The following is a 288,358-nucleotide window of genomic DNA, read 5'->3' on the forward strand; positions in this document are numbered from 1 at the left end:
AGGACGACTGAACTCGGCGAATATAGTACGAATATATACGTCACGAAGGGTTATGCGCAGATGAAAGGAAGAGGCCGGAACTTTTTGTGTGACGTCATTTCTGCCGGTGACCGGATGCGCATGAGCAGACGTGTCTCTTCTTGTATGCGTCTTTTGCTGTGAAGCGACCTACACCGGAGGCACAATGAGCGGGACACTGGCTAGGATTGCCGAGATAGAGGCCGAGGTGAATGAGATGCTTGCAGGGATATCGCTTATGGCGCTGTTGGGAACATAGTCCAGAGCACGTGTGTGAGGTTAAGAATAGGGAGGAATGGTGTATTGCTGAAGCAGCTGAGAGGACAGCAAACGCTTAGCGCTGATAATGGGCGACTAGTGACCTGTGTGGCAGAAATGAGTGTGACATGCCTGCTTTCTTTCTTTCTCGCAGATGGCCCGGACACAGAAAAATAAAGCAACAGCCTATCACCTGGGTTTGCTGAAAGCTCGCCTTGCCAAGCTGAGACGTGAGCTCATTACTCCAAAAGGAGGTGGCGGAGGAGGACCCGGAGAAGGTATCGCAAAGGCTGGCTCGTTGCTATTGCTTAAAAACCCTGGCAACCAATAAGTGGTTTGTAGATTAATATTGAAGAAAAGAACAAGAAATCCACAAAAGAATCACAATGCATGCTAAAGTGCATTAAAGGCAAACTTTCCCTCTTTCTAAAATTGCAACAATTTCTTAAAATTCAACAGCAGCTGGGGATGCACTTTTTTTTCTTTTTTTTCTTACTTCTCAAACTGAGCAACATTCATAAATATGGAACCTGTCACTCTTATGATCAGCATTAGTTCCTGACTCCAGCCTGCTTGCCTTATTATGTTTTATTATTATTATGATAAATGACCAATGTATGTATAACTCCTGTAACAAGCACTTTGATACCTAGTAGCCTTCCAACACTCCTCCATGTGGCCTACAGTAATATTGTGATACACAAAAAGGGGGTTGTAGGTGCACTCCAAGGCTAAGTAAAACCTATAAATACAAAGGAAGGGAAACTGATCAGGCCAGGATAGCTACAAACATACTAAAGTGAAAAAAATGCACATTCCTTGGTCCCCTGTTTCACAAGTAATTTAGTATCTGTACAAGTGCATGTATTTTAAAATTAATATATTAGTATTTTTTAAATTATAAATTGTAATGATATGGGGGAGGATGAAGCCAAGTTAGACCAGTACCTTGGTCAGGAGACACACATCCCAAGACATGCTACTGCGCAAGGAGTTACAAACCTATGAAAAATGCAACCAGAATTAAATAATTAGGACCACCATATGGGTTTACCTTGACGTGGTATGGTTGCTTATTCATTTTATGATCATAACTTTGTAACTTACAACCCATGCTTTTTTTGAAATACATGCACTTGCCCAAATACTAAATTGCTAGTGTATGTTTGCAGCAATATTGTGATGATGAATGTGTATAGCTTCCATTTTATAATTTTCACTAAACTGAGCACTTATAAATGTTAACCGGTTAATATTTTAGCCACACCCCTGACAATTAATTCAATTGTTTGCGTTAAAGACAGGTCAAATATAGCAATGTGTCTCCCATAGTGTCTTGTTTAAACAAAAAAGTCATTTAGATTGATCTGCCTTTTCTCTTTAAAACTAAGACTAACTTGTACTTGACTACTAAGCTTGTATAATTCCGCTGATGGCAAAGCAATCCTATGCGGTTTGTTTTATTTTTACATGCTGTTTACTAGACTTAAAGCATGGTGCTTCACATTATGGAAACATTCCTTATATAGAAAACCCCAGGTCCAACAAGCATTCTGGAAAACAGATCTCAAACCTATATTTCAGATCAACAGTGTATCTACTGCCAAATATACCTTCAAAAAGCAAGTCTGTGTACTCCTTTACAGAACGCACAGAGCCTTTTTTTTTTACTGTATTGGTTTTCTGCTATTTTGCCAGAGCCAGCTCATATTGCAAAATGTTTCCATTTACAAATATTGGGCCAATGTCTGTTGGACTGTGATTGGATTTGATTTCTGATTATTGGATGTATTTATTCTTGCTTTCATAGGACATGGGTACTCTTGTAATGATCAAGAGCACCAAGGATGCAGATTCTTTTAATTTATTTTTTATTGATCTAGCTCTGACATTTTACATGTATAATTTTAGGTTTTGATGTGGCAAAGACCGGAGATGCTCGAATTGGGTTTGTTGGGTTTCCATCTGTGGGGAAATCTACACTGCTCAGTAACTTGGCTGGAGTTTATTCTGAAGTGGCAGCCTATGAATTTACCACCTTGACAACCGTTCCTGGTGTGGTGCGATATAAAGGAGCAAAAATTCAGGTGTTTAATGTTGTATATATAATAGCTTGATTAAAAAAGTTTTAATTTAGCAGTCTTTTTTCAAAGGTTGATCTTAGATGCTAAACCTTGAAAAAGTGTTACTTTTGGATATGGATTATCTTGAATATGTATAAATATTGTCTACAGCATTTTCTTAACAAAAAATCACAAGCCAATTTAAACCAACTGGAACCTTAGTATGTATGAAAATGTAACTCTTTCTGGATTTTCCCTATTTTTTTTTTTTAAATTTATTACCATTAAAGTCAATAGAAGACATGTTCTAATGTTGTGCAATATTCTGTCTCAAGCATTTTTGGTGTCGCAAAATTCAAGTGCAATCTAGAAAACATAACCAACAGATTTGCCCCTTAGACTCAAACTATGGCAGACTATTGAGATAGCATATAACTAATATTATATATAATAATATATTATATATAATATTTAACAAATATAATATTTTCAGTGTGAGGTAGTAATGTACTGAATGCAGCTACTTTAAGCTCAATAATTATTCTTGTTCATCATGCTTTTATTTTTTTAGTTGCTAGATCTTCCCGGTATCATAGAGGGAGCAAAGGATGGAAAGGGGCGTGGTCGCCAGGTCATTGCAGGTAAGATCCTTTATTTTTGAGGGTTAAATGCACTCTCCTAGGATAATGGACTGAGATGTTTTGGTTTGTTTAGTTGCTCGAACATGTAACTTGATCCTTATTGTTCTGGATGTACTGAAACCACTCGGACACAAGAAGATCATAGAGAATGAACTGGAGGGATTTGGAATCAGATTGAACAAGCAGCCTCCAAACATTGGATTCAAGAAGAAAGACAAGGGCGGCATAAACCTCACCGCAACAGTAAGCCAAGGACATGGGCATAGTAAAAGGGGAAGATATCAAAGAGGCTCAAAAAAAGGGGAAACAATAGCAGACCTATTTTTAAAATGGCATTTATGGTCTCTAATGCCGAAAACTTAGCAATAGCTAGTAGAAATATAAATGTCACAACATATAAGGTTAATTAGTAATTAATACAGAGAATTACTACATGGTGGCACAGAAACCAATGCACATAGCTTTAGAATTTAATAATCAGCCCTGTAGCATCAACTTAAATTACAGACAAACCTCATTTTCTGCTGGATAATTTGCGACAACCCCCTAAACTTAGCTTCTCAACAGCTGCTCAGAGCCCACTGAGCATGTGAGTGTCACAGACACTTTCCAAGATGGTGACCCCCTGTGACAAGTTTGAAGTCCTGGATCCTTGCTGCTATTGAGAAGCTAAAACTTTAGGCTGGTACATTAATTTTTAGGGTTTAGTTCTCCTTTAAGTTATATTATATTACAGAGAAGAGTGCTATGGTCACTTGTGTTAAGTAATAAGCTGACCACTCCACCATAGGCACGCACTCCAGCAACTTCTTAGACGCAGCGTAAGATCAAAGAAAGTCTTTATTTCACATCAAATGGGTGTTATCTGATGTGAAATAAAGACTTTCTTTGATCTTCTTCTGAGAAGTTGCTGGAGTGCGTGCCTATGGTGGAGTTGTCGAGTGAAGTATTTTCCCCAAGCTACGGGTTCGGGGCACAGCACCCGGACCTCAGACGATGGTGAGTGCTTCTGACTTTTAAAGACTGTATTTGATTGAACGACGGGTTCGGGGCAGTAGCACCCGAACCACAGTGATTGCTTGGTGAGTGCTTTTAAAAATAGTGAAAACGAAAAAAAAGCGACCAAGCTCTTAATTTAAATAATTAAGCTTGCAGCAGAATGTTGGCATGAATAGGCTGACGCTAGACAAAATTTCTCTATATTTACAAATGATACATGCCCAATATTAAAACTAGGGTCTTATTTTTATTTTCATAGTGTGCTCAGAGTGAGCTTGATAATGATACAGTAAAGAGCATCCTGGCTGAGTATAAGATCCACAATGCAGATATCACACTGCGCAGTGATGCCACTGCTGATGACCTGATAGATGTAGTAGAGGGTAATAGGTGAGTACCAAAATCTAAGTGTCTCTGTGAGTACCCTAAATACATTGTCATCTTTTGCCTTCAGAGCAGGCATAAATGCACTGTCGAGCTTTGGTGATACCCACAACTATTTGTTTCCATGTAGGGTTTATATTCCTTGCATCTATGTGCTGAACAAGATTGACCAAATTTCAATTGAAGAACTGGATATAATTTACAAAGTCCCACACTGTGTGCCTATCTCTGCCCATCACCGCTGGAATTTTGACGACCTTCTTGAGAAGATCTGGGATTACCTTCAACTTGTGCGAATGTAAGTCTGTTAGAAAGAAGCAATGAATGTAGATTAATAGAGTTCATCTTAAAATCACCTTTAAAAGTGTGGAATTATTATGATGTCCTTTTCTTACTGTTACAGTTACACCAAACCGAAGGGTCAGTTGCCTGATTATACATCACCTGTAGTGTTGCCGTGTTCTCATACTGCAGCAGAAGACTTTTGCACAAAGATCCATAAGAACCTTATCAAAGAGTTTAAATAGTAAGTTGTCTTCTAGTAGATTGTGGCAGGCAAGTCTTTGATGTTTGTTGTTTTACACGTGTGTCACTGGTACAGAAGAACCTATTGTATTAGGTTCAGCTGCACATTCATCCTTGTGAAGCTTTTATTTGGGGGGGGATTTAAGTAACATGACCCACAAGTAGAAAGATGTCTGTTGAAGCGAGAGAGTAGTGAGGTTGTTTTGGGCCTCTTGCTCAGTTTGGAAAAATAAGACTTAAAGGGGTGGTACACTTTTAAGTTAACTTTTAGTATGTTATAGAATGGCCAGTTCTAAACAACGTTTCACTTCTTCGTTATTTTTTTATAGTTTTTTTTTCTTCTGACTCTTTCCAGCTTTCAAATTGGGTTGCTATCGCTATCTAAAAAACAAATGCTCTGTAAGGCTACAAATTTGTTATTATTGCTTATTACTCCTCTTTTTTCATTCAGGCCTTCTACTATTCATTTTCCAGTCTCTTATTCAAATCAATGTATGGTTGCTAGGGTAATTTGTATCCCAACTACCAAATTGCTGAAATTGCACCATGGAGAGCTGCTGAATAAAAAGCTAAATAACTCAAAAACCACAAATAATAAGTAATGAAAACCAATTGCAAATTGTCTGAGTAACACTCTTTACATAAATGCTGTCCAACTGCGGAGCCGCATCCGGCCTGACACTACTTGTGTGTGCCATACTCTGCCTGCCCTATGCTCCCTGTGTGTGCTATACTCTGCCTGCCCTATGCTCCCTGTGTGTGTGCCATACTCTGCCTGCCCTATGCTCCCTGTGTGTGTGCCATACTCTGCCTGCCCTATGCTCCCTGTGTGTGCCATACTCTGCCTGCCCTATTCTCATTGTGTACGCCATACTCTGCCTGCTCTATGCTCCCTAAGTGTGTGCCATACTCTGCCTCTCCTGTGCTCCCTGTGTGTGCCATACTCTGCCTGCCCTATGCTGATTGTGTGTGCCATACTCTGCCTGCCCTATGCTCCCTGTGTGTGTCCTATGCAACCTGCCCTATGCTCCCTGTGTACTTCATACTCTGCCTTCCCTATGCTCCTTGTGTGTGTGCCATACTCTGCTTGCCCTATGCTCCTTGTGTGTGTGCCATACTCTGCTTGCCCTATGCTCCTTGTGTGTGTGCCATACTCTGCCTTCCCTATGCTCCCTGTGTGTGCCATACTCTGCCTGCCCTATGCTCCCTGTGTGTGCCAAACTCTCTGTACTATGCTCCCTGGGTATGCCATATTCTACCTGACCTGTGCTCCCTGTGTGCGCCATACTCTGTCTGCCCGATGCTCCCTGTGTGCCATACTCTATCTTCCCGATGCTCCCTGTGTGTGTCATATTCTACTTGCCCTATGCTCCCTGTGTGTGCCATATTCTACCTGCCCTATTCTACCTTCCCTATGCTCCCTGTGTGTGCCATACTTTTGCCTGCCCTATGCTCCCTGTGTGTGTACCATACTCTGCTTGCCCTATGCGCCTTGTGTGTGTGCGCCATACTCTGCCTGCCCTATGCTTCCTGTGTGTGCCATACTCTGCCTGCCCTATGCTTCCTGTGTGTGCCATACTCGGCCTGCCCTATGCTCCCTGTGTGTGCCATACTCTGCCTGCCCTATGCTTCCTGTGTGTGCCATACTCTGCCTGCCCTATGCTTCCTGTGTATGCCATACTCGGCCTGCCCTATGCTCCCTGTGTGTGTCATACTCTGCCTGCCCTACACTACCTGTGGAACATGAGCCTGGTAGGGTTGGTTAGCATCTGGAAATTGTTTAGGTGTCGATTAATCATGTGCTTGGGGGGGGTTGCTGTATTATCCACAGGGGAGGAGGAGGCACATGGATTTAAGCGTATGTTTTAACATTATCGACCCTCCACCACATAGGCCAGAAAAATTCTGGCCCTTAGTACCACAGAAGTTGGACAACACTGCTCTACCTCATACTAGAAGTTAACTCATAGTGGAAAACCCCTTTTTTTTTTTTTTTTTTAATTTTTTTAATTTTTGGGAAAGCAGCAGACTTTTTATATCAGTGTCTTCCTGTTATAGACTAAAGAACATGTCTACTCCCACATACAATTACACACACTTGTTTAAAGCTGTCACCTGTTTTAAATAACTGCCCTATACTCGTAAGAAATATATTAATACTAATTTATGTGCTTTGCTTTAAAAAAAAAAACATTTGTTGCGCACCTCTGTGTAACGTTCATGAATCCAATTTGTTTTTCCTCCCTTGTAGTGCCCTGGTTTGGGGATCATCTGTGAAACACAACCCTCAAAAGGTTGGGAAAGATCATGTGTTGGAAGATGAGGATGTCATTCAAATTGTTAAGAAATAATTCACCATATACATCTGCAATTGGGCATCAGTGCAGCATCTGTCCATTAAACTGTGTGCATATTTCACAGGCAGCATGCCAATAAAGCAGCACGTTTAATTTTCATTAAGAGAAACATTCACTCTTGAGAAACATAGAAGGACCCCCTCCCCCCCATCCTAGTTTGGCTGACAGGCTCCAGAAGGATTGCAGTATTCATGATCCAGGAATTTTATGTAAGTCAACTTTGGCTCCCGCATACCCTCTGGTAGATAACAAACGATACACATGTTTTCGTCTATTAGAAAACACACAAGTACTGTCCATACCATATATATATTGAACCATAAAGGTTAAAAGCCAAAGAAAGCCCTATAAAAGTGCTTTTAGTAATGTCTGAGTTGAATTGGATTATGCTCAAATGGAGAGCGGCTCTCTGAATATTTCACTTATTGCTGAGGTTCCTTGTTTGTAGTCCCCCTTGAGAACCTTCTAGCACTTAACTAAAAGCCATAGTTTATAAACATTATATTGTTCCTTTAGCGAAAGGCACACATCAATTTAATGGAAATAGTAGATGCTTTCTTAGCTTTACCCAGCAGTTTTGAATGTGGCACAATTCAGAAGGCTTGCATGCACAGCAGAAAGTCACTCACATGATGGCTATCAGGTACGAAGAGTAACTGCTTGCAGATATATATAGAAAACTAGAAAACTTGCCTTTTTTAAAATATTCAGTTCAATATTATACTTGCACTTGTAGTGCATACACCTTTTATGCAGCTGTATGAAGATCAGGAACATTCTGTGACTCATGCATTACAAATAAAAAGCCACAAATTTCTCCTTATTGTAAACAACCCCTTGCTTTTTGAATAGTAGAAAATCATGATCATGTTTAAAGATTTTGCAACTTCCCCAAGGGCATTGCTTGAGCATGGAAAAAGTTTTGACATTTGTGCCACTGAGGTGCTGCAATGCTTTACCTGTCATCTAGTTTCTGCTCAGGAAGTCACCAACTACATCTTTCAAGGGTGGGTATAAACAAATTGATAAGAGAAATGGCAGATAAGAGCATATACTGTTCTAGCCTGCCACTATGACTTTGCTAAACAGCCTTTACTGTGAAACTGAAACTTGGCATAATATATCCTGGAACATTTTGAAAATAACATGTCGTTAGTAATTGTGCACAAATACTAAGTATTATATCTCAATGCACTAAGGTACCTAGTCATGAATTACATAGCGTGAATCTTTGAGGCCCCTTTCTCCCCGCCCCCAACAATTGTATCACAAGGTGGCATTCTGCCTTTACCTACTGTATGTTCAGAGGCAGCACACATGTAAAGAAGGGTACACCAGAAGTCTTATGCATCCAGCAAGTTTCTGCTGTATCTTAAACACTGCCTTTCTATTCACTTTGCCCTGGTAGGGTTGCTGTTCTCTTTACTACAACCCCCTAACACTTTCTTTGTGTATTGAGACTATGGGATCCATATGTTTAATCTGACTCCAGGAAGTAACTAAATGGCATGTCTTATTATATTGGATCTTTTCCATTCTTTGTGGTAAAATTTAGTGCTTGTTCCTACATATAACAAGATATCAATTATTATAGTAACCATTCAAAGAAAAATGTCTGAAGATTTTCCTTCATCCAGGTCATGGTATATCTAATATAAGTAATTATAAAACAATTGTATTTGCTGAGAAATTATTGAAGACGTTTCATTACTCATCTGAGCAGTTTCTTCAGTTCAACTGACTGGTGTGGGAAGTTCTCGGCATATAGACTCTTCCACTAATCCAATCACAATGGTAAATTGTAATTCTTCAGAGAGGTGACATCTGAAATTCACAGAGGTGTAGATTCTGTGTTGTTAAAGGATTACCAATGTGTCATGCAACTCCTAGAAACAGGAGTTAATTGTGAGAGTTCCATGAATGGATGTGTGAAGTGTTCTGAAACCGCCGGGGTAAAGATGTTAGAACAGCATTGTATGTAGCAGACAGGTGGTGTCAAAGGCCCGTCTCTGTTCAGGATGGTTTCTCCACCTTGACATGAATCAACTCTTTCACGCCTCATTCAAACCAGCGGTCTTCTTTATCCAAGATTTAGACCTTGCTATCTTCAAAGGAGTGTCCCTTGTCTTTTAGGTGTAGAAAGACAGCCGAGTCTTGCCCTGTAGAGTTCTCCCTCCTAGGCTGAGCCATTCGCTTGGTGGGCAGTTATTTTGTCTCCCCCATATATAGATCTGTGCACTCCTCACTACATTGGACTGTGTATACCACATTGCTTTGTTTTTCTTTTGGTGTTGGAACCTTTGGGTGTACCAGTTTGTGTCTCGGTGTGTTGCTAGGTTTGAAAAAACACAGGAATGTGGTGTTTGTTGAAAATCCTCCTGAGTTTCTCTGACACTCCAGCTACATATGGGATGACTATGTTTCACCTACTATGTGTCTCTGGGCGGTTATTTCTATTGGTGTTCCTTTAGGGCTTGGTTGCTGCTGTTTTGACAAAGGCCCAGTCTGGGTAGCCACACACTTTCAAAGCTCCTCTGAGATGCTTTTGCTCTTTTTCTTTGGACTCTGTATCAGTTGCCACACATTCTGCCCTGTGGTGCAGAGTTCTAATGACACCCAGTTTGTGTTCAAGCGGATGGTGGGAATCGAACAACAGATATTGATCCATATGAGTGGGTTTCCTGTATATTTCCGTTTTCATGTTACCCCCCTCTTGGATGCATATAAAACAAAAACAAAACAGTCCAAAAAGGCAAGTTTGTTCTCGTGGACATCTTCCCTTGTGAACTTGATGTTATTGTCCACTGAGTTAGTGTTCTGTAAAGGCCACTTCATTGGATCTGATTTTAACCCAAGTGTCATCCACATATCTGATAACAGCGACTCTGTGTAGTTACCTGGAATGTAAGTATGGCCCTCCTTTCCACTTCCTCCGTGTACAAGTTAGCTACAATGGGAGAGACTGCATATCCCATTGCACAGCAAAGGTCCTTATATTTGAAGTATTTGGGGTTAAGGCACAAATCTAGCAACAAAAATACTTGGTTAGGACTGAGCTTCGTTCTGATGCTGAGGGTGTTATCTTGTTGCAGTCGATTTCTTACAGTCTCAATTGTCTCTGTTGTAGGTATACATGTGAACAGTGAAGTGACATCATATGATACCATTGTTTCTTCTGCCTCTAGTGTAATGCCATAAATGTTGGTTACAAACTGTTTGGCATTCTGGATATGATGCACTGTATTGCCTACCAGCAGGGCTAAGATGTTAGCCAAGAATTTTGCAGTGCTGAATTTATACTGCTGACAATGGGCCTTAGTGGGGCTCCTTCTTTGTGTATCTTGGGTAGTCCGTATAAGCAGGGCGTGGCTTCTCTGGGATACAGGCGGCGGTATAAAACTCGATTGATGGCTTTCTCCTTTTCAAGTTGTTGTAGGCAACCTATCACCTTTTTCTTCTAACCGCTGGTTGGGTCTTACCTTAAGGGTTCATATGTATTGCTATCATTGAGTAGTGAGGCTATCTTGCAGTGATAGTCAGTTGTGTTTGGGTCCTTAATCAGAGAACTGAGAGCTCCCCTGTCTTGTGTAGTAACGTTAGAGGGAGGTGTTCTGGCACTTTCAAAGAAAAGAAAGCTGAGGAGATCCACCCTCATATAGAGTATGCATGCACCAAACACAAGTACACAACCATATATTACAGGCATTTTAAACCTAATACTTGTGGCGGATGATTTTATACCCTTCCTATTCCATTTTCCACACACAACTACTGCCGAATGGACTGAGGGAATTGTAAATTTCTGTAAGTATAATTTATGTTTTCCTTTTAGTTCTATCGGCAGCATAACAAAGAGATTTACAGAGAAATATGGGTGGTTATATCCGGCTCTACCATTGCCTACAAAACCTTACAAGCAAAGGCTGACTCAAAGGCAAGGCAAAGGCTGCTCGGGTTACACATATAGCACTTAAGCTCTGTAGAACTTAATGGTGTTATCTGTTATGCACTTTTTAACCTGTGCCATATAGCTAACTTCCACCGTCGCTACACAGCAGCTTGTTTATATAAAGTATAGTAGTGTTTTTGGAGCAAACATCAGTTTTACCAGTGCAGGGCAACAGTACATTACTTTACTTTAAAACAGTTTAAATTATTTTTTGGCGTTACTGTTCTGTTTAATATAGTTCCTTGTAGGCTAGAGCAGGGCGTTCCCCCACTCTCCTTGCAGGGGTAATTAAAACCCAAAAAGTGCCTTCAATGAAATACATGAGATGCTTCTTCCAAAGTTTCATAAGGACTAGAATTTAGGACTAAATATGGAGCCTTATCCTTGAGATTGACTTTACAAAGCTTTTGAGCAAGGGCATATTGAGTAAAGATGATCCAGAAAAAGCAGATTCTTTTAAGGTGTTTACAGCCAAACCTTTGTCAAAGACTTCCTGTAGAAATTTCAACACAATCTTAACTGAATGTTGACTATCCACAGCATCATTCCTTTGGCACCAGGACTTAAAAATACTCCAGATCCTATTTTATATCTGTTTGTCATAGATTTTCCTCAACACCCTCCCTGTCAATGGAATAGGAGGAAAAACATGCAGCAGAGGAAAATCCAATTTATTGAGAGTGCTTCCAGATAATCTGGTTTGTCATCCTTGTAAACTGAACAAAACCTCTTGGTTTCCTTTCTGCCTGGTAGCCATCAAGTCTATTCACCCCAGAAAAATTGTAGATTAGTGGGAGCACTTACCGGACGATGGGCTCATAGTGCTGCACACCCTGCCGCCATCCCATGCGGTCAATTCATTCCAAGAAGAAGCAAAAACAGCGGACCACCGAGGAGTCCAATAAAAGTATAAAAAAAATTGAATTTTATTTATACCAGTTACAGCAGCAATGAGCCCTGGCTGCCCGCTTAACGCGTTTCGTAGCGTCCTGCCACATCATCAGAAGCTTTAAGCGTTAAGCAGGCAGCCAGGGCTCATTGCTGCTGTAACTGGTTTTTATATGCATATTAAATAAAAAGTCTATTCACCCCACCTCTTCAGTATTCTGTTGAACATGTCCTGGTCTAGGAACTATTTCCCTGGTTCCATTTGATTCCTGCTCAGGCAGTCTGCAAGAACATTGTCCTTGTCCCGAATGTGGACAGCTGATATCTGTGGAACATTAATTTCTGCCCAGGGCATAATCTTTTGGTTTGACTCAGGAGTTGCGCCCTGGTTCCCCTGCTTGTTTATGTAGGCAACAGTTGTTGAATTGTCAGAAATTACTCTTAGATGATATCTTGCGGCTCTATTTCATCAAGATTTCCCTTTGAAGCTGTTTCATATGATGTTTTGCCCAAGGAACTGCTTTTATAGAAGAGGACATTTAGTCCTAGGACACTTATAGACTCTCAAAAGGAAACAGGATTGGAATTCCTTAGATTTTGTTACTCCCTGTTTGATCTCCATAACTTCGACTGACAGCAAAGAGATTCTTATAATGTTTGTCTGGACTAGGAACCCCAAAAACTGCAAGGGAGGATCGAAAAAAAAGAACCTCTACTCCATTTCTTCCTATTATCCTGAGAAAGCCGTCCTTAGATCAGTGCTGTCCAACTTCTCTGGAACCGAGGGTTGGATTTTTTTCTGGCCTACATGGTGGAGGGCCAATAATGGAAGCCAGTGATGACCACTGCCTGTTAAACCACACCCATTTTACCACAAGACCATGCCCACATAATGGTTGGTAGCACACCAAAAGACCAAATGATTGGTGCTCACTGCAGGGATATGATTTTTACACTTTTTCTTTACTAGTTTACACTATGCACAAAAGCACAGAAGCCTTATAATACGGCTCTACAGTGCTAAGTGGGTTACAATTGTGTCATAACAACTCTCTAATAACAGCACTATGGAAAGACAGATTCCCTATGGGAGCTTAGGGTGGATATACAGACAGATCCACAGAAAGGCAGAAAAAGGGCTAAAAGGCTAAAAGTTGCATACACACCTTAAGAAAATACGAACACAATTATTGTTCTGACTGTATTCCATCAACGGAACCAATCTTGTCACCACAGATCACTGCTACTCCAGAGAATAACTGTTTTTTTTTTTTTTTAGACAGGGGATTATTGTATTTAAATGTGTTTTATATGGCCCTAGGAGTGCACCCACAACCCTCATTTTTTGTACCTGAAATGTAGCTGAAAGCAGTAGCTGAGCTTCATGTGGTTAGTGCACCCTCAAACCCACCCCTTTAAATCAACGGTGGCCCTATGTCCTTGTTGTTTTTTGATCAATCCTTGGTTTGGGCAATTTCTCTCCCTGAAAGCCACAAATGCTAGCAGCTGGGGAGGCATTACGCTTTTTATTACCAACGCCTGTGAGACATTATTATATCTGCTATATTATTATATCTGGTAACACTTCCACAGACTCACACACATTACACCTATTACACTCCTCATTTAGCTTTTCCTTTTTCATCTCCTTCTACATCTATACCCACACCTGTACTTATACTCACACACATAAGTGTGCACTTATATATACAACTTTACTTTGTCTTTATTATAGTCTCTTCACAATCACTTTTTTTTTTTTTAAATGGGCGTTGGTCTGGGCAGTCTCCCCTTCAAAAGCCGCATATGCAGGTGGCGGGGGAGGATCTAGTCCACATATTGAAACCAAGGTTTTATATTTTGATCACAGGTAAACAAGTTAGGGACCACCATATGGGGTTTACCTTGATGTGGTATGGCGGCTTACCAATTTTATGATCATAACTTTGTAACAAAAAACCCTGTTTTTCTTTTTTTAGACAGGGGATAATTGTATTTATATGTGTTTTATATGGCTTTTTTGTCTCTGTTTAATACCTACAATGATGAGGGGCAACAGTAAGGTACTACCATCTCCCCTGCAGTCTACATCTGTGGGAACGACCATTCACATCCCAAATGTTCCTGCATGTAGGGGACTTTTTGGAAGGGATAAAAGCCACCTTCCAACCTCCACCTCAGCATACACACGTGCTAGGAAGAGGAGGGCCATAGACACCATGTCAGATTCCTCTGAACCCGAAACCTCTTTCCGATGAGAGGATGTGGGGGTAGACAATACTTGTGACTTGCTAACATTAGACCAACAATAGCTGTTTTAAAAGCAGATTGAATACTAGGAATGCAACAGAAAAAGACACACTCTTTTCTAGTACTTAGGGCAACTACTCTAACTATAGACACTGAATGGTTGCAGCCAGAGTGCAGCTCAGCTTTGACCAAACGATTTTACAACACATACCATATTCCAGGCGAACAGGGCAAGTCGGGACAGACCTCCCAAGTTGATACTGCAGTTGCACACCGATCAAAACAAACTGCTCTACCGACATAGGAAGCAGCTTTTAAAGGCCCCATGGTCAAAAAGGTGGAATCAGCTATCAAAAGAGCCTATTTACAATCGGTAGCAATCCTCAGCCGAGCAACCGTGGGACAGGCACTTACGGCCAAACACTTGGCCCAGGAACTGGTGTATCAGCCACCGCAATCAGCACAACATGTAGCTGCAGAGGTGAGGAATCTCCATGCTACACTCACTCTATTAGCAGATTCAGCTTTACACATAGCTCCACTAACGGCAAAATCCACAGCTAGAACAGTGGTTGCAAAAAGGGCTCTATGGCTATTGCTCTGGTCGGTCAACACAGCTTCTCAAAATAGATAGTCTCCAGTTTTCAAACTAAAACAAACTCAAATTCTAAGGAGAACCCCTGTTTGGACCAGATTTCAAACAAATAATTACAAAGGTGACAGGAGGTTATCGCACATTTCTTCCAATGGGAAAGAAAGGACGACTAGAGCAACATCAAGTGCTGCTATAGTGTAGTAGCTAGAAGTGATGCTTTGCAACACAAAGTTTTAACAAATACGGTTTAAAAAAAAAAACATGGTCATCTCCACATAGAAGTTACCAAGCCTTTCAATCTCCCTTCACAATTCCAATGCTGACCAGGGATCACGGAGAAATATACCCCAATGGCAGCAACCCGGAGGCAAGCCAGGAAACCAGCTGCCTCAAAATCCATATCCTCATGACTCACCTCAACAAGGGTCACAGGTGAGAGGTCACCTAACACCGTTCCCCCCCTACTGGGAGACATGTCACAGACAAGGGGTGCTGCACATCTTCCAATTTCGATATAAAATCCCTTCTCAAACCCCCTCCAAAACATTTTGTTTTGGTTATGCCCTCTCCACTAAGAAGAGAGGCATTACATCGAGCAGTCTCTTCTCCGCTACAAGCAGAAAGCATCCGTCCAGTTCCAGAAAGTTTTACGGTTTCTATTCTACCCTCTTTCTTGTGAGAAAAAAGGTAGGCTCTTTCACACCAGTCCTCAACTTAAACAGGTTAAACAGATTGTTTCCAAACACAAGTTCAACATGGAGTCCGTACGCTCCACCATGGCCTTCAAGGAAGCGGACCATTTCATGAAGTCATGTGTCAGTCGACACAGAGACCCCTATACAGGTCCTACAACAGGAGGTAATAAAGGTGATAACATGGGCAGAAAAAATAACAAAACAGTTCCAGCCATATCGGCAGTATTCATTCCTGGAGTCTTGGACTGGGAGGCGGACTTCCTCAGCAGACTGAAATAGACCAAGGGGAATGGGCACTACACTGCGAGGTATTCGCACTAGTACATAAGTGGGGCCTACCAGACATAAATATCTTACCGTACAGGCACATTTGCAAATTTCCCTGCTATTGCTCCAGGGCCAGAGACACGGAAGCAGCATACACAGCACTACTGGCTAATAAACCAACACAAGAGCTCCCTCATGCTGTCTCAAACAATTCAATTTGTAAGACTGATGTTCAACAAATAGTCCAACTCACAGACAAGAAAGTACAAACTAAGCAATAGTATTCAGTCTTTTCTCTACAGAGACAGGGAATCAGTGGCAGATTACTTTAGCTATGAAGTTATATAGTAACATCACTAAAAGCGATACCTTATACAAGGTCCCACATGCGACTGACTATACAATGCAACTTGCCTCAATGCCAGAACAAAAATCACCAAGATCTTCAGCAGATCATTTCCATACGTCTTACAACCAGAGTGAGCTTATCCTGGTGGACAGTGTGCACTTGTTTGTCCCACGAAGCAGCTGGGATCAATCACAGTGAGAGGTAGTTACAACACAAGCAAGTTTGGATGGGAGTAGATTATCCTACTTATACTTCGCATTTACCATTCTAAAGGTGGCCATACACGGATAGATCCGCTCGTTTGGCGATGTCGCCAAACGAGCGGATCTCCCTCCGATATGCCCACCTTGAGGTGGGCAATATCGGGCTGATCCGATCGTGGGCCCTAGGGCCCAACGATCGGATCCTAGCGTTCGCCAAACGGGCGGTCGGATCGCGGGACCGCATCAACGAACAGATGCGGCCGCGATCCGACGGGATTTTTAACCCCATCCGATCGAGATCTGGCCGACTTTCGGCCAGATCTCGATCGGGGAAGCCCGTCGGGGGCCCCCATACACGGGCCAATAAGCTGCCGACTTGGTCTGTCGGCAGCTTTTATCGGCCCGTGTATGGCCACCTTTACTCTCCACGCTACAGAGACCACCCTTCAAGACCATAGACTCTTGTGAGCTTAAATGGTTGCCCCTGAAAGTGGCATTCATAATAGCAATAACCTCAGCTAAGAGGCTATCAAAATTGGAGGCAATCTTTTGCAAAGAATGACGGTTGGTCATGCTTTAGGAGAAAGTAGTTATTAGAACAGTACCAGGGTGCCTACCAAAGGTTGTCTCCAGTTTCACATCAACCAGAAGTTACTTACCACCCCTGTGCCTAAACACAGAGAATGATAGACACAGTTACACAAACTAGATGGGATAAGAACAATTCGCACCTATTTAAACTGGACTGCAGTTTTACGAAACTCAGACTCTCTGTTGATATCATACTCCACAACTTACAAAAGTCAAGGAGTTTACAGAAAAACCATGGCTAGATGGTTAGTAGAGACAATCAATTGTCATTACAAAAGTAACATTCCAAGTCAAGACTCACTTTACTAGCGCACAAAGTCTTTCCAGGCCTTACAAAACTTGGCTACACCTGAAAAAATATACAAGGCAGCCACTCCCAACACTTCATAAAGTTTTATAAATTACATGTTTTTGCTTCAACTTCGGCCATGTATCACAGCAAGGTATTACAGACTGCGGTGACACATTAAGGCCTCCATGGTTTAAAGAAGACACAGTAACAGTCTTCTTTCAATGTTTTATTGTTGACATAGTAAAAATTGCACTATATGACCTTACTTCCTACTTTTCTGAAATACTCCACCTCACTAAACTTTACAAATGAACTGGCAAGAGGAGATGGAGCCACACCTTATATACCAGGGGAGTGGTCAAGAGTCTTATTCTTCTGTCCTGCCTCCAGAGATGAGATTGACATTAACCCACACGTTTGCACTGACAATTCGGGCCTACTATAGGACGGAAGGGAAAAACCTTTAAGCAGATGCTCATTGGAGCAGCTTTTTTTTCAGGGATAGCAGAGATTGGCCCTAGAGGTTACAGAGACTGATTTAGATTTTCTGGAAGCCCAGGAACAGAATTCCAAGACTTGTATATGTGGACTTTCTCTCTAGCCTTGATAAGGGTACACATAACAAAAATGTTTAGAGACAATTTATATGTTCTCTTATGAGATGACAAAGGTCTGACAGCTGTCCTACAGTTAATCTCTCAACCGGAGCATTGTCTACAAAGACCATGTTACATATGTATCTCCCATAAACATCCTGTGGATCATGGTTTTAAATCAAACCTTAAAAAGGGATCTAAACCAAAAAAAATTAACTGATGTGAATTACAGAATCGGCATATCATTTCATGTTGCGGATACCCTACACCTGCAAAAAAAAAAAAAAACTGCTGCGCTGAATTTATTTTAGTGCAGATCCTATTTAAAGGCACAGTATACACCCCTTTTCAATAGGAGCTGAATAAATAGGGCTTGTGCTGAAAAAAAAAATGAAAGTAGGCAAAAGAAAGTATCTATGATTTTTGACATTTCTGGCAGTAAACAAGAATATGAAGTCAGTTTCACTTTAGTACTTCCTGTCACTTCTGTTCCAAAGAACTTTAAAAGGAGCCGATTACGTATTAAGTGTCCATTGCAAAGCCCCCCGATAATAAGCTGCTCAAAGCCTTCTTTTTAGAGAAGGGAGATGTTTGTTTTAAGGTAGATAGGCAGATTTGAACAAATTGTAACACAAGTCCTATTTCATATGTTTATTTTTTAAAGTGTATGATGTCCCTTTAAGTCATGTCCCAGTGACTAAAAAGGAAGTCAACTGTAACATTAAACTGCTAGAGAAGATTCTTGAACATGGGAAAGAATAAATGCAATAAAGAAACATTCCTTCAAAAGTGTGACTAAAACCTATAGAAATTAGGAACTGTTCAGTATAAAAACTGAATAGATGGGCTGTGCAAAATAAAAAAAAGGTTTTCAATATTTCAGTTAGCCAAAAATGTAATGTATAAAGGCTGGGGTGACTGTATGTGTAACAATAGCCAGAACATGACTTCCTGCTTTGCAGCTCTCTTGGTTTCCATGGATTGGTTACTGCCTGGTAACCAATCAGTGACTTGGGGGGGGGCACTTGTCGGAATGGTTTGTTTTGATCTGCATGCGGAGAATCAACTGCAAACTCAATGAACAGTTTTCAGCGAGCTGAAAAGCAGTAAGTTGGGTTCTGCTCACTCCAGCCTTTATAGAGGACATTTACTAACTATATTAGAAACTTTTATTTTGCAGTCTATTTACCCAGTTTTATTTTTACAGTGAACTGTTCTTTTAAAAGTTGCTTTTCACCACAAGCCAAAAGTCAATTTCCCTCAGGTCTGTTATCCTTAGTCAGTATTTTCCTTTGGCTTGGCTACCACTCCCACAACACTCACAAAGGTCTTTTGCTTTAGTGGTGAAGGGATAGGGGGACTGTCAGAGAGCTGGAGAAGTCATTTAGAGAAAAAGGGGGGCTATTAATGTAGTTAAATACATACAATTTATTGTGCACCCTGCCTGTTTCTCATTTCACATAAACCGCTAATAAGAAACTGAAAAGCACATTTTACTTTACCTGGTTTGCTTAGGGTGCCAGTGCACCTAGGCCCATCAGTGCTCAGATGGTTTCTTATAGCAGGAGAAAAGGTGCTACTGTGATAGTCACCCCTGCTCAGCAATGTCACCTGAACTATATTTAGCAATGAATGGTATGGTCATGCCCCCCCCCTTCCCTCAACTACAACCCACACTAGAGTATAGATATTCTACCAACTTAATTGAATGCATTATATGTGCAGAAGGGAGTTTGTTCCAGTGTGTGCATTCAAGGATAGTTATAAAGTCATACAAACACCCTATTGGCATATGCAGTTTTAATTGAAAGAAAAAGCACATGTACAATTAAAGGGGTAGCTTTGACGTAAGTGGCAAAACAGCACAAGATTTGGCTTCCTCTTCTGTACAGCTACAGTTTTCAAACAAAAAACTAACCTATTTGTGAGTATATACACAAGAAAAAGAACAAAAAAAAAATATAACACTTTATACAATACTGTACATAAAGTTTTTGAATTCATCTTCCTCTAGATGACCCAGATGTCACTCAGCACTCTAAATTAAAGGGAAAAAATGTCAGAAAAGTGCCCCTCCCCAGGAGTCTCAGGGCAAAGGATTTAGTAGCTTTTCACACGGATTCAAGTGTGATTTCGGCAGATGAGGAGCTCCCATTTCCTTGCAGTTTCTTGGTTGACACTACACAAGGCTACTCAATATCAAACCCAAAAAATAAATAGTTGGGTAGATGTGTCCGAGGTTATTGATCACATGAAGAGTCCATCATCCAATAGGAACATGAAGACAGTTCTCATCAAGCTTCACTGTCTGTACTCTAGTTCATCCACACTTATGACTTTTGCTGGCATAGAGGGTAGAGGTTGCTGCAAAACATCAGAACCAAACCACTTTGCCAGACCGACAGGAGAAGTACTTCTCTGAGAAGGACGCTGGTCCATGTGCATGTTGGGGCGGTTTGTCATACCTTGCAGAGGAGCATGTAGACCCAAACCTGAAAAATAAACAAAGGTCAGACAAAAAGGCACAAACTCATGGTAACATTCTAGTTTGAGAAACTCAAGGAATCGCATAAAATGCACTAGTATTTGTAGCACGCTAGTCTTAATTTTTTTTTTTTTTTAACAGTGATGCAATGCAAAAAAAGCTTCTGACTAATCACAGCAAAGACCTTTACATAAATCTACTTTACTTTTAAACAGCACATTTTAGAACAATAGAGTACAATAGCCATCATCTGTTCGCATGCTTACTCATAGCAAGACCATTTATTAAGGCATTTAAATATATGGTGTTCTTTAGCTTGGCAGACATTACTTAAAGCAGAAAACACTGGAGAATGGAGAGTATCTGTTGCAACACCTCCAAATAAAAAGCCTATGGGCACGCACAAGGCCACTTGGAGGACGCAATTTAGTAAATACAGATTGAATGGGGGGGGGGGGGGGGGGACAGGGGCTTGCCTTTGCCACACAGGGAAACATGTCAAGTAGGCAAAAGGATGACTAACCTCCATTACAATAAACCTGATATAAGTCTGTACATTTGCAGCAGGACACTTATAAATATTGCACAGCACTTATAATTATACAAAGCTATTCTCCCGTGATGTTCACAAATCCTAAGAATTCCCCAGTATCCTCATTTTTTATGAATAGGAAAAAAAATACTATTACTTTAGGACTAAGCATGCAAACAAGACTTCCAAGCATAGTCTGACTGCTATGTTCTCACCAGGTCTCTGCATAGATTGCTGCATCATTGCCAACTGTAATGGATTTGCCGGCGGCCGCTGGTTCAGGAGTGGGTGTCCTGCAGGTGATAATGGGTAGAAAGGCTGACCAAGAACCGATGGGGAAAGAGCATGGAGGGGGGGCAGGTCAATACCAGGTGGTAGTAGCCCTTTAAAGAAGAAAACAAAATGAATTCAGAGGAAAAAAGGTTATGCCATGCCATAAATGGCTTAGATTTAAAGGGGAACTATTATGAAAATATATATTAAATAATATGAGCTTCATCATACTGAAATAAGAAACCTAAATACAATCAAAATTCTGCATTGTTTCTGAAATAATCACGTTTATGTTCACTTTTCCTCTCAGCGTCTGTTTCTCTTCATTCTGTCTTCTTGTAGCAGTTGGGTGTGATATACATTGACAGTTAGTTAGATACAATATATTTTATAGGGAAGGCCCTCCTTTCCTAGCAGATGTACAAGATCTCACTCAGATAACAGATTCTTCTGATTTTTCAGTTTGAAAAAATAAAATAAAAAAAAGCAGCAGATAACCTCTGTAGAATACAATGTTTGAGTCTTGGGTAAGTATTAAACCCATCATTTACCCCTGGTATAATTTAAAAGGCTACACAACAGCGGATTTATATAAACTATAATAGTGTTTCTCACACAGCAGAACAGTTTTACCAGTGCATTAAAGTCTAAAATAGAATAAATGCTAGAAATACTGTATTTTGTATACTAAACATTAACTTACTGCACCACAATCCTAATTAGACAAATGAATTATGTTTTCAAAGTTGACCACAGGGGGTCAACATCTTGTAACTTTGTTAAACATTTTTGCAAGACCATGCACATGCTCAGTGTGGTCTGGGCTACTGCTTAAAGGAGAAGGAAAGTCAAAAATAAACTTCAGCTCTAAGTGTTGCCAATGAACAGAACATACAGTATTTAACAGCAAACATTCCCTCATTAGTTTCTTCCCCAATATAAGGGCTGCAATCGTTTTTTTTAAAAAAAAAAAAAAAAAAAAAAGTTTAAACATGTATGTAAAATCATACCCAGTTTGCAGTCCGAAAATCACTCTGAATAGGGCACACACATGCGCAACAGTTAGCAGCAGTGCCCTGCGCATGCGCACTAGAAATCTGATGTGTTCCCTGGCCGAGATGACGTTGCAGTCATGTGATGGAGCCGTACGTCATCACTGACCTCTCTGCCCCCGCCTCATTCGTTCTATCTCCAATCGGGATCCTGCTTCCTAGGACACTCACTAAATCTTTGAAGCTCCTGCGCTTGCTCTGGTTTCAATTTACAGCTCGTCAGCGAGCGAGCGCAGGAGCTGAGGAACGAAGCTGTAATTTAAAGATAAAAAGCAATCCAGCGAACGGGTATGTCCGACGGAGGTCTGCAGTAATTATAAAAAAAATGAAGACGCACACGTTTACGGTTAACTGTAAAGCTCGGGGCGCATGCGCAAGGCGTAAGTGATGCGCCACTTTGACAACGGCAAAACTTTGAGACACTGGTGCCCAAAAACTATTATAAAATTATTGTTTTCAATGCGGCATTTCAGCATTTAACCTACATTTTGTGCATCGTTTCCTTCTCCTTTAAGGATAGTCATAAATTCAACAAGTCAAATATCTGCCATAGAAGCAGATACAGCAAGACTGATTAATAATCATAATATGCAGACTGCACTGGGTCCTGTGTTGTAATGTAATCTGATGTGGATTTTCTAGTTTTTGTATAGTTCAATATAAACTTTCTCAAACTCTCCAGAACCAGTGGCTGCAGCAAATGATCCCAGTTTATCTGTTTAAATCTGGTTCCATGATCTTTGTTCCTGCAGCTGGAGTTGGAAACAATAAAAAGAGGATGAAAAGGCAAAAATAAAATCCCATTTTTACTTTAACTGAATAAAAAAAAAACCTATCCCCCAATATACTTTAATCGAAACCATTTTTAGAAGAAACCTGACTGTACGCAGTAATATTCTTCATTTACTTGCTCTGACTGCTGCAGATATGAATCTCTACATGGTCACCGGCTGTTCTACAGCGAAACAAACTAAGCTGCTCAAATTCTGGTCCCTCCCTCCTCCAAGTATGATCGTTTCCCTGCAGAGCAACTAGGGGCCATCTAAAGTTTCCTATCTGCAGCAGTCAGAGCAAGTAAATGAGGGAGAATCTCATTGCATACAGCCAGGTTTCTTATAAAAAAAAAAAAAAATTAATTAAATTATATTGGATATAGGTTTCTTTTTCATTAAAGTAAAAATGGGATTTTATTTTTTTGATCCTACATCCCCTTTGAATTTTAATTTACAACTTATTTGGTGTTCCATTAAAGACCCACATAAATAAATAAACATGCTACAGGGTAGGAAAGGATGTGAGCGGGGGAAGACAGTGAATGACACCTAGTGTTCAGGATCAGCTCTGTAATGCATTTTCCTAGACACAAGAGAAAAATAAAGGGTTACAGCCCAAAAATCATATTGCCTTACTCTTAACAGCTAGAAGAGAACATTTGTCATGCTCAAAATTTCCATTACCAGAAATGTGTTCCTTCTGCTAAAGTACCTGCTACAATTTCATCAGACATAATACAGACCTGCTTGTAAAAGTGATAGATGCTGTGGTGGAACACCTTGTGCTAGCATTCTCTGTACTAGCCCTGGATGTAGCTGGTGTGATGGTCGCACAACTGGTACAATGGGCAGCTGGTGAAGGGGCTGCAAGAAGGAAGCTCCAGGCACTGGGGAAGACACAGTAGGTGTCCTCCTCCCTGTGGATTTATGACGGTAGTCTTGGTCTTTGGTGTATCTGTTTTGATGCGGTAGTGGTGGTGTACATGAACGCTGAGATATTGAAGCCTTGCTTCCCATCACCGGGGAGGTGTCTTGAGGAGAATCTTGTGTTATGGAATTGGGTAAAGGACCATCTGTCACTATAAAGAAAATAATTTGGTAAATAGTACATTTTTTTAATTTAATATAATTAGTGGTAGTATACATATTGAATTGCTAATCCTCCCTGAAAACAAATGAGGCAGTAAGAGAAAAAGGATACAACTTGCCTTCTAATGTCCTATACCCTTCTTTCCCACTGACATTTTGCTTCCCTGTAATTTCATCTTTGCTTTTTTCTTTGCTTTCATACATTTTGCGGATAACTGAGGTAGGTGTAAAGGATGGAGATAGCTAGAAACGTAGGAAAAAGAAAACACACAGTAAGCATACTCCACTTCTACCCTGAAGTTAATGTAGAATTAAACAAAAAAAATTAAAAAATTTTTTTAAAAATTAAGTGTTCGCACCACACTTACCATGCTGGTCACGGAGGCACCAGGCCCTGGAGATAAAGAGGCACCTCGCATATTGGCTACTGGAGATTTATTTAGCCTTGGCTGCGGTCTAAACACAAAAAAGTTATAGTAAGAAACAGTGCATCATTATTCACTGGATAGGTAATCTCTAAAACTGCATTTTTAAACAAATAGCACACTGGGTACTTTCCCTGCTTCAGATACCATTGCTTTTAATGTCAACCAAGGAACTTCATTAACAGAACAAGCAACGACAGGGGCAATTAGACTACTGCTGCTCTCAGACAGTTGGAATTGTTGAATACTGATTAGTCTTGATTCCTTACCTACTCCGGAAATTCTCTCGACTTTTATCCATCTGCATCGTTCCGAAACCTGGGTGATAGTAGTTGGCAGCTTGGAGGGCAATATCAGGTGGAATAAACCCATCTAATGCTGCTTGCTGCATTTCTAACGGACTGACCTGTAGGGAACCAGATCAATCAAAACCTTTGACATTTGGTTAAACATGGTTTAATATCATCAAATCCTGCAGGCTTCCAGTGTATGCCATTTAAGGCTATAAAAGAGACTAACATCAAGGTTTGGTTGGCCATGTCAACCAATAATGAATAGACCAGATTATGCATTAGCAGACTCCTAAAAATGGGTCATAACCGTTTACTTCAAACCTGAGTTTGCAATTGATCCTTAAGGCATGTAGCTCACTCAACAATTATGTCCCACGTGGGCCCCCCCTTCAAGTTTCTGACCAACTCAAAAGTAGGAAGTTGTATTCCGTTTTGTTCGACATCCTGTCACTCCAGCCTTTATACATTACATTTTTTGGCCAACTATATTAGAAATATTTTTTATTTTGCACAGCCTATCCATTTTAGCCAGTTTACACTGAACGGTTCCTTTAAAGAAGCTTTTAGATGGTTATAGAATGTCACTTAGCATCAAGACTTTTATAGTTTTCCAATCATTTGACTTCCTCTTCTGCCTCTGGAGGTGACCCTAGCAATTAAAGTGGTTCTCTAATCAATTTTCTATCTGTTCAGGCCCTCATCCACCACTTGCTGAAAATGCATGGAGTATTTATTTTAAGACAATTGTTCATCATCTGTCCATTTTGGGACATTTAATAGGCAGATATGGCCCATCGTTATATCAATTTTCAGAAACAAAAGTCTTGGCTGTGCCAGTAAGCACTTACTACACCTTGACTCAAAAAGCCTGCAGCACAGAATGGATTTTTCACAATTTACAGCATGTAATGCTTACAAGCATATAACACAGAGACAGGCAGCCAGAATATTTTGCACACCGATACAGGGTTTGAAACCAAGCAATATCACCACTTTATGACCACAAAAGATAACTGCATACATTTTATATATTCAGCCATGGTTTAAAACAAAGCTAATTAGGTAATTTAGTAAATATTTGTTACAATAAACCCATTTTGCTGATGGGACTAGCCACAGTCATTGCACACCCAATTTCCTTTCACCTGGCTGGCATTGGTCATTTATATACATGTCTGTGTGCCCTGCCCCCTCCAGTGTTAAGATTGGGTGGGCATATAAAGAACAGCAGCTGGTTGGAGAGCACAGGCCAGGATTGGTGTAGGTTGAGTAACCAACATACCACTCTCACAAGTTGCATTTCAAAGGGTTGTTGGCAGCAAAACAAGCATGCAGATGAAATACCTGTGCCATCATTGGTCCTTCTTCCTTGGGAACCCCTGATGGAAACTGCTCTCTAAGGAACTGTGAAGGGCCAGAAGCAAAGCCTGTAATATGGAAGGTGTGAACAAAATAACAGTCGGCATCAGAGCAGAGGGTTTGAGAAGTTTATAAATTTTTATCCAGAAATGCTGCGCCTACCTATTGGAGATGGTATGTGATTTTGAAGATAATCTGCTGAGGAGGCACGTGTAGGGAATACCTGGGTTATTTGAGGAGAAGGTGATCTCTGCTGTAGCAGAGAAGCTGAATCCAAAGTCCCCATGAGGTTACTTAGAACATGAGAGGAGGAGTCAGGAACAGGTTGTCCCAAAAGTTCCTGTAAGAAAAAAAAAAAAAAGTGAAACTACAAACCACTGAATACTGTACAAAAACAATAAAAGCTACAACACGCCGATAGCTTTACCTGCAGTATATTTCTCTGCAGAGAAGGTGTAGCAACATCAGACGAGGACAACATCGCACCATCTTGATTTCGCTGCAATATTAGAAAGACTAATTACAATGTTGATAGCAAACTGGATATGGAGAGACAAACCAAAACCACAGCCCCAGTGCTGGTCCTTTTTACAAGTGAGCGCACACACGTTATAAACCAGGCATGATATATCACAATAGTTGGAGGACTGAATTAAAACCAGATCCACAGAGGCATTAAACTAACACTTCCAAACAACCACATTAAGACTCTAAACTAGCAAAGCAATGTAATGGCCGATATACAAACACCAAGGATAAAGGTTAAACATTCCTCTAAGATTACACTTTCAGCTAGTTTACTACCACAATAACCACAACACAGTCCAACAAAGCCTCTACAAAAAGCAAATAGAAAATAGCCAGGCAGGTAAAGTCCTTAATCACATCTTGGTCAATTCATGGTATAAAAATGTTGCAAACCATTGTTCACTGGAGATGAGGATGAAGAGAACCCAGTACAGTATCTCCTGGAATTCGTTTTCCTCATACACAAATACTTACATTGACTTTAGGTTGGGAAGGCAGAGTCCCACTTGCCTTCATGCTGCTTACAAGTTTGTTAAAAGCAGACATGTCTCCATCTTTCCTGATTTTTCTTGGACCAGTCATTGCAATCAGAGCTTCTTCTAACTGATCAACCATGTATGGAGTTGCAACCTTCCCCTCCTGCTCCACTTTCAGTCCTTTGAACCCAGCTTCAACTTCTTCCACAGACAAGACCACCCCAGTGTGTGCTAGAATAGAATTTGAGGTTAATCACAGGAAACAAAATATACAACAAACCACCCACCCCCATCCATTTTCTCTTAACTCACTCCTTTCTCGCAGCCTCTCCTTATTGGCAGTTAGGCTAGAGAGCAGAGGTTTCAAGTCAACTTTGGCTTTGTGTAACATCTCCAGTATGTCTACTTTGTCAGCACGCTCTTCAAACTGAATGGGAGCAAAATAGTTTCCAGAATTCTGCCCATGGGAGGGAATTACTTGCTCCAAGCCTTAGAAGAAGAAAAAAAAAAAAATTCTTTAGCACTGTGCATGGTCTTTTCTAAAAGATAGCTAACAAACTTAAGCAGTTCTAGAACTGCTTTTAATTATTTATGGAAATAGGAATTTCACACTAACTCACCTGCCAACCTTTCCAGTTCCTCATGGGGGGTGGACCTCAAACTGCTGGATCGACTTCCCGAGCGGCTGTGATTTGAAAACCACCTGCTAAACCTGCTGGCAGACACTGATCCTTCTCCAAGCACATCCTCTATCATCTACAAGGCAGAATACAATACAAGGCAGAACATATGTCATACATTAACCCAAAACAAACATAGCCAAGCTTGATTTGGGAGGGAAAGGCACTTACTTGCTGTAGATGTTACTGTTCTGTGGGAATGGCATTTCTGTTACCCCAAGCTGCAAGTTAAAGTCTCTGACTCAACCAACTTACAAAGCTCCTAAAAACTGGCAGGTAGGCAACACCAAATATACAATTTTTACAAGCGCGAATCCCAAACACAACGTGTTCCCAGTCCAGCAATTTGTCAGGCTCTCTTCTGCCTCCAAATCAAAACGTCAGTTTCAAAAGTAAATCACTGTACACTTCAGACATTTTGAGGTGTAAAGCGATTTACTTTTAAAATTAACACCAAATATAGTCACAATGAAAAGCTAGGACACATTTATCACAGGTAAGCAGCTATCTCGACAGGAATCCCAAAGCAAAATGCCATCCTCTGCAATAGCACCTCAGCTCATCAAAAAGGTAGCAGTCACCAAGCAATGATGGAAATCATAAAAACACTAATGTATGCAGGGGAACAAAAACAACCACCAAGTTAAAATGGACACTCATAATTCATGTCTATTTGTAACTCTAGAGGATTTTAAGAAATAAGAGCACAACATTTCAGGAAGCCTGAGGTGTATTCCATTCTGATACAAGAAAGGTACCCATTGATCAATGGGAATATGTATACACACACCCCCATGACAATGACAGAGGGTTACCCAAGTGAAAATTTGCTATAAAGCACAAATTAAAAGTCCACACATAAGCAGGGTGTCAAAACAAAACTCATGTTTTGGCTTTCAGGAAAACAAAAAGTAAATTTTTTCACAAGAGAATTTTCTGTTCAAATAAAACATGTGGGCTAAGCAGCAGCTATTAAGCGAGATATCAGGCCAGGTAAATACACTCCACCCTTCATGCACACCAGTGTGATCATACCACAAGTGAAATGACAAAACATGGATAATCACAATCCCAGTAAACATGTAAATTGTTACTGAAATAGCAGTGACAATGTGATGTGACAACCCAAACCCTTCCCTCTAGATCTAACAAATTGTGCAAGATGTGGCAATGCTTCCGTGTGCTAAAGTGCAACCAGGACTTACTGAAGCCAGGCCTGGCACACTCTTATCCAGATTGAAAAATTCATTGAAGTCAAATTCCCCTGGGGCTGGTTCAGGTAAGACAGCTTCTTCAGGCACTTCCTGGTCTGCTGCATGCTCAGGTGGAAGAGCTACTTCTTCCAAAACACCTCCATTGCATTCCACTCCTGTCAGGGAGCAAAGCATTTACTTTTGTGAAAAGACATTCTACAGCTGCACAGCATAAATGTGTTGCAAGAAATAAATACATTTTAGAATATATAATTTGTCAGCTTTTAAAAATAAATATCCAATTGAATAGAGATCTTTTATGGGGGGGGGGGGTCGCTTCTTTTGCCAGATTTCAAATGGGAATCAATGACCCAGATAGCCAAAAAGCTAAATAAGATCCTAGTGACCAGATGGATGCTGAAGTCACCAAACTGGAAAGCTGCTGAACAAAAAAAAGCTAGACCACTAAAAAGGGAAAAAAGCCTGCAGGCAAAATTGACTGCATAAAGCCCCATGTACTGTTGCACTTAGTCTCACGCACATAGCACAAAGTCATGGGAAGGGGTATGACATGACAATACAACCCCTTGCAATATAAATTAGATCCTACTTGCCTTCCTTTAAAGAGGCTGTCCGCTTTCTTGTCCTCTTACGGCCCTTCTGATCCTCTTCCAGGATTTTATCATCAAAGCCAATAAGCTCAATTGTCTCTGACTGGCTAGTTGGACCTCCAGAGTACCATTCTGGTTCCTCCTCCGTACAGGAGTCATTTCTACGTCTGTCACCAAATATACGTTTACTGTCTCCATGCTCTCTCTATAGCAGGGAGTAGGAAAAAAAAAATACATAACAGTAGAATTTAGAAAATGTTAAATTACATGTCAGGCACATATCTATCCATAATTGTAATGGTTTGCAATAAACTAAAACTTAAAGAGCAAGTGAACACCAAAATACAAATTTGCCTGATTAAAGACAACATAATTCTAAGCAACTATCCAATATAAATGTTCAGAGACACTAAAAGATATTTGTAAAAACAACAGCTATTGAAAGCAGAATTGAACAACCAGGAACTACTCCTGGTTGTTACTTTTTAAATAATGTTCCAAAAGCCTTGGTTCCGCAGCAGAGATAGGTCTGTTGATCAGCTGGCACGTCTTACGTTGTATCAAGAAACTTAAAAACCATAGAAAATTTGTAATTAATGTATATTGCAAAATTTCTTTAGAATTACTTTATTCAGGGCATGGACACACATGAGGATCTTCACCGGGGTTTTTAAAAAAGCTGACCGCCGCATAAATACGCTAGCACCATTGTCTAAGCTTGAAACCACTAGCGTATTTACGCGGCGGTCAGCCTTTTTTTTTTAAAATAAATAAATAAAATAAGTGGCGACGTTCTGCAAGTGTGTACATGCCCTTAGGCAATTTTTTTGGGTTGGCACTCTTTAAATTAAACTTTGGAAAAACAATTCTTAAAGGAGAAGGAAAGGTTAAAACTAAGTAAGCCTTATCAGAAAGGTCCATATAAATATACCAGTAAACCCCCAAAGTAATGTTGTTCTGAGTCCCCTGTGAAAAGAAACACAGCATTTCTTTCCTTCTATTGTGTACACATGGGCTTCTGTATCAGACTTCCTGCCTTCATCTTAAACCTCATTGCCCTGGGCAAGAGCATGCTCAGTTTGCTCCTCTTCCCCACCCCCTCCCTTCTCTACTGTAATCTGAGCCCAGAGCAGGGAGAGACTCAGGCAGGAAGTGATGTCACACCACATTAATACTGCAGCTCCTATCCTAAACAAACAGAGTTTCTAGAGCTTTTTACTCAGGTATGGTAAAACATTCTACAGAATAAATATAGCATTCTAGCTTGCACTATTGCAGCTAATCTATTGGCAATAAAATGCCTCCATAGCTTTCCTTCTCCTTTAAAAATATGGACCCCTCCATTTCCCGCTCCTCTTAAAAGGTCATTAAGGATATGGCTAACATCCAGGTCAATTATCTCTAAGATTTGCGGTCAACTTGCTGGAAACCGGGGACTGCAGATTCGGTTCGATATTCGTTCAAACTGAATGCTTAAAATCATTTGACTTCTCTTCACAAAACAAGGGAGTAAAAAATATTTTGGCTGCTCCCCGCTCTTTCCCTGCATATGCAAATTAGGGTCTAGATCTTTCACAAAGTATTTGGCCGAATCCAAACTAGCAGTGCATGCCTGATATACATCAGCAATTAAATGTGATGTGTATGATTTAGGATTACTCAAGAAGGATCAGAAAGTGTATAACTAAAAAGAAATCCGAATGTTAAAATAGTTTAATATAGACCATGATAATCCGAGACATTCTGCAGTTGGTATTCTTCATTTATGCGGTTTGAATTTAGAGTATTGTTCAACAGGGTTGCTAGAGTGCAATTTACCCTTGCAACCAGGTAGTGGCTTGAACAAGAGACTGGAATATGAATAGTTAGGGTCCTGAATAGAAAATATTGAAAAGTAGCAACAGTACTAGACGTGTAACCTCACATAGCAGTTTGGGGTTGCTGGGGTCAGTGACTGGGAGATCGAAAGAAACAGGCCAACAACTCTATAGAGAAGGCCATTCTAGAACATACTAAATGTTAAAGGTTAACTTCCCCTTTAAACAGATCTATTTTTATACTGTATATTACATATAAAACGACAGGAATAAGAAATTTTAACACATTATTTAAGGATGAGGAAGTCTTTTTGACTATGGCAACTATTTTTATCAAGGGACAATGTTAAAAAAAGAGTAATATATTACAAAGAATGAATTGCTTCAAGATAAAGCTCTTTAGGAAACAAGACTGATGTTATTTAAGCGCAGCTTTTCGGAAGAAAATTTAAGCAGTATCTAGAGAATAAGGTTAGGGGTAGAACTTGGGCCCCACATATATACAATTATAGGATAATGTGTTGAGAAGTATTTGGGGGGAAGCTAATGAAACATTGCCTTTACCAAAGCCCCAACTTTTCCAAACAGACCCAAGTGACATTAATGGTTTTCTTATACAAGCCCCTAAAGCGAAGCCAGAGTTAATTGCTGCTGGCAAACATCCAACTGCAAATTAGAATATCACTGTCCAGAGCAAACCAAGGTAAAGATAAAATTAAGGTTCCTTCTTTTGTTGCACTTTTTAGCAACATTTTTGAACCAACATGATGACACTAGAGAATTATTAGTTGTGTTCATTATCTGTGAGATTGAACAAAATTTTAACACCTCCATTTATCATATAAAGTTTAACCATAAGATCAGGATGAGCAAACATTGTGCGATTTATGTTTACATAAAACCTCAAGACCGCAGGACTCACCCTGAAGCGTTTGTCTTTGTATTCCTTTTCTCGGTCTCGCCCCTCTCTGGGTTCTCTATCTTTTTCTCCACCTCGAACATCTCTGTCAAACCCTCTTGCAGTCATTATTCTGCCGCTGCCAATACGACGAGACCCTAACATTCGCATGCTTTCATTCTCTTTGTTATCCAGAGGACTCCCTGACCGTCGTGAACTGGCAGCAGCTGTAACATGGCATCCACCTCCAAAACTCCGTCTTTGAGGACTAAGTACAACATCAAGATCATCTTCTTTGACACGCTCCCTTGGATCTGCAGCAATTAAGAGGCACAATTACAGCAAAAATATACAACTGTATACCAACATCAATTCCTGCTTTATATATCTCAAAACGGCATGGCACGCTCTGGTCTTCACAACAAGAAAAAGATTCTGTTCTGACTAGATATTAATTGTAATTGAAAATATGAACAACACAGGATGAGAGTTCCAATGGGCCAAAAGTTGCATGCATGGCAAAACAAGATGACCAATCTGTATATTCATTTGCATTCCATGTTGAACTTTTTGTAATTTGATAGAACATTAGGCCAACATTTTGTAAACTAACATTTTGTAAACTAAAAAGCGTCAACAGCTGACAGGTAATACTAGAAACCCAGGGTGATTCTGTCCTCTTGGCTGCCAGAGGCGGCTCCTGCAATGCCACCCCTCCGCATACTGCTTACCTTTCCTGGGGAGCGGGACGTGTCGCTAGTGCATAAAAGCAAAGCCTCCATGTAGAAACAAACAAAGGCCTTGGGCCAAATATAATGGCTGCTAGGTAAGCCAGGACCACAGATGCGTAAGAGACAAGAGCCCATAACAAAAGGTGCACTTTACTACAAGAAAAGCAACTAAAGCAAACTTATAAAAATCACTTAGTTGCATCAAAGTCTGTCCACAAAGGTCTGCCCATTAAATTCAAAGGTAATGTATACATTGGTATTTTTCAGGGTTGCAGCTCCAATGCCACCCATATCTGTTTCTTTATAAACATACCAGCTATCCTTCGTTTAAGAGAAATCCTTTCTGTATCTGAATCCTTCTTTAAAGCTTCAATGGGAGAGCTGCGCCCCGAGTTTGGGTAGAGAGAAGAATGCCATTTTTCAGGATCCCACACACCATCACTGCTTAAAAAAAAAAGAAATTAAATATATCAGACCTTGGACGCAAAACCATCAAATACAATTGGTAACCCAATTCAATCAATGTAAACATACCTGTCATACTTGTCAAGCAAACAAGAGGGTCTCTCTTTCGAGTGTGGAAGTTCTTTGATGTCCAAAAGCTCCTCCTGAGAGTGAAGGAAGATTTTTATTTTCGAACTGTGAATGTCATACCAATTAAGTTTCCTTACTTTCTAACACTCCTACGTTATTTCTTCAATATCATTTTCTTTGTCTATAAACGTATGTGCAATAACAATTTGACCGAAAAGAGGAAACACTGGCACTCAAGGTAAAGAAAAGGAGGGTTACCCCTTACTGTTTATTAGTGCAGACGTGCATTTCTGGCAAGTCCCTTTGCCAATGATTGCCCCTGAAACGTTGCACGTCCGCGCTAATAACCAGCAAGGGATAATCCTGCATTTCTTTGCCTTGAGTTCCAGTGTTTCCTCTTTTCGTTGAACTATTGGAGGTTTCCGTATCCTCCCACACTGAGCACCAGGCTATCCAGCAGAGGGAGGGTTAAGCGAGTGTGCTGCTTCACCTGTTCCAGCAATAACAATTTGACACACATCTCTCTCTCTATAGGTCAATAAAATTATTTTTGAACATGCAAATTTAAGTAGCCAACCTTTGAGTAACGATGATGAGATCTGTCCCAGTGGGGTTTCCGGACGTCGCCAAGAGAGTCTCTGCGATCTGCCTCTTCTCTATAATCCATGCTGAAAAGCCAAGGTAACCACAACACACCTAAAAAAAAGTTTACATTGTTATGTTACAATCCCATGCAGATTGGAGTTGTAAACAAGAGAATTCCAGGCATTGTAGTCAAACAACAAAGGGATGGAAAGGCTTCCACATCTAGAATACAGAAGACTAAGCAATATGTAGCCAGTGGAGATGACATACCCAGGGATTGAGGTACTTCTTCCTAAATTTCCCCTAAACAGTGACTAGTTGAGGTTTAGACTAGGAACTGGAAAGCTAGAAGGTTATGGTCAGGCAAACGTAAACGAATCACAAGAAGCTTCACATGGTGCGATACTAACTGTAGTTCTAGAACAGAAAAGCCTACACTAGATATGCTTTGAGTTGACTCTCATACGATAAATGGAACATTCACAGAGGCAACACGAGAATGAGAAGCAGCTATGCAATTGTAGTTCAACAAAGGACTACGGAGCAACAGCTCGAATAGCCCTACTAACACGTAGACTGGACTGAAGGCCAGAGGGTCGCCATTCCGCTACAATAACATGCACCTGCCACATACGAGGAAGCCCAAATACTAATGGGGAAAGGTATAGACCCCAGAACATGTAAACAACGAGTTCCCGGCTACCCCTACAAACACAACTATCCCACAAACTCACCCACACGACTCAAGCTTTTCCAAAAAACCTTTCCATATACCACAGTTCCTCTGAGCACACCCCCGCTTTCTCCCGGTTCCCCTCCCTCTAAAACCCCCCCGCCGCGCACACGCCGATTGACGTACAATACGTAGCTCACGTAAAAGTCGTACAGCACGTACCGGCTTCTACTACTCCTTTTAACCAACCTGTTGTTGTTTTTTGGGCCTCCGAGGGCCCGGAATTTGCCGACTCAGTACAAACTTCTTCTCTTACACACCGACCAACCCAAGAACCGAGAAACGACTACGTCTAGTGGACCCCGGACGTTTAACGTCAGTCCGTGACGTACCGAGGCGGTCCTACAGAAACTTAACCCCGTGACGCCTGTGGCTGGACGAGTCACGTGAAAGCTTACTCTTCGCTAATTCGATAGCAGTATGGAGTAGTAGACACTAGACAGTACTAGTGAAAACATTCGGTTATAGCAAGTTCTAAGCGGGAGTTCCGAATTACCAAACTACGCTGCCTGCATGTTTTAACTCTAGTGAGACAATTAATCACACGAAATAGGTTCTTAATTATCACGGGTGCTGTGAAACGAAGCCAGGCAAGGGCAATTAGTAATTATCACAGTATACATTGGTTCTGAAAGCTACGGTGTCCCCACCAGAGAAATTATGGGCTTTTTTTTTTACTATTTTCAGCCTATTTTATCTTTTTATATTTTTTCAATTCTGGTAGTATATAGATTTCATTCTTTAGCAGTGCTCCCTTATAATTATGTCAATAAGTAGTAGGAACAGAACAGAAAGATCCGATCATCATCATGAGACCAGGATTACCTCGGAACGATCGTACAACCATCAACTAAAAAGACCAATTTGCCAGGAAAACAAAGGGGAGCTGCCTGCTTGGCCCTGCAAACATAGATAAATTGCACTGGGACCGACAAAGATTTTTTAACCTGGCCGATTAATTTCCTGACATATGTCGGCCGAAAAATACGAAGGTGTTCAAATTCCACTAACCGCACAATAATTTCTAAGGATTGGTCGGACTTCACTAAAAGCGGTCGTTCGACAAGAGAAATCTTTGCGTCTATGGGGACCTTAACTTATAACAAGGTTACAGATAAAAGTACACATTGATGTGTCAGTGATTCAGAATAGAATTCAGAGTTCCAAGAATACTGTATCTAGAGGAGCAAATACGTTTTTATCCTCTCTCTAATGGATCTAAATATTTGGGTTTTCAGGTTTATCTTGAAGAATAAATAGAATTGCACCCTCCCCGCAGGTTGCAACTGCAGGTCAGGCTGAGTGTCCCCACTCCATACCTCACATCCTCTTGCTGGTTTATAACCTTGGCTTTCAAGTAACTACCTGTTTTCAATTTTATATAAATATAGCCACAAAGGGGCTATTAACCAACTATAAATGTTCTTACTGGTAGGGTTGCCACCTTTTCTGGAAAAAAATACCAGCTTTCCTTTCACTATTAATAACGGATCGACTATCATATTTACCTGCCAGGCTGGTAAAATATCGGGCAGGTGGCAACACTGGTACCATGTTGAAGCACATTTTTTTTATTTATGCATTTTGATTAGTGGTCTGATAAAACCAGTATAATGTTATTTTTAGGTAGCCTACTGATGGTCTCTTGCAGAGAATACACTGCATGCAATTTTGGGGCTCTTGCTGTAGTATTGAGGCAAAGGGTCTCCAAGCTCCTAAACACATTTCTTCACAATAATTTGGAATCCAGTTGTTCTTAAAAAAGTAAAGGAGGTAAAATGACTGGGTGTGGCAATTTGTTAGACACCCATTGGTGATTCTGATCAGTAACCTGTACCTTGAGTGCTTCTTTTCTTTAAAAAACAAACAAACAGGCCTAGAGTACTTTCTTCTAAGTGCTGTGACGATTTCTTCTATGTTTTCCAAGGAATCCCCCTGCGCCTATTGAACCATACGTAACTCCTCCTTCTAATTACCCATACTTCCCGAGAGCCAGTAGTCATTTTCATCCTTAGCACAGGTTATGTCTACACTAGGGAACTCACAGTAGGGACAAGCACATTGAAAGGAAAAGTTAATCCTGCCCCCTTTCTATTTGTTGAAAACTCAGTTGCATAGTATGAGACGTATTTGTATAATACGTCAAGATAAGTCAAACATTCACATTCATGCATTTGCTCCTTAATGGTTAAAGATGGCACTGCCAGTGGCACGGGTATTTTAGGAGTTATGTAAAACAGACCAATTATATGGTGTAGGGAAAAGTAATGACATAGAAACCACAATTGACTTTGTTTTTTCTGTACAAATTCCATCCCATTACATATAGTACTTGTGGAAACTAAGACAAGATTATTACAACAAATCTAAAACCCATTTGCAATATAGAGGAACCAAAGATCCAGAGAGGATCACTGAGGTTCTTCAGTTCTTTTTAGGCCAATTTAAATCAGTCTCCTGATTGTAATTTGCTTCGGCGATAAGGGGGATTTTCTAAAAATGTTTGACCCCTTTAAAGCAAATGCTGTGGGGTATAGCACTTATGTTAGTGAACAATTGTCAATAATGTTCTCTGATATAACACTGCTATATTTTATTCTGCTTATTTCATTTTTGTGTTACGGAATCCATAAAGTGGAAATAGCTTAAAAATAAAATAAAATCAAATGTCTGGTTGAAAGGGGTTATGGCGGGGCATTTACACTAACATCAGCAGCTCTTCAGTTGGTAATCCCACATATGGGCCACCTTTTAGCCTCCCAAAATAAGAAATCTGCCTTGGTCTCGCTAATGACAGTTGAGGTAAAGCACTGTGCAAGGAAGCTTGCATGAGGGAACAGGGGCAAACTTCTTTGATGTTATTTGTGATTAGGGTTGCCACCTAGGCAGTATTTTACTGGCCTGACCAGTAAAAATGATGCTTGACCCCAATGTTATTAATAAGGGAAAAAATAGAAATATATAGGTCAGCATTTTTTTCCAAACAAGGTGACAACCCTAATTGTGACTTGACTGCCCAGCTCTACTGGTATTTTACCAGCCTGGCCGGTAAAAATTATGGTTGATCCCAATGTTTTTAATAGGGAAAAAAGATAAATATATAGCAAGGCCGGTATTTTTTCCCCAGAAAAGGTGGCAACCCTCCTTGTGTGGCCAGATAGTGCTATTTCACGGTAAAGTCAAAGTATTGCAAAACAGAGGACCCCAGATCAGTGGTGTAACTAGATATTACTTGGCCCCACAGCAAATTATTTTTTTTCTAGAGGTTGACCAATATTTATTAAAATGATATATGAATTATGGCATACCTGCCAACTGTCCCTTTTTCAGAAGGACAGTCCCTCTTTTGACAGCTCAACCTGCAGTCCCTCATTTGTACTGGACAGTCCCTATTTTCTCTGCACTGACCAGCCAGAAAAAGAAACAAAGTTTCTAACTTAATTGGCTTTTAGCAGAGAGCACAAAACAGCTAACAGGTGCAAATAAGATACTTTGTAACAATTTTGAGACACAAAATAAGGATAAGATAAGGAGTAGGGATGGGCGAATTTGACCCATTTAGTTTCGCCACAAATTTGCCGCCAGCGAAATGACGCTGACGCCCATTAAAATCTATGGGCGTCAAAAAAATTTTGTCGTGCGTTGAAATTTTTTTGACACGTGTTTTTTTTTGTTGCATGACGACATACAAGTGTATGGGCATCATTTCCACGGCGAAACAAGGCAAAAAATTCGCCCATCCTTAAAGGAGAAGGAAACCTAGTGGGCGCAAAAACCCTCCCCCCCCTCCCCTGTGTTGCTTCCCCTCCCTCCTCCCCCCTGGCCTACCTGTCCCGCTGGGCAAATGCCCCTAACTTGTTACTTACCCTTCTGCGCAGGTCCAGTCTACGGAGTTCACCGACGCCATCTTCTTCCAAGCGATTTTCTTCCTGCTTTGACCGGCGCATGCGCAGTAGGAGCATTTCGCCGGTACAATCTACTGCGCATGCGCCAAAAGTCTGAAATCGGAAAACTTCGTGACTTTTGGCGCATGTGCAGTAGATCCGTACCGGCGAAATGCTCCTACTGCGCATCCGCCAAAACGCCGGTCAAAGCAGGAAGAAGATCGCTTGGAAGAAGATGGTGCCTATGAACTCCGTGCACTGGACCTGCACAGAAGGATAAGTAACAAGTTAGGGGCATTTGCCCAGCGGGACAGGTAGGCCAGGGGGGAGGAGGGAGGGTGGGCAACACACAGGAGGGGGGGAGGGTTTTTGAGCCGACTGGGTTTCCTTCTCCTTTAAGGAGAATTATTTTCAAACTTTCATAACCTGCCAAATTTTGTAAAATGAACATGGTAATTAGGGGTGTGGCCACAGAAAGGGGCGTGGTCAAAAAATTCACTGCGCTAGGTGGGAAAAAAAATGTTGTCCCTCTTTTTACTTCCAAAATGTTTTGAGGTATGAATGAAATCGCAGGGTCTGCCCTTTGCCTAAAACCTTATCTCTAATGTGCTACATTAAAAAGGCGAACTTTTAATATCGACGTCTACGCCCGTACATTGTCATTTGAAAAGTAAAATGCTAACAAAACTTATTTATAATAATCTGCCGGCTAATCTTCCCGCCTCCGTTTCTAACTATCGTTACAAATCAGCTGTCAGAGTACGCATGCGCGCAGTCAGCTTCCAGTTGCTGTAACAACAAGCGGTAAGAAGGGCGCGGATTTTGAAGTGGGCGGGACTACCGGAACCAAAGTGAAACAGGATGGAGTTGCCAGTCAGAGGCCGGTACTTGTTGCAAATTCTTACTGCTTGATGATGGTGTTAGTATTCTTAGGGTCCGGAATGGAGTGTTCGTGCCGTTCTTGCCAAATTTGCACAAGTTGCAATGCATTTCGTCTGATAAATCACGGATGTGGCGGAGCAAGTATTGGGTGTATTTAGTAGTGTACTCGCACAGTAATACTATCATTATAAATACGAATTTCATCTCCGCACAGCTTAAAATCAGGGACATGTAATCGCATCCACGTGTCCGATGATCCGATCATTAGTCCAGTGATGTTGGGACTTGTAGGGCTTCAGTGTATGTCGTGACTAATGTTTTGTCTCATGTCAGCTTCACATAAGCGTCATTTTTTTATAACATGTTTTCAGACACAATTCAAACAAGTTCTCTTCCAAACGGCAACGTAAAGTCGATCCCCCTGTCACGTCTGGGAACCAGCGCCCGCAGACCAGCCGCGTTATACCGTATCGTGTGACGTACACATGGAACCGCGGAGGCAGGCTGAAAGAACTGCGCATAAGGTTTGTTTCCTAGAAAGGGGCGGGGCAAGAAAGCTAAAATCTCATAGGGTAGCATTCCACTGAAGATGAACGTATTCATGGCAAAGCAGAGGCTAACCTGTTACCTAATTAAGACTTGCATTGGGGTGGGAAGTTTACAAAATGTTCTGCGTTGTTGGGGATTACATTTTTTTTAAAAATTCTTGGAACTAGCTGTGGACATGTGTTACAATATACGGAACTGTAATTTCTAAAAACAATATATGCCTGAGATGGACTTAAAGAGATACTGACACCAGAAATGAAACTCTTTATTACATCTATCATAATATTGCCTTTGAAAGCAACTCAGTGGCAGAATTACGGGGGGTGCAGGGCCCGCACCCCCTCAGGCCACCCCGGCAGCTCGCGCGCCACTGAAATGCTGGCCGAAAATCGCGTATGGAGGGGGCAGGGGGCCCGGCTACGCATCCTGCACCAGGGCCCGCCCCCCTCTAGTTACATTATTGAAGCAACATATAACTTTGCTATAAAGTATTTGCACAATGCTTTTACATTACCTGCCTGATGCCCCATGTTCCTGTATGAGGGGGCTGCCATATTTGTGCAGCAGGAGTCTGTTAGCATTAGAAACTTTAACTGACCCGCTGAGATGGGACAGTCAGTTTGGCAAAACAGTCCGGTTTAGAAACTTGAGCTAACAATTACATGACCTACAAGTAACTTTTAATGTACATTAATATTTTTAAAAGTATTTTTTTACGTTCAGTATCACGTTAATGCGGAATATATACTGGTCACACCTCTCACTCCAAATGTCAGGCACTCTTCTACTGTAACAATGCATTCACATGGGCCTGTAAAGAGAATGTAAGTTGTATGGCATGTTCTTACACATGACAAACTTTTCCCTCATACTTGCTACTAGTGGAAAAATAGCAATGTGTTGTAGGCTATGCTAAACAAGGGTGCAATAATCCATCTCTATAGCCATTTTGGAATATCTGATCATTAACTTTTTTTTCCAGGCATCTAGCCAGAAAATTCCTTTACTTGTGGGTGAAAAAAACATTTGGAAGAGTCCTTCCATCTGCTGCCAGGTAATGACGATAATTTGGGTGTACTGAACACATTTTACATTTACTTTCTGTATATTTTATGTGTGTGTGTATATATATATATATATATATATATATATATATATATATATATATATATATATATCTCCATAAGTGCTAAATTATGGCAAAGCCATGGATCACTGAGCCACTTTTAAGTACATTTTTATATAGCCAAACATTAATTTTCAATTTGGGTGTTTTCAGATAGTACATCAGTGATAGAGACTCTTAAGTTGCTTTTTACCCTTTATTCTTGACCCTTTTTCTAAGGTTGAAGTAGAAACTTTCCTGGTGTTTCTATATGGAAACTCAGTAGCACATGTGCAGATTCTTTAAAGGTTACAATTTGCTAAATAAGTTGATACTTTTGTCAACAGCATCTCTGGAATGTTAGTAACTATTGTATCAATTGTAACAGTTTCCTTTACAGGAGTTCTCCTTCCAACACATTTTTTTTAGTTCAGTTGTTTTCAGATAGTTCACAAGTTCACTCTTTTCCATCTGTTTTTGACCGTGTTTGTAATATTCACGTTTAAAGTTTCATTTTCACCTTCTTATCTGTTTCTGAAGCGGCTCTGGGGGTTGACCACTGTTTGGGCTGGTTCAGGTTAAAATTTAGCCAACCATTGCGGGATAGTGTTGTCAGAGTGGGGAAGTGCACTCCTCTGATCCTGAAGATTCCCTGTCTTGGTGCGCATAGATGTAACGTACAGAGCGAGAACACACTGGTACTGATTTGGCGTGGGTCCTATATTGGGCAACATTATGTAGGTTAGGGTCAGCTGTTGTTAAGGTTTTGCAGGATAGGTCTGGGTGCTGGTTGAATTATTTCTGACCCGCATATAACTTCTGCAAAATGTTCTAAATTAATACATTAGTTGATACATTTCTTTGGCACTGCTGAGCGGAATACATGAGTTTTATTTAATTGATAAACTAGTTGCTAATATTTCACAGATGCTGTAGAGAAATGTACCAACAACGGTAGCAAAGGGCAAGACAATGCAAATCCACTCCTGTGCTGCTGCATGATGTGCCTGCACCCAAATACATTGCTTTGGATCGGGTGTAGACAGATGCAGCAGATTTTGAACCCCCTTTGCTAACCCCTCCAGTGTACAGAACAGGGGAGCAGGGACAGTTCTACAACTTAACTGCAAAATTGTATTAACTTTAACCATTGAGTATATTTACCATTGAACTAGTGAATATTTAGTTTAAAACAATTCATATAATAAGAAGAGCTCTTTAAAATTGCTCTCACTGATACTCCTCTATTAGTATATTTTTGGGGTTGGGCAGTGGACCTTCAATACACATACTCACTCTTTTTGGAATTATTATTGCAGCGCTGTATTCTTCACTGTGCAGTGGTCTCCCAAAGGTGGCTCTGCCACCCCTGTCAGCAGTGGGCAATCTTTACTTTGTTTTCTAATTGAAAAGATATTTACTTTTATAGTGTGAAAGATAAGTATACAGGTTGTTTAAAAAATGATTGCAATATGTTACATTGTTTCTTTCACAGCTGTATTTTTTAACATGATTTTTACAACGTAGAATTGTTTTTTTTTCTCCAGGCACCACTATACTCGCCGCTTGTTACACTCCTGTTTTCATCAATGGCAGGAGGAATGGTGGCTCTTGTGCATGGAGTGGAAACTTAATATCAGAGCTGAGTGCCACTACAGGTGAGAGAGAGTGCCATATTTATGCTATATGACCCTTTGCTTCTTGCTCTCATAATTTTATTTTTACATCTTTTAGGTATGTCTTATACAAAATGTGTTTCTCTGCCTGGAGGAAGTATATTGGGTTGCAACGGAAGAAAAAATGCAGGGCTCAGGCTGCAGAGATCCATGGTGAGAAAAACAATGTCACTCTTCAAAGTGACAAACCTAATTTATGTTTCCTTCTACTAGATTAAATGTGATGTAATTTAGTTTGCTAACTTCAATTCTTGTTACACATGATATTCCACTTACAGCACAGAATCATCTAATGCATCAGGCATGTCATCATTGGAAAAATTATGTGAAAATACGTAGAACTAAGAAGCAAATGCTGTTAATTGCGCTGGAATTCAGAGAAGAAAGAGACCTTAGGTAAGTAGAAAACACAATTTATAAGTGAATAGGCATCAAGGTTTTTCTTTTAACTTCAGAATTCTCTAGTTAAAACTTAGATTTGGGTTAGCAAAACCTGTTTCATACAGCACTTTTGCATGCAGTCACCACACATTACAGTGTTATCTTTAGTGCTTACTATCCATGCTATTTTTGTTTTTTTCTAAATTATTCAGAAATTCCTGGTACATCTGGGCATTGCAGCTAGAGCAGCAGCAAGCCTACCGTGAGATGGATGTGCTGGCTCTAAATCACTGGGCTGTGAGCCTGCAAAGCAGGGTATGCACTGATTAGCCAGATAAAATCAAATGCACCATTTTATATGGTCTCATCATAATCTTTCGTTTTTTACTACTTCAATATATAGGCTTGGCTGCAGTGGAGAGACATTTACATATATCGTATAACTGAGAAGAAAAAGGTTTTGCAAGCAGTAAAGCATCATCGAAAATGCAAGTTGCAAGCTGCACTAAAAACCTGGCTTCTATACATATGTTATCGCAGAGAGAAACGGCGCCACCAGAGTTAGTAGAGAGTTTGTTTTCCCAAATCTGAGCTGATACCCAGCCTCTCTGTTCTAATGACATGTATACAGTTTGACTCTGTGTTGCAATAACTTATACAATGCTGTCCATTGTTTTCTTTAGTAGTTGATTATTTTATGGTTATGGGCTATATTTATTAAAATGTTGATCTCATACAAATACCTCAGTTTTTTGCAGCATGGGAGCTTAATGACAAGCACGATTAAAAAGGACAAATGTTATTTGAATTGATTTTACTATTTCTTTGTTTGTATCAAATCAGCTCTGTGTTCTGCCAATACAGGCATAATCTTTCTTAGATTGTTTTCAGGAGAGTCTTAGATAATACATATTCATGACTGCTCCCCAAACCCTAAGTCCTATGGCACACATATATGAAAAAGGAGAAAAACTGGCTCTAATCTTCTCAGGACAATTATAGACACATACATTAAAGCTATATTAATTTTAGATTACTTTTAAATTTCACGGGTTAGGTCCCTTGTAGGTGAAAATAGTATATTATTAAATGAATCGCTTGGCAATTCTTACCAAGCAGAAAGGTTTGACCTGGGTGTCCAGACCCCAGGCCCTTCACTTAAATTAGTCAATGAACGGAAAACAGACGAAGGGCTTTGACTCACCGAATTAGCCGAATGGTCCGGGTGCCGTGCCCCGAACCCGTAGCTTAGGCAAATTCTATCTTCACAATAAAGCAGCACGCACTCCTGCGACCATAGCCATGAGGATAAAATTGTAACTTTATTCCATGTAGTTAAAAAGTAAGCGTCCTAACGCGTTTCGTATCAACAGATACGTAATCATAGGAGCCTATGATTACGTATCTGTTGATACGAAACGCGTTAGGACGCTTACTTTTTAACTACATGGAATAAAGTTACAATTTTATCCTCATGGCTATGGTCGCAGGAGTGCGTGCTGCTTTATTGCTATGGCACACATAGGCCTACCAAAGAAATTTATAGTTTTTAAATTAAAATATTGTATTTTCTAAAACTTATTTGGAATTTAGAAGAGTGCATACTAAATTAACAGTGTTTATTTAACTTTACAGTATGTTTTATATTTTATTTCTGGATGTGTTACAGGCCCTTTCAGGAGAGTCTTAGATAATACATATTCATGACTGCTCCCCAAACCCCAAGTCCTATGGCACACATAGGCCTACCAAAGAAATTTATAGTTTTTAAATTAAAATATTGTATTTTCTAAAACTTATTTGGAATTTAGAAGAGTGCATACTAAATTAACAGTGTTTATTTAACTTTACAGTATGTTTTATATTTTATTTCTGGATGTGTTACAGGCCCTTTAAAAATAATATGAGATCTAAGGTCTGCATCCAGTTTATGGTCCACATTTGGCCAGCCATGCTTATAGTACAGGTTACTTTCTATGAGATGTTTTGCTTTCATTGTTTGAAATGCTCTATACAAGGTAAAGATAACTTCGTTTGTGGGTTCCAGGGGGGCCCAGTTATTAGCCTACTGGTCAACTGTTTCTAATAGCTTGGCCATACTTTTGCAGCACTAGGCTCTGGGCACAGACTTTGAGAAAATTCCATAACACAAGTTTCGATTTGTGCTCTGCTGTTCTTTTTTTTTTTTTTTTTTTTAAGCTGTTTCTCCTTGTTTCTATAGAGATGGCTGTGAGCTTGCATCAAAATTTTATCACTAAGAGATATTTCTTACACTGGCACCAAGCCTTGGAGAAAGTTTGGAGTATGCATACAATGGACGTGCACCTTGAGGCTTTGGCTGTACGCTGCCTACTTCGAAGGACTCTAACATGTTGGAAACATTGTATCCTTTATTTTCATTCTTGGGAAGAAACATTAAATGGCCCTTTTATAGGGAATAAGGCTCCATTCGCTTCATATAAGCTCCTTGCTCCTCCTGCCCCCCTCAGTTTTGTATGTCAGCTTGGTTTTTCCGGTAGGTAAAAAATCCTTATTTCTCTACAACCCACCTTCCTGTCAGTGCAGACACCATGGGGACGTACCAAAGCTGTCCCTCTTCTAGGGTTGGGTTCAGTTGATAATTACTGTTGCCCTACTGCAGCTTGGAACACTTTTCTCCCAAATGCTGCAGGTGCTGAATGAAAAACATGTAGTCTGTAAAACATTGCAAAAGTAGATGAGGCCCTAGTGGCCACTTTACAGATTTGCTCTTTGGTAGCTAAATTTTGCAGTGCCCAAGATGTACTAAGTGCTCTGGTGGAATGTGCTCTGACTTTAAACGGTCTGGTTTTCTTACTAAGATCATAGGCACAATTTGTTATTTCAGCTAGCCACCTGGCCAAGCCTTGGATCTGTCAAGATAGTTTCTGACTGCTCAAACTGACTGATCTAGTTTGTGAAACGCCTTCTCGTTGCATTAGAGTGGTTGGAACACAAGGAAGGAAGATTAATTTTCTCATTGATGTGAAATGCTGATACCACTTTGGGTGTAAAGGATGGAATTGTTCTGAAAACTGCCCTATCCTGGTGCAGTATGAGCCACGGTTCTTTGTGGGATAACACTGCCAAGTCTGATAATAATTTAGCTCATGTAATTGCTAATAGGAAAGACCTCTTCCAAGTAAGGAATTTGAGTGCACAAGACCCTAAGGGGCTGTCCGCACTGTAGTGAGGTCCCAGGGAGGTGTTGGGTCCCTGTATGGTGGTCTGACCTTGCCTACTCCCTGCACAAATTGTATTAGATCTCGCTCTCTCGCCCACTGATGTTTAAGTAGCAGAGATAGAGCTGAAATTTCTCCTTTTAGCATGGCCAAGGATAGTCCCAAATGAAAATCTTGTGTAAATAATTCAACTATTGTTTGAGTTGTGGCTTGTCACCATGGTAGCCTCGTGGACTCGCGCCAGTCTAGGAATGCTCTCCATGTCCTAGATCTAGGTGTAGATCTTAGTTGTAGATGGCTTTGTGGTCTGCATTACAATGTTGGTGGCTCTCTCTGAAAACCATAGTTTAGCTTCAATAGCCAGGCCGTTAAATGCAGCCTTTGTCATGTTTTCTATATCTGGCATCCCCCATCTAGACACCAGCTGTTGGAAGATCTGTGGATGAAGTGACCATTCTCCTTGGTCCATCTGTTGTCGGCTTTAGTAATCTGATTCCCAGTTTAGAACACCTGGGATAAACACTGCCGATATGGCTGGGATGGGAAGTTCTCCCAGCTGAGTATCTGAGCTACCTCCCGCATCGCTCTGTTGCTGCATGTGCCCCCTTGTTTATTTAGGTAAGCCACTGCAGTGGCATTGTCTGACTGGATTCTGAGAGGTTGACTTGTTCCCTTGACCAGTGTAGTTCTAGCATGTTTATAGGTATTCTTGAATCCTCTGGTGACCAGGTTCCCTGACATGTTCGAGGTGGCCATGTGCTCCCCATCCCGTCAGACTGCCTGGATTGATTGGAACAGGCCGGTCTACTCTTTTTGGTATCTCTGCTGGATTGTGAAGTTTGAAAGGAGGTGCTCCGAAAGTGGCGACCCTGGGAGCTCCATTGTTTGTTATATGTCTGCTTGAAAACTCTGACCAAGGTTTTTTGCCTGATGGTAAGAAAGTGCTCTTACCTCCTGTAACCTCCGTTATGATTTGCTTTAGATCAGGTCCGAACAGTGTATCACCTGTAAATCTGAGGTTGAGTAATTTGGTCTTGGATGCTGTGTCTGCTGACCAGTGACGTGGCCATAGAGCTTGTCTGGCTGCTATTGTGTCAATACTGGTCTTGGCTGCCAGCCTTACTGTGTCCATGGCAGCATCTGATATAAAAGCTAAAGTGTAGCTAAGGTGCTGCAGTTCCTCTTGTAACTCCTCTGGTGGTATAGGGATCTTTTGTAGTTCCTGGCACCAAAATCTAGCAGTGCGTGCAAGGCCTGCAGATGCCACTGCCGGTCTGAGGATTGCTGTGGCATGGGTGTACATGGGGGAGCCCTCAATCTTTTTGTCCATCGGCTCCTTAAATGCTGCATCCTCTGTAGGAAGAGTTGTGTTTTTGGAAAGACAGGCTACTGCTGAATCAACCTACGGAGCTTTGTCGCAAATTTTCTGTTGTTCCTCTGGAACAGGATAAGTGCTAAGGAAACATTGTGTTAGTGCAAGGCGATGTTCTGGTCTTGGCCACTCGTTCTCTATTAACTGGGACACAGACTTAAATATCCGAAAGGCTCTAGACCTTCTAGGTTGTACTTCCAAAACCCTGTCAGCCTTTAATGTGGCTGCAGCCTCATCCTTGATCTCTAGAGTGGCTAACATCTCACATAGTAGGCGTTTAGCTGTATCAGGGCCCACAATTGAGCAGTATTGATGTTCCCTGTCTGAGTCTTTAGAGGAAATTTGCTGGTTCTAGATCACTATGCTGATCACTGATTTCTTTAGAATCTGATGAATTTGTGTCTAAAATCATTTGTGCCCTTCACTTCCTATTGTTCGGTGGGGGTTGACTAATGGATGTTTGAAGGGTAGATTTAATCCAGTCAAATAGTTCCTCTAGTTGAGGAGGTTTTGCTGAGGTGGAGGGATCCTGTGTATTCTGGGGACTACCCTCTGCCTGCTGTGGTGGGATGGGCTGTGGTGATAGAGTTGGTGCGGAGTCTAGTGGTTCTTTGCAATCTAGTCAGACCCCTTGTTGTGGGGTGTGTTTGCAAATCTTGCATTTTTTGAATTAGTTGAGAGAGTAGTATTTAATAGCTATATAGTTGTCCCATAATACAACACATTGATTGTGAATATAGAATAACAGCGTATGTATTTAATATATGTGCCCCTTAAACGCATGGTGTTTTAAGAGAGATGCCCCTTATTGCCTTGTAGGCATGTGATAGACAAAGGGGATGTAAGCATTGTGCGTTATAGCTGAGCCTACAGGCTGCGGTTGTGAACCCTGTACTGCCCTTGTCAGTATCCTGTTAGACTAAAAACACTGTGTTCTTGCAGCTTTAATGGCTACCTTGCACTCCAGCCGAGTTGTAGTCTTCCATGCGGAGCTCTCCAGTTATCCAGACTGCCCAGGAAAGAATAAAATGGCCTTTGAAGTGAATGTCTGGCACAGCTTTGACGCCAATGTCGCCGAAAACCCAGAAGTTTGGCTGTACCGCTTCTGATCTACGGGGAATAAAATAAATTTGTCCGCGGTTCCTTGGTAATGGCAGCCCGATCTCTAAAAGATGGTATGTGCCATGCCTGAAGTCACTATCCCTCCTCTAGCCCACCAGTCCTGAAGTGTGGTGTTGGGGCTGTTGGGATCCCCTGGTATCTTGAGCTAGAATTCATTCTGCTCATCGTACCCCTCTGCATAAAACTTATCTTAATCATCCAGGATAAAATAATAAACATGTTAGAAATAAGAATAAGTTAAAAAAAAATATATAGAGCTGTCCTAACCTCCAAGTAGGACAGAAGAAAAAAACAGAGGGGAAAAGGAGGAGCAAGGAGCTTATATGAAGAGGGTGGAGCCGAGATTCTTCTTTTCTTCTGTCCTGCCTCCGGAGGTGGATAGTTAACCCCATGGTGTCTGCACTGACAGGAAGGGCCATTTTAGAGAAAGAATTAATAGTTTGACTACATCTACAAGGACAGATCACAATTTGCAAGGTGCTTCTATGTACAGGCCCTGGAAACATTTTAGCAACGGCTAAATTAGGGGATCAGAAATGAACACCTGCTACCACAATCAAGCAAAGTAGAAAGTAGAGACTGCAACACTGCTACAGTAGAGGTGAATGTAATTATCCAGACTTCAACTGTTATGTTCTAAGGTTGAGGACACACTTGATATTGTTTCATTTCAAATATATAGAATTGTATATGTCTTTAACAAGAACAGACATGGTGGTACGTTCTGAGAATATTAGACTGCAAAAAGTAGCAGAGACATATCACAGAAAGCACCTAATGGTAATTTTCTGAATCTTTATGTAACTGATGTTGCTTCTTCATTTTTATTGTATATTTAGTGATATTGTATTTCTCATATCTGAGTCCATTATGATTACAGGAAAAAGGATTACATGCCCTGAAAAAGAATATAAACCAAGTTCGCAAATATCAACAACAAAGTCTTCAGGCTGTCCAGCAGTACCAAATTACGGTAAGCTAAATGTTGTGATGTCCTCACATGATGTACATAAATGCTTCTCAGAACCTTTATAGGCAAAATGCTTTGAAACGTGACTGTAGGGTGAAGGCCATGTGGAGCATGGACATATTTACTGTTTAATCAATAATGTTTGCTCTGTGTGCAGCTTGTCTATAAGTATTGGACTGAATGGAAGTTACGCCTGGAACAGAAAGAGGAGGAGAAACTTTTGACATTGACAATAACAGCAAATACTCATTACAGGTATTCTTTGCCACATTCTTGCTTTTCTGCAATGAGGACGACTGGTAACAGATGATGGGAAATGTTCTTAATTTCAGGTCCGTGTTAATGCAGGCGTCCTTCAAGATGTGGTTACAGTACAGACAGAAAAGAAAACGGAAACAGGTATGTAATCTATAGTAAAAGCATGAATCTATAGATCTTACAATACATACTTTATTTCCATTGCTCCCATCCATCACAAATACCTTAAATGTATATTTCCTAGGAAGCACATTTAGTTTAGGTGCATGAAATTTGGACACCTAGAGGATGTCCGTTCAACATTTTAAATTCCTAAATCATCTGTGTGGTGCCCCTTGAAAGTGGGAAGGTACAGAGGTTGTTCCATTTACCCTGTCTGGTGCTAAGGGAGCCAAGTAGAGCATGTGAACCCAACCCACAGAGTTGGACCCAAAGTCAAATTTGTGGAGTGGTCTTGCCTGTGGGTGGTGCTTTTCAGAGTCAAATGCCCTAGCAGAGTCTAGTCATAGTACTACCCGTGAGCCTGCATTGTTGTATGTAGTTTGCAGGTTAAAAACAAATTGGCACCTCAATGACCCCCAAGCTTAGCAGCTGCTGAGAGCACACTGGGCAAGTGTCGCTGAGACTTCTAACAAAATCCAAGATGGGGAGCTCCTGTGACATGTTTGTAGGCCTGAATGATTATCTGTACCGTTACAGAGATTCTGAAACTTCAGGCTGGAGCAGTAAGCCCAGTATATAAAATATGACCTTTCTAGCCATATTAATTTTTAGGGTTTAGTTCTCCTTCAAAGAGTGACTAGGTTGACTTCTTGGACAAGTATATATATGTTTTTTTTTTTTAATAAAAACGAAAAGCTACTGCAGGATTCAATGTGTAACAAAGCAACATGTTTGCAAATATTAATGCACATTTACATTTTTTTTTTCAAAAACTTTAAAACCTAGGAACAAAAAAATGCTGGACTGGCTAAGCAACCATTGGTATCTTATTTTACAATTTTTGCTATGGGGAAGGCACAGTTTCTAGGGGCCAAGCTAATTTTGTTTTTTGCCAGTGCTGGGTGGACCTTTGCAGGGGGCTATTGGCTAGAAAGGGTTGGAGGATGATGGTTTGTTCCACTTTAAATATTACCCCATTTAAGCAATTGTTGGATGCTTCTGCTTTTATTTTGACTGTGAAGCTGAATTTTGGTAGCAGGAAAAATGGAATATTAAAGGAAGTGTGATAAATTTCTCCCTCTTTTCCCTCAGGTGCTGAATAAAACCGCATATAAGCACTATGCAAAATCCCTATTGCCTCACAGCTTTCAAATGTGGAGAAAACATCAAGAACTTCGGTGGAAGACAAGACACATGGTAGAAAAAGCAACAGAATTTCACAGGTGCACACATGCATGCAGGTGGCATATGCCTCTCCATATTTGGAAACTATAATGCTGATAATCAGACTTCAAGAGTTGCGCACAGTACATCTTTCTTCCCAAGGTGGTTTTATCCTTTCATTTGAAATGAATAATCCTAAAATATCTGTACAACTTAAATGTTGTCTGTGCTTTAAAGTTGTACTTGGATTGCACAGCCAGGCTGCTGTTGCTCTTTGGATCAAGTAAACTGCCTGACATGTTTACATTTCTCTCAAGAATTAGCCTCCATTATAATAAAGGCCCACTGCACTGAAGTCTTTTATGGGTATGCAGGGACATGTCCTTCATAGAACAGATGTGCAAGGCTGCAATTTGGCTGTCTGTCCATGCAAAATGTTACTGTTTTGATAAAATTTACCACCACTGAGGCATAAAGTTCTCTAGCTTGATTCAAGGCTTGGATTTTGCTTTCGTATGTTCTTGTGGACCTGTGTCACCAAAGATATGAGAGAAAGGGACGAAATATTAGCATTAAATCCTTTTATTCCCTCCTAAAAGGCACTCACTTCCTGCTCATCCAGTCCTTGTTAGCTCCAGAATATGTTGTGAGTTCTTGCTTGGCGGGTCTTTGCAAATCATAACTGAGGTTTCTGGGGATGGGAAGGGGTTTAAGAGGTAGAAGAGTGCTTAATTTACCTTGCAGTGTCCTACCTCCTGATTGGAGGAGATTTCCATGTCCCCTTTTGTATTGAACAGAACAGGATTAACACAGTAAGTGCAAATAAATGCTCTTATCCTTTTTGTGCAGTGTGCAGATAATATGCAATCATGTATCTAACATAGGTTTATAATCACTATTAGATATTTTAAACTAAGCTAAAACTTTAATTTCTATTTTACATTCACATTTTGTAAATTTTAAGCTTTTTTTCCAAAAAGAATATTCAAATAATATTAATATTTCAGATATCCTGTTTATACCGTTTTTTTTTTTTTTGCCTTCCACCATTTGGCAATGGCTTGTCTTGATTTGTTATGCTTTGCAGGTATACTGTACAAAGAGGAGTACTCTTTACATGGCAGAAGAAGTTAAATCAACAGAGAGAGTGTCGCCTGAGTGAGAGAATGGTGAGCCTCAGTTCTCATACCACTGTGAGCTCTAATTTTTTATAAACACTGTGTAGCAAATTTCTCCTCTACATTGGCTTTGAAGCCCCAGACCTTTTGTATGCTGTTAATTCTCCATTAAATAATAACCTATGGCTTGTGATTAGACACAAAGAAAAGTGCCCTTTGTTAAAGCTAAATATTGATCAAAAAACACTTTTGCAGCTAATATTTAGAAGAAGATAGTAGTTATTTTGGTTACTGCTACAAGTGTTGCATTCAAAATTCTATGGTATTTTTAAAAGGTAAAAAACAAGTTAGTTATTTGTCAGTTACTTCTTTGCTTGCTTTACTGTCACATACCAGGCTATACTACATTTCAACTGGAGGCTAGTAGAACAATGCTGGTACTCTTGGAAGAATCAGTTAGCTCTCCACACGGCAGAAAATAAAGGCAATTCTGAAGCTGCTGAACATCACAGGAGACATCAGTTGCTAAATGCCATTACTGTATGGAGGGAACATGTGCAGGAGATAAAGGCGGAGTAAGTAGTGCAAATTAGAAAACTGGGTTCTGAAAAAGACAATATCTGGTCCTAATACCAGATACGGGATTTTGTGGGATATGGAAGAAATAAACTTACTTAAATGAACTTATCTGATAAACAAGCAATACTGGGTTTTTGGATGAGAGAATTGGCAAGGCAAACTTTGGAACTGCTATTGTTTTGAAACTATAATTCATAGCAGTTTGTAGTCTTATAACAGCTTTAGGCTAGGGCCACACCATACGAATCTGGCCTGCGGAGAAATGCAGGGCGAGAATCCGCTCCCCTGCTGCCCCTCTGCTGCTGCGATGCCTGCACCGGAAATATTACCTTCACTCGGGTGCAGGCAGACGCTGTGGATTTCGGCACAAAATGTCATCAATGTTTCAGCACCAAAATCCACTGTGTTTGCTTGCACCTGAGCAGCTGTAATGTTTTCTGGTGCTGGTAGCACAGCAGAAGAGGAGCATGGGAGCAGATTCTCAGCCTGTGGAGAAACCATATGGTGTGGCCCTGTCCTTAAAGGGTTGACTTTACCAGGGCTACAGTTTAGTTATTGGTTTATGTGTTTCCTTAACAATATCCTCCCCATGTGTCTGGTTTAGGAGAGCTCAAGAGGAGAAAGCCATACTTCACCATCAGGTGCTTTGTATGCAGAATGCCTGGAGCCACTGGAAGTTGGTAAGCGATATTTACTTTTCACAGAGCCTGTTCTTAAAGGAGAATTCAACCTTTAACTAAAAAAAACCTTACCCCCCTACCCTACGTAGACCCCCCTCCTTCCTCTCCCCATCCTACCTGCCCCCCGGGGAAATGCCCCTAACTTTTTACTTACCCCTCATTGCAGATTTAGAGATTGCAGTTCACGGCAGCCATCTTCCGGGTCTTTGTGTCTTCTTCCGGCTCTTTGGCAATTTCCGTCCATTTCGGCGCAACTGTGCATGCGCCACTATGCCCGTCTCAGTCTCAGATTACCAAAGACCCGAAAGATGGCTGCCGTGACCTGAGATCTCTGAATCTACACCAAGGGGTAAGTAAAACGTTAGGGGCATTTCCCCGGGGGAGCAGCTAGGCTGGGGGGGTCTGCGTAAGGGTAGGGGGGTAGGATTTTTTTTTTTGGTTAAGGGTTGAATTCTCCTTTAAACACTATTGCGGATCAAAGCAATGTATGACAAGCAAACCACCAGTGCATGGCACCATTATTGGATAAATATTTTACTGAAAATAGCTGGTGTTAAATATACCTGTCTATGATGAACCATCTAATGAAGGTTTCCTTATTAATAGTCCCAATTCTAGTAATACAGCTAATGATGCATGGTTCACACATGAGGAAATTCAAAAGAAACTAGAACATGTTAAGATAAACAAAGGTCCGGGGCCAGATGGTATTCATCGCAGGGTACTTGGCGAGCTTAGCTCTGTGATTGCCAAACCTCTTTACTTAATTTTTCAGGATTCATTGAGGTCTGGCATAGTGCAGAGAGACTGGCGAATTGCTAATGTGGTGTTCAAAAAAGGGATCCCGTTCTCAGCCTCAAAACTATAGGCCAGTTAGTCTGTGGTAGGAAAGCATTTTGAATGGTTAATAAAGGATACAATACTGTACTTCATAGCAAATCACAATACTATGAGTTTGTGGCAGCATGGTTTTATACGTAGTAGATCTTGCCAGACTAACTTAATTTATTTTTATGAGAAGGTAAGTAGGGACCTCGATTTGGGATGGCAGTGGATGTGATTTACTTAGACTTTGCTAAAGCATTTGATACAGTGTCAGACAGAAGGTTACTAGTTAAATTATGGAATGTTGGCCTGGAACATAGTATTTGTACCTGGATAGAGAACTGGCTAAAAGATAGACTACAAAGAGTGGTGGTAAATGGAATATTTTCTAATTGGACCAGTGTTGTTAGTGGAGTACCACAGGGCTCTGTACTAGGTCCCTTGCTTTTCAACTTGTTTATTAATGACCTGGATGTGGGCATTGAAAGTACTGTTTCTATTTTTACAGATGATACTAAATTGTGCAGAACTATAGATTCCAAGTAGGATGCTGCCACTTTGCAGAGTGATTTGTCTAAGTTGGGAACCTGGGCAGCAAACTGGAAAATGAAGTTCAATGTTGATAAATGCAAGGTTATGCACTTTGGCAAAAATAATATAAATGCAAGTTATACACTAAATGGCAGTGTGTTGGGAGTTTCCTTAAATGAGAAGGATCTTGGGGTTTTTGTAGATAACACGTTGTCTAATTCTGGGCAGTGTCATTCTGTGGCTACTAAAGCAAATAAAGTTCTGTCTTGCATAACAAAGGGCATTAACTCAAGGGATGAAAACATAATAATGCCTCTTCATAGGTCCCTGGTAAGGCCTCATCTGGAGTATGCAGTGCAGTTTTGGACTCCAGTCCTTAAGAGGGATATAAATGAGTTGGAGATAGTGCAGAGACGTGTAACTAAACTGGTTAGAGGGATGGAAGACTTACATTATGAGGGTAGACTGTCAAGGTTGGGGTTGTTTTCTCTGGAAAAAAGGTGCTTGCGAGGGAACATGATTACACTTTACAATTACATTAGAGGACATTATAGACAAATAGCAGGGGACCTTTTTATCCATAAAGTGGATCACCGTACCAGAGGCCACCCCTTTAGTCTAGAAGAAAAGAACTTTCATTTGAAGCAACGTGGGGGGTTCTTCACAGTCAGGACAGTGAGGTTGTGGAATGCACTGCCGGGTGATGTTGTGATGGCTGATTCAGTTAATGCCTTTAAGAATGGCTTGGGTGATTTCTTGGACAGACATAATTTCAAAGGCTATTGTGATACTAAACTCTATAGTTAGTATAGATATGGGTATATAGAATTTATGTGAGAGTATGGAGGCGTGTGTGTGTATGGATGCTGGGTTTTCATTTGGAGGGGTTGAACTTGATGGCCTTTGTCTTTTTTCAACCCGATTTAACTGTGTAACTATGTAATTTCTGATCTGGGTGCTGATTTATCATCTGGCTCCCCAGCAAATTTCCCTTTGTACACATGTAAGAGTACACAGTAAATTGTGGAGCATAAAGAAAGTTTAATATGCACACATACATAATTCAGCATTTGCTTTGACTAGGCAGAGTTTTTTAAAGTTTGCATAAAATTTCTCTTGCATCACTTTGGGGGGGACAGGTATGGGATCCGTTATCTGAAAACCTGTTACCCAAAAACCTCAGGAAAATGGTAAGGCCATGTCCCACAGACTCCATTATAATCAAATTTTTTTTTTCAATTATTTTTAATTTTTAAAAATGATTACCTTTTTCTCTGTAATAATAACAGTATATTGTACTCAACTAAGACACAATTCATTTCAATTATTGTTAAGTAGACATAAGGTATGGAGATCCATATTACGGAAAGATACAGAAACCCCCAGGCCCTGAGCATTCTGGATAACAGGTCCCATAACTGCATAGCTTTCACCGCTAGGAGGAAAGGCACTGAAAGGAAGATATTTAACTCCCCTCTCTTTAGCTAAACACCCTCCATTTACTATTGCCCTCTGGAGGCAAGGATCAGACCACAGCACGTCTACTTACAACTAATTTATCTTCTACCAATGCTTTGCTCTGGCACCAGGAACAAATAGATCTCCTAAATCTTGTACTGAAAGTCTCTGTCTCTCTATAGTCTCTAAGAACCTAGTTTCACTGGAATGGTCCCTAAGGGCAGAGACCGAAAGTCAGATTCTGGGAGATTAGTCGCCCAGCAGGATGGCACTCAGAACGCTTTGTTTTCAGAAGTTGCCTCACAAAGGCGATTTTCATTCTAGCCGGCGGGAAGGCAGTTTGAGGAGATTAGTCGCCCCAAAGAAGAGTAGATTTGTTGCCAGACGACTAAGAAGGAGACTTTACTTTGCAGATTTTTAGCAAGGCATATTTTAGTGAGGACTGTATACATGTGTTATAATACATGTATCATAACAATGGAGTCTTTTTTTAGACAATGACAACAAAAGCAGTGCTTCTGTGTAAAACTTGTACTTTGTTTTCTGTAGTTTTTGCTTCAGAGACATGTAAAGTGGGAAAAACAAGTCAGGGCTGATCTACACTACCAGCGCTGCTTGCGTGCACATGTATTTCGGGCATGGAAGGTAAGAGTGTGAGCCAGAGCCCTCTTTCACACTTAAAAAGCTTATTAGTTCCCATTGTTAATAATTTTCTCTTTCAGCTTTATCATGTCTGTGTACAAAACATACTGCATCAAGTGAAGGAAAAAGAGAAACAGAAAAATGAATATATCGTGCGGTGAGTTTTATCCTTCAATGCTCAAAGATGAGCCCATTGGTTTGATTTGGGGAGAATATATACATATACAAGGAAGTGATTTAAAAAATACAGAACTACAGATACAGTAAATACTAAAGCTGATCCCAATTGTTAGCTACATATTTTCTAATGGACTGCATATCATATCTCCTTCTGTGTTGTCATTATTAAATGTATATTCAAATATTGTAGATTGTGTTCTAAAATATTCTTGTTGTTTTACTATTTAAATGGGATATTACATTTAAGATTAGTAGTTTGTTGTATTCACCGATATTCTAAGGCACTTTGTTTTGGATTTTGTTTTATATTTTCTTGAGTGATAAACGTTTTGCTTTTCAAATTAGTTAACTTGCTGCTAGGGGTCCTAGTGATCCAAGCATGCAGACAGTACTAATTTATGTTTCCCAAGGAAAAAGTGCTAGAGCACTAAGGGGTGCAAGAGCGCCTCAGGAAGTACTGCATTCTGCCTAATGCAAGCAGCACTCTATTCAAGGGGCTAGCCGCAGGTCTCTGTGCTCAATTTGCGATTAGCAGAATGCAGTATACAGATTGCAAAAAATGGCAGATTGTTTGTATGCACTATTGTATAAATGACTCCTAGGGGCCCATTTACTTAGCTCGAGTGAAGGAATAGAAGAAAAAAAACTTTGAATTTCGAATGATTTTTATGCTACTTCGACCATCGAATTGGCTACTTTGACCTTCGAATCGAACGATTCAAACTAAAAATCGTTTGACTATTCGACCATTCGATAGTCGAAGTACTGTCTCTTTAAAAAAAAAACTTTGACCCCCTTCTTCGCCACCTAAAACCTACCCAGGTGCCATGTTAGCCTATGGGGAAGGTCCCCCATAGGCTTTCTAACAATTTTTAGGTTGCAAAAAAATCGTTCGATTGATGGATTAAAATCCTTCGAATCAAACGATCGCTTGATCAAACTATTTGCGGTAAATCCTTCGACTTCGATATTCGAAGTCGAAGGATTTACATTCGACCCTATGTAAATCTGCCCCCTAGTGTGTTGAACGACAAACTGAAAGATGAATAGCAGACAGCCTTGGAAAGAAAATGTAGTAATTAAAAATAATAGTACAGGTATGGGATCTGTATGGGAACCTATTATTCAGAAAGCTCAAAATTACAGGAAGGCGTATCCCATAGACTCCATTTTAATCAAAATATTAACATTTTTCAAATGATTCCTTTTTTTCTCTTTGATAATATAAAGCAGCAGCTTGTACTGGATCCAAACTAAGATATAATTAATCCTTATTGGAGTAAAACAATCCTATTGGGTTTATTTGATGTTTAAAGGATTTTTTAGCAGACTTAAGGGATAGAGATCCAAATTACAGAAAGACCACTTATCTAGAAACTCAACGCCCCAAACTTTCTGGATAACAGGTCCTATACCTGTAACAATAAAAATCATTTGTTGAACATTCCCTTAATTACTGTAATTCCTCAACCAACAGTTTAAAATTTTTTTTTTTTTTTTGCAAAAAAAGAAAATCTCTGTATAGGGCATGTAATTGGAAATACATTTTTATGCTTACATTAAATGTAAATATTGCAAGTGTGACTTTTTTTGTAGCATAGTGACTTCTATGGTGTAAATTGAATTACAGTATTTATGTATTGTTTCATTTACTGTAATACAACAGACATGCTTCATTGATAAAGCATCATGAATCAGTTCACACTCTAAGACTTGACAAACAGTGAATTTAAGTTAGTGTAGTGATGTTTCATGTTAGCAGAGAGAGAGATATAATTTTACTAGGTTCTCAGCTAGCACAAATGTAGTGTAGAATAGTATGGGCTTGTAGGACACAAGGAAAGTGAAATCTGTTTACCTTAAAGGGATACTGTCATGGGAAAATTTTTTTTCAAAATCAATCAGTTAATAGTGCTGCTCCAGCAGAATTCTGCACTGAAATCCATTTCTCAAAAGAGCATGCAGATTTTTTTATATTCAATTTTGAAATCTGACATGGGACTAGACATATTGTCAATTTCCCAGCTGCCCCAAGTCATTTGACTTGTGCTCTGATAAACTTCAAACACTCTTTGCTGCTGTACTGCAAGTTGGAGTGATATCACCCCCTCCCTTTTCCCCCCCAGGAGCCAAACAAAAGAACAATGGGAAGGTAACCAGATAACAGCTCCCTAACACAAGATAACAGCTGCCTGGTAGATCTAAGAACAACACTCAATAGTAAAAACCCATGTCTCGCTGAGACACATTCAGTTACATTAAGAAGGAAAAACAGTAGCCTGCCAGAAAACATTTCTCTCCTAAAGTGCAGGCACAAGTCACATGACCAGGGGCAGCTGGGAAATTGATAAAATGTCTAGCCCTATGTCAGATTTCAAAATTGAATATAAAAAAATCTGTTTGCTCTTTTGAGAAATGGATTTCAGTGGAGAATTCTGCTGGAGTAGCACTATTAACTGATGCGTTTTGAAAAAAACATGTTTTCCGATGACAGTATCCCTTTAATAGGGCATAGCTGTCTGACCCTAATCTGACCATATGCATTTCATTTATGGAAGGATTTTTCTTAGCAAATCACTAAAGAGTTCAGGTTGTAATGCTGGTTTTTGCCCTATAGAGCTGTACTGTGCACCTGGAGGAATCAAGCATCTTCTCAGATTCTGGAGAGAAGGCAGGAAAGACTTGCAATTATTCACTACAGTGCTACAACTCGAATAAAGGTAAACTAAATTCTCAGCAGTTCTTCTTTGTGAATTCCTTTTATGTCCTGCATGTAACTAAATCCATGTTATAGGTTGTTCGTGCATGGAGAGACACCGCATCTGTTTTGGCACATTGTAGGGAGAAGAAGGCAGAGAAAGTGAAAGAGGCAACTGTGTTTCTACAAAAAAGTGAGGTTTATGCATGATTAGAAGCTTAAAAGTTCAGCAAATCATTCATTGTATGATCAAGATTCAAACTTTTGCAGGAAAACTCCAATGCTTCTTTATGCACTGGAGGCAATTAAGTTACACAACAATGGACCTTCGTGTTAGGATGGAGGCGGCTACAATGCATCATGTGAAAATTTTGCTGAAGAATTGCATGAGAAAATGGAAAGCTTATCGTGCTCAGTGCTTAAGGAAAACGGTGAGAATTTTATGCAAGTTATATGATTCCCATTAAGATTTTGCAGCATCTCTCTTGGAACATGTTACATTTCCTGTCCAAATGCTCTGCAATGCTCTTACATGTATGCATGGTTGGTTTTATTGTTATTATTTTCATGCATACTTTGGTCATTGAATGATGAACATTACACTAATTGCTTGAATTTTTAGATTATCATAGTTTGGATACATTGCAAAACTGTATCAGTAATAGGCATTTCTGCCAATAGGCATTGGAAGATCATCTTCAGATCAGATACTACCAATGTGCACTTAAGCTCTAGATGTTAAGTTTAGTTGCTTCTGGTCTAGCTGTAGTATTTTGTTAGAATGAATACCATAGTGAAGTCTGCTGACACTGAAATAAGGTCATATATGATCTTTGGATTTGGTAGACACTGTTAACTACACCCTCATTAATCTGGCTTTGCCTGTGAGCAAGAGCAATCACGTGGTCTCAGGCTTGCCAGTTTATTTTGAACTTTCCATGACCACATATTCATAGAATGGCTCGCTACCTCTCTGAAAGATCACATAGCATAAGCAATCGCTGTCCTGCCCTTTGTGTGCCAGAGTATTTACAGTGTGCTGGCCCTCTAAAGAAATATGAGTAGGGAATCTACACCTAATTTCATACAACTACGTATATAAAAGATAAATTGCCTTTATATCCCAATTCTACCTTAAAGGTAAACCTTAGTAAATAAATGGAATGTACAGTATATGCCTTAAAGTTAAAGAAGCATGCCTTCTTGCTAATGTTTTTTTTTAGAGGAGTTCAGTGTTGTTTTTATCGCCTAATATATATACATAATAGATATTCGATAAGCCGATAATTCAACTTTAAGATCTGATAATTTAATATTTAGTACAGGTGACAGGATACCGTCCACCTGTGTTCTAAGTCAGAGGGCAAATCTGCATGGCTACTGACAATGTCATTTGCTAAAACAAAGAGAGCGAGAGCACATTTGCCTGGACTTTTAGTAGGGATGCACCGAATCAAGGTTTTGGTTCAAGATTCAGCCAGGATTCTGCCTTTTTCAGCAGGATTCAGCCAAATTCTCTAACCCGGCTGAACCAAATCATTAAAATCACGTGACTATTCATCCCAAAACAAAAGCAAAAACCTGTTTAAACTGTGTGCTGCATGCACCATTCACTTTTTCCTTTCCCAGACGTGATTTGCATATGCAAATTAGGATTCTGTTCGCTATTCGTCTGAATCTTTCACACGGGATTCAGAGATTTTGCCGAATCCCAAAATAGTGGATTCGGTGCATCCCTAACTTTAGCAAAATATAGACTAGAATACACATTTTTTGCCCATACTTAGGTCTTCCAATACAGCCCTTAGCTCTCCCACAGTAATGTAAACATTTGGAAAAAACATTTTCAAACTACATGTGCTCTATTAGGGCAAATTGTCCACTTTGGAATTTACATTCCTGTAATGGGGAGTTTAAATGTATACATATTATGAGTAAACAAGATTGAAAACATTTCAAATAATAGTACAGTAGTGTAAGTTCTAAAAGTGGAATACAGCTGGTGAGGCCCCTGCCAGAAGAGCTTACAATCTACAGTCACCACTTATTTATGCTTAGTGTGAATAACTGACTGGTTCTCTACAGCTACTTCAGCGTCAAGGAGCCTGGTTTGCAGAACAGAGACTCGGCCGAAGTTGTCTTAGACAGTGGCGCCAAATGGTATGAGAAACAAATTTCTTATTACGTGTTAATTGCTAGTGGAATCTGCTCTGTTGTGTTCACGTATACCTTTTCTTTAGCCCTGTAGTAGCAAAATTACATTCTTGATGTGTTTGCAAAATGACAAGCCCTTGGATTTTGGTTTACATTTCCCAGCACCTTCATACTGAGAGTGCCGAGGGTGATCATAAGCAGCAGCAGGGTGGCAAACAATAGCTTATTCTCTGTATTCAATTAAAAAACCAATATACTTATTTCAGTACATTGAAATTTCCATTCCACCCAAGACCCCCCCATGGGGCAAAATAAAAAAAAAAACAATATAAAAATAATATATTTAAAAGGGGAAAGAATACATAAATAGATACTGTATACTCATACTTTCATTTCACACCACCACTCTGGGCAGGACTGCAGTCAAGGGAGTAGTCCATGGCCTGTGGAGGGGCCCAGAGATGGAAAGGTGCATTTCACGTGATGTGAAGGGGTGGGGCTTGTGGGGGAGTGACTGGAGTTTGGGTGATTGAGTAGAATTTCTTATAATATGGGCATGGGCATTATAATTTCTTATAATTGGGGCATGGGTAGATCAGGAGCCATGAATATTTGTGCAAGGGGCATTTTATTTTCATTGGGGCCTCATTTTACTTGTGTACATGGCCTGCAAAACAGTGGGCTAAGGTGACCAGTGAGCTAATAATTGGAGCCCCTTGGTGGATGGCCCTGCTTAGTAGTATGGGGCTCCATCATTACTGATGGCAGTACTGACTCTGATCACATATGTTGTTATTGACATACTTATTTGTTCCTTCTATCTCATTTTAATGACTCTTTCTGCTTATTAGACCAGAGGCAGCTACTTACTGTATGTGTACATTAAACAATAAAACACTGTATTAATACTGGAGGATTCCTGCAGTAGAAAAAACAAATGTTGTATGAGAAAGTGGAATGCTTGTTCAGATTTAAGAGGGATAGAGGGTGTATGAAACTACTTTCTCTGACTGACTGGTGGTTGTATTAAATGTTTATTTTCTGGGTTATTATATGTAATACAATAAATACATTGGAAAAAAAAACAGTTGCTGTGCTGCACAGAAGAAAAGCATTGGAAAAGCTGGTACACTGAAGTCCCAGCATATAATTAAATAAGGCAATACACAATGCCTCTCTTGTCTGTTTTATAATGGCATTTTCAACATACCTGTATAAAAAAATGTAACTTTATTTCATTTAAAGCCATGTGGTTTAAAGTAGTTAAAAAACAGGACATAGGATAGATAACAAACACACTTTGTGGTACTAGGTATCCTAATTCAGCAGGACCATTGTATGTTATATGGGGTGTATAGAATAGGCATCAGAAATGATACTGAACTGTGCCATAACGAGGTATTGAACTTTATTTGGTCATAACCTTTCATAGTGATCAGCGAGTTGTGGTTGGCTGTTGTCCCTCAAGGTGCAACTAGTCGGCTCCGGGCACCTGATTGACAGATGATACCAGAAATTGTGCACCAATGAGAGCCAACCATATAATTTTACATTAAGTAAAATTAAGGTTATAGTCTGTATACAGATTTATGTGATAATGGAAATATAATAAGATAGGAGAGCCATGCTATATCTGTGGTGTGCCTAATATAAACGTTTATTTTCTAGCTCAGTTGTAATAGGATCTATGCCTTAAAAGAATTGTTACATAGTCTTAAACCATTCTCAAGGTCTTTCTAAATCGCTCTCTCAGTGCAGTACTGTAATTTGACAAGGATTTTACACATTTTTTTCATTGGATAACTGAAAAAATGAAATAGACTGCACATTTTTAGAGACCTTTGGCTACCTCACTCCTTCAAATGCTCCCACCTTAATCTGGAGTAGTCAGTTATGTAGTTTTATTATGTTTGGAACATCATTTAATGTCCGAGTACATGATTTTTGATATGCTTTTCTGTCAACTGTACTTATTTTTGAAATATGATTGTGCTTAACAGTAACTCTTAGATAATTACTGTATTCCAGCTGGTAGAAAAACATCAGCAGGACAAGAAGAATGTGAAAGCTTTGTGGAACTGGTCCCTCACACTGCAGGGAAAGGTAGTATTCTGGGACAGTTTGTGGCAATAAGATCTGCATTTGAACTATAAGTGTTTATGTTTTAAAGTTAAACAAAGATGCACCCATGTGACCCTAGCCTTTGAATTGAGAAAAGACAATAAATAACTAAACTTTTTACAACCTTAATCCATATTTGCCCAGATATTGATTTCTCCCCAAAAATGTGGCCATATACCAAATTAGGAACAATAAAATTGTTACATTTAGTTTTCTTAAACTTTTAAAGTGATGTTATTAACATTTTGCTCTATAGCATTCATCCAACAAAAGAAAATATATATTCACTTAATCCATATTTTTTGAATTTGCCTAGAAACTGATTCCTCGCTAAAAAAGTATCCATATCCCAAACCAAATCTGAATTCTAAGACAATTTCCTCCTTTAAAGGAACAGTATATACCCATTTTCAGCATGAGCTCAATGAATAGGGCTTGTCCTAAACATACTTGTTTGCCTTTTGTTTTAATTAAGAAATATGAATGGCTTTGTTATCTCTGGTAATAAGACCAACAGCAGGAGCATTGGCTCTGCTGTTTTTAAAATAATTCTGTCACAATTTTTATGGTGTCGTTTTTATTTCTAAATTACACTGTTTACACTGCAAATAATTCACTCTGCGATATAAAATTTAATTCCTGAACCAGCAAGTGTATTTTTTTAAATTTATAATATTGGTGTGTAGGCAGCCATCTCAGGTAATTTTGCCTGGTCATATGCTTTCAGAAAGAGGCAGCACTTTAGGATGGAACTGCTTTCTGGCAGACTGTTGTTTCTCCTATTCAATGTAAATTAATGTGTCCAAGTAGGACCTGGATTTTACAATTGAGTGCTGAGCTGTTTGGTTACCTTCCTATTGTTCTGATGGGGGGGGCGGAAGGGAGGGGGTGATATCACTCCAACTTGCAGTAAAGAGTGACTGAAGGTTATCATAGCACAAGTCACACGAATGGGGGCAGCTGGGAAACTAACAATATGTCTACCCCATGTCCGATTTAAAAATTAAATATAAAAAAATCTGTTTGCTCTTTTGAGAAACTATTTCAGAGAAGAATTCTGCTGGAGCAGCACCATTAACTAATGCGCTTTTAAAAAAAACATGGTTTCCCATGGCAGTATCCCTTTAACCTGTGTTCTCAAATGAATAGAGACGGGGCACGGCTCTGATCCGCTTCTCTCAGCCTGAAAAAAAAATATTCGGCTTCAGAGCAGCGGAGCCAAATTTTACATACTGTATTTCTTAATTAAAGCAAAGAGTAGGTTTAGCACAAGCCCTATTCCTTGAGCCCTGCCCTTGGCCTAAACAAGAATATGAAGCCAGTTTTACTTTAGTACTTCCGGTTAGTCCCTGATCGCTAAGGCTAGGGCCAGACGATGCAATACTACTGCGTATTCTCTGCTGCCCTTAGTCCGCTGCAGGCGGATTTTGAAATCCACAGCTTCTGCCTGCACCCGAGCTGAAACAATACTTCCAGGTGCAGGCAGAGGAGGAGTGGATTCTCAGCCTACATAGACATGCAAGCCAATATCCGCAGTCATCTGGCCATAGCCATAGAGCTTCAAAGGAACTGATAAAAACTAATTACTAGTCCACTGAGAAGCCTCTGATCTTGAGCTGCTCAAAGGCTGCTGCTTAAACTGGCCATAGACGCAAAGATCCAATCGTTCCATTCCTCGAACGATCGGACTTCCCCATCTCCCGACCTGCCTCTAACCTTCAGTTTAAATAAAGTAGTAAAAGAACAGATCAGACGATGTTCTGCCCCTGACAGCAATCATACAAAAGTTTATGTCTGACAAAGCTGGTGACAGTCTCCCACTGAAAATCATCCGATCGGCAATACATGCAGAGATATTATCGGCAGCCGACAAATCTTATAACCTGTCCGATCGACCAAATAACCGATCTCCGTGTGGCGAAAACTATCGGGACTCTCCACACACGGTCCGAAAATAGTATGAATCAAGGATTTATATGATCGGATCTTTGCATCTATGGCCAGCTTTAGCGTAAAGGAGATGTTTGTTGAAAGGTAGATGGGGGGGCTTTAAACTTGGAGTGGGTCGGAGGGGGCGGGATTAAGGACAGTGAAAATCAGCCATCTTTTAAATTAGTAGTTTATAATGGCAGATATAGAAAATATAGTATTTTTTTTAGTTAAAACAAGTCAGAATGTAATTGACAGTCCTATTGTATTGTAAGTTCTAATTGTTTGCAAAGGTGTGTTTAGGTTTTGCCACTAGCTGTGGCAAAGTTATCACTAAGCCACCTTTGCCATAACTTTATGGGAGTTTTTGGGAATTCCTTTGACAATACATCCCCTTTCAAATAAGTATAATTTACTTGTCTTTAGTCCTGAATTGTATAGTGGGAAGGTCGCATGCTATCCACTGCAGTGCAGTAGTGGCCTTGGCAAAGGAAAATGCCAACTGATGAAGATTTGCAAGCATTACCTAAGGCTCTGGCAAGTTTTAAACATAGACATTGTTTTAGGTGTTTGATGGCTGGCTATCTTATGTGTGTGAACGTCAGCGAAAAAAGGCTCGCATTTTGACAGCAGTAGAACTGTATCGTGCAGATCTGCTTCAGACTGGAGTGACCAGAATCCTAAGTTATGCATCTGGCATGAAACATTTCAGATCTCAGCTGAGCACTCATCACCAAGTAAAGGTAAGTTAAACGTTTAAGCCATTTATTTGGCCATTGTCTATCACCAATGTTTGTAAACTATATGCAATTCTAGGTTCTGATTTAAGGAGACACTTACATAGATGCCCAATATCTCATATGAGCCAGTATCCATTGAAGTAAAATTAAAATCACATGAGGGTGCCAATAAAGGTACCCCCAGTGATTCTAAACACTAAGCTGCTACCATTCCCGCACTGACCCAGGGTACTTTTTTCTGAGCACTATACAGTGTTCTGTGGTTTTCCCTGCACCCATTAAAGCTTGATACCTGCCCAGTAAAGAAATTTGTGGAGACTGTCTCTATACTGTGCATGCACTCACCCAGAGCAGTAAGGAAAAGTGGAAGAAGATGGTGGCATGGCATTCAGAAGAAAGTACCCTATACCGTTGCATTTTATGAAGATGAGGAGTGCCAACCCAGGATAGGGATTAGAATAATTGAGGAAAAGCCTTAAGAAATTGGCACCCTCCTCAGGTGATTTTACCTGTACTTTCCCATTAAAAACATATCTAAATCTATTCTGATCTCTTTCAGACCCCTCTGACTTACCTTTTATTGTATTATATTTATTTATTATATACTTTGGCTGGATTGTGGCATTACTTCCTCCCTGCTTACTGCAGTGTGTGTGTGTTTTGTGGGTAGAGGTGCCAAGAGGAGACACTATTAACATTGCACAGCTATATTGAGCTATATTATCGATAGTTTTTATGTGATCTGATTAAATCGAGTTATTTAAATTAATGAATTAGCTAAAATGGGAGTTTGGTTATGTTTTGTTTGTTTTTTTAAATAAAATATGAGATAAATTTTGATTTTATTAAATAACCCCCTTAAAGGACAAGGAAAGGCAAAAAAATAAAATCCCATTTTTACTTTCTTTAATGAAAAAGAAACCTATCTCCAATATACTTTAATTAAAAAATGTGTACCATTTTTATTAGAAACCTGACTGTATGCAGTGAAATTCTCCCTTCATTTACTGCTGTGGATAGGAATTGTCAGATGGTCCCTAACTGCTGAGCAGGAAAACAATCATACTTATGAACAGCAGGGGGAGCCCCCGCCTTACTTCCCAGCCATGCAGAACTCAAGCAGCTTTGTTTATGACGATCCCTAAGCAACCCAGACCACACTGAGCATGTGCAGGGTCAGGGTCAGGCAAAGATGTTTAACAAAGTTACAAGATGACAGCCCCCTGTGTCCAACTTTGAAAGCATAAATCATTTGTTTGATTAGGCTTTGTGGTGCAGTAAGTTCATGCTTATGTTTAGTATACAAAATACAACATTTCTAGCCTTATTCTATTTTAGACTTTCCTTGTCCTTTAATGTACATTAATATTTTGAAGAATATTTTTTTAGCATCAATATCCCTTTAATAGTAACAGGTGGAGGTCTCATCAAGGAGGTGCCAGGAAATGCCTGTTGTTATAGTGAGAGAGAGATTTGACAGAAAGTGGCAGGCTTAGTCAGTTTTTTGATTGCCTCCTCATGTTCTTTTATATATTTCAAATTTTTCAATTAAATCTGTTTCAGGAGGTGCAGATGCAAAATGCCGCAGCTCGTCGCTGTGCTATTATCTGGAAAGAGAAGGTCTTCAGAAGGCTCCGTCAAAAAACTTCTCAGAAGAGAGTAACCTTTAATACTTTTGACATTAATTTGTTATCTGAAGAAGAAGAGACTTATGGAACAAAGACCTCTGCGGATATAATGTACACCGCACCCCTGACTAGTGGGGAGCCGACACTAAGTGTAATGTAAGTATATGGACCTCTGCATTAGCTCCTCAGCATTTAATGGCATGCAATCACTCCCATTTCCCTTTTGATTATGTTTCATTTTTATGCTCTTCAAATGATGTGTAGTTATGTTACTAAATGTATTTAATTTTTAATCAGCGGGGGGTCAATGTTAGGCACCACCCAGTGATTCTAATCTCAAATTTCAGACCTGGGGTACTATTGTACATCAATCTTACCTCCAGACCTGTGATTGTCACTGCTGTTGAGGGAAGTTCGTGTGCACAGTAGAGCAAAATTGGGACTTGGAAAAGCCATTGTTTTTGCTTTATTGTGCATTTTCACAAACCAGAATAGCAGAGTGGATTGTAGAGACTGAAAGAAAATGGAGGCACAGCACTTCAACAATACAATAGTACCCCAGGCTGGTATATTTTTCAGTGAAAATGAGTTTGCATTGCTAAATACCTGTACATGCTTTTAGGTAATAAAAACTTTATACACAGTACCACTGTAACAGGTGTAATAGACCTACTTTCTAACGGCTCTAAGAATAATCCTGTTTTATTTTTTTTTAAATAATCTTCATAGCTCTGATGTATAGATAACAGAACATAAGGCTGATATTTGAATACATCAAATGTTTCACAGCATAAAATGACTTTTTGTTCAGCAGCAAGCTGAGGGCAGAAAGGACAAAACCCCGTAGCCCTGAATTCCTGCTGCAATCTCTGGAGAGAGAGGGACTACTGCATGCTGTGAGGTAGGCAAAATCATTTTCCTTTTGCAGACCACCCTACAGTGTCTCTGCTGGGAGAGATCATAAGTATATAAATAAAAATAATTCTTTGCTCCTCTCCAGTAAGTTTTTTGGTATGGTTTGGATCAACCGGCCTTGCCAGAACAGAAATCACATTCCACAGTCATCTGTATTGTTTTTTTTTATTACAGCAGCTGTGACACTGCAAAATATTCTGAAGCAGAATCCTTGGCTACAAAAATGCCTCTACAGAATGAAGTCAAGGCAACTAATCCTTTCCAACTACCTCATGCTCTGCCTCTGCAACACTCATGCACTTTAGCTTCTTCTGTAACAAAGGAGTCTGCTGCTGAAATTCTGCCTCCTCCCATCCGAGGTTCTGTGGCATCATCAGCACCTTTTCAGTTAATCCCAAACAAGGCTTCATCTTGTCCAGCACTAATGCCTCCATCTTCTTTTGTGCCTCTGGTTCAGAGCAAGGTAGACACAGTAAGTATATACTTACTACAGTATATAGTAGTTTACTGATAATAAAATAGTTTACATCATATTAAAATGGAACTCCATCTTCCAAACCCAAATTTGATAAAGAGGCCCAGATAACACAGAAACCCCTAATATACCTATCACAGTTACCTGTTTCTTCAAAAAGTATGAAAAATGCCATTTTCTATGCTGAAATCCAGCTGTTTAACAGTTCTTCTTTTTCTGTATCATTTGAAATCCTGGCAGGGAAGGAGGGACTAAACACTGATGTTACAAATTGTAACAACTTCTCCACAGCTTACAGACAGCATGCAGGAACTACATAACCCACAATGCATTGCGCTGTGATGTTCCTTTCCTTATTGAAATCACATGTGCAGGGAATTGTGGGGTTTGGAGGATGCAGGCTGATACAAGTAACAGTAGTCAGCCAGCTCAGCAAAGTAGTCAGACAGATCAGCAGGAGAGCAGGGGGCTTGGCTTAGGGAACTGTCAGAAACCATTAAAAATCATGAAAAGTCTGTATATTTTTTAATTGATGTATAGAACAAAGTTGCTTGAAATTATGTTTATTTTTCAAAAAGCTTTTGTTATGTTTGTGTTGAGTTCCCCTTTAAGCATAGGATCCTTTGATTTAGTCAATGTCATTTGTTCTCTCCTTAAGTTTCATCTATATGACACATTAGCTCCCCTCTTCTTTAGTCATCATGCCAAATGTTTTTATGATGCCATTTCCATTTCTCACAAACAAACTTCTCACTGTTTACTGCAGGCTAAAGTTGCTCTTACGCACCTTACAGAACAACCTCAGACAAAGAACCTCTCAAGCACAGCATTTTCGGATTATTCAAGCCAGCTTCTGTCACCAACTGATTTTGTACAAGGTATTGATTCCCAGGCCCAAAGTGGTACCACTGCAAGTGAGTAGTTATAGTATTTAATGGCTCCAGGATGCTGAGTTATTTAGCTTTTTATTCAGCAGCTCTCCAGTTTGTGATTTCAGCAATACAGTTGCTAAAGTCCAAATTACCTTAGCAACCATGCACTGATTTGAATAAGAGGCTGGAATATGAATAGGAGAGGCCTTTATAGAAAGATGAATAATAAAAAGTATCAATAACAATACATTTGTAAGCCTTACTGAGCGTTTGTTTTTAGATGGCCCCCTACCCATTTGAAAGCTGTAAATAGTCCGAAGAAGAAGGCAAATAATTAAAACATTATAGAATATTTTTTATATATCTATCGGGGGGGCAATAGACTCCTACAAGTCCAGAAAAGAGAGAAATTTTGGATACATACATTGCAAACATTGTCCCCTAAAGGTCTTCACAGAGAATATGACCTGTATGCTTTCATGTGACTGAAAGGAATTTTTTGTAACACATTTTATTGGGTTGTTGGGACTAATTGAATATGACATCCTGCACATTCCTCATAACTATTTGCTCTATGTATCATATTGTTAATTTTGACCAATATGTTTCTTTAATTATTGCATGATACTATTACCACTGTCTAATGGATACTGATGCAATATATAGTTTAAATGTATGATTATTGGTCTATATGTATTACACGATGAACCACATCCCACTTTATGGGTGTGGTTTGTACTTATGGCTTTAAAAGGATGTGATGTCATTGAATCTTTATTGCTTGATAAAGAAGCAGGAGCTTCGAAACGTTGTGCTTATTACTTGCTTGATAAAAGTTTTTTCTTGATCAACAAGCAAGTTGTCTGGACTTTTTTGATTGATATATAATTTGTCCTTTGGACTAGGTCACAGACCAGGGTTAATCTCCACTCCATTTTGTTGGATTATATATATATATATATATATATATATATATATACTGGCCAGATATGGGATGACTTTAACGTAGTTGGCCAGCTTAAATATATTGCAATATATGGACAAACAATCCCTGTGTTGTTTAAAGGGTAAGGCATTTTTCAGTAGCAGTATGCACAAAATGTCTCTGTCTTAAATATATTGATAATGGGTTGAGTGCAGAGGACCTCTTGTAGTTGACTATATGTATTTTGTGGTCACACCCTCATTGCACCCCCGCCTAATGGTTTTAAAAAATAGTGGTGAGCACAACTTTCCCTTGTTTGTATATATATATAATTAAGGAAGACCAATTGAAAAGTTTCTTAATATTAGCCATTATATAAGATCTAAAAACTAACTTTTAAGTGAACAACCCTGTTTTAATAGTATGGGGCCTTGTAATTATGCTCAGATTCTGCACTGAGATCCTGCTATTTCAGTGGAAAAATTCAAAAGGACTTTGTGTGATTCAATAGTAAAACAAGAGTACTTTCAGGATGTTCACTCAGGATATTATATGATAAAATGTGTGGGGTTTTTTTTTCAGCGCAAAAGGAAAAAAGTCCAGAGAAACCAAAAGAGAGCAAACAGATTGATGCCCTTAAAAATGAACTTCTCGGGATTCAAAGAATTATGCAGCAATACCAAGAGCAGAAAGAGGAACTGAAGTAAGTGTTAAATCTAGGATTTTTTATTAAAAAAGTAATGCCTTAACCAGAAGCAGATGAGTAACCCGGCACGCTGTAAGTCAGGTTTTGTAGTGAAGTTTTGTCTGTTTTCAGGGATTGGCGCAGACACGCAGGAGTTCTACGGCGGTGGCTCAAATCCAGTGATCATGAGCTCGACCCTGATGAACAATCACTGAAGAACGAGGTGGAGACTGAACTCCAGCAGGTAAAGCTATCTCATGTCCCTCTAATGACTTTCAGTGCAGTTTCAGTGCAGCCTTCTGCTTGCATTTGCAAGCAGAAGGAGCAAGGGCAGATTACACATAGTAAACACATATGAGTGTCTGCAGACAAGTTAGGAGGTCAGCCCAGTTGTTTGTCCATGGGCAAATAAATTCAATGGAAAAAGCCTGGTCCAGGCCTAGGTTAATCCTAGTATGATTGAAACTTGCAATCTTGAATTTATAGTCTACCTAAAAACGAGCTCCATAAGTTTCATAAAATCTGGGACCAATGGCTTGATAAGTATCCCCCCCAAACTCTAATAATGATTCATAACATGCATGTACTGCGTTGCCCTCTGTTATATGCTCTGTGATGGGTGGCAATAAGCACACAACACTTTTTTTATAGCTTTTTTATAGCTTTTATTTTGTTATATAGGTTAATTTTGTTAAAAACGTAGCAGTAGAGGAGATAGTCAAGTAGGTAGAAGAGGAGAGGGGTCTCAAGGGCCAAAAAGGATGGGGTCAAACGAGTTGTACAAACGAGTTGCATACAGATATACAGACACCACTTTGTTTCTGGGCCATCACCTATTTGCCCCAGACTGCATCAAACTTCTTGGGACATCCTCTGGCTTTGTAGGTTAGGGAGTCATTGATTAGCTGTGGCCAGAGACTAAGGGAAGGGGCAGCCATTGATTTCCACTGTAGTAATATCGCTTTTTTAGCATAGTACAGTAGATGTAGATAAAATCTTGTAAGTACCTAGTGTGAAGTCTGCCACTATGCCAAGGAGGCAGGTGAGAGGGGAGCGGGTGTCAGTCAGATCAAGCTCTGCCACCATATACTGTGTCTCAGCAGCCCAAAACTGTTGAATTTCTGGACATCCCCAGAATACATGAAGATATGTTACTGTTGAGGTTCTGCATTTTGGACAGATGTCAGAGAGTAGTATACTCTGTAGTGATGCACCAAATCCACTATATTGGATTCGGCCGAATACCGAACCAAATCATAATTTGCATATGCAAATTAGGGGTGGGAAAGGGAAAACATTTTTTATTTCCTTGTTTTGTGACAAAAAGTCACGCGATTTCCGGCTCCGCCCCTGATTTGCATATGCAAATTAGGATTCGGTTCGGCAGAACAGAAGGATTCGTCCGAATCCTGCTGAAAAAGGCCGTATCCTGGATTTGGTGCATCCCTAGTACTCTGTTTAGAAATTTGAGTTGTATAAACCTGTCTCTCGTTGAAATTGTTAGCTCAGGCACTTGTTGTAAGGCATCCTTCCACATTTCATCATCCAATTCAGGGGATGTCCCTTGTCCACATTTGTTTAACCTTTTCCAATGGGTTGGGGGCAAGTCTGCAATAAGATTGTATAGCACCATGAAAGTGGCTTTCGCAACCCTGCCTGAAGCAAAGCTTTTTCCAGGGTTATCGGTCTAGTGGGGCATTGTGATAGGAATGCATGCTTCAGCTGGAGGTAACAGAATATCATACTGGTGGGGAGATTGAATTCCTGTCGTAAGGTTGGGAACTGTTTAAGTTCTCCTCCCTCCACAATGTCTTTTAAGACCTTGATACCATGAACAGCCCAACCGCTAACTTCAGAAATACGTTGAAATTGGGGTTGATTGTTACTGCCCCATAGGGGGTTCCAGTAGGGGATTGCCCAATGCCATATCCAATGACTTTTGGAAGGCGCAAATCACCGTTGGCATAGGTAGTGTGGTGATATGGTATTGGGATGGACCTCTGTACATTAGTCTGGCCAGGGCTTCAAAGGAGTCCACTTCTGCTGCCTCCAAGATTACAGCTTGTTTGTCCAGTTTCAGGCATGGCTAACCCTCCTCCTGTTGCTGGGGCACATAACATTTTGAATGTTATGCGTGGGTGTCCCACCGCCCATAGAAAGTTCCTTAATAGATTGTCTACCTGTTTGAACCAACATACCTGCGGAGTTATGGGAGAATTTTGGAAAGCATACAGAAATTTTGGTAGATCATTTTAAAGATGTTCCCCCTACCAGGCAGCGAGAGTGGGAGGGCTTGCCAGGTATAATGGAAGGATCTTACTATAGGATCTAAGTTAAGGGTAACATATTGCTGCAGGTCCTTATGTATCTCAATCCTCAGATATTTAAAAGTATCTAGTACTTGCAGGTTACCTACTCTCTGGGGGCAGTTCTCTGGGAAAGGGTCTATGGGGAATATGACTGATTCATTTTCATTAACCGAGTCCTGAGAACTCTCAAATGTAGTTACTGTTCGCAGGAATGCTGTCGGTGCACAATTTGGGTTTGCCGAGTGTATTAACATGTTGTCTGCATAGAGTGACAACTTTTAAGTGACTGCTCCCAATATTGGTCTCTCTACCTGCTGGTTTGCCCTAATTTGCTAATGGCTTAATAGCCAAGGCAAGAGGGGGCAGAAGAGGGGGCAGCCTTGGCGTATCCCCAAGCACACACCACTTTACTGCTGATTGTAAAATTTTGAACTGTGATATTGTTGTGAAATGTACCCACAAACCTTCTATGACTGTTCAGTACTGTTTTCTATCACCAAAGCTATGTATATCACATGTGAATACTATAATGCAAAGCCTGGTCAATAAAAAAAAAAAAAAAGGCTAAAAGATACAGAGGTAGATTTTTGAAAAATAACATTTGTGCCGCAGAGGTACCTTATGTATAGCAACAAGAAATACATCTGGTACTTTTGTTTCTAGGCTTTATTGAAGTAAAGCTGCTAGTTTGCCGTTTCCCATTGTTAACTAAAAAAAGTATTCTGTTCAATTTGTTAAGCTAGCCTTATTTTCCCAACTTTATTTACACTCAGCTCTGATTGGCTAACCTGCTCAACCAAGTAATCACTAGTAACAAGTCTGGCAGGATCTCCGTGCTTCCATTCCAAGTGGGGAAATGCCTGACAATCTCTGTCCTCCTCATCAGCTGCTAAACAAGCCAAGCAACTTACTTTGACCTGTTTATTTTTATTAGCTCTGGGGTTTCCGTGTGAGTGTAAATATAAGCAATAGAAGTAGAGATTCTCTGATCTTACCAGTAGAATATTTTGTGTATGGGATTCAAGTTCTACTTTTAAGACTGAGTGCTATATTTGGCAGAAAGGAATTGATCGTATTTCTAGGAAGTGCATATGGAAAAAAAAAAGTGACTGGCTTTTTTAAAATGCAATGAGGAGAAAAGAGCAAGTTCATTTGATAACAAATGAAATGTAATACAGGTATGGGACCTGTTATCCAGAATGCTCAGGACCTCAGGGTTTCAAGATCAGGGGTCTTTCCCTAATTTCATCTCATTGCAAGATACTGTTTTGTTACTACAGAGAAAAAGAAAATGATTTAAAAAAAATTGAATTATTTAATTAAAATGGAGCCTTCCCACAATTCAGAGCTTTCTGGATAACGGATCCCTTACCTGTACCATAAGCAGTTATTCTAGAGAACACAACTATTGCTGACCAGAGATGAGCATTAAAGGACCAGTAATGTAAATTTTTCCCAAAAAATTGTATAGAACAAAAAAAAAAAACAAAACACCAAGACATATGTGAATTTAAAATCGCAAAGTCTTTATCAAAAAATAACTTACCCAAACTCTGCTTGCGCTCCTCTTCAGAAAAGGCCACAGGGTGATGATCCATCGTGCGGTGCTCGATTTCTCCTCCCTGCCTTCTATAGGAGATATCCAGGCAGGAGGAATGGAGCGCCGCACTATGGATCATCGCCCTGTTGCCTTTTCTGAAGCTGAGTTTCGGCAAGTTATTTTTTAAAAGACTGAGATTTTAAAGTTACATATGGCTTTGTGTTTTTTGTTTTTTTTTTCTTTCTATACAAACAAATTTTAAAAAAAAATTGACGTTACTGCTCCTTTAAGGACAGAGGCTGCACAAAACAACTGTCTGACTTTTTTGGCTTTTTGCTTCCCTCAGCTCAAAGTGACGATTGAAAACCGCTCGCAGCTGCTGAGCACAGACAAGAGACGAATGCAGATTTATATAAGCCGCCTTCAGGAGATCAGAGCTTCAATGGACTCCTTGTTATAATTTTCTACATATGCTTTTCTAGAATAGAGATCTCTATAAAATCACAAAGGCTGCTTAGTTTATCCATTTTATTTCAAAATGTCAGCTATTAAATGGGTTAATGTATTAATGAAATAACGCTCCTTCTCAGATGTACAAAAAAAATATGTGCTAGAGCTGCCCCAGGCAAGGTTACACTTTGTAGGCTGAAATCAGAATGGTCCTGGTCAGAATCCACAGTGCTGAGACCACAATCCTTCATAGCAAGCAATCACAAGCAGCAGCTCCACAGCAACTTTCTCCCTCATTCCAGCTTTGTGTCAGTCCTCTCATCACTGACCTAATGGCTGCCTTAGGCAAAGCACTTCCCTGAGGTTGGCAGTTTTCTTTCAGCATGTAGCTTTCTATGATTTGGATGATCTCCTCTAAAGGAACCAATTATGTATTTATCAAATTATAAATTAATGATTGTTCCCACAAAAAAAAAAAAAAGTTCAAGTGATTAAATGAAAGCCCTGAAACAATCACTTCAGAGAAGTAACCCACACCAAGTGACCATGGGAAAAGAATCAGTAAAGTAAGTGCTGTGTGGGACAGTAACAAGGCTGGTGCGTGGCAGTGGCTATAATCTGCATGACTGCCCTCTATTTGTCCTTAAGGTGCATAATCATATGGTTTCGCTGGCATAGAGACACTAATGTGAGTCTTCTAGCACCACAATTCTACACATATGATCCTTCCTTGTTGTAACCATCTTTACGGGAAAATGTTGGATTCTTGCTACAGGGATCCTACAGCTTCCCCAAAGTGAATCTTCTGTCCAGGCTTCAAGTTAAAGTTGAAATCTTTTGGTGCCTCAAAAATAAGGACTATGGTGGAACCAAGGTTGAATTCTCCTAGCTGGTCTCCCTTCCTCATAACAATGCCATCTTGGTTATTGTTCGTTATGTAGCTTAGATCATTGTAAGAACCTTTGCTGTATCGAGGACTGTTTGTCTGCAGATCCTAAAAGACAAATCAAAAGATCTTAGTTAATAACAGAGTATCCCGTTCTAAATAGAACCAACACTTTTGTTAAAGGGGTTGTTCACCTTCCAACACTTTTTTTCAGTTCAGTTGTGTTTGGAAAGTTTCCCAGAACTAAACTTTTTTCATTTAATCACTTTAATATTTGTGACAGTATTTTTGAATACAGAAGTGTAAAGTTACATTTTTCACCTTTTTGTGTCAAATGCAGCTCAGGGAGGGGTGGGGTCACCGACTCTATAAACATTAGTTGATACATTTATATATTTTCCCTGCTGAGCAGAATCCCTGAGTATCATTAAAGGCAGTTGTTAGAATTGATACAATAGTTGCTAATATTCCCCAGATGCTTTGGAAGGAAGATGTGCTGCTAAAAACACTAACCACGGTGTGACCAGCGGGTTCGGCTCAGTCTCGGACTGGCCCACCGGGATACCAACTCCCGGGGGGCCAGGTATCAATGTATAGAGGCTGGTGTGAGCGGATGTCTAACATAACAGAACACTATTTCCTGCTTTGCAGCTCTCTTGGTTTCCACTGAGCTGTATGATGAGGATCAATTGCAAACTCACTGAACAGTTATGTCCCATGTGGGCCTCCTTCAAGTCACTGACTAACTCAGAGTTAGAGCTGCAAAACAGGAAGTAGTTTTCTGGCTATTATGTTACACCTCCAGTCACTCCAGCCTGTATACATAAAATGTTTGCCTAACTGACTATATTAGAAATTTTTTTTATGCAGTTTTTATTTTTACACTTTATGCAGTTTTTATTTTTACACTGAACTGTTCCTTTAAGGTTTTGCAGGTTAGTGTTCGGTGTGGGTTGATTTTTTCCTGAATCACACATCACTAATGCACATCTATAAAATGGACATGTTGCATATAACTCTGAATGTATTATTAATATCCAGCAAGTATATTATAGTAACTTGAACAGGTGAATCCAAAGGAAAAATGCAGATTCTGGCACATTCAGTCCAGAACCACCACAATGAATCTTTAGGAAACAATAGAAGGTGATGGAGTGGTGCTACAAGAAAAGTACCCCAAGCTAGTGGTTTTCAGAAAACAACTGGCCTAGGGCTGTGACTACTGGAGGCCTAATAAATGGACACCCCTCAGTGAATAGCACTTTCTTTATGCTTTAACCAGCCAAACTTAGAAATCACAATGTATTTGAATGCATTTCACAGTCACAATCATTAGAAATGAAAAGGGAATGTATCCAAACATAACATACTGCCTAATGACATAATGGAATAATAAACTTTAACCTTAAGTGGTTTTATATAAGGATTAATGAATGTAACTGCAATTTGAAAGCAGTATTTTTCTCTCCTTTTTCTGCTTTTTAACCCAAATTAGCACAAATCAGATCATGTTTCCTCAGAGTTTTGTTAATCAGCCAACCGATAATAGACTGACAGACGCTGCTTTCAGTAGCACTAACGTACCAATAACTTGAAAACCACTCAAAGGTGGAATGAATGTATTTGCTGAGAATTACTTTCTTTCATTGGGCAAAATATAATTTTTTGCTTTTGTTAGGACATGGAAATCTGTATTTGCCAGTATGTTAGGTACAACCTTTTTGCATCAGCAGAAATGAACAGATCGACTGAAAGAGCCATACAGGTGTTCATTCTGTGCCCATTAAACAGATTTAACAACATAATCATTATGATAGAGAAGATATATTGATAGGAAACATAGTAACATACATACCTGTAATGTAAGGTATATCAGGCTATAGTATCACATATCATAGTGAACCTATGTTGAACCATTTTACTGGAAGTATAACTAGAATATTCAGGTGGATATGTTCCCTATCCCTATGTAATTTTAATGACACATGGATGTTCTTTAAATGTAGTTGCTCCTGCTAATAAAGGCATCCCTACAATGCTGCAAACTTCCTAAACCAACATCCCATTGCACACACAGGGAGCATAGAGCAGGCAGAGTATGGCGCACACACAGGAATCATAGGGCAGGCAGAGTATGGCACACACAGGGAGCATATGGCAGGCAGAGTATGGCACACAGAGGAATCATAGGGCAGGCAGAGTATGGCACACACCGGAATCATAGGGCAGGCAGAGTATGGCACACACACAAGGAGCATAGGACAAGCAGAGTATGGCACACACAGGAATCATAGGACAGGCAGAGTATGGCACATACAGGGAGCATAGGGCAGGCAGAGTATGACACACACAGGGAGGGGGGGGGAGTTTGAAAAAAAAAATGGGGTAATATCCTTTTCGCAATTACAGCAGAGCTCAGCATAATGAACAATCACACTGATGTTTTATTGCCCGAGATGAATAGCAATATACTCTGTATGGGTATGGGACCTATTATCCAGAAAGCTCAGGACCTATGGGGTTTCCGGATAAGAGATCTTACCGTAATATGGATTTTCATACCTTAAGTCTACTTGAAAATCATGTAAACATTAAATAAATCCAATAGGCTGGTTTTGCTTCCAATAAGGATTAATTATATCTTAGTTTGGATCAAGTACAAGATATTCTTTTATTATTACAGAGAAAAGGGAAATCATTTTTAAAAATTTGTATTATTTGGATAAAATGGAGTTTATGGGAGACGGCCATTCTGTAATTCGGAGCTTTCTGAATAACGGATCCCATACCTGTACTTGAAATATGAATTAAAGCCACTATTCAGAAACAAGCAACACTTCCTTCACACAAAACTTTCTGAATAAAAGAGTGATGTGGATTATTACTATGTCATGTGTAGGCTCAGACCAAAGAATACCCGACTATGAGGATTGGGTCAGGCGATCTCTTTAAAGCTGCTGGAATTCATACACAGCAACAGGGGAATTGACCAAACCAAGCCAGTTTATTTAGAAAGGAATTATTTTATATTTCATACATAGTGATGTGTGAGTAGTAAGAATGTATGTAATGTGTGCAATCACTATAACTAACAAAGGTTATTGTTCCACAAAGATGCCATTAAGAATGTGGAATTTGCTGCCGGGGGCTGAAGGGCATTCTCTTCCAGCAGATTCCATTGTGAGAAGGCTGACTATATTAGTAGAGAATGAAACCCTACAGAATTAAGGCCTTTTTTATTAACCACCAAAGGGACGTGGATCCTGCGAGAATATTCACATTACATTAATTGAACCTGCAACAAATACAAATCTATTTTTGGTGCTACAAAACATATTTCCATAGACACATACAGTATTTTTGCAAGCGGTTAACGGTTGTATGATAGGTAAAGCTATTCCTAGTACTCACCCTGTCGAAATATATCTGGATAGAGCCGACATTTGTAGCTCCAACAGCTGTGAGGGAGAAGAAGCCATGCTTCCAGCCTCCAGTGAGAACAACACGCTCATTGTAACAAAATAGTTCTTTAATCCATTTGGCCACACCCGGGTTTACAGACATGAGAGATCCTGCAGCACAAGGTTTAAGAGTTAATGACATTTTGGAAAGCAAAAGCCTTATTATATGGGGGAGGGGTTGAATTGAACACTAGACATCTTCTACAACAGTAATGTCTTCCAGCAGTACTCTGCAATGCATTTCATACCATACTATTTTTTAAAGGGGACCCGTCACCAAAACAAAATTATTCCAAATCCTATTTTATCATGTTAGTAATGCAAAATGAACTTTAATTACACTGTATAAATTATTTGAATATTGTTTCCATCAGTCTGGGAACTCATAATTATAGTAACCAGGAAGGAGCCATTTTGTGGACACTGTTAATAAGGCAAGTCTTGTATCATCTCAGAATCTTGTTTGTGCACCAGGGGACAGGGACCCAATGTCCATCCCCATGTACTGGTTACACAATTAAATCGTTAAGAGAACTGGGGGAATGCAGGAAGAGCAGTGACATCTAGGAAGTGCTGAATGGAAAGTGAAAGTAATTGTTTGCCCCGCCTCTATGCCTAGGCATAGAGGCGGGATAGGCAATATTTGATTGACAGCTGAGATTTTTAAATGAGTTTACAACAGCTATGAATGCTTTAATAAAAAAAAAGAAATTGGCTTTCATGTTTAATTTAAAAAGGACTTTTATTATACAGATTTTTATGTCTGGGTGACGGGTCCACTTTAATTGAAGGGATGAGTATTTTTTAATATGTTATAGAATGGCTAATTTTAAGTAACTTTTCAATTGGCCTTAATTTTTTCTTTTTAATAGATTTAAATTAATTGCCTTCTACTTCTGCCTTTCCAGCTTTCAAATACGGGGTCACTGACCCTATCTAAAAACAAATGATCTGTAAGGCTACAAATGTATTCTTTTTGCTACTTTTTATTACTTATCTTTAAATTCAGGCCCTCTCCTATTCATATTCCAGTCTCTTATTCAAATTAGTGCATGGTAGCTAGGGTCATTTGGCCTCTATCAAACATATTGCTGAAATTGCAAACTGGAGAACTGCTGAATAAAAAGCTAAATAACTCCTAAATAATAGAAAATAAAATCCAATTGCAAATTGTCTCAGAATATCACTCTCTACATCAGGGATCCCCAACCCTTTGAACCCGTGAGCAACATTCAGACGTTAAATGAGTTGGGGAGCAACACAAGCATGAAAAATATTCTTGCGGTGTCAAATAAGTGCTGTGATTGGCCATTTGGTATTCCCTATGTGGGCTGTCAACCTACTTGAGGCTCTGTTTAGCAGAATATGTGGTTTTTATGCAACAAAAACTTGCCTCCGAGTCAGTAATTCAAGAACGAGCTCTTCGTTTGAGGCCACCAGGAGCAACATCCAAGGGGTTGGAGAGCAACATGGTGCTCACGAGCCACTGGTTGGAGATCACTGCTCTACATCATACTAAAAGTTAATTTAAAGACCTCCCCTAGCTCTTCTTTCACACATCTTTTGTCTGGTGGCTTTGTGCATCTCCCTTAGGTCTCTTACACATAGAAGTGGGTTTTTTGTGCATTTGAGTGATCTGAGTCCACTTTATTAACCGATTAACAGGTCTTTCAGTAATTTGGATCTTCATACCTTAAGTCTACCAAAAAATCATTCAAACATCAAACAAACCGGCTGGTTTTGCTTCCAATAAGGATTCATTATATCTTAGTTTGGGTCAAGTACAAGCTACTGTTTTATTATTACAGGAGAAAAAGGAAACTATTTTTAAAAAATTTAGATTATTTGATTATAATGGAGTCTATGGGAGACGGCCTTTCCGTATTTCAAAGCTTTCTGGATAACAGGTTTACAGATAATGGATCGCAGCCCTGTTCAATACACCGTTAATAGAAATGACCCAATATGATATAAATATAAATACATGGGCTTTTCTTCATGTTGTTCGTTTAGGTGGATTCTTCATATGTTCTTCTGCAAGAAACCACATAAAGAAACGCAGCCTTTTCTTTTGAATGACTTTGTACTCACTCTGCTGCAGGGCAGCACTGAACGTAACTGAATTCAACAGAATAGACTGCTTAAACTGCATGTTCCCCTGCATGGGAATGCATGACAAATCCACCTCAATGGAATGAAGGGAAATGAACATAACAGGCCTTAGTCACACTAAAAACAGTATTCTTGGGGAAGCAGAGAGATCCTTATATGATTTGGGCCATGCTTTATTCTCAAAAAAATATATCAAAGGGGCTGTTTACCTTTATATTAACTTTTAGTATGATGTAGTGAGTGATATTCTGAGACAATCTGCAATTGGTTTTCATTTTTTTTATGTGTTTTTTGAGTTATTTGGCTTATTATTCAGCATCTCCAATTTCAGAATTCCAGTTGCTATGGTCCAAATTACCCTACCAACCATGTATCAGTATGAATAAGAGACTGGAATATGAATAGGAGATGCCCTGAATAGAAAGATGAGCAATAAAAAGCAATAACTGTAAATTTGTAGCCTTTACAAAGCTTCCCGTTTGCTGCCTGTGGAAAATTCCTCCACAGGCACTTACTCTAGTGAGACAGTTAAGATGAGGATTTGTATTGGCAGCAGTCCACCTTTAACAGAACACACCTGGGAAATGTCTCCTGTGATGCACATTCCAGTCTGTGGGAGAGTGAAAGCAATGATAGTCCCCAGGAGCCAGGTAAATGACACAGTGATATAGTTCATTTCCATCCTGTGTAACCAGCTGGTCTTGAAAGGAAGCTATAAAAAAAACACACAGTCAATTCTAGTGAAAAAGTCTGCAGTTTTTATCTGGTTAGCACAGAATTTTACAAGGATGTATGTAGATTATTATCTGCCAGTTTAATTAAACACACCAGCACCACATAATATTACAGATCTTACTCTTTTGGAGCTGGTTTTCAGTCCAGGTTTGTGGCCCCAGGAAGGATTCCAGAGAGTAAGTTACACCTTTCACCTGTTCCACCTCACAGTTTTTCACTCTACCAAAGTGCAGAATTTTACCATCTGAGGGGCTGATCTGAGAAGCAGAAATATACAGCATAAGTCTGATACCTGTGCATTGCAATGGGTACAATAACAAATATGGCATTTTCACCACATTTTCAAAACATGCGGTGCATGAAATGCTGATACTAAATGGCAGCAGTGTATTCTCATGTGTCCCTCTCTTGACCTACCACACTATGGGAATCACAGACTGGCCGTGCTTGTGGCTTCAGTTTCCTGCGGAAAAACTCGCTGAGATTACGGTACTGGTGCAGATCTTCCACTGCAGCCTCTTTCATGTTCACGCCAAATGTCCAGATGTATAGACTGTATACTGGTTTCCTTAGCCACGTTGGAAGTTCCACCTGATTCAGGCGTCCCCATGCCCGGGAGAGCAGCCGCGTTGGCACTGTTTTGTAAAGAGCAACCTAAAGGAAAAGGGAGCAATGGGAGTGTTTAAAAGCATACACAACTTGCTTGTATCTTATATATAACTTCATTTTCCCATATTCTGGCAGACAATAGACTACATTTAATGTTGTATATATTGGGTTATTTCTAAACACACACACAATAATAGATAATTATTTGCACCTATATAAAAGAACAGCATTAATAACTTTTTGCATGGCTTACAGAACAGTTAGATAAATCAAAAGGTTATAAGAACAAAACACTGTTGTGTGCACTGCAGCTTAAAGATTCAGCAAGACTAACATGTAAGTGAGCTAGGAATTCCTAAATGTTTTGATGGGAAACCCACAACATGTAAAATACCAGTTGGATTTGCTATAAAGCAGAGCTTCCCCCAAAACAAACTTACTATTGCATTCATTATTCAGCAGTGCCTGTATTCTAGCGAATCAGTTACATATACGTATGAATGAATAGGTTTTTAGTGCAAGGGGATTTTTCTTCATGTTTGTTAAAATAAAACACATACTGTTTTCCTATATATATTTCCTATATATATTAGAAAAATATTTTCAATGTTGTTAAATTCATTGTTATTAAGAGCAGTATCTGCCTGGCTGTTTATAAACTTTGCACTCCTGGTTCTGACTCCTGAAACCAAGAGATGGTGACTTTCAAGATATAGAAGTCCCAAAAAACAGTGCTTGAAATGCTCGCTGGAATAGGACACGGAAGAAACTTTAATTCAAAGCAGAACAGCATAATGGGCTGTTGACGGTTTCATGTATTTTCCTCAGCACACAGCGCCGGCATACAGATTAGCATTTACAAAATCTGTGTCAGTAGATATCAGGCTTTCCAGAAGGAGCTGCAGTCTCTTAATGGTTTCCAGATAATAATCAGCACAGTGATCATGAGCTTTTCCACACAGAGAATGGAGGACACTGTGAAGGGGAATTTGATGTCTAATCTCTCCAGCATCTGTTAGAGGGACCGTCTTCTCCTCACAAAACATTGCCTGGCACACACAGACTTAATAATGACAAAGCCAAATGATTCTCCGTAGCACAGAGGTACAGTCCCAGCACATCCACTACATGATCATTTGCAGTCACCATCAAAGTGTTTACCCCTCAATACTGTGGACAAATATAGATTATTCTACAGTGCACTTGCATCCATTAAGGGTAACGCCTTCCCTCACTCTGCCCCGGCTAAAATGAAAAAACGTCTGCGCTGATCACACGCGGCGATTCGTTTTCCAAAGTCGTCTGAAGTTTCCTCGTGAGGCAACTTCGGGCGACTTAGGAAAACGGACCTCTTTGTGTGATTAGCGGCGGTGTTTTTTCATTTTAGCAGGCGCAGAGTGAGGGAAGGCGTTTGGGGAGATTGGTCGCCGCAAAGACGAGGTGATTAGCCGCCAGGCGACTAAATCTACCCAAAACACCCAGTGTGGCCTTACCCTTAAGGCGAGAAGCTGCCAGGTCACTTACCCTGCTTGTAGGGCGCCATCCCACTCTCACCAAGGGCTTAAGTACAGCGAACGGTAGAAGGTAATAAAGGATTGTGAGAGGCCAGGAGCGCAGTTTCAGGGCGGACCTAGACATGCAGGTCAGCTGCCCCAACCTCCTTCTGAGTGCCAGCTGGGGGAACTGTATCCTGTGAATCAGATACAAATGTCAAAGGATCCTGACTTACTAAGCAAATTTCATTCTAGCTATTGCACAAATTCCTTTCAATATTCTACCACTGAAAATAGAATGTTATAGAATGTGCTCCATGCCAAAAATAAATCACCTCATACTCAAGACCCAAAGATTTATTTCTTCTCATACAAAACTATTGTTTCTCTTTGTAAAGGCAGTCCTGCCATGAATGCACGGCACAGAATTGGACATAAAACCAAACAGGCACAGATTCAGAGAAGCATGGCAGGATGTAGAATTATAGGTATTTATATAGAATGCTAACCCACATAACCTGCATCCCCAAGTCCTGGCTTACATCAGAGGAACAGTTGTTTCTACAGACAGCTGGCACTGGCACTTCCACACAACAAAAATCCTCAGAACAGACTCTTGCCCATTGTCAGCAACCCAGAAGAAGAGGTACCCACGATTCAGGGCCTCCTTCTGCTCCCTCCCTTCTCTGCAGACAGCTGCTGACCAATCCCTGACTAGCTGCCTCTTCCACTATCCATTCTTTTTTCAGAGGCACATTCCTTGCATCCTTGGTGCCTTATTCATACAGCAAATGCTGAGCCAGCTTCTTTTCTGCATGGCTGCCCGCACAGTAGCATCATTGTCCCTTCCCCCGCACATTCAGCTCAACACATAAGGAGCTTTCACCTAATTAGGCCAAACAAAAGCTTAGCTGCGCCTTTCACTGCCCTTTCTCAGCTGACCTGCATTGTGAGGATACCTGAAGCGTGTCCGTCTGTTGGTAATTTCGGGTTTTGCTGGTTCCGACTGATCCGGCTGCTGCTCTCTGGCCCAGCTGCTAGCAGTGGCAGATCTTGTTTTCCGAACATGAAGTTTCACTTTGCGCAGGCTACAGCGCGTTGTAGATTTGGGAGCAGGCTTCCGACATCTCACCATGTCCTCAGGTATAAGTCAGGAGCCAGCTGGCTACTCAGTGACAGGCACATCATCAGGTCTGAGGCCGCTCTCTCTGTTGCCTCCTACACCAATGGAGGATGTGACGACACAGACTAATGCTCTTCTATTCTCAGGGATAAGCAGGTTTCCAACTTCGCTCCTCCCAAATCATCCCGGATGCTGCCATTCATTCCTCATCTATATACACTTCTCTAAACAGCACAGCCGTGCTATTGTGTCAGAATTCTTTTTGATGCTCATTAGAGGCTTCATTCCTTTTTTCCACATTACAAATGTCTTCAAGAAATCTTTGGTCAGACTTGCATTAAGGTGAAAGAAGCATAAGAGGTTCCCCCAAAACAAACTTACGATTGCATTTATTATTTAGCAGTGCCTGTATTCTAGTGAAGCGGTAACACATACCTGTGAGTGGATAGGTTTTTAGTGCAAGGGGATGTTTGTTAAAATAAAACACATACTGTTTTCCATTATATATTATAAGAAGGTTTCTTCTTATATACACAATTATACACAAAGATATTCTTCCAGTATTTTCATATCATGATACATAACCATGCTAATAATGAAAAGATGCAGTTTATCAATCCCACTTTGGCATCTCCACTGGCTTAAAAAAACTATAAAACCAGAATTGCATCCTTTTTCTCAATTACATTTACTCAACCTGAAGAAACAGCAGTCAATAACAAAAAGGACTGGAAAAGAATATTTCCTCAAAAAAAGATCAGACTTCCCCATCTCCCGACCTGCCACTAACCATTCAGATCAAATAAAGTAGAAAAGAACAGATCAGCCGATGTTCTGCCCCTGACAGCAATCGTATGAAAGTTAAGTCCGACAAAAGCTAGTGACAGTCTCCCACTGAAAATCGTACGATCGGCAATACACGCAGAGATATTATCAGCAGCCGACAGAAATTTTCTAACCTGTCCAATCGACCAAACGACCGATCTCTGCCGGACGAAAAATGTCGGGACTCTCCACACAAAGTCCAAAAATCGTACAAATCCTCAATTCGTACGATCAGATATTTGCGTTTATGGCCAGCATAATGAAACAGAGAAGATGCATCCGGCGAAGATCACATTTGTTTCTGATTGGCTCCTACTGCACATGGGTGACTGTGCAGTAGTAGACCAGATCAGATCACTTTAGAACCAAAGCGGAGGCTGACAGAGGCTGCCTGTGATGGGGGTAAACCAAATCGTTTTCTTTGCAAAAGCAAGAAAGATGCATGTATACTGGAAATGTACAGGTATGGGATCCGTTATCTGGGCGGAAACCCATTATCCAGAAAGCTCCGAATTATGCAAAGGCTGTCTCCCATAGACCCCATTTTGTAAAAATGATTTCCTTTTTCTCTGTAATAATAAAACAGTACCATGTTCTTGATCCCAACTAAGATATAATTAATGCTTATTGGAAGCACGACCAGCCTATTGGTTTATTAATGACATGATTTTCTAGTAGTCTTAAGGTATGAAGATCCAAATTACAGAAAGATCTGTAATCTGGAAAACCCCAGGTCCCGAGCATTCTGGATAACAGGTCCCATACCTGTACTTGTTTTTAACAATTCTAACTGACTCCCTGTATTTAATGTAATGGCTATACATCCCCTTTAAAGGGACTAGCAGGCAAGAAAATATTCTCTCTCTACACACACACATATATATGCAAAATGTATTAGGCAATGTACATGAAATGTCAAAGAGTTGTAAGGTGACAAATGTCACAGAAGCTGAACATAGGAATTCAACAAGGCTTGTCTGTGTCAGATGCAATAGATTTGTGAAAGCCCTTTGTTAAATACATAGTGAGCTCAGATGAATCTAGTATAAGGGAGTATCACATTTACAGAGCTTTACGTGGGCCTTGATGCTCCTTTATAGCAGCTTTCAGAGCTGTTTCACATGGAAGCAAAAGTAGTAAAATCTTAATCCAAGGGACATATATTCTAGTGAATCCTGTATATAGTAATCTTAGATAAACCTCTTTTACAGTGTGGATACAACTTCCTGTTCTGAGTTTCTGTTCTGAGCATTCGTTTTTCATAGTTCAGAAACACAACTTAGTTTGTTTATGTTCTGTTCAACCACCTGTACCATGCATACATGTTTTTTTTATATAAAATAAAAAATAATTCAAACTGCTGACACAAAATCACAAGTGAACACTTGCAGGGGGCACACAGCACTAATCATATCATAATCTCTCTAATGCTGCATTTACCAGCCGACACAAGGTCCCCCATTCCGATTAGAAGAAAAGAGGTTCCGCCTAAATATTCGGAATGGTTTTTTTTACAGTGAGAGCTGTGAAGATGTGGAATTCTCTCCCTAAATCAGGCTGATACATTAGATAGCTTTAAGAAGGGGTTGGATTGATTTTTAGCAAGTGAAGGAATACAGGGGTATGTAAGATAGCTCATAGTACAAGTTGATCCAGGGACTGGTCCGATTGCCATTTTAGAGTCAGGAAGGAATTTTTTCCCCTCTGAGGCAAATTGGAGAGGCTTCAGATGGGTTCTTTTGCCTTCCTCTGAATCAACTGCCAGTTAGGCAGATTAAAATAGAGTTCAAAGGTTGAACTTGATGGACGTGTGTCTTTTTTCAACCTTACTTACTATGTTACTATGTAACATCAATGGATTTGCATTGAATGATAGTGTGCAAATAGGAAGGACAATTTTGGCATTTTGGAGGGACAATTTGTCCAACTGTAGTGTTAGAATATGCTGCACGATTTTAGTGCAAGTTTATGAACATGTGCAGTGTGGCCCCTTGTGCACTCACATACTATTTTAAATTGAACAATTCAGAACAACTGCTATCTCATATATACAGTCATATGAAAAAGTTTGGGAACTCCTCTCAGCCTGCATAATAATTTACTCCACTTTCGACAAAAAATATAACAGTGGTATGTCTTTCATTTCCCAGGAACATCTGATAATTGGGGTGTTTTCTAAACAAAGATTTTTAGTGAAGCAGTATTCAGTTGTATGAAATTAAATCAAATGTGAAAAACCAGTCTGACATGCATACTCAACACAACAGATATTAATTAAGAGTAGCAGCTAAGAAAAAACACAGCTTTCATTATGTGACAAGTTCTGCTTCAAAAAAAAAAAAGGCCAGCTCTGTGGCACTTTTTTTTTTTTTAAAACACAGTTTGATGTTTATATGTCATACCATGAGCTAGAGAGCCATTTGCTATTAAAATGACAATGCTATACAAAGATGTTTATGGAGTCCAATGGACAGCTACATCCAGACTGAAGGCAAACAGCTGGACGGTAAATAACATTAATTCAAGAGAACTAAGCAAAAAATAATTCAGCCTCAAACTTGAGCTCTTTGACGAAATAAAAAAATATAGGAAAAACTTTAGGAGTCTTCCAAACTAATGTAGGAGTCAAAGTGAAGGCAATATATTTGAAACAATACACAATAACTAAGAAAGAAAAGGAAACCCAAGTACATGTGCTTGGAATTTCAATAGTCTTCTTGGATGTTATATCTGGAAGGACCAAATGAAATTTAGCTTATTAGCATGTAACCCAAAATATACTCAGGCAGTGTCGGACTGGGACACCAGGGGCCCACCCAAAAACCTTAGACCATAGGCCCACCCAAAAACCATAGACCAGGGGCTCACTCTCAGTACTATTATTATTATTCTTCTCCTCACTCAACCTCTATTCTCCTATTCTCTACACACTATAATCTATTATTCCATCTATTTAGCCTCTTTGTTCTCAAAGAAATATGAAATGGCCATGAAATAGCCCAAATCTTTAGCAGCACAAGGGCCCCCTGACACCTGGGCCCACCGGGAGTTTTCCTGGTATCCCGGTGGGCCAGTCCGACATTGTACTCAGGTAAACAAACACACAAACGCACAATTTTACATTTTGTGACAATAATTACCGGTAATACAAGAATGAAAATTCCTACCTCCCATGTTTGTGCCAGTTTTGGGGGTATCTCTATACCCAACTTCTCCAAACGACTATCCTTGTAGCTTTCATACTGTTTGTAGCCTGCATAGCCGCCACCAGTCCCGAGTAAGACGTAGAGAGGTCGGACTTTGACAGCCAGGTTTGTGGATGCAGCATGTAACTTTCTTCCATCTGCATAAGAAAGATGAAATTATAAAAATATCATAGAGAAAAATTGATTTTCACAGTTTTTTAGGTTTGAATAAATAACTATCTTTGGTAACAAAGCTCTCCCAAAGCCTGACTAACAATGTAGGCAATTCAACCTGACTGTTCCTTTTCAACCTGTCAGTTAGAGTAATGGACTACGGCTGCACATATATGGCAGCCCCCTCGTACAGAAAAATTGGGGATCAGATAGGCAATGTAAAAGCATCAGGAAAAAACCTTTTTTGCAAAACTATAAATACTATGCAAAGACAACGTTAGGATATATGTAAAAATAGGTTTAATTTCTGGTGTCAGTATCCCTTTAAGCATGGCTAAACTAGAGATTCATGTATGAAATCTCCCAGTGTTAGGGCAGTGCCTGTGGTTCTGAGGCTGTTTGTAGGAATACTAGTGAAAGGAGACAACAGATGTATTCCTTGTTTTGTACAAAGATTTTAAGGACTGACCTTTAACCCTGAGATATGAAATATTCCTACAAACACAGTCATTTTCCACAAGTGCCCTTCTATCTTTGTGTTCTTTGATTTATAGCATAAATTGAAAATACTGATATTTACACTACATACTTTTCTTTTTCAAATAATTTTCTGCACAAAAGTGCTTTTAAGATTATCTTCATCACGTGGCATAATCTAAATCTCTTGTGTTAAACCTTATAATCTTACTTTTCAGATGTAAGATAAACACTGGAAAACCAAACCAATAAATACCTCTGTCTGTCATGTTTCTCTATCTATGATTATATAATGCTAATGACAGCATGTTGAGAAGTCAGAAGAGAAACAAGATGTGTCAAGAAGCTAAATTTTTAGGTAGGAAAATTGAGAGAAATAAATACATAAAACACAAAATTGTATTGGATACAGCCCATAATACAGAATTAGAGACACATTCCATAGGACTAAAATTAACTTGTATAAATCATGAGGAAATGAAGTTTCCAGCCTAAATTATTTTTTACTGCCTAATTGTAATTCTGCTATGCTAAATAATAATAAAAATGGCTGCCCACAAACAGATGCCCGAGTAGTTGAAAAGAGATAGCAACATTTACAAATATAGGTTTAAATTGTACAAGTGCAATAAACCATAGAAGGCATGCATAAAAAAATTGTTGGTGATGATAAAAAAAACAAAAAAAGCACAAACAATGCAGGTGAATATAACATCAATTAAATTAGAACTAAAGCTAACTAAAGAACAAAGACGTTCAGGGCTTCCGTGCCAACCCAAGGCAACCCCAGTCTTTTAGCAGTGAAGATCTGTCAATCCAAAGATGGTCCCAAGTATTTCCACATCTTCTATTCTGGCAATTCCCTGCAAATGCTCTGTGCTGCTCTCCGTTACCCAAGCTTAGAGACTGACTTACAATATACAGTATACAGATAATTTAAAAATCCAGATACAAGGCTAGTTAGTAATGAATTCAGATTAGAACATTTCAACCCATATTTTTTAGGCATCTAAATATACTGGCATATCCTAGTAACCCTAGAGGTAAATATCCCTAATCTTGAGGATGAGGAATGGGAGAAGGAGTTGGAAGCCCTAGTCTAGTTTCCTTTAATGTAAGGAGTAGATTTACACAGATGCTTATTCTTCATCAAGCATACATCACTCCTATTCGCATGTTTAAGGGCATGTTAAAAACTGTATGTTCTCTTGTCTCTCATAGGAAATGCAATTCATTTTATCCAAAACCCCAATATCTTTCCTAACTACATGTGTTATCAGCGACCTGCTCTATATGCCAGATTGGGTTGTATTGGGCACTATGGGGGCAGCCATTCAAGCTGGGAAAAAAGGCACAGGTTACATAGCAAATAACAGATAAGCCCTGTAGAATAGAATGGTGTTTTACCGGGCTTATTTGTTATCTGCTAGGTAACCTGTGCATTTTATCCTTTTTTCCAGCTTAAATGGCTGCCCCTTTGGCTACACAGCAGTTTGTTTATATAAACTATAATAATGTGTCTGAAGCAAACACAGAACATTTACTGGTGTAGGGTAACCGTTCAATATATAGTGAATAAAGTACCCCCTCTTGTAAAATATAAGGATATTATAAGTTACCGAGGAGTTTCATGACCATATAAAAACACGAGGCCGAAGGCCGAGTGTTTTTATACAGGTCATGGAACTCCGAGGTAACTTCTAATATCCTCATATTTTACAACTGGGGGTACTTTATTTATTATAATACACAAATTTTAGTGAGTCATGTGACAGAAATGACATCACTACTCACCGTTTATAACTGATGACATCACTACTCACCGTTTATAAGGATATAATTTACAGGATATTCATGGCTTTTGTGTATTATATTGCAATAAGGGTTGCCACCAGGTCCGGACTGAGAATTAAATTAGGCCCTGGCATTTCAGGTACACAGAGGCCCAACCAGCCCCCACCAGCCCACTAAATACTGACTTTCTATGGCACCTTATAGCAGCCCCTCTGGCATTTGCCAGAACCCACAGATTGCCAGTGCGGGCCTGGTTGCCACCTTTTCTGAAAGGTATTACTGGTCGTGGGGGGGGGGTCAGTCCATGACACAAAAGGGGCGGAGGCACAGACCGTGCCACAAAAAAGGGGCAGAGACAAATCGTGAGATGCCCAGAAGGCTGAAAAAAAAACCCAGTAAGTTATAAATGAATTGGGGGCGGGCCAAGGGCTTTTTAAAGGGTATTACTAATTTACCAGCAATTAAATTGCCGGTAAATTTGTAATACTGGCCTCGGCAGGTGTTTTACCAGCTAGGCCGGTAAAATACCAGTCGGGTTGGCAACCCTAATTGCAATTACTTTGATAGACTTTTATTTTTGGTGATACCATTCCTTTAAGTCTAAAACTGTCAGTATCACTTTACCAGCACAACTGTATAAATATTTAGCATGTCATGGGTAACCTACAGCTTTTAATAATTTTATGACACCAGTGCAGAAAATGAACACTTCACTGTAACTGACAGGTTTGTAGTGATTACGTTTTTGCTGTCAGTTTCTCTTGTGAGAAAACATTTTCCACATCACCTTTATAACATGGTGGAATTGTCCAGCACTTTCCAAAATGTCCTTTATAACAGCAGTAAAGACTTACTTGTACGAAGACTCCTCACTCGGATATTCCTTACAGACGCACATCCAACGAGTCTGGAATCAAAACAGAATATGTTGTAATAATGACTCTAAGTTTCAAACAGTTAAATGCTGCTGCTGCTGCTGATAGCCGCCCGATTGTGTGACTGTCGTACTACCACTCACTTATCATTTCATACCACTAGATGTAAATTATATACTGGACCAACACGTGTGTCGCCTCTACAATCACTAAGCCTGACTAAGAAAACCCAAGGCTGTTCTACTGTACACAGTGACAATAGAGTGTTTTTTTATTAACTGTAAGAAGTACCTGGTCCATTGTTGCTGACTACCACACGGCCTCCACATGAGCGCCGCCATCTTCGAAGTTTGACAGACAAGAATTATTATGCAATTAATGTGCGCCCAGAAGCGAACCAATCAACGAGCCAGTTTGGAGGACTCGCCCTGAAACGCGGTCAGATGACTTGCTGCACGGGACGTCGCGTTACTATGGCAACATGGAATAGCTAAAATCCAGGCTCTAGTGTGAGCTAATCAGGTACAGTCACCTCAAGGGCACCTCTGATAAAGGCATGCCGCACAGCTGCATTGATTGGATTTAAATGAAATTGCAACCAGTGAGCTGCCTTGCTGGATTTTCTTGAATTTCCAAGGGATTTGGTAACCCTGCTTGTCATATGATAGTAGCCAGTCCATAGAGTCCTGTAGAAATATGTTCATGTGATATTTCTTGCAGGGTAAACTGGCATACTTTCATATCTGACATGCCTCTTTCAAAAGACATTGCTTGGTAATTATGCTATTCAAACTAAAAACCTGTGGCAATTATGTGCAGTGACATAACCAGTGGTGTAACTATAGAGGAAGCAGACCCCATGCAGGTCCAGATTTATGAAAAGGCCATGCAGGCCTGAGCCTAGGGCAGCAGGACTTTAGGGGGGGGTGGCATGCTGCCCAACCACTAGGGTTGCCACTAGGGTTGCCACCTGTCCGGTTTTGAACCGGACAGCCCGGTATTTTGAAGGGCTGCCCGGTTCAATGCTTCCTGCCCGGTTTTCCAAATAAGGAAAACCGGGCGGGATTAGCTTGATTGACGCCGCGATCGCCCAATCGGCGATCGCGACGTCATAGCTCCGCCCCGTGACGTCACGGGAACGCCCACTGACGTCACGGGAACGCCCCCTGTCCGGCTGGAGCCACAAGGAAAGGTGGCAACCCTAGTTGCCACCCTACCAACCACACCCACATTGGTTCAAAATCACTGGGGATGCGCTGGAGATACAATAAGTTTTTAAAATTTCCTGTGCACCAATCCCCATTACTCTGGTCCAGATGATGAAAATTTGCATGAATAAAGGGGAGGGGACAGGTGTTACTAACGGCAGTGGGCCTAGGGGCACCCACTATCTAAATCCGGCCCTGGCTCCATGGAGTGGGCTGTTGTACTACTGGTATTGCGTGCCCACAGCTATCTAGTCACAGCAGGCAGGGGATTGTTAGAAAAAAGCATCAAACACAGTAGTGCTGCCGTCATTCCAGGGGCATAACTACCGGGGGTGCAGATCGCACCCAGGACCACACCCCCTTGAGACCCTCCAGACCCTCACGCCGATGCAAAGGCGTCCGGAGGGGGGGGGCATGGCACAATTACGTTACTGCATCATTGCCAAATGGCAGTCTATGTATTCTGGAAAATGCCAGAGGGGTTGCTGTAAGTCAGGGGTCCCCAACGTTTTTTACCTGTGAGCCACATTCAAATGTAAAAAGAGTTGGGGAGCAACACAAGCATAAAAAAGTCCCTTGGGGTGCACAATAAGGGCTGTGATTGGCTATTTGGTAGCCCCTATGTGGACTAGTAGCCCACAGGAGGCTCTACTTGGCACTATACTTAGTTTTTATGCAACCAGAACTTGCTTTCAAGCTTGGAATTAAAAAAATAAGCACCTGCTTTAAGGACCCTGAGAGCAACATCCAAGGGGTTGGAGAGCAACATGTTGCTCGCGAGCTACTGGTTGGGGACCACTGCTGTAAGTTGTCATAGAAAATAACTATTTAGTAGTCTGGTGAGAGGCTGATTGGTGCTCTGTGTACTTGAAATGCCAGAGCCTATTTTGACTCCCAGTCCAGACCTGGTACTGTCTCACCCACTGTTCTATTATGTCATTCTCATACCATCACAACCAATGTACCATCAGATAAATTCTAGATATAACAAAGCATTTCTTAATAGGGTTACAACGGCCATATAAAAACAGATCATACCATGATATTCATCTTTAGGTATATTTACCCCTTGTTTCAAAATAAATGGAGTGCTGAATCGGCCCTGGATCACAGGAAAGGCGGCCAACCAACCTGTGGCTAAACATTTGTTAAACTTAAAACACACACAACTACAATTCAGACATATGATCATTGACTGTGTAGCAGCACCCCTCAGGAGAAGGGGGCAACTGCAATTTGTTGTTACTAATTGATGTTCAACCTAGAGACTTTGACCACGAAGGGACTTAACAAGATACTCCCTACGTCTCACTTTTTCTAATCTGCTGCAGTGAGGGAGGTTGAACTAGAAGACTCTACTGGTAATTTTGCTTTGTAATTTCCTTCATTCATTAATGCATTTCTTTCTTTGAGATCTGGAAGTTATATTTTATTTTACAAATGTACTAGGTAACTTTTTCCTCCTTAGATTACAGCAGTTGATACAAGGGGATAATAATGCTTCAACTAGCATACTCCTCTCTATAGATTAATGCTTCATGCTGATGCTTCCTGTATAAAGAGAATTCTGTCATTTACAAAATATAGCCCAGCAGTAGGTGAGGACTGCTGAGCTGAACATTCATGTGGGTGACAGACCAGATGATAGTCTTAACGAGAAATGGCTGATACCAAGGGGTGATGGTGACGCTTTAAGTGCACCTCCGATGTCAAAATTTACCCCTTGATTTTGGAAGGTTAATGCCATCGCATTAGATGAGCAGTGTGGTAGTGATATAAGCAGTAAAGCTCCCCATAGACGCGACGATTCTTCTTGCCGAACGACCGATTTTAGGGAAGCCCGACCGATCCTTCGAAATTATCGTGTGGTTAGTGGGATTTGAACGATCGTACATCTTACGATTTTTCGGCCAACATCTGTCAGGAAATTGATCGGCCAGGTCAAAAAAATCTTTGTCGGCCCCAGTGCAATCTACCTATGTTTGCAGGGCCAAGCAGACAGCTCCCCTTTGTTTTCCTGGCAAATTGGTCTTTTTAGTTGATGGTAAGATCGTACGATCGTTCTGAGAAGATCGTGGTCTCACGATCAGGATCTGATCTTTTAAAAATCTCAACATCTATGGCCAGCTTAAGGGCTCTTCACTCTAACCCCCAGATGGGCTACACTATTGAGGGGCTACCGTAATGTAGCATGGAGATGTTTAACCAGGGAAACGATGTGTATAGTGACGTGGGTGCCAGCTAGGGTTGCCACCCAGCCAGTATTTTACCGGCCTAGTCGGTAAAACACCTGGCAAGGCCGGGGTCGGTATTACAAATTTATTGGCAATGTAGCTGCCGGTAAATTTGTAATACCCTTAAAAAGACCCCCTCAGCTCGCCCCCAATCCCCTGTAAACTTACCTTGTCCTTCGGTTCTCGTCCTGGCCGCGCCGTGGCCCCGCCCATTAGCGACACAACCACGCCCCCTTTGACATCACACCACACACCCTTTTTGTACCCACCAGCCGGAATTTTTTTTATGCAAAAGGTGGCAATCCTAGTGCCAGCTGACTGACACTATGTGCTAATTTGAAGAGGAAGAAACAGAGGTCACCAAATACAAAAAAAATCATAAGGGCTGGTACAGGTGCACCAACACCAATGGCTCAGCACCTGTACACCAGTCAACTCTTCATGTATGAGCAATAAAGGCATGTATGAATTTACACCAGTAAGGTTTTCAAGATTGGGGGTAAATGTTATCTGTTCCTGTGGGGAAGATCAGCTCTTTTTCATATACACTGATGGATCACTGAGCTGCCAGACTGAAACACCAGATACAGGAACACTATACTTTAGACTTCAATTTTGGAAAAACGGTAAAAAAATAAAAGATGGAAAGCAATTGAAAAAAGTTTGTATTGCTGGTGAACAATCTAAACTGAAGAAAACAAATGTTTGGAAGGTGAATATGATGGTAAATTATTCTTTCTCTTGAATCATGGTAATGTGTTGTTTTGTGTACTACTGCCACCCAGAGGATAACAGCAGCAAACAAATTACCACCTCGTGGATTCTGACATGATTTTTATGATGCTGTTTTTATTTCTAAATTACACTGCAAATAATTCACTCTACAATATAAAATTTAATTCCTGAACCAGCAAGTGTATTTTTTTAGTTGTAATATTGGTGTGTAGGCAGCCATCTAAGGCCAGCATTTTAGGATGGAACTGCTTTCTGGAAGGCTGTTGTTTCTCCTACTCTGGAAAGCTGTTGTTTCTATATAACTGAATGTGTCACAAGGAGCTGTTATCTTGAGTTAGGGAGCTGTTATCTGGTTACCTTCCCATTGTTCTGTTGTTAGGCTACTGGGAGGGGGGTGATATCACTCCAACTTGCAGTACAGCAGTAAAGAATGACTGAAGTTTATCAAAGCACAAGTTACATGACTGGGGCAGCTGGGAAACAAGGGGAGCAGCAGGGCAGCGGATTTTCCTCCTGTGGAGAATCCACATTCATAAGTGTCCACTGGGCCTAGCCTTAGTGTGCCCATCCCTGCTCCACATGTATTAGCTTTGTTGCTTGTAATTATAAGGGAAAATTCTAGCAGACCTACTGTAATGTTCTTTTTCTGGACTGTAGCATGGTAGTGGGCATGAATGGTTTAAACCCCCTGTATATTGTGGAATGACAATACAAAAGAAACTTCCCTGCTGCTTACCTTATCTCTTTTACAGTCCAAGCTTAGAAATATTAGACAACAGGGATGCCCACTGCCATGCTGCAGTCTTAAAATATTCTCCCTTTTACTGTCCTTCCACATGTCAGTTGTCACTAATGAGAAATACTCTAGAGCAGGGGTCCCCAACCTTTTTTACCTGTGAGCCACATTTAAATGTAAAAAGAGTTGGGGAGCAACACAAGCATGAAAAAGTCCCTTGCAGTGCCATATAAGGGCTGTGATTGGCCATTTGGTAGCCCTTATATGGACTGGCAGCCTACAGGAGACTCTACTTGGTAGCATACTTAGTTTTTATGCAAACTAAGTTTTTATTAAAACTTGCTTTCAAGCTGGGAATTCGAAAACAAACACCTGCTTTGAGGCCACTGAGGGCAACATCCAAGGGATTGGTGAGCAACATGTTGCTCATGAGCTACTGATTGGGGATCACTGCCCTAGAGTAATGAGACATTTGGATTGGAGATTGCTGAATTCATTTTGTTAAAACAATAGAAAACCAAAATGCAGCATTGGGGATTCCTGTGGCCTGGCTTTGGTCTTGAACACCCAAGAAGCTGCCATAGCCCTAGTGAAGTGAGTCTTAATGGGAGGAGCCTGTAAAGTACTGATGAACCTTTTTATACCCTTTTGTATGTTATGAAGCTTGGCACCCATTGGAAGAGCCTTTAAACAGCAAGTGGAAACTATCCCACATTTCAATTGTTCCTTTATATTTTTTTATGTAGATATGCATCTCTCCAGATTGTAAATCATGCCACTTCCTCACCTCTTCAGTACAGGGATTAAGAAAAAAGACAGGCACGATTGCTACTTTACTGGCATGACAGGAAGACACCACCTTTGGGAGAAATGTCTCTGGCAGTCTGAATTCTGTGTTGTCCTGTTGTGTTTTCAGATGTGGTTCACTCCTTAAAGGAGAACGAAACCACCCTAAAGAGCATAGCCCCATCAACTACCCTCCAATGTCCCCCTCCTTGATTCCTCCCGGCATAGTCCATTACTGCAAAAAGTGTCCCTAAATTTCACGTTGACTTATCCATGCAGCATAGCACAGCGGAGCTCACAGGCTCCAATTTCCACATCTTCAGCCAACACTAGGCTATTTTGGAGCCAGTCTGGTATTCGCACCAACTGTGTATGCACAGGAGAGCTCCATAATTTGCTGAAGGGAAGGAAGAGAATCCAAATATAACCGAAGATAGCGCCCACAAGCTCCAAAGTGCTACTGAGGCTTTTCTCTTTAGGGGGGTTCAGTTCTCCTTTAACAAACTTTGAATCAGTGACTTGAGGGAGGGGGCACAAGGGTCATAATTGTCTGATTTTGAATCTGACCTGCATGCTAAGGATCAAAAGCAAACTAACTGAATAATTAAGTCCCATTAAAGTCACTGACTAACTCAGTTTGAGAGTTAAAAAAGCAGGAAGTTGTGTTCTTATCTGTTATGTTAGACATCCAGTCACTCCAGCCTTTCTAGATTACATTTTTGGCTAACTATATTAGAAATATTTTTTATTTTGCACAGCCTATCTATTTACCCTGTTTTAATTTTTACACTGAAATGTTACTTTAAGGCTGACACCTGCATCTTTTTCTGTAAGACCGAAAAGAAGAAATTCACAACTACAGAAAAAACTTCATGATGACAAACACCATTTCCTAATATCTCTTAAACCCTATGATACTAGTCGTTCTCTGTTGCTGGTTTTCTAGCTACTAAGAGCATGTTAATGAAGGTGTCTGCAAGTCCATCCTGAACCTCCATTTCAGGCTGACTACCAAGGGTCTGCTGGCAAATCTAGGCTGTTGTGAAAGAGGATTTCTTCAGACTCATGCAGACCATATCTTCCACCTTGTCCTGTCAAAGTAGCAGTTGTAATTACAAGTATCTATTTGGATGTCCAGAAAGACTAACTGTTGTGAAGAAACCAAATTAGAATTCTGATAATTTACAAGCCATCTGTGTTCTGCCAGTACTGTAAAGTAAGTTGCAAATGGTGCATATGTTTTGTTTGCTGGATGCTTTTAGTCAAACATTATCAAAATAACTGAAATATGCCTCGAAGGGGCAGGAGTGCCATTACAGCAAGCAAAACTTTTGAAAAGGTTTTCTGTAAAGATGCTAGCCCAAAAGGACATTAACACTATGTTTTCCCAGGACCAAAAACTTTATGATGAGCTTTGCTTTTGAAAATTGAGATATGAAGATAAGCATCCTGCAGACCTAACTTCACCAAACAATTGTTCATTTGTATGCTTTAAAAAATAACAAACGTTTTCTACTCTGAATGTCTTTACCCTTAAGAAAAAGTTTGGGCAATCTTGGAAAGAGGTCCAAGATCAGCCACAGGTCTCCAGTTATTTTTCTTCTGAGGAAGATTGGAGAATAAACTCTTATCTTTCATTGTTCTAAAGCAGGGTTGCCCAAAAGGTAGATCGGGATCTACCAGTAGACCTTTAGCTGATGATCAGTAGATCCCAACACTGTCAAAAAACAGCTTGTCTATATCATCCTCCATCTTTCCATTTAGATATCTATATATAAAGTTAAGGTTACATAAGAAGTTGTTTGTTAAATATAGCAATATAAATTCTCATAAATCTAAATAATATTTAAGTAATATTTTCCATGGAACAGAATGCTAGCATCTTTTATGGATGTAGATCATAATGGAATAACATCACTAAAAGTAGACCTTGCTTTTGTAAAGTATAGGAACTTCTGTTCTAGAGGCACTGCTGAAACATCATTTTTCCGCAAGAGGTCTAATATTTGGCATCACCAGTTAAGCTTATAAAGTTCTTGGACATTTTGATTCCAGAAAGACCTCTGTATAGGGTTTTCTTACAAATTCCGATAGGTAGCCCTGAGAAATTTCTAAGGCCCAGGTCAGAAGTCATGTTTGCCCAGACAGCCGGGAACTAAAGCAATCCTCCTCTAACAGATGTCTGCTGGCCATTGACACCATTAGAAAGATTAGGGGGATTATTTACTAAATCTTGCATTTATCTAATTTATTAAACCAAGCTCGACCAAACTCCGTTCCATGAATTTATCTAATTTATCAATAAAATAACTCAAAAAAGTCAGTTCAAACAAAAACTTGATGCCCAAATCAGTCAATTTTTTCGTGTTATCACCGAAAACCCCCAAATATTTTGGATTATTGGACGAAACCCAGCACAAATAATGATCTTCAAATTGTAAGAGGGACATCTGCCATTGAGTTTTAGTAACCTCAACAGGTTTGAGATGGCGGATTTTCGGATTTTGATTTTTTGCAGCTTCGACAATAAATCTCGAAAAATTTTATTTTTTTTCCTCGAAAAATTTGAGTTTTTGCCCACAAAACCTCGACCAGAAAAAAATCGAGGTTTAGTAAATAACCTAAATAACCCTCTAAGACTTGTCTTGTTTGAAATGTCTCTTGTTAACTCTTGTCATTTGATTTTGCATTGGACTCTTACTAAAAGGCTGTTTAGTAAAGGTTCTTTCCAGTATATAGGATTTAGCTTCCTTAAACAATGAACAGACTGGTGCCTATCTCTCTGTCAGGGAGCCGGGAGCGCCCTCTGGGGAGAAGTCCGGATCTAGGAGGAAGCCCCTCACGAGGAATCAGGGTCGTGGTATCCAGGGGTAAGGCAAGAGAATAATCAAAGTCCAGGCACAGGTCAAAAGACAGGCAGAATACAAACAAAGTCCAAGGCCAGGCAGGGGGTCAATGGCAGGCAGAGAATCAGCGAAGTCCAGGTCCAGGCAAGGGGTCACAACAAGGAATCAGGCAGATAAGCAGAGGAAACAGCAAGGGAACCCAGGAATACTCAGGGAACAGAATCCTATTTTCGGGCCCATCTTGGCGCCTCAGGCGTCCTTTTATATTCGAATTTGGCGCCCTTGCGCCAGCGTCAGCGCGCCCGCGACCGTCGCGCTGCGCTGACGTCACGGCGCCGGCGTCGGAACCCACGTGGGTTGCCTGGGCGCCGCCATTTTGGATTCTTCGCCACCGGGAGCGGACGCGACTCCTCGCGCTCCCGGCGGTCTTGACAGTACCCCCCCCCTCACGGGGGGCCTCAGGACCACCGGGACTTGGTTTCTGGGGAAACTTGGAGTGGAAGTCTCTTACCAAACGAGGAGCATGCACATCACGGTGTCTCTCCCAAGAGCATTCTTCGGGGCCAAAGCCCTTCCAATGGATGAGGTACTGAAGGGACCCTCTGGAGATTCTGGAATCAAGGATTCTCTCCACCTCGAATTCTTGTTGACCCTCCACAGAGACGGCAGGAGGAGGAGATTGGACATCAGAGAAGCGGTTAGAGATGGTGGGCTTCACCAGGGAGACGTGGAACACGTTGGGGATTCTCATCTCTGGTGGGAGTTGAAGTCTGATGGCTACGGGGTTAATTATCTCCAAGATGGGGAACGGACCCAGGAACTTCGGACCCAACTTGGGAGATGGCACCTTCAAGCGAATATTCCTGGAAGAGAGCCAGACACTATCACCCACCTTGTAGGGAGGAGAGGGCCTTCTACGGCGATCCGCGAAAGTCTTGTGGACTAGAGCACTCTTCTCCAGATTAGACTTGGTTGCAGCCCAAATAGCAAGCATATGGGCTGCCAGATCATCTGCAGCCGGGACGTCCGACAACACGAAGTCCTGAGGAAAGGCTTGAGGGTGCTGTCCATACACCACCATAAACGGAGACCTTCCTGTGGAGGAATGACATGCATTATTATGAGCAAACTCCGCCCACGGGAGGAGGTCAGACCAATCGTCCTGGCAAAGAGACACGTGGTTCCTCAGGAACTGTTCTAAGGCTTGGTTCACACGTTCAGCTGCCCCATTCGTCTGCGGGTGGTAGGCAGACGAAAATTGAAGTGTTATTCCCAAATCTTTACATAGGGAACGCCAGAACTTGGCGGTAAACTGGGTGCCTCTGTCGGAGACGATCTCCACCGGGAAACCATGCAGGCGGAAGATGTACTTAATAAAGAGTTGGGATAATTCCACCGCAGAGGGTAACTTCTTCAAAGGAATGAAATGGGCCATTTTGCTGAAGCGGTCAATAACAACCCAGATCACAGTATTCCCACCGGAGGGAGGAAGTTCGACAATAAAGTCCATAGAGAGGTGCGTCCATGGACGAGAGGGAACCGGCAAAGGCTGTAACAACCCGCTGGGGCGGGAATGGCTAGGCTTAGAAGTGGCGCAGACATTACAAGCAGCCACAAAGTCCTTTACATCCTTGCGGATATCAGGCCACCAGACTAGGCGCCTCAAGAGTTCAAGGGTCTTGGCCGGACCAGGATGTCCAGCTTGCCTGGAGCAGTGGGTTTGTTGTAGGATGGCCAGGCGAAGTTCTGGAGGGACGAAGGCCATGCCAATCGGAGTATCTTGAGGAGCCAAGGACTGCCCAGCCAGAATCTGGTCGGCAAATTGGGGATACAGAGAGGCAATGATCTTGACTGGTGGAATGATTGGTTCTTGCCTCTCAGGGTCACGGTCCACCGGAGTGAAGCTACGAGACAAGGCGTCGGCCTTCAGATTCTTGGAACCTGGGCGATAGGTCAAAACAAAGTTAAATCGGGAAAAGAAAAGGGCCCACCTGGCTTGCCTGGGATTTAGCCTCTTGAGGGACTGTATAAACTCCAGATTCTTGTGATCTGTGAAAATCTGGACAGGAATTTCAGAGCCCTCCAGGAGGTGACGCCATTCTTCAAGGGCAAGCTTGACTGCCAAGAGTTCCCGATTCCCGACATCATAGTTCTGCTCTGCGGATGAGAACTTCTTGGAGAAAAACGCACAGGGGTGCAATTTCCCATCAGTGGAGTGTCTCTGAGACAGGATAGCTCCGGCTCCGACTTCAGAAGCATCAACTTCGATGCAGAAGGGTAATGCAGGATTGGGATGTCGGAGAACAGGAGCGGAAGTGAAGGCCTCTTTCAAGGACTGAAAAGCTTCTATGGCAGATGGAGGCCACAGGCCGGGTTTACCCCCTTTCCGGATGAGGGCCAGAATAGGTGCAATGCGGGAAGAGAACCCCCGGATGAACTGTCGATAATAATTAGCAAATCCGATGAATCTCTGGATTGCCTTGGTACTCAAAGGGAGAGGCCACTCCTGGATGGCCGACACTTTCACGGGGTCCATCTCAAATCCCTCTGGAGAGATAATGTATCCTAGGAAGGGGATCTTGGATACCTCGAAGACACGAGAGAGTACCTCCTTCACCTGGGAGCGATGACTTTCAAGGTCCTTGGAAAAGATCAGGATGTCGTCCAAGTATACGACTACGAACCTTCCTAGGAGATCTCGGAACACATCATTAACAAACTCCTGGAAGACGGCAGGGGCATTGCATAGGCCGAAGGGCATAACGAGATATTCATAGTGCCCATCCCGAGTGTTGAATGCCGTCTTCCATTCGTCACCCTCCCGGATGCGAATGAGGTTGTAGGCCCCCCGGAGATCCAACTTGGAGAAAATCTTTGCCCCTTTCAGCTGGTCAAAGAGCTCAGCAATCAGGGGCAGGGGGTACCTGTTCTTCACGGTGATCTTATTCAGACCCCGATAGTCTATACAAGGCCGAAGGCCTCCGTCCTTCTTCTCCACAAAGAAGAACCCAGCCCCTGCAGGAGAGGTAGAAGGGCGGATAAACCCCCGCTGGAGATTTTCTTGGATGTACTCCTTCATAGCGGTAGTCTCTGCAGGAGAGAGAGGGTAGGTGCGCCCTCTGGGGGGCATAGCTCCTGGCAGGAGTTCAACCGGACAGTCGTAGGAGCGATGTGGGGGAAGGAACTCTGCAGACTTTTTACAAAACACATCGGAAAATCCCTTGTAAGTGAAGGGCAAAGTCTTTAATTCCGCAGAGGAGACATTCACCTTCTCGAGGGGTTTTGGCGGAAGGCAATGTTGCAGGCAAAATAAACTCCAACGAGAGATCTGCCCAGTGGACCAGTCTATGGTGGGGTTATGCAGACGTAACCACGGAAGACCCAATATTACTGGAGTAGAAGGACAGGGGATGATGAAGAATGAAAGTTTTTCTTGATGCAGCGCCCCAACTTGTACAGATAGTTCCGCCGTGAACTTTGTGACGAATTCAAACTCCAGGGGTTTGTCATCTATGGCGGTAATTCGCAGGGGTGAAGACAATGGAAGCAGGGGAATCTTCATGCGTTCGGCAAAAAAGGCATCCATGAAATTACCATCCGCTCCGGAGTCGAGGAAGGCCCTTTCGAAGATAGACTTACTTGCCAGGTGAATCTGCAAAGGAAGGAGAAGTCTGCGTGAATTTTCTTGATACTTCTCCTGAGGACCTCGAGTGATGCCCCCTACATGAGAAACCTGAGACATACCTCGGGGTACAAAACTCTTGGCTTTGGCAGGACAGGCGTTGGCAAAATGGGAATGCCCACCACAGTATAAACAGAGACCTGCCATACGTCTTCGGAGTCTTTCCTGCTCGGAGAGGCGAGTCTTTCCTACTTGCATAGGTTCCTCCAAGGGAGACGTCGACACATGAGTCACAGGAACAGCGGGTGTTTGCAGAATCGGCCTTTGAAAGCGAGGGGCCAACATGGGAGAAAATCGTCTGCTGCGCTCTCTCTCCACCTGGTGCTCTCTGAGACGAGTGTCCACCTTAATGGATAGAGCGATCAGCCCTTCCAGGGTGTCAGGAGTCTCTCTGGAGACGAGATCATCTTTGATGCGGATGGATAGGCCTTGGTAGTATACAGCCTTGTAAGCGTCATCACACCAGGAAGTCTCCGCCATCAGTGTTCGGAAGTCTATAGCGTACTCATTGACACTGCGGCTTCCCTGCCGGAGCTGCAAGAGACGGGCAGGGGCGTTCGTAACCCGACCTGGAGCATCAAAGACTGTGCGAAAAGCTTGGAGAAAGTCTTTAACATCATAAGTCACCGGGGAATTCTTCTCCCAAAGAGACGTTGCCCACTCCAGTGGCTTGCCTTCCAATCGAGACATCACATAACCCACCTTGGAACGCTCACTTGGAAACTGTGTGGGTTGGAACTCAAATTGAATTTGGCATTGTGTGGCAAATCCCCTGCAGGCTTGTGGGTCCCCACTGAAGCGAGGGGGAGGTGGAATGCGAGGCTCACCTGTCGGGTAGCTTGCGTTCGTAGAGGCTGCCGCCATGGGGGGATCTCCAGTAAGTGGAGCAGCGGAGGGCGTAGAAGGCACTTGAGCTAGCAGGACATCGAGTGCTTGCCCAATGCGAACCTGCTGGTTTTCGTAGTCCTCCATGCGGGATGCCAGTCCGCGGAGCGCTCGTCCGACATGAGGTGTGGCTTCCTCAGAAGGATCCATGGCCCGAAAATAATGTCAGGGAGCCGGGAGCCCCCTCTGGGGAGAAGTCCGGATCTAGGAGGAAGCCCCTCACGAGGAATCAGGGTCGTGGTATCCAGGGGTAAGGCAAGAGAATAATCAAAGTCCAGGCACAGGTCAAAAGACAGGCAGAATACAAACAAAGTCCAAGGCCAGGCAGGGGGTCAATGGCAGGCAGAGAATCAGCGAAGTCCAGGTCCAGGCAAGGGGTCACAACAAGGAATCAGGCAGATAAGCAGAGGAAACAGCAAGGGAACCCAGGAATACTCAGGGAACAGAATCCTATTTTCGGGCCCATCTTGGCGCCTCAGGCGTCCTTTTTATATTCGAATTTGGCGCCCTTGCGCCAGCGCGCCCGCGACCGTCGCGCCGCGCTGACGTCACGGCGCCGGCGTCGGAACCCACGTGGGTTGCCTGGGCGCCGCCATTTTGGTTTCTTCGCCGCCGGGAGCGGACGCGACTCCTCGCGCTCCCGGCGGTCTTGACACTCTCCTTTCCAGTGGGAATCTATCTCTCCTTTCCAACTTCAGAACATCCATTGAATTGATTACTATCTTAATGTCATTGATAGTGTGAATCAAGTTATCTTTAGCATGTCTATTTTGAAGATAGCCTTCCACCTAAACAGAATACATGGTCCTGCTTGTAACATTGACAAATAATTGTTCCAGGTATAACTGTGACTTTAAAGTAACTCACTAGTATAAGGAAGGCCTGCCCTGAGCATACAGCATAAAGAAGCAGATACATCATACATAAATAAATAATTGGAAGACACTGCAAAAGCTCACTCCAATTCCTTAATTCCCCTTAATGGGACTGCACTAGGCAAATCCATTATGGAAAAGGACCTTGGAGTCCTTGTAGATGATAAACTTGGCTGTAGCAAGCAATGCCAGTCTGCAGCATCAAGGGCAAATAAGGTCTTGAGCTGTATTAAAAGGGGCATAGAGTCAAGGGAGGAGGGGGTCATTCTTCCACTGTATAGAGCACTGGTAAGGCCCCATCTAGAATATGCCGTACAGTTTTGGTCTCCATCTCTGAAACAGGACATTATTGTATTAGAGAGGGTACAGAGAAGGACAACTAAGCTGGTAAAAGGTATTGAAAATCTTAGCTATGAGGAAAGACTGGCAAAATTGGGGATGTTCACGCTGGAGAAGAGGCGCTTAAGGGGTGATATGCTGACTATCTATAAATATATAAGGGGATCATATAATAATCTCTCTAATGCTTTATTTACCAGTAGGTCTTTCCAGCTGTCACCCATTCCGATTAGAAGAAAAGAGGTTCCGCCTAAATATTCGGAAGGGGTTTTTTACAGTGAGAGCTGTGAAGATGTGGAATTCTCTCCCTGAATCAGTTGTACAGGCTGATACATTAGATAGCTTTAAGAAGGGGTTGGATAGCTTTTTCGCAAGTGAGGGAATACAGGGTTATGGGAAATAGCTCATGGTCCAAGTTGATCCATGGACTAGTCCGATTGCCATTTTGGAGTCAGGAAGGAATTTTTTCCCCTCTAAGGCAAATTGGAAAGGCTTCAGATGGTTTTTTTTTGCCTTCCTCTGGATCAACTGGCAGATAGGTAGTTAATAAAAAAAAAAAAAAGTTGAACTCGATGGACATGTGTCTTTTTTCAACCTTACTTACTATGTTACTATGTTACTATGTAATTCAAAGTAACATTATTGAAATACAGGCAAACTTAGCCTTATGCGTTTCATGCTGAACCACTTAACCATAGTCCTGTTTCTTGTAGGTGTATATTATTCTTTTTTATAATCTTGGTGCCCTGGCACCCTACATCATTCATGGCTGTCCCCCTTCTACCTCCAGTGTCAGTCCTGCCTGCTCCTTACTGTATAAACAGGCTAGCTTGGACTTAATGACACCTTTTCTCTGTTTCTGTCCTTTACTGACTATATTTGTCAATATAAGATGAGGAGAAACTGTTTAGTGTCTGTTAAACCTGCTCCAACTATTTCATCATTAACGTTTTCCATGTGTGCCCTGACCAGCCCTCCCTCATCCTGCCTCTTTCCTACGCTTTCATTTCCCTCCATGTGCCCAGCACTGGACTCAACTTCCTTTTGCAGGAAGAGATATACAAAGTAGAATACAATATGCATCAGGCCTTTTGCACGTTCCTCTTCATGAATTTACTCTTCCTGCTGCCTCACACGCCTTCAGGTAGGTGAGGAGATGGCATGTTGCTCAGGGCGATGGCCAAACTTAATAGCTGCAACATAAGGAAGCAATGAAATGTTCGATTTTACAACAGGGGATAAAACAAGCCTGTAAAGCTTTCCGCCCATGCAGCTGAGATCAGAAAACAATGTTTGTAGAGATAGGACACATGTAATATAAAATAAAACGTAGTCCACTGGCACAGATAGGCAATATTAGAGTTTCAGAATGCCTCTGTGTAGGGCTAGACATGGGGCCCCATGCAATGCAACACTGCAAAGAAACTGAACTAAAGGACGGGAAAATATTACATCAGGGATATCTATCCTGCATTCTATCCTGCATTCCTTCAGCCTTTCCCTCATTAAAGGGGAAGTAACCTTGAAATTAACTTGTAGTTTGATGTACACAGTGATATTGTGAGGAGTATTTTTTTTAATGTGTATATGTTTTAAGTAGTTGCCTCAGAAATGCTTTGCTTCAAAATTCTGTGTTGTTGTAAGCATGCAAGCATCCAGAAAATAGAACAATCCTGGGGCTGCATACTTATTGTTATTAATATTATTATATTATCTTTTTCAAACCCTTTCCTATTAACTTCCAGTTTGCCATTCAAACCCGTGTCATGTTACTTCAATGTGTCCTCTTCAAATAAGTCAAAACTTTACTTTCAAAGCTGATAACTGCAGAAAAAAAATGGGATGTCCTCCCAAATAATAATTTCTTTCTCTTTTGCATAATGAAACCATATAAATCGAATTTACTTTCTAATATACTTTAATTGTGTTATTTGTGAATGCATTTGCATTTTAAAATAGTTTCTCTTTGCTGTTTCTTTGGTCTTTCTCTTTGCCATTCTACAGATCCAAAGTGTAAAAAAATCATATCTCCTCTAGCCAAGGCTCCTGCTCCCAGAATGTCTTGCATGGTTATGTTATTTGTTTTCTTCCCAGGTCTGGTAAATACAGTGCAGTTGTTGGAAATGAAGACTTGGCAGGAATAATGCTGACTATCAATGTCCCAAAGTATTATTATTGTTAACATGTATTTATAAAGCATCAACATATTATGTATTGCTGTACAATAAATGGGTGTATACTTTGAACTTACAGTACATGATTACATACAAAATCAACTATTAGCTAGTACAAGAGTTAAAGAGGGCCCTGCCAAAAAGAGCTTACACTCTAAAAGGAGAAGGTGTATGAGCATTCAGGAAGAAAGTGAGGGGACTGACAGATAGAAACCGCTTTGAGTAGCAATTACATCTAGAAATAACTTTAAAATAATTGAAAATGTTTAATCAATATAAGTTGCTAATATTTACATTTGGTGCACATCCTCTTTAAATAATTCTAAAATCACTTCATAAAAATAAAAAGTGAAAATAGTGCTCACCTCAGTAGGTGAACATTTCAAAGCTCTCTTTCCTTACTGTATATAGGAGTTGTAGGGGCATATTTATTGAAGGGTGAAAACAGAGCAAACACTTTGATAGCATGTCCCTGAAACTCCTTTACAAGTGAACAGAAAAATAGAATTGTTGCTGGTGAACTGCAGTATTCAGTAAACTCTGTCTTCAATCTTTGATTAATTTGCTTCTCTTTGCTGATTTCAGTGGGAACTTCCCTTTTGAGTACCTATACCATATTTTGTCATTTTCCCCAGGGAAAAAGTTCCGGTGGTGCACTCTTTCTGATTTGGAGCAGAGAAAATGTTCTCATCTTGCACGGACTCTGCAAACTATACTACCTGCTAGTCATGCTTTCTCCAGGGTCTCCTGTGTCAGAGCCCACACTACACAGGATTGCATGGGCAAGATAAGGGTAAGAACACAGATTGTGGGGGGGTCAATTATCAACACTGTGCAAATTTGCCTGTGGGCAGTAACCCATGGCAACCATTCAAATTGTTGCATTTAATTGTTCTACCTCCAGCTGTCTGAAAAGCCACATACTGATTGGTTGCTATAGATCACTGCCCATGCATGGACAAATATGCTAGTGTTAATAAATGAGCCCCACACTAACTAGCTATTCTTGGATTTCTGTGCGGAAATTCTGCATGTGCAATTTCTTTTAAGAAAATCTCTTACTGTATAATAATCAACTTAACATTTAAAACGTAATTACGTAATATTATTAAACTTCTGACAAGTTTTTTTCTTGTTTTTTCTCTTTTTCCCTTTCTTTTTTTTTCTTTATAGGGAAATAAAGCTGATGCTGTGTCACTGGATGCAGGGGATGTGTATACAGCAATCAAGCAGTATGACCTGGCCGTTGTAGCAAAGGAACGACACTCAGATGGTATTATAAGCACTGACTTTTCCAAAGTTGTTTTAAATCTTCTTGCACCACATTTATTCGCATGAAATGCAAATGAAGAAGTAATAATGATTTTTTTTCCTCTAGGAAGTTGTATATACGCTGTGGCCGTGGCCCGGCGTGGCACTCTTAATATCCGCAAGCTATTTAGAGCTCGCTCTTGCCACAATGGAGCTCGATGGACATCAGGTTGGAATATCCCCTTTGGATTTCTCCTCTCAAAGAACCTTTTATATTGGGATGAGGAAGAGCCACTAAGTAAAGGTGATTACCAACTCTGTGTCCAACTTAAGGTAGTGACTTACATCAAAATAGTAGGTTAATGCACCTAATCGTTACTTCAATAAGTACAGAGGTACAAACCAGGAAAACAGCTCACAAATGTATATTGGCAATAATCTGCAACTAAGTTGCATCAATGTATATGCACATTTCCACACAGATAATGAAAGATTATTTTACTAACCTTGCTATTATTGTGATAGGAACGTTTAGACTGCCTGCTCTGTATGATATATAAATCCTTGTTAAATTTGTACTTCCTAATTCAATTATTTGACACGGAAAGCTTAATAAATACAGTTAAAAAACAAGAATAAATCAATCTTTATTTCCGCATGAAAGGGGTACAGACTTATTTAAAACACCAGATCACTGATTCCCCCAAATAAAACCATGTAGCCTGAAAGCGCTAACCAACTCGTACTGGGATCAGAACCAATTGTTCACTGACACGAGATCCCAGTCCCAATCAAAGTGTCCAAGTGCAAACCCATAAAATTCACTACAAGACAAATTGTATGGAAAAATGTTTTTTTTATATCAAAATCACATCCATTTACAAAGACTAGTATAAGTACATAAACATACTATATACATGCCATCCAAGTATTGGCAGACAATATTGAAAAGAGCAAAGAAGACACATTGTTTCTGCAATACTACAGGAAGTAGCATTGCCTTTCTTTTTAATGGGTTTCTGAAAAATAAATGCCTGCAACTGCAAATCTCCAAAAAAGCATATACCCAATTGATTTTTATGGGGTTTGAATTCATTTCGGAAGATACATATTGGTACATTCAGGACATTCAATTCATCAGAGGAACACACTTAAATGTTTCCCCCTCCCATCACCCTTTCTGCCTATATCTCCTGCTCTGGACCAGGTCAAGGAGGAATGGAATTACGAGAGCAAAGAGTGCAATTGATCTCTCTACAATAAAAGTGTCAAATTTATGATAAAAAAAATGTCAACTTCGGGGGTATTATTATTATCAATAATAATAATAATATAGACCCAGCAATATGATATTAGAATAAATTCCAAGCTTTGGTGCTCCAAAACTAAATAATAGAGTCATAGAGTCTTGCATTGTACTGTCATACTAAAAGGTGAACTACCCCTTTAATACATTTTCTTCATTTTGAGTAATTTTCATAATAGTGGAGGATCAGTCCTCATTTTCCCCTGTACTAAAACATCAATATTACAATCAGACATGTGCACCTAAAGTTACTTTAGTGATTTCTAAATCAGAGCCATGGTTTGTTAAATGAATAACTGCTATTTTCCCCCCTCACAGTTGTAAGTGCTTATTTTAATGCCAGCTGTATACCAGGAATTGGAATTGCTTCTCCCAACCTGTGTGAGCTATGCCAGGGAACTAAATCCTTTGTACGGGACAGAAATCATTTCTGTGAGATTAGTAGCAATGAACCATTCGCTGATTCTGATGGAGCATTCAGGTACAGTTCAGATCAAAGTCATCAGTATTCATATATGAATAGTATTAAACGTTAAATATTATCTTGTTCTTTTTGTATGCAACCTACTTTAAAGTGATACTGTCATGGGGATTTTTTTTTTCAAAATGCATTAGTGCTGCTCCAGGAGAATTCTGCACTGAAATTAGTTTCTCAAAAGAGCGAACAGATTTTTTTATATTTAATTTTGAAATCTGACATGGGGCTAGACATATTGTCAGTTTCCCAGCTGCCCCAGTCATTTGACTTGTGCTCTGATAAACTTCAGCCACTCTTTACTGCTGTACTGCAAGTTGGAGTGATATCACCCCCTCCCTCCCCCCCCCCAGCAGCCTAACAACAGATCAATGGGAAGGTAACCAGATAGCAGCTCCCTAACACAAGATAACAGCTGCCTGGTAGATCTGAGAACAGCACTCAATGGTAACATCCAGGTCCCACTGTGACACATTCACTTACATTGTGTAGGAGAAACAATAGCCTTCCATAAGCAGTTCCATCCTAAAGTGCTGGCTCTTTCTGAAAGCATATGACCAGGTAAAATAAACTGTGATGGCTGCCTACACACCAATATTAACTAAAAAAATACACTTGCTGGTTCAAGAATTTAATTTTATATTGTAGAGTGAATTATTTGCAGTGTAAACAGTGTAATTTAGAAATAAATACTGCATCATAAAAATCATGACAGAATCCCTTTAATTCCATGTACTTGTACTGTTACACTTAGGCATACTAAGATTACTTATTCTTGCACATTTTTCTATGCAGGTGTTTGAAAAATAGTGCAGGGGATGTAGCGTTCATGGATCACCTGGCTATAATGACTCCAACTGGTAATACTTTTACTTTTTTAAAGACTGCAGACTGGCTTCATTGATGACTGTTATAAAGCAGAATGTATATTCCCTGTATATTTTATATTATAAATAATATAAATAGCCCTTACATGAGAAGCAAAGTATATACATTATTTAAATATGTTAGCCATTACATCGAGAGTAACATATGACCCCAGCAATAATTTGTGCTTCTTACAGTACAGACAGCTACATGTAGTAGGTCAGCACTACTTCTTGTGTCTAAAATATGCTCCAGGCCCATTTGGGTCTAGAGCAGTCCTAAGATTTATTTTGTGTTTTTAAATTTGCATACAAATATGGAACAACTATAGGAGGTGCATTACGCCCACTCAAATCCCCTGCTTTGTGGCCTAAGCACTTTTGCAAAGTCAAATGGCAGCTGGCCATTTGTTTGCATTTTACACACTGCCATTGGTCCTGAATTGTGCAGGTGTGTGTGCTCAATTTTGCCTGTGGCAGGCAGTAAGAACAGGGCTGGTCTGTGCCCCCTGATGCTGCAGTCTGCACCTTGTGTGTTTGTTTGTTTACTTTGAGAAAGGTCACTGGCTGTGACCAAAAAATTGGACTACCTGATAGATATATATCTTGACAAAAAAAAATCACAATTCTCAGAATAAATTTGCTTCTCATTTGTTTTCAGAGTCTGACATGGAGCAATTTGAACTCCTTTGTCCTGATGGTTCCACAGCAAATTTAAGCTCCTTCCAGTCCTGCAACCTGGGTCAGGGACCCGGAAAAGCAATTGTCACTCGTGGTCACCTCCACAGAGTCACCAAAAGATTTCTTGTGCTGATCCAGGTAAAATCTTACAAAACTCAGGATTGTTTGTTGGGATGATGTCAATATGCGCTCTTTTTAAAGTGGACCTGTCACCCAAACATAAAAAGCTGGATAATAAAAGTCCTTTTCAAATTAAACATGAAATCCAAATTCTTTTTTTATTAAAGTGGTCATAGCTATTATAAACTCATTTAAAAACCGCAGCTCTTAATAAAATATTGTCTGCCCCTCCTCTATGCCTTAGACATAGAGGCGGTGCAGGCAATTACTTTCATTTTCCATTCAGCACTTCCTAGATGTCTCTGTTCTCCCCACATTCCCCCTGTTCTTTTAACCATTTAATTGTGTAGCCAGTGCATGGGGATGGACATCGGGTCCCCCATTCTGGTGCACAAAAAAGATTCTGAGATGATGCAATGTTTGCATAATCTCTGCATACAAAAAAAGAAGACCAACTGAAGCATTGCTTAGAATAGGTCCATCTATAACATATTCAAGATTAATGTACTGTTAAGCTTTGAGAGTGCAATGTGCATTAGATGTGTATTTGTATCTATGAAGGAATAAAAGTGATTACAAATAACAGAAAAGCTTAACAATATTTAGAAACAGATGCTTCAGGCATATGCACCAGATGCTGTTGTTTTATCTTATTTTCTGATATGTGTTCCTCAGGATCTATTTGGCCTCACTGGGAAAGCAAAGCGACGATTTTCTCTTTTTAATTCATTACCCTTTGGGGGACAAAATCTTATGTTTCATGACTCTACTCTGGAGCTGCAAGTCCTGGGCAATGAGGCTGATGTGTCTTCAGTTCTTGGGATGGATTATGTGGCTCTCCTTAAAGGACTTGGACATGAAGGTAACTGTGATGCACAGAATATATGTGGTAAAAGCTTTTGCAATTCAATGTATTTTTATCCCAGTATTTTATCCTAGTAATCTTCCGCAAGAAACATTGTACAAACAAACCCACCGAATTGCTGTCATAGTTTGCTCCCAATTGACTGTTGCCATAGTTATCTGTGCTCGGTACAAAATAAGTACAAGCATGCAAACTGGGATATACAGTATAACCACACATTTATGGTTTCACTGACTTGTGTTTATTCTCTGTTCAAAAATTATTCAAGTAATGTGAGTGATTTGGGACTGATTGCCAGGGCAAATACTATTTAACAATATCTATAGAAATAAGTCAAATCAACAGCAAGTCCAGTTGATTTGACTTATTTCTATAGATATACCATGATCTGGATGAATGAGAATCTTCACAAACACCATTTAACAATGCTTAGCATTGCTTATTTGTAATATAAGGTTGGTAGGGGATGCAGATTAGTGGCATTTTCAAGGGCATAAGGTAGTCTGAATCTACCCGTGCCCTGATGTGTAAATACATAGAGGTAAAACTATTTAGTTCTATACCCAGAGAGACAAAAAGATTTGGCAGACCTGTGTGGCAAAATAAAGAAAAGGCTTTATTTTGCTGTGCTGGATAAAGTTTGTGAGCATTAGGGAGAGCCTGTTTCTATCTCTTGCCTGTGGATACTTTGGCCACTGTGTGTTCCATAGGGTGAGGACAGGTCTTGCTCTTGTACCTGCCTTGTGGGAGCAGCTATTACTTTCAAAAGGAAAGGTACCTTGGGGCAGGTAGCGCTACCTTGGGGAAAGGGACACTGAACTGACAGGAGTGATTCTGCATTTATCCACCCGGTGTGGGACTGTGGCATTGAGAGGAGTTGATAGTCACAGATTTTCCAGAGTAAAAGCTATATTGTGTGATTTGCATTTACAGTTACTGAATACAGTTTACATAAAGTTTATTTGTTTTTTGCAAGCTGTGTGTGTTTTATTTTTCCTAGTGGAAATCCCCTGAGGTGTGCTCCTCAGTGTTCCCTAGGTGGAGGCACTGCACTGTAAATCCCAGTTCCCAGTACATTCCCTGGATTGCCAAGGGTTTATTGCAATTTAAAGAGAGAGTAACCAAATTAGGGTTATAATTAAATAGCTATCCACATACATACAAATATCCACACATACCCTTCTACTAAATATTTATTTAGTCCTTATTGCAGGGTTATTACAGTCACCCTTGTATAGTTGCAGTATTGTTAAATACCCATTCACCTCTAAATTTCAACTACCTGGCATTCAGGTGGTGTCTCCCCTCCATTGTGTTAGGCCTTCCTATGAAACAGGAATGAGAATGGTGTTTAGTTTGTGGGGCAAACCTCAGATGAGATTAATGCATTTCCTCAGGAAGATAAAGGGCAAAAATGCAGAATGGGCCACTAGGAATATATTCTGTTTCTTTAAAGATTCACTAAGGGTCGAATTTCGAAGTTAAAAATACTTCGAAATTCGACCCTCGAATTGAAATCCTTCGACTTCGAATATCGAAGTCGAAGGATTTAGCGCTAAACGTTCGATCGAACGATCGAAGGATTTTTCGTTCGATCGAACGATTAAATCCTTCGAATCGAACGATTCGAAGGATTTTAATCAAACGATCGAAGGAAAATCCTTCGATCAAAAAATCACAGGCAAGCCTATGGGGACCTTCCCCATAGGCTAACATTGACTTCGGTAGGTTTTATCTACCGAAGTAGGTGGTCGAAGTATTTTTTAAAGAGACAGTACTTCGATTATCGAATGGTCGAATGGTCGAACGATTTTTACTTCGAATCGTTCGAATCATTCGATTTAGATTGAATTCGAACGAATTTAACCAATTCGATGGTCGAAGTACCCAAAAAATACTTCGAAATTCAAATTTTTTTTCATTCGAATCCTTCACTCGAAGTTAGTGAATCTGCCCCTAAGAGTAAAACTAGAACCAAATTATCCGATGAGCACCTTGAGAATTCACTGAGAATAGCAACTACTTCCATTCAACCGGATATTGATAGATTAGTTTCTACAATGTCAACAATCCCACTAGGTTTATGATACCCTCTTTTCTTTTACAATAAAATAAATCAAAAGTTAGCGTTAGTGTTTGTGTGTATTTCAAGTGTGGCCCCAGGGAAGCCAAAAGGTTGGACACCCCTGCTTTAGAGTCTCTAGAGGTCCATTATTATAATTATACATTTATACATTTGGTCAATCCTAATAACTATTGGGTGATGGCAAACCAAATATCCATCAAAATTCTCTCTGTGTCAGCACTGTATATATTCCATTTGTGTCTTCAGGTATTTCACTGGATCACAGTGTCATCCGCTGGTGTTGTATCAGCACAGCTGAACTACAGAAGTGTGAGGACTGGGCAATGAATGTGAAATCAGATCCTCTAGTCTGTACCCTGGCGACATCTCTTACGGGCTGTATTGAGATGATCAAGGTAACATTAAGTACACATATAAGCGGTCATCTATCTCAGCACCTTCAGTGCAGATGCAATTGTTCTAATGGCAGTTGGCACAATTTCCCTATTCTATTTGTGCATCTGAGCTGTGCCTGTTGATTAAGGACACTGTGGGAACCCTGGAGCTACTGCCTGGTTTGGCAGTAGCTCCATGGTTCCCCTGTATCAATAGGTGCAGATGTACTCAATTTGGAACAGGAAGGTTTAAGAGGGTAGTGGCACCATATGCAACTATATGGAATTGCAAGGAGCACATGTTAATGCAAGTACCTTTGATTATTAGAGTTTTCTCACAACTGAATGCGGGAAACTTGTTGGCCCACAACTGCACTTGTGGTAAACAGGCCTGGATTTTTGGAAAGGCCACCTAGGCCCGGGGGGGGGGGGTTTGGCATGCTGCCCAACCACACCCACATTGTTCAAAAACACTGGGGATGCACTGGAGACAATATTTTTTTTTCATTTCCTGTGCGCCAATCCCCATTGCTCCTGTACCCCTGGACAGGACAGGGGTGACGAACAGTAGTGGGCACCCACTATGTATATCCGGCCCTGGTGGTAATAAAAAAAAGCACACCACAGCAGCCTTCAAAGGAAATTAGGCCATTTCTGGGTTCAGGCCCAGATCCGTGGGTATGTCCGTGGGTATGGGGCGCCATCTGAACTGGGGCCCAGTCCCCAGTAATTGGAGAAACCGCAGCAGCGAAGATAGAGGTGAGAGCCCTAGAGCAGTACACTAGTGAACCTTACTTTTCGATTGCTTCTTTCTTTACTCCCAATTTGAACAGCCATCAGTTTCCTTATTTGATTTCCTGTTTGTATCTGACCCAAGCCTACACTGCCAACCTAGAAAATGATTAGTGATTGATTAGGGATTGAAGACCCCCATCCCCTTTGGTCTCCCATGAGATAACCACGTAATAAATAACAATCAATATGGGCCCAATAATCCAACAATAAACATCATGGCCAATCTGTAGTTTTTGGCAAATGCCAAAGGGATTGCTATAAGATGCTGCACACAGTCACTATTTATTGGACCTGTGGGGGACTGTTTTGGCCTCTGTGTATTTGGAATGCCAGGGCAGTAACTCTCAGTCCTGACCTGTGCTTACTTAATTATTATAAGTAAATGAAAAGCACTTGAGGTAAAGGGCAAATGTTCTATTACACACAGAAATTTAAATACCGTCAAGACCCACCCAATAAAACCATTAACCCTTATTATACAAAATATCAAAAATGCAGCATAATAATTAAATCCATCTAAAGCAATACAAAAAGTGTATACATATAAATTCATTAAAAGTTAAAAAAAATACATCTATCAATAGTAACAAAATAGTAATGGTAACAAGATAATTCCCATTCACAGTTCATACTTCCATAATTTTCGTTTTCAGATGATATATCCAATAAACTTCGCTAGCTGACAACCTTTTGTTAATATCCCCTTTCCTTATGTACAGGGTTTATCTATAACTTGAAACCAAATGTTAGTCGAGTCAATTTGTTTAGATTGTACATGTTAAGGTATAGTTGATTTATCATCACAGCTCTCCACATCCGAAAGATGCTCCATAATCCTTGTACCCACACACGTGTGGTCTGACCCACATACTGTGGTCCGTATTGACAGGTAGCTAATTAAACCGCTAGTTCTTAATCTTTTGATAAATATGTGCCTGCAGTATTTTGCACTTTCATTATCTACACTTGTTCTCCATTTGACTTTGTGTTGCAGAGAAATGAGGCTGATGCTGTTTCATTAGATGCTACTCATGCATACATTGCAGCAAAGTGTGGACTGCAGCCAGCAGCTGTTGAACACTGGGGTAAGTATGTATGTATATATAATTTTATTTATACACCGCAACTGGGATATGTTGCGCTATACAATTTTATAATGTAGAAAAGTACACACACAGGGAGGACAAATATTATAATAAATAAAGATGGCCATGGTAATACAGGGAAAGTAAAATAATAAGGGGCAGAGGCCTTTGAATGTTACCTTAAAGCAGGGGTGTCCAAACTGCGGCCCGAGGGCCACATGCGGCCCAGGATGCATATGAATGCGGCCCAGCTTGAAACTCTTGGTTCCCGAGGAAATAGGAGGAGGGGGGTCTCTGCCCATTGCCCAGTTAGTAATAATAATATAATAATACGTCTATTTATTATCCAGGTGTCCCATATTCCAGTGTATAGCTCTATCTGGTTATCCAACTGGCATTGTAGTTCTTTTCTGTGTATTTCCTTTACTTTTACAATTAAAAGTGTATTTTATGTGTGGCCCCAGATAATTTTTCTTTTTCCAATGTGGCCCGGCAAGCCAAAAGTTTGGACACCCCTGCCTTAAAGGGATCCTGTCATCGGAAAACATGTTTATTTCAAAATGCATCAGTTAATATTGCCATGACAGTATCCCTTTAACCTGGCAGCCATGGTAAAGATTTTTACATTGGATTAACACGTTCCCTCTCAGGAGACAGCTGGAGGATTCTAGCAGCAGAGTGTTTGCTGTGAGTCTGGGAGACTGATTAGTCTCACAGACTCCATATGTATTAGTATTTTAGCAGTTACTTGTGAAAGAGGGTCATACCCTGGAAGTATTTTGAAGGGGGAAAACAACAGGTTTTGACAATGGCATAATTATGACCTGAAAATAATAGGGACTTGTCTGGAGGACATATCCCCCAGACCAATTGGCATCATTTATCTATTAGACACAGTGGTACCATTGACATGCAAATGACAATTTGCTTCTAATACCCACATTATTTGCTAAAAACCCCATGTGCCATAGGGCTAAGTAAATGAGACCTTGAGATTGCTTTCCTTTATCTGTGCACATAATATTTGTGTATTTGCAGTATAATTCTGCTGTGTCCATTTTTCATGATTCTTATATCAGACAGTCTGTCCCATTGTAATTACACAATGTAAACAGATATTTGTTGTAATCTGTTAGTGTGTGAACCACAATCCTATAACAAAGACTCTTTGATTCTGCACCATTAGGTCATGTGTCTGATTGCCCGACTGATCCTTATCAGATGCCACTTAATATTTCAGAGAAAGGTATGTAAGTTAATATAAGAAGGATAATTGCATTTTTACAGATTATACTATAGATGTCCGATATTCAATTCTGAAACATATAAGGGCTCAGGTCATTAAATTAAGTTGTTGAGCATATGGATGTCATTCATTAATTGTACTGGTGCCTAGACACAATCCTTGCTCAGACATCTTTGAGCCAAGTGCCATTGCGCCCACCTGAATCTGATGGATTGTGCACAAGTTTGCATAATGATGCGGGGGAGCCCTGAAGCTGCCACCTAGGAGAGCTGCAAAAAGCTGCTCCTGGTAACTTTAAAGGGATTCTGTCATGGTTTTTATGGTGTAGTTTTTATTTCTAAATTACACTGCAAATAATTCACTCTACCATATAAAATTTCATTCCTGAACCAGCAAATGTAATTTTTTTTGTTGTAATATTGGTGTGTAGGCAGCCATCTCAGGTAATTTTGCCTGGTAATGTGCTTTTAGAAAGAGCCAGCACTTTAGGATGGAACTGCTTTCTGGCAGGCTGTTGTTTCTCCAACTCAATGTAACTGAACAGATTTTTACTGTTGACTACCAGGCAGCTGTTATCTTGTGTTAGGGAGCTATTATCTGGTTACCTTCCCATTGTTCTGTTGTTAGGCTGCTGCGAGGGGCGGGGGGAAGGAATGGGGGTGTGATATCACTCCAACTTGCAGGACAGAGGTAAAGAGTAACTGAAGTTTATCAGAGCACAAGTCACATGACTGGGGACAGTTGGGAAACTGACAATATGTCTAGCCCCATGTCAGATTTCAAAATGAAATATAAAAAAATCTGTTTGCTCTTTTGAGAAATGTATCCCTTTAAGTGCTGAATTTCTAATTATCAAACCAGAAATGTGAGAGAGCACAATTGCCTCTCTGCACTAGTGGTGTGGACTCCCCTGGACCCCCTCCAGTGCTGGAAAGGTAAGCACAGGGGAGACAGGGGGCTCAGCACCACAAAAGCCTTTGCATGGTAGCAGAGGGGTATGATTCTCCCTTGCTGCCACCACCCCAAACATGGTAGCAATTTCAAGGTTACCACTGCAGGCTTTTTCAATAGGTGTAGCCTAAAGTATTATACACATGCTGTCATTTTAACAGCAATTGCCAGAAATGATGCATACCCCACTGAAACAATTTTTGAGCACAATTGTGTATGAGTGAAATTTCATGTATTGTAGCAAGAGGCATATTTGCAGGGAATTACATCCTAAATTGCACTTTGCAAACTACAGCTACATTTGTAAATTAGTAATATAGTGATATAATATATTTACTGTTTTACTCCCTTTTATTAGGTTTTCCAACTCTTTTTGCCCTGGCAGTGGTAAAGAAAAGTAACAGAGCTGTAAGTCTTTCTGGAATGAGCAGCCGGCGTTCTTGTCACGGAAACATGTATAGCGTTGCTGGATGGCTGCTCCTTTCTAAATACACAGTGCGGGGGCATGAGAATGACACATGGGACTGTGATATCAACTCAGGTAAAGAGTAGTACAGTCCTTGTTGGAAATCTGGTCTGGAAATGGCCACTAACAGGTCAGGGAATGCTTTCCCACCAGAAATAATGTAAATCGCTGGTAGGAAACCATAGAAGTTGTTTCTGCCTTTACAAAGTTGGCTGAAGTCTCCTCATGAGGCAACTTTGGAAGACTTTGGAAAGCTGAAGTAACTCATATAATTTCTCACCAACAATTCATTTTATTGTCGATTGGAAAGCATTCAAAGGAGACAGAGCGACTAATCTCCTCGTCTGTCAGGGCCCTTAAAATAAAGACACAATGAAATAGGTTATCTCACAAGCTCATATTTTAGACTGTATAACTGACCAAATATTTGGCCACACACTGGCCCTGATTAAACAAACCAGAATGCTGATAGGCCAATCACAACAGAGGTGGTCTCATCCGAAATAAGGCTGGCTGACTGTCTCACAAGTGCCACAGGGGTTTTAAAACACGTTTTTTAAAGTTTGTAATCGTGGAGCCATAGACATTCACTAACATGGACATCTCATCAAATGGATGGCCAATGTAGGTCCATAGGCTGCTAACTGCATCTACAGCCCATGCTCCTGATGATATTTTCTATACTGAACTTCTGATAAGCAATGATTTATACTGATCAGAAATGCAATGGGGAAGGGACTGTTATCTGTGGATTCATATTCCTGTGAATGGGCACCTTACGGTCCCATGGCTTTTGCAAACACTGCTAGAACAGATCTCCCTTTACCTCTGTGACCCAATTTGCAAATAAATTGTTTGTAGACTGGAAATGTGGAACACTACTATTATTATCTGTTATTTATATAGTGCTGACACATACCATAGAGCTTTAAAGAAAATATATGTGATTTACATCAGTCCCTGCCCCAGTGGAGCTTACATTCTAAGATCCCTATTACATTCACACAGAGTAGGGTCAATTTTATCAGTAGCCAATTTACTTTTCTATGTTTTCGTAGTGTAATGTGGGCAACCAGAGTACCAAGAGGAAACCCATGCAAACACGGAGAAACAAGCAGAGCCAAACTAGTGGTAACTCATAGCAACCAATCAACAAGTAGAATTCACTCGTCAAGCAGACGTTATTGTTTGCTACTGGGAAAACGTAGTGCCTTTTATTACAAAACCCCGTGGAGGGTTAAAGTGCTCAAGTACTGCAGGAAGACTAGGGCCCCAATCTGTGGGATAAATATTTAATTCAGGCAATTCTTGCATTCCTCAAGCTGTCACCTGCTGTCTGTTTAAAGATAATTCACTTTTTATATGAAAACGGGGTAATGGGTATTTTATGTCATAAGCAGAACTGACAAATAAACAGAAGACTGAAGCACAAAGATGTATGTATTGATATATGATGGTTAAATATATGGATAACCCATCAGCTCAATATTCTGATGTGTGCCTTTGTCATGACTGCTTGGCTTCAGCTTACAGGAACTACTTCTGGAAGGGATGCATGCCTGGAGCAGACAACAATCTGTGCAAGGTGTGTATTGGCTGGGAAGAAGGCGACAGACTCATGGGAAGATGCACTGCCAATCACAAGGAGAGGTATTATGGCAATTCTGGTGCACTCAGGTGAGAGAAAGTTATAAATCTCACTGCTTTCTTTTTTGGTTTATCTCTTTTTATTGATCATTAACAACAGATTACATTACAGTCAGTTATTTTTCAGTACCAATACAATAGTGCTTTCTTTAAAGCCTTGGTGATTATGACTGTTAGTTTAATAGCAAATATATGTTGAGGACAGTTGCGCCATGAACTGTAACATGTCACTGTGTTTCTACTTGGAAGATGCTGTACATATGAGATTACCTGTATTTCTCCAGGTGCCTAGTTGGAGATCCAGACGGACGTAGCTTCGGAGATGTTGCATTCCTGGAACATCACTCTTTACATGAAAACATTGAAAGTAAGTGGGTAAACATAATATTTTATTACTGTATGTTCATTACTTTATATTGCTGTTTCCTGCCAGCCACCCTCTAGCATCTGCACTGCCACATGTTGATCATCCCTGCTCTTATCCTATTGTAACTAGCAAAGCGCAGTACTAAAGCCCAGTCATGATTGATCTAGAGTGGCAGGTTACTGCATCCATTACAGAAAAAAGGAGGAAACAGGCACTTATTTCAGGGTCAGTATAATTTATAGATTCAAATGCAGATAATTGGATAATCAGTTGAACATTCTGTACAAAAATCAATTTACACCAACATCTAACACAATGAGCTACTTGGCCATTATATATGAAATTTGGAGTGACAGCTTCTAGTGGCAAGACTGTCTTGATATGTGGAAAGGCCTTGGTATTTTTTTCCATTTTAATTGCAGTCTTTCCAATTCAGTAACATTTTGTTATTGGGATAAAATAATAGCTACAGAGAGAAAGTTATATTGTGACTGTCATCATACAGGCCTGTAATAGTTAATAAAACAGGCCAAGGTATCATGAGAAATATTTCTGCCAACATCTAAATCAGACACATAACAGGCCTCTTTTCACTATGGTCAGAGCTGTAATGCCCTCCTCCATGCCCTGGTTGATAAGAGCCATTCCATGGGGAGGGTGAAGCCCAAGGAGTGAGAACTTAAAGTTCCCAGCAAGACCCTCAAAGGTGAAGTGAAGGTCACATATAATGTATCCTTGAATATATTTATCCTTACAGAACCCATACCTGTTGTACCAACAGTATAAAAAATTGGTGATGGGTTCAAGGCAATTTCAGATTTCAAACGAGTCCAAACATGACTAGGTTTGGTACTCTGTGTAATAGATATGGATATCTGGGCAGGGGCAGCTCACACATTATTGATGTTTAGTATCTATGGAATCCCTGAGAGAATTAATAACCAATGAATATAATATCATCTCTCTCCTATGTTCCTATAAGGCAGGGGTCCCCAACCTTTTTTACCCGTGAGCCACATTTTAATGTAAAAAGAGTTGGGGAGCAACAAAAGCTTTAAAAATTCCCTTGGGGTGCCAAAGAAGGCCCGTGATTGGCTGTTTGGTAGCCCATATGTGGACTGCCAGCCTACAAGAGGCTGTACTTGGCAATATACTTCATTTTTATGCAATTAAAACTTGCTTCCAAGTCTGGAATTAAAAAATAAGCACCTGCTTTGAGGACACTGAGAGCAACATCCAAGGGGTTGGAGAGCAACATGTTGCTCACGAGCTACTGTTGGGGATCACTGCTATAAGGAGTTATGGTCATGATATTCTTGGTCCAGTTCCTACTCACATGAGGTCATAAAAACTCAATCTGTGTCCTGCTAGGCATTACATTCCTGAGGGAGGGGGGAGTGTGCAGTTACCTGATGCCCTGAAATCACTAATAAATAGTCAGCTCTTCTGACTAAACTTTTGGCAGTGACCTTTGACCATGCTCTGTTAATCCAAGGTGACCCTTAGAAAAGTTCCAATACTTGATAAAAAAAAAACCCTCCCAATTTCCTTCCTTTTGAGTATTGTGTATTTTTCCACATATCAAAAGTTGCCTATATGAGAATGTAGTCTAGACTAGAGCAAGTATCTGGGTGGGCTGAATACATTTTGAATAGCCTTTCAGGGGTAAGGTATATGCGACGGATACATTTTATTTGTATTAATCTGTCTCCTGTTGAGATTGCATTCTCTCCGGCTTGGTTCTTCTGCCTGGAATAGTGGGTTGTAGGATTGATCCATCAGTCCATATAACTTAAAGGGGACCGTCACCCACACATGGAAATTTGTATAATAAAAGTACTTTTAAAATTAATCATGAAACCCAATTTTTATTTATTAAAGTAACCATACTGGATATAAACTCATTTGAAACTCTCAGCTATCAATCATATATTGCCTGCCCCTCTTTTAGGCATAGAGGCAGGGCAAGGAATGGGAATTTCCATTCTGCCATTCCTAGATGTCACTGCTCTCCTTACATTCCCCCTCCATCCTCAACATTTAATTTTGTAGCCAGTGCACGGGCATTGGAATCAGGTGCCCCGTTTTGGTGCATAAACAATATTTTGGCATGATTTGGCAAGATTTTAATTTGCCTTAATAACAGTGGCCACAGAAATGGCTACTGCCTATTTGATTGGAATTTACAAGACTAAAAGAAAGAAGTTTGAAATCATGTATATAGTGTAAGTGAAGTTTATTTTGCTTGACTAACATCATAAAACTAATTGGAATTATTTTTTAAGGTGACAGGTCGCCTTTAAAGGTTCAGTGGTGCAGTCTCTGTTTTAGTTTTTCAATGAATAGTATTTTAGTTGACTGAACAGCTTGGGAGAGAAAGGCATGAAGTGCCATGATTAAGGAGTTGAGTTTCCTTAAAAAGACTTAAAGGAATACTGTCATGGGAAAACATGTTTTTTTCAAAACCCATCAGTTAATAGTGTTGCTCCAGCAGACTTCTGCACTGAAAACCAATTCTCAAAAGAGCAAACAGATTTTTTATATTCAATTTTGAAATCTGACATGGGGCTAGACATTTTGTCAATTTCCCAGCTGCCCCCAGTCATGTGACTTGTGCCTGCACTTTAGGATGGAACTACTTTCTGGCAGGCTGTTATTTCTCCTACTTAATGTAACTGAATCAGTCTCAGTGGGACTTGAGTGTTACTATTGAGTGTTGTTTTTAGATCTACTAGGGAACTGTTATCTTGTGTTAGGGAGCTGCTATCTGGTTACCTTCCCATTGTTCTTTTGTTAGGCTGCTGGGGGGGAGGGGGTGATATCACTCCAACGTGCAGTACAGCAGTAAAGAGTGGCTGAAGTTTATCAGAGCACAATCACATGACTGGGGGCAGCTGGGAAACTGACAATGGGGCAAATTCACTAAGATTCGTAGTTGCGCCAGGCGTAACTTCGCCACACTTCGCCAGGCGTAGTTTCGCCAGCGCTTCGCAAATTCACTAAAATCCGAAGTTGCGCTCAGGGGTAGCGTAAGATTGCGAAGTTGCGCTATCGTTGCTTGGAGGAATATGTATCAGCACTACAAATGGCTAGAAAAGCTTCAAAACATCAAATAAAAATTTTATTTTGCCCTACACATGTGCCCACTGTCTAGGTAAGTTGCCATGAGTCAGGAAATGTAGGGGGGAAGGAGGGGAGCCCCAAAAAATTTTTCAATCTTTTTCAGCCTATCACCCATAATGTAGAAAACACGCCAGCGTTTTTTGGGACTTAGAAAAATTTTTGACTTTTTTTGAAGCAATCCCTATCTACTCTATTGCACTTCGCCTGGTCTGAAGTGGTGAAGGAAGTCTAGCGTAAAAGGTAGCGTTTAGTACACTGCGCGCGTTAGTGAATTTGCGTAGTTATGTCGCTAGCGAAACTTCGCCAGGCGTAAGGGTGCGAAGTAACACTAGCGAAACTACGCCAGCGTTCGTGAATTTGCACAGTAACGAAAATGCCAAACGCTAGCGAAGTAACGCTAGTGTTCGGCGCTTCGGCGCTTAGTAAATTTGCCCCAATATGTCTAGCCCCATGTCAGATTTCAAAATTAAATATAAAAAAATCTTTAAAAAAATCTATTTGCTCTTTTGAGAAATGGATTACAGTGTAGAAGTCTGCTGTCAGCACTAATAACAGATGGTTTTTTTTTTTTTAAAAAAACAAACATGTTTTCCCATGACAGTATCCCTTTAAGATCATCATATTGTAGAATAATACCTAGTTTTATCACTCCCTGATACTCCTTTATAGGTAGATGATATATTTCTAGATATCAGTTCTTCAATTAAAAATCTTGTGGAATCAGAGACCTCCAACTATATGACCCCAGCCTGCACGAGAACTCCATACATTTGTCTGTAGATATCATGGATAGAACAGTATCAAGCTTGTGAATTAGTCACCCCTGCATCCTGGTTTCCAGGTATCACCTTTTTACTACTGTGGTCTGTTGCTCCAACAATTTTCTGTTTGGACTTCTAATGCTGAAATGAAAAGCTGTTTCTTGGCATGGCCTCCAAAAAATGTGTAGTTTGCTAAATCTTGTGATGCACATTGATCATTTACTTTAATAATTTTGAGAATAAATGAATATGGACAGACCACATGCTCCCTGATTACTAACAGCATGCAAATGTGTTTGTTGCCCAGCACCAGTTTTTCCCTTTAACACTATAAGACATGCCTATGTACATACTGATGGCTACCTAAGTAGAAATATATATCTTATTACAAAGCTTGTAAGACAGACTTGTTATGGTTACTTCTAATCTAAACTAAAATGGAAAGATTGACTTGAATATTGTAGAGCTCATCCCATAATCGTTGTTTTGGGGCTCCTATTTCTAATGAATGTATCATATCATGTTGCAGATCTGGAGAGCTCAGGTTGGGCTCATGGATTGAGTGCCACAGATTTTGAGCTACTCTGCCCAGATGGAAGTCGTGCCCCCCTGACAGACTGGAACCACTGTAACCTGGGCACAGTTCCACCCAATGTTGTGATGACAAGGCCAATTATAACAGCCAAAATTTATGACTTCATCATAAAATCTCAGGTAAAACACAAGCTGTAGAGCAGGGAAAGGCAAGTAAATGCCACGGGGAAATGTACAGATTTGCAGAGGCTATGCTTACTGATTTGCAAGTATACTTATCAAGCCACGCTTGACTATTACTGTTAATTCAGTGCAGGCTCATAACATTCTTTAAGTCAAAACATGACTTCTGTTGGATTATGTCTGACTAATTTCAGTCTGTATGGACTGCTTTTCAGGATGGGTTACGACCTGACAAAGGCTCAGACTTTCAGCTTTTTCAGTCAAGGCAGATCTATGGAGAGGGTGACTTGCTCTTTAAAGATTCCACCACTTGCCTATTACCAGCTGGTCATCTCAGGCTTCAGGATTTGTTAGGGGAAAGCTTCATACAGTTGGCAGACTCAGTCTTTGAGTGCACACACTCAGGTATGGACAGTATTTTATCTGTTCCTTTTGCATTTATGGGTCTCTTGAAACCATTTAGCAGGGGTTAATCTTGCATACTTTTACAGGTCTGTTAATTAACTGGCTTCTGCAACATTGTTTCAAAAGTTAAAACCAGATAGATACTGATACTATGTACAGTAAAGGTGGCAATAGACTCAAAGATCCGCTCGTTTGGCGACATTTCCAAACGAGCGGATCTTTCCCCGATATGCCACTAACGGCATGGCTATATCTAGGGTAATCCGAACGTTCGGCCCTATGGTCGAACGATCAGATTACGATACGCCAAGGGGTTCCGACGGTTCTGGTAAAAATCAAACCAGATATCGATCGGGAAGACCCGTTGGAAGCCCCCAATACACGTGCAGATAAGTTGTCAATTTGGTCTAAACGTCCGATATTGGCAGCATTATCTGCCTGTGTATGGCCACCTTAAGGGTCTGGCCACATGGGCAGATTCGGGGAGATTATTCGTCAGACGACAAATCTCCTCTTCCTCGCTACGACTAATCTCCTCGATCTGCCTTCGGCCAGCTAAAATGAAAAGCACCTGGGGACAGGCACTCTGAGCGCTTCATTTTTGGAAGGCGCTGGACGTTTCCTTGTGAGGCAATTACAGGCGACTTTGGAAAACAAAGCGCTCTGAGTGCCTGCCCCCAGGCGTTTTTCATTTTAGCCAGCAGAAGGCAATACCCGTATGGCAATACCCCAATGCATATTGGAAAGTGTCTTAGAATTACAACATATCTCATTAAATAATATTTTTGGGGTTACCTCTCCTTTCTTTCCTATATAAATGATATATAGAATAAGCCTATGAGCAGCCTGGAGGGCCACAGCTAGTCTCAGACCCAATTGGACGCTCCATCTTAAATTGCAAAGAACTATAACATTGTTGAATGACATCAGTAATTTAAATCTGTGTTTTACCACTGCCATGCAATATATATTGTGTACTAATAATGTAATTATCCTTTTAGCTATTTTAGATTTCTGCAAAACAGATATATGTGCAGATTCCAGAAATTCAACTCTGTATGATTCCAAACCATGACATAGCCTCACAAAAAGGCCTGAAATCAGAGTACAGCCAGTTATCCACTCTTTTCAGAATGACTTTGTTCTCGCTCATTGGATGCCAGTGCTATAGCCACGTCAGCAAGTCCTGTGTTTGTTTTCCAAAGCAAACATCTCGGGCGTTAAAGAACCTCTTTTCAAGTTGCTTTACTGAGTTTGCCTTGTAACAGAAATTATATAATTAAAGAACTTTTGTAATGAATTTATTTTTGTCTGTGATGCTCCCAAAGTTTCACGAATACAGGCTTACACAAAGCTGTAAAGTTCAGGCACACCACTCTCTAAAAACAGCGCCGCTGAATCGCAGACCTGTTCAGTTCAAAGGGGATGTTCACATTTCTACAGTAAAAGTAAAGAACAGACATGTTTTTCATACCTCCTGAAACGTGTCCAAACTCTAAAATCTCTATCAAAATACATATTTGGTTATGTTTTTGATAGGTTTCTTTACAGCATTGCTTTCCCATTATAAGTGGTAGTTTTTAGGGGATTGCGGGTGGAGCGGTACAAGAGGAGGGTGCTAATGTTTAACTAGTGAAAGCTAGATTCCTGCTCCCTGATCATTACTGCTATAATAGATATTCCTACTAGGAAGGCTGAATCATATACAAAAAAGCATCTGTCGAGTGGGCATGTGCAGAAGGACATGATGTCTATGCTGCCCTTATTACGTGTGATGTGCAACTGCCAATCTTTGTGTTGGGGAAGTGTAGAACAAGGTTGTAGCCCTTTTTACCAATAGGCTTAGGCTGGACCGATGTTGATCTAAATGCTGACTTTAAAAGATTAATATAATGAAAATGGCTGTTTGTCCCAAAAAAAAATTCAAAGACAGTATCTATGCCCCACTATTTATAGCAGTGAGCTACATTCAAATGTAAAAAGAACTGGGGAGGAACACAAGCATTAAAAAAAGTTGCTGGGGGTGCCAAATAAAGAATATCATTGGCTATTTAGTTGCCCTAAATGGATAAACAGCCTACAAGAGTCTGGCCATAAACCTGGTTTTAATGCAACCAAAACTTGCCTCCAAGCCATGAATTGAAAAAGAAGCACTTGCTGTGAGATCACTGAAAGCAGCATCCAAGGGGTTGGGGAGCAACACGCCGATCACACGCCACTGGTTGGGGATCACTGCTCTAGAGCATAGAATGGATCAGCACTGCATGTATCCTGTGTTCATTCAGTTTCATTGCAATAAATAGTGCTGCTCAAATCCCCAGGTATGGGCTTGTCTAAATCTGTGGTGCCAGAGGAAGGGATAAAGTTTTTCTGCATACCTTTCCAACTACCAACATACAGGATTAGAGATCACTGAAAAACACCAGCTGTGTATTCATATTTGTTGAACAATAAATATAGCCGTCACTGTGAATGGGGAAGAGTCAAGAAAATTGCATTCGACATGAGTGTGCTTTATCAAATCTTTATATAAATTATCACATCTAAATTAAATCATGAAAGAGCAACAGACATTTATTATAAGTGTATAAATTAAAAACTCAACAAACATCTCAAATTCACAGAAAGAATACACTCAGGAGAGAACACGCCTCATCTCTCTAGCATACATGCACAGTAAGCTGGTGCTGGACACAAGCCAAGGAGTGCACAGCCCTAAATAATAAAAAAAAAAAAAAAACTAACACAGAAGAGAGAATTCTGATGGACGGGAAACTGTTAATATTTAATTCCTAAACAAAATTTAGAGCGAAATTAAAAACAGATTTGTGGCAGATGTGTAATTGCTTATTTAGCAGTGTCCCTTTTCCAAATTTCCACGACAAAAACAAATAAAAAGCAGCACGCAGCAGTGTGATTAGTAATAATCTGCCTGACAAGTTTTCTCAAAATTAGCCATCTCCACATTTCAAACCACAAATCCCATCATCCTCAGCTCATTCTGCTGCCCATGTAGCTATTAAGTCAGTTTTAGTCTCGTCAGGCTGTGGGAACATGCTCCATATAGTCTCTCACACACTCTACATTAGCTTATTTACATTCATTGTGAAGATTCAAATCCACCTTCTGCTCCGATTAGCTTTAAAAGCATTAAGACAATTTAAAATATAAATATGGTAAAGACAATTTAAACAAGTGCAATGATGCTCTTCTTCACAACTGTGCACAAGTGCAGCTCTTTGGATGAACACATTACAAGATACTGTAAAATATCCAAATCGGCATCCAGTAAATCAGAAAATAGGAAACCAGTGGCTGGGAGTGTCCCATGGTAAAAGTGCAGACTCACTGCAACACATCATTGTATCCTCAACAACATCAAGGGCACACAAACAGTCACACATCCACAACAGCTTGGAGACCTACTTGTTATATGAAATGCAAACACACATAAGCATTCTCTTCTTTCAAATGGAATCTACAAATAAAATTTCATGACTGGGAAGAACTGGCCTAATTTATATTTCTAAGCTTCTGAAACTTGTTAGTGTCCAAAACAGAATATTGCAGCAGCCTCAGATTTTCTTTCCATGGCCTCCTGCTCTATTATAAAATGATCCAACTCATTGAGTTTCTTTTTAAGAAGTGCATCCAGCTGTTCCCCTTCAATGGCAGCTTTGCGGCCCCTCTTGTAACCCACCATGACTTTTACTTTGACCCTTGGACGTTTTACTCTGGGGACTGTGCAATCCCGAAACTCCAAAACGCGCTTCCTTTTCTGATGGGATATACACTCCAAAATGCCATTTCTTTCTTTTGGCTCCTCAAATATGGTTTCCAGTTTTCTAAGGAAAAAAATATATTGAGTGAGCTGGATTTATTAAGGAAAACAGAAAAAAATAAAAAATAAACAAAAAAGGTGAGGTGGAGAACAACACCACCACTGAAGTACATCACGGGATATAAAAAGAGTTTAAAATGTGAATCAAGGCAAAAAGGTAATAGCTACTAGGGGTTGGTGTAGAGAGGATAAAGCATAAAAATAATAAGAGCTACCTACCGATCTGGTGGTGGAGATTTGTAGTTTTTGTTTGTGTATATATCTTCCAAACTGAATTCCTTTTTCTTTATTCTGTCAAAATAAGTATACCATAAGCATTTAAGTGTAAACTGGCTTAGTAAAGACTTGGGGGTTATACAACAACAGAGACAAAATCAACCTTATTTTGAGCACTGACATAGGAAAACTCTGCATGTGTTATGGTTTAGCCTTCTTAGTTAGTTACTTACTTACCTTTTGGCCTTGGGAAGACCCATTGGCGTTAGGTTGGGATCTGGCTTTGGCACGGTCTTGCGTATTCGAATTTGTGAAACTCTTTGAGGCTTTCTTTCTAAATCTTGCTTCTGTGGAGGTCATTAAAACAAAACAACAGTATTGTAATAACTTATAACTAGTGGGCAAAGGGTGCAGACCATAAAACAGAGAGACTCAGAAATGTTGATGTGCTTCCAAGTTAATTTTACAGTAATAACATCTGGTACAAGCTGTCTTTGTGCACAATGATGAACCAAAAACTGGTTGCTGGCACTTGATCCATATCCTGCAGAGAATAATGGCCAAAACTTTGTTGCAGGCTAGCTGACTAGAGGTCTCTATGAATCTAGAAAAGGAAGCACTGCAATAAGTAATTGTACTTGTATACACAGTGCAGAGTTGCCCCCAAAATCCCAGCATATAAAAGTATGTTTAGGTGATTAGTTATAGAAATTTTAGCCCTGCAAATTTATGCATAGCACAGTTAAAGGAGAAGGAAATGCTAAAACTAAGTAAGAAAGGTCCACCTAAATATACCAGTAAACCCTCAAACTAATGCTGTTCTGAGTCATTTCTCAAAAGAAACACGGCATTTCTTTCCTTCTATTGTGTACGCATGGGCTTCTATGTCAGCATAAACCTCCAGGGCTAGGGCATAAGCTTGCTCAGTTTGCTCCTCACCCCCTCACTTTCCCCTCCTCCCCTCCCTGCTGTAATCAAGGCCCAGAGCTAAGAGTGAGCAGGGAGAAACTCAGGCAGGAAGTGATGTCACACCAAGCTAATATGGCATCCGCTATCCTAAACAGAGAACTTCTAGAGCCGTTTACTCCGGTACAGCAAAGCATTTTGCAGAATAAATAGTGTTATAGCTTGCACTAATGTGGCTAATCTATTGGCAATAAACTGCTTTGGTAGCTTTCCTTCTCCTTTAAGGTTGAAAGTTGTGATAGGAAGAAGCACAAAACTACTAGAGAAATGTCAGCTAGATATTCTTTTTTTCTTTAAGAAAAGTAAAATAAATAAATAAAAGTCTGTGAGTGCTTCAGAGTTCTCACAACACTTATAATATATTCAACAGTCACCTCTGATGAGGGGAGCAGGACAAGGAAACCCCAGCCGGGTTATGCCAACTCAAAACCCACAAATAATAAATAATGAAAACCAATTGCAAATTGGCTCAGAATATCACTCTCTACATCATACTAAAAGTTTATTTAAAGGTGAACAAACCCTTGAACAGATCGGAGGATCAGAATAAAAGAAACATGCAATGCACTGAGGCAATTGGCTCCCTCTGGAGGAGAGTTGCTTTCCAACACTGCTTCAGAGGTGAAGGAAACAACAAAGAAAGTTCTTTCAACTGCATTACAGAACATTACAAATAACATGGAAACATTTTAATTAATGTATGTTTGGGTGTCCATCCCTTTTATGTGTAAAGTAATGAGTAAAAGATGCCTTTGATTTTTAGCTCTTAAATGGGTGGTCCACATTTAAGTTAACTTTTAGTATGTTATAAAATGCCCTATTATGAACAACTTTGCAATTGCTTTTCATTATTTATTCTTTTTGAATAGTTTTTAAATTATTTGCTTTCTTCTTCTACCTCTTTCAAGCTCTCCAGTGGGGGTCAATGGCGCCTACAGCCAAAAACACTATTGCTCTGAGAGGTTCCATCTTTATTATTAATATGACTTTTTATTTATTAATGGTCTTATCTTCATATTCTGTTTTTGCTATTCATCTTCCTGTCTCTCATTCAATCCACTGCCTGGTTGCTAGGGCAAATAAAATAGCAACCAGATAGTTGCTGAAATACCAAACTGGAGAGCCATTAAACAAAAAAGGTAAATAGCTGAAAAAAATATAAGGCCAATTGTATATTGTCTCAGATTATCAATGTCTACATTATACTAAAAAATAAATCTATATGTGACCTATATAGGTGACAAAATAAAATACTCAGAAGGCAAAAGGATATGTTTCCAATTTATGAGAAGATATTTGGGAACTGGTAAACTGACCATCTTGTGATATCACACTCACCTGATTCTTCTGGTTAGGCTGGATACACGTATTTTGTAAAGCCTCTTGCTGCTCCAGTGGATATACCTGGGCTTTGGGAGGTGAACACTCAAAAGGAGGCGACGGTTCTTTCTGATGCAGAGAAGTCTTTGGCAGCACAGCAATGTCAGGATTGTCTTTAAGACTAAAATTCCACAGAAGAAAAGAAAATATACATGGAAACCAAATCATAGTGCTGTGACATGAAAATCAAGTTGATGGAAAACAAACAGTAAGTATTCTTTGACCTACCTGTGAGTGTCCAAGTCTGGTATTGTTTTAAATAGGAGTGGGACAGCAGAAACCAATTCTGGATTCCTTTACAAAGGAAATAAAATCAAGTCAGCTGAAATCAGACACGGGATTCCAGTCCCTTTACAACAGATCAACAAAATAAACGCATGCAAAGAACAATAGGATAAGATCCTGAACGGAGTACTCCTCACGAAGGATCAACTGACTGGGTGCTGATAAATAATAGATATACAAGTTGCGAAGTATAGCACTCAATAATAATAATAATAATAATAATAATATAATAAAATATTATTGATCTATTTTTCAAGTCCTTTTGACTGCTATACTTCTCAAGACACACAATCTCTACCTAAACACACACACACACACACACAAACTCTACTCCCATCTCTATATAATATAAAGTATCATATGCTCTGCAGCTGCCCAAGACATTTACAGAACAGATTCCAGATCTAAATGATTTCTCAAAATGTCACTTGCTGCGGATTATCAAGAACACAAATATGGCAGAGGTCCCCAAAATATGGGGCCAACTGTTCTGGGGTGCTCAGCTTCAAGATGTCATTTTGGATTCTCAGTGCTAGATAAACATATAGGATCTATCATTCAGCATGCTTGGGAGCTGGGGGTTTTCAGATAAGGAAACCACCATAACTTAAGTCTGCTAAAGGTAATTTATTCGCTATCAATATGAATTTATGCTACTTGGTTAAGATCAAGTACAAGGTACAGTTTTATTTTTACAGAGAATTGATTAAAATGGACTCCATTTTCCTCCACATAAGGCTATTACTCATGCACAAAAATGTAGAATGAAGGTAGGATCTTACCTGTATTTAATATCCAGACTTTTCTGCCAAGAACAACAGTTGGCATTGTGATTGACACTATAGGATGAGGAATTTGTTGGGCCATGCTGACTCCAAGTGGACAGAATACGGCCAAGGGAATAGGGCATACAAGAAAAGAGTCCTTGTGAATAAAAAGGCCATGCTCCCTTTAGGCCCTGTGCAAACTGAGCAACAGTAAGTCTCTGGACGGTGGGGATTCTGCTTCCTAGGTTCCTACGCCTGGTCCACAACCTATAGCATCCAGGTGATGAAAGAGCTAAAACAGTATAAAGACCATGCATGGAACAGCCATCCCCTGATCTTAACTGGGGAATTCCAAGACTTAAATCTGTATTAGTTGGTTCTAAGGCTTTGAACTGTGGGCTCCACTGTGTGAGGAGTTGTACATTTTCTGAAGCAGGGGTATGTGAAGAAAGGAAAAGAGAGAGTGTCCATTCAGAAACCTGTGATAAGTGGGTTGTTGAAGCTTGCCTTTTAATCATAGGAAATGGAGATGCGAACCCTAAAAAGTCTGGTAAGTGCTTTGAATCAATCTTCATGTGGAAGGAAACTGGGAATGTTGGAGGATAACTGGGGTCCAAAGAAAACCTTGAATCACTGGAATGAAAGATACCAGCGTGAGAAGAGGCAGGATGAACATTCATATGCTGGGAGATCAGACGATCCCTAGCAGCTGTAAAGATCACTGCTTTTGAGGATTCTTTTGAGGTGGAGGTCAGTCTCATACTAACACAAGAAAATGCCCTCAGCAGTTTCCTGGCTTGTAGTTGCACATCTACAAAGTGGGTCCCATCTATCATGTGAGATAAAGATTTCAGCTCCCGGTGACTCTTATGTGGAGATATAAGCCTGCTGGCAATAGAAGACAACTGGTGCAATAAAGCTTGATCTTTGCTGCACTTGTGGAAGATTGAAGGTTTCCTGTAAGGGGTAACCACTCCTCTTGGTGCCAGCTTGCGTTGCTTTATTCCCATTTTTGTTTTGGAAGGCAAAAGCATTTGTTTCATATGGTTGCAAAAAAGGGGATTGTATTTATCCTGTGTCACAGATGTACTAAATGATTTAAGTGTTGCAGCTGCATGCTTGGATGGTCGGTGGGTCATTGTCAGATTTGCCTTTGCAAGGGGAAGGGTACAGTTTCCTTTGGTTTGTTTTTCAACAAAAATGCTTTTGGCAAAGAAGGAACTGTTACTAAAGGCACTAGCAACATCAACATTACAAGCAGTTTTCAGCAGAGGAGTATGATGTTTCTGAGAGATTTCATTTTGTTTTAGCCAGTCATAAACGGTACTGCATCTAGATTGCCGTGACAATGTGCTTTGAGGTGACTGGACATTTTGTACAGTTATCAACTTTGTTATTTTCTGAGGTGCAGAGCTAACAAGGCTCTGGTATTCTGTTCCAATATCAATATCAGTATATCCTTTAGCTGCTTCCATGTCAAACCCTAAACAGTGGTTAAGATTAGTCTCCTTTAATTTACTTTTAGATATTCGTTTAAGCAGAGATGGCTTTTTGGGATGAAAATTAAGTTCTTGCAAATTTTGGTGGTTTTTAACATCCCTTTTACAATTATATTGTCTTTTACCTTCTATCCAACTAATAATAGTAGATCCTTTCCTTTTTCTTGTGGCGTGGTGGATGGTTGGTACAGGTAGAACAGACAGTTCATTTTCCACTGAAAGCTTTGGGGAAATATGGTCTTGCAGAGAGTATTCTGTTCCAAAAGTAGTAGAATCGATTTTAGCAGACATGAGTTGCACAGAAGCCACAACTTTGCACATCTCGCCTGTATTCTCAGAGAATAAGAAACCAGAACAGTTAGAAACTGAGCTAGCATTAGACTCTGAACCAGCCTCCGCAACTTTATTGTAAATGTGGTTCTTAATATCACTGCCATGTTGTGGTATGGCACAGTCTGGCATTAAATTAATAAATGAGCAGTCTGAAATAGCTTCATTATTCAGGATATTTGCACTCAAGGGTTTATTTAAGGGCACTGAAATCAGAGCCCCGCCACCATGAATAGAAGATCTTTTGCTTTGTTCCATGCAATGCCGGTCACTTCTGGTCCTGCAAACTACTGTCCCCACTGATGTATTGTGCAGTTGACTCTCTTTAGGAATGGAGAGGGCATCCTGGTGTTTTGATAATGCAAGTCTACTTTTATCCAGCGAAAAAGCAACATGTTCAGATCTCCCTGCCAAATAAATTCTTTTTCCAGTAGTTAGCACATCAAGAAAATGGATTTGAAGTGGTATATTAGAACTCTTCCAAACAAAATTTGGTGGTTTATCAAAACCAGCCACAGGACATTCATTTAAGTGTAGATGAATAGAAGGGTGCATTGTAAGCCCCTGACCACAATCTGCATTTTTTATACTGTTCTCTGGATTCACATTAACATTCCCTACCACTCTCTGTGATGTGTCATAAGCTTTTAGCGCAAAAACATCTTCAAATATTTGCCGACACTTTTCTCCCGCTGCAACAAATGATGCCTTTTTGTTTAAAAGACCAGTTCTTTTCATTTCATTCAGAATAATCTCTCTATTTAATGCTTGATCTTGAGATCCGGTTTTGCATTGTTCAGAAGGCACATTTGCATATTCCAAAAATAAGTTTTTATAAGGGACAAGAGCATTCACTTGAGCAGATTCAGGATCATCATTAGCTGGAGTAGATGGAAAGTGGTTTTGTACAAAAGCCTTGTTACTGTTTGCTGTCTGACAAGGCACTTGTTTCAATAATATTGATTTCAAGTGTGTTTCTTTAAATTCAGACACATTTTTTTGTTGCATGCAGTACATTGTGCATTCATAGTCATCTTTATCATGGTCACTTGGGTGTGGACTGATTTGGTTCTTTGGATTATGCCTATTGGTATATTCTGTCAGTTCATCTGAGGTTAGGTCTCTGTTTAAACAATCCTCATAGACTTCACAAACGTTGACTGGTAATTGTGTGCCAGTGCAAGGCATATAGGATAAGTCAAGTGAGTTCAATGATTGTGCACTTTCACTTACATATAACCTCAAGTCATTCTCCGAGTCAGCCACTGCCTCATCATTGGAGCTTTGGAGATGAATGTCAGGAGATTCCTCTATGCTCTTTATAGTAAAATGTAAGGTTTGATCTCTTTCTAAGGGTGGCAAGTCTTTGTTTTTATCAGTAGCGATATTATTAGTATGTATGATTTGCTCAGATATCTTGCTTAAATCATTCCTGCTCAGCTGAGGTGCCGGTTCGGTCATCTCTCGAACACCTGAAATTTTAACAAAATAATTGCTGAAAACAATTACACAAATTAAGCATTTTACTGTTAAGACGAGAATCAAAAAGGAAGACCAAAATTTAGACTATAAGCCACCATGTTCTGTCACTTTTTTTTCAAGTTGAATATCTACGTAAGGCTCATCATTCAGGTAAAAGGAAAAAAATTTCCCCAAAGATGTATAGAAACAGAAAAAATAATGGATCCAGTCTTTTATTTCACAACCACTATCATGTCTTTAAAACTGCTGTACAAGTCACATGCTTGTTTTTGTGTAGCCAATTTTACCATTCCAGCTTCTCTGCTTAACTTTTAACTTGCATAGCACTAAAAGTACCTAAGCAACATCTCGCATTACCTAATAAATATAGAAGGCTAAACATGAAAAGGTTGTTGGCATTACTGCAACAATAGTGCATTACGTACTGTAAGAAATAATTACATTTTTCCTCCACTGAAAGAACAATTTAAAACAAAACTATAAAAGACACCAAAAATGTGTACTTGGTATCACAAAATGTTGATAGGCATAGCTTTATATACATTTTCAAGGTCTTTAGAGCTAAACAAATAATTGCATGCAACTGCATAGTAAGACTTAGCTAACTCTAAAACCAAAGTAAGCACCAAGCAAAGCAAAGTGTAAATACCTATTCTATGCAGTAGGCTGGTTAGGTCGTGATTAGGAGAGATATTCTGAACATCTTCTTCCATCCGCAACTCTGAGGAGTCCACCTAAAAGTGAACAAATATAATCATGCATTGGCTAATGAGGAGAATCGGTACAAGAGCACAATAATGGGATTGAGGTCTTGTGCAGAATTTTATATTTATGTTCAATAAGAATGACTGTTTACATAGAGAATCGTCTCCAACTGATTCCAAGGGCACTCACTGAGAAATCACAAAGACTGAATTATAATCTTTTTTTATTACATGGTCACTTACGGTATCATCTTGTTCTTCCCCTTTTTGTTATACAGTTTTATTTTTTGAAACACTGTTAAATGGCAAAGCTAATTGAATATACAAATGTTAAATGTGCATTCAGTGATAAGCTGAAACTTGTGAAAAGATGTAAAATTAAAAGTAAAGAGAAAAAAAAAAAAAAAACTTACAATGCACATAATAGCTTTTTTTTTTGTCATTCAGACACATAACTTACAGATTCTTCAAGCAGCACATTCTCAGAAGACTGTGTCACCTCGACAGAGGCCCCTTTTTCCATTCCATCTAACATGACAAGGTCAGAGATTTCCTTTGTATCCTTGTTTAAGGTATCAAAGACAAGTCCCAAATGGCACCCAGTATCCGTGCTCTTGATATTTCTTCCCAATACCAGATTTTCTTTCTTATCCCCTATTTCCAGGGCTATTGTTGGAAGCTGTACATCCAGATAATACAAGTTTTGTCTTGGGTCTTGACCATTTTCCAGCTCACTGAAGATCTGCAGTACAGGGTACGGGTGTGACGCAGCTTTGGTCAGAGGTGAGTCCAGAGAACACAGCTCTGCATTTCTAAGACCCAGCATTATGACAGCAAACCCCTGAAAGGTAAAATAATAAAATAAAATACTGTCCAACGATTGTATCTTTTTGCTTGGAAAAATAAATAAGAGGAAAAAAAATGTATGAATACATTTAGTTTGATTTGGCCTTAATTCAGGAAATATAATTGATCACCTGATCTCAGAGCTACACAGAAGCATCCTATTTTTTTAAATGGATGTGTTTTTTTAAAATCCTATAAAGCTTTTTAATGTACTTGTTGCTTGGCAAGGTCACTGTAAAACATAAACCTAAATTCAGTATGACATTAAGCAGCAGTTTTGCATTTGGAACAAACTAACAACATTAATTTAATGAATAGTAAAGGAAAAAGAGACATCTATCATCCCTGCATGTGAAAGTATGTATTTTTAAGCCAAAACCCACTCAGTGTAACTGCACAAAAGGTTGATGCTGTACCGGTCTGGGGAGCTACACAATGAATTGGATCTACTTTTCACAGTCTGCAAATAAAAAGTCCATCTACCCTGTGTTTCCCTACCCTTTTTGTGTGAAGGTGAGCTGTCAAATTTCAAAAAGCTATATTTGCTTTCATTTCAACATTTGTAGCTGTGAGAGCTTGTGATGTAATATGCAAAAATAATTGTTATACCTGGCAGATGTATGCGCTCTCTCTCTTTAAGGCTATGAAAAAGCCCAGGGAATTGTCCCTGCCATGGTCCAGTTTAGTTCAACCTGGTAAAATCATGGCTCATCCCTGGAAAGTTCAAGCACCTTTCAGACTTCTTGTAAGGGGGATTATATAAAACAATAGCGGTGCTTGTGACCAGCCTGACAATTGCTACTTAGGCAATGCTAAAATTTACACCACAGCGTTATGCTCTTTATTTCAGGAATAGAACATGTGAAGCATCAAGAAAATAACAAATGGATTTTGAGACCATTTAAGACATGTATTTTCATTTGTCAAGAAAACAGATATCCACTTTAATTCTCTCCATTGCTTTTTTTTTTTTTTTTTTACAGCAGATAAAAACAGTGATATTGTCAACCTGATTGATTGCAATGGTCTTTCTTTTAATTGCATGCTTCCAAATAATACCAATGCCCTCCCTAAATGCCAGCAACTTTGAGTTCACTGAATGGAAGCAACGGAGTGAATGTATAGTTTGTTCTGCAGTACCGGTTCTGTCTCCTAAAACAATGTAGCAGAAGTCAGACTTCAATGCTTCTTCACAAGTCTGTTAATCATTTGGCTTGTTTTTAAAAGCCAAAACCACCAGGATAGAGACCAACGACAAACACTGCTAACCAGATGTTAAGTTGGTTAGAATTATTATTTCTTTAGGTAAAAAAATGGCTTTACGTCTATTTTAAATACCCTAGTAACCACATAGCACAGTGGTTTATAGGTATTTTTCCTTTGAAGGTCAAGAAGATGCAGAATATAAAGGCTACTACCATAAAAAGTAAAACTGACTGGTGTTTCTTATAAAGGGATCTATAATGAACTCAAAAGAGCTCATTTAAAGGCGAGCTGCTCCTTTTAATGACTCAAAATATGTGCTGGAAATCTAATACAGTCAAACTTGTGCTATAGGTCCCTATGGATTTAGGGTGGGATGATCCCTCTAAATACAATTAAATGTTCTCTTATAACAGAGCACAGCAATTAAATAAGGTTTAAACACAAATGTTTTGGCTTGAATGGCTTGTCCTAATATTCTGGATCCTGTGAAAAAGTTTTCAAACATTAAAGTGTACACATGGTCGGTCTCCTTTCCTCCCCTTATTATTAAGTTCCACCTTACATAGTTTTACCATGCTTCATTTTTTAAGTTAAAATATAATCCCCCCTCCCTTTTAAAGGGAGAGGAGCAGTAGCACAAGGTCCTATATGACATGTGCATATTCCTAATAGCCAACTTGTACATTGCAATTCAATTTCTTCAGATTTTTTTCTGGCTCATGGGTGTAGTCAGGGCCAGAACTATAGAAGTAAGCAAAAAAAGCAGAAGTGGCAGCGCATTTATCCAGTGAGGTGCAAAATTAGGGTTGTTGGGGAGGGGAATGAGTTTGGGTGGTGTTGCAGGCATGTTGTGGGGGGTGCTGAGATAAATATTATTGCCTTAGTGCTAATCCTACACGTGGTCGAAGATCCACATATGTGCAATAGCAGAAGTTATTCTAATTTACATGGTAAACTGTGCTGCTAATCTGGAAGGGCGTGAAGGACTCTGGAACAAGCACTGATGAAAGAGCAAGCATGCTGCTTGAGGTGCTGGAGCACAAAATGGCAGAAGAAACCATAGGTGTAGTAGACTGCAAAAAAAAAAAACCCTCTCTACTATGATAAGAGTCACTAAGTATAGTGAAATTAGCTCTTAAGGACTTCATGTCATATGCAGTGAACTATGGAACATTTTACCAAGCCTGTATTAACCCCTTTCATACCTGATGCACTTCCATTTGATTTGCTTCTTCAGCTCTAGGACATGTGTGTCTTCTACTTAAAATCTGGTTGTCATGTCATCTGTTTCCTTACAGGCATTCCCATCATTTTTTTTTTTTTTAGTAATTTGATTTTTTTTAAAGAAATTCCTTTAAATCAGTTGGATGCTGGGCAATTGGACCACAAACAGGTGTGCCTAAATTAATGGCAATCAGGGGATGCTGTAGGGAGCCGCATACTTATTTGAAGTCAAATAACGACCTTCAACATGACTTGTGCAGTGGTACTGGCTCAAATGTGAGCCAAAAGCACCAAAAGAAAGTGCCACACAAACAAAAAAAAATAATGTTGATTTGGCTGAAAGTAGAGGATTTCCGCAGACAGATTTCAGCCCCTGACAACCCACTTGCCTATTTGCACATGGAAGCCTTTTCTTTGCTGAAATCCACTGGAGTGTGTTCACTTTAGAGCTGGGTCGGACTGGGGGGGTGAGGGCCACATCAGGGCCCTGCTGCCCCGCCCCCCCAGTCTCCGGGATCCCCCCCGCAGGTCAGGAGCGCTATGTTGTCTGGGCCAGTGGGGCCCATCAGGTTTTTTCCCATGTCCCGCCAGCCTAGTCCAATGCTGCTCTGGAGCTGACACAAGGCGTACATATGTGAACAGAGACAAGAATTCTGCTAGGGGTCAGGGACTGAAATCTGCCTGTGGATCTCAGCAGGCTGATTTCTGTCCCATCTGGCCAGTATTTTACCGGCCTGACCTGTAAAAATGTTGCTTGATCCCAATGTTATTAATAGGGGAAAAATCTAAATATATAGGAAGCTCGGTATTTTCGAAAAAAGGTGGCAAACCTATCTGGCCCTAGCCTTAGGGTAGGGCCATACGAGTCGGATCTCAGCCTGTGGGAAATGCAAGCCAAGAAGCCTCCGGTGTTACCCTCCCCACTGCCAGCTGTGCCTGCACCTTGAAATATTACATCAGCTCGGGCGCAGGCAGTGGATTTCAGTGTGAAATGCAACATCTTGTGTTTAGTTGCAGAAATCCTCTTTTTTAGGTAATTGAAAAAAGTCTTTATTGAAACCAACTGAACTGAAAAAAAGTGTTGAAGGTGAACAGCCCCATTAAGAGACTCTAAACGTGTAATGTAGAAGCACAGGTGTGACTCTTTCTTGCATATACAATATTAATGTAAAGGGGGGTCATGGTGATACTTGGTCACCTTTTAGGACCCTCTCTTTCCCCCCTCAGCTACATGTATGCAATTGCACCGTCAATCCGTTACTGTTGCCGGTACCTTGTAAAAGCAGCTCCGGGATATTGACAGGAATGAGCTGAACAGGAACACGTATGATATGAAGCTGCGGCAAAAGTTACCGAGCTGACACAGCCGAGCCCCACGACGTTTATTGTTCCTAAAGCGATTTCCCTCTTGTGTCACCTGTACTGGACTTCTCTTCCCTCCCTCCCCAGTGTCAGTCAGGCGGCACAACAGCCCAATACAATGGAAAGTGAACACATAGTTACACAAGAAAAAAGTGGATACTTAGTAGCAAACCTTTCCTCTTGTCACTTAAAGGAACGTTACCGTCTGTCCGTAGCTTCCGTCCATCTTTCCTTGTGTCAATTCATTTATACCCGTCTCTTTCCTTCTATGCTGCAAACTCTAGTCATTGACTTACCGCTTCCCGGCATTCTAGTTACTCTACGGCTCCTCTCAGCTTTCCTTCTTCTTCTTTAGATCAGTGTCAGTATAAGGCTGCTTTTGCCTTTGCTTCTTCTTTACCGCGCCTCTCGCATCTTTCCCCCCACAGTTGCCTTACTGGCGTACTACCTCCATAGATTATCACACTTCCCACTATCCCGTCAGCAAGCCTTCAATTTAACTCCAATTCCCCTCCCACCTCTTGCACCTTCAGCCTCTCGGAGACTCTTGACTCCGTCACAATCTCCTCCCGAACGTTTCATACCTCACTTCCGGTAGTTTCGCCGCTTTGGGAAGTTGCGTCACGCCAGCTGTGTTACCCGTATGCTGCTTGTTATTTCCTGTATTGCCAAAGCCAAGCCTCATTGTAGGTGTCTGGGGGCATAATGAGTAAATATGTAGTAGTTATGTTTAGTCTTATCTCTTGATACACCCTGTCTCTCGCTTCATATGATACAGCAGCCTTACAGTAATCCCATCTCTAACTCTTGCCTCTGCTACCCCTCTCTTAGTGCCCAGATGTGCTTCAAATCAGCAGAGACTCCAACATGAGGACCAACAGAGTATACAAGCTAGTCATCCGCAAGAAAGACTTTGGGGGAAGTGGTGAGCACATTGTGTGACTAGTCTCCATGTTTTGGCTGTGAATGTGTTACTTTGGGGGCACTAAGGCAACAGAGAGAATTAAATAATGTATTAAAGAGGTGGCTCACCTTTGAGACAACTGTTAGTACAATGTAGAGAGGGACATTCAGAGAAAAATTGCAAATTTGCTTTCATGTTTTATTATTGAAGGTTTTTGAGTTATTTAGCTTTTTATTCAGCAGCTCTTCAATTTGCATCTTAACCAGTCTGGTAACTACTAGGGTCCAAATGACCCTAGCAACCATGCATGGATTCAAATAAGAGACTGGAATAGAAGCCTAAGTAGAAGGATCCGTAATAAAAAGTAACACTAACTATACATTTGTAGCCTTACAGAGCATTTGTTGTTTTAGAAGGGAGTTGGCGACGCCCATTTGAAAGCTGCAAAGAGTCAGAAGAAAAAGGAAAATAACTATAAAACTATATAAAAAAAATAATGAAAACTAATTGAAAAGTTGTCCGTTCTTAAACATATTAAAAGTTACCTTAAAGGTGAACCACCCCTTTAAAGAAACTAATACATATAAGCATTATTCACACTGTTAAAAACCCCTTCCACCAGCCCTATGCTATGAAAGAGCTTTGCTGTTTTTTATTTATGCCAGCAACATGTTAGCTGTGGGTTATAATTGTTTATCCTTCATGTTACTCCTTTCCCTAATGGATCTTACAATCTGTTTCCCTGTTATATTCATAAAATAAACCACTGTCCGAAGTCTGATAATCTGACAGTTGTAAGTATTGGGAGTGTAGGAGGGAACTAGAATAGTAGAAACCTACAGGAAATCCATACATACACAGGGAAATAAATAAAACTTGTAGCCCCATGCATCACCATGCTGCTTTTATGCTCAACCCTCCCCTGAACCTGCCACCCAAACTTAAATGCACCAAATCTTTTGTTTGACCTCTGCCTTGTATTTGTGGTAAAGATCATAACACACCCATATAGGACCTCATAACTGTTTATTTGTCGTGCATTAGTATGTTTCTTATATACTTACTAGACATTAAGCCCGTTAAATTAACGGGCGCTAGAACATATGTAGTCAAACATTTGCCAGATACGGTCCGTGGGGCACATGCGCAGTAGCGCAATCCCACGGACACAGGGACTGGACGCAGAGACACTTCAACTTTATTATATAGGATTGCACAAATACTGGAGATACCAACAGCCAAAGAACAAAGTCACAGGCCATTATGTACTTGTGGGTCAGTACAACAGACCTATGAGTTAGGTACAGTCAGCCTGATATTTGTTCCATGGAATTCTCATTGTGCATTGCTAGGTCTTGTATCGTTTCTCTACTTTGCTACTGGAAAAGTGCTTACACAATGCAGTGCACTTTAGCATAGGTGCAGGACATGTGTATAGTTTCCCTGAAATCAAAAGGTATAAAGTGAAGAGCATACAGCTAGAAACACTGTTGCATATAGTTTATGGTCATTGGTGCAATGGGCTGTTCTGCAAGTGTGTAGATAAGTTTTGATATGGAGTTCTTTTTTAACAGTAGAAATGTTAGCTTAAAATATCTTGACTTTTGGGCTGAAATCCAATTGTCACTTCTGGTGACAGGTGATTACCATTCTTATCAATGGCAGGCAGCATGGGCAGTAATTGCCTTTTCTTTGCTGATGGAATTTTTTTGGTGGCAAAAAGCCAAATTTGCCACAAACCTGGGAGATTACAAGAGTATTTCTTCTAGCTTCTCCTAAAGCACAGTGGTTCAAACAAACAGAAACTATACACCTCAAGAGGATGAAGAGAGCTTTCATTGGATTTAAGACACTTCAGGCACCCACAACTAAAGGTGGTCTTTTACTTCCCAACCTCAAGCTTTTTTTTTGGCAAACCAGTTGATTTATGCACATTGGTGATAAACCCAGCCACCATGCTTGAAGCTGCAATGCTGGGATCTCTTTACTCTCTGGCCAAGTTACCTTATTGATACCTCTCATCACACTATGTCCTTACTACCTCAATGGCTACTGTAATTTGCACTTTAAAAATTTTTAAAAAAAATTGAAACAGCATTAACCCCCCCCCCCACACACACACACACCTTTTTTTCCACTATTTTTAGCTTTGGCATACTTTTCTAACCTCAATTCCTTACTGGGCCACTACAACACCTTGAGATCAAGCTGGAGGTGTACTAACATAGACTTGACCTGACCAAGTCACTGTTATTATTCAACTGTATATTGTGGTGAACTTATCCTAACTAACCAGAGGCAAATTAATTCAGATTACATTTTTCAATCTTGCCTGTTTGATGTTTATAGACTGAACTGTTCCCACATACTTCTAATTTATGTCTTATGTGTCATATAAAGGTGGGCATATTTTTCTATGTTTTCTTACAATGCCATGTCATTTATTTGTTCCAAGTAGCATTTTTGTTCTAAGTAACACTTTAATGTCCTTCAAATTGTATGATAGCTTTTTGCTTACAGCAACTATTTTATGTTTAAAGAGAGGTATTTTTCTGCAGTGGAGATCAACAATGGGCACTGTCCCTTAGCTGTTGGAAGAAACTAGTTAACAATGTGCTCTCATTTAGTTTATATGACAAGGTTGTCCTACCAAATTTAATGCTGTCTGGGCTTCATGGCTGTCCACACAAACCCCATGAACCACCTGCTCTTCTACTGACTGTCTTTGCTGATTCTTCCTTCCTTTTGTTATTACCGTTTTTTGTTTTTTTTTAAAAAGTGGATTTTTAATAAGTCTTTCTTTTAAAAAGTCTCTATTTTTTGGTGCTGATTTTAGATATAGGTATGGGATCCATTATCCAGAGACCCGTTATCCAGAAAGCTCCGAATTACGGAATGGCCATCTCCCCTAGACTCCATTTTATCCAAATAATCCAACATTTTTAAAAAGTATTTCCTTTTTCTCTGTAGGTTATGTTTTTTTGTACTGTGTTAGCCCGTTGAAAAAGTTATAGTGTAGAACTTTTGATATGAAGCATAACAAAAGTGGTGTAAAGGTGATACCTTTATTGGCTAACTAAGATTATAATCACAACAAGCTTTCAGAACATTGCAGTTCCTTCTTCAAAGATGATTACAAAGAAGCAATGTTGGCACTGACATATATATATATACAGCATTTTCTTTACAAAAAAACTGTGAGGACAAAAGAAGAAACAACACAAGCATAATTTGTATTGCAAACAGGGACAGACTTATAGGGAGGTTGGTTATGCAAAGTAGTACAGACCAGGCACGAATTAAGCTGGCCATAGACGCAAAGATCCGAATCGAGGATTCATATGATTTTCGGACCGAGTGTGCAGAGTCCCGACATTTTTCGTCCCACGGAAATCGGTCGTTTGGTCGATCGGCCAGGTTAAAAGATTTCTGTTTGCTGCCGATAATTTCTCTGCATGTATTGCCAATCGTGCAATTTTCAGTGGGAGACTGTCACCAGCTTTGTTGGATATAACTTTCGTACGATTGCTGTCAGGGGCAGAACATCGGCTGATCTGTTCTTTTACTATTTTATTTGATCGGATTGGTTAGTGGCAGGTCGGGAGATGGGGAAGTCGATCATTTGAGGATTCGAACGATCGGATCTTTGCATCCTATGGTGTGAAGCAGATAACAGATACCTGTAGTAGTTTATCTCCACAGAAAAAAATTATGCATCTGTTTCTAGGCTTGGTAATTAGCTATAAATCCATGGCCTAAATTTAGCCCTGTCTCCAGACTCCTAAAGGTTTGCATAAGTTTGTATTCCCACACTTTGCGTTAATCTTCTGTTTTGAAATTGGCTTTGATAACAGAAATTTGTAAGTCATCCAGACTTTGGTTGGGGCTAATAAAATGTTTACCTACTGGTGTGTCCAATTTTTTGTTTATTGTGAACCGGTGGTGATTGGTTCTTTTTCTGAGGCAAAATGCTGTATAAATGTCAGTGCCAACTGCTATGTTCTGAAAGCTTGCTTTTATTATCATCTTAGTTAGCCAATAAAGGTATCACCTTAACAGCACTTTTGTTATGCTTCATACCAAAAGTTCTACCCTACACTTTTTCTCTGTAATAATAAAACAGTACCTTGTACTTGATCCAAACTAATATAATCAATCCTTATTAGAAACAAAACTAGCCTATTGGGTTTATTTAATGATTACATGATTTTCTAGTAGACGTGAGGTATGGAGATCCAAATTACAGAAAGATCCGTTATCTGGAAAACCCCAGGTCCCGAGCATTCTGGATAATAGTTCCCTTACCTGTACTTTATTTAAAATTCCTGCTTCTTACCGCTCACCCTGTAAGTTATAAGCTGTTTCCATTTTAAAGGACCAGTATCACCATTACAAGCTTAACTGATATTTGTATTTGAAAATGTCTAGTTTTTTCATGGTAGGGATTTTGGGGGCAAAAATCCCTACCGGGAAAAGTGTTAGGTGTCAAATCTAAAGACTGAATGTAAAGATTAGCTGTAGATAACTACAACAGTTCTGTCCAGGAAGGCCGGAAAAGAAGAGTCACCTCGCACACCCTGGCCTTCAGCAGCTCTGCCAGGTGCTCAATTACCTGGAGGGATCGGCACCCTCCTCAACCAATGGTAAGGAAAAAAGGCAATGGCACACTGGACACGATCAAGCAGGGAAAACCCTTGCAAAGATTTATTTGCACACGATGCAACGTTTCGGGGTAGTCCCCTTTGTCCCCTTTGTCAAGCTTGACAAAGGGGACTACCCCGAAACGTTGCATCGTGTGCAAATAAATCTTTGCAAGGGTTTTCCCTGCTTGATCGTGTCCAGTGTGCCATTGCCTTTTTTCCTGTCCAGGAAGGCCTCATATACTTAGGGGCAGATTTATTAAGGGTCGAGTTGAAAATTCAAATTCAAATTTTCAATTTTTTTTTTACGGTCAAAACTCTCAAATTCAAATTGTCAATAATCCAAACTCATGTTACTAGCCTTCCTGACATTCAAGTTTTTTTCGGAGAAAAAACTCCATTCGAGTTTAGTGAAATTAGTTTCGAGTTTTGGGGTCGGTAATATTTGTTTGAGTTTTTATTAAATAACTCCCCAATCGAATTTCGAGTGTATTCAAAAGTTAAAAAAAAAAATTCACATGGATTCAAATTCGACCTTTGATAAATGTGCCTCTAAGACTTATATCCTGGAAGGGGGATTAAAATGGGGGTCCACATTCGATCCACATTTTTTGTTCAGTGTTCATGTACATCTGAGTAATGATACATTAGTTGTGTAAACGTGTGCCTCAACATTGTCATACGTGGTCTAGAGGAATTGGTTTTATCTTGACTTTTGTCCCATTATATCATTTTTCAGATGATGAGTTGGTGATAAACCCCAAGGTTTTTCCATGCATTAACCTTGGGGACATTGTTGAAATTGCTCACCCAAATGATGAATACAGGTAATTTTCAAAAATCTATCACTGTTCTAATCTGTTTTTCTATTTCTATGACATTATAGCTTATCTTTTTTTAATAACCGAGGAAGGATATAGTCACTGTACATTACAGTCTCACATCAAGAAATCAAGGCATACAAATAAGATTCATACTTACACATAACACAAAATTGTACATTATATACTGACACGATTTAGCAATGCTGTCAGTTGAAAGGTTTTTGCCATCAATTACTCCTGTTTTAGATAACCCTATTAATTTCTCACATATATTTTAAATAAATATTGATTTTTTTTACTTTCTTTCTTTTTTCACTTTGATAGTTTTAAGTATAGTTAGACCTCCCAGGACACTGTAGTAAATCAGATAAATGGTAATTGGTCCTTTTCTGCATCTTGTGATACAAGTTGAGTATCTAGAATTAATGCCAGGATTGTTTATTTTTGCAAGAATGGAAATAAAAATGTGATACCCTGCAACAGTCTGCTTTGTTTTAAAGGTTCAGTTGTCAGCTGAAATGGTTTTAGATGAAGGACAACAGTACACCAGATTGCACAAATTGGATAGTCCCACAGCCTGTAGACTTGTTGCAATTCATACTGCTACAGCAGTCCCCTAGATTGCATAAAATATCATTGTTGCCATGTTTCAGATTGTGCTAATACTGTGTTTTACTTGAGTGGGTGATTAAGCTGTAACACTGGCGCTAAAGTGTAAGCTAGCTAGTAGCAAGATGGACTTTTTTTTGCTGGTTTAATGTAACAAAATCCTTTTTCATCTTTTTCCAGTCCCCTTCTCCTGCAGGTGAAGTCACTGAAAGAAGATTTGCAAAAAGGTTAACATTTATTATCTTCCTCTTCTTTTTCTCATGGGTTTTGGGTTCTGTGTCACGTGCTAAAGTCATGACTGACTCATGTATTCTTTTGCCAGAAACTGTTAGTATTGACCAAACTGTAGCCCAAGTGTTCCGCCTTCGACCATACCAGGATATTTATGTCAATGTTGTTGACCCTAAGGTGAGATAACTAAATATCCTTGATCTGTTTAAGATAATCAAGTTGTAGCAAATATAAAAAAGCCCTGTTTTGTTTTTTTTTAGTGCTGTAAATGGAAGTATGTAATGTTCAGTGCACTGGTATAATCTCAGCTACTCAGTTGTGGGTTATCATTAGTGGAATGAAGCACAGGTCACACTTGAAATGAACATGGTGACCTGTGGCAATTCTCATTAATGACAATGGAAATGATATGTGTAAAGTATTGGGTTGTGGCTCTAAGATGGAAAAGAGGAGAATGTCCGTGAGCATGGTTACTTTAGAGATGTTTTTTTTCTAAAAACATTCAGAGGCCTTGTTTAGTCAATGAAATGACCATCTAAAATTGCAATAAAAATGAACAGGTTCATGCTAGGCAGCCACCAATTTTTGACCACAATATGGTGCTATTTTAATTGTGGTTCTATGAGTCTCTCAGAAGTAATTAAAACACACTGGCTACATATAAGCAAAGGTTTTTATAAAGAAAAAAAAGTACATTACTGAATGAGTAAAAGCGCAAAGCACCTTCAAGCTGCAAGCAAGACTGGGAGATCCTGAACAGCCCGCAGATCGAAGTCCCTCAAACGGTGCACGGAAGGTCCTGTGGCTGCACGTGTTAACCCCACAAGCGAGATCTCAACTGACCGAACGGAGACCCCCAGTTTATATAGGCTTAGCTTATGTAATGATTTGGTTAATAACAAATCTTGCTTACCATGCGCTCATCAGGATCTGGCCAGACTCCCAACAAGCACATTCGAAACAGAGATCTTATCTTAGCTAACTGGTAGCTGAATAGCATATTGTGCCCCTAGCTATAATAAAGAAAAGTCTAATAAGGGCTTCAGAAATCATACACATATTAGAGAATACATATGAGAATAACAAGTATTAGGTCATCAAGTTGATTAGTTCCCATGATTTCTCTTGCACAAAGCTTCATTATACCGGATTATAGATTATAAGGCCGCTTTGTATACTTTGATACAAAGCTTTGTTATACACAATTATACATTATAAAGCTGTCTTGTATACTATATTGGGCTCAACATACGACATCGGGCTCAACAGTAGAACAGTTTGTGTTTTATTTTGATATAGTTCTTCAAAGTATTGCAATGAGCTTTAGGTTTATTGGGTATTGGGTTTAATCAGAGTATTAACATGAGCCATTGTTGAAAATTATTTTTATTACTACTATTATTACAGGTGCTATGGACAAAACGTCCATCTCCACAAGTCACAGCTCAGTCTTGAGCATTTTCCAACTGTAGGGGTGCCTGTGTGTCAACCAGAGTGATAGCCTTGGTATAACATAAGAAATGGTGACAGACGGTTTTCTATTACTGTTTAGTTTATTTTCTCCAATATGCACCTTCTTCAAATACCACAATAAACCCTCTATGTACTGTCTATAGAAAGCCATGTAAAAATATAATGAAATTCAAATCTTACTTTGAAATGAGTCCAAGAAAACCATTAACTTATTTGCTCACTTCCAATATTTGTCTGCAAATGTAGGAAAATGAAGCAAGTTTTGCAATTTCATAAACATGGTATTCAACAACCTATACAGATTAATACTCCAAACTGCAATTGTACCTGCTTCCTTGTTCAGTTTCCAACCACATCCATTGTCCAGTGCAATTTTAATTTCTACTAATGCACTGAGAAACTTGCATTTAAGACTGAGCAACAGCCAGCCATTAAAACTAAAGGCCTGTACCTGCAAGAAAAGATCTCAGCTTGTTCAAGTTGCCCTTGATTAATAATCACATTAACTTGATGGACTTTGTCTTTTTTCAACCTGATTTAACAAAGTAACTTTATAATGCATTCAATCCTGAAAAATGCAGAGCTACAGAGTTCCTGGTGAAGCTTGCCACTATTAACCCAGTATATTGTGATCACAATGCTAGTAAACATTTGTACTTTCCAAGGTTATGTTTACATTGTTAGTTTTGAATACATAAAGATGATATATTTTAACACACAATTAAAGAAAATAAGCAAGTGTTTAATTGCCAACTATATTGGAATTTTGTTATAAGGCAAAAGGGCAAAAGGAAAGGAGGTTCGGAAACTCTTTGTAGAAGTAGCATTCTCTTCGGCCTTAGCAGATTTAGAAATGAGCATCATGTGAAGAACTGTCTTCACAATTTGAGAAACACTGGTTAATGCAATATCCTGATAACCAACACATTTTTGAAAATTCTTTCTGATTTCCTAGGATGTGACTCTTGATCTTGTGGAGTTAACTTTTAAGGACCAGTACATAGGTCGTGGAGATATGTGGAGACTAAAAAAGAGTTTGGTATGTTTTGGGAACATTATCAACTTTTGAATAGAAAAAATTGTCCAATTTTACTAACTTTATTCTCTTTGCACTATAGGTCAGCTCCTGTGCTTACATAACTCAGAAAGTGGAGTATGCTGGAATTCGGTACGAAAATGTTAACTGTTTCTTGCCACAATAAATAGAAACATAAGTCGTTTTTTAATATGTTGATCAGCATATTAATTCTTCAGCATCTAAGATGTATATGTAGTATGCATTTTATATTTACAATTAAACTACAAATAATCTACAGTAGAACCTCAATTTTACATCCCCTGATTTTAAGTTTTCCCTCATTTTACATTGTTGTTTTGTGGTCCCACCTATATATTATGCATAATACATTTCCCTGATTTGACATTTTCCTGCATTTTACACCATTTTTTCTGGTCCCCTGAAAAACTTAAAAAGGGGGATTCTACTGTATTATAAATGGTGTCATGTGTTTATATTCTTACAGAAGTTGGACTGGCGTGGAGAGATTTGTCATCTGTGTTTAAAACTGTGCTACAGCAGGCGACAAATCTTCCTCAAAGGGATGGTTCACCTTCAAACAACTAGCTGTTTTCCGATAGACCACCAGAAATAACGACTTCTCCCAATTACTTTCTATTTTCTATTTATCACTGTAATATTGAAGTGTGTAAAATGCCTTTTTTTCAACCTTCTAAAGCAGCTCTGGGAGGGGGTGGGTCGCCGACCCTGTTCTAAATTTATACATTTAGTTGATACATTTCTTATCTTTGTCCCTGCTGAGCAGAATCTCTGGGTTTCATTACAGGCAGCTGTTAGAATTGATACAATAGTTGCTAATACTCCAGAGATGCTGCTGAGAAATGGATCAACTAAATGTTGCAAAATTGTAACAGTTTAGCATCTGCACCTGAATTACAGATGCCAGACTGAAACACCAGAGACAGGAACATTCAACTTTAAACTTAGATTTTGGAAAAACAGTAAAAAAATGAATAATGGAAAATAATTGAAAAAAGTTGTAATTTCTAGGGAACAATCTGAAAACAACTGAACTGAAAAAAAATGTTTGAATGCATTCCCACTGGCAGTTTTGCCATTTTTTTCTTTTTTTAGACTAAAAAAATTGTCTAATTTAAGTTCCTGTCTTTATCTCTCACCTGTTACTGGTTATGTTCTTTGATATGCAGAGCACAAGTTGGAGAATTATGGGTTAAGAGCGAGAAGGTCACCTGTGGGTACATCAGTGAAGACACACGAGTATGTATATATTCACATATGTAGTGTGGTACCCATTTTTGTTCCATTTCTTTTTTCAACTCTATTTATACTTTATACTATTTATTTTCTCTACAGGTTGTGTTCAGGTCCACTTCAGCCATGGTGTATATATTTATACAAATGAGCAGTGAACTATGGGACTTTGACATCTATGGTAAACAATCCTGGGGCAGGAGGTAGTACAGCGTGTGTCTGTGTTTGCACCCTGCAGCTGGGTAGTCAACATTTCATTCAGTGAAACTGCTTGTTTTAGCTGACTGGCAAATGGATGCAGCCATTTTTATTCAACCTGAAAATATATTAGTTTGCCTTCTCAAATTCACAGATTTTTATTCCCCAATATTTATAAAATCTTTTTCCAACAGATTTCCTTATCACAAAAAAAGTCTAAAACAGCAGCATAAAGTCCATCCACTACCTTGAAATATTGAAGTCACAGACCCTAAATAAAATGCATTTTATAAGTCATATAAATCTAAATATTCAAACAAATACCACATTAAAATATAAAATATAGATTCTCAGAGACATTTTATTCCAGCGTCTGAATCCTAAATCATATCTCTCCCTCTGCCATATCGTCAGTAAGATGTGAAATCACAATATTCTTATCTAGTAAAGTGGACTGGGCACTACAAATTATTTCATTGGTTACTCACCACTAAATATAAAAGTAGTTCAAATATAAAACTGGAAACCCTTCAAAACGTACATAGTATTTTTGACACATTCCAGTATATTCTTGTTCGCACACCTAGGGGCAGATTCACTGAGCGCCGAATTTGTGGTAGCGTCCACTTTGCTCACAGCGCAACACTTCGCCAGGCGTAGATTCACCAGGACAACGCTAATTCACTAAAATCCGAAGTTGAGTCCAGGGCACCGAATGCTTGCGAAGTAGCGCTAGCGTTAATGCGGCAAGCGAATCAAAGTTTCGCTAGCGTTGCCTAATTTGCATACTGAGGGAAGTTAAAGTTTAATGGACGTATATGTTGCAACCAATACATTACAATACATTACAATACACAAGCCCGGGAAACCTTAATAAAATAGTTATTATATTGCCCTACACATGAGCCCAGTGTATAGTTTATGTGCCATATGTTAGGAAATGTAGGGGGGAAGCCGGGTACCCCAGAAAAAATTTACGCTCTTTTGCAGCCTATCACCCTGAAAAATGAAAAGTCGCCAGCGTTTTTTGGGACCTTTTTTTCAACTATTTTTTTGAGGAAGTCCTATCTACTGTATTGCACTTCGCCTGGTCTGAGGTGGCGAAGGCAAGTCTGGCATGAGAGGGTAACGTTCAGTAAAATCTGCATCTTAGTGAATTTGCGTAGTTACGTCCATTCGACAGAGAGCAACTTTGCCAGGTGTAAGGGAGCGAAATATCGCTAAAGTCTATCTCCTTCGCTAGCGAAGTTAGGCCTGCACCCGTTATTAAATCAGCGAAGTAACGAAATTACGTCACGCTGGCGAATTTTCGCTTACGTTAGTCACTTCGCCCTTTAGTAAATCTGCTCCCTAGTATCTGCTTCTGTAGATTATAAAGTTAAAGATAGTATAACATAAAGGTACCATTGCCAAAGTTGTATTTTTTAATATTTGAAGCATTAGACGTACTGCTACTTTCTCAGTGCCACAATTATAAACAGCCAATGCTGCATTCTTTTGTTCTGCCACAGGTGATCTGTATTTTGAGAAGGCAGTAAATGGATTTCTGGCTGATCTCTTTAACAAGTGGAAGGTAAAAGTTACACTTTACATATATTTTTCACCTTGGCTTATGGTACCTTTAACTGAGCAATGTGTTTTTGTTTTAGGAGAAGAACTGCAGTCATGAGGTCACAGTGGTTCTATTCTCCAGGACCTTTTATGATGCAAAGAGTATTGGTATGTTAATTTATGTAATTAAAACTTTGATGTTAAGGTTAGTTGTATTACTTTTCAGCAATAAAAGTAAAATATAAGAACATAGTTTACTTTTTGATTTAAAACCCACAGAACTGCATTTATACCAATGAATTAATGCATAGTTTGTCTCACCAAAAGCGTTCACTGTTTGACTTTGAAAATGCTAGGGTCTGTGCATTACATGATCTTTGCAATTGTTCTGTCTGTTTTTTTTAAGATGACTTTCCAGAAGCTCACCGTAACGCGTCCATCATGCAAGACCACAAGAGCAGATTCTATGAAGACTTCTACAAGTATAAAACCTCAGGATGCATTAGCCTCTCCTCTCCATTTCTGTGTTACCCAAATTTAAAGCCTAACATATGCTCTGTGGCAGTGTTTCCATTTCTTGTACAAATGCGAGAGGTTTAGTATTCAAGCATAAAATAACAATATTTTGTTAAAACAGTTGAAGGGAAATTACCCTCTTTTTTGGCATGAGCTCATTCAGATGAGCTTATGCAGAAAAAAGTCCATAAACACTATCTGAATGCTCAGAAATTAATATAAATGTATTTTCTATTATACAAACATGCAAGATTGCACAGTTTGAAAGGAAGCCATGATAGCCCCCCACTCACCATTTCAACAATACTGTATTAATCAATATACCATCAACATTACACAGCATGTAATATACATTTCAGCCCATAAGTTTACATGCTAAAGATGTTCAAACATACAACTTTTCTCTTTTTGTGTTTCCATAGATTGCCTGTGTTAAATATGGTGTCTACATTATTTTTTGTATATGGTCATTTCAGAGTACAGTATTGGCTTACCTCTGCTTTTATTTACCATATCTGATCCTGTGGGCCACAAGTTTACATACACTTTACTATTATTTACTGGCAATGATTTTTAATTGCTTAACTTAAATTATATTGTAGGGTAGTCTTTCATAAGCCTCTCACAATGTGATGCTGAATTTTTTGCCCATTCTTTCTGACTTGGTGTAAATCAGTTTGTTGTCTTTTGTCAATTTGTTAAAATATTTGAGGTATTTTTTGGATCATTGTCCTGCTAGAAGACAACTCTGTGACCAGGTTTAAATTGTAGGCTGATGTTTTAAAGGAGCTGCTTTAGAGTTTCTATACATCGCTCATGATACTATCTATTGTCTGAAGTACACCTCTCTCTTTTCCCACATCCCCACAGGATGATGCCGCAACCCCCGGCTTCACTGCTGGGATGGTGTTTTCAGAATTAAAGCCTCACAATTCTTCCTCCTGAAAAAAACATTGATCATTATGGCCAGACTGTTCTATTTTTGTTTTATATGACCAGAGAATGTTCCCCCAAAATGTTAGGTGTTTGTCCTGGTGGTCATCTGCAAACTTGAATCTAGCTTTCTTTTATGCTGGGCTAAGAGTAGGGGCCTCTTTCTTCAGGCCAAGGTAACGAAGGACTCTCTTCATAGTGGATTTTGGTACATGATGTCCCCATCTCCTTCATCTGTACTTTTATTCTTGTCATGGGGTCCAATTGAACCTTTTGGAGTTCATTAATCCTTGGGACTCCATTTGAGCAGGTCTGTGGAGTCAGTACATAAATCCTTTGACCCCGACTCCTCAGTTTATGGTACCTCTCACTCTGAATCCTCTATTTTAAATATACTAATGTATTTTTTTGATTGACACAACATACAAGGCATTTCATTATGTTATGTAGGATGGGAAACACACACACAAGCAGAATAACTGCAATTTAATCTTTTATTGTGCATCCACACAACATGTTTTGGGCATCAAGGGCCCTTTTTTCAGGTGTGGACAAATCAGTGCAATACAAGGAATTTCATCACTGCCAAAGCTCAGCAATTTTAAAGCCATATGAAGATGGTGTCTGCTTTTGGGAACAAACCAAAGAACTGCTGGCTGGCTGATGCACTACCCTATTAGCCATCCATGCCAGTCACTGCCAACATAAATGAGGATACTGTTCAAGTTTGGTTCTAAATCTGTAACTAAGCTTATGTCATTGTGACTTTTTATTTTATTCATTCCTTAAACCTAAAGTTTAACAACTTGTGTGGTTATAACCTCTCAGCTGGATTTCACACTAGTGAAACAACTACACATTTGGCTTTATGCTTATAGCAGAAATGTAATTTATAAGGAGTCTTGAGTTTTTGCCTACGCCAGCTTTGTGAAAATTGGAGGAACTATTTAGTTTCAGAGGTTTTGGCTGACTTGCTTGGATTTTTTCCATGGTATCAAGGGCAAACTGGAAGTGGCTTTAAGGTACAGGTATGGGACATGTTATCCAGAATGCTCGGGACCTGGGGTTTTCCAGATTATGTATCTTTCTGCAATTTGGACCTTAAATCTACTAGAAAATCATGAAAATGTTAAATAGACCCAATAGGCTGGTTAAACTTTCAATAAGGATTAATTATATCTTAGTTTGGATCAAGTACAAGCTACTGTTTTATATTACAGAGAAAAAGGAAATACTTTTTAAAAATTTGGATTATTTGGATAAAATGGAGTCTATGGGATTTACCACATAAGGATCCCATATCTGTATATCCTTAAATACAGCCACACGTGCACTCCCAATTAACTAGTTAATTAAGACAATTGGGCAAGTCACATTCTGAAATCTTCAAGACTGTTTAAAGAGACCTTGTTGTATGTAAACTTTTGATCCACAGAAAGTCAGATAGTAAAAAAAAAAAAAAATATTAATATGATAAAAGTTGAAATGGATTGGACTCTAAAGCTGGCCATAGACGTGCAGATATAATTGCACGAAACAAGGCTTTGTATGATTTTCTGACTGTGTGTTCTCCAATTAATCATCATGACAATTTTCGTATCACAGCGCTCAGTCAATTGGATAGGTTAATAATAACTATTGTATAATGATAATATATTTGCATGTATTGCCTGTCTGTTTGACTTAACACAGTCAATATATAGTATTATGATGCAAGGTTGTAAATTTGTAGTTTAAACATCTTTAGCATAGGTGTAATATAAACAGCTGTACATTATTGCTGTAAAACCAAAAGAACAGTTTAGTTCTGAAGTTATTACTTGTTCCTCTTTGACAAAGATTTAAGATGAAATCTCTGTTATAATTGCCATTCTTTGCCTTTTCCTATGCCATTGTTATTTTTAGATCCCATTCATTCTTCAATTTTGTCTGTCTCTTTGTTATGACAGGGTGGTTGTACAGAATGAGAGGCGAGAAGAATGGACTTCCTTGCTAGTCACCATTAAGAAACTTTTTATACAGTACCCAGTGCTTGTGCGACTGGAAAATGCAGGTAGGAGTTGCTGTTGAGTGTGTGTTAATACAGCTATTCCCTGTTAATTCAGTCAATGCAATATTTATTTCTAACATTGTCTCCTGACAGAGGGCTTTCCCCCAGCACATAATTCTACTTCAGATCAAGGAAACTATCTAGAGGCTATTAACTTGTCCTTTAATGGTGAGTGACTGTAGGGGAAAACAGATATTTAGTTGGTGACTGGAGTAAAAAGAGGTAGCTGGCACATTTGACCTGTAACCTATTTCTTTCCCCTTTGCTTCCAGTGTTTGATAAGCATTACATAAATCGCAACTTTGACCGAACTGGTCAGATGTCTGTTGTGATCACTCCAGGTGTTGGTGTTTTCCAGGTGGATCGTTCATTAATGATTCTAACCAAGCAGCGAATGATTGATAACGGTAATACAGAAATTAATGTTTAATGTTATTATTAATGTTTGGTCATATAACATTCTATAACTTAAAGGAGAACCACCCCTTTAAAGATCTTTACATCTACTTGTGAGTTATGGAAGTGGTATGTTTGTTTGCATAAACTGCTATTACTATTACTATGATGTGGTGGAAAAATTAGAATTTGTCTAAGTTAGGATTATGTTGTATCTGTGCAGGGATTGGTGTGGATCTGGTATGTATGGGAGAGCAGCCGCTTCATGCTGTTCCACTATTCAAGGTGAGCCTCTATTCTTGTACTGTATCCTTAATACTGTAAAACAGTTTACACTACTAATGCAATGAAGGAGCTTGTTACATTATGTTTGGAATGCAGCACGGCTTATGATGTTAGAGTTGAACTTTTGGATTCTGTAAATTTCTTGGGAAATAATTTTCCTGGCCATCCCCCCGTCAACATAGAAACTCATGTCTCATTGTCGTTGTTTCATATTTTCTGTTGGTTACATTTCAGCTGCACAATCGTTCCAGTCCAGGAGATTCACGGCTTGGAGATGATTATAACATTCCTCACTGGATTAACCATAGGTGAGTGAGAATAATGTTCATCTGTGAGTTTCTAATAAGGCAAAATACTATCTTAACTTATCTTCCCACACAGCTTCTACACGTCGCAGAGCCAGCCTCTAAATAACAATTTTACCCCACGCATCAAATTGGCACCTCGCAAGGTACTGTACTCAACAGCAAGGGACTTTGGCATATGATCATAAATATACTTATTGTAAATAAATGAGCTCCATACGAAGCAAAATATTGTGTAGTGGGACAGGCCCGGCCTGGCCATCTGTGGGTTCGGGCAAATGCCCGGTGGGCCGCTTGCTTTAAAATGTAAATAGGCCACTCACCAAAAAATGCAAACGAGGTGAGCCTATATGTAAATGAGACGCTAGTTTTATAAATATAAATGAGCTGTCTGTAACAGACACCCACAGTTAAGCCGATGCCTGTATTTGTTAGTGCACATGCAGGGGCTATGGGGTGGGGCCAGGAACTCTATCTACCCAGTCTCCGCAGTAGGGCTAATCCCACACTTTACCTATCTAAGATCCAACAAGCAGTGCAGCTTTGCTTGCCCCTTAGCCTTTGTACCCAATTGGAAAACAGCAGACTGTACGCATTATTTTTGGGGTCCATGCTGTATGGGGTAAGTTCCTGCTAAGGGCTGGGTTGATGCAGTTGCATTTAGCTGATCTGGCTTCACAATCATACAGGCATGGAACTGTGTCCAAACTTTAGAGACAGGCTAGTTTATGTGGTTGAAAAATGCTGCTTTTTTATAAGAGTGACTGAGGTTATATACTGTATAGGGCTACTAATCCAATAAAAAGAATAGCCATGATAGAAACTGGGGTGAGATACTTGTTGCAAGGGCTGGTTTTAGCACATAGGGTGTATAATAATGCTGGGGATTCTATGCTAATGGAACCCGCTTGGTCCAGGAAATAAAACTCTATTTATTAATAAACAGTAGTTCTAGTTAACTTTGGGGTTGAAAATGTATATCATGCTTTGCATGCGTGTGAATACATGGGCTGCTTTGATACTTTTGCCCAAGGCTGCTTTTTCCTCCAAGTCTGGCACTATAGTGGGATCATCCTTGTTAAAAGGATACTGTTGTCATTTATTTCCCCCTTCTGTTATACTACCATTACATTTCAACACAAACTTAACTGTGTCCTTTTATTCTCTGCCCTTTATACAATTAATAGAGTACATAAGCAAGTGCAATGAGCAAATTTTCTGACAATGCAGCATTTTCCCCCAAAATTCTGGTATCATTGTGGTCACAAAGGGGCAATGATCTTGGTGCAATTGCACTGCAACTACTGCAGTTGTGTCTGATTCACCAAAATTAACATAACTGATAATGTGACAGTTGCTCCTAATACTGGTGTCACTTCTGTTACTGCATTTTCATTTTGTAACGAGGGACATGTTCCCTATTATTTTGGAGCAATTGAACTGCAGTCTGGAGGCGGTGGTAGCTCCAGGGTTCCCCTGCATTAATAGGCACAGTAGTGCATACAGTTTAGAAGAAGGCAGAACTGCGTGCAACTATACAAAAGTGCAAGGAGCATATTCTAATAAGGAAAGTGGGGTTCCATTCAACTGACTGCAGGCAAAGTGTGGGGACTGCAACTGAACTTGCATACGCACATGAACCCTAATGAGTTTATTGCATCTATTTACTTTGTATCAGCTAAAAGTGGGGCTCATTCATAAACACTGGGCAAATTTGCACCTTGGCAGCAAACCATAGCAACTAATCAGTGACTTACTTTTTTCAGCCACCTGCAGGTTGAACAATGAAAGCAAACCTTTCATTGGTTGCTATGGGTGACTTCCCAGGTGCAAATTTGCCCAGTGTTGATAAATGGGCCCCCTTATCTCTTACACACCCATCAGCGACAGGAAAGTCAAGCAGCAGTGTATGAAATGTTATTCAGGTACTTGATCTTAATGTGTCTTGAGGGACAGCATCTCTCTCTGTCACAAAATAGATTTGTCAGAAAGGAAATAGATATAGACACACAGGATATGGATTCCTTTATTTAAGATTCTAAAATGTATGCTAGTGGTACATGTGAAGTAAAACTACAGCACAATATTGCACTTTTTTTATAGGCAAAACTGAACTTTATTCTGATGACAATTCCCCTTTAAAGGATCTTGTTGTATATACATAATGTTTCTTGGCTTCTATTTGTTGAAATTCCTTCCTACCTTTACAACTTTTTATTTACTTATTTTTGCAGGCAAATAGTGAGAAAGGAAGAACAGGAAGGGACCCATGTAAGAATCCTTGCTTATTATATGCCATATGATTTTATGGTATTTTGGTGTTTATTCATAATTGCATGTTACCGCATTACTTTGGTCAAAATATATTTTAATATTCCACAGACCTACTAAGATGCTTTTGCCACTTGCAATGATGGAACTTATACTTCTGACTTGTTTTTAGCCATAGGAAGCCCCAAAGAGACCGAAAATGCTCTTCCCATACAAGTAGACTATGATGGTTATGACTCACAGGTCTTCCGCTTGCCGGGCCCATCCAGGGCACAAAGAAGCACTACATTCAGGTAACCCAGCTGGGCACCCCAAACTGCAATACCATGAAGTATATTAATAATTGCCTTATTTCATGTGAAGTGCAGACGCAGTACATTGCTTTCTAATGTAACTGTTTAACGCCTTAAATCACAAAGTTGTTTTGAATATAGGAATCACTGATCATAGCATAACGTTCACCAAAATAATAATGTTCTTCACTGTGAGGTGCAAATTTCAGAACCTTTATCTTCAGAAACCTCTAGTATCCGTAAAGGCACAATGCCTTTAAAAAGTATAAGTGTATCATCTTAGGCCAGCTTGTGTTTTCTCAGGCCAGTGCGAGACACACAGGTTCGGAAAAGTTCTTGTTCTTATGACACATCCTGCAGCCCCGTCAGTCGGCCATTTAAAGCAGAGGAAGGCCATAGCCAAAATTCAGATGAGAGCTCTTTGGGCAAACTCTCCAACATCCTACTTATCCCGAGGCCACATCTGCATCAGTATGAGGCCAGCAGCTCTTTGGGTTATACTAGTACAAGAGGTAAGCTGATGTTGCATAACTTATCCAGTTACCTGATGATCTAGGGAAATAAAAACACAGACCAGAGGATATGATAAATGTAAGTGACAAAACGGGCAAAATTTGCCGTAGCCCATAGACAATAAAATCCATTAGTCAGCAGGAGGGTAATTGTTGCTCATGTTGCTACATAACCCCTTTGAATAATTTTATCTGCAGATTTCTTGGAGAGGATGATGGAATCCCAACAGCGAGATTCAAGTGCTCCTGGCAGATTTCATGTGGGCAGCGCAGAATCCATGTTGCATATCCGACCTGGGGGATACCACCCGCAGAGAGCACTCATCAACCCTTTTGCACCTTCACGTATGCCAATGAAACTTACATCAAATCGCAGGAGGTGGATGCACACATTTCCAGTGGGTAGGTATTTAAAATACATACATTTCTTATAAAAAAAAATTTACATCTCTCCCTTTTGTTTCTCCTTTTTATTAAGTCTTGCGTTACTTTTTATTCATTACCATTCCTTTTTAGGCCCATCTGGAGAAGCAATACAAATACACCACCAAACTCGTCAGAATATGGTAGAGCTACAAGGTAGTGGCATGCGTGATGCAGCTCATTCTTCTGCAGAGTTGCTAGAGTTGGCTTACCATGAAGCCACTGGCAGGTGAATGACTGAGGGCAATGAATATATAAATATGTTTAGGATGCAATATGTATAATATAAATATGGCTCATTTATGAGTACAAATATATTGTGCAAAATGCAATTTTAGGGGCAAGTCATCATGTTTTTTACCCACAATGCCTACAGTCGAACAGGCAGAACAATCACTAATGATTTCTAATAAGCTAAACTTGTGAGGGAAAATAATATAAGGATCTTGAAGAACTGCCTCCAGAGTTTGCGAGGCTGCTACATCTAGTGTATATGATTTTGCAAAAGTTGAGACATTTGCAAATTTTTCTACACACAAGGATGATGACTAAGCCCACACAGTGGATACTGGTTTTGTGAAATGTGCTCCCAATTGACACAGAGCTTCTACCATGAAAAACAGAATGCCAAAGAAACAGCACTCCTAACCCACACAGAAATAGTAGATTTTGTTGCTTTGTTTCTTCTTGTTTTTGCAAATAATGCAAATTAATGATCAGTCTTTATAAAGTTTCAAGGTTAGGGACAGACATAGCAGATCTCGGCCTACAGAAAAATGCAGGCTCCAGCACGCTCCTTCGCTGTTCCATATGCCTACACCTGGATGTGTTGCCTCTACTTGGGTGCAGCGGATTTCAACGTGAAAAAAGTCTAGCGGGCCGGCACACAGAGCAGTAGATTAACTATTTTCTACCCTTGTGGAAAAATCCTATGTCTGTCCCTAGCTTTAGTTCTTTCAGTGCAAACAGACAGGCATCTTTTGAAGTCCAATTTATGAAGGTCCTCCTCTTTTTTTGTTTAATGGAGAGGGAAAAGAAGATAAAAGACCAGTTTGTGAAATTATGGTCTTGATTTGGTCTGAAAAAGAATTCGAAATAAATCATCCGTTGGGTCAGTATTTGAGTTTTTTCATTATTACTGCTTTCTTTTTTTCCCTGGGTTAATAGAACTTAATCTATTAGTGACTGTTCTGTCTGTAGGAATAATGGAAGATCTCTAATCTATATAAACATAATTTCTATATTTAATGTTCTGCTATATACTAAAAATTATGTAATTTGTCCATATGTTCGCACACTCAAACAAACACAATTTAGAGAATACGAGTGGTTCAAAAAGGATTTGTTTTACTTTTATGCAGATTTTTTTTTTTACATGAACAACGCCATAAAGCAAATGGTATAATTTGTACAACATTAAAAACCGTATACAATATCAAACACCCATTAATTATACATGGCAAGCAAGACATCAACAAGGAGCGGATACACCTACAAGCAAAATGAGAATGGCCCCAACGTTTCGGCACCAAGGCCTTTGTCAAGGGGATTCTAAATATTACTAAAAATATACTAAAAATAACCTTGTGTGTCATTAATACTATTTTTTCTTGACTTTGACTACTGTTTGGTGTTTACTTCCTCCAGGCACAGTGGCCCTCGCAACCCTGGGGAAAATGGCTCGTGTGGAAGCACTGAAGAATTCTCCTGCAATACAGGCATCAATGGGCAGAGGAGCCACAATACAGGTGATGTCAGTAGGGAAGTAGGCTGCATCATTACTGGCTTAGGGTTTCCAGCATGAATTCTGGAGGCCAGGGGGAACACATGGGGGTATATTTGATATTTTCCTTTTTCTTTTGCTGTAGGGTCTAATCACAGGGAGAAAGAGTCCCCTGATGACAGCGTACCATGCTGCCCAGAACCCAGTGAGTGGGAGGGCTTTGAGCTTATAAGAGGGTGTTGACATTTATTATTGAGGTGCATGGGCTTAACTTAAGAATATTTCAGTGGGTCTGGGGACTGTTTCTTGGGTTTGAATCAATTCATTACTGGAGATAGAAACAGTGCATGATGTACTTGCTGATTTAACATAACATGTCTAGTTTAGGATCTTTAGTACATGAAAGATAACAGAATTTTTTGATACTCAACGTTAAATCCGTTTCTCTGTAGTCGATAGGGGGACACGGCACAGATGGGGTTAAGCTCCACCCTCCAGGAGGCAGGACACTTGTAATAATTAATTGGGGGGGCGTGCCCTGTACTGACATACAGTAATTAGTTTGTAACAAAAAGAACAGAATAGGTTATAATCAACTTGCAGAAAATCAACTTTCAGAACTGGTAATTCAGGGAAGTATTGCCTCATGGACCAACGTGGTCAACATCTCGCATAAGGGTGGGAAGCTCGAAAGGGGGGTCCAGTAGTGCCTCCAGTACTAGATTAAGGTTCCATCCTGGACTCGGAGGTCAAAATGGTGGTACGATGTGAGCTACTCCTTGCAGAAAGGTACGAACAGAATTATCCAGAGCTAGACGTGACTGGAAGAGAGACGATACCTGCACCTTTAGTGAGCTCAACTTGAGGCCCAATTGGAGACTTTGTTGTAGGAAAGATAGAATTCTTGGGATGTTGCACTCGAAGAAAGGTAGATGTGCTTTGTTGCACCAATTCCAATAGCTATGCCATACCCTGTGATAAGCTTTGGATGATGTTGGTTTGTGCGATTTTAGCATTGTAGCAATGACTTCTTCGGCTATGCTTCGTCTACTCCAGATGGCTGCTTCAACAACCATCCCGTCAAAGCAAATAGGCCGGGTTGTGGTGGGCTATTGGGCCCTGGATCAGATGGTCGTTCCTGGGCTTTCGTGCTATGGACATCTCCTGGAGGTCTGAGAACCAAGTTCTCCTGGGCCTGTAGGGAGCTATCACAATCACTGTTGCTTGTGAGTGTCTGATCTTCTTCAGTACCGAGGTAACATGGGAAGGGGAGGAAAGATGCAGGCTAGGTCGGAAACCTTTCAAATCTTAGAAAATGATGAGGTGGCCATATTGGTACGTGAAGATACACATCCTTGAGACCAGAGACATCATTAGTTGTCCTGTTCCATTCCTCGAATTACTGATTGTAGGGTCTCCATTTTGAACCGTATCAAACTTAATTGCTTGTTTTAAATCCAGAACAGGCCTGAATGAATCGTCTTTCTTGGGAAATAGGAATAGTTTGGAGTAGAACCCTAAGAATCTCTCCGACAGAGGTACTGGTACTATCACTCCATTTTGTTCCATCTTGAAGACACAATGACGAAATGCTTGGGCTTTGAGGGGGCTGGCCGGAACTCTGGACATAAGGAATTACTCTCTCATCTCAGAGGGACCCTGGCACTGGAGGGTTAACTTTACCTTCCGGGAGGGAAGGACACTAAATGAAACAAAAAACTCCCAGGAGGCCAGCCCACCTATCCCAGCAGGCTACACCCCCTCCTGGAGGCTGTCAATCCCCAGTTCTTTTAGTCCCCTTAGGAGAGTTTTTTCTACTAATTTATTATTTTATTGTTAATTTTTCCTTATTTTTTCCTTTCAGGTTCCCCGGGCAGGAACTCTGGTTCAGCCCCTGGTGTTTTAGGGCTGCATTCAGGGACAAGGAGTATTTACTCTGCTCCCTGTGCCCTCATTCACGCTGGAGACAGGAGTTACGGCTCAATTCTCCAAGCAGGGGGGGAAGGCAGACCGCAGCTCTCCCCTGCTGTAATATTTTTCTTCAAACAAGAGACGCGCACAAAGTTTCACCGGCTTCTCTGGGGTAGTTTTAAATTCTGTGCCGATGCGGTGACGTCATCCAGCTGAGCCGTGGCGCTCGCGGCTATACTCCTTTCTCTCCGCACCATTTTTTTCCAGACTGCAAGCAGCCGTTACACGAAGCCTGCCTCAGGTTTTTTTCGGTTTATCTCAGGAAGCCAGAGGCCCTCCATTCAAAACAGAAGTTCGCTGTTTTTCTACACAGGCACTGCGGGGCTTAATGCTTCTGGGCAGACAAGGACTTCTCTGGAAGGAGTTTTTCCCAGTCACACTACCAGGCTGAATCTCTAGGGAAGGCTGTTACCTCCCTCAGGCCAGTATACATATATATATATATATATTTTCCCTGGGCTTATTTGACAGCCATTCTCTTATTTTTCTATAAATAAATAAATAAAAAAAAAAAGCAGATAGAGAAACGTTTTTTCCTTAAGAAGCTTCTTTATTCAGGGTGCCATGACTGACCCCAGCAGGGAGGGCCCCAAGCTGCGCTCTTCGCAGGCAACTGCCAAGGCTCCTACCACTTCCAAGATTTCTTTCCTGGCATGTGCTATATCAAGGACGCATATCTGCATCTCCCCATCCACAAGAACCATCACCGCGTCCTTCATTTTGCCTAGGAAGTCATTTCCAGTTCGTGGCTCTTCCCTTTGGTCTGGCAACGGCTCCCCGGGTCTTCACCAAGATCCTGGCCCTAGATTCTGCGTTCCCAGGGGGTTTTAATCACCCCCTACCTGGATGACCTTCTGATCAAGGCTCCATCAGAGAAATCTTTGACCTTTCTCTTGTGATCCAGACTCTTCAACAACACGGCTGGATCATCAACTTCAAGAAGTCATCTCTGACACCCGTCAAAGAATGATCTTCCTGGGGACCCTCTTCGACACCCAACTTTGCCACACCTTCCTTCCTTCAGACAAAGTCCAGAGCCTGATAATGCACACTCAGTCCCTAGCAGATCTCCCATGCACCTCCCTCAGATCTTTCATGAAGGTACTGGGCTTGATGGTCTCTGTGATAGACACCATTCCGTTCGCTCAGCTTTACACACAACCCCTTCAGAGGTCTATTCTGACACACTGGAAGCCAGAGACGAAATCTCTGGACTCTCCAATCATCCTCTCCACCCAGACCAGGAGGTCTCTAAGGTGGTGGTTACAACCAACCAACCTCAACCAGGGCAAGTCATTTGCAATTTGCCATTTGCAATCCAACACTGGACCATCCTCACCACGGATGTTGGGGCACGGTTTATCAAGACCAGACCACACAGGGCAGATGGCTTCCCTCAGAAACATCACTCCCGATCAATGTCCTGGAACTTCGAGCCATACGTCTAGCTCTTCATTGGATGTCCCTTCTCAGGGGCAAGACCATCAAGATCCAGACAGACAATGCCATGGCAGCGGCCTATATCAATCACCAGGGAGGAACTCGCAGGAGGCATCGCACATCCTGAGCTGGGCAGATAAGTATGTACTGGCCATCTCCGCAGTACACATCCCAGGAGTCGAGAATTGGATGGCGGACTTTCTCAGCAGTAAAACTCTCGACCAGGGGGAGTGGTCTCTACATCCAGAGATGTTTCAGACCCTCATCGATCTATGGGGCACACCAGAGGTTCTTCATGACTCGTTCAAGAGACCCAAGCGCCATAGAGATAGATGCTCTCACGGCTCCATGGCCGTTCAGCTTTGTTTACGTCTTCCCTCCCCTACCTCTCCTTCCCAGGATCATCAAGAGGATCATGTGATAACAGGTCGGACCCTGCTCGTGGCTCCTTATTGGCACAGAAGAGCCTGGTTCGCAGACCTCATAAATCTCGCAGAAGCAGAGCCCGTCCCCCTTCCAATCAGGATCTGACCTGTCAGGATCTACACAGTCAAGGACCAGTGTTCCACCCGAATATTCAAATGTTCCATTTAACGGCCTGGCTCTTGGAACCTTAATCCTCAAGCAACAGGGTTTCGATGATAGGGTAATAGGAACCATGATCGCCGCCAGCAAACCATCTTCTTCCAGGATTTATTACAGAACCTGGAGGACCTACATTACTGGTGTACCACCCACAACCTTCCACCACATCGCTACAGCACTGCACGCATACTTGGTTTCCTACAACAGGGCCTTGATAAGGGTCTTCGCCTAACCTCCCCCAAGACCCAGATCTTAGCCTTGTCCGTGCTCTTCCAGTGCCAGATAGCGTGGGAACCGCCCATACAGACTTCCTTCATGGTGTTGCTCACGTCGCACCACCCATTCGCCCTCCTGTTCCAGGCTTGGACCTTAATCTAGTGCTATCAGGGTCCGCCCTTTGAGCCTCTTTCTCAGGCCTCAGATACTTTTCTCACCTGGAAGGCCATGTTCCTCCTTGCTATCATTTATGCCAGGAGGGTTTCAGAGCTAGCAGCATTATCTTGCCTTCCTGATATTTCATCAGGACAAGGCCGTGCTCAGACCCATACCCTCCTTCTTGCCCAAGGTGGTATCGGCTTTCCACCTAAACCAGGACATTGTGGTTCAATCTTTTTGGCCACATCCCAAGTGTCCAAAGGAGACTGCGCTCCATTCTCTGGATGTAGTTAGAGCCCTCAAATACTATATCCAGAGATCTCAATCTTTTAGGAGATGTGATGCCCTCCTAGTCATCCCGTCAGGTCCATGCAGGTGTCTCCGGGCCTAAAAGACTGCACTTTCCAGATGGATCAAAGGCACGATTTCCAGAGCTTACCAAATTGCTGACAGACCCTCTCCCATCAGGGTCACGGCCCACTCAACTCGATCAGTGGCAGCTTCCTGGGCAGCTCGTAACATGGCGTCCGTGGAACAAATCTGCAAGGCTGCTACCTGCTCTTCTATCCATACCTTTACTCGATTTTACCAGGTACATGTAGCTTCCTCCACAGAGGCAGTTTTTGGCAGGAAGGTGCTACAGGCTGCTGTACAATCTCAGGCTTCTGTACAATCTCAGGCTTGATCTTCCCACCCTTCTTGGGACTGCTTTTGAACATCCCTCCAGTGCCTGTGTCCCCCTGAGATGAGAGAGTAAGAGGGATTTTTGTCTTACCAGTAAAATCCTTTTCTCTCCTAATCGAAAGGGGGACACAGGCACGCCCATCCCTATTGTGACATCAAGACAAGTGGGTAACTTTTGGGGTAGTTAACCGCATAGAGCAGGTTTCTCTGTATCTCTGGTGGGGCCTCCAAGCCCCAGTACCCTTAGGGGTCTCAACATTCTCTCACTGCGGAGAATGTCTGTAAAGTTAGCCCAGGCTTCATCCTGGGCCAGTTCCAGTTCTCCATAGTTTTTTCTATATATTGTTAAACATTGAGGGGATGTAGCCTGCTGGGATAGGTGGGCTGGCCTCCTGGGAGGGCTGTCTAGTTTTTTGTTTCTTTTAGTGTCCTTTCCTCCCGGAAGTAAAGTTAACCCTCCAGTGCCTGTGTCCCCCTTTTGATGAGGAGAGAAAAGGATTTTACAGGTAAGACAAAAATCCCTCTTTTCTGGGGGACCGGGAGGAAAAGTCCAGATGATAACCTTCATACTGACGAATGTCAGTTCCACACCTCGTGGAATTGAAGCAACCTGCCCCCTATCGGTTGCTGTGACTCTGGAGGGAGTGCCCCGTTAGGCTGAAGTGGTCTTATTGGCTGAAGGTTTGTAGTGGAATTTGTTGGTCTTCCATGTTGGACGACCCTTGTCACCTGGTTTTGAGAGAAATTGAGAACTTTGGGGAGGGCTGCCAGATCTTGTATATCGTTCGCGTTGGCCTTGAAAATTTTTTCCTTGTCTGACTGATGTAGATTATGTACACTCTTGGGGGCAAATTCACTAACATTTGTAGTTTCGCCAGGCGCAACTTCGCCACGCTTCGCCGCACTTCGCCAGGCGTAGTTTCGCCAGCGCTCTGCAAATTCACTAAAATCCGAAGTTGCGCTCAGGGGTAGCGTAAGATTGCGAAGTTGCGCTAGCGTTGTAAAGCGAAGTTACGCTAGCGAAGGCTAATTTGCATACGGCGCCAAATTCAAATTTCAATGGAGGAATACGTATCAGCACTACAAATGCCTAGAAAACCTTCAAATCATGAAATAAAAATTTTATTTTGCCCTACACATGTGCCCACTGTCTAGGTAAGTTGCCATGAGTCAGGAAATGTAGGGGGGAAGGAGGGGAGCCCCAAAAAAAAATTCGATCTTTTTCAGCCTATCACCCATAATGTAGAAAACACGCCAGCGTTTTTTGGGACTTAGAAAAATTTTTGACTTTTTTTGAAACAATCCCTATCTACTCTATTACGCTTCGCCAGGTCTGAGGTGGCGAAGGAAGTCTAGCGTAAAAGGTAGCGTTCAGTACACTGCGCAAGTTAGTGAATTTGCGTAGTTACGTCGCTAGCGAAAATACGCCAGGCGTAAGGGTGCGAAGTAACACTAGCGAAACTACGCCAGCGTTCGTTAGTGAATTTGCGCAGTAACGAAAATGCCAAACGCTAGCGAATTAACGCTAGCGTTCGGCGCTTCGGCGGTTAGTGAATTTGCCCCTTGGGCTGAGGGAGGAACTTACTCTTTCCCCCTGTGGCCTGAGAAATAATCTTCTTTAGTTCCTCCCCAAAGAACCGCTGTCCCTTGAATAGAAGTGATGTTGACTTCTTTGAACTGAGATCAGCTACCCAACTTTTAAGCCATTGCTACAGATAGAGCGGATGTGCGAGTGGTAATCTGTGCGATGTCTAGGGTGGCGTCGCACAGATAAGCTGAAGCTGAAGCTATAGACTGTGCTGCAGATATGAGTTCTGATCTGGGAACTTCCTCTTGAATGTCGTTGATCAGGCATTCAGACCATGCCTGTATGGCCCTTGCTACCCACGTGGAAGCCAGCACGGGTCGTAGAGTGGATCCAGCAGATGAATACACTGCCCTCAAGAACCCCTAGAGAAGTCTGTCAGAAGGGTCCTTAAACGCAGCGGCATCTGTGACTGGGAGTGCTGTAGCTTTGGATAGTCTAGATACCGGAGCATCGACTGTTGGGGGCATTGACCACTTGTCCACCAATTCCTTGGAAAATGGGTAGGATCTGGAGAATTTTCGTGTAGCCTGAAATTTACATTCTGGAGAATTCCCCTCCTCTTGTATGATGCTGAGGAGTTGTTTATGTGATGGGAAGAAAGCCAAGAACTTATGCTGTCTTTTGAAAAGTCCTGCTGTGTATGTTGGTCCGCTGAAGGAGTGATTTTAAGGACCTCAAGGACTCCATTGATGATATTGTCAATATCATGTTGCACCTTATGGCTCTTGGATTCCTCATTCTCATACTCTTCCCCTGACAATATGTCGGATGGTGGAAGTTCACCCTCCGATTGTGATGAATTCGCTCCGGCTGATGAGGTGTCTGAAGGGCTATGTTGAAAACCTTCTGTTCTCTTCGTTTCCGCAGGTTTTGTGACCCAGCTTGGCTAAGGCTTTACCCAAATTGTCAGCGATGGCGGGCAAGCTCTGCAATGAAGCCAGAGATTGTGAAAGTTGGATAGCCCAGAGGGAGCTGGTGGTTCTGAAGAAGCGCCCGCCACACCATCCTTTGAAGTGTCGTCAAGAGTAACATTCCCCGGCTGAGTTGCTGTGGGAGATGGAGCATTTCCTGGAATAGCTACTGCTCCTTAGCCCTTGGAATAAGATCTACAGAGAGGCTCACCCTGACCCCCTAGTTGGCTAGAGAAGGACCCCGGTAGAGTTTCCCACGAAGGAGGTCCCCCATAAATGCACAGGTATCCCCTGTGCCAGCGCAGTGCTGGTAATTTTGCTTCAAACTTGTACGTCCATGCTTCTAGGAAGCAGGACAACTGAAAACTGTTTGGTCAGTACAGGGGGGGATTAAGCCAGACCCTCTGGCACTCCCCTTAATTAATTACTACAAGTGGTCTGCCTCCTGGAGGGTGGAGCTTAACCCCATCTGTGCCCTGTGTCCCCCTGAGACGACAGAGAAATTTATTTAGCTATTAGGATTTGATTTGGATTTTAATAATGTCAACATATAGATGCATTTAGATAGATTATTTTATGTTCTGTTTGTCTTCTAACTGGCCAACCACAATGGTCTTATCTTTTTGTGTGCAGCCCTTCACCTTCTTAACTACCCACTGATATCCCTATGAAGCCACTGACATCTCCTTGTAAATCTTATTTTGCTGTAGAACTGTGTAATTAGGTTTTATTCTAATTAATAATCTATTAATTTATATTTAGAGGAGGCATGTGACCCTAAAATTGTCAATATTAGTATTGATCAGACAAAATACACATCCCAGTGCATGATGGGGCAGAATACTTTTTAAGCATGGCACTGTTAACGTTCTCTCTTTTCTCTTCTTTTTTCCTCTTTCCCATTCAATGATTCTGCCTCAATTCTCTCCACATTTATCTCATTTCTCTTACATATTCTTTTTTTTACCACTCTTTGTCTTTGGTTTTTTGGTGATCCACCACTAATACTGTATGTCGCTATTTGAATCAAATTAATCCGTTTGTCATCTTACACTTCACTGTATCTCACCTACTATTGAACAACCCACTTTCTTCCTCATTCCCTCTACCTTTTCTCTTTTACTGCCAACACCTCTCTGCGTGGTCTTTGGGCAGTTTTGATGCTGTCTGCTCCCCCCGTAGTGCCTGGTTTTTGCTGCACGGTTGGGGTGGATTGGAAGTCCCTCACCACCCCAGCCTGCCTGCCGCTTACCACAGACTACTTCCCAGATAGGCAAAGTCTGCAAAATGATTACACAGAGGGATGCTATGACTTACTGCCAGAAGCTGATCTTGACAGGTACAAACTCAAGAGAGAAAACATGGGGACACTTTTAAAAGGTGGGGGGGGGGGTGAATGTGCTACACTACTATAATTAGGGTATTTGCAAGGACACCATAGTGAATGTGTGCACTGATAGGCAGAAGTTCAGCCTTTCAGTGCACCCACACACACAGTGGATTTTTGGTTGAAACAGCATACTTTAGACTAGGGCTACATGGGAGCAGAAAACCATTAGCAGAAATCTACTGGTTGATTTCTGCCCTACCACAGGCAGTAGCCTCCGCTCTCTTCCTCATAAAAGTAGCGCAGATTTTGGCTCAAAGTGCAGAGACTCACGCTTCTGCACTGAAACCCGCCGAGTCCGTTTGAGTCCAGCCGTTTCAGTGAGGAAGAGAGAGGAGGCTACTGCCCACAGTAGGGCAGACATCAGCAAATGGATTTCTGGTAGGGTTTTTCTGCCCTGTGTGGCCCTAGCCTTAGTATTTATGTGCCAAAATATGCACTGTTGTACATACACATCTATGAAGTGATGGCTGAAGCTCAACAAAGTAGATCTTTCATATTTTCAATTATTCTGTTAAAGAGGTGGTTCACCTTTAAGTCATTTTATAGTATGTTAAAGAATGGCCAAATCTAAGCAACTTTTCAGTTGGTCTTCATTATTTATTTTGTATAATTGTTCAATTATTGGCTGCCTTCTTCCAACCCTTTCCAGCTTTGAAATGGTGGTCACTGACCCCATCTAAAAACAAATGCTCTGTAAGGCAACACATTTTATTATTTTTGCCACATTTTATTACTCATCTTTTTTTCCAGGCCCTCTCCTACTCATATCCCACTTTATCCGAGTAAACATGAATATACCACTTCTTACATCATATAATGAGAAGTATAGACCATTTAAAAACTTACAGTACGCTGAGTACATTTTCTTTCTTTTTTAAATGTTTATTTTCAAATATAGCAATCGGAAAGTTATATTCACATTTTAACTGCTCACCATAGTGAGGTGTAATGTCCTGTTTTTTTGTCTCAGATATATTAGTTGTGGCAGTTGTAAAATGGTCTGTACTTGCTGTATTGTAATATAATTGCACTGATGAACAGGTTGGATTTACATAGCGGGTACCCCTAGACCTGCAGATGTTCGTCGCCCCAGTCCCCTTCATTGCAAATTTTCATCATCGGGACTGGAGCAATGGGGATTAGCGCACAGTAAATTTAAAAACTATTTCATCTCCTGCACATCCCCAGTGTTTCTGAACCAATGTTGGTGTGGTTGGGCATGTTGCCCCCTAAAATCCTGCCGCCCTAGGCCCCGGCCTTGGTGGCCTTTCCACAAAACCAGGCCTGCAGATGAAAGGTGATGAAGGAGAATGCAAAATTATGCAAACAAATAGATCTACTTGAATATATTCAGATGGTGTTATATATGTAAGGGTTTTCTGTTTGTGATAATGTTGCATAAAAATATATATTGCACTTTTCTTTTTAATATGCATAAGCATCATACTATTGTTTTTGTTTGCTTGCATTTAAAGGTTTTTATTTTACAGTTACTGTAAGTTGTTTGCAGTAAGAGAAATCTTACTTTCAGTTTCACATTGCAGGCGAGATGAGGAGGGTGCACAGATGACTGCCCAAAAGGTTTTTGAAGAATTTATCTGCCAGCGCCTTATGCAAGGGTATCAAATTATTGTTCAGCCAAAACACCCAAAAGCCAATTCTTCTGTACCTCCTCCACTCAGCAGCAGCCCTCTGTATAGAAGAGGTAATTTTTGCTTTATACCCTCAGTTTAGAAGTTTAATCATTTATTTTTCCACTTTTTTTTTCACATTCTCATGCCTGTCATTTAATAGGGCTGGTGTCTAGGAACAGGGCTGAGAAGGAGAACCAGTACTGGCTGAGTATGGGCCGAACCTTCCATAAGGTGACATTGAAGGACAAGATAATAACAGTCACTAGATATTTACCCAAGTAAGAAAAGTATTTTTGAGGAGATATACTTAAGGGCATGTGTTTCTGTGTCTGTGCATATAGACCAGGGGTCCCCAACCTTTTTTACCCGTGAGCAACATTCAAATATATAGAGAGTTGGGGACCGACACAAGCAAAAAAAATGTTGCTGGGTGGTGCAAATAAAGGGTATTATTGGCTATTTGGTAGCCCTATGTGGACTCCTAGCTTACAGGAGACTTTGTTTGGCCATAAAGCTGGGTTTTATGCAGGAATTAAACAATAAGCACATACATTGATACCACTGGGAGCAACATCCAAGGGGTTGGTGAGCAACATGTTGCTCATGAGCCACTGGTTGGGGATCACTGATATAGACCATAGCTCCCTCTGCAAGCAGTCTTCTTACCCTGTGGCCTTCTCTCAGAGTCCTTACTCAGTTTCTTACTCCAACAGAAGAGCAATCTCTCCTTTTCACACACACACACACACAAGGAAGAACCCAAGCTTAACTAAAAAGTAGGGCCAAAATGTTGTACATTGAACTGTGCTCTCCATTTTCTTTTACTGCACATGCTGTGTACTGCTGAGCTTAGGGACCAACCCAACCAGACTGAATATATATATAATATAAATATCACAACATAAAGCTGAGGTTGTTTTGTGGGTAATTATTGGTACATGGCAGCTCAGAAACAAGCACAATTTGTAACATGAACAGCAACAAGTATTATTCGCACTTAAAAGTCTATAAGGCTAGGACATTACAGCAATATTTCAGGCCATGCGGTCTTTATGGCCTTAGCACTAATAAAGGCTTTATAAGTGAGAATAATGTTTGGTGCTGTTCTAACATTCCTGCTTGTGGTGTCAGTGGAAAGTGACCACTGAAGAACGTGCACCACCTTAAGAATAAGTGATAAGTGTTGTGCTGACTGCTTGTCTTCCAAATGTATGTCTGTATGTACAGCAGCAGTTGCCTGAGGATAGTATGTCTGATTAAATGGGGAAAATAGAAGGTATTGTGCATGATGGCTGTGCATCTGCATAAATAAAATAGATTGTGCAATGTCTTTAAATAAAGTATAAAGTACATATTACAGATGATATAAGAAGCATATTGCCAATAATTCTTCAGCAGCATTTGATACCAATGTGAGTTGCCATTTCTTCCATTTACGCTTACCCTACTGGCCCAATTCATGCTGGGTTGTAACTTAGCAACACAACAATCACAGGCTTTATGGACTTTACCACAATGGGGGTTTAATGAATTAGATGTATCTATTTTAAGAAAAAAACTATATAGTTTAGAACATAGCTTGCCATGAAATTTTTTTTTTATCAGCAACCTTAACTACATTCACATAAATGTGTTTTTCAGGCAGATAAAAGCTGCAGCAACCGCCTTCCTTATCTAACACAATAGTACAGTCTGACAGACCGCTTATCCATGCTTATCAATGCCGTCTTCCTAGTTATTGCTGCAACTGTAACTGTAAATATTTGTTTATAATACACAAAAGCCATGAATATCTTGTAAATTATATCCTTATAAACGGTGAGTTCTGATGTCATCAGTTATAAACGGTGAGTTCTGATGTCATTTCTGTCACGACTCCCTAAAACGTGTGTATTATAATAAATAAAGTACACCCAGTTGCAAAATATGAGGATATTAGAAGTTACCTCTGAGTTCCATGACCTGTATAAAAACACTCGGCCTTCGGCCTCGTGTTTTTATATGGTCATGAAACTCCTCGGTAGCTTATAATATCCTTATATTTTACAAGAAGGGGTACTTTATTCACTATATATAAATGACAGGGTCATTAAAACATTACTGAATGAATACCCTCTCCCAACCACCTCACCTGCGATCATTAATACTACCCTATTTGCAACTGTTAATAAAATGGAGGGTTGGTTGAGCCATGTCAGGCTGTTTGACATGCTTTTCCCAGGAGCATGTTACAGCCGATTTGATCCTGACTTCAACTGTTCAGGCTCCTTGCGAGCTATTGCAGCCAGAGAGCTTAGAAAAGGGTGTTGAATGGCATATTACAAACAGATACGGGCAAACAGGTCATTATTAGGGTGTGCAAGTGTTGTTCTGGTGGGGGAAAGGCTGCCTGTGCAGGGAATATATGATATATACCTGGGTTTTCCTTGTTCTTTAATCTGCAAATTTTTCTGCAAAACTGCACCTTGGCAGTGACCCATTGCAACCAACAGGTAATTTGCTTTGTTCAGATGGAAGCAAAAGTTTAGTTGCCATGGATTACTGCATAAGTTGCTCATTATTAATAAAGCCCCAATGTGTGTGGCCATCAAATATATATGAAATCTGAATGGCATGGTATAGCAATCAGTGAGAAATAACTAGTATTGGGCAATCATCAGCATGGAGAGTGTGATACAAAATGTCATTTCTAATGTCACTAGGTATCCATATGAATCTGCCCAAATCAGTTACATGTACAGTCTGTGCCCATCACATTCTGCGTGTGATTTTGTGTCCAGCTGGGTGGAATTCTCCCATGAGCGATTGGAGGATTATAAATGGAACTATTTGGATCAGTATATATGCTCAGCTGGCTCTGAAGATTTCAGGTAGGACAATCTCAACGTTTCTTGCACGGTGTTATTGGCAAGCTGCTTGATATAAGGGCCCCAAAGCCTGTGGTCCTGTAAACATTGGGGCTGAAATAGGATCAATGACTACTGTGACAGGATTCACTGTTGTAAAGATCACTAGTATTTCAGCCAATAAAGCATGTTATAATTTCTGATTCTGTGAGAAGTGGCCACACCAACTCCAAATGTTGCTATAATCAATTTTTGTATGTTTATTCTGTCAAGATGTATGTACAAATAATTCCTTGGGTGCTTGGGCACCGATGACATGTCTGTTCAGCTGCTATAAAAGGGTTGTTCAGCTTTAAGTCAACTTTTGGTATGTTATAACATGGCCTATTTTTAGCAACTTTTCAGTTGGTCTTCTTTATTTCTTATAGTTTTTGAATTATCTGTTTTTCTGCTCATCTCTTTCCAGCTTTGAAGGTCACCAACCTCAGCAGAGAAAAAGCTATTGCTTTGTGAGCCTACAGTGTTATTGTTATTTCTTATCTTTCTATTCAGACTATGCAACTTTCATTCACACCACTGCCTGGTCGCTAGGGTAAACTGGACCATAGCAACCAGATAGGTGCTTAACTTTTAAAAGGATGAGCTGCTGAACAAAAAAGCAAAGTAATTAAAAAAATGTCCAATTTCAAATTCTCACAGTATCAAAAGTTAATTATAGCAGAAGTTAATTTAAAAGTGAAACACCACCCCTTTAATAGCTCAGGATCATTAACTCATGTTTAAGCAAGTCATAATTGTAAGTGGTGTCATAAAATAACTAATTAATTAAGAACCTTCCACCAAATAAGTTTTTTGGCAGACATTGTATAGTCTTCAGGAACTATATAGGTCTAATGTTTTGTCCACTTCTCTGTAGTCTAATTGAATCCTTGAAGTTTTGGCGTACACGTTTCCTTTTGCTCCCTTCTTGTGTGGGACCTACGAAACGCATCACTGAGGGGGAACAACGGTGTGATCTATATGGTGAACGGCCTCGATCTGAGCAAGAGGAAGCACAGCTGTTAGATGGTTTTTTACGCTTTGTGGAGGGGCTAAACCGAATCCGCCGGCATCACCGCTCTGATCGTATGATCCGGGTACAAGCAACTGTTTACTTTTACATAGGAATTTTGATTAATATTGTTGTTACTAGGTGCTTGTAAACTGTACATATTTTCTAATAATGGTTAAGAAGGGTTGGCTGTGATTCATTCTCAAAAATAATTCTGGTACCAAGGAACAATTTTATACACCAGGCCAGACATAATACTTGTAATAGTGTTGTATTGCAGCAGACACAGTACTAAAATGTGCTGATCATTTAATTATGGTTTATTGCTGTAATACATAATTACCCACTGGTTCCAGGTATGTGCTAGTGTGTTTTTTTGGTCAAGTTTCTCTAAAGCAGGGATCCCCAACCTTTTGAACCCATGAGCAACATTCAGAAGTAAAAGGAGTTGGAGAGCAACACAAGCATGAAAAATGTTCTTGGGGTGCCAAATAAGTGCTGTGATTGGCTATTTGGTAGCCCCTATGTGGATTGTGAACCTACATTGAGTCTCTGTTTGGCAATGTCCCTGGTTTTTATACAACCAAAACTTGCCTCCAAGCCATAAATTAAAAAATAAGCACCTGCTTTGAGGCCACTGAGAGCAACATCCATGGGGTTGGAGAGCAACATATTGCTCACGAGCTACTGGTTGGGGATCACTGCTCTAAAGCAAATTTTAGTATTGGATGTTAGGGAAAATACTTCTTCTTAGTACTGCAATGGGACCTTTTTACAGAAATAATATGCAGAAGGGTATGCCTGTGAAATGGAGTTTATATCAGAAGACTGGCACTATTTTACTTGCTCCTGCTGTTATCTTTTTCTCTGAAATGTGATCACTATTTCCCTCATCATAGCTTTGTGAGAAATAATGTGATGTCATGCAATTAGGACAAAACCATGAAGATTTATTGTAATTCCTGTTTCTCTCTGCCAGTTGTTCTTGCCAAGCTACACAAGTTTATCAGACATTAGGGAAGTTAAAATGTATAAACTGTTTATTCCCACTTTATTTTACTTAGAAAGGAGCAGGTATGAAGGGCTTGCAGTTGCCTGCACATCCACCGGAACCTCCAGGCCCACCTATAGGGAAGAAAGGAACATCAGCACTATCAGCATTGCTTGAGATGGAAGCGAATCAAAAGTAAGGATTTTTTTTTTTTTTTTGCACATTTTATAGTAAAGGGGGAGAAATACATTGGTAAAATAGAGGTACAGCTATCAGTGAAAATGTATGTGTTCAGCAGTGGAGCAGAGAAGGAAATAGAAAAGAGAGGAAAAGACGTGAGAAAAGAGAAGAAAAGACGTGAGAGTGGAGTTCTCTTTTGGTTAGGTCTATGTTGAGATGGCTCTTAACCCTTTGATAATTATGTCCCCTGGTTTCTTTGTTTACACAGAGAGAGGCTAAAGGTGGCCATAGACGCAAAGATCCTCTCGTCTGGCAACATCGCCAAAGGAGCGGATCTTTCCCTGATATGCCATTAATGAGCATGTCTATATCGGGGGTAATCTGATTGTTCGGCCGTATGGCCGAACGATCTGATTACAATGTGCAATGGGCTCCGGCTGGATCGGTCGGGTCAAAATCAAACCTGACCGATCGACCAAACGACTATCTCCGCCGGTCGAAAGCTGTCGGCACTCTCCACACACGATCTGAAAATCGTACGAATACTCGATTCGTACAAGAGGATCTGTGTGTCTATAGCCAGCTTAATTTGTAAATTGTAGTGATTCTGCACTGCTTATATCTAGCTATGTTTAATTGACACCTAAAAACTGTCAAGTGTTAGTTTGTTTGGATTAAGCTGGGCATACACATAAAGACCTCTCTAAACACACACGTCTTTCCTTCGTTTTGGCTACCCACACAGTAGGCCATATTTGCCTGATATGATGCTTTGGTCTGGGCTAACAAATAGGTTTAAATTGGGGACCTATTGGGGTTAGGACCACAATAACAGCACAATGCAATCCTTACACAATAAATATCTGGCCAACTAAACATTAGGCTGCAGGGTTTTCATATAAAAGAACAAGATATTTCAGTTTCTTTCTTCTTTCTCCGTTTCACCTGCTTGAAGGGCCAATTTCTGAAATAACATCTCTTTTCATGAGGCAGGAGTAAATGTTCTGGTAATCCAGCTCAGAGAGGGGTAAAAGGCATCTTTATTTTCTTTTGTTTTTCAAAGATCCAGTGCTGTATCTCAAACATCAAAATCAGTGTGTATATTGGTTAAAATGTGGCTTGTAGTCATTTGGCTTAGTTGCTGAAATTAAAGTAGCTGAAAAAGCATTTCCCCCCAATCATCCATATCCGGGATTTACATTTCTATTGTCCTGTTATATAAACTAATTTTGCATATGGAAAATATTATATGCTCTGTTTGGCTCTTCTTCTTGGTGAAAGTTAGGGTTACTGCTCTGTAATTATTCTGACAGTTGTATGATAATTTAACCATTGCATGGGCATGGGTAATAGTTTTTGCTGAATGTTTATGGAAAAATGGTGAATGTAACCCTATGTACCATAGCCTAAATGACTATATGGTCCCTTTAAATAGAGAACAAGGTATGAAGTCTGATTATTTGGCAAAGAAATTGTCAAAACAAATTTTCATGTGTATTGGTAAATGCATATGTTATGAATGATAATACCCAGAACTGAGCTTATGACCTAAAAGGGACATGGTTGCTTTAAATTAAATTGATACTGGCTTCCTAAGCAGTTTTGTATATAGGACCTTGGCTGGCATTCCTGCACCGCTGTTCTACATTGAAACAGATATTGTACAGTGTGTCATGTGCTATGACATTATAGCCTGCACTTAAAGAATAATAAAATATTGTAGCCCTCGTAATCATATTTAAAACACTTTGTCTTTTAAATTTAAAGATTCGGTATAAAGCCTGTTCACTCTGTTCCTTTTTAGTACCTGCATCTCAGCTAAGGATTGCTTTCACTATTCATTTTACATTTTAGGAGCCTGGGGGAGCAGCAAGCCCTTGTGCATGCTGCAAAAGTGTCCTCTCAAGTCTCCGACCCTGCATTAACTCCCACTTATGTGGACAGTCCTCGTAAGGTAGGCTCTTGCTGTATGCAGTATATATAAGTAGAGGGCATATATAGATTAATGTATCCCCCTGCCGCTGCTTGGTGATTTTTGGGCAGTCCGCTTTCCTGAATTATTCATGTTCTCTGATCCTATCCTGTCTGTCTCCACCTCTCTTCATGATCTTGTCTTCGCTATTGCTTTCCCCCAACCCCAGGATGGGGCCTTCTTTGTGGAGTTTGTACGCAGTCCACGCACAGCGCCTTCCTTCACTCCTCAGGTCAGTGCCAGTTGACACCAGTTTTGGACCTCAAAAGTGTAGCAACTGCATAAAGCCTTGTACTTTGTGTGTATTTTCATACATGTATGTGTGTTTGAGGAGTCTGTTTTTATAGGCTTCTATTTGCATTCATGTATGCATTCAATATATGTATCAACAGTTATTTGCCTATGTCCATGTTGCACCTGTGAGTAAACTGTATGGACTGCTAACAGCAACAAACATTACATTACAGATAGCATGGATGGATCATATTTAAGTACAGCATGCTAACCCATAAAAAAAGAGTAGGTTTACTGCACATTCATACATTAATCATATCACCTATTAAACAAACATAACGCAATCATTAATAACTAAAATAACTAAAAATCAACTGGAACTGAAGCTTGCTGCAAATAGTTTGTATAACTCTATGATATGAAATGTATTTGCTTACCAGGAATTTGTTTCATACTTCTGCAGATCTCTATTGACCAAGGAATTTCTATGGTGACTGATGGCAATAATGTTGTGCCTAACACTACCCCTTCAGAAAGAATACAAAGTCAGGGTGTGGCCACTGGAGATCAGCCCCCGTGTTTAATGGAGTGCAGGTGGGTTGATGGAGGAAATTTGATTTGCAAAATATAGCCAAACACAGACCGATCACTACTTCTGCCACATATACTACAGGCATCTCAAACATTTATCTTTTGTAGTGCACAGCAGATATCTGTTGGTCCAAGTGCATTACCAACCAGTGCCAGCCCGAGTGAGATTCTGGAGGCCATGAAACACCCAACGTATGTAACATATATAGACGGGAAGTATTCATGATTATTTTTAGATCTAAACTAACCATGAAATTTTGTAGGATGTCAGATCGACAGATTGCATAGTACAAGTGATGTAATTGCATGGGTCAAAATATAATGGAACTGATAGAAAGATCTGATGTGAAAACTACATGAAATATTTACCATCCAACGTTACACGTCTGTTGGAAAGGGAACAGTGCATGCTGCATCTGCATTCAACAAGATAAAATCTGACTTCTGAAAGACTTTCTTCATTGACTTTTGACATTGAATTTCAGATGTAGATGCACAAACAAAACGCACCATCTGACTTAATCTGATCAGTTTTACATTAGAGCTAAACTACACAGGAGATTTTGTAGGTTGGATCAACAGTCCACATCCTAAGTCGAATGTAGTTGCATTGGTCAAAATCTAAAGGAACTGATAAAAAAATGTGTTGCGTACACTATATGGAAGTTGACTATCCAACACAACATGCCTATCAAAAGTAAATGCTGATCAAAATGCAAATCTAACGGTGTCTGAAAGACTTTTTTCTCTCGTCTCAATACATTGACCGTCATGTAGATGCATGAACAAACCATACCATCTGACTTTAGTCAAACTCTCCCATATAGTTTAGCCCTTAAGACAGCCATAATAGTGAGGCTGTGAAAAGCACTATATGACAGAATTGAGCATATGTACCGAGATAGTTGTATAGTTTGAGTCTTGGAATTTCAATATAATTTCAAAGGAGCACTAGAGTACGGTTTTTGGGGGTAAAATATCCTTAGTAAAACAGCTTGCAGACTTGAGTTATGTTGTTTTTGTTTTAGTACAGGCATCCCTCTACTTTCAGAGCAGAAGTGCCTTCTTTCAGGTTGCTTTATCAGTGCTGAGGCTGTGCACTGGCTAGTCAATAATATTAGCTGGGTGCAAAGTCAGGTTATGGCCATGGATATCATGCAGGTAAGCAGCACTTTTACATCTTCCATGAACAAAATGCAGGTACAAAGTACTCTTTCTACAGTCCCACCACTGAACCCTTTTTATTGTGTATTGCAGAAAATGCTAGAAGAGCAGTATATCACACATGCTTCAGGAGAGACATTTAGAACCTTTGTCTATGGCTTTTACTTGTACAAGATCCCAAGTGACAAGGAACCTGAAAGAGGTGTGGTTATTTGTCTGTTTTGGCTCTCTGAGGATTTTTGTTGTGAAGTTAATTATAAAGCACCAACATTTTCCACAGCATAAGTCCGTGTCCTGACTAAAATTCCTGATCTTTTTAATTTCTCAGCATCAAATGTGGTACAGACAAGTGTGTGGCATTCCACAGCCATGGAGGATTTCACAGCTTTCCAGCGGAAGTGGTTTGAGGTTGCATTGGTAGAGGAAGAGCTACTGCACTCCGAGATCCCACCTTTTCTTTTGCCATGGTTACCTAGTCGTCCTGCATCTTATGCAAGTAGGCACAGCTCCTTTAGCCGCAGCTTCGGAGGAAGGAGCCAGGCCGCTGCTCTGCTAGGTAGCTGCCCGCATAGGGCAGGGGAGCTGATGGAGAACCAGCCCCAAGAGTATGATCTCCCGTGGACCATGCATGGCCATACTGTCACATATTCACAATAAAAGAGGGCAAATGAGAAGCTTTTATGATCATATCACAAAGAATATGTTTGAAAAATGCTTTCAAATGAGCTGGACAGCTTTAGATAGGCACATACCTTGTTTTAAATGTTCCCTATATTTAATGCATTTTCTGTAAAAGTGTATCTTCTAGCTCAATAAGCCTTTTACGATTCCCATAGTATGATTTGGTTTGATTTTTATAAACAAGTTAACTAGATCGAACACTTAAAAAGGTCATAATGTTTATTACAGCGTGCTCTAGCTTTTTTGTTTCAAGTTGATTCTTAATGTTTCTTACCACAAACTGGTCATCTTTGTACAGCTGATTTTCTTCTCTAACCATTCCATTCAGCTATCACTAGGGTTGCCACCTGCCCGGTATTTTACTGGCCTGGCCGGTAAAAATGATGGCTGATCCCAATCCTCTCAATAGGGAAAAATGATAAATATATAAGAAGGCCGGTATTTTTTTCCTGAAAAGGTGGCAACCCTAGCTATCACACAAAGGTCTTTAATATCATTGCGTCCATGTGACATCATTAGTTCCTCTCTTGGCTCTGACTGGCTGCATTTGTCTTCATCAGCTCCCCCCCTTCTGGCTATCATGTAACTTGCATGCAAGCCTTTGTACAGAACCATGGAACAAGTTCTGTGACAATCTTCCTTTGACCAACTTCCTGTTTGGATCCTTGGTCATATACTTTAGATTTCATTGATTTAAATTAATAATACTAAATTCATGTGTCTGGGTTGCCTCATTGGTTATTAGTTCAGTCTTAGATGCCTTACTTTTCATCTGCATGTCCTGCAATGTTGCATGCTTTTGCAATCGCTTAGTTTGTTTTGTTGGTGTACCTCTAATTTTTGGTATTCCTGTTTACCATAGTGTTTTTTTTTGTCATTGATTAAGTTAAATATATATGTAGTGCTTGGAATCTTCCATAAAAAGGTTAGGCATAATTAACTTGTTTAACTGTATGCTTTGTTATATATTTGTTATATCTCAAGTATAAAATCTAAGCCTTAACAAACAAGGCTAATGTTTTATTTGTAGAAAAACTTGCATTCCCATAGTGCCCCTTATTAAAGCTCACTGAATGGGTTCTGCTCTGGCTAATTGTTAAGCATGACCTAACAGGATATCTATAAGTTGGAACCAATGGCTGCTGGTTTTGCTTAGAGGGAATGACGTAGTTAAAATATCTGCGTAGAATATGGCTGGGCTTTTAGATTACTATGAATTAAGAGAGGGTTGATTACATGGATATTATTGTATCTGATTCTTCTAAGATGCATATTGCTAGAATATCTCTTCCAAGAAGAACTCTGATTCCTTCTTAGATATGGGAAGAGATGCTAATGGTTTGGGGCTGAAATGCAGCAGCTTGGACTAAAAGGAATAAAACTCACAAAATTCTCCAGCTAGCTGGGCTATGATAAATGGAACATTTCTAATGCTGCTCCTCTTCCCAGGAAAAGCAATAAAATGCTACATGAGACCTATACTTCTCTTCCCATTGGTATGGAAAGGCCCTCAATCAAAAATGTTTTACATGTAGTTTATAAATAATAAATAAATACATTGTTCAAGTTAATTAAGGCTAACCTTTTATGTGAAATATTTTTGCCACATATTTTTTTTTCTATTGCATGGATGTCATCTGTTGATCTAACTTGTTTCTTTCTCTCTCTCTCTCTCTCTCTCTCTCTCTCTCTCTCTCCCCAACCCCACAAAAAAAAATAAAAGCTGCTACAGTCCCAGACAAGAGAACAGTCACTTTAGATGTGGATGTTAATAACCGCACTGACCGGCTAGAATGGTGCAGCTGCTACTATCATGGAAACTTCTCCTTGACTGCTGCCTTTGAGGTCAAACTGCACTGGATGGCAGCAACTGCAGCAATGCTATTTGAGATGGTGGGAGATTTTTGTACCATTGCCCCTACAGGTTTCCTGGAACATAGTTTTTTCTCAATATTCCTCTTCATTTTCTGACTGTTAAAATTTGCTTTTGCAGGTTCAAGGATGGCACAGAAAAGCCCCGTCCTGTGGGTTTCTCCTGGTACCTGTTCTTGAAGGCCCTTTTTCTCTACCCAGTTACTTGTATGGGGATCCTTTGCGTGCTCAACTTTTTATTCCACTTAATATCAGCTGCTTGGTAAAGGCTGAGAATGACCATCTTTTTGAAGGTACAGTATGTGTCTTCTTGGTAACCAGAACGGAGGTGACATATCAGTAGCAACTAAAATGTGAACCCTGAACCCAATTAGGAACAGTAATTTTCTGTTTTGTTTGGTATTCAGCCCACAGATATTCTGTGTTTATTTTACTCATATGTTTTAGGCTTTGAACCAGAAACTTACTGGGAGCGAATGTACCTGCTACAAGAAGTAATTGCTTATAGGTAATGTTATTTCCCACTTATAAATTGCCCTGTATTTTTCTGTTCTTTACAATTCTTCCTGCAAAGCCATTACTTTCTGTCCTATATTCATACAGGTTTGGCTTTATTCAGGACAAATATTCAGCATCTGCATTTAACTTCCCATCAGAGAATAAACCTCAGTATATACACGTGACCGGTAAGCACAAATATAGATACGTGCACTTAAACAAACAAAGGCTTTCAGAGTAATTATTTATACAGGTCCAGCCCATTTCTCCTCTGATATTCTCCATATGTAATGTGTATTTTGTTTACTTTCTCTGATTACATGTTTACATTTAAAGAGGAAAGAAAAAGGGGGACTGAGACTCAGGTCTGGACTGAGAATCAAAATAGGCCCTGGCAATTCAGGTACCCAGAGGTCCCTACAGGCCACACAGAGCCTCCACCAGCCCACTAAATAGTGAGCGTCTATGGCATCTTACAGCAGCCCCTCTGGCATTTGCCAGAACCCACAGATTGCCAGTCCGGGCCTGCTGAGACTTCAGAAAAATAGAAAAAGCTTACATGGATTATTTTTTTAGTGGTAGGTGCAGTGTGCAATAGACCCAGAAAAATACAACCACATTCATGCATTATTCTGAACCAGTATGCCAGTTGAGGCAATTTTGAAGCATAAGTGCAAGACGTGGCATGCTCAAGTACAGGGGAAGATTGCACTTCTCACCTATATAGGCTTTCCAAATTGCAAAATTTAAAGTATGTTCAAATGACTGTTGTGTCTCTGCTTCCCGCTGGTTACCAGGGATGGCAAAAATGCAGCTCCTGGTAGCTTTAAGAGCTGAAATTCCAGTTTCCAAAACAGAAATTTGGCTATTCAAGTGCAATTGCACTTCTCTGAGCTAGTATTGTGGACCCCCCCAGGACCCCCTCTGGTGCCAAAAAGGTGGAGGAAGTGGGGGGGGGGGGTGGCAGAAGGGCCAGGGTTGCCTCTGACAATTGGCATTTTGTACCAAGTGTACATTTTTATTCAGAGCATGGAACTCTGAGGTGACTTCTTATATTCTCATATTTTACAGCAGGGGGTACTTTATTTATTATAATACACAAGTTTCAGTGAGGCAGGTGACCAAATTCCATCACTGAGCACCAATAATAACCTGATGACATCACTAAGCACTGTTTATACGGATATCATTTTAAAGCCATATTATAGTGTGTTTTTCTGTTTCTCTTAGAGATACTAACACCCGAAATTAAATTTTTTGTTATAACATTGTCTTTGAATGCTATTTATAATTTTGCCATAAAAGTATTTGCCTGATTGTTTTACATTACCTTTCTTACCCCCATGTTCCTGTATGAGTGGGCTGCCATATTTGTGCAGCAGTAGTCCGTTAGCATTAAAAACTCTAACTGACCATTAAGAAGGGACAGTCAGGTTGGCAAAACAGTCAGGAATAGGAACTTCAATCAACCATTACTTACAAAAGCAGAACTATCAGTGAAAAAAAATCAACATGACCAATAGGGGAATTTTAATGTCGATTAATGTTTTGAAAACAAAAATTTTGTGTCAGTATCACTTTAAGCAACCTTCTTTCTGTTTTTAGGTACTGTATTCTTACAGCTGCCTTACTCAAAGCGGAAGGGACAGCAGAGACGTAGGAGAAATTCCACCAGCTCTTCTACTCAGAATCTTTTTGGAGAAGAACGAATTGGGTATAACTGGGCCTACAACACCATGCTGACTAAGACGTGGCGCTCCATTGGTACAGGAGATGAACGGTTTGCTGACAGACTGCTCAAGGACTTTACTGACTTCTGTGCCAACCGAGATAACCGGTTAAGCACGTTCTGGGCAAACTGCTTGGAGAAGATGAACATGAGTGCACCTTAGATATATCTGCAATATCTATGCTGAGAACAGCATTGCAGTCTGTTTTCTTTGGACAGCTGTCTACATGCGCAAGAAGGCTGCAAACAAAGTCAGAGTCAAGACAATACAGTTTCTACAGTACAAAGACAGTCTCTCCTCCAAGAGAAGCGTTCTGTGCCTTTTCCATGGGTTGCTAACTTGTGTAGAAGTTGTTCTGTATCAGCCTAAGCTGTAAGGTATCATATTCGCTACCATAGTGGTTTAAATTCATTGTACATTTCTTAAAGGGTTGTGGTAGAAAGTGTAAAAAGCAGTGTTGCACTTTCAAAACCGCTGGCACCAGATTATGGTTTGTGAAAGGGAAACCTTCAGCTGAAGCTGTTGCCAGCTTACATCTGCTGTGCCTCCTTCGTATATAACTGTAAGTGGGAGAATAACACACATCGCATTTCTCCGTTCACCATCAAAGTGGTGCCTCTGCTCTGGGGCAGTATTCCATGCCCATGCTGTTGCACAGTGTAGCTCAGACAACTCGCTGAGGAACAGAATCAGTCGGTGCTTCTAGGAAAGTGTTTTGCATGCTCTGTTGGAACATCTATACAGGCACATGGCAGCTTCTAAACCAAAATGCTGTATGTGGCAGCTTGAACTGCTCTCTCAGTAATATTTATGGCAGTTTTGAAAGTCATCATACAGGCCTTAGAAAGGCAGTTTTTGGACAGATGCATAGGCCCCATACGCATTGATTTGGGAGGCAATAACCTTGGCAGTGCTCATTTAGGCCCGGACTGGCAATCTGTGAGTTCTGGCAAATGCCAGAGGGGCTGCTGTATGATGCCATAGACAGTCACTGTATAATGGGCTGGTGAAGGCTGTTAGGACATCTTTATACTTGCAATGCCAGCGCCTATGTTGACTCCCAGTCCAGACCTGCAATGTCACTGTTATTGTGGAAAGCTAACATGAATGTACCTGAACCATTACTTGTGTAAAACAATAAAGCGATGCTGTGTAACGCTACACAAGTTTGTGTGTTAGTAAAGGAGGGAAGGGGCGCTGTCCTATAAGGACTCGCATTCAGTGACAGCAGCAATTTGTAGCGCTCCTCTCTCTATTCCCAACCCTCTCCTACACCAGTGCCCCCACTTCTTGCTGTGCAATGCAGCACTGCCACTACGCATGCGCCCGTGCTCTCTATAAATAGCTCATGACGTCATCTAGAAATATTCCGTAAGGCTCCGCCTTTGCCACGCCCCTCAGTAGTGAGTCCCGGGCTGAAGTGCTGCTAGTTGCAGAACCTGCTCCAGCGCGCTGATAGTGTCCGAGAGCTTGGGAAGTACTGGTACCAGAGCACAGACCGGCGTCTGATCTCGCCCGACTGCCGAAAGGATGGCTGATCGGGAGCAGCTGCTGCAGAGAGCCCGCTTAGCGGAGCAGGCGGAGAGATATGAGGACATGGCGGCAGCAATGAAATCGGTCAGTATGGCTTTAAATATGTCTCCATATGCACGACTACCTCGTGTGCCAGTGTATTGAATGAGTTGGGCGTAGAAATTGCAGCTACACGAATGAATGTGCGTATTTATTGTAATATAAGTGCAACGCTGAACGGATCTCCATATAGTATGAGGGAGGGGTGGGGCAGCTGGAGAGTATAGGGGAGCGCACCATTGGCAGCCCTTGTGCAGACACACGAGAAAGCTGTGTGACACCAACCTCCGTGGGCCGGACTCTACTCTACTAATGGCACCTAATGGCCGCTTGATCACACATTAAAACTGCCTCTGAGCTCTCATAATGAAGCATACCTTGGGCTGTATTAATGTGTGTGACAATTATGTGTGTGACAATTACGTGTGTGACAATTACGTGTGTGACAATTACGTGTGTGACTATATGTGTGTGACTATATGTGTGTGACAATTACGTGTGTGACAATTACGTGTGTGACTATATGTGTGTGACAATTACGTGTGTGACAATTACGTGTGTGACTATATGTGTGTGACTATATGTGTGTGACAATTACGTGTGTGACTATATGTGTGTGACAATTACGTGTGTGACTATATGTGTGTGACTATATGTGTGTGACAATTACGTGTGTGACAATTATGTGTGTTACTATGAAGGCCACTGAGGTTGTGCAATGTAGTAGTGCAGCAGCAGCAGCAGGTGAGGGAGATCAGGCTTTAGCTCACACACATGTATCCCGCTTCATGTGTGCATGTGTTCTGATTGGCATCTTATCCCCTGTTTTTTGTAGGTCACAGAACTGAACGAGCCTTTGTCCAACGAGGACCGGAACCTGCTGTCTGTAGCCTACAAAAACGTGGTCGGGGCAAGGCGCTCCTCGTGGCGTGTGATAAGCAGCATTGAGCAGAAGACACTAGCAGATGGCAATGAAAAGAAACTGGAAAAGGTGAAATCCTACCGAGAGAAGATTGAGGCAGAGCTGGAGGCAGTGTGCAGTGAAGTGCTGGCATTGCTAGACAAGTTTCTCATCAAGAACTGCAACGACTTCCAGTACGAGAGCAAAGTATTCTATCTAAAGATGAAGGGCGATTACTATCGCTACCTGTCAGAGGTGGGCTCAGGGGAGAGGAAGAAAAGTGTGACCGACGCATCCGAAGCCTCATACAAGGAGGCCTTTGAAATCAGCAAAGAACACATGCAGCCGACTCACCCCATTCGACTGGGTCTGGCCCTCAACTTCTCTGTCTTCTACTATGAGATACAGGGTAACCCCGAGCAGGCGTGTCTCCTTGCCAAGCAGGCCTTCGATGATGCCATTGCTGAGCTAGATACGCTAAATGAAGATTCCTATAAGGACTCCACCCTCATTATGCAGCTGCTGCGCGACAACCTGACCCTGTGGACAAGTGACCAGCAAGATGAAGAGACTGGAGAAGGGAACAACTAAAGAGGGCCCTGCGTTTTGCTGCTGCCCATTAATGACCCGCTCCCCAACACCACTTGCCACCCACACTTCCACCCCCCAACCCCAAACATGTCCTGTGCTTATCATATCCGTATCATTGGCACAACTGCTCATACTGCTGCCTGCCTGGGGAGAACGGGTTCTTGCGGAGTCCTCTTGGGCATTGCTGGATTGCGTTGGCACATCAGCTGTTTCTTAGGTTTCCCTCGCCTTGAGCGGGGCAGAAGAGAAGCTGCAGTTTAAGAGAGGCGCCCAAACTCTCCTAGTTGATAGGGCAAGTACGGGCTGGAATGAAGCAAAGTGGTCCTGTTTTATTCCGTTAAGATACTCTGGTTTAGTTTTCATTTGTGCAGCATTCCTTGTGCATGTAATATTGCCCTCATCCCCTTCTGCTGAGTTGCCTCCACAGCTGTGACTGGCCAGTGCTCGGAGGGATAGGGAGCCACATATTTTGTTAGCTTACAATAGACGTTTTTACATGTGAGCTTTGTGAGGTTTCTCAATGCCCTTTTAACTTATGGTGTGTTTATAATTCTGCATCTCCTGTGGGTTTGGATGCTCTTTTTTTCATTTCATTTTATTCTTTTTTTTTTATTTTTCTGCTACTTTTGAGGGCCTCATTATTTGATTGTTAGTTGTGTGCTGGTCAGTCCTTGTATGGTCTGGCTACACCTGCACAGTGTGTACTCGCCTGTTACAGTGGATGCTGATATAATGCCAGACACCCAATTTAAATGTATTGGGATTACTTGGATGAAATAAATGCTGCTTTGAGGATATTAAATCTACACCAGCCTCTTGTCTCTTTCCTAGATTGGGTTTGACAAGGGTTTCCTGGCCCTCAGCACACACGTGTGATCCACATTGCACCACATCTGGAAGCTGGTTGCTACGATTGTTGGAGGGTAATAAGGACACAGGGTGGGGCAGTTTCTGAGATTAGGGTTTTAAGACAACATCACAATCAATATGACAAAGGTTTATTATTAGTGGCCTAAACTATTTATATTTATGTAAGGCAGTTCTGATAACTGAGTTAATGGTCAGTAATGGATGCATCAGTAGTTTTAACTGTAGTTTACCTATGTCACAAGAAACACATATGGAATTCTGAACTCTATGTACTGTATGTGCAACATATACACACATGTAGGCTTGCACAGGGTACTAGTAATTCAGACACAAGGTACCTGCATGATTGAGTTGCAGTTTAGGTAGGACGTGCTTAGTTCTACCTTCAATGAGGCTGCACACCCTGATCACCAATAATGTTTGCTTTTTTTTTTTATTAAATGTGAACTCTGTCAATTTATGGTCCATAAGATTAGCTATTATTCTTTCTGGTGTACAAGCACTGATCTAATTCTCTCTCACTAATTTTCTGCCTTCAGAAACCCAGGTGACTAGCACTTAAGAATGGCCTGCAGGCTGATGCATACAACTTGCTGTACATGTGGATGGACAGATTCTATTTTGTTTTGGGGGTGGGGCAAAATATCGGAACTACAGGGAGTAAAGAGGAGCTGCAGCTCCGCTCCCTCATCTGCCGATACACAATGAACCTATTAACATGGTGCACTGGCAGATAAACGATCAGTTTGGCCAGATCATGCACAGTTGCACAACATTTCAGGATGGCCTGTTGAAACCAACCCCAAACTGATATTCTGAGTTATATTGGCAGACAAACTGCCCCACCAATTTTGGGTTTGTTTGATGGCTATGTTAAAAAGAGCACCATAAAGGCAAGGAATAAGTGACCTGTTTGACCTTGTTCCACTCTTGACTTTGGGTCAGTATGCTACATTCATAAATTGCCATCCAGTCACCAATGGCTCAAGCCAATACACCTAAATAAGGTTGAGAAGGAGTGAGCCTTATATCCTAAACTACACCTGCAATACCATTTGCCCCATAGTCTCCTGTGTCTACATTTAAAGTGGCCATATGCTTTAGATCAGGGGTCCCCAACCTTTTTTTACCTGTGAGCCACATTCAAATGTAAAAAGAGTTGGAGAGCAACACAAGCATAAAATAGTCCCTTGGGGTGCCAAATAAGAGCTGTGATTGGCTCTTTGGTTGCCCCTATGTGGACTGGCAGCCTATAAGAGGCTCTACTTGGTACTATACTTAGTTTTTATGCAATTAAAACTTGCTTCCATGCCTGGAATTCAAAAATAAGCTTCTGCTTTGAGGACACAGAGAGCAACATCCAAGGGGTTGGAGAGCAACATGTTGCTCGCGAGCTACTGGTTGGGGATCACTGCTTTAGATGTATGAATGTTTCCCATCACTATTGTTTTCTCTTACAGTTAAGGTATAAGATCTCTTTTTAGCCACCACTCCTTTGCTGAACCTAAAACTGAATGCTCCTCTCTGATAGAGAAACAATCAGATTCTCTGTAACCAAAAAGAACACATTTTTTTCCTTTACAAGATCCATTGTTATTAATTGTCTAGTGATTTTAAAGGCAGGCGGTACTTGGCTCAAAAAATGGAAATAACGCAGAACATTTCCTGCCTGCATGTGACCTGAATAATTCATCCAGCAACTCTCAGGTAATGGCTATGATGTGCATGGTCTCTGGCAGTTTCCACAGCAACATGATGAGATTTATAGAAGCTTCAGTTTCCATGGTAATGGGCTAGGAGGCGTAATGCTGCAGAACTCTTTGCAAAAGCTGAGCTTCAAAAGGTACCGAGACGTGTCTGATTCTTTCATATCGCAGAGCTCATTGAATTCATTCATTTTTCTTTAAATGTCTCAGTCTCTTAAATCTCTTTGTACATGAAACAGCGTCTCCTGCAAAATGCACTTAAGATACATTTCTATTTTTTTTTTACAGTTGCTTTCAGAAGATAATAAAATGTTAGAATACACTTATTTAGTATTAAGACACTCTCCTCCTTTTTCTTCTATGCATTTCCACTGTGATGGCAAAGCTGCTGAAGCAGTTACCTTGGAAACGGCATGAAGTCACAAACCAGTGATGCATTACCAAGGTGATGGCAAGTGATGCTACAGCCTGGATTGGATGAGTCAGTGCAAGGATTCTTAAAGTGATATATATGTATAATATGCATTCAGCCTGCTCAGTGAGAATATGCTGAATTTATTAATCTGCCAGAGGCCAGGCACATCAGGGTGACAATTCCCAGCTCTGTGTATAAACTTACATTCTTCCATACATGGTGTTTTCCGGATAACAGGTCTTTCGGTAATTTGGATCTTCATACTATGTCTACTGGAAAAACATTAAATAAACCAAGTAGGCTTGTTTTTTCTCCAATGAGGATTAATTATATCTTCGTTTGGATCAAGTACAAGGTACTGTTTTATTATTACAGAGGAAAAGGAAATCATTTTTAAAAATGTGGATAAAACAAATGGGAGACAGCCTTTTTGTAATTTGGAACTTTCTAGATAACGGGTTTCCGGATAACTGATCCCATACCTGTACTTTAAGAACTATATTTAATCCTTATATTTTGCCTACATGACAGTAACTATCTCATATGGCCACTATGCTGATGCATTAGCAATTTAGGGATGTGAGATATGTAATAAAAATGATCTAAAAAAAACAAGCAGTCTTTTAAGGGTAAGGTCACACTGGCGACTAATTGCCTCGTCTTTGCGGCGACCAATCTCCCCGAATGCCTTCCCTCACTCTGCGCTGGCTAAAATGAAAAATCGCCGGCGCTAATCACACGCGGCGATTCGTTTTCCAAAGTCGCCTGAAGTTTCCTCGTGACAGCAAATGCTTTATATATAAATAAATGTCACTTTAACTAAACTTCAGACAAGAACCCCCATGTCCCATTTTATACTGCAGCCTTCCAGTCCAGCAACTAGGGAACAGTAGAGAAAAATGAAAAAGTCTATATGGTTTATACAGTTTAGACATCCACTTGGTGGTACTTCACTGTCCCAGGCAGCTCTAGTTCCAGTAACACTAGTTACTGTATGTGCATTTATCTCATTACAGGATTCATTATCTTCAATGTTTTGAATCCTGATTGTAAAGACTTGCTTTGTGGTCAGTTGTCCTTCTTTTAACTTTACACTCACTGGGGGTCATTTATAAACAGTGGGCAAATTTGCACCTGGGCAATCATGGCAACCAACCAATCAGATGATTGCTTTCAGTGTTGCAGCTAGCTGAAAAAAAGAATCACTGATTAATTGCTATGGGTAACTGCCCTGGAGTAACCCAAATTTTCTGCCTATGATTTTGTATTAAAAACTGCACAAAAGAAATTAGTTTTACAAAGTGTAGATAAAAAAAAACTGCAGGTTAATGGAGAATGTTTACACTTAATAAAGACTACTTGATTCTTATTTTGTTTATCCATTGAAACATATGCTGGGTGCCGGTGAGGCTGCAGAATGTCCCACATGGAGGAGCTGCACACGCAAATACTTGTGGATATAAACCTTAAAACCCAATGTAAGATCTGCACAGACTCCTGGGGTGGAAAGGGGAATGAGTAAATCTGGCTTATATTGGTCTGATAAAAGAGCCTGACTTAGCACCTTATTGGGCTGCCATATCAGACCTCTGAGGCTAGAGTTAAGCACAGGCCTAATTTTTTAAACCCACCACCTGCATTTTCTCCCACTTTGGCCACCTACCCGACTCACAACTGTCTTATCCACAAACTGACCTGCTTTCTGCAGCTGTTACTGCAAACTAGAAGTGGCATCATCAATAGTGGGCAGGCAAAAAAAGCAAGCATTTAAAACTGTTTATAATTAAACTTGCTGTAGATAAGATTCACAACCCAAGCTGCAGACCTACCAACCTGCATCAGAAAGTCCTAGCTGCAACCCACAGGTTACCCATTTTTTTGCGGGTACCTGATTCTTCTCTACTCCTCTGGCTAAGTGAGCTGAGTCCTAAACCATCTTTTAGTCAGCAAGCAGGACTGTCACACAGTGTTCTGTTTGTGGATAACAAATACTATCTTATTGCTGTATGGTCCATTTACCAATAGGATTTTACACAAGACTGGCAAGTAAACTTACACATTTTTATTTGTCAAGTATAAAGTCTGAGTATTGACCACAAGGCAAGAAGCCAAAGACCATTAAGCCACTTCAAAAACAAGCAGGGATTTAATTTCGATCATTATGCCAGTGGACTACTCTCACAGGTACATGCACATAATGAGTGAGCTGGGGAACTCATTGGAGCACATTTACTAAAGTGTGAATTTTCTTTTCACCAAAGTTTGCCTCACTTAGCTAGGTGTATTTTCACAACCCATCTCCAGATTTACTAAAAATCGTAAGTTCACATTTTCAAGAGAATTGTGGTGAATTTTCTCATGGCGAAAATTCGCCAGTATATTTCCCCATACAATAGTAGTAGGGAAAATTCTTAAGAGGATTCTTTAGAGCATGGAAAGGGCAATGTTGATTGGGATTTAAAAGTGGCTGCTCTATGTTTATAATGGGAGTTCGCCAGCCTGAACCTGGCAAAATACACCTTAGAGAAAAGAGTAGCATTTGCACATTGATGAATTACCGGATTTTCGCTACAGAATTTTTGGCAAAAGTTCTCTGGCGCTTGTGAATTGTTTTCTTCGCCAATTAGTAAATAGGAGATGTCATAGAGAATTGTCTTTTTAGCTAAATTTTCTCTAAATATCCACAATTCGTCTTTTAGTAAATTTACCCCATTATGTGCATGCCTGTGCCCCAACATGGTGCAGGATGGAGTGCAGGTTCTGTTAGTCTGCTCCTCTAGTGGGGGAAACAGTTCCTGTTCCCTTACTGAGCTACTTATGGAATACAATTTTCAACATAAATCATGGAAAAGCAGGCAACTGAAAAGTCATTATTTTTGGTGTGTCATTTGTAAATAATTGGGACTGAAAAAGTGAACTATCCCAAAAGGAACATTACCTCCAGATGTGTAGGAGGCTCCCAGCACTGTAGCTTCCAATTTAGAACAGCTCTTTAACTCTGTATGACATACTGTATATATGACATATTCTTATATATAAAATATATATATATATATATATATATATATATATATATAAAATACGTCCAGAGTGGTGCACACCTTGCCAGATCGTAAATGCCTGGGTGCTGATAAACAATTATAAAATACTGTACCAAAAAAACGCTCTCCTTCAAAAAATCTGCAAAGGCTGTGATTTATTTCTTCGACGTTTCGGCTACAAAACTTAAGCCGTCCTCAGGAAGAACAAACATTACACAAGTGTGGTCATATTTAACATACAGTGTTGGTGTCAAAACCGCCTGTGACATCATCATCAAGTGCCCACCGCAACATAGAATCATGTGATAAGAGAAGTGTCAGCTTAACTTGATCAAACCTCATGGTGAACTTGCAGCAAGTGAAAGTATGGAGGGGTGTGTGTATGGATGCTGGGTTTTCATTTGGAGGGGTTGAACTTGATGGACTTTTTTCAACCCAATTTAACTATGTAACTAACTATGTAACAATCAACATATATGTATATGAATATGTAAAATATCGTACATTAAGCCAATATAACATATACATATACAAAGCATCTCTTTCCAAACATTTACCGTATCGCTCAATCTGTAGATAAAAAACAGCCTAACTGTAGAGCACTGTTGAGGCCACACAGTCCAATTAGAAAGTCCAAAATGCTTTAATGTGCTAAGTGTGTAACTATATTTATGTGTATATATACTGACTCCAGCTCTCCCTCTCTGATCCCTTCCCTGTTGTAGGTCTAGCAGTTCTAAAGCAGTGTAAGTGTATATGAATATGATTACTGGCATTGCTACAAGAAATATTCCTACAAACATTTTAACATATACAGTATCTAGTATTTCCACTATTATATTTTGTATTCCCATAGGCCAAACCAGGGCTATTTGGTGTGATTTTACCTCCACATGTTTGATTGATTAGACCTCTGCCAATGGCAGACTTTCAGTCCAGAGCAAATGACTGAAATCTGATAAGGTTAGAGGAGGCAGCTACAGGTGGTGGCACACTCTGCTACTTGGGGACATTAGTCGCCCAGTGACAAATCGCCTCTTCTTCGTGCAACTAATCTCCCTGAAATACCTTCCCACTGGCCAGAATGTGAATCATAGTTACATAGTTAAATTGGGTTGAAAAAAGACAAAGTCCATCAAGTTCAACCCCTCCAAATGAAAACCCAGCATCCATACACACACCCCTCCCTACTTTCACATAAATTCTATATACCCATATCTATACTAACTATAGAGTTTAGTATCACAATAGCCTTTGATATTATGTCTGTCCAAAAAATCATCCAAACCATTCTTAAAGGCATTAACTGAATCAGCATCACAACATCACCCGGCAGTGCATTCCACAACCTCACTGTCCTGACTGTGAAGAACCCCCTACGTTGCTTCAAATGAAAGTTCTTTTCTTCTAGTCTAAAGGGGTGGCCTCTGGTACGGTGATCATGAGGCAATTTTGGGAGACTTAGGAAAACGAAGCCATCCCGCCAGGCGATTTACAGGATCAAAATATTGATCCCCAACCAGTGGCTCACGAGCAATAAGTTGCTAACCAACCACTTGGATGTTGCTCCCAGTGGCCTCAAAGCAGGTGCATATTTTTGAATTATTGGTTTGGAGGCAAGTTTTAGTATAAAACCATGTGTACTGCCAAACATAATGTCCTATATGCTGCCAGTCCACATAGGAGCTACCAATAGCCAATCACATCCCATATTTTGCACCACTGAGAAAGATTTTTCAAACTTGCTGTTGCTCCCCAATTCTTTTTACCAGTGAGCAACAATCAGATGTAATAAAACGTTGGGGACCCCCTTCCCAAAGCATAGTTCTAAGTGTGCAGCTTTAGGCCTATATAACTCAGTACCTTTTGATGGCTGCAGCAGTGATCAAAATTCAGAACTGTCAATTCCCTCTATTTTAATTGGGAATTACTAAATTTTATGCGGAGTCCCGGTCTCCCGTCACTTTCACGCAGGCAAAAGTCCAATGTGCGCACGCACAGACTATTTCAATGAAGTCAGGGGAGCAGTTTCTGTGGTACTGGAGTGGTAAAACAGGTCAATTTATACACATTTTGGGGGCCTGAAAAATAATTTGCTGTGGGACCTGGTTATATCTAGTTACGCCGCTGGCTCTGAAAATGCATTAATTGGCATTCACCACATTTGAAGTGAATGACCATTATTCGCTTTCCTGGATACGTTTTGGGAACATTTTAGTTGTATTTTTGGTCTTCGTCCAGGCTTTTTAAGGGTGGATGAGATTCTTTACTGCTACTTAGTCCCACTTTCTTCTACTGCACTGAAATTACTAAAGGTTATAAGTCCACAGGACTTTCTCTTGTATTTATAAGCTAAAACATTGCATAATATTTGCCCTCAATGCTCTCTACAGTTATTATAAACATTTATATAACTCTCCTCAGATTCTAACACTACTTGTCCAATGTAAATATAATATTTTAGATGGGTGTGGGCTTGTAGGAATTCTGGAATTAGGGCTCTTACTGACAGACATTTCACCCTGAGGTCAGTTTTCTTTTGATTAAGTACAGGAGAGCACAGAACAAAATGCAGCCTGTATTTCCTGATCGTGCTGTACTCACACAGGCACATTCAAGCGCCAAACGCACATGGAAGGCAACATGATCCTGAGCATAATTTAATTTTTTCTTGTTCAGTTGTGTACAGACATTTTCTATAAAGTTTGTTGTATGAATGTAGTAGGTCCCAGAGGGTTGACTATGTGAGAGACAGTGTAGGCCAAGGGTCCTGGCTCTGTCGGACACAGTAAGCAACTGCAGAAAGTTTCCAAAGAGAGAAAGAGCAGCTGCTGTGTTGGGCTATATTTCTGCTATACTCTTAAAGTGATCCTGTCATCGGAAAACATGTTTTTTTCAAAACGCATCAGTTAATAGTGCTACTCCAGCAGAATTCTGCACTGAAATCCATTTCTCAAAAGAGCAAACAGGTTTTTTTTTATATTCAATTTTGAAATCTGACATGGGGCTAGACATTTTGTCAATTTCCCAGTTGCCTCCAGTCATGTGACTTGTGTCTGCACTTTAGGAGAGAAATGCTTTCTGGGAGGCTGCTGTTTTTCCTTCTCAATGTAACTGAAGGAGTCTCAGTGGGACATGGGTTTTTACTATTGAGTGTTGTTCTTAGATCTACCAGGCAGTTGTTATCTTGTGTTAGGGAGCTGCTATCTGGTTACCTTCCCATTGTTCTTTTGTTTGGCTGCTGGGGGGGGGGGAGGGGGTAGATATCACTCTAACTTGCAGTACAGCAGTAAAGAGTAATTGAAGTTTATCAGATCACAAGTCACATGACTTGGGGCAGCTGGGAAATTGACAATATGTCTAGCCCCATGTCAGATTTCAAAAATGAATATAAAAAAAAAATCTGTTTGCTCTTTTGAGAAATGGATTTCAGTGCACAATTCTGCTGGAGCAGCACTATTAACTGATTCATTTTGAAAAATTTTTTTCCCATGACAGTATCCCTTTAAGAAAGAGTGGAAAAAAATAATGAAAATAACAAATATTAAGTACTTAAAGAATTGTTAAATAATTTGTAAATTGTGGAAGAGAAGTTACATATGTAATCCATAATATAAAGGATTTAGTCATGTGTTTGTCTTTATTTGCTATTCTTCCTAGTCCATGTGGAAATTATGATTCACTGTTAAAAGACGCAAGCACCCATTAAAATAACACATACAATATACAGGTGTTAAAGAGGATCTAAACCCAAAAAATTACTTGGCGTAAACTTACTTAGAGTTCTTCCCTTGCACTTTTGCAATTAACATTCATTTTCTAATTTTAATGGTTTCTGAGATTTGCATTTTTAGACTGCTAATATCTTTGGAGTCATCTAGGAGTCAGCAACCCAAGGAGTCAGCAACCCAAGGGTTAACTAAATACAGGAAGTGTGTAGATAGACAGCAGCAGGTACAGTGTCGTTAAACTGGAATGAAGGGAAAAAAAGAGAACATTGTGAACAAAAAGATGGAGATTTGCACATTTTGTAAATATGAGATACAGATATAGGTTCAATTATCTGGAATCTCATTATGCAGAAGAATCTGAATTACAGGAAGGCCATCCCTCGTAGAATCTATTTTTTTTTTTACTGTTTTTGTTGAAATTTTTTTATAACATTGATTCTTTTGTTTTTAACAATTGACACTAAAAGAGATGACACTGTCATATCTGTAATTAAATAGATTTTAATAGATTTTTTTTCAAAAAGCTTTATTGTAAATTTCCGGCAATACAGAGCCTTAAATGCATTAACAATTCTGTTTAACAAAGATCAGTAACAGTTGAGCAAACATCTTCAGTGTTTCGTACAGGTTCATCTGTCACTAGTGTTTGCCAACTAACAAACTTATATTTACAGGTTAACCATATTTCACATCATAACAGCCAAGATTTATTATGCACCTTTATAGAAAAGGTCATGTAGTATAGGAATCACAGTAACAGTGTGAATAGGGAAAGGGGTTAGAATAGAAAGGTAAGAGGGGGGTGCAGCGGGGTGTTGATGGATCCACATCTCATCATTGGTAAGCTTTGTAGGAGTCAGTTTCTTTGAACAGAAACCATATTATCCAGACAGCAGAGAATTTTGCAAATTGATCTGGGGTAGAAGATGACATTTCCTCGAATCTGCAGATTTCTGCAATTTTATTGAACCAGTCTTTGATACAGGGTCGGACTGGCCCCTCGGACTCGGGTTGGTCTCTGGAAATGTGAATAATGGAACATTACCTGAGTAATACTTCAGCACTAGTCCAGAGCTTTATTTAGCAGACACCCAGGGTCGGACGTAAGCCATCATAATCACTGGGTCTTCTTAACAAATTGCCCCATCCCCCCATTGATTCCCTTTAAAGTAGGGAACATATATACAAACGCAAATCATATGAAACTGACAGTAGCAGAAGGGATGACAGATAGAGGCAGCTGGTTTGGGGCCTCCGGGAGTTCAGTCCAACAATGAAGTGACAATATTATCCTGTAATCATATATATTAGTGCACATGTCTCTATACATATATATATATATATATTTCTCAGCAGCGCTCACATCATTGGGTGGGATGGGAATTCCCTTGGCACAAGGCCAGGTCTTACAGGCACCCGCTGTGTCCATATGTCAGGAGTAGTCTGGGACCACTCATACTCACGTCTGGGCTTTGGCCGAACTTGACATTTTTAACTCCGGGCCCCCCTACTGTGACGCGCCGAGCGCGCATGAATGAAAGCGACGCTCAGCACGCCTGCGTGAAGGCACAGCTCGGCACGCCTGCACGAATGGCGCCACGCGCAGATGTCGCTGCGCAACGCCTAAAAAACCTTTTTTATGTAGAATGGGAGAGGGGACTGGCCCGGCGGGGGCCGATTAAGATTAAGGGCCCACCGGGTTTTTTCCCAGTCCGACCCTGCTTTGATAGTAGGGATATACGTAGTCTTCCAGTGTATTAAGAGCTTTGCTGCATTGAGCAGTTGCGGCTCTAGGCCTGAGTTAAAGACTGCCACGGGCTGTGTATTATGGAATAACAATATTTGTGAAGGATCCGCTGGAATAGTATCCCCTAGGATTTGACCAGACAGTGAGCATACCTCTTCCCAAAAAGGTCTCAAAAGGTTGCAGGTCCAGAAAATATGGTATAAGGTGCCTGTTTCTCTAGTACAACGCCAGCAAATGCCATTTGAAGTTTTGTATATATGTTTAGTAATTTAGAAGGCTTGTAGTACCATGTCGTGTATTCTGCAAAATTTGGAGCTTTTGAGTAATTTAGAAAGAATATTTTCAATCTGTACCTCCTCTAGCTGGATATTGAGATCTCGGGGCCATCTATTGATAAAGGAGACTGATTCCCATTTGGTTGGTAATTGTAGTAGTTTATAGAGGAGAGAAATGACATGGCTTGGTGGGTCTTCTGCAATTCAAATTTTGTGAGGTCGTGGCCTAATGTCTGTGAGCCTCCCAGACTTTGAAATAGTGGGAGATTTGTGCAACCTTGAGGTGGTCTATCTGTTTGAAGTGTGTCAAGTTTTGCAGTTTTTCTTTGGGAAGGAGTGCTTTGTTTTCCATGACATTATAGAATCCATTTTAAGCAATTAATTATAAATTTTAAAAAGGATTTCCTTTTTCTCTATAATAATAAAACAATAATTTGTACTTGATGGTAACTAAACTGCATGAATCCATATTGATGACAAAACAATCCTATTGGGTTTATTTATTGTTTACATTTTTTTACTTAAGATATGGAGAACCAAATTATGGAAAAGCCCCCGGTCCCAAGCATTCCAGATAATAGATCCTATAGCCTTCTGGCCTAACCCCTCCTGGTCTAAAATTGGACATTTTCTTTCAGTCTTCTTTTAACTTGCCTGTAGAGTGTGCTGTTGTTCCAGGAAAGCATGCAAAAAAAAAAACAGTTATGTTCTTCCTGGTCTTCCCAAATATTTAAATAAAATATATGTTGGTGGTTAATATGGTTCTGCTAACATTTTTTAAAAAAATCTTTAGTATGTGTAATTTGTGTTGTAGTAGGAGTGACATTAGATATTCAATGTCAACATTTTAAAGACAGAGAGAGTGACTCTCCAACACAGTTTTCTTTTAAAAATAATAATTACAAAAAAAACAATGTGGCGTTAGTACCACAATTTTACCATCATTACACTGCCTATTAGCATTCTAAGTTTGCAGTGCATTTAAAATGATGTCCCATAGCAAACATTGTGACTGAGTAGTAAGACCATGTTGTATTTAACCTTTAGGGCTCATACGGATGAGCATTTTGGGCTGTGTCAGTGTCAGGGAGCCGGGAGCTCCCTCCAGGGAGGTTGTCTGGATCAAGGAGGAAGCCCTCTTGAGGGAACAAGGTCGCGGTATCCAAAGGGTTAAACGGAGAATAGTCAGGATCAGGCAAGAGTTCACAGGCAGGCAGAATACAATCAAAGTCCAAAGTCCAGGCAAAGGGTCAGGATACAAGGCAGGAACAATATTAGGCAATAAGGCACACAGGAAACCCAGGATATGCTTCAGGAAAGTAATCCTATTCTTGGGCGCCATTCTGGCGTCTAGTTGGAGTTTTTATATTCAAATTTGGCGCCATTCTGACGTCATTGACGCTCTTGCGCCGACGTCGGCGCGCTGACGTCATCGCCCGGCGCCGCTACCCACGTGGCGGCCATGGGCGCCGCCATTTTGGGAGCGACGCCGGCGAAGATGGACGCGCCGCCCGGAGCTCCTGGGCCTGCTCCGGGCGGCGATCGTTACAGTACCCCCCCCCTCACGGGGGGCCTCTGGACCACCAGGACTTGGCTTCTGGGGAAACTTGGAATGGAACTCCCTCACCAGACGAGGAGCGTGAACATCACGGTGTCCTTCCCAGGAGCATTCTTCAGGGCCAAAGCCCTTCCACTGAATGAGGTACTGAAGGGACCCTCTGGAGATTCTGGAGTCTAGGATTTTCTCCACCTCGTACTCGAGTTGACCCTCCACTGAGATGGCAGGAGGAGGAGACTGACCGCCAGAGAACCGGTTGGTGATGGCGGGTTTCACCAGAGACACGTGGAACACGTTGGGGATTCTCATCTCTGGTGGAAGCTGGAGTCTGACAGCCACAGGGTTGATTATCTCCAAGATGGGAAATGGTCCCACGAATTTTGGACCCAACTTGGGAGATGGTATCTTCAACCGGATATTCCTGGAAGAGAGCCAGACATTATCACCCACCTTGTAGAGAGGAGAGGATCTTCGACGACGATCCGCGAAAGTCTTATGAACAAGAGCACTCTTCTCTAGGTTCAACTTGGTCGCAGCCCAAATAGCAGACATATGGGCTGCGGAGTCGTCAGCAGCCGGGACGTCAGATAGCACAAAGTCTTGGGGAAAAGCTTGAGGATGCTGACCATACACCGACATGAACGGAGACCTTCCTGTAGAGGAATGACAAGCATTATTATGAGCGAATTCCGCCCATGGGAGGAGATCAGACCAGTCATCCTGGCAGAGGGATACGTGGTTCCTCAGGAACTGCTCCAGGGCTTGGTTGACACGTTCAGCTGCCCCATTCGTTTGCGGGTGGTATGCAGATGAAAACTGAAGAACAATTCCCAGGTCTTTGCATAAGGAACGCCAGAACTTGGCAGTAAACTGGGTGCCTCTATCGGAGACGATCTCCACCGGGAAACCATGCAGGCGGAAGATGTACTGGATAAAAAGCTGGGACAACTCCACCGCAGAGGGCAACTTCTTCAGAGGGATGAAATGGGCCATTTTGGAGAAGCGATCAATAACAACCCAGATCACAGTATTCCCACCGGAGGGAGGAAGTTCGACAATAAAGTCCATAGAGAGGTGCGTCCATGGACGAGAGGGTACCGGCAAAGGCTGTAACAACCCACTGGGGCGGGAATGGCTAGGCTTAAAAGTGGCGCAGACATTACAAGCAGCCACAAAGTCCTTTACATCCTTGCGGATATCAGGCCACCAGACTAGGCGCCTCAAGAGTTCAAGGGTCTTAGCCGAACCAGGATGTCCAGCTTGCCTGGAGCAGTGGGTTTGTTGCAGGATGGCCAGGCGAAGTTCTGGAGGGACGAAGGCCATGCCAATCGGAGTATCTTGAGGAGCCGAGGACTGCCCAGCCAGAATCTGGTCGGCAAATTGGGGATACAGAGAGGCAATGATCTTGACTGGTGGAATGATTGGTTCCTGTCTCTCAGGGTCACGGTCCACCGGAGTGAAGCTACGAGACAAGGCGTCGGCCTTCAGATTTTTGGAACCTGGGCGATAAGTCAAAACAAAGTTAAATCGGGAAAAGAAAAGGGCCCACCTGGCTTGTCTGGGATTTAGCCTCTTGAGGGACTGTATGAACTCCAGATTCTTGTGATCAGTGAAAATCTGGACAGGAATTTCAGAACCCTCCAGGAGGTGACGCCATTCTTCAAGGGCAAGCTTGACTGCCAAGAGTTCTCGATTCCCGACGTCATAGTTCTGCTCTGCGGATGAGAACTTCTTGGAGAAAAACGCACAGGGGTGCAATTTTCCATCAGAGGAATGTCTCTGAGACAGGATAGCTCCGGCTCCGACTTCAGAAGCATCAACTTCGATGCAGAAGGGTAGTGCAGGATTGGGATGTCGAAGAACAGGAGCGGACGTGAAGGCCTCTTTCAAGGACTGAAAGGCTTCTATAGCAGATGGAGGCCACAGGCTGGGTTTACCCCCTTTTCGGATGAGGGCCAGGATAGGTGCAATGCGGGAAGAGAACCCCCGGATGAACTGTCGATAATAATTAGCAAATCCGATGAATCTCTGGATTGCTTTGGTACTCAGTGGGAGAGGCCACTCCTGGATGGCCGACACTTTCACGGGGTCCATCTCAAATCCCTCTGGAGAGATAATGTATCCTAGGAAGGGGATCTTGGATACCTCGAAAACACACTTCTCCAACTTGGCGAAGAGAGAGTTCTTCCTCAGACGAGAGAGTACCTCCTTCACCTGGGAGCGATGACTTTCAAGGTCCTTGGAAAAGATCAGGATGTCGTCCAAGTATACGACTACGAACCTTCCTAGGAGATCTCGGAACACATCATTCACAAACTCCTGGAAGACGGCAGGGGCATTGCATAGGCCGAAGGGCATAACGAGATATTCATAGTGCCCATCCCGAGTGTTGAATGCCGTCTTCCATTCGTCACCCTCCCGGATGCGAATGAGGTTGTAGGCCCCCCGGAGATCCAACTTGGAGAAAATCTTGGCCCCTTTCAGCTGGTCAAAGAGCTCGGCAATCAGGGGCAGAGGGTATCTGTTTTTCACGGTGATCTTATTCAGACCCCGATAGTCTATACAAGGCCGAAGGCCTCCGTCCTTCTTCTCCACGAAGAAGAACCCAGCCCCTGCAGGAGAGGTAGAAGGGCGGATAAACCCCCGCTGGAGATTTTCTTGGATGTACTCCTTCATAGCGGTAGTCTCTGCAGGAGAGAGAGGGTAGGTGCGCCCTCTGGGGGGCATAGCTCCAGGCAGGAGTTCAACCGGACAGTCGTAGGAGCGATGTGGGGGAAGGAACTCTGCAGACTTTTTACAAAACACATCGGAAAATCCCTTGTAAGTGGAGGGCAAAGTCTTCAATTCCGCAGAGGAGACATTCACCTTCTCGAGGGGTTTTGGCGGAAGGCAATGTTGCAGGCAAAATAAACTCCAACGAGAGATCTGCCCAGTGGACCAGTCTATGGTGGGGTTATGCAGACGTAACCATGGAAGACCCAATATCACTGGAGTAGAAGGACAGGGGATGATGAAGAATGAAAGTTTTTCTTGATGCAGCGCCCCAACTTGTACAGATAGTTCCGCCGTGAACTTTGTGACGAATTCAAACTCCAGGGGTTTGTCATCTATGGCAGTAATTCGCAGGGGAGAAGACAATGGAAGCAGAGGAATCTTCATGCGTTCGGCAAAAAAGGCATCCATGAAATTGCCATCCGCTCCGGAGTCGAGGAAGGCCCTTTCGAAGATAGACTTACTTGCCAGGTGAATCTGCAAAGGAAGGAGAAGCCTGCGTGAATTTTCTTGATACTTCTCCAGAGAACCTCGAGTGATGCCCCCTACATAAGAAACCTGAGACATACCTCGGGGTACAAAACTCTTGGCTTTGGCAGGACAGGCGTTGGCAAAATGGGAATGCCCACCACAGTATAAACAGAGACCTGCCATACGTCTTCGGAGTCTTTCCTGCTCGGAGAGGCGAGTCTTTCCTACTTGCATGGGTTCCTCCAAGGGAGACGTCGACACATGGGTCACAGGAACAGCGGGAGTTTGCAGAATCGGCCTTTGAAAGCGAGGGGCCAACATGGGAGAAAATCGTCTACTGCGCTCTCTCTCCACCTGGTGCTCTCTGAGACGAGTGTCCACCTTAATGGATAGAGCGATCAACCCTTCCAGGGTGTCAGGAGTCTCTCTGGAGACGAGATCATCTTTGATGCGGATGGATAGGCCTTGGTAGTATACAGCCTTGTAAGCGTCATCACACCAGGAAGTCTCCGCCATCAGTGTTCGGAAGTCTATAGCATACTCATTGACACTGCGGCTTCCTTGCCGGAGCTGCAAGAGACGGGCAGGGGCGTTCGTAACCCGACCTGGAGCATCAAAGACTATACGAAAAGCTTGGAGAAAGTCTTTAACATCGAAAGTCAGCGGGGAATTCTTCTCCCAAAGAGACGTTGCCCACTCCAGTGGCTTGCCTTCCAATCGAGACATCACATACCCCAACTTGGAACGCTCGCTTGGAAACTGTGTGGGTTGGAACTCAAATTGAATTTGGCATTGCGTGGCAAATCCCCTGCAGGCTTGTGGGTCCCCACTGAAACGAGGGGGAGGAGGAATGCGAGGCTCACCTGTCGGGTAGCTTGTGTTCGTGGGGGCTGCCGCCATGGGGGGATCCCCAGTAGGTGGAGCAGTGGAGGACGCAGAAGGCACTTGAGCCAGCAGGACATCGAGTGCTTGCCCAATGCGAACCTGCTGGTTTTCGTAGTCCTCCATGCGGGATGCCAGTCCGCGGAGCGCTCGTCCGACATGAGGTGTGGCTTCCTCAGAAGGATCCATGGCCCAAGAATAATGTCAGGGAGCCGGGAGCTCCCTCCAGGGAGGTTGTCTGGATCAAGGAGGAAGCCCTCTTGAGGGAACAAGGTCGCGGTATCCAAAGGGTTAAACGGAGAATAGTCAGGATCAGGCAAGAGTTCACAGGCAGGCAGAATACAATCAAAGTCCAAAGTCCAGGCAAAGGGTCAGGATACAAGGCAGGAACAATATTAGGCAATAAGGCACACAGGAAACCCAGGATATGCTTCAGGAAAGTAATCCTATTCTTGGGCGCCATTCTGGCGTCTAGTTGGAGTTTTTATATTCAAATTTGGCGCCATTCTGACGTCATTGACGCTCTTGCGCCGACGTCGGCGCGCTGACGTCATCGCCCGGCGCCGCTACCCACGTGGCGGCCATGGGCGCCGCCATTTTGGGAGCGACGCCGGCGAAGATGGACGCGCCGCCCGGAGCTCCTGGGCCTGCTCCGGGCGGCGATCGTTACAGTCAGTTTTTCTGCATTCCACCACAGGTGAGCACAGAACGATATGCAGCCAATTCTTCCTTAGGGCTGAACTCCACGAGGAGATCAGGCAGGCCTGGACTGGCAATCTATGGGTTCTGGCAAATGCCAGATGGGCTGCTGTAAATTGCTATGGACAGTCACTATTTAGTGGGCTGGTGGGGGGGGGGGGGCTCTTTGGGTCTCTGTGTACTTGAAATGTCACGGCCTATTTTGAATCCCAGAACAGACCTTTGATCAGGACCGATCGTCGTCAGGTGTGACGTGTCGGACTTGCAAAATATAATGGGCTGAGTGAAAAATCGCAGTTACAAACTACATATATCCGACTGTCATATGGGAAATGCAGCACACTGCGTTTTAATCCCATTATATATATATAATATATATATATATATATAATATATATCTTATAGTCTGACACATGGTATGCGTGTCATCGCCTGGCGACGAATCGGTCCTGATCGCCTCTTGGAGTTCAGCCCTTAGGGCTGAACTCCATGGTGCGTTGATGTCCGTTTCATTGCCATGCGATGTCATGTCCATTTCCCTTACGTCCCCTACGGCAGCACCATGAGATTTATTTTGCTTTCCCTTACATGTAGGACAAATGAGAAAAAAAGAGTTAATTCTCCCCACCCATAAATACCAGCTACTCAAAACCCCCTCTAGTGTTTTTTTGTCCTACCTTCGTAGGCAGGTGAGTGTATTATCCGCGTAAAGGTGGATGCCATATTAACGTTCTTTCTGGTTTTTTCCTAGATTAAAGATGCCAGGTCCCTAGGGGACTTGAAGACCGCAGACTGCATTACCCAAGAGGTCTTTCAGTCGGAGGTGCGAGTGGCCTCTTAGGTTTTGCCGTCGCCGCAATAGACTGTGCAGCCGAGGGTTGCCCATAAACAAGATGGCGACGATAACCTATGACACGCAACTTAGAGTTGACGTGATTGGTTAAGAGATGTTTACACTGATGATGCGGATCAGGTGTGCTGAAGATCGCACCAGAGGATCTTTAAAGCTAATCACGCTGTGTTCAGACGCTCCCCTTGTATTAGGAGTGTGATCAGCCTGCTGCTTAGACGTTGCTGCCTGGGTTGCAGCCTCCTTATTCAGCACTAAGGTACAAGGTACTCTGTGGGCATGCTTTTTACCTAAGATTCCTTTATAATCTATGTGTAAATTTTCATGTTTTTTCAGATGTCTACCCTAGAGCCACCACCTGTCAAAAGACACAGGAAGTCAAAGCATCTGCAGTGTAGAGCATGTGACACACTTCTCCCAGATGACTATGGGAAAAGGTTTTGTAAGGACTGTCTGTCCTATCTGGCTCACAAGGATGTTGAAGCACTTCCTGAAGCTTCTTCTTCGTGGATTAAGGAGTTTATAAAATCAACTATGAAGGATATGTTTAACCAGTTGCAACCTGGCCCAGTCCCTATTGCGGATGATATTGTGAATTCTCCTACAATAGTTAATCCTATATCTTTAGACGGATCAACTCAGGATTCATCCTCGGATGAGGAAGAAATCTTAGCCTTGTTTCCGGTGGAAAGCACTGCGAAATTGATCAGGAGAGTAAGGTTAACGATGGAATCTCTGGAAAGCGAGGATTCGCAGGCAACCACTTCTCAGGTAGCTAAGAAATCTAAAATTTTCCGGTTCACCCAGTCATGAAAGATTTAATGACTAGAGAGTGGAAAAATCCTGAAAAGCCTCCGTCTATAACAAAAAGACAAAAGCTTTTGTTTCCCATTCAGGAAGAGGAGATACAGTCCTGGGGGACTCCTCCGAAAGTAGATGTAGCCATTGCCAGACTGTCTAATAAAACACTCATTCCTGTGGAAGATGGTTCAGGATTAAAGGATCCTATGGATCGCAAGATGGAGTCCTTACTTAAAAGAGTTTATAATACGGGTACAGCTATTTGTAAGCCAGCCTTGGCTGCCTCGGCAGTGGCTAGATCAACCAGGCATTGGCTCAAACAATTCACGGAGGATATCAACAACAACATATCCCGTGTGGAGCTTCTGGAATCCCTGGAAAAGGTCAATATGGCAGTTGAGTTCTTGTGTGACTCATCCATTGAAAGTATTAAGCTAGCTGCGAAAACTATGGCTTTATCTACAGCATCCAGAAGAGCTTTATGGCTAAGAACCTGGTCAGCTGATTCAGTATCCAAAAACAGCTTATGTGCCATGGCATTTGAACCAGGTCGTCTCTTTGGATCAGAGCTGGATAAACTTTTGGAATCTTTGTCAGGCTCTAAGAATAAGCGTCTTCCTCAGGAAAACCAATCAAATAGGAGCAAAAATTCCTTTTTCCGGAATAGAAGAACATCACCTAAAAGAGATAACTACTTTCAAAGAGACAGAAGAAGGAACGATACAAATTCCTTTCGGCCCAATAGAGCATTCAATTCTTCCAGAGGTGAGAGAGGATTTGGGAAAACCTTCCCACCAAAGAAAAGGCCATCCTTCTGACGCCAGAAGTTTACTGCCGGTAGGGGCAGATTAATTTTTTTCTTTCCAGAATGGAAAGAAACCATTGCAGACGCATGGATACTCCAATTAATTGCAGAAGGCTACAGAATAGAATTTCTGAGTCTACCTCCTCAGAGGTTTATTCTTACTCCCTTAAATTCTCCAAACAAACAGCTGGCTCTCGAGCAGGCCATCACAGAATTTGTTTCAGCCAGAGTTCTCGAACCAGTGCCTCCACTGGAGATTCATCGAGGAACTTATTCAAAGGTCTTTTTAGTCCCCAAGCCAAATGGGACTTTCAGAACGATTGTAGACTTAAGACAAGTAAATCAGTTCATCCACAAGAAGACTTTTCGTATGGAAACCATCAGGTCGGTGATAAACATACTAGACAGAGGCGACTATATGGCTTCTTTGGATCTCAAAGATGCTTATCTGCATATTCCAATTTTTCATGCTCACAAGAAATTTCTTCGGATTGCTGTGTTCATCAAAGGAGTTCTGCACCATTATCAGTTCAGAGTTCTTCCTTTTGGGATAACAACGGCACCTCGGGTGTTCACCAAGGTTGTGACCTCGATAGCAGCGGTTCTAAGAGAAGAAGGGATAACTCTTATACCTTATCTAGACGACTGGCTGATTACAGCAGTGTCAGCAGCGCTGTTAAAGAAACATTTAAACAGAACCATCGAGCTGCTTCAGTATCTAGGATGGATAATAAATTGGGACAAATCAACCCTAGAACCATCCAGAGCAATAAAATTTTTGGGACTCATCATCAAATCTGCGGAAATGAAGTTATATCTTCCCCAGGACAAGATTTACAGTTTGAGGGAAGCTGTTCAAGAGATAATCAGAAACCCTCTTTCGACAATCAGAGGCTTAATGAGAGTCCTAGGTCTCATGACGGCATCAATAGAGGCTGTCGCTTGGGCGAAGTTACACATGAGACCTTTACAAACAGAGATACTTATGAGTTGGAATCGGAAAGTTTCCTCCATAGATATGAAGATATGTCTCAGCGCAGAGACACGATCCAGGTTGGAATGGTGGCTTCAGGAGAATCACCTAGTACAGGGTCTATCTTTTCAACAGCCGGAATGGATAGTGCTAACTACGGATGCCTCTCAATGGGGATGGGGAGCCCATCTGAGCCATCTAACGGCACAGGGCATTTGGGATCCAATGGAAAGCTCCATGTCCTCAAATTTCAGGGAATTGAGAGCGGTCTACAAAGCCATTATGAGTTTCCAAAGACAACTAAAAGGCAAAAGCATAAAGATTCTTTCAGACAATTCCACCACAGTGGCTTACTTGAACAAGCAGGGGGGGACCAGAGTTCCCTTGTTGAATCAGGAGCTATTCAAGATCTTGAATTGGACAGAGAGACACAGTCCTCGTCTGATGGCTATGCATATAAAAGGAAAGGAGAATTTCATAGCGGATCATCTCAGCCGGAAAAAGATTGCTCCAGGGGAATGGTCCCTAGATCAACACATATTCTGGAGAATTACAGATCGATGGGGAATGCCAGAGATAGATCTCATGGCCAACAGGAAGAATCGCAAAACACAGAGGTTTTGCTCCTTAAACAGACTAGATCGTCCGGATTATATAGACGCCATGTCAATCAGGTGGAAATTCCAACTAGTTTACATCTTTCCCCCAATACCTATGATTCCCAAGGTTTTACAGAAGATCAGATTGGAGAGAGTGCAGACAATTCTCTTAACCCCATTTTGGCCTCGGAGGAGTTGGTTCTCTCTGTTAATGAGAATGTCCAGAGGACAGTATTGGATTCTCCCGCACTTTCCGAAGCTATTGACCCAGGGGCCTCTGGCATATCAGCATCTTGCGAGATTGAAGATGACAGCTTGGAGACTGACAGGTCCATTTTAGAGTCGGAGGGACTCTCTAAAGAAGTAGTAGACATACTGATTCAATCCAGAAAAGCTTCTACTATCAAGTCCTATTCTAGAGTCTGGAAAAGATTCAGAGACTGGTGCAAGAGGAAACAGATTTCGGAGACTCAACCTTCTGTGCCGGTGTTGTTAAAATTTCTTCAAGAAGGTTTTGATAAAGGGTTATCGGTAAATACTATCAAAGCGCAGATCTCGGCTTTATCTGCTCTCCAAAATAGATCTTTGTCCACTCTACCGCTTCTTAAAAGATTTGTCAAGGCTATTTCAAAAATCAGGCCTAGACTCATTCAATCCTCTCCTACTTGGGACCTACCTCGGGTGTTGAAGAAATTATGTGAAGCACCTTATGAACCTCTGGAAAATATCTCCATTAAGTGTCTATCTTTCAAGACTTTATTTTTAGTAGCCATTACTTCAGCTAGAAGAGTTGGGGAAATCCAGGCTTTATCAATAAAGGAGCCTTACTTGACATTCCTTCCAGACCGTGTTGTCTTGAGAACCCTTCCTAATTTCAGACCTAAGGTTGTCAATACATATAATATCAATCAGGAGATTGTTCTACCAAACGTTCAGGAAGCCCAAGGCCACAGCTCTCAACTGGTCCTTTTGGATGTAGGCAGAATTCTGAAAGCCTACCTAAGGAGTACAGAAGAATTTAGATTATCTGAAAGTCTATTCATCAGTTTTTGCGGAAGAAATAAGGGGCTAAAGAGCTCGAAACCGTCATTAGCACGTTGGATTAGAGAGACTATCCAGACGGCCTACATTAAGGATAATCTCAATCCTCCATTTCCTGTCAAGGCACACTCTACTAGGAAAATTTCTGCTTCATGGGCAGAGGCAGCCAATGTATCCTTGGATCAGATATGTAGAGCGGCAACCTGGAGTAATCCAAATACTTTCATCCAGCACTACAGGGTAGACATCTCGGCTTCACAGGAAGCTTCCTATGGCAGTAGCATACTACAGAAGGCGATATGAAGATACCCTCCCTTGTTACTCGTTAACTCTCATGGTGCTGCCGTAGGGGACGTAAGGGAATAAGTAAATTTATACTTACCGTAATTTACTTTTCCCTTAGTCCCTTAGGCAGCAATAAATTACCCGCCCTAATAAAATACTTAAGCATCGGTCTGTGTGTCTTATTAAAAAAAAAAAAAAAAAACACTAGAGGGGGTTTTGAGTAGCTGGTATTTATGGGTGGGGAGAATTAACTCTTTTTTTCTCACTTGTCCTACATGTAAGGGAAAGCAAAATAAATCTCATGGTGCTGCCTAAGGGACTAAGGGAAAAGTAAATTACGGTAAGTATAAATTTACTTATTTGTTGCCATTCGATGACACATCTGACACGTGGCATGCGTGTCATTGCATGTCGTCGAATCGGACATCAATTTGTGTGGAGTTCAGCCCTTATAGTGACAGTGGCACATTAAAGCGATGAACACATGTATAACGCAACATGATGTGTTCCATCTGCATTCGGCACAGGTGCACCTGTTAAGCACTTGAATGCACTTGTGTGTGTACATCATTATAAGGAAGAACAGGCTGCATTTGTTCTGTACTCCCTGCAGTGAAACGCCGCAAGACTGACCTCAGGGGGGAACGCAGGATGAAATGCCTATCTGTTTGAACCCTGACTCAGGAGCACTAGTGAGAGAGCAGGGAGCCCCAGCTAATTAACCTGTAAGTATTTCCTTGTTCTAAAGACTGAATGGCAGCTAGAAGCAATATCAGAAAGAAGTAGCCAGTGCCCGATCTAACCCACACTCAAAACACCTCATCATTTTCAAAGGCAAACTGTGCCCTGAAAATCTTTCTCCTTATTTGTGTACAAATAATGGCTTTTTATAGTGAGCACTGGTGATTTCTCTTACTCTCTACAGGTAATACTGATGATCAATAGAGCAGCTGTTTTAAGATCAAGAATCCATGTCTTTCAAGTGTTTGTAATTTTGTGATCTGTCTGCATCACCCACTTAACTGGACCCAAATCACAGGTCCCTGTGACAAAAGAGGTAGCCAGACCAAATTTGAGTCGCAGTTAGAAAGGGCTTTTAGTTTTGTTTGGCATAATTCACTATGTCTAGCCCCCAGTCAGCAGTGGGCCCCAGTACAAGTATGGGTAGTAGAGGCTGAGGCTGTTATTGTAAGTGATTACTGGAATTCCATATTATTTGACTTCCAGCATGCAGTGAGCTGATGAAGCAGGTTGGAGTGCCAATTTGGTTGTTTGACGCAGTCACCAAACTCACAGATCATTAACTAGATTTATAGTTTCATAATACTGATAGCCATATTCGCATACACAGGCCCTGAACTGCATGTGTTGGATAAATTGACTGCTTGTCTGATCCAAATGTACAAGCCAAGGCAATTATGATCATTAGCCAAATGGATTTTCCAATATGAGTTATCAGAATCTACTTCATTCTGAGTGGATTCCAATCAGACACTGAATATGCTGCTCTCCGAGGACTATGTTCCTTGATGTTCAAACAAAATCATTTTATGCAATATTTCAGTTCCCCTCTGGCCATTGTCCAGTTTGAACCCAATTAGTAACATCTTAAGCATTCTTCTTTAGCAACTGATCTTCACCCCCACTTTTAGGGTGTTTAGTTGTTTCTTAAACTTCCTGCAGTTATTTTTACAACTCTGTAAAATTGGCTGTTGAATGGGTTAAATTGCAACTCCCTGGAATGCAGTGAATCATTGCTGTGATTTTTAGTGATCATGCTTTCCCCCAGCAGAGTAATGATTATCTGAAATAATTGCTCTGAGTGAAAAGAAAACCATTCATCCAAAGAATGATCCTCATCAGCTGCCACTAACTCACAGGCCAACACCTCTAGCAGTGCTTAGGCTGCAGCTCACTTACTCCTGATATCGGACCATTCATGCAAGGACTGTGCCAGCCAGGAACCCAGCTGCACTCACACCCACATTTCTTCACATGGCTGCCCAGCTGAAGGCCAATTCTGTGGAGTGTTTTATGTAATTATGACCTTATAAACAGCCCTTCTGTTGACATTTGGAAAGTTACAAAGTATACATAACCATCATATTTGTAAAGATTTAGCAGGAGGTGAAAGAGAAGACACCAAACAATTAACAATAGGGGAGCCTGTGTTTTTTTTTTGTTATTTGTACACAGTAATCCTGTCTAGTTCTACCTTGAGACCCAAATACAGGCTGATATTAGAGTAGTTATGTGTGAATGAGGCTAAACGAGATTGTTTTGCCGTTAATGTGTCTGGGAAGAAGATATTGGAAGCTGAGGATTGCATTGTATATGGGTTAAGCTGCCTGCACTGCACATGCTCTCCACACGATACCATTGGTCTGGCCTAAACATTTGAATCAGCCTGACTTGGCCAATTACATACTGTATGTCTCTAAATCTTACATTTTTTTTTCTTTTCCTGGTTACTATGGGCAGCATTCACACTAAAGCTGGCCATAGACGTGCACATTTTACTTTAGTATCCGACAGATTAAATAAAATAGTAAAAGAACAAATTAAAAAATGTTCTGGACATTAATTGACAGATAGCAATCGTACAAAAGTCATCAGACAAATAGTAGTGACTGTCTCCCATTAATATTGTCAGGTAATACATGCATATTATATATTATATATAATAAATATTATCATTAGCCGACTGAAATCTTTTAACTTGTCCTATCGACAAAACGGCCGATGGATATGGTACGAAAATTGTGGGGATGATCCACAAACTGTCCGAAAATGTACTAAACTTCGATTCGTACGACTATATCTTTGCATCTATGGCCAGCTCTGCTCTCGTCTTTATGTCCAAGAGTTCTGTCTGGGAGGGCTTAGCGTAAATGCTGCCCATAGTAACCAGGAAAAGAAAATTTCGGTAAGTATGAAGTTAAATTTTCTCTTTTCCCTGGTCACTTTGGCAGTTATCACATTAAGGGTGTTATACCTGATCAATTTCTGTCAAAGTAACAATTCAAGACATTTGCTCAACAAAAAACAAGTTTATTCTCAGTTACACACAGATTACAAAACTTTCAGGCCCACATTTGACTTGTTAGTGGACCTGACATCCAAATGACACTGCTTAAATGCACAGAAGCATCAAATATGAATGTGTTTTAAAGTAATACAAATATAATGCAGCGTTGCCCTGCACTGGTAAAACTGATGTGTTTGCATCAGAAACACTACTGTTATTTATGTAAACAAGCTGCTGTGTAGCAACAAGGGCAGCCATTCAAAGGAGAAAAGGCTCAGGTTACTCAGCAGATAGCAGTAGTGCCGGGCCACGCTGGGCAGGCGCCCTAGGCAGGCCCGAAAGTCGCAGCGCCTGTTTAGTGTGCGCGTGCGCATGCGCAAATTTGCGTTTGCGTGCACATGCGCGAATATGCGCTCGTGTGCGCATGCGTGAATTGAAGTGCATGCGCAGAAGCGCAAAAAGCGCAAATAAATGCATAGAGTCAGGCAGAGAAGGGAACCGGACTTGGGGTAGGTGACAGAGGAGGTACATGCCTGGCGACCTCCCAGCTTTGTGCCCTAGGCACGTGCCTACTCTGCCTACCCTTAGTTCCAGCCCTGGATAACAGATAAGCTCTGTAGAACATAATGGTGTTATCTGTTATCCACTATTTAACCTGTGCCGTATAGTCTTTTTTCATTTTCCTCCATTGCTACTCAGCAGCTTGTTTATATGAACTATAGTAGTGTTCCTGAAGCAAACAGATCAGTTTTACCAATGCCGGGCAACAGTACACTATATTTTCATTACTTTTAAACACTTTAATTTTTTGATGTTACTGTTCCTTTTTTTGATGTATTTGCAGCACTCCATGATGCTGCTTTGCATACATTTCCTATCGGGACTTCAGCCTGAAATTCCCATGAAGCACTAATTGCCCTTGTGGAGTGTGCCTTCACTCCGATTGGCAAACACTTTCCACTTTCCTAATAAGCCATCTTGATGCAGTTTACAATAAATCTACTTATTGTTGAGGTTTTCAACTGCTGAAAGGAATGTGTCTATATTATGCCATTCCCTTTCCTGTTGTGACTTTGGATCAGGAAAAAGGCCATAATCTCTTTGTTCAAATATTGTTCCAAGACCACTTTTGGCAAGAAATCTGACACTGTCCGTAATTGGACTTTCCCTGGTCACTATGGCAGCCTTCACACTAAGGGTTTTACCCCGCCTCGTTAGCCAATAGGACAGGTTCTCTTCAAATCCCTCCAATAAAAAACAGTCCTTTAACCCTATATACCCCTCCTACTCCCTCTTAACTCTGTCTTTTTTCCTGTCCTCGCTGGTATAGGACATGGTTTTTTTGGGAAAGTTTTTTAAGCTTTAATCATTTTTTATTTTATGGCTCACTAGGACCCATTATGGGACCATGATCCTGGGGAGTTCTATTGCCTCTCTCCCTGGAAGGGTCTAGCGTGATGCTGCCTCTCAGAGGAGCAAGCTGACCATAACCCCGTTTTTAGGCAGCAAGGGGTTAAGAGAACACATTTTGCCTATTGCAGAGGTCGATGCAAATCGTACAGCTGAGGCGTTTTCTAATGTGAGAGGGATTACCTGTGTGTTACACCAGGTTAGGGCGGCACCAGGGTCTTCTTCCTTTCCTGCGAGTGGGTATAGCTGGTGTGTGAAGCGCATTGACGCGCACCCGTGCGCATAGTGATGACGTCACTTCAGCGCGCAGAGGATTAATACACGCAAGGAAAGCCAGCGTTTGTGCCGTGTTGCAGGGAAGCTGATTATAGCGTTTCTTGGACACCAACCAAGTCTGTGAGGCTTTGTCTGAATTTATGGTGCTTTATTTTAAAAGGCATTCATGGGGTTTCTTTTCTGTAATCAATTTAGATCGCTCACTATGGAGCCACAGGTGCCTAGTAGCCCAGAAATTGCTGCCCAAGGTGTTAGGAGGTGAGCCATGGTAAGGTAGGTTTGTTTTGCAGGGGTTAAAAGAGTGCATTTTTAATGGAAGTATTTTCTTTGGCAGTGTGTCTTCACCCAGAAAGAGGAGCAGCAAAGAGAAGAACAAAGTTTGCGTGGCATGTAATAATACAGCACAGAAGCATTCAAAATTTTGTGATCGCTGTTCCAGAAGGTTAGCTGGAGATGCAGCGGCATATACTGCGGATATCCTAAAGTGGATTAAAGAGGCAGTAGCGGAAGGAGTTCAGGCAGCCACAAAAAGGCCTAGAAGGGAGTTTGAAACAGAAACTGATATACAGGTACAGCGAAATAGCAGTCAATTTTCTGTGGATGAATTGACCGATGAATCTGCAGAGGAAGATTCTGATGAGGAAGAAATTAGGTCTTCATTTAATCTGTCACTTGTGGAACCATTAATAAAGGCGGTGCGAATGCATTTAGAATTGCCAGAGACGCAGGAGACTCATTCCTCTTCATTTAATCCTTTTAAGTCCTTGAGGAGGGAAAGAGCTACGTTTCCCGTTCATGAGGTTATTAAGGAAATTGTATCTAAAGAATGGGAAAAGACAGAGGGGAAATATCCAATCCCAGCAAAGGTTTTTAAGAAATATCCTTTCCCAGCACAAGAGGAACAAGTGTTAAGCAAGCCTCCCAAAGTAGACGCAGCAGTGGCTCGTTTATCTAGAAGGACAGCATTACCAGTGGAGGATGTAGTAGCATTTCAAAATCCAATGGATAAGAAAATGGAAACATCTCTAAGAAAATCATATGTGGCAATTGGAGCTGCTACAAAGCCATCATTAGCACTAACATCGGTGTCTAGGGCACTTCAATGTTGGGTCCAAAACATAGAAAAGGCTCTTAAGGGAGGAGTAAATAGAGCAAACATATTAAAATCACTTGCAGAAGTAAAGCTTGCTACAGACTTTATAGCAGAGGCATCTGTGGATTTAGTTAAGGCATCATCAAGAGCCATGGCTTTATCGGTAGCAGCCAGGAGGGCGTTGTGGTTAAGATCATGGACAGCAGACAGAGCGTCTAAAGTAAGTCTTTGTAATTTGCCATTCGAAGGGACAATGTTATTTGGAGAGAAATTGGAGGAAATCATTAAGAAGGTCACTGGGGGGAAGAGCGTTTTTCTCCCACAAGAAAGAGTAACGATGAAAAAGGAAAATAGCCAGAGTAGGCAATTTTTTCAGAACAGAAGATTTTCAAGAGAACAAAGATTTAATAGATCGACAAGACAAAATTTCACCTCGGAGCAGTGGAAAGGAGGTCAAAATTCTCTGTTTTCGCAACCAAGAGGAAGAGGATCTAGAGGTGGAGGTCAAAGCAAGAAATCGTTTTGAAGACGAGGCAGTCCAGCCCTCCTTTATACCCAGAAGATTACAAAATTTCGTAGAGGTCTGGACAAAGTCAATAAAAGATCAATGGGTATTACAGACGATACGAAAAGGGTATTTGCTGGAGTTCGAAAAAATACCAGAGAACAATGTTTTTGTAAGGTCCGAAGTACCACTTCAAAGAGAAAAGAGAGAAGTCATGCACAACTATGTAAAACAGTTGCTCAGGGATGGAGCCATTGTCCCAGTCCCAGAGGAGTTCAAAAGGAAAGGATTTTATTCAGCAATGTTCCTTTTGGAGAAGAAAACAGGAGATTTGAGGCCAGTGTTGGACTTGAGGCCAATAAATGCTTATTTAAGAATAAGAAAATTCAGAATGGAATCGATTCAAACCATTATTGCAGAGATTCAACCAGGGGATTGGATGCTGTCCCTGGATTTGAAAGATGCATATTTCCACATTCCAGTGGCAGTAGCACATCAAAGATTTCTTCGATTTACAGTGCAAGAAGACAAGCATTTCCAGTTTACATGCCTACCATTTGGATTAGCAACATCTCCCCGAGTGTTCACAAAAGTGCTGCAAGCCTTGATAGCAGAGATCAGGAAGAGAGGAATTTTGATCTATCATTATTTAGACGACATCCTTTTGAGGGCAAAAGATCCAGACACATTGGAGACACACAGAGGTGTTGTGGTGGGAATGTTGCAACAACATGGATGGGAGATCAATATGAAGAAGAGTCACCTCGTACCAGCACAAGATTTGATATATCTAGGGGCGAGGTTTCTGACGCAACAGGATCTGGTAACATTGCCGGAAGAGAAGAAGGCCAAGATAAAGAAGGTGATGTCACATTTACTACAGACAGAAATAATGACAGCAAGGGAGATAGCAAGTATACTGGGACTGTTAAATTCATCAGTCCCAATGGTCAAGTGGGCCAGGTGGCATGTCAGGCCATTACAGCAAAGTTTCATTCAACAGTGGAAGAAATCGAATCAGTCATGGAATCAGAGTTTAATGATTACAGCTCAAGTTCAGGAAGAAATGAGGTGGTGGCTAGCAGAAGAAAATCTGGCCAAAGGGAGATCCCTGAGCGAAAGACAGTGGACAATACTAACGACAGACTCCAGCCCATGGGGTTGGGGAGCGCATGTGGATCATACATACCTCCAAGGGAGATGGAAGAGAGAGGAGCAGGATCTGTCATCCAATATTTTGGAATTAAGAGCTGTTGGAAGAGCAATTCAACAGTTGTCACACCAAATAGAGGGAACTTCCTTGATGGTGAGAATAGACAATTTGGCGGCGGTCATGTATATAAAGAAACAAGGAGGAACTCGCAGCCAAAATTTGTTGAAAGAACTAAGTCCAATTATGAGTTGGGCGGAAACACATCTACAGGACTTGTCAGCACTATACATTCCGGGGAAGCAGAATCAAGTGGCGGACTTTTTGAGTCGCACAAGTTTCAGCAAGCACGAATGGGAATTGAACCAAGAAGTATTTTTTCAGATAGTCCAAAAGTGGGGTCAGCCAGTAGTGGATCTAATGGCGACGGTAAAGAATCGGAAACTGTGTCAGTTTTATTCGAGGACGGAGTGTGGCCAAGCGGTAGCGATGGATGCTCTGTTACAGGACTGGAGTCAGGGTCTGCTGTACATTTTTGCTCCGTACCCCTTAATTTCGAGAGTGCTCAAGAAGATAAAGAGGGAAAGGGCCAATGTTATAGCAATAATTCCAAATTGGCCGAGGAGGGTCTGGTATCCGTTATTGATATCAATGACGAAAGACAAGCCATGGTCTCTTCCATGGAGGAAGGACCTTCTAATGCAGGGGCCAATAAGCCACCCCTGCCCCCAGGAATTATCTCTGAAGGCTTGGAGATTGAAGGGGAAGGCTAAGAAAAGAAGGATTTTCAGAAGCAGTGATTATGACAATGTTAGCAGCTAGGAAACCGTCTACAAATAAGACTTATCAGAGATTGTGGAAGATATTTTTACCGTGGCTACTTGAAAGAGGAGTTACTCCTGAGAAAGTAGCAGTATCTGATGTGTTGGATTTCCTACAAGCAGGGTTTGACAAGAACCTCAGCGCAAGAACTTTGAAGTTACAGACCTCAGCTATTTCAGTACTAACAGAGAAACAATGGGCAAAGGATTCAAAAATAATGAAGTTCTTGACAGGGGTGCTACATTTAAGACCACCAGTCAAGAAGTTTTCGGCTACATGGAATTTACCTCTGGTGTTAAAGAGATTAGCTATAGAGCCGTTTGAACCGATGGAAGCGATTTCAGAGATGTTATTAACAATAAAAACAACCTTCTTAATAGCGGTCACTTCAGCAAGAAGGGTGAGTGACTTGCAAGCTTTTTCGTCAGAAGAGCCATACACAGTGGTTCAGGCAGATAAGGTATTGATGAGAACAGTACCAGAATTTCTGCCAAAAGTGGTAAACGACCAGCATTTGAATAAGGAAATCGTTTTACCAGCGTTCTTTCCAGAGCCAACCTCAGAGCAAGAAAGAGAGTGGCATAACTTAGACGTAGTGAGATGTCTATCGATTTATTTGGAAAGAACAAAGACTTGGAGAAAGTCTAAAAGATTGTTAATAATCCCGTCTGGAAACAGAAAGGGTCAAGGAGCTTCCACTACAACAATAAGTAGATGGATAGTGAACTGTATTAACAAGGCATACCAAGAAGCCGGAATTCGGGCTCCAAAAGGGGTAAAGGCACACTCTACCAGGGCAATCAGTGCTTCATGGGCTTTTCAGGCAGAAGTACCGATCAAAGAAGTATGCAAAGCAGCATCTTGGAGTTCTGCAAATACTTTTTTAAAGCACTATCATTTAGATGTGCGGTCTACCCAAAAAGCGAATGTTGCTTTAAAAATTCTAGAATCAGTATGTGAATAAAACATTTATTTCAGCAGTATAGAAGTTTGTGTTGTTATGTTGTTTTTATCCCTCCCTTACGAATAGCTCAGGTATATCACCCTTAGTGTGAAGGCTGCCATAGTGACCAGGGAAAAGAGAAAATTTAAATTCATACTTACCGGAATTTTCTTTTCCTGGTTACTATGGGCAGCATTCACACTAACCCTCCCAAAAACAAAAGGCTCGGACAAAAGACAGAGTTAAGAGGGAGTAGGAGGGGTATATAGGGTTAAAGGACTGTTTTTTATTGGAGGGATTTGAAGAGAACCTGTCCTATTGGCTAACGAGGCGGGGTAAAACCCTTAGTGTGAATGCTGCCCATAGTAACCAGGAAAAGAAAATTCCAGTAAGTATGAATTTAAATTTTCTCTTTTATCTGCTTGTATGACCATATAACATGCTGCTGAAAGAGCCTGTAATTCACGAATTCTACGTGCCAAGGTGACTGCCACCAAGAGGACTATTTCAACATAATTTCTAGCACTATTTCCATTGGTTCAAATGGACCTTATGCTAATTTCTCCAGGGCCAATGGTAAACCGCCACAACGATTGGTGTATAACCCTACTAAGGTCCTGACTGTGTTCACTACGAGAGTAGACAGTCGGTTCTGGGTCCATCTTTCTATCTATCTACTCTTTTCCATGAACAAGTAACTTCCCCTTTAAATTGCTCACTTCCTAATACCATGGGCAGCATTCTCTGGGCTACTAGGCACCTGTGGCTCCATAGAGTGATCTACAGCCAAGTTGTTAAGTTCTGTTTTTTAAAACTTTCGAATGGCAAACAAATGTTGCGTCTGATGTGCGCTACACTTTCTGCGCGACTGCCTTTTGAGCGCACCAAAAGCTGCATCCGAAGCTTACACTGAAGTAAACTGGCAAACCCGTGCATGCCCAAAAGAAAGATGTGGCCATAAGGCACCACGCTCCCAGTAACGCTACTATTACACAAAAAAATCCCTGGTGTCACCCACCTCTAGGCCCTAGGCCCACTGCCGTTCACTGCCCCTGTTCCCTCCCCAATATTTGTGTAAATGGGGATTGGTACACAGGAAATTAAAAAAATTATTGTATCTCCTGTGCACCCCCAGTATTTTTTAAACCAATGTGGGTGTGGTTGGGCAGCATGCCATCCCCCCCTAAAGTCCTGCCGCCCAAGGCCCGGGCCTTGGTGGCCTTTCCACAAATCCAGGCCTGGCTGCCCAACCCCCTGTGTAACACACGGGTACGTTTCTATCACATCTGTAACAGACTAGATCTGTATTGTGCGTTTAAAATAATCCCGGACTGCCTAAAACGGGGATCCAACTGGCGGGACTCCACGAAGAGAAAACACAGGAGAGAGCCAATCACCCTAGGTAACAAGTCTCATTCTAGGAATCAGTGACTCAGTGAGCCATATAGGAATAACACTGAGCATGAAAAACCCTTTATAAAAAAACTATCCTATCAACCAGTGAGGACAGAAAAAAAGACGAGAGCAAAGGAGAGGAAGGGGTGTACAGTATAAGGGAGGTAGAAGGTTTGATTGGAGTAGATTTTTGGGACCTGTCCTATCAGCGTGTGGGTTTGGGAACTCCCATAATGTAAAAGCTGACATAGTGACCAGGGAAAATGTACTTTTGCAGTCTCCTGCAATTTTTTGGTTAGAAAGCTTGTACTCCTCAGTACCAAAACTTTTCCACAAAGTATATGAACATGTATCTTCCCCCAGAGTTCTGGTACATTTTATTATGTCTCCTGTTTGAACATGGTAAGTGAGCTCTCCTTTTAACTTGGTGTATCATGCATATATCAGACCCGTCCACTCCTGTTCCAATGCTCTCTGTGCCATGCATGCTCCAAGTGTCCCTTGTGCCCAGCTTAAAATGTAACTCAATCTAAGCAGGGTGTTTTTATGTACATCCAGCTGTTTCTAGTCCCTGCCTGCCATACTCCATTCAGATGTCACTTCAGGCCCGGATTTGTGGGAAGGCCATAAAGGTCTGGGCCTAGGGCAACAGAATTTATTTGGAGACATTTGGCAATCCTCAGTGCTCTGGACGTGACTAGATAGTACTTGTGCATACTTCATGCACACAGGAAGGGGACAGGGAAGGGAGGACGATATTTGGTCCCTGCCTAGGGCCACCCGATTTGTAAATCGGGGCCTGGGTCACTTTTCATGAGCTACAGGGAACTCATATTCATTGGGATCTAAGCAGAGACATAATCTGTGACCACCCTACAGTTTTGTTGCTATTTTTTCTGTGAAGCCTCTACCTTAGTCTTGCATACAAAGCACTGCCTAGTTGCATGGTTCAGTGACCTTAGCAACCAAAATTAAATTGAAATGCGAAGCTGTAGAGCTGCAGAACATGTTTTGTAATTTATATATATTATGTGACTCATGCATACACAAAGATTTCAGCATCATTAGAGAAAAGTAAAACACAAACTATGTGCCACCTCCTGCATTATTCCATGAACTATGCTGGAGTTCCTTTGTTTAGGATGTGAATAAAAGCATTTCCCCAATCTGGCATTAGAGTGAGCACTAGCTACATGAGCAGCGGTGCTATTATCATACAATGGCGCATTCAGCAAACTGTGGTACTGGTGGGTGATTATTAGATCTCTATTTCCATCCAAGCAGCTATGGGAAAATGTTCTAGCATGTTTTATTGCACAACCTAGGTTTTATTGATTTGAATGTATAGCACACTACAAGTGTTTATACCAAATTCAACAGGATATAAATGAACACCCTGCAAGATAATTAAGAATATCGATTCAAAGAAAGAATGAAAAGTGTGAGAACATGAAAGTTCTATTAATCCATACAGTAGTCATACAGTGTTGCACATCTGTGGAAACAGAATATACAATATGCAAACAATGAGACTGTCTGGTAAGAAAGATTAACAATAAGAAAAACAAAGGGAAGGGCTCACAGAGATCACATTCTTGGTCTAATCCAGTGATGTGCCTGCAGATAGCATTTGCCCCAGTTAATTTCTGATGACCAAGGGCTATACTGGATTTGAATGCCTCGCTCACCTTTCACTAGAGCTCATAACTATTAACTGTTCATAGTATAATTCATTCATATATTGTTTTTATATAGTAAGACACATGGGGAGAACATGGCCAATCATTAGCCTTCAGGCATAAACCACATTCAGCTCTAACCAGACAGTATTACAGATGTATGTAAGTCTAAAAGTTATGTTGTGGCTGGGCCATGTATTTTAAAGGTGGGATAAGGAATGCTTCAATGGTCACATGACTATAACTTGGTAATTTAGGTTCAGTTCCTGGTGATGATTCATGTATCCGTTCCTTGTGGCTTGGCCAAACCCAAAACATTATGTCTGTGTGCAACTCTGCATATATTCAGATACCATCTTAGAATAACTCTTAACAATTCATAAATAAATAAAGTGCCTTTCAATCCAAATGGACAGCTTATTGACTCTTTCTATGTGACCCTAGGCAAAAGCCTGTCCGACCAAAAGTGGAATACTGGACAGATATCAATCAGGCAGTTATTGTTCCATCGGACAAGGAGCACATTGGTGCATTGATGTAGTTTGCGTCTGGCAGTCTCTGTGGGCCAGAAGTATTATCTTTTTATTGGCCCCTTAAGCCAACAGTGAAATTGTACAGCATATGGGTAACAAAGATGTGTAAGGCCAGCATAAGTATTTTTAAATTGGTAATATGTGTCTCTAACTTGTATTTAATAATAGCTGTCATAAGAATGCTGCAAATTCAAACAGCAACATCTAAAGAGCCACAGGTTGAACATCATTTGAACCATGAGCTGTGGGAAATGTATCTATAATGAGCAGCTGCCAAAACAGACTCTCCTAATGGTAATTAACTATCAATGGCAACAAAAAGATCAGGGAGTTTCAGTTTAATTGAAAGCAAGCAAGCAATGTAGTAAGGAAAGGCAAACAACCCGGCTGCATATTCAGGTGACTTTGTAAATATAAGCCAATGAGTCAATTTTTGTCTAAATTTATCTCCTTGGGTTCGGCTATCTCTAGGGATTTTAAATCTTTCAAATTGGTATATTTCTTGAATCTGTAGAATCCACTCTTTAATTGAAGGGATCCTGTCTGTTCTCCAATATCTAGGGGCCTTCCTATATATTTATCTTTTTTCCCTATTAATGACATTGGGATCAACCATCATTTTTACCAGCCAGGCTGGTAAAATATAAGCCAGGTGGCAACCCTAGGTGCAGCTAATATTTTTTGTGACTCCGTTTTTAAATTAAAAAAAATATGGAAATCTGCAGCATAAGGGCCACGCACAATCCCACATGTAGGGCATTAGGAACAGAGGGGAATTCTTGAATTAGATATGAGAATAGGCAACAAGGAAGGGGACCAAAGCCCACATAACCCTAACATTTTGGGGAGGTGACATATTTAAACAAATAAATGTAAAATTTTTAGGGACTCAACCACTCCCTTTACACTCCTGACCCCTCTTAATCTCTGTTGTTATGCCTTTGCTATAGGAGTTGTTTAGGGCTCTGCCATTTACAGTATAATCTTGATAGGTAAACTTAGATACAGCAGTGATATCTGCTATGTAAAGCTGACAGACAGGCACCAGGAAATCAGGGATGGGTGACCCAAGGTTAAAAAACAGTCCAAGAATCCCTTTTCTTATCATTTAAGAATTCCTCAGTATCTCGGATAGGTGGTGAATAATTGCTGTTAATAAGTAACTATATGAACGCAAAGAGTGCAGCTATCAGGTTTTAGGGAAAGTGAGTCTTCCTTACTCATTCAATATTCTTGTCAATACAGTGAAAAAGAACACTAAAATACTCCTTACATACCTAAACATATAAAAGCCACTCCAAACAGCTCATAAAATTGTAATGTATATATACAGAAAATAGAAATTATTGTAAATTATTATTAATTATACTAAATGTCTGACGTTTAGCATTATTTACTTAACATATTACATCTGCTGAGTGTGCACTGTCTTGTCCTGTCTTGCAGGAGTTGCATATTTTTGCACTTGCACTTTTTGTCTGTTGTCCGGTACATCTATGTTGTGTTGTGTAGCACCATGGTCCTAGAGGAACGTTGTTTTGTTTCACTGTGTACTGTACAAACTAGGGATGCACCGAATCCAGGATTAGGTTCGGGATTCGGCCTTTTTCAGCAGGATTCAGATTCGACCAAATCCTTCTGGCCAGCCAAACCGAATCCAAATCCTAATTTGCATATGCAAATTAGGGGCGGGGAGGGAAATTGCGTGACTTTTTGTCAGAAAACAAGGAAGTAAAAACAGTTTTCCCCTTCCCACCCCTAATTTGAATATGCAAATTAGAGTTCGGATTCTGTTCGGTATTCAGCCGAATCTTTAGCGAAGGATTTCAGGGGTTTGGCCGAATCCAAAATAGTGGATTCGGTGCATCCCTAGTACAAACATATATGGATGAATGACAATAAACTCACTCTTGACGCTCGCATTTCTTTGTACTGTTCTTAAAGGAACAGTAACACCAAAAAATGAAAGTGTTTAAAAGTAATGAAAATACCATGATCTGTTTGCTTCAGAAACACTACTATAGTTCATATAAACAAGCTGCTGAGTAGCAATGGTGGAAATTGGAAAAAGGCTATATGGCACAGGTTAAATAGTGGATAACAGATAACACCATTATGTCCTACAGAGCTTATCTGCTATCTGCTGTGTAACATGAGCCTTTTCTCCTTTGAATGGCTTCCCTCATGGCTACACAGTGTTTCTGAAGCAGACACAGCAGTTTTATCTGTGCAGGGCAACACTGCATTATATTTTTATTACTTTACAGTTCCTTTAATACTACTTGTTGTTTTGGGATCAAAGTGGCCCTGCTAGGGATTTTTATGACCCTCAGCCTTCCTAAGGGATGATAAGTGTACATTTGTTATACACAGGGTTGGGAATACAGCCTGTGAAGATCCTAATTGTATGAAAGTTCTCTATATAAAAGTACAAAGTGTATTTTATCCCACTGTGATATTGTGTGTTTATTTGTGGACCTCCAGCTGCTGCACTAAAAATTCCTAGGATGCCACGGATAGCACCCCACTTCGCATAGTTTTTATTATGCTGTATCCCCCAGGTTTGCTGCATTGTTTTTGATTTCTTCTTCTCTAAATCTTACTTTGAACGACTCTTTGTGTTCTTTGCAGGTTAAAGCAGCTGTAACTGCTGTGTATCAGTCTGATTGCAACAAACATGGCTCATCAGATCACACATATCTGATCCCACTACTGAATGCTGACGTAGGTTAGAAGTGGTTCAAGTAAGGGAAGGGTGACAAAGTGTGACAGTGTTGGCACTGAGGCTGGACTTACGTAACTGGCTCTTTGTTGGTATCAACTACTGTAGTTACCCGTATTTGTGGCCAAGAGTGGTAAGATTTATTGTGATTATAAACAAAGACTGTTTGTTGCCTGACATTGTGCCTTGCCAGCCGTGGCATAACTAGGAGTTATAGGCCCCACCGAAAAATTATTTTGGGCTCTGCACTCACAAATATGTCCTGTCTGGCATGCAAATATCTCTCTCACCCGGACACCCCCGAGACGCTACTGGGTCTGCTGTCTTAGTTGGTATTCCTCTGCTTGTTAAGACATAAATCATAAACCATTTTATGTATGAACTGTGTCTTGAGCCACATATAAGTCTTAAGTGTTGAAATGTTTCTGTATTGTTTGATGCTATGACTGCAGCTTACCGGTGGCCATACACATAACAATGACTATCTTTCCTGCAACCATTGGTTGTTTTCACTACAAGCATTAAGAGCTGAATTGTCAGATAAACAGGTAGAAACAATAGAATTCTATTTGTATTTGATGATTCGGCAGTATCCGCTGGCCAATATTCAGAAGCCTTCAAAGGCACTGGATCTAATTTTCCGTCTTGGCCGATCAACAAGCCGGCCGATGTCCAAGTATTTTGCTGATATCAATCAACTTGTCTCCCATTATACACTCACCAAATATTTTATGAAACAATAATATCTGTGCTTGTATGGCTACCTTTTGTGAATTTCTAGGTTGCAGGTAGAGAAGGAGCACAGCTTACAGTGAGTCACTATAGTATGTTCATGTTGTATTCAACCTGATTCACTGAGCTAAATGGAAGGGACTATAATCCCCGTTTATAAGTGGTATTTACATTTAGTTTATGAACCCATAAATCAGAAAGCAAATAAAGCATCGATATAGATCATCCACAGCCTTACGGCTCAAAATATTTGTATTGACTTATACAACCTGGAGCTGCCATTCACAATCATGAAATAATAATAAAAAGGTGTACCCATAAAGATTCATGAAATGGTACCCTGAGAGGCTAAACTATTTTAACACATGATAAAACGCTTTACTGGTTTTACCAACCCTTTTCAGCTTTTTTACAACCTGCAACAAAAGCTGGCTATACACAGGACAATAAAAGCTTCAGGCCTTCAGGACGAGAACGGGACCCTTGGGATGGCTTGTACGGCTGATGACTTGCTGAAAATCATCCAAATATCTATTGATCAAGTTTGGAAATCCCCATGGCTAAAGACCACATCAGCATGTCTGTTGGATTTCCTTAGGCCAAGCATGATAAGATGTTGGCCACTGGTCTCAGCATGTGGATGCCCACTTTATTTAGGTGACAGATGAGCATGTGTATGGGTGTCTTAACCTTAACAGGCTGCATGGGTTCTAGGGTAACCTATCAAACAGACAGTACGAGAGAAAGTAATCTGGAATATGTATATAGGAAACAGACGGCATTGTGTATAGGAACTCATTTTAGTGCCAAGGACAGTGGCATCAGATGTCACACCCATTGGCTTTCTCTGTCTGACTTCAAATATTCCTTTCACGCACAGTACAGGTGAGGCGCTCTTGTTAACTTGGAAGTGCACGAGAGGATTGTTACTTATCAGACTCCACTGCACACTGCACTGTTTGGGAAGGTAAAACAGGAGGCAGGTTATACATTGATGGGAAGGGGCGGGTGGACCTCTCAGGGACAGGTTTATAGTTAGCAGCACATGCAACTCACACACCTGAGAGAGAAGAGAGGGACCAGTTGACAGTCTGGAAGAAAGTCCCACAGACTGAAGAACACAAATGGACGCCACAGCAACACCAGCTCCAGACAAGGATACGATTCCCATCAATAATCCTGCAGACATCTCTGTTATTGTGGTGTATTTTGTTGTGGTCCTGGCAGTAGGAATATGGGTAAGTTTGTGTTTTTTAAGCATCCTGCTGGGATTCATGGTATTAGTAGGAATTTATATTAACAGTGATATTGTGTAGCAGGTTTATAACAAGGATCATACTAATAATCTGAATAATATTAGGATATTCTTTAGAGTGGAAAGAATATAATGCAAATTGTATAAATTAGTATAGAAAATACTATCCAGTAGCAGCTATATTATAGAAACTAATAAGTCAGTGAAGAAGATATATCATGCAAAGGATCTCAATTTATTTGGACAGCACTACAGAGTAGCAGGCATATTAAAAAAAAAGTTTTCCCTAGAGATTATATAAGATAATAAATAGAGCTAACTGTGCCTTGTTGTTTCTTTGTCCCAGGCAATGGTAAGGACAAGCCGTGGTACTGTGGGAGGTTTCTTCCTGGCAGGGCGCAGCATGGTGTGGTGGCCGGTGAGTGTCATTAGAAATAAAGTTGTTTTTATTGTTGGACTTGCCCCAGTGGTCTGCCCTGTGCAAATATACACAGCCACTTGCTGTACTGGAAGAATAAAAATGGCAGTGGGAGAAGTTTGCTAAAAAGTACCAGTAAAGAAAGGTTTGTCAATACTATAGACTGGCCCCCTGCAAGCGGTTTGTATGCGGTGGAAAAAATCAAGGATCTAACTTGCAGACCTCCAACTGTTGTTAAAGTAGAACTCCCGAAATCCCCCCAACAGCTTTTGTTGGGATAATTGAAAGTAGACCTAGTTCAGTGGGAAGGTTAGATGGGTACTTGCAACTTATTAGATCAAGACTGTGGCCCTCCAACTGCTGTTGGACTGCAGTACCTTGGACACTTGGAGTTATCCTTTAAGGTTGGATGGCCATAAACTGCCCAGCATTACTTTCATGAGACCTGTTCTGTGCCTTAGAACTAAGCAATATGGTTCTGTTGATTGTTTAAGAACTGGCTGCATAATTGTAAGTTATTGCTTATCTGTGCGGTGGCCCTTAGGGATGGGGCACCACAAACTTTGTACTCAATGATAAGGAGGAGACCATGAACTTGTCCAGAACATAGATCTATATAACTCAATGGCTGTGTCTGACACTTTCAGATGCACCTAGTGGCAGCACATCTGTTGTTGTGTTTAAGATAAAGACACATCCATTCTCTGTTTCTGTAAATAGAAACCACCCTATGATTTGAAATCTGGTGCAAATGTTCATATCTACAAATTCTTCATGTAAATCTGATCCAAACCACTTGCTCCATATGTATAAAAGAAACAACTTCCATAGTTTTCAGTATCATTGTTGCCTTTTATATTATTACCCCTTTATTTGGAAAATTGTTACCTAAATGGCAGAACCTTCTGCCCCAGCAAGCTCTGTTTATTTATACAGTATGGGGGTTATCGCTTTCCTAAAACACAAATCTTACATTGTTTAAAAAGTATTTCTCAGGTTTACTTAGACGGTACAAGTACTGCGGGTTTATGTATTTAATATGTGATGCTGTGAATGCGACCGCAACTGTTTTTTAGTCAGATATGGGAACATTGATCAAACCACCTAAACCAGAGACCTTCAGGCTGCTGAAATAAAACACCCCCTGTAGCCAGGATGCTGGGAGTAGAAGTTTAGCAACAGCTGATGATTTACAGGCTGGTATAAGCCAAGAGGAAGCGGTAATGCTGGTCAGGAATTTCCACCCTTTTTCAGGATTAAAAAGTAAAGTTTCTATGGGCTCAGGGCCAGTTTTCAGCGTCACACCACACTACACAAAGGAGCTCACAGTAAAGCACTCTCTCCTCACAGCCAGAAAATCCAGTTATGTCCCAACTCCGCAGCAGCAGGAGGCGGCATCTCCATGGCACCTGACGGCACAGGTGGAGGTTTATTTGGGACGATTCACAGAGAAGGGTGGAGTTTGGGATGAACTTATTTTTTTATTATAACAGGACATAAACTGTCTCTACAGTCAGATCAAGCAGAACACACCTTCTTCCTTTAGGGATCTTAACATCAAATTAGGTGAAGTTATTTTTGTAAATTGCAGGGTGGATGACATATCAGCTGTTTCTAGTTTCTATGTGCAAGAAATGTAAATGTTCAGCTTGTAAAGCTTTAAGATAAACACTTGCCTTATGCTCCTTGACATTTTCTATTTAGATATTAGCCATGTTTCAATTCCAAAAAGCTTGAGTAATTCAGTGTAAAAATCAGAAAATGTTACTATGCTGCAGTGATCACCAATCAATGCCTCCCGAGCAACATTTTGCTCACCACCCCTTTGGATGTTGCTCTCAGTGGCCTCAAAGCAGGTGCTTATCTTTGAATTCCAGTCTTGGAGGCAAGTTTTGGTTGAATAAAAACCATGTGTACTGCCAAACAGAGCCTCCTGTAGTCTGCCATTCCACATAGGGGCTATCAAATAGCCAATCATGTTCCATAATTGGCACCCCAGGAACCTTTTCCATGTTTGTGATGCTCTTAAATTTTTTACATTCAAATGTGGCTCATGGGTAAAAAGATTGGGGATCCCTGCTATACAACATACAGTAGATGCCTAAGGGGGGTATTTACTAAAACTCAAATTTTTTTTTTTAATTAAAACAAAGTCAACCTAACTCCATCCACAAATTTAACTCATTTATCAAAAAAGCAGCTAGAAAAAGTTGGTACCAGAAAAGTCTCAAAAAATCGTGAGACAATTAGAATTTTAAGAATTTTTCAAGTTTGACACCCAGATCACTATTTTTTTTTTTGAGTTGTTGCACGAAAACCTCAAATTTTTCAGATTATTTTACGAAAACCAGCACAGATCACAGTGCCAAGAAACATCTTCAGTGACATCTTCCATTGAGTATTTTCGGATTTGGATTTTTAGCAGATTTGGGGTATAATACATTTCTAAAAATTTTAGGTGTTTTTTCCCCTAAAAATGCGAGCTTTCCCCTTTAAAAACTCGACCACAAAAAATAGAGGTTTAATAAATAGGAATAAGGTGTATGTGGGAAAGTGTGGTAACATGGCTGAGCCACTATAGGAAGTTCCAAAATTTGTCCAAAGGGAGAGTTGGTCCTGGGGAAAAAAATTAACCGGGGAGCATGCCTAAAATATTAGGGATTTTTTTCAGACCTTTAACTGAAAAACAGTCAGCGCTAATAAAACTTTCAGTAAAGTTAAAGGGGAAGTTCACCTTTAAATTCACTTTTAGTAAGATATACTGACACAATTTGAAGTTTTAGATTTTTTTGTTCAGAAATTCTCCTGTTTTTTTGAATTTCAGCTGATTTACCATAGAATCCAGGCAGTGGGTTGACTGAAAGATAAGGAGATGGCCTGAATAGAAAGATTGGTAATAAACCGTAACAGTAGCCTTACTGGAGCGGTGACCCCCATCAGTAAAATAGGGAGTTTTGTTATTCTGTAACATACTATAATTACCCTTTATTGATTCCCTGATGCAGGCCAATTGCATATTTACCAGTGGTCCCAATATATGCAGGATAGTTCCAAACTCCCAACCCAAAAAAAGGATTACTAGAAAGTAGGCAGGGCTTGGGTAGATTTCAATTCTTGTGTCTGTATGTTAATAGAACTATATATCCCTCCAATCATAAATATAATGGAAACAGCACATGCTGAATCACACATGAACCCCTGTCTCAAAAGGGTCATATAAGAAAAAATGGGGGTCATTTATCAACAATGGGCAAATTTGCCCATGGGCAGTAACCCATGGCAACCAATCAGATTGCTGCATTCATTGTTCTACTTGCAGCTGGTTTCAAAAAGCTAATCACTGATTGGTTGCTATAGGTAACTGCCCATGAGCAAATTTGCCCAGTGTTGATAAATGAGCAGCAATGTTTCTACCCCCTCAAATTGCTATGGTCCCTTCAGTTTCCATTACATTTTAAATTAGCCAGTACAAGATTGCAGATGATGTTGCAGACATTGGCATATTGGATTCCACCTCTCTTGCTGCCATAAATGCTGGGGGTTTTAGGAGTACAGGTTGGATTGTCTAACCTGAGAGTAAATAAAGCATATCATGAATGTGATGTTAAACCTGTGCTAGTTTGCATAAGAAGCACCTGACTTGGTTGTATTGAGTGGGTTGAAACTTCCATCCCTTCCTGGAGGACCAGCCCACTCAGTGCTACCTGCCAAGTGCCTCATACTTACATTGTGCAAGACTCATACTAGGACATGCAGTGACTGCAAATTCCCCAGTCCCAGACAAAAAGCAGCTCAAAAAGTTGTTCTGGAGCCAGGCAAAACCGCAGCGGAAGCATCTTAGAATGATAGTGTGTAACAGGGCTTCTGTCATGTTTTTTTTACAAAATGCATCAGTTAATAGTTCTCCTCATGTGGAATTCTGCATTGAAACCCATTTTTCAATAGAGCTAGCAGATTTTTTATAGTTAATTTTGAAATTTGGTGTCAGGCTAGACATTTTCATACTTTCCCAAGTGCCCTCAGTCATGTGACGTGTGCTCTAAAAAGCTTCAGTTACTATTTTGTTGCTACACTGTTATTTACAGTGATTTTACACCCCCCTCCATTTTCCCTCAGCCCTCCAGTCTGGGCCTGTGAGTATGCCTTGGGCGATTGCGTTGTGTTGGAAAACAATAGTTTATCTGAAAGCAATTGTATTATGAAGTGCTGGATCTTTCTGAAAGCACAGGATCAAGTAAAATGAGCACAGCTGGCTGCCTACACACCAATATTACAGCTAAATAAAATACATTTATTGGTTCAAGAATAAAATTTCAAATGGTAGAATGAATTATTTGCAATGTCCACAGCATAATTTAGAAATACAAACTACATAAAAGAATCCCTTAAAGTCATTTAAGATTATTTTGCTATGGATAAACATTATCCCCAGAATACTCCATAGAACTCTCTGTTCCCAGAGGTCTCCTGGCATAGGGACAACTCATGACACCTCCTTCTCATGTTGAAAGTCCAAATGCCAGGGGAAAATATTCTTGTGTAGGACAGCAGGAATACAGATACAGGTAGTTAATGATTTGACGTGATTGTTCTTAATACCTGTTATTTAGTTTAATAATTTATCTGGCTGAGGATCAAACTAGCATGCCTCATAGGATTCTAGTTATTTTCCTGATTCAATATCCATCAGGAGGGCTTGCAGCACAACCTTGACTAAATACAGGTTTTCCTCATTTTCTGTTACCAACTCACTGACCCCTTCTCTTCTGCTTGATGGTACTCCCTAAAATAGTAATACAGAACAAAAGTAAACACAAAATACATTCATTTACTATTTTTAATTTTTAAGTTAGGTGTTCAGCTGCCTTCCAAAGCTTTCTTATTCAATGTAGTTATATTGCACCAATGTACAGAGTAAGGTATTTGCACACTAATGGTAATAGCACAAATGGAAATCCCCTGTGTTTTTCTGCTATGTTTTCCAGCTCTGCAGACAGGTCAAAATGTTGGGAACAACCAGGGCTCTGCTGGTGCACTTGTGGGTCAGACAATTATAACTTGAGAATTTGCCAGTGAACATTTCTTAGTAATATTCATCTTACCCATGAGTACACTGGTAGAGTCCAAGCAATTATCATTAAAGTTAATGGAGGTAAAACTCCCACCATTTTACCAACTTTCTTCTGAGCTAAAAGCAAAAATGCTGTGAATCATAAAACCTAAGAACAAATAATCCAGCTTGCGATAGTGATGTCATGCGCATGCCACATCACTGGTTACGGTACGTGTAATGTCATTTCCACTGTGCAACAAACTGCAACAAGCCTCATACTCCTCTCCCCCCAGATCAGCTGCCAGATTTACAGAGCACAGCATAGTTTTATTTTTATTACAGAAAGATTAAACTATTATATAGGCATTTGAGGGGCACCCCCACTTTAGGCATAGGCCTTCGGGTGCCTATGTATAAATATGGCCCTAATTACAGACACAAGAGGCAAAGAGGGTCTTGGAACAGAAGAAGGACATTTATCGGATACCCGTTAATCACAGTCTATTCTATTGTGGGTCAGAGTAGGTAATAGAAGAAATATCAAGTCTAAAAGAAATTCCTTGACCACTGGCCCAGCAATCCTGATCTACAGAAAAGCAGTGGTAATTGCCACTATCAGCCCAGCCTAAAAGGCACAATTCATATATAGTATATAAGAAATGGTATATTAAATGGGTTGTAAGACAAAGCTAATTCTGTTCTCTTCTTTGCAGATTGGGGCGTCTCTGTTTGCCAGTAATATTGGCAGTGGGCATTTTGTGGGACTTGCTGGGACAGCTGCTGCTGGTGGCATCGTTATTGGAGGTTTTGAATGGAATGTAAGTAAATACATTTTCTGATACCTTCATCTGTTTAATTTGTATATTTTATACAAGTTGCAGGGCTTAGTAATTGATCCCTGAAGTGCCGTACTGATCCCCAACTGGGTTTAATATATGGATTCCTAAAACTCCAGACTGTAAATCGATAATACTAATGTCACATGGGTCATTTACTCTGCTAGCGCATATAGTCCTACGAAGAAAAGCCAATCCACTGACTTCCACACCTCCACTGTGTGTGACAGGTACAGGAACAGCCAGTTAACTCACACACAGACACACACAGTAGATTATTTGTTATGTCTGTTCTCTAACAGGCTGATCCTGTGCCTGTTAGTAAACAAATAGGAGGTACAGAAGGAAGTGTAAATATGAGCGATGAGCGTGCGCTATTAGCCTAAGGCTCCAGACTGTATACTAGTATTATTTGACACTTGACATACCATTAGGGTGTGTCACAATGATTTCCTCTAATACAGTAAACCCCATTTCTTTCTAAATATAAAGAAGTTTCTACCAAGAAAAATATAGGCCAGGTGGCAACTGTAGAGGCAAAGGCCCTCTGTCTTGCGCCAGCTATAATGAAAACTCGCCTGCGCTAAAGCACACGTGACGCTTCGTATTCCGAAGTCGCCCGAAGTTTCCTCGTGAGGCAACTTCGGGCTTATGGAGGCAGGCTGCTCCTATACTCTTATGGCTCACAGGCCATATCTGACACGCAGTCAGTATATCATTGCAGGAACACTCTTATATTTAGTATTGGAAACAGGGGAACCACACTAGGGACTTGACAGGAGATTCCAACAGCTGTCAGATCTCCTGTGCATCAATTCCCCATTGTGGTTCGTCTGTTAACAATACTCACCAATATGAGTGGGGCTGGTGTACATATGGGGCTAAATATGGGGCTCCCCCCCTGCAAATTTCCCTGGGCCCGCACTGAGAGAATAAAATTATATGCCCTGTATAGTCTTTATAAATGAAAATTCATGGGAGAAATAAAGTAATATATTCACTTATTAATAGAATCTCCCTATGAGGAGTCACCATTGCAATGAGTTGATAGTAGATAAAGGTACTTCCCATTATATTTCTATATGTTAGTTAGCGAGTTTTATACATCTAAAGTTATTTCTTTTATGTGTTTAAATATTTGAGCTATGCCAATGCAGATCATTTTAGATGAGTATTACCAACATTATCTGCTCTTGTGGCTATTCACTCCATAATGTACGTGCATAGTTGCACCTCTCAACCCTTTACAAATTGTCACAGAACTTTGTGAATCTGTTTTGGGGGGAAAAAAAATAGATAAGGGCAATACCTTATATAACTCCTTATGTTATTTAACAATGTTGTATCAGTTAAGTACCATCTTCCCAGTAAATTATTAACACAAAAATATATTATGGGTTATGTAATATCTTTGACAACTGTTTTGCACAGTCCATTAACCTATAGCAACCAATCATCAGTCAGTTTTATAGTCCTTTACCTAGGCAAGTGCAGGTTAAATACTAAAGGCAAAACTTTAATGGGTGATTGCAGTAGAGTAAACATTACCCATGTAACAGCATAATGTAATATAATAATATCAGGAATATTGTAAGTCACCAAGGAGTTTCACAAACATATAAATACACGAGGCTGCAGGCTGAGGCCATATTTTTCAACAGGGGTCGTTATTCATTATAATGCACAGGTTTCAGAGAGTCATGTGACAAATGTGACATCTCTAAGCACCAATTATTATTGATGCCATCACTAAGCACCATTTACAAGGATGTCATTTACTGGATATTCATGGCTATTGTTTATTATTTCCCTCCATTCCAGCAATATCTTGTATATTGGTTTCAGGTATTCTTGTAACAGTCTGATGTTCCAACAAGTAAAATGTTTGTTTCTTTAATGGTGGCATGACACAATATCACCACATATGAATTCTTCACACAATGACATTATTGTAAGGCTTAAGGATTATTGTATTTCCTTAGACCTGGTATTGATAAATTAATATTTTCAAGCATAATATACTCTCCTTACTAACTTGAATACTAAACATGTGAAACGATGTATTTCCGTGCAGATATCATCTCTGTGTTTCAGCAAACAGGCCAATGCGGTGTCAATTCAAAGATACAGAGATGCTCGGGAATCTGGGGTTTTCCAGATAATGGATCTTTCCATAATTTGAATCCCCATACCTTAAGTCTGCTAAAAAAATCATTTAAACATTTAGTAAACCTTTGAATTATTTGATTAAAATGGATTCTATTGGAGGTGACTTTCCTTTAATATTGAGCTTTCTAGATAAATGATATCTGGATAATGGATCCTCTATCTGTACAATACAATACAATAGGCCAGATTCAATTGAAAGTGAAAAACTGACCTCAAGGTTTATGTGAAAACATCTACAGGGGAATCTGGGATTGAATTAGGCGATAAGTTCTTACTTAATTGAATCTGAGTCATTTACATTACTAATATTTTCTGGCTTAATGGTCCTTATAATGCTTTCGAAATGGCCTCTGTGTCCTACTAGTCCTGCATAATGTCCTGCTCATAATATGATCTTTTTACAGACTGTGACTTAAATTAGCAACACTTGTTTATCATAGTAAAGTCATGTATTGAATATGTCGAATTAAATGCATATTGAAATGCTGGGTGAAATGTTGGCCTTTTTTCCTCCGCTGTACTTATCACTGTGCCAACACATCAAATACTGTACAAATATATATAATGCCTTGTAGTGTATTGGTAAAAAGTTTGTGAAAATTTGTTTGCATTTATTGACAGTGTTAATATCTCATATGCCTGGCAAATATATACATTTGCAGATGAAATATGAAAATAGTCCATGGAAAGTAATGGCTTATTACTGCTGGGAAGGGCCCCAAAACCTCTAATGTGTCCTTTGTTTCAGGCTCTGGTTATTGTGGTGATCCTTGGCTGGATCTTTGTGCCAATCTATGTGAAAGCTGGGGTGAGTAGCACTGTTGAGAATAACTGCACATCCTCTGTCATGCAATATAACAAAAACTGTTATGCTTTTTTAATTATATAGTGCTTTTGAAGCCCCTTCCAGAGAATATACATCATTCTTATCAATCCCTACACACATTATGGTAATTTAGTGATGAGCCAATTAGTCTGTGTGTATGTTCCTGGAGTGTGGAGGAAGCTGGAGTACCCAAAGCAAACCTACACAGACACTGGGGACAGATATGTACTGGCTGTTATTGAACCAAGACCCAATTCTAATCACTGAACCACAATGTCAAGGCAGACAGCAGAGGCAGCTGTGGGTGGGTGTAATTCCACAAAATATATGTTTATTGTGGCATGCACAGCACACATTATTTGAGCAACTCATCATTGGATACAGATGGGAATAACAAGCTGTGCGAGTGCCCAAGGCAAAATAAGACTACTGCTGTCACCATCATGAGATTTTGTTGCCATATTACCCTTCTATATTTGCTATTCCACAATCCTTCTACTATTGCAGTTACATTCTTCTTCCTGTTCTAACAAGCAGAATCAAAAGTAAATCAGCAGTCCACTGAGAAACCCTCTAAATAATAAGCTTCCCCTTATCTCACAGTCTAACATTCTGCAGCTGAGGGAATGTAGCCGTTTGTTAGTCAGAAAATCTCAGCTTGACTTGAATTTCAGACTTTGACTTGTTTTGTTAAAGAAATGTAGATATGTAGATATATGTAGATAGAAATGTAGATATTTCTTAAAACAATAGGCAAAAAGTAACTTTGGCACAAGGCCTATACATTGCACTAGCAAGTAGACAATTACATGTGCTGATCCCTGGGATGCTGGTTGCTGGTGAAATGTCTCATCAAGTACTCTGCACCCCAAGGTGAGGAATTCACATCTGATAAGTTTTTGAGATATTATTGGTGTTTGATATGATTATGTGCAGTATAGTGGATTAATGCATTTCCATATGTTCTTCAGGTGGTGACAATGCCAGAATATTTAAGGAAACGTTTTGGTGGAGACCGAATTCGGATTTATCTGTCAGTTCTCTCTCTTCTCCTTTATGTCTTCACCAAGATCTCTGTAAGTTTAGCTCATTCTTTACCTTTTTACTTTGACCCCTTATCAATGCTACATCTTCAGAATAGCCATAAAACCTACTTCTTTGCTAATCTCTGTATCACCTCAGTCCTCAAAGAACCATTCTCTCACCCAGCTTGGGTTACTACAATTCACACCAGTGAGATTGCTTTGGTAACCAATATGTGCCATACACTTGATATCTTGTTTTTTTGTTTCAGGCAGACATGTTCTCAGGGGCAATCTTTATCCAGCAGGCCATGAGGATCAATATATACATAGCCATTGTCATGCTGCTTGCCATCACTGCTCTGTACACTGTCACAGGTAAGAGCCAGTCTATCCTATAAGCATACTTGTTATTCCTGTTTTGCTCAGTAATTGCATCCCCGGCTATAGAGATGGCTTGTGATAAATCAGTCCATGAGTATTAATCATGGTCATCTTGGACCACTATCCCTTAAACACTCCTCATCTGCTCTATTTTTCAAAAGAGCAAACAGATTTTTTTTTGTATTCAAATTTTGAAATTTGATGTGGGGCTAGACATGTTCTTAGTTTCCCAGCTGCAAGTTGGAGTGATATCACCCTACAGACACCTGCATTGCTAATATGCTCCCATGTCCCACTGAGTAATAGATATAAGAATATCAGACTCAACCCGAATCATGACTCCATCTGAGTAGGAGAAACAATAGCTTATCTGAAAGCAGTTCCATCACTAAGTTCTGGCTCTTTCTGAAAGCTCATGACCAGGCACAATGACCTGAGATGGCTGCCTACGCACCAATATTACAACTCAAAAATACATGTATTGGTCCAAGAAAAACATTTGAATTAATTATTTGCAATGTACACAGTGTAATTTAGTAATTATAACTATACCATAATAATCAGCTACTTTAACCTACAGGAACTCACTCGCAGTTTCTGCAATTGTTATGCCTGAACCTGGACACTCCAGCATTCATAAATCTGCCCTATTCATAAAGCTGTACTATTGCAAAGGAAGGGGTCTCTACAAAATATTTTAATGTGTGGGTGCTAAATACTTTAGCTATCTCCATATTTCAGTATTTTTTTTTTCATTTCTTAACATAAAACAAATCATATCATTAAAAAATAACTTTTTTAGTCATCTGAAATAAATATATCACAGAAAATAAAATGTCAGTGTAAGATTTGTTAAAGTCAGTAAAACAAGAAAGTTGAGTGAATATTTTTGCAAGGCACTGTAGATGCTAAGTACATTATGTTATTGTTTTTACTAGCATTTTGCTGTTGTCATTCATTATATTATTTTTCTCTGGTAATGAAAATCCAATATGGCATGCGTCTTGCCTACGTGGTAATTACACAAAACGTTACCAGGAAAAAAAAAATCTGTTTCTAGGGAATTAACACAAACAGCTTCTAATATGGGCGTCATCCAGAATGAGGGGCGATAAGGAGGAACTGCACTTGACCTGAGCAAGTATCACAAGCACATTAAGCTATCATAAAATAATAGATTGTGAGACATGCACAAAGGTCACCCTTTCAATGTGCTTTTTTGCACGCTGACTTCCTCTGATCTCTTTCTGAAAACATGGTATCCTGGAGCCACTCCACTCTGCCCAGTATCATAAACAGCAAAAACATTTGACGCAACAGGTGGCCGTGCCAGGAAGATTTCTTAGTGTTATAGTCTGATCAATGCTCTGTGTAAAACAATAAGGATGAACGAACTTTCTTTGTTTCATGTAGAGATGATTTTAGCAATACAGAGTTACAGCAGGTGCAGTGAAAACCCTAAAACAGAAGGGTTTAGTTCTGCTGCCTCAATTATAAAAAATATTGGGGTAAAGTAGACATAATGTCATAGTGCTGCATAAACTTTATTATCAGTGTTCTTTGTTTCTATATGTTACATTGTCAGCCAAAGGTAAGAGTAAGTATGGGTAAAAATGGTTTCTCTTCAAGTCCCTAGCACTTTTGTACCCACCAAATATTTGTACCACTTGTGTACAACAGCTCTGGGACCTAGAGGGCATTATGTTCATACTGTATGTTGGTAACTCCGGAAGAATTCAGGAGCAGTTCACTCATAATTTATATTCTGCCTCTGTCTGTGATCCCAGATGTTGCCCATCTTCTAGTTTTACCTTTGCTTTATTGAAACATTTCTTGTATTGTTATCTCACCTTCTAGGGGGGCTTGCTGCTGTCATTTACACAGACACTTTACAGACTATCATCATGTTAGTGGGATCCTTCATCCTTATGGGATTTGGTGAGTTGAACTGACTAAATATGAAATCCTGCTACTCTGCATGCCACCCATTGACAGCATCCATAATTTTCCATTTTTTTTTTTTTAATAAATTCTTTATTTTGTATGTCCGCAACATATGATCCAGTACACCGTATTATGTGCAGCATCCTTGTCTGCGGAATAAGACATTTAACAGTAACATAAAAATCTGCCCACTGCTTTAGTTCCATAGCTATATGCATAAAGTGATAACAACAACATACCTTATTCAAACAAGTAAATAAAATGGTCTGGAATCTCCATTCTCACATATCGGGATATATCATTTACTTTGTATTGTCACCTTATAATGAGATATTACAGATAAATAAGGATATTTGGCAGGAAGGAAGTCCGCTGGGTGTGCAGGTCTCTACAAGGTCATCAGTGAGGTAGTCAAGTTTCACAGTGTATTATAGGATCTAGGTAATAGATTCACTGGCACACAAGACATGTATTTGCAGGGCAAGCCCTTGCAGTATTAATAATTCGGTAGTGCAATGTTTCGGGGACTGTCACACACCCCTTTGTCAAGCATGCTTGAGAATCTTTGCATACGTTGTATTGGAGGTTGCCGTATCCTCTATCATTGAGCACCAAGAGAAGTGAGGGTTTGTAGGGTGTACGTTTGCTTCTATTCGCTTTGGGAATTCTATGAAAAGGAGCCAGTGGCACCACTTCTGTCAGAATTTTTCCTCTTGGGTTTGTCGCCCTCTGCAGACTTTTTGACTCTCCGATTGATATATTTCTTGTATTTTAAAGGACAAGGAAAGGCAAAAAAATAAAATCCCATTTTTACTTTCTTTAATGAAAAAGAAACCTATCTCCAATATACTTTAATTAAAAAATGTGTACCATTTTTATAAGAAACCTGACTGTATGCAGTGAAATTCTCCCTTCATTTACTGCTGTGGATAGGAATTGTCAGATGGTCCCTAACTGCTGAGCAGGGAAACAATCATACTTATGAACAGCAGGGGGAGCCCCCGCCTTACTTCCCAGCCATGCAGAACTCAAGCAGCTTTGTTTATGACGATCCCTAAGCAACCCAGATCACACTGAGCATGTGCAGGGTCAGGGTCAGGCAAAGATGTTTAACAAAGTTACAAGATGACAGCCCCCTGTGGCCAACTTTGAAAGCATAAATCATTTGTTTGATTAGGCTTTGTGGTGCAGTAAGTTCATGCTTATGTTTAGTATACAAAATACAGCATTTCTAGCCTTATTCTATTTTAGACTTTCCTTGTCCTTTAAGAGCCCATTCCTTTATTGAGGGAATCTGATCCAATCTCCAGTATCTGAGGATTAGTGTTTTAGCTACAAGTATCAAAGTTGAGACGCTCGAACGTTTATATTGAGCAGTGGGCATTGGGTTGTTGTGCAATAAAAAGAAAGCAGCTGAATCATTAATTGTCAGTTCGGTAAAGGTACGTAGTAACTGTTTGATTGCTGACCAGTATGGCTTTATCCTAGGGCAGTACCACATAATGTGAGTCAAGGTCCCTTTCCATAATTTTTCTTTTATGTTCATCCCCACACCAAAACCTCCATCCCCTCACTTTCTTAGTAGTTGTACAGTTTCCACAATGACTGATTGAGATGTTGCCTTGAGTCTTGCGATGCCTGTTGTTGCTTTAACCCTCTGTCTGTTTCCTCAGCATTTAATAAAGTTGGAGGCTATGAACAGTTTATGGAGAAATACATGAATGCTATCCCTTCTGTGACTTCTTATGATAACATCACCATTCCTGAGAAATGTTATACCCCACGAGAAGATTCATTTCACCTTTTCCGTGACCCGCTCACTGGGGACATGCCGTGGCCAGGGCTCATCTTTGGTCTGACCATTCTTGCCCTGTGGTACTGGTGCACAGATCAGGTGAGCTGCTTTTATATGTTTCAGTGAGTGATGTCATCACTAGTGTTTTGGGGCTTTTTATTGATATATTGGTCGTGTGTGTGCTTACATCTGCCAGGTGATCGTTCAGCGATGTCTTTCAGCCAAGAACATGTCTCATGTAAAAGCTGGCTGTATTTTATGCGGGTATCTTAAACTGCTGCCCATGTTCCTCATGGTGTTTCCAGGAATGATCAGCCGTATTCTATATACAGGTAAAAGGAGTAGAAAATAACTAAGAATACTGTATATAACCTGCTAAATAACTGTACAGCTTGTATGGCCTGTATGTAACCAGCCTCTTCTACTACTACCAGATGAAGTAGCTTGTGTGGTACCTTCTCAGTGTAAGAAATTCTGTGACACAGAGGTTGGATGCACCAATATCGCCTACCCAAAAATGGTGATAAATCTGATGCCAGATGGTAAGAAACTTTCCAGAGACCATTTTTATCAATAGATTGAATATAGATAGAATGGCATTTATTAAATAAAAGATGGTGTGGGAGAAATCGTTGTAACATATTATTAGAGAAGGAAGAACGTAGTATGAAGCGATATATGAATGGTATATGTCAGAGATAGGAAACCTTTGGTATGACGTGACAAAACTTACAGAATCTTTCCTGTCACTAAGCCGTTTTATTTCATAGGTCTCAGAGGTCTGATGCTCTCAGTGATGTTAGCGTCTCTCATGAGCTCCCTCACTTCCATCTTCAATAGTGCGAGCACCCTCTTCACCATGGATATTTACACAAAGTTTAGGAAGACGGCAAGCGAGAAGGAGCTAATGATAGCTGGAAGGTAGGATCTCTTCTGCAGCTTGCACAGTATATAATGTGAAAAGTATTTCAAAAGAATTAATATATATTGCAGTGTGAGATTTTCCCTTTGTGTGTATGAAAATATATATTTAATGCAGCTTCTCCTATTATTGTGAATTATCTTTCAGGGTTTTTATCCTCTTCCTAATTGGAGTGAGTATTGCATGGGTTCCAATACTGCAGTCTGCCCAGAGTGGCCAGCTTTTTGATTACATGCAGTCCATCACTAGTTACCTGGGCCCACCCATTGCTTCTGTCTTCTTCCTCGCTATCTTTGTCAAGAGAGTGAATGAGCAGGTATGGTTCCCATAAGAAATATCTAGTAGTTAATGATATGGCTAGAGAACGGAGAAATATTGCTTAATTCACTAGGCTATTTCCTTGAGGGATAGGCACTTTTTTCTCGAATTAGTCAGTTTAAAGTGATCATACAAAAGCTGGTTGGTGAAAAGAAAGAATCGGATCATTTTGGGCATCTGCCATATTATCTGCAAACCTGAAAATGCACCTACCAATCTCAAAAATCCATCTAATATTTTACTACTTATAGCTTCTGTTGACACCAACCTTACTCCTGCCCCCTCCCTGAGTTCAGATGTACTGTAAGTGTAATTATAAGACTGTAAAACCTTTAAGGATGGACAAACAAGCAATTCTCAGAACTATTCATTTGCTGTAATGCCAGAAACACTGGAAACCTTCCTCCGGGCTTTTAAAGCACAGTCTTATAATTGCTACATGATACGTTTGGGACAAGAGGATCCCAACAGGCATTGTCGGACTGGAATGCCAGGGACTCACCACAAAACCTTAGACCATAGGCCAGTCTATAAACTGTTTTTCCTTCTCTCCTCACTCAACTTCTTTATTCTTCTAGTCTCATTACTTTATATAGTATAATCTATTCTTCCATATATTGCTCATCTTTGTTCCCACAGAGAAATAGGGAATGGCCATGAAATAGGCCAAATGGTTAGGAGCAACAGGGTCCACTGACACCTGGGCCCACCAGGAGTTTTCCTGGTATCTTGGTGGTCCACAAGCTCCCATTCTGGTAAATGATTAGCACAGTGTATCTTGCATTACCCCTTTGCTTTCTGTAACTGTTTCTTGTTGCTTGTCAGAGCCAAGAGTGCAGAGGATGTAAACACACACTGTACTGCTTTCAATAGCAATTAGTATTAGTAATTTCAATATCTTTATAACTGTATAATGGATGTATATTGGAAAGTTGGAATTATATTCTCTTCTATTATGCAAAAATAGTTTTTGTGGGTTTGTTCTCTATTTTGTTCCACATCCAGGTTTGCAAATAAACCTGAAGTACATTATGTCCTTTAATACCTCTTAAGGTATTAAAAATGAATAAGTGTTTTGTTTGCCCATTAGCAAATTCTGCATTGCCAACATCTTGTCTTCAGATTTGTTGTGTTACAAAAGAGCTTTGTGTTTCCTATGTCAGCCCAAACTACAACTATTCTTCATCTTTCCTGCTACAGGGAGCATTCTGGGGGTTAATAATTGGACTCTTCATTGGCCTTTCAAGGATGATTGCTGAATTTGCCTTTGGAACTGGAAGCTGTGTGAAACCCAGCAAATGTCCCACAATCATCTGCGGAGTTCATTACTTGTACTTTGCCATCATCCTCTTTGTTTCAACCTCCATCATTGTTTTGGCAATATCATTCATGACCAAACCCATACCTGATAAGCATGTGAGTTCAATGGATATTTCTATTTATAAGTGGTAAGATTTCACTATCTGAAGAAGGTTCCTCTCCAAAAGATGTTAGCAGGTATGTTAGCAGGTACTAGCTCAGGGGAAGAGGGTGACACGTTTGTTTGGGGAGGCTACTCATAGAAGCCTTTGCATTTGAAACATAAAATGAGATATAGATATAGTGTGTTTGTATATGTGTGTATATATATATATATATATATATATATATATATATATATATATATATATATATATATATATATATATCAGCTCATTGTGGGGAGGCATAACCCCAAAATGCCTCTTTTAAACCCCAATTCAGTTTTTATGTGACCTTCTACAGGTCCTTGGCATTTGAGAGAGTTCCCTCCCTTAGATTAGTCAAGACTCTTATTGAAATAGATAACTTAAAGGGGCATACTTTTATTATGTTGTAGAGAGTGAAATTATGAAATAATGTGCAATTGGTTTTATTTTTTATTATTTGTGGTTTAACGTTTTACTCAGCAGCTCTCCAGTTTGCAATTTTGGCAATATGGTTGCTATGGTCCAAATTACCCTAGAAACCATGCATTGATTTGGATAAAAGACTGGCATATGAATAGGAAAGGCTTGAGTAGAAAGATGATTTAAAAAAAAAAGTAGCAATAACAATACATTATTAGCCTTACCAAGCATTTGATATTAAGATGAGGTCAGTGACACCCATTTGAAAGTTGAAAGAGTCAGAGCAAAAAGGCAAATAATTCTAAAACTATAACTAATAAAAAATGAAGGCCAATTGAAATGTTGCTTAGAATTAGCCATCCTATAACATACAAAAAGTTAATTTAAAGATGAACCACCCCTTTACTGTTTGAAGTAAAGAAAAAAAAACACCAAGTACAATGTGCAGCATGTTAATGTGACTTTTCAACCATTGAATTGCTAATTGTATTCTTCTAACAGCTCTATCGCTTGTGCTGGTCCCTGAGAAACAGCAAAGAGGAACGAGAGGATCTAGATGCAAATGACTGGGCTGCAGCTGAGGAGCCAGAAGATGATAAGGAAGATGAGGAAGGTGAGTTACACAAACCAACTGAAGCTCTATTTTTGTCAAAAGCATGACTGCCATTTTTTTATATACACCATGTTAGTTCTGGCCACAAAAACAATTTAAAAAGTGTCATGTTGCTGAGCAAGCTTAGTATTAAGGCAGCTGCTACATGACAACAACTTAGTCCATGAAACATGAGCTCAGTGTAATTGTACAGCACAGAGTCTAAGCACTAATGCAGATGTTGTTCAGTCGGCATTACGGCTTGCAGTTGACATAAAGGCCTTAGCATTTTACTAAATGATACTGGTGGATATAGTATTCATGATCAAGAATCTCAGCTCATACTCTCTGTGTAGCTGCAGTGTTAGTTGGATTATCATGGGGTGCCAACGGTATTGCACATTGTTCACTTCTGTTGTAGGCAATATTGGAATTGCAGAGAAAAGGTAGCAATTCAATCTCTTCCCATAAGGATTAATAAAGATGACACAAGTGATAACATTTATTAAATTAGTCCATAAACAAACAGATGTGAAGCAGGGACATGGGTGGGCTTAGGAACCCCTGGTGGCCTCTCAACATATTCTTCTTCTTTGTCATGCAGAGAAAAAGACAAGTTGCTGGAGGAAATCATATAACTGGTTCTGTGGATTTGATGATAAGAAGCCTCCCAAACTGAGTGAGGAAGAGAAGAAGGCCTTGGAAGAAAAGATGACAGACACTTCAGAGGCTCCCCTATGGAGGAATGTGGTCAACATCAACGGCATCATCCTGCTGGCTGTGGCTGTGTTCTGCCATGCATTCTTTGCATAGAGGCTATTTTGAACTTGAAAAAAAAAATCCTGGTTGCTGAAGTTTTGCCCTGACCTGTAAATCAAACTAAAGATTGGCAAGAGGAAAGCAGAAATACTAAATAGGCCACACATGCAGGTGGAAACTGTTTCTTATCCAGAAAAAAACTGCCAATGTTATATTAGCCAGTAAATTGCAATATACAAGTGAAACCCTTTTTACATTGTTTTAGTGGGAATGATCTTATAAACCCACAGCAATGCAAAGGGCACATGGTATGTACACTCTATGGTAAGCAAGAATCCAGGTTCTTGCAGGTAATGGACCACAGAGATCAGGACGAACAAGGCCACATCTAGTGGAGTAAACCTGGCTCTAGCTACTCAAATGGGTTGAATGAACTCAGACCTGCCGTCAGTTGAGCTGTAGTTTCAGCAGGGAAGGTGGGGTGCAGATGAGTAATCCATGTTTGAAAGTTTCTCATGAAATTGTAGCATCCTGTATTTTGACAAATCCCTATCAGTTTATAACGGGTAATAAATTGCTGATATTTTTAATAAAGAAATGGAAATGATTTTTGTGATTGATTTTATTAAAGTGTTACTGAAAAGACGGTTACAACCGACTCATAATGCCTAAATTACTATTTTGCCCACATTACTGAATGTCATTATCTAATGGCTCTCTTACTCTGCTAAGGCTGAGCATTTGTTTTTTGCAGGTTGGGGGAAGTGGATGTGCTCCCTTCTCCATTTCCATTTATCTGCACCCTAATCATACATTTTAATAAATCTGCCCCTTAAATATAAGGCAGTCTCCTGGTCCATTACATGCACATGTACATGTTTACTGCCAGGGATGATGCTGAGAACTGTAGTCCAATTACATCTAAAGGGCCATAGGCTGGCCTAGACAGATGGACAGACAGAAATACAGGATTTTACAACTGGAGAGAGGAACTTCCGCAGAGGAAGCCCCAGCCGCAACCACCTACAAGAGAACAGGAAGTAGATTGGGAGCCGTGTGGACTGCCTGTAGACCGACAGTGGGGTTGGAGTTGAGCGACTGTACAAATGGCCATGACTAGGCACCACTGACTCAAGGCAATGCTACTTGGCTCAACAGTGCCTGGTCATGACTATTTGTAGTTTTCCTGTGACATTATTAGCCATCAGAGGACAAGTAGGCATGTCAGGAATGAAGGAGTGAATAAAATACAGTGAAACCTCAATTCTGCATCACCTGATGTTAAGTTTCCTTGCATTTTATGTCCCACCTATATATAACACATAATAAATTTCCCCGAATTTACATTTTTCAATATTTTCAAAATTCAGTGCTTATATATCTGATATTTATCAGTGTGAAAGTCAAATAACCTTGCTTTATGCAAAGCGAAGGACTGGTTTTCGTTTTGGTACAGATACACAGACTGGAGGGTTTACCATTTCATAAGTAAACTTCTAAAAGTCCCATAGAAATGAAAAGAAAGTAGGTGAATTTTTTGTGGTGCACCCTAATCATACATTTTAATAAATCTGCCCCTTAAATATAAGGCCCTCTCCTGGTCCATTACATGCACATGTATATGTTTACTGCCAGGGATGATGCTGAGAACTGTAGTCCAATTACATCTAAAGGGCCATAGGCTGCTCATATCTGGCCTAGACAGACGGACAGACAGAAATACAGGATTTTACAACTGGAGGTCCACCAATCAGCTACAGCTCAACAAGACAGGTCATGGACTGAGGCTGGCACACAGGCTTCATAGACTTGTTGTCCACACAGGTTAGAGGGATGTTTCATTAATCAGGCACATTTTTATTGTTGGGTTTATATCCCCTTGAAAGCTAATGACATGCATGGGTTTTTTTTCTTCCATTGAAATGTCTGTCGGTGCCCATGCTGTGCCATGTGTGTAAGACATCGCCGCACTGCAGGGAAGGAACTGTCAGAAGCTGCATTAAAACAGTTCACATTTTCAGCAGCACTGCCTGTGCTAGTAAACACACACAGAAGCCAAATATATCTTAAGTAAATATTAACATTGTATTAACCTGTCATGGTTTCTAACAGCAATAGGTGGCTATAAATCTTCCACTTCTCAAGTGGCAAATGCAAAGTTGACTTTAATGCACAACTCAGGACAAGATGTTGTACTAAAGAGTAATTAATGCACAATATAATAGATGCTGGATTCTTCATCTTGGACTCAATGTACTGCAAATATAAAGGTGTAACTAGGGATGCACTGAATCCATTATTTATGGCAGGGCTGTCCAACTGGCGGCCCACGGGCCGCATAGAATGCCTGCTGTGTCTGTTTACCATTTGTAATCTTTAAAAGGTATCACTACAGAGATTAACTGCCCCCTGCATAGTTTAAACCTCAAATTCACACTGTAATCCCCTGTATTGTTCACACCTGTGATCCCCCTGTATTGTTCACACATGTGATACCTCTATTGTTCACACTCCTAAAGGCCTGTACTGTTCACACCTGAGACCCAGACTGAAATTGCTCACATTGTTCACCTGTTCACACTTTATTCAAAATGCTAATGAGGCACCAGCACTGTGTCACTGTATGTAGTACATATTAGACTGGTCCTGATTTTCCTGTCTCCTGCTCTGTTCTGTTTTCCCTATGCTCCCTGTGTGTGTCATACTTTGCCTGCTCTTTGCACCCTGTGTTTGCCATACTCTGCCTGACCTATGATCCCTATGGAACACAAGCCTGGTATTTGTTCTGCATTTTGTTGGTATTTGTAAATTATTATTAGGGGCCCCTAAGGTATTTAATCATATGCTGGGGTACTGTATTATACACAGGGGAGGAGGAGGTGGATTATGGATTTAAGGGTATGTCTTAATATGACTTCACTTTTTTCACATATGAGTGACATACCTGCCGGTGCCAGGCCAAGGTAGTTTGGCACCCTAGGCAAGAGCTTCAATCAGAGCCCCCCTGTCCTGCATTACCATTTACCTCCTTACCATGATGTTTTTTAAATAAAGAAACCAAGAAAATGTACAACACTTTTTCATTTATATTACTGCCCCTCCATACCTGTACCAGCAAGCCCAGCAGCCACCCATCATACTGCCTCCCCATACCTGTGCCAGTAGCCATCCATTATACTGCCCCCCATACCTGTACCAGCAAGCTCAGCAGTCATCCATCATACAGTCCTCCAGCAGCCATCATATTGCAACCAATCTTTACCTGTGCCAGCAGCCAAAAATAAATCTGATCACATCATATTGCCCCCAAGTATTTATGTACCTGTGCCAGCGTCCAGCCCAGCAGCAACGGCAAACATATGGCCCCCAAATCTGTACCTGGCTGTGCCAGCAGAAAGCTTCACACTTTGACAGTAATAGAAAGAATGTCTTCAGTTCAGTGCAAGGCTGAGAGCAGCAAGCGTGAGCCACACCATGCAGGCTGCCAGCTCTTTGCCACCCAACTGCATCAGTGACGTCATTGAGGCGTATACGCACGTCGCGCTGCACTGCAGCACCGCACAGAAGGAGCTAGTACTTGCTGGCAAGAGGGAGAATGTGATTCCACCCGACTGAGTGACCATGATTACTGAAACAAATTATTAAATAAACAAAAAAACCCCATAAAAGTGCGCCCCTCAATGATGTCGTCCTAGACAGCCGCCTACTCTGTCTACCCCTAGTTCCGGCCCTGATCCCTGCAGTGAGCACCAACCATCTGTTTTTTGGTGTGCTATTAAAGTGGACATGGTCTTGCGGTAACATGGGTGTGGTTTAAAGTGGGTGTGGTCTAAAAACAGGGAGTGGCTAACACTGGCTTCCATTATCGGCCCTCTGTACCATATAAATTGGACAGCACTGATTTATGGATTTCGACATGTGCTTCAAAAGAGATTCCAGACTCAAAACCTGCATTTGCATATGCAATTTAAAAAAAATAAAAAATTCATGTGTGAACGAAAAATTTGGTTTGGCTGAATACTTTCAATTTGGTCAAATGTGACAAAAAGTGCTACAATTTATTAGAATCCTGAACAGAATGCTGGATTTAGTGTGAATAAAAAATGAAAAATTATTTTGATCAGCCATTGACCTGGACAGACTGCTTTTGAATGGCTACACCCCAATATTATATGAGTAAGTAGGGGTATGCAGAAGAGGCTCTTACAAAAGGACATCCCTTATGACACATTACCTCCAAGATCTTATTCAAAATCATAATTTATTTTATTTATATAAATTCATTGCAAGCTGTCAGCATTGGCTCAGTGTAATAAATTACTACTGACTCATTTCATGCCCCATTGTTGGGCACTTCCTCAGAGGAAGCCCCAGCTGCAACCCCCTGCAAGAGAACAGGAAGTAGATTGGGAGTCATGTGGACTGCCTGTAGACCGACAGAGGGGGTTGGGGTTGAGCGACTGTACAAATGGCCATGACTACGCACCACTGACTCAATGCAATGCTACTTGGCTCAACAGTGCCTGGTCATGGCCATTTGTAGTTTTCCTGTGACATTCTTAGCCATCAGAGGACAAGTAGGCATGTCAGGAAATACCCATCAATGGCTGGGTGAATAAAATACAGTGAAACCTCAATTCTACATCTCGTGATTTTAAGTTTTCATGCATTTTATATCCCACCTATATATAACGCATAATAAATTTCTCTGAATTTACATTTTCCAATATTTCCAAAATTCTGTGTTTATATAACTGGTATTTATCAATGTGAAAGTCAAATAACCTTTCTTTATGCAAGGCGAGGGACTGGTTTTCTACAGATTATGAATGACTAAACCAGTTAATGGCATTACAGCCTAGCTTTTATCTTCTCAGTCTGATAAGCAGAAATAAACTCTGAAATAGGCAGATATTCATCAGGTAATAAAATACGAGACCACATAACACAATGCATACAAAGATCAATAGGGCATTACCTGCTGGTTAAACTACAGTAATTAGATTTAGTAAATGCCACACAGATAAAAGTGTGGATTTAAAATGATCATGGAAATAAAACACTAGAGGGCTCAGTTACTATAGGACAAATATTTTTGCACTGCCCGTGTCTGCCTAAGCATTGCCTGTAGTGAATTAGTCCCTTAATGTTGAAGATACATTATAGGTAATGGACTTAACTAACTTTCTGTTGTAACAAATGATGAACAGTGGCAGTGTGTCCAGACAGATGCAGATGCTTGAGAAGAACTAATGAAGGTACAAGTGCACACAGGTTAAAAACAGAAGCCATTAGTCAATAAATAACCAGGTTATAATCCAGGACACTACGAACTATTACATACCTCCCAACATTTGGAAAATAAAAAGAGGATTGGATTTGACTGCACTTATTTTATAACCACACCCCCTAAATACCACATCCATTTTACTAAATTTAGCAGATTATGGAAAGTTTGAACACATTTCTGGGGGGTTTAGGGCCATGGTTTATGTGTTATTGCTAATGAAGGTATATTTCTTTAAAAGGAAACTTTACCCCAAAAATAAATATTTGAGCAACAGACAGTTTATATCATATTAAGTGGCATATTAAAGAATCTTACCAAACTGGAATATATATTTAAATATATATTTCCCTTTTACATCTCTTGCCTTGAGCCACCATTTCATGATGGTCTGTGTGCTGCCTCAGAGATCACCTGACCAGAAATACTACAACTCTAAGGGGCACATTTACTAAGGGTCGAATTTCGAAGTTAAAAAACGTCGCAATTCGACCATTTAATTTGATACTTCGATAGTCAAAGTATTTTTTCGATCGAAATCGGCCGGTTTCGATGGAAGTAAAAATCGTTCGATCGATCGATGAAATTTTACAAAAAAATACTTTGAATACTTAAAAGTTAGCCAAACACTCAGAAAGGTTATAGCAGAATGATGACCATGATGGATGGATTATAGATAGGATTCCAGGAGATCCAGTGTAGAAAGGTTTAGCAGGCACTGTATGAATTGTAAGGTTGTTAAAAAAAATTCAGCAAATACATTGCCGGTAAATTTGTAATACCGGCCTGGCCTTGCCTGCTATTTTACCAGCTTGGCAACCCTATTCTGAAGGTATAGTTTTCCTTTAATAATAAACCAGTCCCCTGTACATTTACACATATAGGGTTAAGAAATACTGTGGGTAGTTTTTTCATTTTTGAAAAGGGGTATGTGTAAGAGAAAATGATGGCTACTTACAGAAAAAACATGGTGGAAAGTACAAAGCATAGTTCCTGGATGTCACATGCTAAACCTGCCTGAAGAGCAGAAGCTAGTGGAGAGAATACTTGGGAACTTGAGTAATGCCACTCTCTTGTCTATACTGGAGCTTGTTATGTGTGATTAACTTCTAAGCCATAGAAAAGACAAATGGAAAGGAAACATTATCTAACAAAGGAGCTCTTGGGCATTCCAAGAGCTCGGAATAATTCTGACACTGTTTTTAGTTCTTATAAAAGCACAGTGCTGCTTGTATAGACTTAATAGAGACAGGGAGTGTAAGGCTGTATTAGATAACATGTGTCATTCCTCAGCTTTAAGTGTGGTATAATGAACCCAGGAAGTTGTTTAAATTCTTCTTGTGACCAACTGTTGGTGAACTCTTAGACTTTGCTTTGTCAGATAGTCTGCATTCAGGTGTGTCAGGTAATTTCTCTCTCATGCAGTGATGTAACAAGATGTCACTGGGCCTCCTACACCTTAGAGTAGATGTGTTTTGCCTCATTTGTTACCTGCCCACTCTCACCAACGTACTGCTGGCTCCTCAGGTTTGTCCATTACAGCATATTGCCTACAGTGGACAGAGAGTGCCACATACAGTTCCCATTATCATTTACAAAAATCTGATTCTTACACTCAGTGTGTATTTTCTTGGTAATAGAAGACATAAATGATTTCAGGTTCAATATTTAAATGACTTACAGGTCTAAAAAATACAATAAATGGAAATGCACAATTTAATCAACTGACTGTGGTTTAGAGCAAGAAGGCTGATATCACCTATGTATTATGTTTACAGTTTGTCTCTTGCAGATCCCTTACTATTCTGTATTCAAAAAAAAGTCAGCTTACATATGTTAGCAAGAGAAAAGTTTCCCTCTGCATTTGAATGGAAACCTGGGGGAGCAAACAGGGCAGAGAAATGGAACAGAAGATAACAGTATTGATTAGAGTCTTTATAACATACTAGTGCCGTTGGAATAAGGAATCAGTCAAATTAGACTATGAAGCAAGGATCTGATTGGTTGTAACAGCTCTATTTTGTACCAATGTTAGTAAATCAGCTCCATAGTGTCGGTCAAATATAACAACACAACTGGTAAAAGGAAATGCAGAGGGAGAATAACAGACGCACATCTAAATACATTCACTCCAAGGACACAATATTACTTACCCCTAACATGGTGTTCTTTACTCCAGAAACAAAGTTTTAATAAGTCTCATCTGGGGGGGGCTTATTGTGGGAACACATTACTATAGAATTCATTTTGTTATATTGTTTAAGGCACATGTTTATTTTTAAACTCACCTTTATTGTCCAGTACAAACCTTTTGCTTCATAGGCTGAGGTCCTAGAGCAGCTGCTTGACAGAAACAAATAATTAACAGCAAATAAATAGACAGTGACATTATACTTTGGCAGGAGAGAAACAGATTTTGACTTTAGACACTTGTCTTTGAGGTAATCCCTTTAATATAATGGCATTAAATCTGACTCTAAATCAGTTTACGGTAACTAAATATTATGGAAGATCGGTTAGGACTTAATATGGGTCTCTGGACTTTCTCCTGTGGGTTAATTTGCATAATAAATAGGTGGCCTGTTATCTGACTGTGTATTCTAGCCAAGGAAACAAATAAACAATTATATATGGGTATATATATAACTATAATTAGGGAACCAAAAACACACTTTTATCTACTCCCATGCACGATTCTAGCAAAAGCAGTTTCCTTGTTTTTCATGATTCAGATATAATGATTAATGAATTAATTGAATCCATACTTTCGACACTTATTAAATAACAGAGATACAATTTCAAGCCAAATGGTCTGTTGTGCTCTAACAAGGTTAACATTACATGTACAAAACTCCATTCGTACGGGGTATGAGTGGCTATCCAGGGGGATTTCTTGTCATAACAGCAACTTCTTATAGTTATTGATGGACTGAGTACAAAGATCCCTTTGGTGGAACCTTCAGCCTCCCATCTCCTAACAAATCAATGGATGTATTGCCACTGCTTACATTTTCTCAGACTCTCAACCACTGTATTTTGTGGAAAAGGCAAATCCATGATAAAGAATTAAATCAGCAGCAGATCAATTCATTGAGAGCATGGGGTTCTTATGACTAAGAATTTGCATACAAGCCTATAAGCAGAGCCACGCATTGGCTGGAATGGTGTACAGGGCCGAATTTAAAAACTGTGTGTCCATAGGCCACTCAGCTCCCCCTCCCCTTGCACCCAAACCGCTCCCCTCTCGCACCAACCCTTTCACCTCCCACACTCGACCTGCTCCCCCTTACCCAAACCGCTCATACAGACCGACTACTCACTTCCTTCGCCTTCAACAGCTGTCAAAATCTCCTGCCCAGTCACCTGTTCAGATGCGGCCAGCGGGTGGCATACTCTGCCGCCCTAGGCCCAGGCCTTTGTGGCCTGCCCATAAATCCAGTCCTGGTGGTGTAAACGGTAACACCATTGACTTCTGGTTTGGTGGAGAAATCACAGTCTGGGTCTGTTTTTGAAGGTTTAAAGGAACAGTAATATCAAAAAATTAAAGTAATGAATAAATAATGTAGAGTTCTCCTGCACTGGTAAAACTGGAGTGTTTGCTTCAGAAACACTACTATAGTTTATATAAATAAGCTGCTGTGTAGCCATGGGGGCAGCCATTCAAGCACAAATAGTAAATAACAGATAAGCTATATAGAATCGCATTGTATGCTACAAGGCAGCCCTTATTGCTGCACAGCTGCTTGTTTATATAAACTATAATAGAGTTTCTGAAGCAAACAAGCCAGTTTTACCAGTGCAAGCCAACAGTGCATTATATTTTAATTCATTTATATTTATATGTGTTGGTGTTACTGTTTTTTTAAGCTAGTACCCCTGATTCCAGTGAAAGTAAACCTGAATACTACATTGTTCACTGATATTACTGACCTTAGTATAGATGTCTATTAGTGTTCTGTATATTTTGCAACTAACCAAAATTTAATTTCCATACCAGCAGGGATTTTGCTACAGATGATCACATAGATCATTTTTTTTCCATTTCTCCTTATTTCTCACCTGCATTGCTCATCTGAGTACTGTAAAAGAAAGCTGGCATGTGAAAATGATTTGATGGCCTATAGATCTAGCAATTTTATAAGGTTCAATCTGGCCATAACCAGAGAGCAAGACTGAAGTGATCACACCAGAGGGAAAAATGCTGCTTTGCAGGAATTTCTATCCTAACCGATCGGCTGATTTGATGGCAATGCATGAAAGTCTGTAGTATAAAGTATTTTGCAGGAGGAGTCCACATGTAGATTCATGGCTGGATAATGTTGCATACATGTGAAAAAAGCAACAGCAAAATGTAGACAATTGTATTTTTATTATTATAGTAGGTGAAACTTCTTTTACTGTAGCACAATGCCAAACTGGTAGCTTTCATACTGACAGCAGATAAGCCTTAGTATTAGCCAAGCATATTTACAGTTCTTCTGCATTTTCATATCAGGGTTTCCATTGAATGACTCGTACTGCAATAGCAGCTGCTCTTCTCACTGCATCACTCTGGTCATCTAGGCATTTTTGGATTACACTCACATCAGCAAGCAGCATCTTGCGGCCCTCTGGAGCCTCAGACAGGGTAGTCAATGCTTTCAAGGTGTTCAGTCGTACTCGGCTATACTTATCTGACACCAATGATAGTAATTTTGGGACAGCACCAGATTTAATAGCTGCATATTTCCCTGTGGATAGGGAAAATATACATAAGTGGAATAGTAATATTAGAAACAGAACAGTAAAAAGGGAGAAATAATTGGAGGGTAATTTTAACAGATCTTAGCCACATAGAGTCCAATTTACCTTGTGTGGTGATGGTGATATTCATCAAGGCCCCAGCAGCATTGGCTCTGACTTCATTATCACTGTCCTGCAGAAGATGCACAAGCAGAGGGACCACTTCTTCCTGGCACACTGTCTCCTTTCCTTCTAGGGGTACACTGTTTGACAACATCTACTTTTATTATCTTTACATAGTTACATAGTTAAAGGGATTCTGTCATGATTTTTATGGTATACTAGTACTTTCTAAATGATACTGTTTATACTGCAAATAATTCACTCTACCATATAAAATGTTATTCCTGAACCAACAAATGTATTTTCTAGTTGTAATAGATCCTGAGCTTTCAGAAAGAGCCAGCACATCACAATGGAACTGCTTTCAGAAAGGCTATTGTTTCTCCTACTCAGTGTAACTGAAGGAGTCATAGTGGCACTTGGATTTTTACTATTGAGTGCTATTTTCATATCATCCAGTGAGCTTTTATCTTGTGTGAGGGAGCTGTTATCTGGTTACCTTCCCATTGTTCTGATGATTGGCTGTTGGCGGAAGGGAAGGGAGGGGGGTGACAACACTCAAACTTGCAGCGCAGCAGTAAAGAGTGACTGAAGTTTATCAGAGCACAAGTTACATGACTAAGGGCACCTGGGAAACTAACAACATGTCTAGCCCCATGTCAGAATTCAAAATTAAATTTGCTCTTTTGAAAAATGGATTTCACTGCAGGATTCTGCTGGAGCAGCACTATTAACTGATACATTTAAAAAACAAACGTATTTTCCAATGACAGAATCCCTTAAACAGGACTGATAGGACCATCAATTCTAGGAATGCTTACATTTAGTAATGTATTGTGGCAAATCAACTCAAGAAGTACGGAAGGGCAGTTACTCATAAAAATGCAGAGTTTAAGTGATATTGACACAAAAAAAACATCAGGCAAATACTGTTATGGCAAAATTATAAAAAGGATTCAAAGATAATGTTATGATGAATATAAAAAAGGTTATTTTCTGGTGTCAGTCTCTCTTTAAGAGGTCATCCCAGGAGACAAATTAATCTCCACCATATATAATAAAAGACACACAAAGTTTGTCCAAGTACAGTAACCCATAGCAACCAATAAGATTATTGATTTTAAACACATGACCAGTAAATTCCATCTGCTGATTGGTTGCTATAGGTAATAAGAAATGTTTAAAACGTTGTACCTCATATTACATAACCCCCTTATTTAATGTCAATGCAGCAAAACCAACAACACCAAAACATATCACATGTTGTGGCATAAATTGTAATACAGAGTTTAGTGTGTCAGATTTATTGTGCAAGATTTAAAGCATTTCCATAATAAACTAAACATTTTCAGGTGATTCTTAAAGAACAATTAAACTTGTCTTGAACGTTTACCTGTGTTTTCGACTTTATGCATAGAGCTGCTGACAAAGTACAACGCTAAAACTAAAGCTGGCCATAGATGTTGAGATTTTTAAAAGATCAGATCCTGATCGTGAGACCACGATCTTCTCAGAACGATCGTACGATTGTACGAATCTACCATCAACTAAAAAGACCAATTTACCAGGAAAACAAAGGGGAGCTGCCTGCTTGGCCCTGCAAACATAGAGAGATTGCACTGGGACCGACAAAGATTTTTTGACCTGGCCGATCAATTTCCCGACAGATGTCGGCCGAAAAATCGTAAGATGTACGATCGTTCGAATACCACTAACCGCACGATAATTTCGAAGGATTGGTCGGGCTTCCCTAAAATCGGTCGTTCGGCAAGAAGAATCGTCGCGTCTATGGGGACCTTAAAGGTGGCCATACACGGGCAGATAAAGCTGCCGATATCGGTCGTTTGGACCGATTTGACAGCTTATCTGCCCGTGTATGGGGGGCTTCCGACGGGTCTTCACGATCGATATCTGGCCACGATATCGATTGGGAAGGTTGGATTTTTACCCGACCGACCCGCCTGAGCCGCTTGGCGCATCGTAATTCGATCGTTCGGCCATACGGAATTACCCCCGATATAGCCATGCAGTTTAGTGGCATATCGGGGAAAGATCCGCTCGTTTGGCGATGTCGCCAAATGAGCGGATCTTGGAGTCTATGGCCACCTTAAGTTCCAGTGTACCAAATGGGGAAAAAACAAAACAAAACATACAAAGATTCAGCACAACACAAGATTATCAGTCTTAAATAAACCAATATTTAATAATTACTAACCTACATGCTTAGTCATAGATAAACACATAACTTTGTAGTTCCTTAAGTCAATCAAATATAGAGAACTAGTCAGGCAAATGAATTGGCTTCTGCAAGGAGAGAAGTTAAACTGTAACATTTATGGTGCCCAGGTCATTCTAGTGCTCTTTTACACTGATAATGTATCATGCAAGATGATTTATTATTTAAATGTACATTCCATTATGGCTGATCAATAAACACAATTTTACAAGAATAGAACCGTAAAAATAATAATAAGTAATTTTTGTTTTTCGCTAAAAGGGTATAAACTGAGATTCATTTGATGTTGCTTTTCCTTATCCTGCACTGTTCTTATCATAGTTCAGTAAAGATACAAGAGACAAAAAAATCCAGACCTGACGAGGTTGTATATAAGTCAATGGGAGAGGTCCCTATGCTATTTGGAAGTTTCTGTGGTCTGCGCTGGAATTAGCCTGAAAATCCAACTATTACGGACTTTTCAGGCAAAAATCTGAAAATTCTGGGTTTTCTTGAAAAATCCAAATTTTTGCTAGATTTTTTCATGTTTGTCCCCGATCCAATTAAAACATGATTTTTTAATAATAAATAAGGTCCAATTGTGGATTCTGATGTAACTGTACTTTTGTAATTAGTATTGTAATGACCCCCTGTTTGTCCCATCAATTTATTGTTCTTCTGTACAGCGCTACGTGCATGTGTATCAATGCATAAATAAAAATATACATAAAAACAGTGAAACACTGTTGTTTCTCAGAAAGCTGCTATGTTTTAATGCCGTGATTTTATAGATATACTCCGAACAAGATGAGCGAACGAAATCAGATACGTATAGACCTGCTGTTTCAACACACACCATCCATCATGTGATAAGCATTCAATTTGAAAGTATAGGAAACAGACCAGGAACAGGCAGTACTTTAGTCTGCAAACACCCTTTATTGGTGTATTTTCACTCACGACATGTTTCGGGAACCAGTCCCTTTTTCAAGTCATATAGATATACCAAAGATGGCCCTAATTCCACTGAGAAATGTAGCATCCCATCATCCTTAGCCATCTAACTGCACATATCTATGTTACAATGCACAGTCACTTACTTTATAACAGTAGCAAAAACTTCTACCAAACTGCAGTGTGCCTATGTCTGATTAATTTTGGACTAAAAACTTTAGAAGACTGTACAGAAATTTGACCCCTATATAAATGACATGGCAAAAACATGATACACTATACTGCTGATTCTTACGACAATCTTATTCATCTGTAAATGGTGCAGTTGCATAATTAATACATAAGACATAGCTCTCAGGCCATTCTTATACATAAGGCATGTTTACTAAAGGGGGAAAGTTACAGTTTGGAGAATTGACAAGTTTTGGTGAATTAACTTCACCGTGGTGATCAGCTTGGGCCTGCCCTGCATTGGTGAACATTCTCTTCACATTTACATCTTTTATCCAGTGAAAATTTGGCAATTAATCAAGGCTGGCAAACTACCATTATAAATGTAGAGCAGTCACTTTTGCATCTTCTCTAGAGAATTTTCCCCACTATAACTACACAGAGAAAATACAATTAATTTTTACAAAGAATTCTCTTTCACCAACAGAAAATTCACAATATTTCTCTCACAACAGTATAATTGCAATTTTTAGTAAATATGAGATGTGTTTTGAAAGGACAACTGATGAATTGAGGTGAACTTTGGCTGAATTAGATTTGGAGAAAATTCATAACTCCACAATAACATAACTTAAGCTTTTTGAAAATTTCAAGCAACTTTGCAAAATACATCAACTAAAAAATACAGACTTTTCATGATTTTTAATGGTTTGGGACAGTTCCCTAAGCCTAGCCCCCTGTTCTCCTGTTGATCTCTCTGACTACTTTGCTGGGCGGCCTGACTACTGTTACTTTGTATCAACAGCCAGCTATCCTAGGCCTGCATCCTCCAAACTCCACAATTCCCTGCACACGTGATTTCAATAAGGAATGGAACATCACAGTGCAATGCATTGTGGGTTCTGTAGTTCCTGCATGCTGTCTGTAAGCTGTGGAGAAGTTGTTACAATTTGTAACATCAGTGTTTAAAGCTGGCCATAGATGTTGAGATTTTTAAAAGATCAGATCCTGATCGTGAGACCACGATCTTCTCAGAACGATCGTACGATCGTACGAATTTACCATCAACTAAAAAGACCAATTTACCAGGAAAACAAAGGGGAGCTGCCTGCTTGGCCCTGCAAACATAGAGAGATTGCACTGGGACCGACAAAGATTTTTTGACCTGGCCGATCAATTTCCCGACAGATGTCGGCCGAAAAATCGTAAGATGTACGATCGTTCGAATACCACTAACCACACGATAATTGGTCGGGCTTCCCTAAAATCGGTCGTTCGGCAAGAAGAATCGTCGCGTCTATGGGGAGCTTTAGTCCCTCCTTCCCTGCCTGGATTTCAAATGATGTACAAAGAACTGTTAAACAGCTGGTTTGCAGCATAGAAAATGGCATTTATTTTTACTTTTTGAAGAAACAGGTAACCGTGATGGATATATTAGGGGTTTCTGTGTTATGTGGGCCTCTTTATCAAATTTTGGTTTAGAAGCCGGAGTTTCCGGAGTTTCCCTTTAAGTCAATATACACCACTAGGTCTAAGGATGTGATATATGTGGTTTTGGTGACCCCCTGTGGTCTTATAGTGTAAATGCATTAACTCTCTTACCAGATTCCCATAAGTGCACTGGCTGCCATCCTCCTGATACCTGCTGAAGGGTGGCTTAACTTCCCTTTTAGGGTGCCCACAGCTCCTGCACTAAGTGCTTGCAAAGCATCAGTTTGAAGTATGAAGTGAAGGGTTTCCAGGATTACCATCTGAATATCTTCCAGCTCACATTCTAATTTTTGAACCAACTGTGAAACAAGATTTGCATTCACCAGGGCGGCAGCTCCTGCAATAGAAAAAGGTTATAAACGTATGAATACATACATACAGTAGCAAAAAACATCATACTTATACTTTACTTTTTATATAAAGGCTAAAAGAATGTAAAAAAACCCTACTAATTTTCTTGAAAAGAAAACCAGCCATTCATTACTGTCATTAATTTGTGTACATTTGCAATATACTATATCTAAAAAGTTTATGACTTTTAAAGGGGTAGTTCACCTTCCATACATTTTAGTACACCGAAAAATAATTTTTTTAAATCACTTCTTATTTATTTTTGACCATTTTTTTTTTTGACCATTTCCCCAATATGTTTCATTTTTTACCTTCTCATGTCTCCATTGAGCACCTGTTAAATGGGGAATGGGTCACTGACTCTGTATACTCTTCTAATTAAAAAAGTGTTTAAAAAGTGAATTACCCCTTTAATGTGGAGGAAAGTTGAATATAGTTTTTACCCCTGCAGCACTTTTTACAACTGTTCTCTGTGCATAAAGTAACCAGGGTTAGTGACAACATACCAGCCTAAAGTGTACAGCAAGTCCCTGCCATTTTTACAATGTGCAAATGGCTAAATGGGAACAAACCCCTCATAACAAATAAGACTAGAAGCCTTTATAGTCTATATACACAGTATATTGGGGGTCGGTCCCTAAGCTCAAGTAAGTGACAGCAGAACAGAGCATGTGCTAAAAAGAAGCAGAACAGAACACTGGGGGCATCTTCAGAGGTACAGATCTTTACTGCTAAAGAGATGTGGTCACCTTGGGCTGGCACAGAACCCCCAAAACATAATGTGCAGCATCATTAGCCTACTTTATAGTTAACAACAAAATAGTAACACATAAAGTAAATGCATTATGCCGCTACAAATTGACCATTGACCAATTGACCATTGATGTGGGTGTACATTACAGATGGTGGGGTTCTAATCAGCAGTGTTACAGAAGCAGTCACAAGTCACATCAGGAGAAAGTCAACATATAGTGCATTACAATTTCATATAGGACAAGCAGTGAATACATGTGAGTCAGTCTACATGAGCCATGTAGACTGATACTAGACTCCATCCAATCAAGGACCCCACTTTCAGAATTCTGCTTGTATTCAACACTTGCATTGACACTTAGCACCTAGGTACATGTTTTGTCCCTTTCCACAATTCCCTGCTAAGTAGTTCTTCAGTACTCTGGCATTCTGCATTCTGATTGGTCAGATGGTAGGTGTGTGATTGTGGGGTAAATAGATGGCTGTAACGGTTGGCACCCTAAAGTCAGAACAGATGCCAAGCACCCTGGTCTTGGCTCGTGCTTCCACCTGTAGCAGCCGACTTTGGCCTCGGGAGGAGCCCTCAGCTACTCAGATGCCGCCAGGTCTTATAACGAGAGGTGCAAGGCGAAAGGTTCTAACCAGGCAAAAGGGGCACAACGGTATGCAAAGTCTTTGGGCAGAAGGTCGTAGTACAAGGCGTTAGGCAATAGAGTAGTCAGATCAGGCCGGGTCGGGGCAGGCAGAGAATAAACGTAGTTAGGCAGGCAAGGATCAAACCAGGAAGTAAATCAGAGGGGTTAAGCAGAATCAAAGTCGGTAATCAGGCAAGGGTCAGGATTCAGAAGTCAGGATCCTCAAATATCATCAGGAACAAACTCCTATAACAGGCAAGGTCTGGAAGCCCTATAAAACTATTTATACTATTTGAATTTCGCACCAGTGATGACATCAGCGCGCCTACGCCTTTAAATATAACATCACGCCGCACGTGCCCTAGATACAGCACGGCGCGGCGGACGTCCCCGCCGTCCCCCCACTAGACCACCAGGTAAGATCGCTACAGTGGCAGATTAAAGTTTAGGACAGTTGAAACCCCATAGGCTGGCTTGGACTGGAATTTCAAGTACTTAGAGGCCCAATCAGCCCCTACCAGCCCAATAAATAGTGACTGTATATGTCATCTTACAGCAGTCCCTCTGCCGTTTGCCAGAATAGATGAGCATGCCCCTAGGTACATTATTCTTTTGGTTGTACTCTGTCTCTATTTAATGCTAAGATGAGTGAATTTCTGGTACAGGCAGCAGGAGGCATTAAAAAGTTAATATTAAGTTTGATTGCTTTAAAGGGGAAACAAGTAGCCAGTGGCGTAACTAGATGTTGCTGGGCCCCCAATATATCCAGTGTTTGTCTTGTGTTACCAATATATGTTCAAATTGCTCATCAATGAGAGCCTCATGGGGCCCCCTGTACCTCCTGGGCCTCTCTGCAGCCGCAGGGTCTGCTTCCTCTGTAGTTACGCCCCTGCAAGTAGCTATTCTTGCAAATGGCTATTCTGGGGCAGAGATAACGATTGTTCCTCTTTTAATGTGATATTGTTTATTCTTAAAGGAGACATATGTAAAAACAAGGATGTGCCAGTACATTCAACTAATTTAGCTATAGAAGGAATGTGCTTTAAAATGTAGTGTTTCTGGTTACTTTATTGAAAATTTCTACAAAAACCCCACTAGTCCCGCCCATCTGTTACACTCCCTGCTGCCTCCTTTCCCAGGCTATGCAGGGCAACCGGCCGTACTCAGCACACTGCACTGTAGGATAGGAACCAATCACAAGCTAGGCTGACCTGATAGGGAACTGAAGTATGTCTTGCTTGTGTGACTGCAGGGCTGTGATTGGCTGTCCTCCTCCTACTGTGCTTTTGTCAAGGACCATTAAAGGAGAACTAATGCCTAACTAAAGAAGTAGGCTAGAAATGTTGTACATTATGTTTTGGGCTTCTGTCCTGTTCAAGGCAACCACATACCTTTAGCAGGAAAGATCCTGCTATTAGAAATCATGGGGCCCAGTACAACAACATTTTTGGGGCCCCCCGCTGTTTTCGTGACTTCGGGTCTTTTCGGCACTTTTCAAAAGTGCAGCACTGCCGGCCCCCCTTCACACCCGGGACACTTGTCCCCCTGTACCCCCCTTAACGGGCCCTGGAAAGATCTGTGCCTCCAAAGATGCCCCAGTAACTCCCGATCTTCTTTTCTGCTAATTGCATTGCAAATGCACTGTGCTGCTGTCAGTTACTGAGCTTAAGGAAAAGACTCACAGTATACAGTACACATAGAATATAAATATCACAATATAAACCCTGTGACAGGTTTGAACTCCTGGTTCATTGCTACTTTTGAGAAGCTGAAACTTTAGGCTGATGTAATTAGGTCATTATATAAAATATGGCATTATAAGCCATATTCATCCGTAGGGTTTAGTTCTCCTTTAAGGCACACTTATCCTTCATTTGAAACAGGAACAGGGACCAGAGAACATCTATGGGGAGCTCAAATAAAGAGGCTAATTTTGAAGACAATATTAATTTACAGCAAAAAGTAAACCTGCACCGATATAATATACATATTTGCCTACAAAATTAGTTTTTTTTATTTTATTTATTCTATGTCTCCTTTAATCAAAAGATAAAACTGCAACATGCTGTTTAATCACAATTTTGTAGAGCCCAAATATTTATATATTTCATACAAAAACATACAAAAACTGCTTTATGCACTTTGAAAGAAAATGTAATTCTAAACAACTTTCCAACATACATAAATCACACATTTCCAATGGTTTGAAGTTATTTGCAAATGTACAGAAGAACCCCCATTTTATGTTTTTCAGGGGGATGAGAAAAAAAAATGGTTTTAAACCCGGGAAATACATCATGAAATATATATTGGTGGAATCACAAAAAACAGTGTAAAATGAAGGGAAATGTAAAATCCGTCAATGTAGAATTGGGTTTCACTGCAATTGCTAATAGGAAATGGTATAGGCTAAATGTTTAGAAGCAAGAGGCCCGCTGACACCTGGGCCCACCGGGAGTTTTCCTGGTATCCTGGTGGGCCAGTCCGACACTGGACCTAAGTAAGCCATGGTTACACAGGGCCATGCAATGTAGATCTGCTTCCTTCTGCCCTCAAATCACTGTGCAATGACAGCCAATGACTTCTGTCAAACTGTTTTAAGAGTCAGAGCCAGAGAACAGAAAACACTGCTGCAGAAATATGGCAGCCCCCTCATAGAGGAACAGGGTAGTAAGAAAGTTAATGTAAAAGCATGAGGCAGATACTTTTATGGCAAAATTATAAATAGGATTCAAAGACAATGTTATGATAGATAATAAAAAGGGTTATTTTCTGATGTCTGTATCTCTTTAAGACCATAAAAATCTTTAATGAACGTATATTGGAAAGTAGCCACGGATTATATTGTCTGATTTGCTGCAGGTTATTCAGGTTAGTCAGATAATGCTTGGGCTCAGCAATTTTGAAACCATGATAAAGCCACTCCACTGTTACCTTGGCCTTGTGTTTGGGTTCATTGTACTGCTGACAGATGAACTTTTCCCCAAATGTCAGTATTTTAGCAAAGTGAAACAGGTTTTCCTTTAGTATTTCCCTTCTGTGCCATTCATTCTTCCTTTTATATAACAAGATGCTGGGGCAGATTTACATAGGGTAGAATATCGAGGGTTAATTAACCCTCGATATTCGACTGCCGAATGTAAATCCTTCGACTTCGAATATCGAAGTCGAAGGATTTACCGCAAATAGTTTGATCGAATGAAAAGTCGTTCGATCGAACGATTAAATCCTTCGAATCGTTCGATTCAAAGGATTTTAATCCATCGATCGAATGATTTTTCTTCGACCAAAGAAATTGTTAGAAAGCCTATTGCACCTCGGTAGGTTTTAGGTACAGTACTTTGATTATCGAATGGTCGATTATTCAAACGATTTTTAGTTCGAATCGAAGTCGTAGTCGAAGGTCGAAGTAGCCAATTCGATGGTCAAAGTAGCCAAAAAAGACATTCGAAATTCAAATTTTTTTTTATTGTATTCCTTCACTCGAGCTAAGTAAATGGGCCCGCTAAATCTTTACTGATGAAAAGCAGCCCCTTTGCTTAATGCTACCACCACTAAAGTTCACTGTAGATAGGCACAGACATCAACCTCCCAATGTTAATTTCGGCAAGTTTTTGACCAATCATTTAACCTGCTTATTGTATTCTCAAAATAAAAGATCATTTTGCACAGTTTTAATTATTGCATAAAATAAAGGTACTGCTTTGAGTACTTACATACAAGTCATGCATTTTTACCTAAGTTCCCCCAAATTTAGTAAAACATTTTTTTTACCTAAGTTCCCCCCAATTTAGTAAAAACTTTGTGTATAAATTTGTATGTGGAACCAAGCTAATATTAATTGTGTTTTTGAATTGCCGTTGTACTCCAAAATTGTCTGTACAAAAGTGTAAACTCATACCCTCATTTGTAATAAAAGGCACTAAGTTTGCCCATGAGCAGTAACCCATAGCAACCAATAAAATGTTTTCTTTAAACAGGTGAGCAGTAAATGCTACCTGCTGATTGCTTGCTGTAGGTTACTGCCCCTGGGCAAACTTAGTGCCTTTTATTACATAACCCCATAGTGTTTTAAATGCTTGATTTACAGTATGTAGAGGTCTATGATTTTTGCATGGCCACCAGGGGGCCCCAGGTTCATTGCATCCTTCAGATGAAAATTCATTTTCCTCGGTAGAGGAAAAATATGGTATCTCCTAACCTAAACACATTCTTAAATGCTAGTTGGCAGTCAAAGAAGACTCGATCTTATAGGTGATTACAATGAAACATTTAATTGTACTAGCCTTTTATTATATGCATTTTTTAATCTACAATAGGCTTAAGTTCTCTTTCAGTTGTGCCTAGCAGAACTCGGCACCGAAGTATAAGTGCAAACTGGGTAGAAGGCAGGTAGCAGAAAATCACAAGGTTGTTTAACAAGCAAATGATCTGAATTCAGAAAGCAACAGAAAGTCATGTGTTCTTGGGAGAGGTTCAGTTCAGGGCAGGCTGCTAAGAATTAAAACAGGTTGAGAGTGACTGTGGGCCAAGCAAATACAGGTATGGGATCCGTTGTTCGGAACCTGTTATCCAGTCTCCCATAGATCCCATTTTATCCAAATTATACACATTTTTAAAAATGATTTTCTGTCTCTGTAATAAAAAAAACAGTAGCTTGTACTTGATGCAAACTAAGATATTATGAATCCTAATTGGAAGCATAACCAGTCTATTTGGCTTATTTCATGTTTACAAGATTTTCTAGTAAACTTAAGATATGAAGATACATATTATTGAAAGATCTGTTATCCGGAACACCCCAGGTCCTGAGCATTCTGGATAACTGATCCTATACCTGTATCAATAAGCCTATGGAGTTTACAGTAAAGGAGAGGAGGTAGACCAAAATCCTGAGACCAGTAGATATGATACAATGGAGGTAAAACATCCATGAAAGAGGACAGGGGGTGACAGAAGAGAACTAGAAGGCCGAGTAAGGGGCATGCAGAACAAGATCACAAATCCATGGGAAAAGCAGGACAGACTATAGAGAAGACACGTTTTTGGCAGGCAGGAGATAATTAGATGTCTAATACCAAAGAATAGGCATGAAATATGCCCAAGTGGTGGTACAAATCAGGACAGATCTAGATATCAGAGTTAAGGAACAGCATAAGGTTAGGATTAGCATCAGACTGGATGTTATAAACTCCAAGGTCCCTGCTACAGAATTCTGATGCTTCCCATCACCCAAATATTGTGAAAGATTATGTAAAAACTGATCAGTCAAGACCCAAAGTAATACCCTATTCTACCGGGGCTCAGCTGATGGAGTCCTGTGGGGGTCTATATTATGCCCAAACTGGCCCAAAAAGGGTAACAGAAAAACTTGTGGTGCACCCAGGCATAGGTGGGCCCTCCTGTTCACCTTGCATCTTGGTAATTAACAATTTCTCTATGAATTGGAGAAGGATAGAAAATAGCACGTGAAAGAAGAAGAGAGTATGACAATAAGGAAGCTGAGTGAGAAGAGGAAATATAATGTGGAGATGGACCAGAGGTCTGACAGTGTCTCTATTCAGGGAGAGAACCTGCTGAGTTTAGAATAGGCAACAGAGAAAGAGAAGTGGGGCTCAGGACTGACAACAAAGAATATAATACATTAGGACAAACAACAAAGAATCAGAATTTTATGGTTCATGTTTATAAAACAGGGTCAGAAGTTTAGGGCAGGAAGCAAAGAAAGTCTATGGGACACAACCAGGTTGGTATGGATCAGAGGATCTATTACTATCATTTATATAGTGCCATCATCCCTAACAGCGCTTTACACAATAAAGGCATACAAATACAAGTTGAAAGGGTTTACATCTACAGACAAACATTTCAAATGAATTGATTGACAGTTACAATTGGATATTGTTCAGAGACAATAGGGGTAAGGCCCTGTTTGCAAGAGCTTATGGGGGGGTCCCAAGTGCAGGCACATTGCCTGCTTCCCTCAGTAGTTAAGCCACTGCTAGGGTCCTTGTGCCCCCCTCATGTGCATCTGCAGCCTACTCCTAGTTCCAGCTAGAGTTGCCACCTTTTCTGGAAAAAAATACCAGCCTTCCTATATATTTATCTTTTCTCCGTATTAATAACATTGGGATCAACCATTATTTTTACCGGCCAGGCAGGTAAAATACTGGCCAGGTGGCACCCCTAGTTCCAGCCCTGCTCAGGCAGCTACGGCATCACACATGAGATCAATGTAAATGGTCAAAATGCCCAACACCTTTGCTAGGCACTGAGAGCTGATAGATGGCCCACAGCAACATTTTTTAAACTGTTTCTCATAAAGAAGTAATTATAAACAACTCATCAGTATTGAATTTCAGCGATTTTCTACAATGTACTTACTACATCACTATATATTTTTAAAAAAATGAGAACCAAAGAGCAGAAAGTGATAAATACTGCTTTCAAGATGAAATACGTTTACAAATAACATTTAATGTTCATGTTGTTTTTGTATGGGGGATTGTTTCATATTGCGTATCAGCTTTAAACTGATTGTCCCCCCAGCAACTGCAGGGTCTGCGTTTTCCTATTGTTGTGATTGTGGTGTGGTCCCCATTGAATGTAAATAAGGAGAAATGTAAACACTTCTCTTTTTAACCCTTTAAATGCCACAGAACGTAGAATCTACGTTCTGTAGCAAAGTAACTTGAAATGCCACAGAACGTAGATTCTACGTTCTGCAGCATTTGCAGATTTGGGAACGGAGGAGCGGTTTGTAAAGCCGCTCGCTCCGTTCCTGCTTGTTCCCCAGCCCCTAGGCAACGAGCCTAGGCGGGGAACAAGTGGCCCCTGGGTCGCGATCGCCCAGGGGCCCCAAGGCAGCAGCAGGCACGTGCAGCATATGTGCCCTGCTGCTGCCTGCACTTTCAGAACGGAGGAGCGGCTTTACAAGCCGCTCGCTCCGTTCTTAGTGTCCCTGCCAGCTTACCCTTCCCCTAGGCAACGAGCCTACGTAGGGAAAATGGGCCCCTGGGTCGCGATCGCCCAGGGGCCCCAATGCAGCAGCAGGCACGCAAAATAAACGTGCTCTGCTGCTGTTTGCCTGCTGCCTGCTTTTTTTGAACGGAGGAGCGGCTAAAAAAGCCGCTCGCTCCGTTCATACTCGTCCCCCAGCCCCTAGGCAACGAGCAGAAGCGGGGAACGAGTGGCCCCTGAGGCGCGATCGCCCAGGGGCCCCAAGGCAGCAGCAGGCACAATGAAATCTAGGTGCCCTGCTGCTGCCTGTGCTTCCTAGCCCTACAGCACCGCCCACTCACCAGATCCAGCAATGAAGACGATTCCAGCTCATCATGCAGCCCTCCTGGACAACCTACAGCCTGCCACCCCAGGTTAGTGCCCCCCCCACACACACATACACACAAACACACACCCACACACACCTATTGTACTAATACACTTACATTCCCACTTATATTCACACTTACACACACATACATTCAATTTTGGGGGATCAGGGGGGGTCACATATATTCACAGCCCTTACACATGCTTGCACACACTTGCACATGCAAACAACACGCATACAACACACAATTTGCCTGTTGTACACACACATACGCTATTTTGTGTGTTTTTATTTTCTTTTATCGCATCGTCTGTATTTTTGCCTGTAAAAACTGTTTTATTGCCATTGCGAATAGCGTATTTGCTAATTGCACCGCGCAATACCTTTTGTATGTTATTTCGGTGATTATATTGCAATTTCAGTGATATTTGTACATTTTTAGCCATTTTATTGCATGTTTAGCCATTTTATTTCATTTTCAGCTTTGCGTAGGTGTTGTTCGCTTATTTCTATCTGTAAAACCTATTTAGCTATGCTAAAATAATCAAACTTTGATTCTGACCGTTAATTACATTAGGCTAAAAAAAAAAAGCCATTGATTTTTGTGGTTTTGTTGGATTTTACTGATTTTATACCATTTGGCTCAGTTCTATGTTACTTCGTTTTGCCCATGGAAATTTTGTCTGCTATAGATTCATTTGGGGGTCTCTGTGCGCCACATAGTTTGGTATATCTATACATATTGGGCATCAAAGTATTCAGTAGACCCCTGGCGTTCATATTTAGGATGTTTTATGCTGATACGTTACGAAATGTGGGGCATATAATGGGGTAAAATTCAAGCTTTCTGACGATTTTCAGAAATTTGATAAAACCGTTATGTTCAGCATTGCTTTGCAGTTTGGCAGTATGCAGTAGAAACACATATTTACCCATATTGGATTTGTCAGAATGTGTACTTTCTAAAAATATATGGTTTTCTGGGGTTTCTGTACTGTTAGGGGGGTCTAATGTCGCATAATACACACACCAGGTGCTTATATTGCAGCAGCCAGCGCGTCAGCTGTGAAAATGTATATACAGTATTGTCATTTGGGGGTCTCTGTGCGCCACATAGTTTGGTATATCTATGCATATTGGGCATCAAAGTGTTCAGTAGACCCCTGGCGTTCATATTTAGGATGTTTTATGCTGATAAGTTACGAAATGTGGGGCATATAATGGGGTAAAATTCAAGCTTTGTGACGATTTTCAGAAATTTGATAAAAACCGTTATGTTCAGCATTGCTTTGCAGTTTGGCAGTTTGCAGTAGAAACACTTATTTACCCATATTGGATTCGTCAGAATGTGTACTTTCTGAAAATATATGGTTTTCTGGGGTCTCTGTACTGTTAGGGGGGTCTAATGTCGCATAATACACACACCAGGTGCTTATATTGCAGCAGCCAGCGCGTCAGCCGTGAAAATGTATATACACTATTGTCATTTGGGGGTCTCTGTGCGCCACATAGTTTGGTATATCTATGCATATTGGGCATCAAAGTGTTCAGTAGACCCCTGGCGTTCATATTTAGGATGTTTTATGCTGATACGTTACGAAACGTGGAGCATATAATGGGGTAAAATTCAAGCTTTGTGATGATTTTCAGAAATTTGATAAAAACCGTTATGTTCAGCATTGCTTTGCAGTTTGGCAGTTTGTAGTAGAAACACTTATTTACCCATATTGGATTCGTCAGAATGTGTACTTTCTGAAAATATATGGTTTTCTGGGGTCTCTGTACTGTTAGGGGGGTCTAATGTCGCATAATACACACACCAGGTGCTTATATTGCAGCAGCCAGCGCGTCAGCCGTGAAAATGTATATACAGTATTGTCATTTGGGGGTCTCTGTGCGCCACATAGTTTGGTATATCTATGCATATTGGGCATCAAAGTGTTCAGTAGACCCCTGGCGTTCATATTTAGGATGTTTTATGCTGATAAGTTACGAAATGTGGGGCATATAATGGGGTAAAATTAAAGCTTTGTGACGATTTTCAGAAATTTGATAAAAACGTTATGTTCAGCATTGCTTTGCAGTTTGGCAGTTTGTAGTAGAAACACTTATTTACCCATATTGGATTCGTCAGAATGTGTACTTTCTGAAAATATATGGTTTTCTGGGGTCTCTGTACTGTTAGGGGGGTCTAATGTCGCATAATACACACACCAGGTGCTTATATTGCAGCAGCCAGCGCGTCAGCCGTGAAAATGTATATACAGTATTGTCATTTGGGGGTCTCTGTGCGCCACATAGTTTGGTATATCTATGCATATTGGGCATCAAAGTGTTCAGTAGACCCCTGGCGTTCATATTTAGGATGTTTTATGCTGATAAGTTACGAAATGTGGGGCATATAATGGGGTAAAAATCAAGCTTTGTGACGATTTTCAGAAATTTGATAAAAAACGTTATGTTCAGCATTGCTTTGCAGTTTGGCAGTTTGTAGTAGAAACACTTATTTACCCATATTGGATTCGTCAGAATGTGTACTTTCTGAAAATATATGGATTTCTGGGGTCTCTGTACTGTTAGGTGGTCTAATGTCGCATAATACACACACCGGGTGGTTATGTTGCAGCAGCCAGCGCGTCAGCCGTGAAAATGTCTATACATATTGTCATTTGGGGGTCTCTGTGCGCCACATAGTTTGGTATATCTATGCACATTGGGCATCAAACTATTTAGTAGACCCCTATGTTTATATTTAGGATGCTTTATGCTGGTAATGATACATGGACAATACGTTGCTGGAAAGTTGAAGCTTTGAGGCAATTTTCAGATATTTCACCAAAACCGCCAAATTTGGCAAAGCCTTGCGACTCAGTAGTTTGGAGCAGAAAGGCATGGGTACCCATTTTAGATTCTGTAGAATGTGTACTTTCCAAAAATGTATGGGTTTGGGGGGTAAACATATATTTCTGTGTTTTTACCCCACAAAAATGCAGACAATGTGCTGATTTTTCATTAGCTGACGTTACCCACAGGACAATTTGTATGTGCTAACTTCATTTTGGGGCCTCTAAATGCCATATACTTTGGTAAACCTATGCACAGTGGGCACCAAACTGTTTGGAGGACCCCTGGCAATCACAATTTGGGTGCTTTTTTGTGATACGTAATGATACATGGGTGATATGATGCTGGATAGTTGAAGCATTGAGGCAGTTTTCAGATATTTCACCAAAACCGACAACTTTGGGAAAGCCTTGCGACTCAGTAGTTTGGAGCAATAAGGCATGGGTACCCATTTTAGATTCTGTAGAATGTGTACTTTCCAAAAATGTATGGGTTTGGGGGGTAAACATATATTTCTGTGTTTTTACCCCACAAAAAATGCAGTTAATGTGTTGATCTTTCATTAGCTGAAGTTACCCACAGGACTATTTGTATGCACTAACTTCATTTTGAGGCCTCTAAATGCCAGATACTTTGGTAAACCTATGAACAATGGCCACCAAACTGTTCGGAGGAACCCTGGCAATCATATTTAGGGTGCTTTTTCTTGGTGCATAACGATACATGGGTGATATGGTGCTGAGAAGTTGACGGTTTGAGGCAATTTTCAGATATTTCACCAAAACCGACAATTGTGGGAAAGCCTTGCGACTCAGTAGTTTGGAGCAGAAAGGCATGGGTACCCATTTTAGATTCGGTAGAATGTGTACTTTCCAAAACTATATGGGTTTTGGGGGGCAAACATATATTTCTGTGTTTTTACCCCGCAAAAATGCAGTCAATGTGTTGATTTTTCATTAGCTGAAGTTACCCACAGAACTGTTTGTATGCGCTAACTTCATTTTGGGGCCTCTAAATGCCAGATACTTTGGTAAACTTATGAACAATGGCCACCAAAATGTTCAGAGGAACCCTGGCAATCATATTTAGGGTGCTTTTTCTTAGTACGTAATGATACATGGGTGATATGGTGCTGGGAAGTTGAAGCTTTGAGGCAATTTTCAGATATTTCACCAAAACCGACAACTTTGGGAAAGCCTTGCGACTCAGTAGTTTGGAGCAGAAAGGCATGGGGACCCATTTTAGATTCGGTAGAATGTGTACTTTCCAAAAATATATGGGTTTTGGGGGTAAACATATATTTCTGTGTTTTTACCCCACAAAAATGCAGTCAATGTGTTGATTTTTCATTAGCTGAAGTTACCCACGGGACTGTTTGTATGCGCTAACTTCATTTTGGGGCCTCTAAATGCCAGATACTTTGGTAAACCTATGAACAATGGCCACCAAACTGTTTGGAGGAACCCTGGCAATCATATTTAGGGTGCTTTTTCTTGGTGCGTAACGATACATGGGTGATATGGTGCTGAGAAGTTGAAGCTTTGAGGCAATTTTCAGATATTTCACCAAAACCGACAATTGTGGGAAAGCCTTGCGACTCAGTAGTTTGGAGCAAAAAGGCATGGGTACCCATTTTAGATTCGGTAGAATGTGTACTTTCCAAAAATATATGGGCTTTGGGGGTAAACATATATTTCTGTGTTTTTACCCCACAAAAATGCAGTCAATGTGTTGATTTTTCATTAGCTGAAGTTACCCACGGGACTGTTTGTATGCGCTAACTTCATTTTGGGGCCTCTAAATGCCAGATACTTTGGTAAACCTATGAACAATGGCCACCAAACTGTTTGGAGGAACCCTGGCAATCATATTTAGGGTGCTTTTTCTTGGTGCGTAACGATACATGGGTGATATGGTGCTGAGAAGTTGAAGCTTTGAGGCAATTTTCAGATATTTCACCAAAACCGACAATTGTGGGAAAGCCTTGCGACTCAGTAGTTTGGAGCAGAAAGGCATGGGTACCCATTTTAGATTCGGTAGAATGTGTACTTTCCAAAAATATATGGGTTTTGGGGGTAAACATATATTTCTGTGTTTTTACCCCACAAAAATGCAGTCAATGTGTTGATTTTTCATTAGCTGAAGTTACCCACGGGACTGTTTGTATGCGCTAACTTCATTTTGGGGCCTCTAAATGCCAGATACTTTGGTAAACCTATGAACAATGGCCACCAAACTGTTTGGAGGAACCCTGGCAATCATATTTAGGGTGCTTTTTCTTGGTGTGTAACGATACATGGGTGATATGGTGCTGAGAAGTTGAAGGTTTGAGGCAATTTTCACATATTTCACCAAAACTGACAATTGTGGGAAAGCCTTGCGACTCAGTAGTTTGGAGCAGAAAGGCATGGGTACCCATTTTAGATTCAGTAGAATGTGTACTTTCCAAAAATATATGGGTTTTGGGGGTAAACATATATTTCTGTGTTTTTACCCCACAAAAATGCAGTCAATGTGTTTGATTTTTCATTAGCTGAAGTTACCCACGGGACTGTTTGTATGCGCTAACTTCATTTTGGGGCCTCTAAATGCCAGATACTTTGGTAAACCTATGAACAATGGCCACCAAAATGTTCAGAGGAACCCTGGCAATCATATTTAGGGTGCTTTTTCTTAGTACATAATGATACATGGGTGATATGGTGCTGGGAAGTTGAAGGTTTGAGGCAATTTTCACATATTTCACCAAAACCGACAATTTTGGGAAAGCCTTGCGACTCAGTAGTTTGGAGCAGAAAGGCATGGGTACCCATTTTAGATTCTGTAGAATGTGTACTTTCCAAAAATATATGGGTTTGGGGGGTAAACATATATTTCTGTGTTTTTACCCCACAAAAAATGCAGTCAATGTGTTGATTTCTCAGTAGCTGAAGTAAAGTCCTGATCAATTTGGATGTGCTAACTTCATATTGGTGTCTCTAAATGCCAGATACTTTGGTAAACCTATGCATAATGGGTATCAAACTGTTCAGTGGACCCCTGGCAATCATATTTCAGGTGCTTTTTCTTGGTACCTAATATAGTTTGGGATATGCGGAGCAGCAAAATAAAACCTTTGCAATGATTTTTCAGAATTTTGAATTTTTTTTTGAAAAACCGCTATGTTCAGACAAGCTTTTATGTTTGGTAGTTGGGATTAGAGAGACATAGTTACCCATTTTGTAATCGGCAGAATGTGTACTTTTCAAAAATGCATGGTTTTCTGGGGTAAACCTACGGTTTCAGGAGTTTTTGCCTTGGAATCTAAAGCATGCCGTTTTCTGCCTTAGTGCTTTCAAAATTCGGCAATATACTGCCGGGAGTTTTTGAGGTACAGAAGTCCTAAATCTCCCTAAAACTATACATATCTGGTATTGGCACGTTCGAGAGACATAAGGCTTTCCAAATCAGTTGGATTTTCATCCGTAAAATGAAATATTTTTCTGGTATAAATTGATATACGATGAAAAATGGTAATTTTTCATTTTTTTTTGGTATTTAGCACTATAAATTTTTTTGCACAGGTGGAAATACATGAAAACTCAGGCAGATTTAGAAAGCTCAGTTTCTACCGAAAAAAACAATGTATAGTTTTCCTAGGTAAACTATAGGTTTCCCCTCAGAAAATGCCCCTAAAGTGAGAGAGCACAAAATGTTTCAAAAACGGCTGGCATTTCGCGTAACCAAAATGTGAAATTCTGCTGGCACTTAAAGGGTTAAAGCCCCTTCACTGGCAGTGTGCTTGCTGTTTAGGAGAACAGCACATTGAATGGCATTGAGCGGCACTGAGATATTTCAGCTTGCTGCTCTGGCTTCTCCGTGCACATTTGCGTTTACCCTACTCTGTCCCAGAAGCCACATGCTCTCATTAGCACGTGATGTGCTGTAGTGGTTGCCAGGGTAACTGCTCATTCTGTACTAGAGATGCAGAGCCACGTCACATTTCGCCTCACACCTGTGTGTCTGTAGGGTGGGCTGAAGCTGCGTGCTGCGGCTGCTCTGCGATAACTGCAACTATAATATGGGTTATTAGAGGGCTGGCTGGGAATAGCTTTCAGGCAATAAAATAACAATGAATTATGGTGATTGTTGGAGGAGATTTGAGCGCGTTTTTCTGCAATAGAGAGGGGGGATGTGCGTTTCCAGCCAGCTGCAGGATTGTGACAGGAACTGGGCAGCCAATAAGAATGGCTTTGGGGTACTTAGGTCTGTGCACATTAGCGCCACTGGGATAGTCACCTCAGAGATGCTCAGCGGTCATTTTAATGGCAGGAGACTGCACTGGAAGGAACAGCCTCGCCCACAGCAAAGTCTCCCCGTTCCCATCACCCTAAAGTCTCCTCCTCCTTTCACTGATTGACAGGCAGCCCTCCCTCTCTTCCACAGCATTGCCAGCCTCTGTTCCTCGTTGCACCCACCCCTGGGTGACTGAGCCTTTGCTCTCCTCCCATCTTTCTGTGGGTGCCCTGCCTTGTGTGTGTGCT

At 40.6% G+C, this 288,358-nt stretch overlaps 11 protein-coding genes across 37 annotated transcripts in view; 7 read left to right on the forward strand and 4 right to left on the reverse strand.

The window, feature by feature from the left end:
- Positions 1-146: 146 nt before the first annotated feature.
- Positions 147-7,344, forward strand: drg1.L (developmentally regulated GTP binding protein 1 L homeolog). The gene is given in 9 exon segments (NM_001090544.1): positions 147-226; positions 431-554; positions 2,188-2,363; positions 2,911-2,980; positions 3,054-3,223; positions 4,239-4,369; positions 4,494-4,661; positions 4,767-4,889; positions 7,140-7,344. Coding segments are annotated over 9 exon segments (1,104 nt in total). The 5' UTR covers positions 147-184; the 3' UTR covers positions 7,240-7,344.
- A 12,361-nt stretch (positions 7,345-19,705) lies between these two features.
- eif4enif1.L (eukaryotic translation initiation factor 4E nuclear import factor 1 L homeolog) lies at positions 19,706-35,447 on the reverse strand. Of its 8 annotated transcripts, none has more exons than XM_018261668.2 (19): positions 35,150-35,447; positions 34,247-34,365; positions 33,670-33,743; positions 33,449-33,579; positions 32,429-32,718; positions 29,693-29,894; positions 29,091-29,254; positions 27,826-27,961; positions 27,518-27,694; positions 27,204-27,436; positions 26,629-26,700; positions 26,364-26,541; positions 26,187-26,269; positions 24,819-24,955; positions 24,493-24,580; positions 24,244-24,367; positions 23,779-24,114; positions 21,153-21,320; positions 19,706-20,412 (listed from the first exon to the last, which is right to left on the reverse strand). In XM_018261668.2, exons 2-19 carry the CDS (start codon positions 34,334-34,336, stop codon positions 20,222-20,224), a joined length of 2,874 nt encoding a protein of 957 aa, XP_018117157.1. In that variant the 5' UTR covers positions 34,337-34,365; positions 35,150-35,447; the 3' UTR covers positions 19,706-20,221. The 8 variants fall into 8 exon arrangements, with proteins under 8 accessions (XP_018117157.1, XP_018117150.1, XP_018117165.1 ...); XM_018261661.2 differs by having other exon boundaries at positions 35,177-35,443; XM_018261676.2 differs by having other exon boundaries at positions 33,449-33,576; positions 35,177-35,439.
- A 3,645-nt stretch (positions 35,448-39,092) lies between these two features.
- On the forward strand, positions 39,093-77,281 carry sfi1.L (SFI1 centrin binding protein L homeolog). Of its 3 annotated transcripts, none has more exons than XM_041566548.1 (32): positions 39,093-39,147; positions 40,125-40,277; positions 41,285-41,356; positions 42,955-43,065; positions 43,142-43,236; positions 43,362-43,479; positions 43,677-43,779; positions 43,868-44,024; positions 45,686-45,847; positions 49,868-49,938; positions 50,039-50,131; positions 50,286-50,383; positions 50,461-50,527; positions 51,641-51,771; positions 52,800-52,881; positions 53,227-53,405; positions 54,014-54,089; positions 57,453-57,548; positions 57,626-57,702; positions 60,343-60,445; positions 60,520-60,616; positions 60,694-60,854; positions 62,509-62,583; positions 64,606-64,680; positions 67,194-67,370; positions 68,931-69,151; positions 69,807-69,896; positions 70,085-70,382; positions 71,152-71,299; positions 72,765-72,885; positions 73,000-73,111; positions 77,063-77,281. In XM_041566548.1, the coding sequence occupies exons 1-32, from the start codon at positions 39,107-39,109 to the stop codon at positions 77,174-77,176; spliced, it is 3,774 nt and encodes a 1,257-aa protein (XP_041422482.1). In that variant the 5' UTR covers positions 39,093-39,106; the 3' UTR covers positions 77,177-77,281. The 3 variants fall into 3 exon arrangements, with proteins under 3 accessions (XP_041422482.1, XP_018117139.1, XP_018117122.1); XM_018261650.2 differs by lacking the exon at positions 39,093-39,147 and adding an exon at positions 39,610-39,790; XM_018261633.2 differs by lacking the exon at positions 39,093-39,147 and adding an exon at positions 39,628-39,755.
- On the reverse strand, positions 77,231-95,418 carry pisd.L (phosphatidylserine decarboxylase L homeolog). 4 transcript variants are annotated; one of them, XM_018248066.2, is made up of 8 exons: positions 95,207-95,418; positions 94,895-94,947; positions 91,578-91,753; positions 84,778-85,014; positions 84,482-84,617; positions 84,203-84,337; positions 81,464-81,624; positions 77,231-78,160 (listed from the first exon to the last, which is right to left on the reverse strand). In XM_018248066.2, exons 1-8 carry the CDS (start codon positions 95,254-95,256, stop codon positions 77,936-77,938), a joined length of 1,173 nt encoding a protein of 390 aa, XP_018103555.1. In that variant the 5' UTR covers positions 95,257-95,418; the 3' UTR covers positions 77,231-77,935. The 4 variants fall into 4 exon arrangements, with proteins under 4 accessions (XP_018103555.1, XP_018103566.1, NP_001087912.1 ...); XM_018248077.2 differs by lacking the exons at positions 94,895-94,947; positions 95,207-95,418 and adding an exon at positions 86,494-86,659 and having other exon boundaries at positions 91,578-91,707; NM_001094443.1 differs by lacking the exons at positions 91,578-91,753; positions 94,895-94,947; positions 95,207-95,418 and adding exons at positions 86,494-86,659; positions 87,422-87,673.
- On the forward strand, positions 95,332-132,302 carry LOC108716024 (saxiphilin). Of its 2 annotated transcripts, none has more exons than XM_041566559.1 (17): positions 95,332-95,437; positions 112,051-112,208; positions 112,589-112,688; positions 112,794-112,970; positions 114,291-114,453; positions 115,243-115,307; positions 115,975-116,132; positions 116,790-116,976; positions 119,312-119,460; positions 121,229-121,319; positions 122,506-122,565; positions 123,875-124,057; positions 125,509-125,659; positions 125,914-125,996; positions 130,410-130,594; positions 130,813-131,002; positions 132,004-132,302. In XM_041566559.1, the coding sequence occupies exons 2-17, from the start codon at positions 112,194-112,196 to the stop codon at positions 132,075-132,077; spliced, it is 2,031 nt and encodes a 676-aa protein (XP_041422493.1). In that variant the 5' UTR covers positions 95,332-95,437; positions 112,051-112,193; the 3' UTR covers positions 132,078-132,302. The 2 variants fall into 2 exon arrangements, with proteins under 2 accessions (XP_041422493.1, XP_018117261.1); XM_018261772.2 differs by lacking the exon at positions 95,332-95,437 and adding an exon at positions 110,238-110,385.
- A 1,208-nt stretch (positions 132,303-133,510) lies between these two features.
- On the reverse strand, positions 133,511-147,809 carry prr14l.L (proline rich 14-like L homeolog). Of its 3 annotated transcripts, none has more exons than XM_018261758.2 (9): positions 147,695-147,809; positions 142,933-143,313; positions 142,418-142,502; positions 138,473-141,758; positions 137,634-137,699; positions 137,364-137,526; positions 135,297-135,406; positions 135,063-135,134; positions 133,511-134,847 (listed from the first exon to the last, which is right to left on the reverse strand). In XM_018261758.2, exons 2-9 carry the CDS (start codon positions 143,296-143,298, stop codon positions 134,547-134,549), a joined length of 4,449 nt encoding a protein of 1,482 aa, XP_018117247.1. In that variant the 5' UTR covers positions 143,299-143,313; positions 147,695-147,809; the 3' UTR covers positions 133,511-134,546. The 3 variants fall into 3 exon arrangements, with proteins under 3 accessions (XP_018117247.1, XP_018117239.1, XP_018117243.1); XM_018261750.2 differs by lacking the exon at positions 147,695-147,809 and adding an exon at positions 147,407-147,644; XM_018261754.2 differs by lacking the exon at positions 147,695-147,809 and adding an exon at positions 147,283-147,415.
- Positions 147,676-195,086, forward strand: LOC108716023 (GATOR complex protein DEPDC5). 11 transcript variants are annotated; one of them, XM_018261731.2, is made up of 43 exons: positions 147,676-147,796; positions 147,942-148,035; positions 153,394-153,481; positions 154,268-154,314; positions 154,410-154,495; positions 156,747-156,830; positions 156,910-156,959; positions 158,018-158,087; positions 158,184-158,262; positions 159,791-159,852; positions 159,929-159,998; positions 160,237-160,312; positions 163,229-163,332; positions 163,423-163,497; positions 163,602-163,736; positions 163,949-164,010; positions 164,245-164,318; positions 164,392-164,461; positions 166,550-166,586; positions 166,759-166,879; positions 167,183-167,391; positions 167,590-167,793; positions 167,908-168,043; positions 169,462-169,562; positions 169,683-169,742; positions 178,247-178,430; positions 180,026-180,186; positions 180,276-180,393; positions 182,818-182,985; positions 183,878-184,097; positions 185,077-185,198; positions 187,038-187,137; positions 187,325-187,387; positions 187,853-187,983; positions 188,089-188,172; positions 189,009-189,141; positions 189,238-189,346; positions 189,473-189,700; positions 191,549-191,718; positions 191,819-191,990; positions 192,145-192,205; positions 192,301-192,383; positions 193,801-195,086. In XM_018261731.2, exons 2-43 carry the CDS (start codon positions 147,978-147,980, stop codon positions 194,085-194,087), a joined length of 4,752 nt encoding a protein of 1,583 aa, XP_018117220.1. In that variant the 5' UTR covers positions 147,676-147,796; positions 147,942-147,977; the 3' UTR covers positions 194,088-195,086. The 11 variants fall into 11 exon arrangements, 10 of the variants coding, with proteins under 10 accessions (XP_018117220.1, XP_018117208.1, XP_018117197.1 ...); XM_018261719.2 differs by having other exon boundaries at positions 189,473-189,640; XM_018261708.2 differs by having other exon boundaries at positions 178,274-178,430.
- A 249-nt stretch (positions 195,087-195,335) lies between these two features.
- On the forward strand, positions 195,336-197,786 carry ywhah.L (tyrosine 3-monooxygenase/tryptophan 5-monooxygenase activation protein eta L homeolog). The gene is made up of 2 exons (NM_001092934.1): positions 195,336-195,542; positions 196,333-197,786. Exons 1-2 carry the CDS (start codon positions 195,456-195,458, stop codon positions 196,987-196,989), a joined length of 744 nt encoding a protein of 247 aa, NP_001086403.1. The 5' UTR covers positions 195,336-195,455; the 3' UTR covers positions 196,990-197,786.
- Positions 197,787-237,018: 39,232 nt separating this feature from the next.
- On the forward strand, positions 237,019-257,566 carry slc5a1.2.L (solute carrier family 5 (sodium/glucose cotransporter), member 1, gene 2 L homeolog). Its single transcript, XM_018261775.2, has 15 exons — positions 237,019-238,036; positions 238,400-238,471; positions 244,238-244,342; positions 247,278-247,337; positions 248,327-248,431; positions 248,650-248,755; positions 250,619-250,699; positions 252,379-252,599; positions 252,697-252,832; positions 252,935-253,042; positions 253,271-253,421; positions 253,570-253,738; positions 254,941-255,156; positions 256,110-256,221; positions 256,805-257,566. The coding sequence occupies exons 1-15, from the start codon at positions 237,923-237,925 to the stop codon at positions 257,011-257,013; spliced, it is 1,965 nt and encodes a 654-aa protein (XP_018117264.1). The 5' UTR covers positions 237,019-237,922; the 3' UTR covers positions 257,014-257,566.
- A 9,030-nt stretch (positions 257,567-266,596) lies between these two features.
- The window catches only part of rsph14.L (radial spoke head 14 homolog (Chlamydomonas) L homeolog), a 104,845-nt gene continuing 83,083 nt past the window's right edge, over positions 266,597-288,358 (reverse strand). For both annotated transcript variants that reach the window (XM_018261796.2, XM_041566592.1), the window contains exons 5-7: positions 272,034-272,259; positions 267,095-267,231; positions 266,597-266,976 (exon numbers count right to left, since the gene is read on the reverse strand). In XM_018261796.2, the coding sequence (XP_018117285.1) occupies positions 266,738-266,976; positions 267,095-267,231; positions 272,034-272,259 (602 nt within the window). In that variant the 3' untranslated portion in view covers positions 266,597-266,737. The remainder of the gene's footprint in view (positions 266,977-267,094; positions 267,232-272,033; positions 272,260-288,358) is intronic.
- The window catches only part of gnaz.L (guanine nucleotide binding protein (G protein), alpha z polypeptide L homeolog), a 64,589-nt gene continuing 64,399 nt past the window's right edge, over positions 288,169-288,358 (forward strand). Inside the window, exon 1 of the mRNA XM_018261782.2 lies at positions 288,169-288,358. This exon is cut by the window's right edge and continues 235 nt beyond it. The gene's annotated coding sequence lies outside the window, so the exon portion shown is untranslated.

Source organism: Xenopus laevis, chromosome 1L (genome assembly GCF_017654675.1).
Source record: "Xenopus laevis strain J_2021 chromosome 1L, Xenopus_laevis_v10.1, whole genome shotgun sequence".
NCBI classification, from domain to species: domain Eukaryota; kingdom Metazoa; phylum Chordata; class Amphibia; order Anura; family Pipidae; genus Xenopus; species Xenopus laevis.

Excerpts from the sequence above, each read along its gene's own strand:
- pisd.L (NM_001094443.1), bottom strand. The coding sequence starts at position 87,597 with ATGGTGAGATGTCGGAAGCCTGCTCCCAAATCTACAACGCGCTGTAGC. Across the intron at positions 85,015-86,493 it reads GATGGCGCCCTACAAGCAGG|GTTGCTCTTTACAAAACAGT; the intron begins GTAAGTGACCTG and ends CTTTTCCTTTAG. Across the intron at positions 84,618-84,777 it reads TCTGTGATTCCCATAGTGTG|ATCAGCCCCTCAGATGGTAA; the intron begins GTAGGTCAAGAG and ends TCTGCTTCTCAG.
- sfi1.L (XM_041566548.1), top strand. The coding sequence starts at position 39,107 with ATGGTGCCTATGAACTCCGTGCACTGGACCTGCACAGAAGG. Across the intron at positions 43,066-43,141 it reads AGAGCTGAGTGCCACTACAG|GTATGTCTTATACAAAATGT; the intron begins GTGAGAGAGAGT and ends TACATCTTTTAG. Across the intron at positions 64,681-67,193 it reads CCCTCACACTGCAGGGAAAG|GTGTTTGATGGCTGGCTATC; the intron begins GTAGTATTCTGG and ends ACATTGTTTTAG.
- LOC108716024 (XM_018261772.2), top strand. The coding sequence starts at position 110,319 with ATGCATCAGGCCTTTTGCACGTTCCTCTTCATGAATTTACTCTTCCTG. Across the intron at positions 112,689-112,793 it reads AAAGGAACGACACTCAGATG|GAAGTTGTATATACGCTGTG; the intron begins GTATTATAAGCA and ends TTTTTCCTCTAG. Across the intron at positions 121,320-122,505 it reads AGCAGCTGTTGAACACTGGG|GTCATGTGTCTGATTGCCCG; the intron begins GTAAGTATGTAT and ends CTGCACCATTAG.
- eif4enif1.L (XM_018261668.2), bottom strand. The coding sequence starts at position 34,336 with ATGGATTATAGAGAAGAGGCAGATCGCAGAGACTCTCTTGGCGACGTC. Across the intron at positions 26,270-26,363 it reads TCACATACCATCTCCAATAG|GCTTTGCTTCTGGCCCTTCA; the intron begins GTAGGCGCAGCA and ends TCCATATTACAG. Across the intron at positions 24,581-24,818 it reads CGAGAGAATTTCCGGAGTAG|ACCGCAGCCAAGGCTAAATA; the intron begins GTAAGGAATCAA and ends TTTTGTGTTTAG.
- LOC108716023 (XM_018261731.2), top strand. The coding sequence starts at position 147,978 with ATGAGGACCAACAGAGTATACAAGCTAGTCATCCGCAAGAAAGACTTT. Across the intron at positions 178,431-180,025 it reads CCAGAAGCTGATCTTGACAG|GCGAGATGAGGAGGGTGCAC; the intron begins GTACAAACTCAA and ends TTCACATTGCAG. Across the intron at positions 189,701-191,548 it reads CCAGGCCGCTGCTCTGCTAG|CTGCTACAGTCCCAGACAAG; the intron begins GTAGCTGCCCGC and ends AAAAAATAAAAG.
- slc5a1.2.L (XM_018261775.2), top strand. The coding sequence starts at position 237,923 with ATGGACGCCACAGCAACACCAGCTCCAGACAAGGATACGATTCCCATC. Across the intron at positions 248,756-250,618 it reads TGCTCTGTACACTGTCACAG|GGGGGCTTGCTGCTGTCATT; the intron begins GTAAGAGCCAGT and ends CTCACCTTCTAG. Across the intron at positions 252,600-252,696 it reads GGTACTGGTGCACAGATCAG|GTGATCGTTCAGCGATGTCT; the intron begins GTGAGCTGCTTT and ends TACATCTGCCAG.
- ywhah.L (NM_001092934.1), top strand. The coding sequence starts at position 195,456 with ATGGCTGATCGGGAGCAGCTGCTGCAGAGAGCCCGCTTAGCGGAGCAG. Across the intron at positions 195,543-196,332 it reads TGGCGGCAGCAATGAAATCG|GTCACAGAACTGAACGAGCC; the intron begins GTCAGTATGGCT and ends TGTTTTTTGTAG.
- prr14l.L (XM_018261758.2), bottom strand. The coding sequence starts at position 143,298 with ATGCTGGGTCTTAGAAATGCAGAGCTGTGTTCTCTGGACTCACCTCTG. Across the intron at positions 142,503-142,932 it reads ATGTGCTGCTTGAAGAATCT|GTGGACTCCTCAGAGTTGCG; the intron begins GTAAGTTATGTG and ends GTTCACTTTTAG. Across the intron at positions 135,135-135,296 it reads GGTCTTCCCAAGGCCAAAAG|AATAAAGAAAAAGGAATTCA; the intron begins GTAAGTAAGTAA and ends TTATTTTGACAG.